This window comes from Phascolarctos cinereus, unplaced genomic scaffold (assembly GCF_003287225.1).
Source record: "Phascolarctos cinereus isolate Bilbo 61053 unplaced genomic scaffold, phaCin_HiC Scaffold_9;HRSCAF=440, whole genome shotgun sequence".
Lineage (NCBI taxonomy): Eukaryota > Metazoa > Chordata > Mammalia > Diprotodontia > Phascolarctidae > Phascolarctos > Phascolarctos cinereus.
This window is the reverse complement of record NW_027556402.1, coordinates 44731891-45004944: the sequence shown is the minus strand read 5'-3', so window position 1 is coordinate 45004944 and position 273054 is coordinate 44731891. Positions and strand designations below refer to the sequence as shown.

Sequence of the window (273054 nt, the reverse complement as noted above, 5' to 3'; positions counted from 1 at the left end):
GGTGAAGATAAGCATTTATTTAACTATAGGGAGGCACTAACATCTCCCTCCTCACCAAGAATATAAGCTATCTGATTGGGAGGTAGCATTGTAGTTATGTTTGCACGTGAACATTGGTAATAAAAGATGTGTCCCTTGTCCCAATCTTTCTTCCTGTGGGGTATAATGTATAAACCTTTGACCACATTAGAGTAATTCAAATGTGAACCCATGTCTCAGTTTTGCTGCTATAAAAATAATTCCACCAAAACCTGTTTGATCCCTCCAATTTGTGAATAATATTATGATGATTTCACAATCAGAAAAATGATGTGCTGTCTTGAAAGTCTACGGTTCACTATAGCTACTACTAGTACTGTTCTGGGGTAAACTGTTGTTAAACCAAAGACTTTCATCCACATATGGTAAAAAGGAGTAGCTGTGTTTAATTCCTTTTCCTTAATGGACACCTCATGACTTATTTGTGACTTGGATTTGTTACACCGCCTGAGAATACTTTGGAGGTCTAAGTTAGATTTTTTTAAAAACATATGCAGAAGATGGAAGAAATAAGGGCAGGATGAATACAAAAGCGGCAAACTCCTGTAGAAATGCTAAAGTAGGCAATCAGTATAAAAGGACCTTTTCAGTTGCTTTCTTTTTTTAAGGCAACGTTGGTGAAGAGGAGAATCAAACAAGGAATGCAAGCACATATGAAGGTGGGTGTTTGGGCTAGCTTCCTAATAAACTGCTGACGTCCACCCTTAGCCTCTACTTTTGATTGAGCTGGCCCTGCAGTTCCTGCCCTAAGACCCTGGGATTCTGACTGGTGAAAATTCACCATATGTTTCCCATTCCAGACCCAATACACTGTCGTCTGGCCATCTTCCTTCCTTGTCACCATAGGTGTACACCCCCCACCCCCTACCTTTCTACTCTAACTCTGGGCACAGTAATCAGATCACCACTACCTTTCCTGGAAATGACTGTCCATCAGCTGCCCTGTGACTCTGCTGAGGGGTGGGGTGGGGGGCATTTTATTTCTATTTTTGAAGAGGGGTATTGAGGAGAGAAGTTCCCTTGTGATCTCTTATTCCATTTTTATGGAACTGCTTGGAGATATAGATGCTTACCAACACAGGCTAAGTTCAGCATTGCTAGTATCTTTCTTTTTAATCATCTGTCTGCTAATCAGAGAACATGAACCTGACAGTGGTATTTCCTGGCCCAAGAGATAACAACAGCCTTGATCCTATCCTCTTTTTTTTCTTGAAATATTGCCCCCACTATCCTTCCTCTGATCTACAGTCTCTTGATACCTACTAGTTTTTTCTTGGCTACCTATAAACATGCCTAAGAATCTCCTAGCCTTTAAAAACCTTCACTAGATTCTACCACCCCACTGTCATTTATATCATATCATATTATATTATATATTATATTAATTTCTCCTCAGCCAAACTCGGAAAAAGCTCTCTGCTTTTGGTGCCTTCATTTCCTTTCTTCTCACTTTTTTCCCTTCTAAACTCTCTGCAATCTGGCTCTGGCCTCATCATTCAACTAAAACTGTTCTTTCCACAGGTAGTGAGGATTTCTTTATTACTAAGTCTGATGGCTTCTTAATCTTCAGCCTTCTACATAGTTGATCACCCTCTTCTCCTAGATGATGTCTCTTCTCCAGGTTTTCATGACACTGCTCTCTACTGGTTCTCCTCTCTGACTGTCCCTCCTTATTCTCCTTTGCTAAATCCATGTCATCTCTACCAACTTTGGGTGTCATTCAATGTTCTGTCATGTTCCCTCTTTCACTTCTATCCTCTCTCATTTGGTGATCTCACTAGATGTCATGGGTTCAGGTATCATCTCTATACAGATCATGTCCAGATGCATATATTCAGCCCTGGTCTCTTCTGAGCTCCAGCCTTGCCTATTGGACATTTTGAATTGGATGTCTCATAGGAATCCCAAATTGAATATGCCTATAATGGAATATATTATATCTCCCCCCAAACCCATTCTTCCTAACATTCCTCTTTCCATGAAGGATACCACTGCCCCTCCAGTCACCCAAATTCACAACAACCTCAATGACATCCTCAACTACTCTCCTTGCACATATCTAATCAATTGCTAAATCTTGCTGTTTTTGTCTTTTTGTATCTCTCACATTTGTTTCCTAGTAATACCACAACCCTGTTCCAGAACCTCATCACCTCTCAGCATAGACTAGTAGAATAACCTCCTATTTGAGCTTTCAGAATGGAGTGCCCCCCTCTCCCCCAAGCCACAGGTGATTTTGCTAAAGCACATGTTACATCATGTCCCTCCCTTATTCAATTCCAGTGACTCTCTATTACCTCTAGGAACAACTACAAATTTTGCTTTCTGGCTTTTAAAACTCTTGACAACCTGGTTTCTTTCTACTTTTCTAGTCCTCTTTCCAATTGTTCTCCATGCACTCTATGGTGTAGTCATAATTGCCTACTGACTTTTTCATACACAACACTCCATCTCTTATCTCTGTGACTTTGTAATGTCTGTCTCCCCCTACCTGGAATGCTCTCTGCCTCTGTTTCCTCTCTCTCTCTCTCTCTCTCTCTCTCTCTCTCTCTCTCTCTCTCTCTCTCTCTCTCTCTCTCTCTCTCTCTCTCTCTCTCTCTCTCTCTCTCTCTCTCTCTCTCTCTCTCTCCTCTCTCCCCCACCCCACCTGTGTCTCCTGCCTCTGTCTCTGTTTCTATCTCTTCTCTCTGTCTCTGTTTCTGTCTCTCTCTGTCTGTCTGTCTCCCTCCCTCCCTCTTGGAATTCCTGATTTTCTTTCATCTTCTGCATAGTTTTTCCTGGTCCTCCTAGCTTCTAGTGCCCTCCCACCCAAAAGAACCTTGTCTCTATTGTGTATATATCCTGTATATGCCTATACATGTACATATAACCTCCTCAGCTAGAATGTAAGCTCCTCAACAGTAGGGACTCTTTCACTTTTGTCTTTGTATCCCCAGTGTTTTACAGATTACGTGATGTACAGTAGGTGCTTAATAGATGTCTGTTGGCTAAGTAATTGTCCACTTTTGCAAGTGTCTCTGAACCAGCCAAATCATCTGAGGGATATAGCCTCAGTCACTGAAACCCATCCAGAAGAAGACAAATAGAACATGAATTCTCTATTGTAGGCCATCACAAAGGATGGATCCTTTCAGAAAAGTCTGTATTCCTAAAAGCCTAAATCAAGGAAGGAACATGGTACAGTGGAGGTAGAGGAACTGAGTTAAATTCCTAGCTCTTCCACTTACTACCTGGATACTACTTTGGGCAAGTGGTGCCATGGAGAGATGACTTAGTTTGGAACTGGGGGCCTTGGAACAAATCCTGGCTTTGCCATTTATTGCTTGCATAAGCTTAGATGAGTCACTTAACTCCTCTGGGCCTCAGTTTCCTCATCTGTAAAATGAGGGAGTTGGACCAAATAACTTCTAAGGGTCCTTATAACGCTACACCTAAGATCCTATGGCCAAGTCCTCTTAGGGGGCAGCCCTAGTCATTTAAAGCCATTCTTTTAGGAGGCACCAAGGGGCAGCTCCAAACCAAGCAGGTTATCTTGGGATAGCTCCATTCACAAAACTTTACTTAGGATTGTCTATAGTTTTGTTTTTTGAAGCATTTTTTTTAAAACTTTCTTTATTTTTTCATTTTTTGGGGGGGGATTGTGTTTTTTTTTCACAGTGTGACTAATATGAAAATACATTTTGCGTGACTACACATGCACAACCTGTATCGAATTGCCCGCCCTCTCAACAAGTGTTTTTGTTTTTAACGAGGTGCCATTGGGCCTGTCCATAGCCTATAGGGAGAATCAAAGGTCCACCCAAGACTCAGCTCCTGGTATGGATTGGCCCTGAGAATTAGGTCTCGGGAGATACTGGTGAAGATTATTAATGCAGATGTCACCCCTGTACCTCCTGGTAAGTTCATCAATTTATCTAGAAACTCTCCTGATAAGCTCCACTCCCACCTGGGCACCCACCCTTAAACATTAGGACTTTATTTAAAACAGCTGATCCTGGGCGAAAGGAGAAAGGCCCAAAGCAGTTTATTTACAGTCAGGTTCAGAAGATATTTTCTCCCCTGAAGTCCTAGTCCAGCGACTCAGTGTGGCAGGTCAGTGACCTTGAGTTCATGAAGACTTTGCCAGTTGATCGCAGTCTTGAAAGGCCTTGAATACAGGCTCTTTGTCACATGAGGACCAGCTAAATGTGAGCTGCTTTGTAAGCAGATGATTGGTGACCCAGTTGATGAGGACCCCTTTCCCAGCCAGAGCAGCTCCTGAAGACATCTCCTGAGGTATGAAGAAGGTGTAATCTATTTCAATGCAGAGAAAACCATGCCAGTGAAGTCACATGTATTTAAGTAAATATTCTTTTTTGTGTGTGAGAGAGGTAGGGGGGAGAGGAGGTGGGGAGAAAGGGGAAAGGAGGACAAGGATAAGAGGAGGGGGGAGAAAGAAAAGAGAAGAGAGAACTGGGAGGAAATGGGAGGGAGGGAAAGAGGAGGGGGAGAAAAGGAGAGAGGAGGAAGAGAAGGAAGGAGGGGGAAATAGAGAGGAAGAAAAAAGGAGAGAAAGACAAGAAGAGGGAGGAGAGAATGAAGGGGGGAAGAACTGGGAGGAAACAGGAATGGGGAAGATGGGGAAGGAAGGAGAAGAGGGGGCACAGAGAGAGGAAGAAAAAGGAGAGAGGTCAAGGAGAGAAATGGAAGAAACAGGAAACAGAGGAAGGGGGAAAGGGGAAGAGAGGAGAGCAAGCAGAGGGAGATGGGGAGAGAGAAGAGACTCGAATAGAATGGATAGAAAATAGCCCTCAGAGTCAGGAAGACCTGCATTCAAGTTGTGCCTTTGACACATACTAGCTGTGTGATCCTCGCCAATTCTAAAACTACAAATTGCAGAGAAGCTGCTTCCCTGCATCCACGCATACAGACTATATATATAAAATTGGAATGGGCAATTGAGCTCAGATTTCAGTAATAATAGAATGTCTGTTATAAATGATGATTTTTCCTTCATAATATACATGAGTTGTGACTGAGTATATAAATATAATATGTGTGCATACACAGTCTTTTAAGCATAGAAAGTTTTGTGATTCTTAAACTTTCCATAGCTAAAGCTTCACATGCTGAAACATCTGTGCCTATTCCAATACCCCAAAAAGAGGCCCCACAAATCACCTGCTGGTAGCCTTGTATTATGGCACAGTCTAGAGAAGAATGTTCCTCCAAACCTCAATGATTGGAATGCCTTTATTTCTGTGTTTCTGTTACTCATCCTCACCCTAATCTCAACTGCATGCAAAATTCTGGGTCTCCATGTAACCTTTTCCCCCTCGTCCCCAGCTGCTCTTTTTGTCTTGTGTAAAAATGACAGGGGTCAGGCATTTACCGCTTAGGCAGCATCTGTTTGGGCTCTCTTGTATTTCTAACATAGCTTCTGAAGTGCTGGCATCAAATGCCACTGGTCTGGGGTGTGGAAGGAGTTCTTAGAGTGAAGAGGAAGAGAGATGAAAATGCCAGTTGGGCGTGGAGCCAGCCCGCTTTGAGCACCAGTCTTTTATGTCTGTTAAGAATTGTAAGCCAGATTCAGGTATGAGTGACCAGTGCATTTGGGGTTGGTCCAGTATCTGGAGGCATGTCAAGAACTGGACCACGAATTGTGGTAAGCTGAGTGTTTGTGACAAGGCCTTGATTTCTGGTGAAGGGCCTTGAGTCCTTAAGTATTTGAAAGATTGCATTGTGGAGAAGGGATTATATTCATTCCATTTAACCCATGAAATCAAATCCAGAAGCCAAAGGGTGGAAGTTGCAAAGAGGGAAATTTAGACTAGATGTCTGGAAAAATCTTGCTAGCAATTAGAGTTGTTCAAAAGTAGACCAAGCTGCCTTTATAGGTAATACGTTCTCACTCGTTGGAAGTCTTCAAGGAGAGGCAGGATGGCCCCTTGATGGGAATATTGTAGGAAGAATTCCTTTTGGGTATTGGTTGGACTAGATGGTTCATAAGATTCCTTCCAATGCCAAAGAAAATAAAAAATACAAAATGCTGTGATTCTATGAAGGCAAGTTGAAAGCAAATGACTTCCATACTAGGCAGATGCTGCATATTATTGCATGATGGGGCCATTGGGTCTCCTAAGCCTCTGATGCTTGGATGGTTAGGATAGAAAAATGAGATTTAAGATAGAAAATTCAAGTTCATCATAGTGTGAAAAGGTAAATGAAAGTTAATGCTATTCCTCAGTAAAACTTCTGTTTATTATATTTTTATTACTTTAAACATTTATTCTAAGTACTCATAAAGATTTGAGTAATTAGGAAATACAGCAGGGAATAATAACAAAGGGGAACTCTTCCTAGAATAGAATGGGGGCTGGAGCCATAAGATCTAATTGGGTCAGTCTATACAACCAACCTGGTATAAACTAGAATAGTACTATCACCCACAAAGGAGAAGAGCTAAGGGGGAAAAGAAGTAGCCAGCTCTTGGAGAGCCAGAGAGAGCCTAGCAGCTCCGAGTGTCCCCTGGTGTTGGCTGGTGCCTAAAGCCAGTAGGGATGAACATCTGAATGACGATACTTGGTCCATACTACTGAATAGGGTCTTGCATTCAGCACCACCATTTTCCTAAGCATCATGCTTTATGGTGGGACGTTTGGACACAGAATCTGCCTTAGGGTACTGGCCCAGGATGCACAAATGGTCAGGATATGGCAGCCTCCCTCTTGCCTTAATCAATCAATGAGCATTAAGTGTACTGCCATCTGCCAGATGCTATGCTAGGTGCAAGAGATAAAAAGATAGAAATGAAATGACTGCTCCCCTCATGGAGCTAACATTCTAGCAAAGGAGACAAAATGTACATACACACACACACACACACATATGTAGATGCAAAAATAGATACAAAGTAGATTTGAAGTGATTGATGGTGGAAGGTTCTAGTAACTAAGGATCAAGGCTCAATTTCCCCTACTCTGAGGCTAGATATAATTTTGTTAAGTCCCCTCCATTCTTAACCACAAATTACTCAGATTCTTAATAATAGCTTACGTTTGTATGATATCTCATTTGATCTTTTCAATAACCCTGTGAAGTAGGGACTATTATTATTATTCCCATTTTACATGTAGGGAAACCGAGGCAAAGAAAGGTCAAGTTACTTGCCCAGGATCACAAAGCTGTGAAGTGTCCGAGGTGGGATTTGGGTTAAGGTCTTCCTAACTCGAGCTCTTTCTCCTGAACCTTCTAGTTGATGAATACCTGCTTATACACAGAAACATCCTAAATCACTTGAATTGATTTACCTAATTTGCCTAATTTCACTCTTAATGGTCTCCTCTCATTCAGTTCCAGTTCTGCACATTCAGTTCCACTGGGTCCTCTCTCCTCTCTCACATATGCTGTGCCTCAGATATCCATGAGTTAGTCTCTTCCCTAATTGTAAAAACAATTACCAGTAATGTAAGTTCTAATACTCCTTAAGCCCAGGAAATCACAGCTGGAACTAATAGCTCTAAGTAGGTGCATGTCCCCAGCATGTTCCCTGTATACCCATTTGCCTTTCAAATCAGTATCAACAGAGTCTAATGCACTTCAGTCTCTGTGGCTCTCACCTCACAGAAGTTAAATGACTTGACCAAGGTCACACAGATTGTAAATGACAAAGATGGTATTCAAACTCAGGTCCTATAATCATAAAAAGGTTTGCCCACTAAGCCACACTGTGTGTTTGTTGACTCCCTACCCCCAAGAAAGTGACTGAATGCTTGACTGAGGTAAGAACAAGTGGGAGAAGATAGTTTGATGCTCTTAACTAAGAGAATTGAGTTATCCAGTCAGTAGACAAGCAGTTTAAGGTCCTACTGTGTGCCAGGTACTGTACCGAGTTCTAGGATTGAAGAGACACAAGAATCTTAGCTCTCAAAGACTTCACGATCTAGAAGGAAAACAACTTAAACACATATAAATGAATACAAAATTTTACAAAGCAAATATAGGGCGATCCTGATGGGAGGTGAGAAGTATAGCTGTGGGTTGCGGGGCAGGGCCATCAGGAAAGACCCCAGGTGGGAGATGGTGTTTGAGCTGAGCCTGGAAGCAAGCTAGAGATTCCCTTCCTGTCCTAATAGTCTCTGACTGTGAACAGATCGTCCTTGTAGCATGTGTTCACAGAGTCAAAAATAACAATGAACCCAGGAACATCCAGGGTCATAGACTCAGAACTGGAGTCTTAGAGTTCATTCAGTCCAATCCTCTCATTTTACAAATGATGAAACTGGGGCCCAGAGAGGTCATGTAACTTTCCCAAGGTCACACAGCTAGCCAAAGGCAGAGATGGGATACACACTCAGGACTCACCATATGTAAGTGAGTACATGTAGTGGTGAGTTGAAAGGATCAACTATGCATGGGTGAGGATTATGGGGAAAAAAGGCAGAAGGAGGGAGCACTGGAAGCAACATCAGGTTGAATCTGATCTTTACCTCTTACTCAACATCAAGAAAAGGAAGATGTTTTGGTGGCAGGGATTAAGTTTGAGCACGTGATTACCGTCTCTTACCATTGAGTTATGGCTCTAGTCCTCGCCCCAAATGAGGCAGAGCTGGTTAACTGTCCCGAGAACTAAGGCCCCAAGTGAAACAACTTTGGGAACTCACCAGCCACTGTCCTTAGAGGTTGCTTAAAGAGGTTACCAAGTGGATGGTTTCGAAGCTAATCTATATCATTTTTCCTGACCTACAATAACACTAGCTGAATCTAGAGCTATGCAAAGTCATTTGAGTTCAAGACTGGCCCAAGTCCAGAGTCCTTTGAGCTAGGAAGTAATGGGGTTGTGGTGGGAGTCGGGAGATATCTCAGGACTCTAGCCAAAGCTGGAAGAAATTCATAAGATCATTCACACAGGTTTCTTTCACCGGGGAAGTGGTTCAGTAGCTATGTCCTGAAGCCTCGTTGCTGGAAGCAACTGTGGGTTCACAGCTGATTAGAAGGAGAAAAAGCATACGTGTTTCTTTAGAGAAACAGACCATGAAGAAAAAACAATAAGGGTGGTCTAGTGATGATAAATTGTGCATAGAATATTAACTAACAAGAATGGAACGATGTGGAGGTAACTCACTAGGGATACAGGTTTACTGCAAAAGTAATCAGTATTGGGGACCCTCTGGGACAGACTGATGCCAACTCAGCTGAAAAGCGAGAAAATACAGATGAAGATGTGGACACATTGCATCTGTCTATTTCCAGAGGCATAAAGTGTTGAACACTGTACATTCTCAGGGGGAAGTAAAAAGCAGCTACTGCAAATGCTACAAGTTCTAACTGGGTAGGTTCAGACAACTTTAGCTGACAGCAAAGACCTCCCAACTTTCTAACCTTCAGGTAAAGAGAGTTGTTGAGCTGTAATCATAATGCCTCCTCCTCCCTTCAATTCTCACAGTTGTTCTAGAACAACATAGTGTGAATACAGCACTGGGCCTGGATTTAGGAAGACCTGAGTTCAAATCCTGCCCAGGCACTTCTTAGCTGTGTGACCCTGGGCAAGTTACTTAACCTCTGCCTCAGTGTCTTCATCTGTAAATGGGGACAATAATGGCACCCGCCTTCCAGGGCTGTTGTGAGGATTCAATGGGATAATATCTGTAAAGTATTTAGTACAGTGCCTGGCACATAGTAAGTACTTAATAAATTCTTGCTTTCCCCCCCCTTCTTCTTCTAGACTAGGACTAGACACGCATCTTCAAAAGGGTCACGCGGAAACTTTGGTCGTGTGATATATTTTCCATTCTGGTTGGTAGTCATTGGGGGGAAGGAGCTATACAATCAGGTGGCTCTCGGGAGATAATATGATGCACCAAAAAGGGGCCTAAATTGGAGTCACGACTTGAGTTCAAATCCTGGTTCTTTCATTCCTTGCTTGTGTAATGTTGGGGAAATCGTTTAACCCCTCTGTCCAAGTGTAAAACAAAGACATTGGACTAAATGGTCTTTGAAACTCTTTATAGCTCTGAATCCGTGCTTCTATGAGCTAATTTTGTAGAGGGTCTAGTTTCACATTGCAGTATCTAGTACACAGTAGGTGCTTAATAAGTGCTTGCTGGCTTGATTGATTCACATGTTAGACTTCCCATGGTCCATAATGCCTATGTAGGCCTTAGGCATTTTGAACTCGGGTGTGTGTGTGTGTGTGTGTGTGTGTGTGTGTGTATACATGTGAGTGTGTATATATATGTATATATATATTATATATAAATATGTATATACATGGTTTTGGTTTTTTTTTTTTTTTTTGGCAAGGCAATGGGGTGAAGTGACTTACCCAGGGTCACACAGCTAATCTCAGGGATATTGAGCAATGTCTGATGATTATTCGCACTGGTCCTATCCTATATTATTATTAGTTTTGGGATCATGGAAACATGGTTATATTATGCCAAGCAATGTTCTAGGTGATGGAGACGTAAAGACACGAATGAAACAATTATGGAATAGTAGTTCTAGAGCTTGAAGAGAACTCAGAGCCTTCACGCATCAACTGACATTTATTAAGGGCTCTGCTAAGTCATTTCCTAAGTGGAACTCAGAGTCTAATGGGGGAGAGACTATGTAGACAACTACGTACAAATAAAATATATGCAGGATAAATTGGAGATGATCGGAAGAGGAAAGACACTAACACTTAGGGAGATTGGAAAAGGTTTCTTGTGTCAGGTGGGCCATATAGTTCCAGCCTCCTTCATTTTATAGATGAAGAAACTGAAGGTTTTACCTATGGAAGGTAGAACCATTCATTACCTATGGAAGGTAAATGACTTGCCCAAGGTCACACATGTCATAAGAACAGAAGCAGGATTGAACCAAAGATCCATGAATCCAGGGCCAGTGTTCTTTCCAGCATACTAGGATGCCTCTACAATAGCTGTCCTCAAGGCACTTAATTTTGTCAATCTCCCAAAAGAATGAACAAATTGTATGAAGTGATTCATTTTGCAGGATTATTGGCAGCTAGGTGGTGCAGTGCATAGAGTGCTGGCCCTAGATTCAGGAGTACTTGAGTTCAAAATCTGGCCTCAGACACTTACTAGCTGTGTGTCCCTGGAAAGTCATTTAACCCATTTGTCTTAGTTCTTCATCTGTAATATGAGCTGGAGAAGGAAATAGCAAACCACTCCAGTATCTTTGCCAAGAAAACTCCAAATGGGATCACGAAGAGGCAGACATGACTGAAAATGACTAAACGATAATAAATTCTTGCATGAAAAGACATCTCTTTAGAACTGGGTGAGTGCTGAAAGGATTTTGTTCCTATTGATTCAAACTTCTTGGTCATTTTATGAAAGTGTCTTGCAATCTTAAGAAAGCCATCTGTTGGGGCAGCTAGGTGGTGCAGTGGATAGAACACCGGTCCTAGAGTCAGGAGGACCTGAGTTCAAAACTGGCCTCAGACACATAACACTCACTAGCTGTGTGACTCTGGGGGGCAAGTCACTTAACCCCATTGCCTAGTCAAATTGAAAAAAAAAGAGAGAAAAAGAAGAAAAAAAAAGAAAGAAAGCTGTCTGTTTGTGGGAAGCCTTCCTTCCACACGAAAGCTTTGAGTTTTAGCTTTGGAATAGTGTGCCTTCTCACTGTCTTTCAATGGGAAAACATCCCAAACCAAAAAGAGAGTTAGTTTTCCAAAGATGAATCTGTGGCTTGCTGTGGGCTGTTTCATTCCTGCTAAAATTAAGTAGAGGTTATATTTAGAATTTAAATATCCCCTTCATTAGGAAAGTGTTATGAAATTTGTCTGGAGGCTGATTTTCTCTATGAACCTTCATCTGACTGTTGTGTCTACTGGTGGGGCTATCTATAAAAGAGAAATTATCCAGACAAGATTCAATACTCTTTAAGGGATGGCTCTAGATAATAAAAAAAAAAAACAAATCCTTAACCACTAGTGCTGTTAGGTCTTTTGGCTTTGTTAGTAAATGGCATTTTTAAGTGTCTCTACTTTAGGCACTATAGAAATGTTACAGAGACAGGTTAACTTCTCCTTCTTCGGAATTTCCTAATGATGTTGGTATGCTGTCCGGAGACATTACCTAAACTCCTTCCCTCTTTCCAAAAGCTTTCCAAAGACTATATGCTTCAGGGGCAAAGTTCCACTTTAACTGGAAGGTGATTTTCATAAAAAAGCTATCTTTAAGGCAGTTGTAGCCAAATGGTGCGTGAATGTCAGAGGGCAGCAATATATGCTGGGAAGGTGGAATGTACAATTTACATGAGTGAGTGATGTGTCAGGGGTGACCACCTTTGGCTCCGGGGCTAGAAATTCTTCAGGGTTTAATTCAGTTTGGTTTGGGAATATTTTTAAGGCTCAACCGAATCCAATCAAATAACCATTAATTAAGTGCCTGCTATATGCCAGGCACTGTGATAAGTGCTAGGGACCCAATAAGAAGACAGTCTCTGCCCTCAAAGACCTTACAACTTGAAGGGGGAGAGGACATGTAGAAGGAGGAAGGAAAGTGGGGAGACATGGCAGGGGATAACCTCATATGGTGGCATCTTATGCCATGAAATGTAGCAGATGCAACGTAGAACCAACTGAGTGTGGTTTCTACCCTCTAGTCTACGTTCTACCTCTAGAAAAGAAGGCATTTGGGAGGAGTGTGAAACTCTGCCTTCCAATCAGGGGAAGAGGAGGCAGAGGAAAGTAGTAACAATCAAAGCTTGAGTTAACAGCATGGTGGTGAGTTTTGAAGGAATGAATTTAGCTTAGGAAAGGCATCTTGTTCCATGGAATTGAAACCAAACAAAGCAGCAGATGTTAAGAGGAGTCAATCCTATTCTGTGTTGAAACAGTCCTCCCTGTGCTGGATACCTTCAAATATTCCAGTAATATACTAGACTTTTTCTCCCCAAATACAGTGTAAATTTCTAGATTGAATGCTGGTGGCTGGGGCTAGGTGAGCAAAAGGAGTAAAAGAATTGGATTTCAGCAAAGCATTTAATAAAGGCTTCTATGATACTCCTTTGAATAAAATAGAGAGACATTGGTTAGTTGATAGTAATCAGGTTTATAATTCGATAATAGCTAACATTTGTATTACAATTAAAAGCTGACAAAGCACTTTACAAATATTATCTCATTTTATCCCCTCAGAAACCAGGGGGAATAGGTGCTATTCTCATTTTACAGATGAGGAAACTGAGGCAAGTGGCGATTAAGCCACTTGCCCATGATCACACAGCTGGTAAGTGTCTGAAGTCAGGTTTGAATGTGGGTCTTCCTCTTTCAGCGTTCTCTCTGCTGCACCACAGCCAAAGATGGTTGACCAGTTGTTAAACACTTAGAGGGAAGGGAGTTCCAGGGAGCATGTGAAGAGCTCTGTTCTCAGGCATATTTGTTCACCACTTTCATCAGTGATTTGAATCAGTGCATGATAGGTTTTTCAGATTTGCAGAGGTGGCAAAGTTGGAAAGAAGATGCCATACTACATTGGATGAATTTTAGGGGTGTGTGTGTGTGGCAGGGAAGATATGGGGGATCTAGACCTGTGACAACATTGGTGTTGTGAACACCTACTGAAGAAATTCTGTCCTTTCAGGGCAGCGTTTATTCTGCAACGTGGTCTTAGTGAGTTGCCTAGATCACTGAGAGGTTAAGCCACTTGGCCAAGTTCACACAGCTAGTATATGTCAGAGGCATGACTTGAAGCCAGGACTTCCTATCCCCTCCTACTATGTGCTAGCGACATTATAGGGGATTGTTGTTGCTTAGTGTCTTTGTCTCCCCATTTATGGTTTTCTTGGCAGAGAAATTGGAGTAGTTTGCTATTTCCTTCTCCAGCTCATTTTACAGATGAGGAAACTGAGGCAAATGGGGTTAAGTGACTTGCCCAGGGTCACACAGCTAGTGTCTGTGAACTTGGGTCCTCCAGACTCCAGGACCAGTGCTTTCTCCACTGTACCACCTAGCTGCCCCATTATGTGGGATACAAAATCAAAAATCCTTTACAATTTGACTACGATCTATCTTTTCAAACTTATTGTATATCACTCTCTCTTATACATTCTCTGTTCCAACCAAACTGGCCAGCTTGCTGTTATCCAAATAGGACGTTCCATTTCCTATCTTGCTTGTCTGGAATGATCACTCACTTAACGTCTACCGCCTACAGCCTCTAGTTCTTTTTATATATCTGTTCAGGTTCCACCTTCTACGCTAGATCTTTCTTCATCTTCCCTTCATTGCTCCATTTATTACTGTTGATTTTGCACATACCTTGTTTTCACTTGAGTGCAATTCTGTATTTCTGGTAGAATGGAGACTTCTTAAGAGCATAGATTTTTTCTTTATCTTCAGTACTTACTATGGTGCCACGTATATGGAAGGCACTTATAAATGCTCTGAATGAAAGTGCTAGTGTTAGAGCAAAGAAAATGAGGGTCCCACTGAACTCCGACTTTTTCAGCTCACTCCTGGAGTATTGTGTTCGACTTTGCACCACATGTTGTGAAGGACATGGACAAATTCTGGACTGAGAAGAGCAGGATGACCATAATGGTGAGAGTATTTGAAGCTATGTATTATGAAAGATCGAACGAACTAGGGATGTTTAGATTGTAAAAGAAAATGTAAGGGGCAGGGGATGATCAAAAGCACTTGATCACTGTCTTGAAACAGTAGCTGTCATATACAGGAGGCATTAGACTTGTATGGAAGGTCCTTAGGGTAAAAAGACCTAGAACCAAAGCATAGCAATTATAGGGAGACAGGTTTTTCTTTCAATTTGAAAAAGAACTTTTGGAAAAATAGAGGTGTCTGAAAATGAAATGATCTGCTTCACAAAATAATGAGTTTTCCATTGTTGTAGGAATTTAGAGACTGGACAACTATTTATTGAGGATGTTGTACAAATAGTTTGTACCTTGGTCACAGAAAGGGTTAAAATAATGTCACCTCTTAGTATCCTTTTCTCGTGATTCTGGAGGGGAATCTATGAAATATTGTTCTTCTGGAGACTATTGGGCTATGTGGTGCCCCATTCTGAGCTCTGTTTGTGTATGGTACCTGATGAAAGTGATATCAACTTCTCCCCAGCCTCATACCACACTTTGGGGTTTGGAGCAGATTAGGAATGTTGGTGGTCAGGCAAGAAAAAAGAAAGATGTGATGCCTGAGCCTCCTTTCTCCAGTCTAGACCCAAACATGTGACCTCTCTAATTCAAGGATGGCAAGGTTGTTTTCTGAACCCAAACCTAGCAGTAAACAATGGTTTGACCAGTTACATGCTGGCTGAGGGCACAGCTGGGACTGGTATGCCTCAGCATGATTAGGTGATCAGTCATAAGTAATGAAAGAATGAAAACTAATTTTTTATTTCCACATAAGACAAATGGAATTAGGCAGGTCAGTATTCTGTATTTTAAGACCAAATGAGCATTATTTTTATGTTATTCATCGAATTATCAATAAAAAAATCTCTCGTACTTCCTACCCCATTACCTTAATATGGATAAAGGAGAATCCTCATTGTGGTTCAGTTGAAAGAATGATGACTTTCGGGGCAGTTAGGTGGTACAGTGGATAGAGATCTGGCCCTGGAGTGAGGAGGACCTGAGTTCAAATTTGGCCTCAGACACTTGACACTCAAAAGCTATGTGGCCCTGGGCAAGTCACTTACCCCCCTATTGTCTTACCAAAAAAGCAAAAAAAAAATGTCATTCAGGGTTCAATGGTAGGTGTGAGTAGGCTACAACACTTTAGAAATAAGAAATTATGAGGAAGGATTGTAATAAAGGACATCATCAGGGAAGTTTATGATAGAAAAAGAAGATAAGCTGGTCCCATGATGAATAAGGGTTAACCAATGGTCTGCCTCCGTGTTCTACTTGAATCTTTCTGCTGTTAGGAGAAATCTGGGAAAAGCCTCCAGTTCCTTGGGCACATGCTTAATGGCAGGTCCTCCTGTGAACAAGAGTTATACAGAATGAGTAATCTGCACTGTTATCAACATTGATGAGACTGAGAACTTATTAATCGGGCTGCATGCCATTGCGGTTAGAGAGCTGGCCTCAGTGCCAGAAAAAAAAAAAAAAAACACCAGGCATTCAGGTCACACCTCTGACTCTTGCTGGTTGTTTAACCTTAGGCAAAAGTTATTTAGCTTCTCATGCCCTAGACAACTTTCTAAGACTATAAGTTGCAGAAAAGGTGCTAACCTGAATTGGCAGAAGTTTCCTACATTAATAAAATTACAGATTCAGTCTCTATCCTAGAACAAGGGAGGTGATCATTCATTGTATTCTCTTGGCAAGACCACGTCTGGAGTGTTATTCTCTGCTTCGACAGCCATATTTTAATAAGGACCTTGATAAGTTAGAATGCATTAAAAGGAAAGTGATCAGCATAGTGAAGGGACTCTGAACGCGACTGTTCCACAGTCAGCTGAATATATGAAGATTTAGGGTGTACATGATAATTATCTTCAAGTATTTGAAGGGATGTCATGTGGAAGAGGAGTTGGATTTGCTTGGCTCCGTGGGTAAAAGCAGTAGAGAACCAAACCGAGTATAAGGAAAATCTTTCTAACAATTAGAACTAGTCTAAAGTAGAATGACTTCTTTGGGAGAAAGGTGTTGAAGCAAAGCCTGAGCGACCACTTGTCTGGACTATTATAGAGGGGTTTATTTATTTATTTATTTTTAAGGCAATTGGGATTAAGTGACTTGCCCAAGATCACATAGCTAGTAGGACTTATTTAATTTATTTTTTTAATTGTATTTTTCCTCCAGTTATATGCCAAGAAAATTTCTAGCGTTCACTTTTACACAATTTTGAGTTCCCCACTTTTCCCCATCCCTCTCTCCCTTCCTTCTTCTGAAAATGGTAGGCAGTTTCATATATAAAGACAGATTTATGTTCAAATGAAAGTTTAACTGGACAATCACTGAGATCATCTCTTCCAGCTTTGAGATTCTATGAGTCAATGAAAAGAAAATAGGTGGAAGAAGTTGCATAGATACTCCAGGAAGAATGACATGGTGGATTTTTTTTTTCTTTTTAGGCAATTGGGGTTGTGACTTGCCCAGGGTCACACAGCTAGTAAGTGTCAAGTGTTTGGTCAGAGGCCGGATTTGAACTTAGGTCCTCCTGACTTCAGGGCCCGTGCTTTATCCACTGTGTCACCTAGCTGCCCCCATGGTGGATTTTTAAGAAGTGAAACAGGATAGATTGTGAAGAAATACTCCTGTCAGGAATAGGGATATCAACTCATAGCAGAACTCCAGACTGCTTGACTTATGTTTTTTTTTCCCTCCCTAATAAGAGCTATTTATGTCTAATAGATGTGGAGTGTTGGTTTGTCTCTCACACTACTAGTAGTCTTTACCTCTAGGGGTACTTGGATTCCCCTAAGGTCTCCTGGACTAAGTGTGAACAAAAAGCCCATCCTCCCTTTAGTTCACTCCAGATGAAGGTTTTCCAAAAAGCACTTTACTAGCAATTAGATGCAAGATAGATTTCTGTACTCAACTTAATGTGTATGTTATTTGCTCTTTGAACCAATTCCGGTGAGAGGAAGGTTGCCTGCCACCCTGAATCTTCCCCTTCACTGTAAAAGCAATTCCTTTCATACCTCTTTTATGTGAAATAATTTACCCTATTCTACCTTTCCCTTCCCCTTTCTCCTTTCTCTTTTCCTCATCCCTTAATTTTATTTTTTTTAATATCATCCCATCATAGTCAACTCACACATAGTCAACTCACTCTAGGTATACTTTCTCTAAGTGCCTAATAATGAGAAAGTTCTTAGTAGTTACAAGTATCATCTTTTCCTGTAGAAACGGAAACATTTCTATTCAATCCCTTATGATTTCTTTCCTTTTTAATGTTTCTCTTGAATCTTGTATTTGAAAGTCAGACTCTGTTCAGCTATGGTCTTTTCATCAACAAGGCTTGAATGTCCTCAATTCATTAAATATCTATTCCCCCCCCCAAACAACAACAACAACAACAAAAAGGATTACACTCAGCTTTTCTGGGTGATTCTTGATTGCAATCCTAGCTCCTTCGTCCTCCAGAATGTCACATCCCAAGCCCTCCTAACCTTTAATGTAGAAGCTGCTAAATCTTGTGTTACCCTGATGCAGCTCCATGATTGAATTGTTTCTTTTGGGCTGCTTGCAGTATTTTCTCCTTGACCTGGAAGCTCTGGAATTTGGCTATAATATTCCTGAGAGTTTTAATTTTGGGATCTCTTTCAGGGGTTGACAAATGGATTCTTTTAATTTCTATTTTACTTTCTAGTTCTAGGATATCAGGGTAGTTTTCTTTGATAATTTCTTGAAATGTGTTATTTAGGCTCTTTTTTTGATCATGGATCTTAGGTAGTCCAATAATTCTTAAATTATGTCTCCTTTCTTTATTTTCTTGAATGAGCTTTTGTACATCCTTTTCCATTTGTCCAATTCTACTTTTAAGAGGGTCCTCATTGGATTTTTTGTGTCTCTTTTACCATTTGGCCAGTTCTGTTTTTAAGGTGTTATTTTCTTTCTCTCTCTCTCTCTCTCTCTCTCTCTCTCTCTCTCTCTCTCTCTCTCTCTCTCTCTCTGTGTGTGTGTGTGTGTGTGTGTGTGTGTGTGTCTTCACCAAGATGTTGACTCTCTTTTCATAATTTTCTGGCATCACTCCTTTTCCCTTCCCCAATTTTTCCTTGACCTTTCTTATTTGATTTTAAAAATCCTTTTTGTACTCTTCCTGGAATTCTTTTTTTTTTTTTGAGTCTGTGATCAGTTCACATTTTCTTTTCAGGTTTTGCATGTAAGCTGTTTTGATTATGTTGTCTTCTGAGTCTGCACCTTGATCTTTCTTTTTTTTTGTTATTCATTTTCCAGTCTACTTTTTTACTTTTAACATCTGTTAAAGTGAGGCTCTGGTCCTAGGAAGAAGGGGACACTGTCCTAAGCTTCAGGTTTTTTGTGCTGCTGTTTTCAAAGCTAGTTCTGGGGGTTTATAAGTTTTCAATTCTTCCACGATGGTACGATCTAAGGAGAGGTGTGGTCACTGCTCTCCTGGCCTGTGCTGTGGTCTGTGAGTAACCACAAGCACTCCTTTCCACCCTGAAACTATGACCAGGACCCCTGCTCCCCAGCAGCCACAAGTGTTGCAGCTCGTCATGACTCTCGAATTGTAACTCGGGCCATTGCCCTCCTTTGGGTGACCACAAGCGCTCTTCTTTACCTTGGAACTATAACCAGGGTTCCCGCTCCCTTGTAGCCATAAGTGCCAGTGTGCTAGTACTCCTTCTCACCCTGGGATTGTGAGCTGGAACTGTATATGGGCAATGCAACAGAGCCTTATACCCAGTGTAACCGAAGGTTCCTTCTCCTTTTGACCAGTTGTCTGACCACTTTGTCATCTCTGGGTTTAGAACTCTTAAAGTTGCCACTGCCATTGATGCCCCTGCCTCCAAGGCCTGCTGCTGGCTTGCCAGGGTGAGGCCTGCACTGCACTGCCCTCTAGGCCCAACCACCACCCCATGAGACAGACCTTTCCTGATGACCTCCTAAGTTGTTTTGGGCTGAAAATTGTTTCATCTCTGACCTTTTGTTGCTTCTGCCACTCCAGACTTCAACTTGAGGCATTATTTTAAAGTTGTTTAGAAGGGAATGTGGGGGAGCTCAGATGAATCCCTGCCTTTACTCCTTTATCTTGGTTCCACCCCTCTATTGGTAATTAAGTAGAAAAGATAAAATCAGGCTAAATACATAGTACAGAATTGGTGAATTTATGGAGCAAATAAAACTTATCCCAAGATATCCAGAATCTAACCATGTATCCCTAGCCACCCTCCTAAACTTTTTCCTCAGTCCCTAACATTAACCCATATCAAACATTCTCAGTAGCCTTTACACCTGTAGTAATAGTAAAATACAACGTAAGAGAATGGCATTACATATGTCAGGAAGAAATGGGGATTCAATGGACACTATGTAGAATTAACTTTGTCTGTTCAAAGGCCAATGTTTCCAAACTGAGTGCAATGCATATGTCATTCCATATGATATATGGTGGAAGTGAAGTATTATTGGCTTAAACTAAAGAGTTCAGATCTTCTGCTTAGATTGTAAGCTTCTTGAGGACAGGAACTATCATTTTTTTTAAAAAGTACTCCTATTTTAGTCCCTTATATGTAGTTGGGTGCTTAATAAATATTTATTGATTTTATTTTTAGCTTTTATTGCTATATTTTTACATTGTCAAAATTTTCCCCAGTTTCCCTCCCCTTTGCATTTCCCAGAGAGATATCCCACATAACAAATAATATTTTAAAAGAAAAATAAAAGAAAAAGAGAAAAAAATCAACAAAACTGATCAATGTATCAAAAAAGTCTGAAAATATATGAATATACTGTCCATGGACCTCCAACCTCTGCAAAGGAATGGGATGGAGATGTCTTCTTATATTTCTTCTTGGGAGCCATGTTTGTTAAAATATACATTTTTATTGAAAATACATTTTGTTGATATATTTTGCTTTATATTTGTTTTTAAAAAAGTACATTTAATTAATATATTTTGTTTTATTTTTTTGTCAAAATTTATTATTACCAGAATTTCTCCCAGTGCCCCTCCCCTTCCCAGAGAGCCATCCTATGTAGCAAATAATCTTAAAGAAAAATAAATTAAAGACAAAAAACCAAAACTGATACATTGAAAAAGTCTGAAAATATGTGCAGTATGCCTGAGCTGTGGCCCTCCCATCCTTTCTTTGGAGCCGTAGTTGTTCCTTGTAGTTTTGCAGTATTCATTTTTGATTGTTTTGTGGTGATTGTTCTTTACTTACATTGTTGTGGTCCTTGGGTGTATCATTTTCTTGGCTGTACCTCATTCTGTATCAGATTTATAATTTCCCATGTTTGTCTGTAGTCATCACGCTCATTGTTTCTTAAGGTATAGTGACGTTCGAATACATTTGAGGATCACAATTTGTCTAGCCATTCCCCAGTCAGTGGAGAGATTCTTTGCCATCAGAAATATTGAATAGAATTTAAAAGGGGTCTCTACATGAGTGTGTAGGGGACTCTGGTTATCTTCTCCTTTCCCCATCATCCCCTCTTCCCCATCCTTTGCCTATCTATTTCAATAGATAGAGATAAATACACATATATAAACATACTTACATCTACCTCTAGTCATCGCTATCTAGCCGGAGATATCTATAGGGAGATATGTGTATGTTTATACATGGTTGTGTGTGTATATATATGTACAGACACACATACATGCATATACACAAGGTACACACACGCATTTACATGTGTGCATGCATGTCCACGTGCCTATATACATGTGCACACACATGTACACATGCACATATACACGTGTGCATGTGCATACATACACACATGTATATATGTGACATGCACCAATGCATTCATGAACACACATAACATATACTAAATTTTCATTTGGTGGCTGTATAATTAGGAAAACAAATGTGGCCCATCTCCTCCTAGTACGATCCAGAGGTGACAATGTGGTATCATGACAAGATTCTGGATCTAAGCTCTTTTCTTTACTATTTATATTACTTTGGAGGAGTCAGCCTCTCTGGGCTTCAGTTTCTTCACCTGTTAGAAAGATGAGATTGAATAAGATGTCCTTTAGGGTCCATTCCATCTCTAAATCCCTTGTAGTTAGAGGACCCAGGTTCAAATCTTGTCCCTGACATTACCATATGTACTTGAGTGAGTACCTTCACCTCTGCTTCCTCACATGTAAAATGACGAGCAGTGGATGTGATGGTATCTGAGGCCTTTTCCAAGTCTGAATCTAGGAAACTTCTGACCTATGGCACTATTGGTGTAACTTGCATGATTCTCTGCTACCTGCCACCTCATAATATGTGCTTAGGATTTTAATGTTACTAAGCTGTCATCTTACCAGATTTGTCCATTTGCTTCTGCGCCCTTGGCATCCGGCTCCTTCATTGACATTTCTCCCCGTCGGTGTTATCGGTCATACACTGTGAGTGAATCAGGGAAGGTAAGTCTGTTTCATGTCTGCTAAGTCATCACCATAGAGCTACATACAGAGGTGCTTAATGAGTGTTGTTTGATTGACTAATTGTGACTTGACTAGATTCCTGGGACTGAGGTGGTGCAGTGTCTTTATAGATTTGGCCACTTAATTTCTTTTTTTAAAAATTAATTTCTTTTGATTTATCAATAATCACTTCCATCTGCTTTTGAGTTTAAAAATTTTCTCCCCCTTCCTCCCCACCACCCTCCCCAAGATGGCACACAATTTGATATAGGCTATACATATACATTGGCCACTTAATTTCTGCAGAAACTCTGCGACTGTAATACAGCATGAATTGGAATGGGGAGTGAATAGAAGGAAGCTGGAAGGGGAGAGAAACGGATAAAGAAGCTGAGAGTGCTGGCTGTCTCATGTCTTCCAATAGGTCTGTGCATCGTAAGATCAGTTTGGATAACACATTATGTTTGGCTGGAATTGCAAAGTGAAATCCTGCTCTTAATGAGCCGATAACGTACTCAGAATACCAGCGACCTTGGGGTGACCTGACTTTTCACCAGGCTAAAAGCTGATAATTGAGCTTTGTGCCAGCTGAGTCCTGGAGATTTCTGTTGAAAGAACACCTGCTTCATTCATTTCATTCATTTGTTTATTAATTCATTTTATTGCTTTCTCTATCTAGTTTTCTTTTCCACTCTCATGTGCAGCCAACTTCAGAGGAGGGCTCTGGTTCTCTAGGGAGTTAAGTTCTCTCACTGACGTTATTTTGATTAACCCCTAACTCCAGGAGGCTCGATTTGCTGACATGCAGCAGGGATGGAGAATGCCCTCTTGCAAATGCCTGCGGGAGGGAGTGATAAGCCAGGTTGAGTGCCAAGGGGATGAGGTTAAAAGAGTCTTTTTATTCAGCTTAAATGAAATTGTAACTGGCCCTGCTTCAGAAGCACACAGGGGAGAAGAAAAGGGTAACCGGAAAGCTTCATTTTTGTATTCTTATTTAAAGCTAATCTGCCCCATGGGCTGGGAGCATGAAGGTGACTGCCTTAGTAGGGTGATTAAACAAGGTTGGTTTTATTCTTTATTCAAGACAGTCTCTCTTCCCCATGGTGTTATGGAACAATTTTCATAATCTCTCTACTTCCAGATTCTCAGTGGGGAAAGTCTTCATCTTGTGTGTCCACATCTGAGGAGAGTGCCTGTGTTTATAGGTATATATGCTGAAATACTCTTAGGGCTTGATTTTTTTAAAAATAGAGGTGGTTCAGGGACCAGGATGGGGACTGGGCAGAAGATGTACCCGGCTGTCCTGTGGTCTGAATCGGAGAGATAGAGAGAAGAGAAAGCTTAGGTAGGCTTTCATGTTTGTAAAAATTCAAGAAAAGTGGTGTGATGGAAAGAATGGCATCAGGAAAGACCAAGGTATGAGGCCTGACCCTAAAACACTCACTAACAGTGTGACCTTTAGTGAGTCACTGAACCTCTGAGTATCAGTTTCCTTATCTGTAAAATGACGTGTGTGTGTTTGTGTGTTTGTGTGTTTTGTGTGTGTGTGTGTGTGTGTGTATAATGATATTTACAAAAGGGAGGCAGTGTGGCACTGTAGTAGAGTAGCAGTCAAGGAGCAAAAGGCAGAATGATGTAATGGGGAAGGCATTGGATCTGGAGACAAGAGGACCTGAGTTCAAATCCTAACTCTGCTACTTACTACCTGGGTGACCCCAAGCAAATTTGTTAACCACTCAGTGTCCCAGACTACCTTCTCAGACTAGAAGTGACAGAAAAGTCATTGATTTGAATACCTGTGTCATTCATTTGTTTATTCATTTTATTCCACTATCTGTCATATATACACATACACACATCTATATGCATGTATATATAGAAACACGTCTTGTGGCAGGAAAGGTCAATTCCTCCTCCAAGGCAGGAAGAACCAGGGATGGCTTAATGGAGGAAGGCCATTTGGGTTAATCTGGAAGATCAGCAAGTTCTCAAAACAGAAGAAGGCATTGCAGGGATAAGAAAATCATAAGCAGTTGCATAGGAGGTAGAAAGGTGAAGAGCCTGTGGGGTGGGCTAGAGGAGGGAGGACAGTGAGTATCCAGTTTGGTGTAACACCAGATTTGATGGAGGACTTACAGTGGAAAAAGCCCTGTCTCTACAGTATGAGGCCCTGAGTTCAAATCCCTCTTCTGATCCTTACTGCTTATATAACCTAGGATGAATTCCTTAACCTCCCTATGTGAGAATTCAGCTCTTGACTCTCCAGGTTGCTTTTCCCACACATCCTCCACCCACCCAATTCCTTTTCAGAACCTCCATTTTTTTGTGTGTGTAGTTTTTTTCTCATTAGTCAATCAGTCAATAAACATTTATTAAACATTTATGACATGCCAGGCATTGTGCTAAGCACTATTAGAACGTAATAAGTTCTTTGAGGTCAGGGACTATCTTTCTTTTTGCTTGTCAGTCAATAAACGTTTATTAAGTGCCTACCATGTATCAGGCATTCTACTAAGCATTGGAGGTACAAAAAAAAGAAAGAAAGAAAGAGAAAGAGAGAGAGGCTTAAGGCAATCCCTGGCCTTAAGGAGCTCACCATCTAATGGGGGAGACAAAAAGCAAGCAGATGTGTACAAACATGTATTTGTACTCCCAGCACTTAGCACAATGCCTTGCATATACATAATAATCACTTTATGAATGCTTTATTTAATCTATAGATCAGGTGACTGGATTTTTTTTTTTGCAATTGGGGTTAAGTGACTTGCCCAAGGGTCACACAGCTAGTGTCAAGTGTTTGGTCTAAGGCCAGATTTGAACTCAGGTCCTCCTGACTTCAGGGCTGGTGCTCTATCTCCTGTGCTACCTAGTTGCCCCGCTCTGCCTCATTTCTTACCTACTCTTGATCACTGAATGGGTGTTGCCTCAGTCAAACTAAAACTTGTTAGAGACCTTAGCTTAAAAAGACCAAGATCTCCCATTGCATTCGGAGCCATCTTCAATCGTCCTGATCTAGATCTCACCCCCGGATCCCGATGGCTCCAGAGGAGAAAGTGAGGCTGGTGATCTTGCCCAGCCCTCCTTCACTTCCATCCAATCCATTTGCATGTCACAGCATCACCCTCGTAATGTCTTGGTCCTCTTCGAGAACAAAGGACAAACAGCAATCTAATCAGGAATGCCGAGTTGGTCAATGGTGCCTAACAAGCGTCAGAAGTTTCTATTTTATCTTATGTGATTTCTATCCTTTATTTTCAGTATCTTTTAAAGGAAATGCCTGTAAAACTCTAGTGTGCAAAAGTAGGAACCAATGGTCCAAAGAGGGAAGCATGACATAAATAGAAGCCAAAGGAAGAAAAATTCCTTTGTAGATTTGCCAAATGGTAAATTGTAAGAGGTCTCTAGGTATTTTTAAAAATTGATTTCTCTGCATGCTCTTAATAATATATTATTATCTCTAGGATGTAAAGGGTTTTTGCCCCATCTACTAGATTAGTTACAGTTGTTAGAAGCCAAGAGCTGTTTTTAAAGTCTTGAAAAATACAAGTTAGTTGATTCAATTTGTAATAAATTAGCCCATTGACAATACGTATATTGTTCAGTCATGTTCATTTCCTTGTGACCCCATTTTGTATTTTCTCAACAAAGACATTGGAGTGGTTTGCCATTTCCTTCTCGAGTTCATTTTACAGATGTGGAAACTGAGGCAAATAGGGGTCATGTGACTCACCCAGGTTCACACAGCTAGTAAAATTGGGTTTGAACTCAGGTCTTCCTGATTCCACTGATTCCTGTGCTCTCTCCACTGCACCACCTCACTGCCCTCCAATTATATGTGTATAATTATATCATCAGAATCTGGGTCTAAATTCTTTTCTGTCATTATAGAATCACAGGGGAAGTAGAAGGAACCTTGGAGACCATCTACTTCAACTGTTTCACTTTAAAGATGAGGAAACTGAGTCCCCAGAAGGTTAACTCTCACCCAAGGTCAAGCAAGGTCTTTCTTCTTCATAAAGAAAATATAAGTAGAATATGATTTGCCATCATGTTGTGTTTCCATTTAAAATGAGAAGTTATTTTTTTCCCTTCCTCTTGCCCCTAACATAGCTAAGAAACAAACAAACAAAACCTTCCAACCCTTTTATTTCTTTGAGCATTTAATGGAATTGTCATCTCCTACTGGGCCTAAGCCTTGACAATCTTCTTAGGGGGCCCTGCCGCATTTAAAAAATCATCCTCTACTACTTTTCTTCCCACCCCCCTTCTCTTCACATTTTTTTTCAACATGTTTGTTGATGAGCTTGCTTCCCAAAGCCGCTATTTCAGACATGACAGTTAAATGACCATGCTCTGTCTTGCATTGTTATTTCAATTCAATTCTACAAACATTTATCATGTGTCAAAAAAAAAGCAAATTTTGATTCAATATAAGAAAGACGTTCCTCATAATTACAGGTGTTCTAATTCCAGAAATAGAACAATAAGCTCGTGAAGTAAGGAATCTCACCCCTACCACTTAGAGGCACTTTTCACGTGTTGTCTTTTCCCACTAGAATATAAGCTACTTGAGGGCATTAACTGTCTTTTTGCTTGTATTTGTGCTGCACCTCTCCAGTGCTTGGCACAGGGCCTGACAGTGAGCACTTAATAAATGCTTGCTAAGTTAACATAAGCAGAAATTGTTTAATGATCACTTGTCCCAGATACTCCTCCACACCCTTGGAACAACATGTATGGATTGAACTGTTCTCCATAAGATCCTCCTTTAGCTACTATATTCTTTTTATTTTTTAATAGTATTTTATTCCCCCCGCCCCATTACAGTAAAGGCAATTTTTTTGCATTCAATTTTACAAGATTTTGAGTTCCAAATTTTTCTCCCTCCCTCTCCTCCCGTCTTCCTAAAATGGTAGGCAGTTTGATATAGCATGTGCTGTCATGTAAAACATATTTCCAATTAGTCACAGTAGTGAAAGAAGAAACAGATCAAAAGGGAAAAAAACATGAAAAATAATAAAGTAAGTGAAAAAAGTATGCTCTGATCTGCATTTAGAGTCCATCTGTTCTTTATATACATGTGAATAGCATTTTCCTTCATTGAGTCCTTTCTACTTGTCTTGGATCATTGTGTTGCTGAGAAGAGCTGAGTCATTCCTAGTGGATTGTTACACAATGTTGCTGATATTTTGTCCAATGTTTTTCTGGTTCTGCTCATTTCACTTGGAATCAGTACAAGTCTTTCCAGGATTTTCTGAAATCTGCTTTGTTAATCATTTCTTTTCTCACAATTGTATTCCATTACATTCATATTTCACAGCTTGTTCAGCCATTCCCCAGTTGATGGGCATCCCTTCAGTTTCCAATATTTTGTCACCATGAAAAGGGCTGCTATGAATATTGTTGCACGTGTAGGTTCTTTTCCCTTTTTAATGATCTCTTTAAGATACAGACCCAGTAATGGTATTGCTGGATCAAGGGGTATGCCCTTTGGGCCTAGTTCCAAATTGCTCTCTACAGTGGTTGGTTCAGTTCACAACTTTACCAACGGTGCATTAGTGTCCCAGTTTTCCCACATCTTCTCTAACATTTATAATTTTTCTTTTTATAGTATTACTTTCAGAATTTTAAATTTAATAAAATTATTTAATTTCTATATTTAATTTTTATTATTATATATTAACCAATCTGATAGGTGTGAGTACTTCAGAGTTGTTTTAATTTGCATTTCTCTAATCAAAAGTTATTTAGAGCACTTCTTCAAATGCCTTATTATATTCTTTTAAAAATGTTTTATTTTTTCCCCTTGTGTTAAAAAATGGGCATTTCCCCCATTGGCCTCGCCCTTCATTTGACCTGTTCTTGCAACACAGAAAAACACTTAAGCAAAGCCAATCGACAGGATGTGTCTGACAGTGTATATACCACATTCAATACCTTTAGGTCCTACCTTTCTAATGCGAGAGAAGAGGATGCTTTATCAGTTTTCAGGATGGAGACTGTCCATTAAAATTTATCAAAGTGCAACTGCTCTCTAGTGTTTTTTTTTCCTTTTTTTCTCCTTTCTTTTTAACTTTTTAAAATTCATTTTGCCTTTTGCCTTTTTTTTGTATCTTTAGTACTTAGCAAAATGCCTGACAACATTAGTAGGTTCTCAATATATGTTTGATCAATTGATCATTCACAGTGTTGTAACCACTGCTGTTCTCATCCCCTCTGCATCAGTTCCTAGGAGTCTCCTCAGTTTTTTTGGAATTTCTCAGATCTGTCATTTCTTATAATGTAACAGTCCCTTTTATTCATTCATTTAAAATTGGGAGCAGTTCATTCTTTGAATGTAAAATAGACTAACGTGGGCCCTTGCATACTCTCTCATGCAAGTTCTATTCCTATGGATTCCTACTGAATTCTGAGAAAATCCAGTTCTGTTCTGGGAAACTTTTTGTCTGAAGTGCAGTGAGTAAAGGTGAAACTCTCAAGGTCAATGGTCAGTTTTGACTGTGTGCATGTAGAACAAAGCAGGGAAATCTGCCACATCATAAATGACATTAAAGAAGAGGCATTATCATCCATTTTGTTCCTGCATCCTAAGGTCCTTGAGCCTAGTCCAATATTACTTGCGCTGAAACCTTCCATCTGTATTGTCTCTCCCCCTTAGAATGTGAGCACCTTGACTGAGAGCAGAGGCTGTGTTCCTTTCCTATTTATATCCCCGCATGTAGTATAATGCTTAGCACTTAGTAAATGCTTTGTTCATTCATTTATATGCATCATAGGATCCTTAGGATTTAAAAAGGTTACGCTGAAATTCATTTAGCAGTATCTTGCCACCATGAAGTGATGATTACTCCTATGTACTCTTGGACAAAAAACTTGAACTTACTGGGCCTTATCTTCCTCATCTGTAAAATAAAGATGCACTAGATGTTGTCTGAGATTCCTTCTAGCTCTCACTGTATGATCATTTGGGCTGAAGAAGGCTGATTTGAGCAGATTCAGCCGATTAACCAATAAGCATTTATTAGGTGACTCCTATGTGCCAGGCACTGTATGAAGTTCTGGGGATAGAAAGGCAGAAATGAACAGTCCCTGCCTTCAAGGAGCTTAGACTCAAAGGAGAGAATAAATAAATAAATAAATAAATAAATAAATAAATAAATAAATAAATAAATATATACACACATATATATATATATAAAATCTGTCTATCTAGTTATCTTTCTATCTATCTATCATCTATGAAAATTGGAATGGAAGGGCACTGGTAACTTAGGGGAGTTGAGAAAGGATTTATGTAGAAGGTGGCACCTGAAATGAATTTTGAAGAAAATTGGGGATTCTGAGAGGTAGAGTATGAAGGGGGTGCATTCCAGACATGGGAAACAGCCTGTGCGAACACAGTTAGATGGGAGATGGGTTATCATGCATGAGGAAGAGCAAATGAAAGGGAAGTCATAGATGATAAAGCTGGAAAGGTAGGTTTCTTACTGATTCTTGCAATGTGGTTGACCAAAGCATTTTGATTAGGTTGGTTGATTTATCAAGAACCTGACATTGTGCACAGCTATACTTGCTTTGAGTCACTTTACTCCCAAAAAGGTGTGTGCAGATGGAAGCACAATTTAAACAGAGGGTATTTCTGAGTCATAGACTCTCAGAGATGGAAGCAATCTAATAGACCATCTCTAGTCCAATATAAATTGAGAAATTGTGACCCAGAGCAATGAAATGACTTGCTTAAAATCTCACAGCTCTTTAGTAGCGAACCTAGAACTTGGACCCACATTTCCTCCTTCCCAGGCTAGGGCCTTTTCCATTGAACCATAGGACCTCTAAAGGCAGGCTGGGTGGTGCAATTGAGAGAGCACCGGGCCTAGGATCCAGTGAAAAGTTCAAATCTGGCCTCAGATTCTTACTAGCTATGAGTCCCTGGGGAAGTCCCTTACCTGGGTCTGCCTCAGTTTCCTCAGCTGTAAAATGACGATCGTAACAGCACCTACCTCACAGGATCATTGTGAAGATCAAATGGGATCATAATTGTAAAGCACTTAGCACATGGCTAGTAAACAGTAGGTGCTTAATAATGCTTATTCAATTCCCTCTGTGCTAATGCATTTTACAAGCAAATAATTCTTTTGTAATGTTAGCGCTTACCCCAGGCTATTTAGAATGTCAGATATTGTGTTTACTTAAAGCAAAGGGTGCCTGTATTCCGCCCGCCCTTTTGAATGTCTTACTTTTAAATTTGAAGGAAAGACTTACAAAACTCATCTTCCAATGGAAATACCACTTCCTTTTTTCTTTTTCTTTTTTTTTGTCAAGTTCAGGAACATTTATTAAATATTTACTAAGTGCCAGGTACTGTGCTAAGCCCTGAAGATACAAATAAAGGCAGGAACACAGCCCCTGCCTTCATGGAGCTTATATTCAAGTTAAGGAGACAATATGTCAATAGCTACATATATACAAGATAGATTCAGTTTAAATGGAAACTAATACCAGAGAGAAGGGACTAGTTGTAGCAGGTGGACTGGAGAAGGCCTCCTCCAGAAGGAGGGATTTGAGCTTATCTTGAAGGCAATCAGAGAAGCCAAGAGGCAGAGGTGAGGGGTTAGGGAATTTCAGACAGGGAGGATCACTAATGCAAAGATACAAAAACAGGAAAGGGAATATCACATATTCAAGGGACCACAGAATTAATGGAGGACAGTAAAGTGTAAGAAGACTGAAAAGGTAGGAAGGGGCCCAGTTATGAAGAGTCAAAGGAGTTTATTTTTTATTCTGGAGGCAAGACAGAGCCACCAAAACTCATTGGGCATGAGTGGGTGTGGGGAGGGTGACACGGTCAGACCTATATTGTAGAAAAATCCCTTTGGCAGCTGAATGGAGAATGGATTGGAGTAGGGAGAGATTTCAGCCAGGTGAATGTTTTAGAAGGCTGTTATTGCAATAATCTAGGTGAGAGGTGATGATGACTTGAATTGGGATTGTGGCTGTATAAGTAGAGAGTAGAGGATGAATGTAAGAGACACGAAGGTAGAAAAACAAGATTTGGCAGTGGATTGGATATATAGGGTGAGTGAGTTAAAGATGACCCTTAAATAATAGTACTAGGTGACTGAGAGGATAGTGGGGCCTTCAAAAGTGACAGGGAAATTCAGAAGGGGAAAGGTTTTTTTGGGGAAAAAAAGATGAGTTCCATTTTGGACATGTTTAGTTTGAGGTATGCAGAAGGTAGAATTGAAGAGAGGTACACATTCATCCATTAACAAGTATTTATTGAATGCCTGTATGTGGGAAAAGAGTCTGTGTTCAGAAAGACCAACAATGTAATGAAATTCACCTCAATTTTCTTATTCAATGAAAACAATAGTAAGCAAAAGTATTATTACTTATTACGTAATAAGAAGCAGCATGTGGAAAAGCACAATGGAAAAAACCCTTTCTCAAAAGTTGGAGAGCCTGGGTTTGAAGCCTGCTTCTGATGCCTCATACCTATGTGACCCTGTGCAAGTCACTTAACCTCCTTAGGCCTCAGTTTCTCCTGTGTAAAATGAGGAGATTTGACTAAATGTCCTCTCAAGTCCCTTCCAGCCATATATCTTTGTTTCTATGATTTGGGACTTTTTAAATACAACTTCCACCGTGGCTTGTCCAATACTTCTTCTGCTCTTTAAATGGGTAGCTAGGTAGTGCAGTGGATAGAGCGTTGGGCTTGGCATCAAGAAGACTCATCATCTTCCTGGATCTGGCCTCAGACACTTAGTAGCTGTGTGACTCTGGGCAAGTCACTTCACCCTGCTTGCCTGAGTTTCCTCATCTATAAAATGAACTGGAGAAGGAAATGACAAACCGCTCCGATATCTCTGCCAAAAAACCCCAAATGGTGTTGTGGAAAGTCAGACATAAAAGAAAAATGGCTTAACCCTTTTTAAATGTCACATTATATTCCCGAGTGTTGTCTTGCTTTTAGTTTTCTGAAGAATTCTCCTAGGAAGAACTACTTGTAGAGGCTTAAGAGGCAACTCTCATTTTGCTTCTGAGTTTTATTGACTTGTGTATAGATGGAAACAAGTTAGCGATGAGGACACTAGATGTTTTAGTCCTCAATTTCTTTTTCCTTGTTTAATCTGTTGCTCCGAGCTTCTTTCACTCTTCATACCCGGTTGCTCTTCATCTCTGCTTACTGACCATCCTGGCTTCTCTAAGTCCCAGCGAAAGTCCTACCTTCTACAGGAAGCCTTGCCCGATCTGCCTTTATTCTAGTGCCTTTCTTCTGCTGATGATTTACTCTTTATCCTGTATATAACTTGTTTGTACATAATTGTTTCAGTTTTGTTTCCCCCATTAGACTGTACACTACTGGAATGCTAGGGTCCTTGTCTTTTACTTTTCTTTATATGCCCTGTGCTCAGTACACTGTCTGGCCTGTAGTAAGTGCTTAACAAATGCTTATTGATACACTGACTCTTGCTATGGTTTTTACTTAAAATCTTAAGCCAAAATGGTCACATAAAATAGTTTTCCTCTGCCCCTTGGCACCTGGTCCCAAGAACAACAACAAAAAACTCCAAAAAGTGTTATATGTGTGTCTGACGGACGCTACTCCTGCTATGACAAACTCTTCTTAACTTTATGGCTTGTCATCTCCTCGTACTTTCTACAGTTTTAAGGTTAATGATTATAAGCCTTCAAGTAATGGCTCTGCTGATAAATCAAATGCAGTATAGGATGAATAAATCATATGTGTCACAGTAAGCAGTTATGGAAAGAAATCTGGCCATAGGCTTGGGAGATGATGCATGCACCAGACAGAATGTGCTTGATCTCATTTGACTGTGAAAGCTGAACAGGGGTGAAAATCGCCGGTAATTAGATGAGTGAATTTCTAGTGATTAAATCTCCTTGCTCCTCAAAATAACATTGGCTGTTCTTAACAATTTTTAGAAATGTGATGCCTTTCACTGGAAACTTCGGTAGAAAAGCTATTATTGAGTACACTGAATTTTATTTTCTTAAGAAAGGCAGAAGCCCAAGTATAATTTGTCATTTGAAAGGTGTGGGTTGTATATTGAGGCACAGGAGTACATAATATATGTGAGTGGGAAAGCAGATGGTATCTCATTCATCATATTAAGGTCAGCCTGTTTATCTACACAGATATATTTCATGAGCTTGTAGCATGAGGTCATTTTTATTTCTGTTATGATGTGGTTGCCAATGTGGTAAGTCGTTTTGAATCAGCTATCTGTACAGTCAGACCTTGGGCTTATTAGAGCAAAGGTAACAATCATCATCAAAGGAGAAGAAAAAAAAATGTGGATATGTGGTCCACTTCATAAAATTCCAATCTACCCATTTATACACACACACAGACACACACAGACACAGACACACACACACAGAAATAGAGAAAAGAATAGACAACACCACCACTCCCCAAGATTGTTTTTAAAATGTAAATCAAATTCTCATATCAAGAAGACCTAAAGTGACTAGAAACCATTTCAGCCAACAAACACTTGGTCTCTTTCCCAAGCAGAGATGTAATAGACAAGGACATTGGTTTAGTGCATAAACTCAGATAAAAAAAATCTAACAGGAGAAGATGGTAGATTACGAACAACATTGCCTCATGAAACATCAAGCAGCAGAGGGAGAAAAAGAATTTAAGTTTACAGAAAGCTTATTGAGATTCCCAACTTTTGTTTTGGGCAAAGATCAAAGATTGTGTTTTGGTGGGTATGCATGATAAAAGGAATGTTTAAATTTAAACAAACAAAAAAATAAAGGCAAGGGGCTGATACCCCTGCCCTCCTCTTTAACTGTTTTGCTCATGGCTGGGGTTTATTTGCCTGTCAGCCAGAGTATTATGGGAAATAAAGATATCCTTATCAGCATAATTTCATATAGTTATTGTGAGGTATTGTTAGGTGGAATCTTTGAAATGGATTATGGAGAAGCAGCCTGGTAATCAGGGATTTGACAGGCATTCCAAGGAGTCTCCAACATGTCTTGGGTCAGGGGTCTTGAATCAGGGCAATGGAAGAGTCAGTGAAAAAAAATAGACTTTATCTTAGCCTGGATCTTCTGCTGACTTTCGCTGGTTTTCTGACTGTGTGACATTGTCATGGCCTTAGACTTTGTGTACTAAAAAGATCTTGGCCCTTTCCTGGAAAGTAAGAAGTTTACTAGCAGGAGATGGTAGCAGAAAACTGAAGATGGCCCCAGAAAGTTGCATGGTGGCAGAAAAAAGCTCAGTGAATACCCTAGCTAGAAACTAGTAGATATATGTAAAAGTGCATGGAATAAAGATATGCAGAAGTAATAGGAGTGAAGCAGGATTTAATGGGATCCCCTCTCCCTTAGCAGAGTTCAATGACATCACTGGGAGATATTGACAACTCTGTACTGTCAGAAGTGTGAGTTGTCCCAGCCATATGGATGCCTTGGCCACACATGAACCTGGCTACACCTGTTCTATGCATCTTCCCTTCTGGGTATATTCCTGGGACATGTGTTCTCATGGCATTTTTCCTGGTAATGTGTTCCCTCCCCATTGGTGGCCTGGTTATCTGTGGGGAAAGGGCATTCATGTGTGAATAAATTTTCTTGTTACTTAACACCTTGTTGCTATGTGATTTGATTAAATGTTCTTTGCTTTGACTTACTGTATTTTTTTTTTGTCACCATGAAAGTAGACACCCTGGTGGAGTCTTGACTGGATACTTGCACCCAAAGTACTTGAATTTGGAGTAGCTTTCTGGGAGGCCCATATCTAGTAAGAACAAAGAGACAAAAATGAAAAAGATACATAAAGCTTTTTGTAATAAACCTTTTTTCCTCCATCAATGACAGTGGAGCCCCACTTTTGGACTATCTGTCATATTAGAAACAGTAGTTAAAAAAAACAGCTAGGAAGAGCAGCGTATTAGATTCGATTGTATTCTTATAATTCCATCAAGGATTCTCCATACCCAGAGGAGGTATATGCTGGTTGTTGGTGGTGGTGTTCAGTCATTTCTGTCATGTCTGACTCATTTGGGGGGTTTTCTTGGCAAATATACTAGTTTGCCATTTCTTTCTCTAGCCCATTTTACAGATGAGCAAACTGAGGCACACAGAGTTAAGTAACTTGCCCAGGGTCTCACAACTAATAAATGTGCAAGGCTGGATTTAAACTTGGATCTTCCTGCTTCATGCCCAGCTTTCTATCCACTGTGCCACCTAGCTGCCTCATGCATGCTGGAGACAATACAATTTTGAGGGCTTTGAGGGACCACTTCTCAAGATATATGAAAGACTGAAAGATGTAAATCTTCGATAAGAAAGTCATTATTATAACCAAAAAAAAAGTTGATCAAGAGAATATTAGAAATGACTGCCTTACATACCTACTTACCCATTTCTACAAAGTGCTTGTAGATGAAGGTTTGGGAAGGATACAATCGGAGTTTTGCTAATATTCAAAAGAAGTCCATGGTTTTTAAGTGATTTAATTGACTGAAAGGTGTAGAGAACGTACCATTCCACTGTGCTTATTGTATAGTAGTAGAACAAATAGCCTTAAAGGCTTTCCTCCAACCAAGTTTTTGTCATGCATATTTCACAATCGTATGAGATTCCCTAAAATATATATCAGAGAAAAGTTTGTTAGAGCCTCTGATAACAAGACCTAAAACAGAAAAGCTTATGCTCACTGAAGTTGATGTTATCCACTGAAGTTGATGTTATCCATCCTGGATGAATGTCCAGCACAGACTCCAAACGGAAGAGAGATTCCCTTGAGAGAAACAGGGGCAAGCTGATATGAAGTGGATGTGGAGTGATAAAATCACAATTAGAAGGAAAATACACACAAATGACCACAACAATGCAGACAAAAAGAATAAGGAAACCAAGGAAAGGAGATGGAAAGGAAACCAAATACTTACTAATTTTTATAAACAGTCTTGGTCCCAGAGAACAGATGGTGAACCACGTCTTACTTCTTCTAGTAGAGAAGTGGAGAGTTACAGGTATAAAATGCTGCATGCATTTTCAATCTCAGTAACTGAGCTTTGTTCTTGCTGAACAGATTCATTAAAAGGGAGGGTTTGAGGTGGGGTGGGTATATCTGTAAATGACTCCGATTGTCAAAACAAAAGGCATTGATGAAACTTTGTAAAAAGAAGAGAAATTGTCTATGATGAAGACCTCTAAATGTTCTTCACTGCAGATGAGTCATTTGAATCAGACCCTAGGATGTTACAGAGCCTCTTAAAAGAGATCCACAGTCCCTCAGAAGAATTCAGCGTAACTGCACACACTGGAAAAACTAAGTGGAGGAAGAATGCCTATTTGGACTATGACTTACAGTTGGATAGACAACCCATAGAGGTGGTCCATCAGTATATAAAACTTGGACAGACACTGCAGATAAATAATGAGCTAAACTCAGAATTAAACAGGAAGAAGAAAGCAGGCCTTTGGGAAATCAATGTCCCCCCCATGCTTCTCCCTGAAACTTTGGATTATCTTTTGACATCTTTATTCTTCCTGTGGGCAACTAGGTGATATATTGGATAAAGCGCTGTGCTTGCAGTCAGGAAGACCCAAGTTAAAATCCAGCCTCAGGCACTTCCTAGCTCTGTGACCCTCAGCAAGTCACTTCACCCTGTTTGCCTCAGTTTCCTCATCTGTAAAATGAACTGGAGAAGGAATGGCAACCGCTCCAGTATCTTTGTCAAGAAAACCCCAAATAGGGTCATGAAAAGCCAGACGTGACTGAAAATGATTAGACACAAAACATCCTGCCTGTGATGCTGTATGACTAGGAGACATGGTTACTGGAATATAGTGGTCATCAAAGAATTAAAGTTGTAGGTTACCCAAAAATATATGTTGGGTGTGAGTGGGCTACAACTCATTACAAGAAATTATGTGAAAAAAGTGTCATAAAAGATGTCATCAGAGAGATATATAACCAGATTAGGCGGGTTAGTCATGTGCTGACAGTAAGGAACAGCCCAGCGCCAGCCTATATGTTCCATTGATACCCAAACAATGTTGAGAGAGATAGAAGTTTCCTACCCCTGTCCATTGTGGGGAGAGGGCATGGATATCATCATTAGTATTGTTAGAGGGCAATCTATGTCTGTGAGATCACAGGCCTAGTGAAGTAGGTCACTAGAAACACAGACATAGCATTAATCAGAAAAAAGCATTGCAATTCCATTATTTTGACACATTTCTAATATATTTATTTGTTTATTCTCTTACCTGAAAATCTTATCTTAGATTTAACTCCAGGGCAGCCTAGAGATGTTTTGGTGTCCCATTTTACAGATGGTAAAAACATGGGGAATCTAGGTAATATACTCATTGTAAGCCCACAAGTCAATGGCTGGAAACTTACTTCGCCCTAATTTTTTGTTTCTGCAAGAATTTGAAATTTAAAGAGTCATGACAATATGAGAACTTCAGAGCCAGACCAGATGTCAAAGATAATAGCCCAATTTGCTCATTTTTACAGATGAAAAAGGCCAAGATCTTATACATAATTTGTGGGAGGTCTGGGTTGAAAGTCCCAGTCTCCTGATTCCAAGTCCAACCAATTTCCTACTATACCACACAAAGTGGGGAATCAAGTCACATGATAGGTAAAGGGAAGAGTAGGGGAGACACAGTAGGCTATATGTCTGGAACACACTCCTTCCTCAACACTACCTCTTAAAGTTCATATTTTCCTTCAAGGTTCAGATTGAATGCTCATCACTGCCTTTCATATACTGCTCTCTTTCTCTCTCTCCTGAAATTATTATTTGTTAGTTGGATATCTGTGTATATAACATATTGGAGCCACAGGTGAGAATTGAATGGCCAGTGGACACCAATGGTGGATGAGCCGCCCTGAGAAGGGCTCAGCGGGCACTTACACCAGAGGTGCTGGTCCTCCCTGAGTACCCCATCACGTGCTCGGTGGCCACACCCTGGTAAAACCTTCTCGGGCTAAACCTGTCGGTGAGTTGCTGAGGTGTCTCCTCCAAGCACATGCAGGTTTCCTCTAGCAGAATGGATGGATGAGAACAATTTGTTCCAGCGGGCACGAAGGTGCCTGAAGCAGGTGCTGTGGAGCACTTAGAGCTTTGTCAGACATCAAAGATGCCGAAGCTCTCCGGCCATTGCTAGTCGCCTTGACTTTCGTCCTGCCACTGAACTTAGATGACTCTGGAAGAGAGAGCTAGGCTGATGAATTTGCACAAGTATGTCTCATTTAAATCCAGTCATAGGGAAGTCCAGAAGTCATCTACCATATCATGATGTCATTGGTCCTCTTCAAAAACAAAGGAGAAAGGAACAACAACATAATATATTCCACCCATTTTCCCTTCCTCCCCACGCCAGAGACTCTAAGTTCCTAGGGGGCAGGGGCTGCTTCATTTTTATCTGTATCCCCAGCACGTTCCATAGTACCTGACACATAGTAGGTGCTTAACAAATATTTGGCTTTGTTGTAAATGGGTTTTGGATGGGCACTGATACTACTTAAAAGCCTACTGTAGGACGAGGTTAGGTTAATAATTGGAAATGGGCTTGGAAGAGAGGGAGGGGAGCTAAATCTCTTACCTATTTTCATTAGCAGTAGGATCATGGAATTCTATTTGCTGTTGTGCAGATGTGGGAGCCTAATGCCCAGCACTATTCATATCTTCTAGTAATATTCATCTGTAGGATTCTTGTGGATCATAATGAAGTATTTTATTGATCGCATTATGTGAAATCAATTCCGAAGTTGCCTGGGCCTTCAGCTCCAGGATGTCTTCTGTCTGTGCAGTGACAGCTTGGCTATTCATCACTGTGGCTGAGAACAGACTACCATGGGGTGCCCAATTACAGCCCCGGTGAGAGAAGCTTCAGGAAAGTAATTGTGACTTTCTTCATTGCCTTTATGCCAGCTTCTGGATGAGCAGCCCTCTTTGCCTCTTTTCACTCTCTATGGCTGCCAGAGGACTAAAGGTGGTTCAGTGCAATTCTCACTTCTTATGTCTGCTAGATGGAATCAGGGCTCCCCCCTCCTCTACCTCCCATTTAACAAAACCATTTCCTGCAGATGCTGAGGAGCTATTCTTGTCCAAAGATGCTTTGAAAAAGGGAGACGAGGCTTAGAAACTCTTATTTTCTTTGCTTCCTAATAAGTCTCCTTGCTCATTAGAAACAAAGATCTTTGTTTGGGGAGAGGGAGTCAGGGGAAGGTAAAAAGGCATTCAAAAAGGGAGCAGAGGACAGCAATGGGGAAGCTGCCCAGTGAGTCCTTGGGAGAACGGGTGTATCCTCTGGATAGAAAGGGGCTCTGATTCCTCTGCAGAGGTCCGTGTCTTTGGAAATGACTAATAAGCTTCTTGGGGTCAAAGAGGGTCGCTGGTGTTGTTTTTCAAATGGAATTCCAGTCATCTTCCTTTCCCAGTATAGGACACATACTTATGATGGTGTGCTGTTTTTGACTCATCAAAGAGAGCGATCATCAGGATTAGCAGAACAGTTTTAAATATGCTTTGGCGAATGCCAATTACCATGTTGAAAATGAATATCTTTCCGGCTTCATATTCTCCATGTGAAGGATTGAGTAATGGAACTGTAGAGAAGGGCAGGGTGTGTGTGTGAGAACAGGAGGGAGGAAGAAGATAGAGAGAGAAATGGAAACAAGAGAGAGAAGACAGGAGAGAGACAGAAACAGAAGGCTCACAGGCAGATACAAGCAGAAGATACAGGCAGAGAGAAGACTGGAGAGAAAGAGAGATAGGCAGACAGAAGACTTAGAGAGACAGGTAGAAGATAGGGGAGAAGGAGAGAGAGAAGGAGGCATGGCCTTTTTATTTGTCAAAATATAATTAAATGATTTCTTACCTTCTCCTCTTCTCATTTTGTATGTAAAAAAAAATTATGGGAAAGATAAGATAGGAGATAAGGTCAACCATAGATTAAGTCAACCAGAAGGGCCAGGTAGCCTAATCAGCGTAGCAGTCCTGCCAGGTCTAAACTTAGTGGAGTGTACCATCCTGTGTGGATAATCATGTGGCAATTGAAACCCTATTCCTGGGCAAGAATAGTTCAATAGCTTAACAGCTAGTATTATCTGAAAGGCAACCTCCTGGTCCAGTGGCTAGAGAGGATGGCTGTCAGTCTTGCCTTTGTCACTGATGAACTAGGTGACTTGGTGAAACCTCTTTGGACTTCTACTCCCCAGCTGTAAAATGGAGGTTAAATGGAAAGGTTGCTTTCAGCTCTACGTCTTCGATATTTATCTAGAATTCAATAGAAAAACAATAGATTAAATTCCATTATAATGCACCAGAGAGTTTGTTATCCCTCCAAATGGGTGGGATAGCATCAAGCTTTTGTGGCATAGGAAAAGTCCCTCCTCACTGAACTCGTAATGGCTTTGTTCAACACAAATAAAGTATTTCCTACTTCTTTGGTGTTTGGGGAACAGCCTGTTTGAGATTAGTCTGCACAAAGAGATCAACACAGGTCTTTTAAATTAAACTAAACCATCAGCCAGATTGCCAACAGAAGACGTGGAGTAAAAAGTCTCAGAAGTCAATATTAATGAAAGAAACATGGCATGTGTAAGTGAGGTATATTGCATTATTTGGTTCAGCCATCTGCAATAACAGACATCTTTGCCTTCATTTATGATGATAACAGAATAAAGTTGGAGGGCAGAGACCAACCCTTCTAAAGTTGAGAGCATTTTTGTTTTTTAGTGACATCAGCTCAGCTGGAGAGAGTCTTGGTGGTGACTGATGGAGACAAGACTGTCAGCTGTGTCTTTTGAAGAATGAATTGTCAATCTCATCTGAGAAGACAAAATTGTCAGCTATGTCTCTCGAGGAGCAAAATTATTGGTTGCGTCCCTGGTAGGTGAAAGTCCTTGGGTGTAAGGAAAATTGTCAGATGCATATTTTCAAGATAAGATGGTTGGCCATGTCAGCTAAATAACAGGGTACTATTATTTCACGGCTGAACTGTGAAATTTACTGTTTTTATCCCTTTCACCATTTGAATTGATGAAGTGAACTTCACCCAAATTGGCATGTGCGTTGGTACTTAGCAAGGACAGATGTGCCACATGTGCCTTTGTGTTGGGGCTGGGAAGACAGATGCATGTGAGCAGCCAACCAGATTGGACACAATAAAATGTCCCATGTGTTAATGGAAAAACAGCCTCTCTGGATTCCCCTAATATTCCCTTTCATTCCAGACTGAATGGCAGCCAGGTCAGCAGGAGCCAGGGTGCCAGAGGGAGTGGGATGATCGTTACAGCTACACTATGTTTAATAATCTGGATAGGTGATGTGTCCATTCCGCCAATCGTTCACTTCTGGACCACTGACTTCTTATTTGGTTGCCTAATATATCCATTCAGAGTGACCTATTGTTGATAAGGGTGAGAAGTAACCAGATAATTCCACCTTAGGCTTGCCTATATAGCAGAGGGTCTTATGCCTTAATAATAAAAACATTCCAAATAATACTACTCAAGTAAGGTCAACCAAATGGAACTGAATGACTGGCAGGGCTTGAATTTGCTTCTTAAATGTGCATGCTGAGAAGTAGCATTATATAAAGGATAGAAGGGGCAGTTAGGTGGCACAGTGGATAAGAGTTTGAATCTGGCTTCAGATATTTCCTAGCTGTGTGAGCCAGGGTAAGTCACTTAACTCTGCCTCAGTTTCCTCATCTGTAAAATGAACTGGAGAAGGAAAAGGCAAACCACTCCAGTAACTCTGCCAAGAACACCCCAAATGGGGTCATGACATGAGTGAACAACAACATGAGGGATAGAAATCTGGCTTTAAAGCCAAGGCTCCCTTCTGACACATATTGGGCATGTGACCCTGGGCAAGTCACTTAACCTCCTTGTGCCTTAATAGTGATGAGCTATATTGGCAGTGCAAATGCACTACCACTCATCACCTGGGAGTTCTCTGTGGCAATGAAATCATAGGTCCAGTCTCTAGACCTTCCTCTAAAGGATAAGTATTAGAATCAAGAGAGGCCTGGCTTCAAATCCCGCCTTTAGCCACTTATTACTTGTGTGAACCTGGACAAATCACTGACCCTTCCAAAACCTCAATTTCCTCATCTGTTAAATGGGAATAATAATACTTGTACAGCCTACTTCACATAGTTTAACAAAGAAAGCACTTTGCAAACCCTAAAGTATGATATAAATTAGCCTCATTATTTTTCTTATTCTTTTTATTACTATTCTTTTTATCAACATTTACTATTAGAAATTAAAACTGATAAAATTTTAAAATATTCATAACCCATTTTGAAAAAGCACTCATTATGTGTTAACACAAGTCAAACGTTATTATGAAAAATAACCATTTTCCAAAATAAAAAAATCTTAGTGACAAGAATGACATTGTTTTACATATTTTTGCAAATATCTTTAATGTTTGGCTTAGTAGAAGATAGCTCGGTTCCCATGTCTACATCTGCCTTCAGTCCGTTGGGAATGGTTGGAGCATATGAAGAAAATCTAGCCTCAAACAGATATGTGACTGGAAGATTTCAAGTTGTTTCTGAGGTCCCTTCCAGCTCAGATAGAGGGAGGAGTTGTGGGGAAACAAGCTATTGAGCACCTGCTATGTGCCGGCTCCTGGGCTGTGTTTTACAAATGTGATCTCATTCCATCCTCACAACGACCCTGTGAGGTAGGTCTATTATGATCCCAATTTACAGTTGAAGAAACTGAGGCAAACAGGGTTAAGTGACTTGTCCAGGGTCACAAAGCTAATAAATGTGTAAGGCTGGATTTGAACACACATCTTCCTAACTCCAGACCCAGCAAGCTATTCGCTGTGCCACCCAGCTGTCTCTAAATTTTAGCAGGTAAAGGATGTCTCAGCGTTACCACGAAGAGAGTTTTGACTTTGTGTACCCCTGAAAGGGTCTTGGGGAGAACCGCTATCTTTTCTCTAGACTGAACAACTGTAGTTCTTTCAGCCATTCCTAATAGAACTTGGTTTTAAATCTCCCCATTATTCCTGCTGCCTTCCTTTCGGGGAGGTCCAGCTTGCTGATGTGACTCATGACATAATCTTCAAACCTGAGCACAGAACTCCAGATGTGGCCTAAAAGAGCAGGTAAGGCACGTGAGTAGTAACCTAGTCCAATTAAAGAATGCCCCTGTGCTGGTGAAGTGGGAGAAAGTCTTCTTTGCTCTGGACACAATATCTGTCAGGGCAGCCTAAGAGTCCATAGAATTTTTTTGACTGCTGTATAACACATTCGCCCCCCACTGAGCTTTCAGCCCCTACAATCTCAAACCTTTTCTCTATGAAAAATTGTTAAGCCATGACTCTCTTGTATGGTTGATTTGTTTGACTGTTAGTTGACAGGAATCTGGGCAGCCAAGTGGTATACTGCATAGACCACCAGGCCTGGAGTCAGGAAGACTCCAGTTCAAATCTAGCCTCAGATACTTACCTGTTTGCCTCAGTTTCTTCAACTGTAAATGAGAATCATAATAGCATCTACCGCACAGGATTGTTGTGAGCTAGAGAAGGAAATGGCAAACCACTCTAGTATCTTTGCCAGCAAAACCTCAAATGGGGTCACAAAGAGCTGGATGCAACTGAAACAATTGTACAAATGACAGAAATCTACTTTGATCTCTATATATTTCAAAGAATCATAGGATTGCAGATTGAGAGCTATAGATTGAAAGTTTAGGGGCCATTGAGTCTAACTTCTTATTTTGCAGCCCATCATTCCATCCTGTGATAATTTTTTTGGATCCTGATTCTGCAACGTATTGCCAACCCATTGGCCATCTTTCCTAGTTCCGAGTGAGTTTAAAATTTATACTGCCTAGACTAGTAATGTGAGAAAAAGGAAATTGTGTGAGCTTGCTGTAAGGTGTCCTTAACTAATCCATGCTAGCTCCTTTTTACGTTCTTGCAAATCACAGAATCTCAGAGTACCATGTAGTCCACCTGATAGCCAAATAAAAGTCCTTTGTGCAACATATTCAACGTGAAGTCATCCAGCTTTTGCTTGAAGAGCGTGGGGGAGAGGCAGTCCATTCCACTTTTGAATAGCCTTAAGGGTTAGGAAGTTTTTCCTACATCTAGTAGGCATTATCTAAGTGTGTCTCTACATATTATAGGAAGAGGTGAGAGGAGGGGAAGGGGAAAGGGATAAGATGCAATCTGTTTCACATTCTGTTGTAGAATTTTGCGCAGCTCATTGTCATTTTTTGACCATTCCTTTTAAAATCAGGATGATTGCCTCTCTTTCTGGCCTTCAGTCACGTTTCATTCCTCCATAGTCCTCCAAAATTACAGACTAAAGTTAAATGATTACGAAGGCAAGTTCTTCCAGACCTGGGGATGTAAATTTTCTTGGCCACCTGAAGCAACTAGGGATTCTCTTACCATCTCCTCATCTACCCCGATCTTCAGGTTTCTCTTTGTGATATTTGTTCAGCCCTGTACTGTTTGAAAATCACTCTCCTTGACAAAGGGAAACAAAATAAGACTGGAGTTTGTCCCCCTTTTCTTTGTCCTCCTCTGTCTCAAGCAAATGATGGGTCTATCCTTTTCTTACTCTTGAAAATAGCATGAATTTTTTAAATTGTCTTTAGCATTTTGAAGAAACCTCATCTCATTCTTATGTGTGTAGATGCACATTCTAGTTGAGTGGGATGAGGAAGGAGGGGAGAAAGAGACAGAAACAGAGAAACAGATAGTACTCTATGTGGGCAAACACATGCCACCCAAGAGTGACGTAGAGGTTCCTCAATTGTCTCCAGGTGCCCTTGACTACTAGTGATGAGTCAACCACTCTCATGATGACAACATTTATAACCAGAATCTCAGAGAGGGAAAGCCCCAAGCTGCATAATATGACTCATTACCAATAACTGGAGAGATAGTCAGGGACCAGTTGGCCAAGATCAAATGAGGTCTTTCAAAGCAGTATATGAAAAGGAATCCTTCCCTGTTCCGCTCTCGTGAGTCATCATTCATGGGCGTGATCTGGTAATGGTAAGAATGATGTGAGAATGTGCCATTTTGTGGGACTAACTTAGGGAGGTTTGCTTGGGTGGGGAGGAAGAGGGTGATGGTGTTTCCTTGAAATCAGTTTTCTTTCCAGCAGGAAAGGGGCTTCGTAGATGCTCTCTTCGGCTGATGATTTAATATCAGTAGAGTTTTTGGTGTGATGGGTGCTCTGAAGTAGTTGCACAACACCTAACCCAGAGTATTAGAACTTAACCTATTGATGCAAAGAGGTATCTATTGTTCTAGATGCCTAGATCCAAAAAGGATCAGTGGCTACTGATCACAAAGGTAAAAAATTAATTAGGTTAGTTAGGGGACATTCTCTAATCCCTTTCCTTGTCCCTATCTTACTTACATGGCCCAACATTCTAGTGTAGCTGCAAATGTGAAGTGCACAGACTGGGGGGAAATGGGAGAAGAATCTATTTCTATTTCACCAACAAAGGGAGAAAGAGGGAGATAGAGACAGAGAATAAACAAAAAATGTATATATAAAACCTTTCTAAGTCTTGCTTGCCAGCGGCTGAATCTTCCCACATCGATTCAGCTCTGCTCAGATTGTGAGGATGGGAATGGGCAGAACCAGACAGTGGCATCTGGGTGGAGAGAACTGGGTTAAACTCTGTGAGAAAAATGTCAATGGGCTTAAATTGAAGCGAAAAGATCCACCATGTAAAATGAAATCATCTGTTTCAAACAGAACATGTGGAACTAGAATTATGCATTCAAACTTTCTAGTGCCAAGGGATTTGGATCTTTTTTCCAGTAGGCAAAGCAGTGCCATTAAAAGTTTTTGAAGAGGAAACTAGTTACCAGAGCTGATAAGTTAAAAAAAAAATTAGTTGAGAGACCAGCACAATATGACAATGATAATGAAAATAAAGATAACAATAACTAACATTTATATAGTACTTTAAAGGTTACAAAATGTTTCACAAATACCTCATTTGGTCCTCACAACAACCCTGGGAGATAGGAGCTATTACTATTTTCATTTTACATATGAAGAAACTGAGGAAGAAAAAGTTAAGTGACTTGTCCAGGGTCACACAGCTAGTAAGTTGCTGAGGCAAGATTCAGATTTGTCTTCCTGACTCCAGCTCTAGTGCTGCATCTACTGTGCAGCATAGCTGCCAAATCCCAACTCTCCAAACCTGTGTGGCCTTGAACATGTCTTCATCTATCTGGGCCTCAGTTTTCTTCTCTTCAAAATGGTTTGATATGATATTTGAGGTCCTCTTTAGTTCTAGATCTAGATGTTATGGTATTTTGTGTGACAATAACATATAGGATGAATTAGAACCGAAAGGAGTGATGCCTCTTATGAGATTACTGCAGTCATTTAAGTGAGAAATAATGAGAGGCTGAACTCAGATATCAGTAACAGGAATGGGAAGTAGGGCATGGATGCAATAGACATTATTAAGGTCAGTTCTATAGGATTTCACAATTGATGGAGAGGCAGAGAAGGAGCAGTCAAAGTTTACTTAAGAATTTCAAGCTTGGATGGTTATGAGATTGCTGTTGCTGTGAAGAGGAACAAGGAAGTCAGGAGGAAGAGCAAGCTTGGGGGTGATGGTGTGATTTATTTTGAACATCTTGAGTTAGAGGTGCCACTAGGTCATTTGGATGGAGATGTCCTACAGGTATTTGGTAATATGGAGCTGGAGCTCAGAAAAAGGATCAGGCAGGATTGGTGATATAGATTTAGGAATTTTCTGCAGAAAGATGGTAGTTGAAACTGGGGATAGAGAAAAGAGGGATGAAATTAAAAGAGAGGAAAGAACAAGGTCATCTTTCTTCACAGAGGAAAACAGGAAGACCCAGCTTCAGGAGATCCCTAAAGATCTTCCCAAGGTGAAGAAAGGAATTAAAAAAGAACAAGCTTCAGGAAATCTCTAAATATTCAAGGTGAATGAAGAAGGAGGAATCAGTTGAAGAGACTGGGAAACAGTGACCAGAAACAAGACATTAGATATCACGTAAGGTGAGGAGACATATAAAGAAAAGGGAAAATCCATGTAGTGTTAAAAGCTACTGAAAGTTCAAGGAAAATGAGAACTGAAAAAATTCCACTGGATGAAGGATTAGGAAGTTGTTAATAACATTTAGGAGCTTAGTTTTATCGAGGAATAGAAATTATAAAAGAAGAGCTGAGGAATTCTTGGGTCATAAGGAACACAAAGCAGTAGGTGTAGATTTACTTTTTCTAGAAATTTATCACTAAAGGAAATTTATCATTAAAGGAAATGGCAAATCAAGTGGGCAGCATCAAAGTTATAGCTAGGGATCCTGGAACCTAGAGCAAATTCAATTGAATTGGGAAGTCAGCACTAAGAGAGAGTATGCGACAGCTGTGGGATCTGGTATGTGAGTGGGCAGCCCAATGATGGGCACTGGAACAGTTACACAGTTAGTGTTCTTGCTAGACTGGGAGGGGACAGTGTCTGGCTGAGATGTTGGTGCCTGGGGAAAAGCCCCAGTCCCCCCTGTGCCAGTTGTAGCCCTAGGTGATGTGGTCAAATATCGAAGGGAAGACCTGAGCTTTTAAGGGTAGGATGATTTGTATGAAGAGAAGGAAAGCAGATGCAAGTGAAATCAGGGATGTTTGATGGAGTAAATAGATGGGAGATGATAGGAATGAGGGTGAATAGGTGGGAGATGATAGGAATGAGAGTAGAGAGCTTTGGTGAGATGGTACATCTCTTCCTCTGAGAGAAGAAAGAAAGTCCAGAGACATTTTGAAGTATGGCAGAAATAGGGCTTTATGCAGGAATTTCATACTAATGGGGACAGCAACAACACCACCAACAAAAAACTGATGTGAAACAGAAAAATATAAGAGGATGAGAGAAATTCTTTTCTCACCTTCTTTCCACCAGTATCACAGGCTGGTTAAATCATCAAATAATGCTGGTTCAGGAAGTGAAAGTCTTCAATTGATTGTATCATGCTGTTGTACTTAGGGCTCATAGCTGGTGACAGGAAACCTAGGAGTCCTGGGGGATGCTGGCTGTAGTGCCTTCTTTCTTTTTTTCTCTCATCCATTGGACCAGAAGAAGATTCTCGGCGTTAGTCTAAAGAATCTTGGTCCTCTTTGGAATTTCTGCTGTTGTCATTCAATTGCTGTTTCATATTTCCTTTCCCACTCGTAAATCAGTGGGAGATGATGCTTCCCACTGAGAAACAGGGGCTCCCCAAATACCTCAGTGCAACATCGATGCTGGGAAGATAGGAAGTTGAGAGAACTCATGTTGTTGTTATTGGGCCATTTCAGTTATGTCCCACTCTTTGTGCCCCATTTTTTTTTCTTTTTCTTGACAAAGATACTGGAATGGTTTGCCATTTCCTTCTCTAGCTCGTTTTGGAGATGAAAAACTGAGGCAAATGGGGTTAAGTGACTTGTCTAGGGTCGCACAGCTAGTAAGTATCTGAGGCCATATTTTTGTACTCATGAAGATGAGTCTTCCAAGCTCTATCCAATGTGCCACCTAGCTGCTTATTATGATTTAAGATAGATATAGTCCCTGCATTTGTGATACAGTTGTATTAAAAAGGAAACATGCCTACCATCAAGTTGTCATCATACATCATCAACCAATTCCATTGGTTGCATTGACAATTCTTCATCAAAATAATGGTTAACCACAAGATAATTAAAACAGCCAAAGAAAAGATTTTTTTAAAATGTGCTATCTTTGATTATTTGCAAAGGTGATGGTCTCTGGGTGTGTAATATTGAATATTTTCTCAGACCTAGTTGATGTGTTGGATTTGTTAAATTTTTTTTCCTTTTTTTTTTCTTTGTTACAAGGAATGACTCATTGGATAGGGGAAGCAGAGGGATGTATTTGGACGTGGTGTTCTAAAAACACAAGGTATCAACAAAATATTTTTTTAAATAATGGTTAGTTTTAGGGTTACTACATCAGGTTATCTACTTGGGATGAGTTGGAAGCTTTAGGTGAATTGCTGAGAATTTTTTTTTTGGTAGTTTGTGGTATAGCAGAAAGAAGACTGAATTTAGGCCAGAAGATCTGAGTTGGAGTATTGGATTTATAGCTGTGTGACCTTGGACAAGTCACTTAACCCCTTTGAGCTTCATTTTCTTCACCTATAAAATGTACCATCTACCACAATTTGTTATAAGGATATAGTGTACGTGTTTTGTATGCTATATTTGTATACAATTTGTTATAAGGATATAGCATACACATGAAAACCTGTTTGTGTATAGTCAAATACTTTGTGTCAACAATTATTGTGATAGATTATCTTTGTGTCCTGGATATACTTTTTCAGTAGGGCTTGGTTTGTTTTTGATATGATGATGGAAAAATAATTATGATCATTTTTTTCCTCACAAGCTCCTCTGCTTTGAATAGACAAAGGTGAAATGTACAGCAGTCTGAGTCATTACAGAATCCTATGGGTGACGTGTCTAAAATCCACCAATACAGTCAGGAAGCTTCCATGTTTGATAAGAGTGGGGTTATAGAAGTGATGGCAAAATTAGTGTGGGTTGGGTCTGGGTCCAAATCCATCCATCTCTCATGGGTCTGTGAAGAAGCTGGACACCTCATGGCTTAGAGGAAATCATTGACTAAGCTCTTCATGGGAAACTATAGATAAGTTAGTTTAGAAGTTAAGAATGGCACGGTTTTAGTCATACTTCTAGTTACCTCAACACGTTGATTATGAATTTATGTAATCGGTTTTGGAATTAAAGTCTTAAAAACTCACTTTTGTGGTTTGTAGTATGCCACACCCCGAGATAATCAAGGGAAAGGGGAACAGAAGTCATACTTGAGCATCTACAGAGTTGTGACAACAGTAGCAAAAGAGGGGAGTAGAGAATTAGAGATTGAGGGCAGTAGATCTTCTAGTACAGGGAAGCAAATTAGCTCAAAACCCAAAACCACCTCAGTGCCTATATTAGGGTGAAGTGATCAGGGATGTATCAAAATGACTAAAAGGTGAAAGCCTTGGTTTCGAAGGCAAGGTTGCTTGGAAAAGAGCCATTGGGCCAGAAAGTTTAACTAAGATTAAGAAGACCCAGTGCTGGATCCTTTACCGTTATAAACATTAACACTATTTTCCTTTTAAATTTGTGTTGAAATTTTTGCTTTTGTATCAACTTTATTTCCAAGTACATCCCACCTTCCTCTCCCACCCAGGGAGCCATTTCTTGTAACTAAAAAATAAAAAAGGAAAGAGGGAAAAAAAAGGCAGTTCAGCCAAACTAACCCAACATTGAGTCTGACAATGTATCAAAACCACAGTTCTCTATCTCACTAATGAAGGGACAGATGTGCATTTTCTCTCTTCTTTGGGCACAGGTTCAGGCACTGTAATTGCATGGTGTTCATTTTCTTTTGGTGTTGTTTTTCTTCCATTTACACATTATAATCATTGGGTACAGTTTTCCTGGTTCTACTTACTCCACTTTGTATCAGTTCATATAAATTTTCTCATATTTCTCTGGATTCTTCACATTTATCAATTCTTATGACACATCACTTTATGTGCTTTTCAAAGCACATTCACATAGATGATCTCATGTGATCTCTGAAACAACCCTGCAAGGGAGGCATAGAATGTATATGCATACTCGTTCCAGAGACAATGAAGCTTGAGTTGAGAGGTGGTGACATTCTCACCTATGTAGCCTGCAAATGGAAGAGCCCAATGTAGAACCCAATTTTGTTGACTTTGAGGGCAATGCTTTTTACACAACGTCACATTCCTTCTCTAGTCTTTAAGTGTTTGTGAATATAAGCTTCCCTCCTGGGCAGGCCAGATCCCCAGAGAATATGAGAAAGAGTTTTGGGCATCCATGGCTTCTTTGCTGTCTTTGTGTTTCAGATCCTGGGTCACAGAATAAAAGTTGTATCACTCTTTTGCTAGGGCCCCATTCTCTGTACCATAATAGCCATGGGTCAGCTGGACACCAGCTGTTTACAATCTGTTTGTAAAAGGGGGTGACCTTATACTGGATCTCTCTCCATTTTGAATTTCCTGAATTCCATTGTCCCATTGTGAGCTAGACCTTAGATTTTTTTTTTTGTCCTCTGGGATGAATTCTCCCACATTAATGGCCTGTTTCTTTCTAAGCTTTCTTAAATACTCCCTTTGAAAATTTGAAAAATCCCTTTCTGTCCCAAGTCTGCCTTTTCTTGAGCCAACTTTTGGTATTCTTGCTATTTTAGCCTTATACCACCTGGTAGGCTTTAGTGCCTGCTGGCATTGCCCTGAACATGTGTAAAGGATGTCAGCAAGACGAAAGATGTGAGTAAGGCCTGGGAAAATCATTCATACCCTGTGAAGGACTAAGTAAGTACCAGTTTTAATGTAGCCTCTCTTCTGACAAGTCCCTATGGGTTCACCCTGATTTACATTCTATTGTTAGGAATTTTAAAAATACATGTAACAACATATGTAACCAAAACTTACTTTTATTGGCTAATTTTTTTTTCAGATGAAGCCAAACAATTGTGCTGAATTCTTCCCCTCCTCCTTCTCTAAGACCTAATAGCCCCTCTGTTACTTATTTTCTTACCCTCCCACTCTGCTCCGTCTTTACATATTGCTATGTGATGTTTACTTTCTAGGTTTCAGTGTTACTTAAGTCATTAGCAGCAAATTGGGTTCAATTTCAACAGGCTAAGGTGGGGGGCTGAATTTAATAAGATGAAGATGAACAGAAATAAACACAAAGCCCTCCAGCACATTAGATAGATTCCTTTATAGAGAATTTATGGGAAGATATGGAAATGGGGTCACCCAAAATGAGAAAGTATAGATGAATTGCAGTCTGCATTGTTAGAACAATATTGATAGAAGGCTGGATCCACTGAAGAACTAAAGTATAAATGTAAAGTCCTACATGTGGATTCAAAAATTCAATTGCCTTAGTCAAAGATAAAAGAGGAATGTCTAGGTTATGTTGAAAAGGATTATGGAAGTTTTACCAGGCCACAAGTTCAATAAAAGTCAACAATGTGACGTGGCAGCCAAAAACACAAGTACGATCTTAGGCATCATTAAGAAAAACATGGTACAAAGAATGCAAATCATGAAAGTCTCACTGTACTCCTCCCTGTTCAGACAACATATGAAGGATGACGTTAAATTCCTTTTAATTTATTTTGCGTAGTTTTAACTTTTATTTTATTTTTTTCAATTAACAGGCATTTCTTTTCCCTACTGCCCTTCTTCTCTACTTTTGAACTGTACTTTGGAATTGAAAAAGACATTGACAAGATAGAAAAAAAAATCTAGAGACATGCTCACAAATTGGCAAGAGACCTTGAAACTATGCCATAGTAGATTGGTAGAAGGAAGTGGGTATATTTAACATAGAGGGGAAAAAAAAAGTTTAGAAGGGAAGTCATAACTGCCTTTAAATCCCTGAAAGGCTGTCTTGTTGAAGAGTTTATTTTTATTTATTTATTTTGCTTCACTCCAGAGGTCAGAGCTAAGAACAACTGGTGGAAATTGCAGAGAAGCAAATTTCAACTCATTTATTAAAAAAAAATTTCTAACAACGAGAATTTTACCAACGTGTTCTCAGTAGGTAGCAGGTTTCTCTTACCATGCCCCCAACTGGAGGTCTTCAGACAAAAACTGGATGAATACTTGTTGGGTGGTTGAAGAAGAGATTACTACTTAGTTACAGCTTAGACCAGAGAGCCCTTATGACCCCTTCTGTAATATTTTGGATAACAGCTCAACACTTCTGAAGGGTGAAGGCTGTCTGATTGGGAACTACATTTTCTATGAAGCTGCAGACCCTAAAACTTGGTCCTGAAAGAAAGGAGTGAAGACATAATTCCTATGAGATGTTATTTTGGAGGTACAGGGAATATTGCCACAGCCCAGAGGAAGGGAAGGAGGAAAATTTCCTTTTGAAGTTTACCTGATAACTTTATTATATACTTAAAAAGAATAGCAAATTGTACATAATAGACTTGCAGTTTCATGTACAATCATCTTTTCCCATTTTACTATGTTATGGAAATGCTTGTTTTATTTCTTAAGTTCAGAATAAAATAAATAAAATTTTTCAAAAAGGAATAAAGAGGAAAATTAAAGTTAATTTTTTTTTTTTAAAATAATGAGAGTCTATGGCAATCTCTTTATTATAGGTAAATAATGTTTGTAAAAAAAATCAAAATTCTCCCATTAGGTACTGACTTTCTTTACTATTGGACCATTGCTCCTTTACCAAAGAAGAAAGTAATGAGAAGGAAGGAAGGGAGGGAGAGAGAGAAGGGAGGAAGAAAGAAAGGAAGAAAGGAAAGAGGATAGAAGGGAGAAAAAAGAAAAGAGACAGGGAAAAAAGGGAGAGAGGGAGGGAAAAGACAAAGGAAGGAAGAGAAAAGAGAAACAGCAACAAATAATTATTAAGCACCTGTAATGTGGCAAGTGCTATGCTAATTCCTTACAAATACTATCTCTTTTTTTTGTCTTTATTTTTAGTTTTCAACATTCACTTCCTTTAAGATTTTGAGTTTTCAATTTTCTCCCCCTCCCATTTCTTCCCCCTCAAAGGAGGAAAATGTTAAGATATGCCATGGCTGTAACATTAGGGCTTGAGTCACAGAGCCAGCCAGGAGTACACTGAGCCAAGACAGATGATTCACCAGCAAACTCCCCCACAAACATGAATTATATAGTATGTGGGGGCCTAGGGCCATCTAGCATACAGGCTATGCCATGGAATTTTTGTCCACTTGATTATGGGCCTCAAGTTTAAATTGCTTGTGCTGAAGCACAAGGCTCACCCTCGAGCAGGTCATTGACTATACCACTGACAGTGATTTTGCTGTTTTCTCCCCTTTTGAGTCTAGGCTACAGTCAATATGCACTTGTTACGTACCTACTATGTGCCAGGCACTGGGGATACAGAAAAAGGCAAAAGATTGGTCCTGCCCTCAAGGAGCTCACAATCTAATGGATGTTAAAGTTGTTGGCTTAGGCTTCTAAAAAGAAAATCTAATTTTGTCAGTTCTGGTAGTATTCTATTCAAAACAAAGCTTGGTATGAATCCAGGCAAATTTGATTCCTGTAAAATTACATCAAAGTGACATTAAGTAACGGTGCATTGGAGTGACATTTTATATTTGTTTTGAGGCAAGTACTCACCATGATTCTGCCACTATTGAGGAAGTGTTGCTAAGTAAGCAAGGACTTTTGGTTATGAGTTACAGGAAGTACCTACAGATTGCGAGGTATCCAGGACCGAGAGCATGTTGCATGATACCGTGGAATCTGAGAGGATGGATGTCAGTTGCCGGGGAAAGTATACAGACAGGAAGACAATTCAGCGTACATGTTCTGCAGGCTATTGGACACCATTGAGCCTCCTGAGATCTCTGGAGAGATTTATAGAAATGATGCTACTTGATAATTCTGCTTCTGACAGAAGCTTAAGCAAGTTTAAATCCTTCATGATGAGACCAGAATGGATTATGGATGATGTCATCTGGACATAAGAACGTTCTCTTCTATAACTAATGACCCAGTGCCAGCTGGCTATCATGGCTCAGACTCTTGGTCAACTAATCTTTTTTAGCCAGAGTAGACACACTATGGAAAGCTATAATCATGTTTAAGGAAGCATGTTTACTTTCCTAGGTAGGAATACATTGAACCTTGGTGAGGACATGACATTGAGACATGACTAATGAAGAAATGATAGCAGATCAATGAAGAGAATTAAAGGAAACTACTAGAGACTTCCAGTACCCCTAGGTCACTGTCCTTAAATATTTGCATGTCTTGGACAATCAATTTGATGGCAATGTGAGCACAGAGAATAGCTATGTGGCATTTCTAATGGCCTTTAATTGGAGAGGCTCTGACTTTACACTTAAGTTAAAGAGGCTTCTTCAGATAACAATAATCAAAGGAACAGTGACTATAGAATGTATGATCATGCCAATGCAGCGGGAGCTTAGGGTTGACTCTGTATCAGGTATAGCCTAGGTAGAGTGATTACCCCTCTCTACCTGATAACTAGGTCATTCTCCTTGTTCCTTCTCATCCTGTGTTCTAAAGTAATCAAGGAGCATATTCTGATATGTCCATATTAGTTGGTAAAATTGTACAATCTCTTATTAATTAACTCTGAGCCTGCATCCCTGTTTATTAAATATTACATATTTATAAACTGAAGAATGTTTTCCCCATAAACATTTGGCTATCTCTATAAATCAAATCTTTAAACATTCTAGGTTTAAATAAACATCAAATTTTCTGACTAAACTACTTACTAACAGTTATTAACAGTAACAATAAAACAAAGATATAAGTAATAATTTATAATTTGTCAGTAGTGGAAAAGTATATCTATATGTGTATACACAAACAATCAAAGTCACCATTAAATATCATTGTCTTCTACTCAATTCTGGAAACATAATCCTGATATTTCTTTCTTTTGGGATACTATGAAAGTTCTCTTAATTTTCTTCACATTCCTTTACAAGATAAGAGTGAAATTCAGTTCTATTAGGAAATAAGTACTCTTGGCCTTTTTTCTTTGTCCTCTCTTCAGCCATCACAGTTAGCATTCTCTCCAGAATATGTCTCAATATCTTCAGACTTCGAATAGCATGTAATGCTAAGTTGGGGCAGCTAGGTGGCTCAATAGATAGAGCACTGGGTTTGGAATCAGGGAGAGCTGAGTTCAAATATGGCCTCAGACATTTCCTATGTGACCCTGGGTGAGTCATTTATCCCCTATTTGCTTCAGTTCCTCAACTGTAAAATGGGGACACACTGGAGAAGAAAGTAGGCAAACCACTCTAGTATATTTGCCAAGAAAACCCCACAAACACATCCTTGGGGTCTGGAAGAGTTGGACCCAACTGAGCAACAACAGTAAGAACACGATTCCAATGCCTGTTAAAGAATCTTAAGTCTTCTACATGAGAGGCCATTGAAGCTATACTTGGATGAGCAAATGTTCAGGGGGTGTATACCTGATAAAACACTATGGTTTCAAACAGCAATGTTACAGTGGCAGCCGGGCAGTACAGTGGCTGGGATACTGGACATGAAGTCAGGAAGACCAGAGTGTGAATCACACTCACACAAATGTTAGCTGTGGAACCCCCAGTCTCTGTTTCTTCATCTGCAAGTAAAGATAATATAGTACCCGTCTCCCAGTATTATTGTGAGGATAAAGTGTGAAAAGTATGTTACAAACCTTAAAACATTATATAAATACTAAATATTGCTGCTTCATCAAGAGTCAACAGCCTTCAAGTTAGTGTGGGAGATCAGGGAAGTAGAGATAAAGCTGATGACAAGAGAGAGAACTGTAGCACAGAGTAAGTACTATACATTAGCCCATTCTGGCACTCAGAATTCTCAAAAAGAACGGGCCATTGAGACCAAAATGGATTCAAATAAATCAAATTGGACCAAAAAAGCTCAGGCCAAGCCAGCTGGATGCTTGGACTAGTACGCATACTCAATCATTCCAGAGGGATAAGGAAGTTTGGGAGCAGATGTTGAAGCTGGTCACATCAGGAGCAAAACCAAGAGATTTCACACAAAGAAGCCAGCTGTGTTTTACTGTGATTGTGTTGGTTGCATTTGAGAGAGGACTGTGGGATTGGTCTATCAGAAACCAAATTCCACTGGATTGGAGAATGGGGTGAGGAATGGGAGTTCCCATGGGTTCAAAAGACCTTAGCTGCTGACCCATAAAAGTTTCCTTGGCTTTTCTCATGGGGACACATAATATACCATACAGAAATGACATTGAGAATTGAAAATGTAGTATTTTATTGTGCTGGACAACGAATTACAAGTGACGTTAGTTTCTATTTATTTTCTGATAAACACAACATACATCTCTCTACAGCATATGCAGAGGCTAGGCCCCTATGGTCTGGCCAAGGAGGACAATTTCCACCTCAGTTATATCATGGTGAGTTTGAAATTCCTCAGGGAAGGTTTAGGTGGCAATGAGAAGGTGGGCATTGTGGCTCTGATATGCCCATACCTAACAAGCGTCTGTAGAATCTTGAAGAGGCAAGAGCTGATCCCAGGTACTATCAGAATACTGCAGGCAGTGAGCTAGAGCTTGATGCTAAGCACCCTGATAATTCATACCTTCCATAAAAAACCTTTCAGGACGATAGAGGATAGCACCAGCACAGACAATTAACCTCCAGTTTGGGGGTTGATCCAGAGAAGGTTTATTTTAGAGATTCTTTGCAGATCAAGGTAAGAAGTGTCATCTAAAGAAGGAATTCAGTAATCGGGACTAGCACGTTCTCATTGCACGGGTGGGATGTGTTCAAGGAGGAACACGCTCAGTCAACCTCAATGATTCTCAATGTTTCTGAAGATGATCATGGAAAATCACCCTCTCTGAGCAGGACGACTTCAGGAATCAAGTAGATGAGAGCAGGCTTGACCAAGAGGCTGAGTATCATGAAGTATAAGTGTTTGTGGATGGCTGGTGGAAAGCCTCCATGGTAGGATGGATGAGTGGCCATGGATTGGCCGTGGCACAGGTGGCCAGGTATAATTAAGGACACATGTGGACAAGAGGGCGATGACCAGTGCCCGGGAAAGAGAGTATCAGAGGCATGATGCTCGCAGAAAAGCAAGAGGTGGAGAAACAAATGACTTCTGTCCTATACCGAACCCTGATAGGTCAAAAATGAATAAATGTTAACTATGCCAAAAAGCACGGCTTTCAGGCTGCAACACTGCATGAATTTAACTGCTGATATGTTGAGGATAAAAGGGAAATAGATAGGAAATAGACAGGCCTTCTCCCTTAGAGGCATAGGAAGTAGTAACTTGAGGAAAATGGTTGACAAAAATGCTCATTCTCTAAACTTTTTTTGTTTTGAATTTTTATATTGGTTATATTGGTCTGGAGAATACATGAAGTAGGTATTCATAAACTTTAAGTCTGAATAGAAGAGGGACTTAAGTAAAGCCAGAAATCGGAGTTCAGCTTTCAGTGGACCATATTGGGAAATGGGGGGAACCTTTGATGATACATATTCATACTCATACATTCATACATATTCATACATTCATACATATTCATACATTCATACATACCCTGATAAGTCATACCTTCCATAAAAAACCTTTCAGGACGATAGAGGATAACACCAGCACAGACAATTAGCTTCCAATTTGGGGGTTGATCCAGAGAAGGTTTATTTTAGAGATTCTTTGCAGATCAAAGTAATAAATGTCATCTAAAGAAGGAATTCCGTAATTGGGACTAGCACGTTCTCATTGCATGGGTGGGATGTGTTCAAGGAGGAACACGCTCAGTCAACCTCAATGATTCTCAAGGGTATTAATTACCCTTAGGAGGTCTTCAGTCTCTTGCTACTTGGTAAGGAAATCAGGGATTTGTTGGCTGAGGCACTTTCTAGTTTTTGTTCTTTTTTTAGTCTTAAGGTTTTTAGTAACTGATTTATATCAGTAAAACTTCTTAGTAAATTGTATCTGTATTGATGTCTGTTCTTTTCTCCATTCCCCCCCATCCCATAACAACAGCTTGTAGGTTTGAGTTTACTCATCTGCACACCATATCTAATCCTTTTTATTCTTCTAATTTGTGGTTGATTTTGATTTTTGTTCTAACAACTTCATGGTTAGATTGTATACAGACATCTGATTTAGGCATGACTTTCACATCGGTAACCAGTACTGGAGAGCAGACCTTGTGTACTCCTGTCTTTTCTTCAGGTTAAATATACCCAGATCCTTCGGCCAATTTTTTCATGACATGGCCACCATCCTGTCATCCTTCTTCTGAGTGAACACTAGTTTCTCAAGGCAACAGGGAGCAACAAACATTTATTATTAAGCATTGCTATATGCCAGACACTGTGATAAGCAAAGAAAGATGGTACTTGCCACCAAGAAACATATATTCTAATGGGAGATGACAACATAGAAAGGGAACTGAAAAGAAGGGAGAGGGGGAAATACCTATTTTGGGAGGCATAGTGGCAAAGTCTGGAGACTCAGAAACACAGCAAGGAGGGGAATAAAGAATGATTGGCCTGGGCCCATTCCCAAAATGGAAGCACTGTAAGGAACTCATCAATGGCAGAATTGGGCCACAAGGTAGAGGGCTCTTCCAGTGTGAGAAGGCCCCATGCACTGAAGGAATTTCCAGGATGGGAAGGCAGCTGAATAATGGTAGTGGAGTCTAGAAAGTCAGAAGCATATCAATGTCAGAATGTCAGTCCGTTTCCTGTGATTTCCTTGACTGCTACTAAGTCATAAGATCTTAGAATCAAAGATCTTAGAGGCCATTTGGTTGAATCATCTCATTTTATACTCTATTCATGGATTACATGTCTCTGGCACATTTTCAAGAAAGGAATTTCTGTGGGCTACCATCTTTTTCCAGCTGGCTGGGAATATATTTCCTGGATGTTTTGTCCAGAGGGACTTCAGGTCAGCCACTATCTTACTTAACAGGATGACATTAGGAATCATAGGATTCAGAGCCAGAAACGACCTTAGGAGTCATCTAGGACAACCCTCTCATTTTACAGATGAAGAACCAAGGTTCAAAGGGTTTAGGTGACAATCTCAAGGTCATAGAAGTAGTGAATATTAGAGCCGGGATTTGAACCCACTCTACACTACTTAGAATTTGGTGTTCTTCCCATCATATCCAGAAAGTCAGTGGCTATTTTGTCCCAATGGTCATAAAACCTATTGATTCCCATCCTATTTCTATAGCTCCGTGAATTCTAGTTATCGTTACTCTTCCTGATTTGATGTAATTGCATTTGTCATACATCCTTTCCAATTGTTTTTTTATTTAAATTAAAAAATTTTTTTTCCACATGCTTTTGAGTTGAAAATTTTTCTCCCTTTTCCTTCCCCCCCCTCCCCAAGACGGTGCACAATCTGATATAGGCTTTATGTTTACATACCCATTAAACATATTTTCACATTAGTGAAGTTGTAAGTAAAAATTAAAACCAATACGAGGAACCATCAGAAAGATGAAACAAAACTCAACAGAAGGTAAAAATAAGTGATAGCTATTCGACTTCCATAGTTCTTTCTTTGAATGTGAACAGCATTATCCATCCCGAGGCCTCTGGAAATGTCTTAGGTCCTCATAATGCTGAGAAAGGTTCAGTTTAACAATCTTAGTCATTGCATAACGTGGTTGTTATTGTATACAAAGTCCTCTTGGTTCTGCTCACTTCACTCAGCATCAGACCATATAAGTCTTTCCAGGTTTTTCTGAAGTTAGCCTGTTCATCATTTCTTACAGCACAATAGTATTCCATTACATTCATATACCACAACTTGCTCAGCCATTCCCCAATTGATGGGCATCCTCTCAATTTCCAATTCTTTGCCACCACAAAAAGAGCTGCTATGTATATTTTTGTACATGTGGGTCCTTTTCCCATTTGTTTGATCTCTTTGGGATATAGCCCTAGAAGTGCTATTGCTGGATCAAAGGGTATGCACATTTTTTGCAGCCCTTTGGGCATAGTTCCAAATTGTTCTCCAAAATGGTTGGATCATTTCACAACTCCACCAACAATGTATTAGCATTCCAATTTTCCCACATCCTCTCCAACATTTATCATTTTCCTGTTTTGTCATGTTGGCCAATCTGATAGGTGTGATGTGGTACCTCAGATTGTTTTGATTTGCATTTCTCTAATCAATAATGATTTAGAGCATTTTTTCATATGACTATAGATGGCTTTAATTTCTTCATCTGAGAACTGTCTGTTCATATCCTTTGACCATTTATCAATTGGGGAATGGCTTGTGTTCTTATAAATTTGTCTTAATTCTCTATATATTTTAGAAATGAGGCCTTTATCAGAAAGACTGGTTGTAAAAATTCTTTCCCAATTTTCTACCTTCCTTCTAATCTTAGTTGCATTGGCTTTGTTTGTGCAAAAACTTTTCAATTTAATGTAGTCAAAATTATCCATTTTGCTTTTCATAATGTTCTCTATCTCCTGTTTGGTCATGAATTCTTCTGTTCTCCATAGATCTGCTAGGTAAACTATTCCTTGTTCTCCCAATTTATTTATGGTATCAGCCTTTATATCTAAGTCCTGAACCCATTTTGACTTTATTTTGGTATATGGTGTGAGATTTGGGTCTATGCCTAGTTTCTGCCATACTCTTTTCCAGTTTTCCCAGCAGTTTTTTTTTTCAAAGAGTTGGTTCTTATCCCAGAAGCTGGGGTCTTTGGGTTTATCAAATAATAGATTACTATAGTCATTGACTACTGTGTCTTGCATATTTAACCTATTCCACCGATCCACCTCCCTGTTTCTTAGCCAGTACCAAGCAGTTTTGATGACATCTTTTCCAATTGTTGATAGCTATAGATACCTAAAACAATCAAAGTGGATAATCAACACCCATTTTAACATTTACAAAATAACTGCCCTCACCACAACTCTATGGGGATAGGGATTTGACCTGTGGTCTTACTGTTCCTCAGAACTCCCAGGTGAGGAAATGCCATCTATCATTGCAGATGGGTACCTTTTATAATTTGTACTTTACAATCCTAGAGAGTTCTCCAGAACGGGGGGAAGTTAATTGATTTGTTCAGTGCGTATCAGAGATGGGACTTGAACCCAGATCTTCTTGGCTTTGAAGAGTGGTTCCACTATCTCACTGCCTCTCTTAAACAACTCTATCTATGAAGCAGATAAGCCAAATAAAGTCATCCCCATTTTATAGATGAGGAAAAAGGCTCACAGAAGATATTACTTCAAGACCATATGCCAAAATTATGTCAGAGCTAAGGCTCATATCCAGGTGTTCTGACTCTGAGTCCAGTCTTCTTTCCACAACACCGGGCAAAATGCTGACTGACAGCACTTCTGTGTGCCTAAAATCACTTTAATCCACTGGGACAAAGTGATGGTTGCCATTTCCCTTGCTCATGCTCTTTCTCTCTCTCTTTTAAAACTTTCCTGTGCCCTAAGAAGGTCAGTAATTGGTGTTTCTCACACAGTGTGAACAAGGATCCCATGAGAAAATGTTGATGCTGGCAACACTTCTCCCTTTAAAATATTAAATATGAAATGATGTTTGTATTAAAAATTCAACAGTTTTGAATATGGAAATGGATTTACTTTACTCCAAAATGTCTTTTACCCTGCCCCTTTGGCCTAGGGATAGTCTGTTTCCTTGGAAATTCCTGGATCTTTGTTCTTTGGGGTTCCATTAATATGCTTAAGGCTTAAAGTGTTCCATGGCCAAATTAATGGATGGTAAAGAAGACTGTCTATCCTTGGTGCTTATGATCTCGTCAGCTGGACTGTATATAAAGGCTTTTCTTTATCATCTTGTACTATTTTTATACGTCTAGGTGTAAGGTTGAAAGTGAAGCCAAAAAGAAAAGAACCAATCCCATCTCTTGCACCATCTTTGGAATATGAATGTTTCCAGCCAACACTTTTTCTCTTCCCACCAGCAATTCCTTTTCTAGTTATTGCCCTTCACTCCAGCCTTACTGAGAACTTTCTGTGTATGGGGGTAAGGTGAAGGATGAATGAGTGAGGCCAAATGACTCAACAGAGCCCAGACAGAAAGATGGCACCCTGACTCAGCTCATTGTAGCTTGAGATCTCGTTTAGTTTGGTCTTTTGGGAAGTTTTCCCAAATCAATCAATCAAAACCATAACTATCTCTTGATTTGTTTCCACCCTTAGCCAGGACATTTTTTAGACCAGGCCTTTCACCTTGATCCTTTCTGCATAGCTGTACACCAAGCGTAGCCAAACACTGTTCCTTGCTCTTGAAGTCTAGGTCTGCATAAATCAAAAGCAGTTAAAATGGGTCATATTCTAGCGAGTTAGCTTTTAAAATCAATACTTAAAATAGCAAACAAACAACTGTCCTCTTGCATAGAAGCAGGGGGAGGGGAGAAGGGATAGAACAAAGTAGCTTTTCCTTTTCTAGCTTCCTGGATTCTTGGACAGGTGAAAGTTCATCAGTGATAACTCTCCCCATTCTCTGGCTACAGCTATCCTGTCTGCCGTGATTAGTTAAGTCAATAAGCATTTGTTAAGCTTCTACTCTGTGCTGGGTAGCTAGGTGGTACAATAGATAGAGTGCTGGGCCTGAAGACAGAAAGACTTATCTTTCTGAGTTCAAATCCAGCCTCAGTCACTTTCTAGCTGTGTGATCCTGGACAAGTCACTTAACCCTGTTTGTCTCAGTTCCTTGTCTATAAAATGAGCTACAGAAGGAAATGGCAAAACCACTCCAAGTTCTTTGCCAAGAAACCCCCAAATGGGGTCATGAAGAGTCGGACACAACTGAAAAATGACTGAACAAAAACTGTGTTAAGTGTTGAGAATATAAGGGAAGGTAAAAGACAGTCTCAGACTTCAAGGAGCTCACAGTCTAATGAGGGAGAGACCACGTAAAGACCTATGTACAAACAGGATTCATACAAGATAAATTGGAGATAATCCAAAGAGAAGGAAGGCACTGCAATTAAGGGGGTTCAGTAAGGTTTCCTGTAGAAGAGAGGATTTTAAGAGGGACTTGAAGTCCTGGTAGATGGAGGTGCCAGTCATCTTGGTGCTTCTGTCACCCATGTCCCCTCTCTCCATATGACATGTCCTACTGCTGCTGCCACGGCTGATTGCCCCTTCCCTTTTCTCGACAGCCTCTGCTCAAAATCCCCATGCTCTTAGTCCTCTCTTGAGAATCCCCAATTCTCTTTATGGTGGGGGGAAAATAACTCTCATCTCCTTTAGCTGTGTCTTGCAGGCTACCACGCAGCTAGATCCTGTCTCACAAACCTGTGACCCTGAGTGACCCAGTGCCATGCTGGGTGGTATCTGTTGCCTGTCTTGCTCTGCTTTTTTAGTTTCTCTGCTTCTCTTACTCATTTCTATTTTCCTGCTTCTGCCAAACTTATTTTTCTGTCGTGCTGCTCTGACCACAGAATGCTTTCGTTCCCGGAATCTCTGCTGTGCCTCTATGGCTACAGTTCTGTTTCTTTTTGTATGAAATTTAAAATCTGAGTCCTAGAGCAATACAGTTCAGTTGAGCAAGTATCGATTAAGCACTTTGTGTGCAAGCTACTTTGAAGGGCATTTGAAGGGGATATATTGGGAAAATGAAAAAAAATAGTCTCTGCCCTCCTTACATTCTACTGCAGGGGTGGGGAACCCGAGGCCTCAAGCTGCATGTGGCCCTCTAGGTCCTCAAGTGAGGCCCTTTGACTGAATCCAAACTTCACAGAACAAATCCCCTTAATAGAAGGATTTGTTCTGTAAAGCTTGGACTCGGTCAAGGACCTAGAAGGACAAATGCAGGTTCAAGGCCAGAAGTTCCCCACCCCTGTAAGACAGATACTTACATAAACAGCAGGTGTTGCTGTAAGGAAGGGTTTGTTCATATAAAAGACCTGAAAAACAACAATAAAAATAATAAAACCCAGGCATTGGCTCTTTCTTTCTCCTATCAGGAAAGGATAGTTTTCCAGACTGTATCTTTCTTCTCCCCGTAGGAACAGCCAGAGCCATAACATCTTGGGCTATCCCCTTTTCTACCCCCTTTCCTATTGGGAGGTAGAGTTAATACATGTTTGTTGAATGATTGACTGAGCTGCTTATATTCTAAGGCATCTGATTCTGGTGTAATGGCGGCTTAGCCTAGAGCAAAAGGGGAAAAATAAAACAACACAAGCAACCCTAGATTCAGTTTACTGTTCCCTTTTGGCATGTTTGTAAAAAAGCTTTTTTTTTTTTTTAAACAAAATAACCATAAGGTTCTCTCACAATTACAGCTTAGAGTCCTCTAGTTAGGAAATTCCTAATAACTATTCTGGGTTGAAATAGAAACCTTCTGGACTAGGTAATTTTTTGTATTGTTATTTAGCCACTGGCACCCACCATTTGACCACCCCTGACACACAATTAATATATAACATTAATATATATATATGTGTATCACAGAACAATTATAACAGATCATAGTTCTATGTCAAGGGAAAAGGCTTTCAAAAACTGAAAATAAATTAGAATTTATAAACAGATTTGAAGAACAGAGAAACAGGAGTCTGTCTGTAGGTGGAGAGAGAAGTAAAAAGGTAGGAGAGAATCAAAGGACTTCAGTTCCCTCAGTCTCTTGAAGAACATTTTAATCATCTCTCGTTCAGTGATTTAACAAGGCAGAGGGAGCTTGGCTACTTCTGTAATCACCTCAGCACCACAATCTTAATTTTACTCTAAAGGCACATTCTGCTATTGTGTTCTAAGAAATGGTGAGTAGGATGGTCTTTAGAAAAACCTAGGAAGACTTATGTGAACTGATGCAAAGTGAGGTGAGGAGAACCAGGAGAACATTGTACACAGTAACAGAAATATTGTAAGGATGATCAGCTGTGAAAGACTTAGCTACTCTGATAAAGACCCATGATGAAAAATACTGTCTACCTCTAGGAGAGAACTGATGAACTCTGAAGGCACATGGAAGGATCCTTTTTTTTTTTTTAAAGCTTTCCTTATTTTTCTTCTTTTATTTTGTGTATGTTTTCTCTGCAACATGGCTAATATGGAAATATGCTTTGCATGACTTTACATGTAATAATTGATATCAAATTACTTGCCTTCTCAAGGTTGTGGTTTGTGCTTTGGGCAGGGGAAAGGCAAGGAGAGGAGAGGAGAGGATGAGTTGCCCAACTGGAACTGGCCAGCTGGTTCCCCATTCAGGCAGCTTGGGCTACTCTCGGGTTGTGATTTGTCCTTTGTTCTTGCAGAAGACCATGACATCAGGGAGATGTTGACATGACTTACAATTGACTTTGATTTGAGTGAGAGAGGGCTGTGCAAAGTCACCAGCTTTACTTTCTCCTCCAGAGCCATCTGGGTCTGGTGGCCTTATAAAGATCAGAGGGTGAGGGAGAAAGAGAGAATTTGGAACTCAAAATTAAAAAAAAATTTTTTTTAAATTTTACATATAATTGGGAAATGTTTAATAAAATAAATAAAAATGTATTAAAAGAAACAAAATAAAAATAAAAAGACATGACGGCTTGCTCCTTCTTTATCGAAAACTCCAACTCAGTTGGGTTGTCCTTGTCCAAAATCAAAAGCAAATGCTCTCTAGTCTCTCCAGTATTTCTCCCCAGGCAGAAAAAGAATGCTGTCCTTCTAGGAATAAAAATCCCAGAATTCATCATTGGGTTTCAGAACTTTTTTCAGTATCTCCAGTGGCGGCAAGTACACCTGTCCCTTTAAGATAGAACTCTTCCACTTGTAGTAGGAACCAAAAAATTTATTCCCCAACCTTCTGTGTATTTACCCTTGTCAGCGAAATGAAAAGGAAGGTACCTTCCTTGCACGTGCACAGAGAGAAGTAAATACAAACAAGGTCATTTGAGGAGAAAGATAATCAGGAAAGACTTCATGTAGGAGTTTGTAGTCGAGCTAAGCCATGAAGGTAAGAAGGAAGTTCATTCCAGGCTTGGAAGATAGATTCTACAAAGGCCCAAAGGTGGGGGATAGAAAGCTAATACGCTGAATGTCAAGTAGGTCGTTTTGGCAGGAAGGGACAATACATGAAGACAGTTTTTGCTGTTTGTTGTGTCATTTTTCGGTCATGTCAGACTCTTTGTTACTCCATTTGGTGGTTTTCTTGGCAAAGATACTGGAGTGGTTTGCCATTTTCTTTTTCAGCTCATTTTGCAGATAAGGAAACTGAGGCAAACAGGGTTAAGTGACTTGTTCACGGTCACACAGCTAGTAAGTGTCTGAGGCCAGATTTCACCTCAGGAAGATGAATCTTCCCAACTCCAGGCCTGACACTCTATTCAACTGTGGCCAAAATTTATTCTATCCGACCTTGATGCCCAAAAGGGCGGTAGTGTGAAACAAATCTGGACAGCTGTCTATCTTCCAAAGTCTCTTTCCTCCTATTTTGTTTTTTCCTCCATAAATTCCCTCTTGATCCCTTTCACTTAAATTTGTACTAGCCTGCCTCATGCCTGGGAAACTGCCATTAGGAAACACCTAGCCCGCATTCTTCTTTAAGGCATGATGACAACAGTGCTGATTTATAGTCCAGTGACCTACAGACAAGCCTTGGTTCTGCTACTTACAAGTTATGTGACATTGTGAACATCTCTGCTTTTCTGCCCTCAGTTACCTTATCTGTAAAATCAGAAAATGATACTTTGTCTCCTGACAGGGTGGTTGAATTTTGTAAATCTTAAAGCACATCAGAAATACGAGTTTATTATTCTTCAAACCTCTCTCTTCCCCTATTTCCATGCAAAAATTCATTTGTCCTTCTTTATTTTATACAATTTCTTTTTTCATGGACCCATAGAACTTTAAAAACTGGAGAGAACTTTAGGATCATCTAATTCAAGTGCCTTAGCTAGGTTGGTGCAGTGGATAGAGTGTTGGGCCTGGAGTCAGAAAGACCGACCTTCCTGAGTTCAAATCTGGCTTCAGACACTTATTAGCTATATGGTCATGGACAAGTCACTTAACTTTGCCTCAGTTTCCTCATCTGTAAAATGAGCTGGAGAAGGAAATAGCAAACCACTCCAGTATCTTTGCCAAGAAAATCCCATATGGGGTCATAAGGGAGTCAGATATGACAAAAAAAAATGACTGAATAACAAATCCAAATACCTCATTTTTACAGATGAAGGAATGGAGGAAAGCAGTATGATACAGAATAAAGAGTGCTGAACCAGAATTTCCAAAACTTACATTCAAATAAACTTACTGCTGCTTATGTGACACTGGCAAATCATTTAATTTCTCTGGGACTCAAAGATGGCAGCCACATTTCCTTCTCAGAGTTCCTGGGATAACCCCTAAGGGGTTGAAGCAATTATTCTAATAGTATTGCTAATTTGCATGTGGTTATTAGCCCAGTATCATTTGCTTGGGACAATATGTCTCTAGTATCATTTAACCAGTTGGTATCTCAATATCATTGATAAGTAAATCACATAAATGAGCCTTTAAAAAGGAATTTTTAGTAAGAAGATATAATAAGTAGGAGCAGTGAGGTGGCGCAGTGGATAAAGCACCGACCCTAGATTCAGGAGGACGTGAGTTCAAATCTAGTCTCAGATACATAACACTTACTAGCCGTGTGACCCTGGGCAAGTCACTTAACCCAATTCCCTAGACAAAAATATGCATACATACAGACACACACATATCTATATCTATATATCTATGTCTATATATAATAAGAGCAGAGGTACAAAGACATTCTCCAGAACTGGGGCAAACTCTCCTCTCTACTACATAGGGCCATGGGCAGAGTATGGTTGCTGCAAATATTCCTTCTACCAGTTTCACTTCTGGATGCAGCCCAGACAAGGGACAAGTCACTGCTTTGTTTGAAGAATGGAGGATTCACTGACAGGTCCCTCCTTAAGTCTCTGCTGGCTCGTCCAAGGTAGTTACTTACCACTGTCTCTGCCATGGGCTACTGTCATTGACCTCTAGTCATTCATTCTTCTGACTTTTCAAAGTTCGCAAGGCTGTTCTGTGTCACATATCACATCACCTAAGATCAGGAAAGAGCAACAGCAACAGAAGAAACGGCAGGGCTGCACATTTGCAATCCCCACCGTGGGCTTATGTGGGTGATATGGCAACTTACCTGCTATCAATTCACCCCTTCCCTACATGGAGACTTAAACTAGTTCTTGTGTTGTCTCTTAGGAAGAAAGGAGAGAAAGAGGGAGAGAGATCCTCTAGATAAGGGTCAGGTTTTTCTTTGTCATGTTGGAGAATATTATACCTTTCTTTTTGTTTTCTCCCCAGAATTTTCCATGTGCCAGTCCTGGTCATGTATCACACTCACACCCACTAAGGTTTTCCCCAAGACTTCTATTGAATGTTGTTTAATTGTTCAGTTGTGTCTGACACTTTGTGGCCCCATGGACCATCACACATCAGGCCCTTGTACCTCCTGGGATTGCTCTGTCTTGTTATGTGTAATGAGGAGTTGGATTAAATGACTTCTAAGATCCCTTCCTGGTCTAAATCTGTGATTCTTTAAGTGCATTTATTTTTTTTAATTTAATTTTCTCTTTTCAAAAAATTAACAAAAATCTATTCCCTTTACCTTCCCCGTAGAGAAAAAAAGGAAAAAAAACCCAAACATTTATTTAAAAAAAAAAAACCAAAATACCAAAGCAATGTCAAACAAAACAGATTTCTACATTGGACATGCCCCAACCATGTCAGTTTTTGCACCCCGGGTCCATCTCCCCTGTGGCAGGAGGTGGCGAGCATGTGTCATCTCTGGTCCTCTGGAATCCTGGTTGGTTATTGCGTTGATCAGATTTCTGAAGCCTTTCAAAGTTGTTTTCCTCTATCCTGTTGTTGTTATTATATAATTTGCTTTCCTGGTTCTCTGCTCCACTCTGCAAACATAGCTAATTTCTAAGCCGAGATCCTGCCAGGTTTGTTTTAATGAATTGCTAAAACTCACTTGTAATTAGCAGCATCTATTTGTATATTGATAACTAATGTGTTATATTTATAATAGCAAACAGGTTAACCATTTCTCTTCTGCCAATCTTGTTTATGCTTTTTTATTAACTAGCTCATACTTGCATAATACATTAGTACCATGCAAATATGAGTTATTAGTTAGCAAATTGATTTCTCTTTCTAATAAGTAATTTGACAGATGAGGAAACTGAGATTCAGAAACGTGATGTGAACTGCTCACAGACATGCAGATAAGTGTCAGTCGAACATGCTATCCAGTATACTATCCTACCTTAGCAAAGGCAAACTTCAGCCTTGTCTGCTTTAGATGATCATAAAACCAGAATTCACCTTGTCCAGATTACCCAGACTTTTCTGTCCTACTTTATTTTGCATTTCATTTTGTGGGAGACGCAACTGCTGTAGTGCAAAGACCCTAGAACTGCCAGTCAAGCAGCCTAGAATAGAAGTCTGCCTCTGACGTCGACTAACTGTGTCACTTCGGATAAGTCACCTCGCTTTGGTTTCCTCATCTTTAAAATGAGGAAATGAGAGGGTTGGACCGGATGACCTCTAAAGCCCCTTACAGAAGCTGTGGCTAATCAATTTTCTCTCTTTCTTTCTTTGTCTCTCTCTCCCTCCCTCCTTCTCTCTCTCCGTTTCTTACTCCTTCCCTCCCTAACTCTCAATCTCTCTCTTTCTTCTCTCTCCTCTCCTCTCTTTCAATCTCTCTCTCTCTAATGTGTGTATATAATATATATAATGCATGTATATATAATACATACATATGTGTATATATGTGTATATATTCATATGTACAACATATACATGAACATACATACACATGTATGTGTGTATATACACACATATATGTATATATGTGTATATATGTGTGTGTATATATAAATATATATGTATAAGTATATACATATATATGTATATATATGTAAAACGTGTGTGTATAAAGTCCATGAGAGAGAGTAAAGAGTCTCAGTTATTGCAATAACTCAAGCTAATGTCAACCTACAAAACTGGAACCTATGTAATGCCCTCATGAAATCAGCTTTAAAAACAATGAATAACTTATGCTAAGCCTCCCTACCCATCTACCCCCACCCCTAAGAAACCAAACCTGCTCCAAGTGCCTTCCTGCTCAACATAGACCGTCTGGAAGTACTTTATGTGTATGATTATATCTTGGGCCTGAAACTAAATGACCACTTCTACAAAATTGAACATTTAAACATACAGATGAGATCACCCTAAATTTCTGGGAATAAAAACTTAATTATTTCCCCCCAATTGCCCCATGTTTCTCTTCTACTCTTAGCTGTTCTGGGGCTTTGTTCTGCTTTTAGCCTTCCAGTCTCAGTTTTTATCAGCCATGAGATGCATTCAATACTATGGAAACAATGACGTCATGGCAACAGTAGGGTGCTTAGCAACAGTCATGAGACCCAGAGAGTGGTCTGAACTGCAGTTTGGAGCACTGGGGACTTGGAGAAAGTAGGCTCAGCCCTTTTGCTGGGAACCACCTTCTCCCTTCTCTTTGGCAGGGACTTCACCAGGTTCTGTGAACACATGTTTTTTGCTCCTCCAATGGACAGGTCTTACCAGAGACAAATGGGGGTTGGAGTAGGGGATGCCTTCTTTGGGACACCTGGGAGTAAGACAGGCACAGTTACAAGATCTAGCCAGTAGGAGGAGCCTGAACACTCTTTTCTCTCCTCTAGCACAGGGGCAAGCTTAGGAGAGAAGAGAGGATGGACCATATCCCTTATAACAGGGTGATAAAATTAGCCCTACAGCTGGAAGGGACTTCAGCCGTTATGGGATCATTAATCACAGGTTTAAAACTTGAAGGGATCTTAGATGCTTTCTAGTCCAATCCCTTAATTTTACAGATGAGAAAACTGAGGCACAGAGAAGTTAAACAACTTGCCCAAGTTTAAGGGATGGTGCTGGGATTTGAACTCAGGATTTGGAATTCAGGTTAGCTGTCTTTCCACTCTACCTCACTGAAGAGAGAAGCATTCTTCATGGTCCCACTTTCAGGGAATCCTTGCTAATGACTTAGATATCCCAATGCTGGAGATAGGGCAGGAGAGAGAGAGAGAGGGAGAGACAGGGAGAGGGAGGGAGAGGGTAGGTTTGGAATCTCAGGATTTTCAGGAATCAAAATCAGACTGATTGTTTTAGGAACCGTATCCAAAACAACTGAATTATCTGTTCATCTAAGCAGGGTATGGGATTACGGATGGAGTCATAGATCTAGAGATAAAAGAGAGGTCATCTAAAGATTATCTTGTCCAAACCCCCTCATTGTAGATCAGGAATAGACCAGTTCAAAAGACAGAGTCACTTCCCCAAGGTCACATAGGTAGTAAATAGCAAAGTTGGGTTGAAACTCAGGTCCTGGGTTTCAAGGTTCTTTTCACTGGTCCAGACCATGAGCCTAGATTACCCAAAGATGTTATTGTCATGCAATGTGTTTCTGTGCTATTAAGGAGCTATTTACAGTTAGAGGGAAACCATTTCATATTGGCATAAGAATTATTACGAAACAGACAGAAGCTGGAAGGTAGCTTTCCCCATTATATTGGTGGGTCTGTGAGTTCTCTTGGCTAGGTACCTTAAGTATGGAATGTGGAATCAAAAGTAGCAATTCTGTTGGGAGGCAACAATAACTTGGGTGTGGTGGTGCCTTCATATCAACTTTTTAGGCTTAGGACACAAAATCCAATGAGAGGGAGGCAGAAACCAGCTGGTTCGTAGGTTTGGAGACCCCAGAACACCATAAGCCTTCTACTAGTGATGCTACTACCACCAAGGGAGAGATTTGTTCAGAACTTGGCTTACAAAGGGCTCACTTGGAGTGCAGCTTGAACTGGGGGGAAGGAAGGCAAGTACATCTGGTAGCTTTCCATTCTGACTATTCTAGCAAACTAAGTGCTAAACCCAATTGCTTCTACCTGCTGGAGGGATCTACATTCTCTAATTCTACCAATGAGGCCCCAGACCTAGTCCCTCTCTCCAGACCAGCAGAATGCTGGCATTAAAAAGATGGACAGCAGTTTGGGATCATTGAGAATACTACACAGATTTCTTCTAATTTCCCCCATTCCATCCTTCTACCAAAAAAAAGTTAGTCTAAAAGAAATGAATATTGTTGGTAAATTGACAAGGCATGGGTTAATATTGGACCAGATTTATAGTCAAGGCAAACTATGGTGGTTCATGAAAAAAAAATTGCCAAAACATTTGGCAAGTGAACATTATCTCACTAAACCTTGCAACTCCATGCATGAGGAGTGAAAAATCTTAATGGAAGGCAGTGGGGAACAGCCCCAGTCATTCAGGGCTAATTGATCAGTCCAGGGCTTATCAAGTACCTGGTTTGTGTCAGACACTGTGCTGGGTGCAGGACAGAAGGAAGAGTCCACGTCTACTAGACTGGTTACTCTTCCACATCACTAAGGAAGACAATTCCTTAGGCTTACTTCTCCCTGAAGATTCAGTGGAAAGAGCCAGAGGCTGGGAAGTCAGAAGGCCTGGGTTCAAATCCTGCCATTGAAGTTTAACTGCCTTGGACAAGTCACAGCCTCCATGAACCTCATTTTCGTCATCTCAGGACTGGATGACATCTAGCTCTGCATCTATGATCCTAAGTCATTTTAAGCCCTCTTAGTCTGTTTCCTCATGTGTTAAATGAGAGAGTTGTACCAGATGGCTTTCAAGAAACTTCCACCTTGATCTAGAACCCAATAACTTTTGAAACTGGTTTCAGTCACTTAGGCAATAAGCATTTATTAAGCACCTACTGTGTGTGGCAGGCACTGTGCTAAACGGGAGATACAAAGAAAGGCAAATGTTTTCAAATACTCTGGTAAGAATGGCAGTCACAGTGTATGTCTAACATCAACTAATGCTATGAAGGAGAACAGAAGGAAGCCAGCAGAAGGAAAAACTTAAAAAGAATTAGCAGGCAGATGGTGCGACTGGGAAAGGAGGCAAGCAGCAGTGTGAGGAGACATCTCTGCGCAGGCGTGCTTGCGTGAATAGGTTCATTCTTGGCAATTATTTCCAGAAAAGCCCACGTACCAATAAAGCTTTGCTCACGCTGGCTCATCTGTTATTTCCAGCTGTCTGCGGCATACAAGTCCACCTGTACTCTCTCAGGAAGCAGGGCTGCACCTCTGCTCCCAATAAGATCCCCCCACCCCCACCCCCAGCCTTCCCCATTAGGGAACACGACAAGGGGGCCGGGAGGGCACTGGGGAGAGCTGAGTCTTAAATCTCCTGGCCCCAGGCACCTGAGACATGCAAATGTGCAGAGAGGGAACACTCAAAGGTGCAGACAGATGATGGATGCTGTAATGAGGGTTGACAGTGTGCCCAGAGGTTTGAAGAAGGAGAAAAAAAAAAGGAAAAATAATTAGATCCTTGCTTTTTAATGGCTATTGAGGAACCTGCCGATCCTACTGATGCTGCCAGCTTGAAGCTGGGTCCTAGGAGCAGCCTTCCTGAGTCTGCCTACAAGTCCTGGAGGCTTGGGGTATTTAAATCAAAGTTTGCCCTGAGTCAGGAAGGACTGGAAGGTTAAGGAGGGACTGGGGGAGGGTGGGGCCGGGAATTCTCCCTCTTCGTGATGAGAACTATTTCCCTGCCAAAGAGAGGGTTGGGAAACTCACAAACAATAGCCACTCTTAATGACTCTTGGGTACTTGTGCAGAGCCTTTCAGTGAGAGGCTAGAAAGAAGTGAGAGATTCCCGGAGAGGAAGGAGTAGGGAGGGGAGAAGAGGGGAGGAAGGGGAGAAGGACAAATGAGTATATTTAGCCTCAAGTTCCGGGAAGTTATAGGTAAAAGGAGAATGACATCCAAATTGGTGTTCTCTTTTTGATAGGGACTCTCTCCGCTCTGTTAGTCTCCTTTATCACCAATCATTACTCTACTTCCTTTATTTGGTAAAGGGAAGACAAACCGGTGCATGTAGAGACATGATGGGGAGGGAGAGGCTATTTGTGTGGTGTGGGTGTGGAATTCAGAGAACAGAAGGGCTGAAGAGGGCTGGGCATAGAAATAGATATTTTAAAACCGTGAAACCAAATCCTTTGTTTAAGGAGGCACGGTCTCTTCTAGCAGACCTGCCTAATTCCACCTGGGCTGGTGTTAACAAGGAGCACCAATAGTGAACTCCAGAGAGCTGTCACTCACTAGCTCTCGCCTCTGATACTATCTATATACACACAATTACTTGAATAGTCACAATTCTTGGATTATTTATTTTTTAAAAAAAGCATCAGCCTCAATTATTTGGACATTTAGATGCAAAGTGTTCTGTTTTTTTTTTTTAATGGGAGGGGTTGGTGTGGTGGGAAGGACCTAAATTATCTTGGTTATTAAATTCTGTACTTAAAATTTAACCATCCAAAGGGATTGTAAGGAATGATTTCTTTCCTCTTCTCCCAATGGTTATCAAACAGGAAACAGGCTTTTGCAAGACAAATTTAGAGTGCATTAAATAAATATAAATTTTATTAAAAACACCCACATAGCGTTATCAGGAATGATATAATAATAAACAGCTTTCAAATAACCTGCATTCATTACATTACAATACTTACAGTATTTATAACCATCTTCAGATTTTTTTTTTTTGCAGACAAACCAAACATCTCATGAAAATGAAATGAAATCAAAGGGGGAAAAAGAACATAAAGCATAGAAAATGCACACAGAAGTTCATTTGCTTAGTGTCAAACTGCAAAAAGTTCCTACACAAGTTAACCACTAGCTTTAGAAGTGACTATACATCACTGTGCGTCAATCAAGATGAAAAAAATTCATTCAAGTAAAGTTGACACCACTCAGAAGCATTTTCAAGTATGGCTATAGTCAACCTGATAGTCCTATACAAGCAATTTATGTCTGCTTTCCATTCATTCTAACTGAGGCAGGGTTCTGTACACCAAAATTACAGGTCTATATTTACAATAAAAATTGAATCCCGCCTTCTCCCCCCTCCCCCCAACTGAGCTTACTCAGTTGTCCACCAGTGGTTTGGCAAATGCTGATGGGTAGTCTAAAAAAACAAATATTCACCATGAGTGATGTGACAATTGTACAGACTCCAAACCAGCCATTAAAAAAAAAATTGAATCAGGTTAATACTACCATGATAGTTTTAAAACCTAAAAACAAACAAACAAACAAAAAACTTTTGGTTTGATGTAAAAATGCAAATCAAACATTTCTGAAATGTTTGCATCATAGTAGACATAATCGCAAACGTGAGAATTTTTTTTTTTTTGAAAAGGCAAAGAGCCATGTTATAAATATTCGACCAATAAAACCCAAGGGCTTCCTTTTGATTAAGAATTCATTTGAAATCCTGCTAGTCAAACGTTTCTTTAGACCAAAATTTAATTATACAGTATATTGCACAACATATATCTAGGTGATGGTGGTTTGCACGTTTAGGGAAGCCCTCAAACTGTCTGTACCTTTGTTTATTACAGTATCATAAAAACCTTATTTAGAGAGTTGTGAAACTCCGGTAAAATGGCCACTTGCCAAACCCCTGCCTTATTTTTTTCCCTTTATTAGCTCAGTGCATTCTACTTTCATGTATATTTTTTTTCCTGCTTGAAACAGTCAAAACATTCCCTAAACTGTAAAAAAACACTTTTATTACAATAAAAAGTCAACAAATTTACAAAATTAGTTGTAGTTACATTAATACATTTACAGAAAAAATTAGAGGAGGGATTCAAAATAGAAGGGTTAAATCCCTGAAAAAAAAAAGAATGTATTTATTAACCTACAATAGCTTTACATACACACAGTTGACGTGTTGGAGTAAGGAGAACGAGCTGAAATATCCCTGAAGTTTTAGAACGAAAAAAGGTTGAAATTTCAAGTTATACTTGTTAAGATATCAAGTATTGAGAAAAAGGTATGTTTTAAAAAATTTATTTTAAAAAAATGACTGTTGGAAACAAAACAAAACTAAAAAAAAGATGGTATACAATGTTATAAACTTTCACTCTCAGTTCAATTTCCTATTGCCAAGCTAGTGTTGAGGTATATGACAAGTAGGAACATCACTCCAACCTTTAATGTACTCTTAGCTCACATTAGGATTTATTTGTAGCAGGCTGAGTAGCACCATCATGATGTGAATTCACTTTCAAACCCAAATATATATATAATATATTTAATATATTTTAATTTTTACAGTACTAAAATACTAAAGCATCGTGTTAAAAAAAGGTTCGTTTACAATTTAATTTACTATACAACTCTTTTGCTTCTTTTTTTTTAATACAAATTATAGACTTAAAACCACCACAGCAAACCAGCTGCCTGTTTTTTGTTTCTTTTTAATCAACAGAAACACACAGAACTAACCCTGTTTTATCATCTTGGGTAGGCATCAGCCTGCTTAGTCTTCCGGGTTCAAGAGGACACTTAATACCGAGAGATGACGTATATCACCATGTACACAGTTATCAAGACAAAGCAGGCTGCCTTTCCCATCCTCTAAGAACTTAGGGAGCCAGGAAATGGTGTAGGCCCAAGCTAACTACAGCCATCGAATCTGCAGTTTGTGGCTAATTGTTAACTGTGGTTAATAGAAAATCTGTCTTCAAACTGTCCACATTTGAGCAATGAACTTGTCATAACAATTGTATAAAACGGGTTTACAGTATAGCAGTGAAATGAGCACCAGAAAACATGTGTTTTGTGTACTAAAAGTATTCCCTTGAATCCAGCAAGCCCCGTTTCAGTTGTAACTGGCTGCATTAGAATGGATATGTAGCCCACCAGCAGATATATGGCTAAAAATGAAAAAAATATATATATACATATATATTTAAAAGCTTTTTTTCTTTAAAAATCACTTTACATTTTAAAATTAAAGTAAACGATTTCATTTCAAATGTCTCAGTACCTTAGCATTGTTCAAGTTGTCAAAGCTTAGGTAGACAAAGTGCTTCTAAAACACCATTAAAATATTTATAATTATACATGAATGTGCATGTATATGTGCACATATACATAGTATGTATATATATATATATATATATATGTACATCTATATGCTTATTGTCCTAATGAGGACTTCACTGGATGAGCAAAATCCAGAGGCCTTTAAAATTTCCACATTTTAAAAAACTTGTGTAAGAATACATTAACTAGGATAAAAACTTGGATGAAAAGGTGCCCCTGTCATTCAAAGGCATTTGAGTACACTGTTAACATTTTGACTGTTATAAAGGCATTAAATGTTCAAAGTCTATATTAAGGACACCATCTTCTTAGCACCATATTTTAGGATTTCCAAACAAATTCAGTGTTTGCTGTCTATTCATTTTCATGTTCTATGTATCTGTTTTGATAAATAAAAGCTAATATTAAGATTACAGTAAAAACTGCATGTTAAAAACCCATAATTCCAGTCTTTCAGTACATCATATATTCAGCACCAGATGGTATTTTATGATTCCTCCTGTAACACTATGGCATTTGTTTGACTCTTGTTCCATGACTATGCAAACTTGATATTATTAAAAGTGGTCACAGATGTGCAGAGTTGTAAGGAAAATTCACATTTACATATTATCTCATCCAATAATAGAACCAGTGTTTTCAAAATGTAAATTGCGAAACACTTCCGCCCCTCTTACTTCTTTTTTGCATAGAATGCTTTGGTCTCATTTCCCACCTACCATCGGTGACCACTTATTACTAGTCAGTGGAAAGTAAGTGCCATGGTAAGACTACCTCATTTTTTTTTTTTTGCTGGTGTGCTGAGGTTATTCCACCATGTTGAGCATAAATATGGTATCTGTTCCCTCCCCCCCCCATCAAAATGAGAACTCTCCCCCACTGACCGATTGGTGGTCATCTTTATAAATGAGGTAACCAACAGAAGGTGTGACGTCATATATATCTGTTATAAGGCCCTGTGACCCGTGTAAAGGCATATGGAGATGTAGTTACTGTGGAGTTGGTGGTGACAGACATTGTCCTTTGGGCAAGAGACTTGATGAATCGCAAGTAGGTTGGTTCTGAGGGTTCATGAGGCTCGACAGGCTCCCGTTTTGTTTTCTTACCATAGGTTTTCTGAGGCACGTAGTCTGGGCCATACTTTTCACACTCTTCTTCCTTCTCCCGTGCTTTCTCTGCCATTTTGGCTTCCCATAGAGCCAGGCCATGTTTTGGTTCATTCATGCTTTTATGCTGGTAGAACACAAGGGATATCCTGGTGGGGTGGTTTCTGTTGGGGTTTTTTAAGGGGGTGGTTGCATGGAGCTCGCGTTTTGCACATTCAATGAGAATTGACCCATGAGTTGGGGCCACTGCCACTCCACCGATGTCAGGATCCAGAAAGCTGTGCTCGCTATCTGACCATACCTCATCATTATCCTCTGGGGCAGAGGCCAGACCCTGGCTTGGTGCATGTGGCTCCTTTTCTAGATGATTAGCATCATTGAATTTGTTTAAGCCTCCTTGAGCAGGAGCAGTCCTATCATGGTTAAAACCTGGAAGCATCTTAGACAACCCGTTAGCTGTGTGGGAAAGCATCTCACGGTCCTTGTTTGGGAGATGGAAGGAATGAGGAGAACTACTGAATATACCTGAAGCAGTGTGGTAGTCATGAACTAAGTGGGGAGGCGGGTGATGGTCACCATTTTTATTTATAGATGTATAGTCTAAGTTTGGATTGTTCAGACTGGGTGGTAACCTTGAAGTAGATTCCATGAAATGGCCATCCATATCATGCATGGAGTAGGGAGGAAAAGACCCCACATGGTGTACATTGGGTCTAATGGTACAGCTACTATAGGGATCTACCGGCATATTTTGGTTTCCATAATTCAAGTACTTGGGACCAAAACTCTGGCTGTTTCCAAACCTCTGCTGGTATAGTGTATGAATAGGTGGGAGATTTAGCTTAGATAGGGGGTCTTGGCTCTGATATCTGTATAGATCCATTGGTTGAGACTGGGAAGGACAGGGACCCAAATAGGCAGAGCAGTTATCCACAGGCATGTTTCCATTGCATTGGTAAGATGAATATTGATTATTCTGGTTCAGAGACCCTGCATAGGGATTCATGGGATTGGAAGAATTCAAATAAGAGCTTACAGCCTGGGATGAGGTGGTATACAGATTCATAGGGTTGGCCCCACTATAAAGGTCTGAAGAGTGGGAAGAGCTGGAATAGGGATTAACTGGGTTGGGTCGCCTCATATACAGATTTGGGGGGCCTGAAGTAGCGTAAGCATTGACAGAAGGTGACTGAGGGTTATTTGTTAGGGGATGTTGATGTTGTGGCTGCTGCTGCTGCTGCTGCTGCTGTCCAGAAAGTCGTAACAGGTCTGTAGGTAGGAGAAAGGGGACAAAAAAGGATAGACGTATTTAAATGTTTGTGAAAGCTGAATGAAAACTTACATTGGTGTGAGAACCACAGTCTAGACCCACGTTGTCAAACTCAAACAGAAATACGACCCACCATATAAAAATCCCTATGGGCTACATCTTGACTTAATTTTCATATGTAATATTCTTTTATTTTTTTAATTTAATTTAATTTCCATTTATCTTATTAAATATTTCCCAATTACCTTTTAATTTGGTTTAAGCCACAATCAAGAGGGTTGTGGCTTTGTGCTGCCTGTAGGCACCATCTTTGACACTTTTGGTCTAGACCAACAGCCCACACAGTAGGGATTGTTGTGTTCTTAACCTAAAGTTCAGGGAGTCTGTGAACTTGGATGAGAAAAAGAATAAAAGATTACAACTATATTTACTGTATTTGGTTTCCTTTGTAATCCTATGTATTTTATTTTATGTATTGAAAAATATTACCCTGAAAGAGGATCCAAAGATTTCACCAGACTACCAAAAGGAGTCCAAGACCCCCAAAAGGTTAAGATCTGATTCAATGTTATGTTCTGATGCCTTGCTATCACACGCGTGCTAGAAATAAAAATGACAACTCTGTATCACCACAGCACATTCTGGAAAATGGACCAAAGGTGAACTGTGAAAACAACATCAATAAAATGGAAGCTCAGTAGCACCTCACTGATCCTTAGCATCTTTTTCATCAGCAGTCAATGATCAATAACCAGATAATTGTTTACCCTTGGCTAACTCCCATATACTTTAGCAGGAACTTTGCTTCTTTGTAACTAGATTTTTCAGCTAGAAGAGCATCTAATGAAATTTAATTGGGGGAAGTGATGCTCACATTGTACTCTGAGGACAAAGCAAATAGCTTCAAAGCTATAGTATTCTAATTCATCTCTAAAATTTTTTCTTTAGAGTTTTGAGGTTCTTATAGGAATAAATCTGAGGACAGACTATATCATAATGAGATCTATGATTGCTCATTGCTTGTGAAATCAGTATTATGACTTCATATGGTCACAACTTATACTTTTCATTTTAAAGCTGTAATTAATCTTCACTGTGTCCTTTCCGCATCCCCAACTTAATACTAATGTTATGAGATGTGTGGTGTAGTGGAAAGAAAGAACTCTGGATCTGAGAGAAGTCCTAGTTCTACCATTTGTGTGACCTTGGGCAAATTATTTAACTTCTCCAAACCTCCATTTCCTAAGGTATAAAAATAGGAATGTTTTGCCTCAACTCAGAGGGTTCTGAAATCTTCAAATGATTTTGGGTACATGAACTCATTTTGTAAACTTTAAATCCCTATCCAGATATTAAGCATTATTAAATAGAACTAATGGGGGGGGGTAGCGAGCATCCGTGGAGGAACAGAAAAAAGATCTGCGGTGTCTCTACTTTTGTGCTGCAAATAACAGGGCCTTCAACTTTTTCATTAAAGATTAGAGTTATTTTTTATTTGAAAAAAATTAGGCTGTAGGAACAGAAAGCAACATAACATTGGGTACTCTGGTGATGGTACAGGGAGAATAAAAGAAGTCATGTTTATTTTGGATGGCACATCAGGTGATCTTATTTCCAGTGGCATAATCCCTACAATTACAGTAGAGTAGGGGCAGTTAGGTGGTGCAGTAGATAAAGTTCTGGGCCTGGAGTTAGGAAGACTCAACTTCTTGAGTTGAAATCTTGTTTCAGATACTTAGCTGTGTGACCCTGGGCAAGTCACTTAACCCTGTTTGCTTCAGTTTCCTTACCTGTAAAATGGGCTGGAGAAGGAAATGGAAAACCACTCCAGTATTTTGCCAAGAAAACCCCAAATTAGGTCATGATGAGTTGGACACAACTGAAAAATGACCGAACAACAACAACATAGTAAACTGTTTTTTTTTTTCAATTGAAAATGGTGACAATTGGCCTGTCACCATCCACAATCTCTTATTGGACTTCTCTGTAGGGTCACAGATTTACAGTTCAAAGGCACCACAAAGAAAGTTTTGGATTTTTGTTACACCAAAAAGGCAAATCCTACTTTCTTAATGGGCTTTGGGGAAAGGAAAATAGCCTATGCTTACGTGTGAAACTCTCAATATTATAAGTGAAACTTTCAGAAACCCTCACTTCCTTTCCATGACCAAACTAAAAAAAAAAAGTCATGTGAATTGAATGCAAGTGAAAGGGGTGATTTTAGCAGCCCTGAGGACTGTTGTCTGGGCAAAAAGAATTAAAGGACAAGTGCTATAAAAAGCAAGTCCCTTACAACTCAACTAAAGGAGGTAAAGGAAGAAATTGTGCCTTGATGTTAGACTAGTTAATAAATATTTATTAAACTCCTGTTATCATAAGATAAGTCATCTGGTCTCCTTTCTGCTAAGCCTGAGCAAGAGTACCAGTGTGATTGGTGTGTATTGTATATATGCTATACACATATAAACATATACACACATACATGTGTGTGTATGTGTATCGGGCTCTGTGAAACAGAGGCCAATTCATCCAAAATAGGGCCTTAAGAAATGTGATCTGATTGAATCCACACATTTAACTCTTTTTAATAGACCTACAACAATACCAACATTTTGGTTGTGAGGATCGAATAAGGTTAACATGTACAGGCTTTATAATCCTTAAAATGCTATATAAATGACAGCTATTATCATTCTTGTTATTACCAATGTGATAATGATGATGATGATAATGAATTTTGCTTCCAAGTCAAGGCTAACATTGCACTGAAGCTTTGCCACATTTGGGGATGATTGGCTCCCCAATACTGAGAAGTCTTACACTGGAAGTTATGACATTAAGCAACAGCCTAAAGGCTTGGTGATATCAACTGGTGTTCCAGGATTTCAAGAACAGGAGCAAATGCTTTGCACCATACTGCTTCTGAGACTTTCTTCTGGTGTTAATCCACGAAAAGGAAGGGAGAAGAAGGGGAGGATCCATAACTTTGCATTATTTCTGTGTCTCTTGTCAATGGCTAGCTGGGCTATCAATTAGCCAACAGGATATAGTAATTGATTAAAACTGATGTTGGTGACATTGTCAGGTAGGAAGGCACAAGGTCTCCTCTTCCTACATTTTTGTGTGCCCCATTAGAACAAAATTCATGCCTACAGTTCTGCTTACAACCGTCAAGCACAGTAATCATTTCTCAAGAAATCTCTAAATTTAAAGAGACAAAACCAAAATTAGTTAAGCCCAACAATATTTTTGTCATGGGCAAACATAAAGGATTCACAGAGTTATATGCTAACAATTAAAATTACAGATTTACATAGAGACAGTAAAGGATATTGAATTTGGAATGAGAGAAAATTATGTAATGCAATGGATAGCGTGTTAGACTTGGAATCAGGAAGACCTGAGCTCAAACCCTGTCTCAGACACCTTTACTAGGTGTACAGTCTTGGTCAAGCCATTTAACAACCTCAGTTTGCCTCAGTTTCCTCAACTGTAAAATGAAGATAATAACAGCACCTACCTCCTAGGTTTGTTGTGATGATAAAATGAGATAAACACTTTGCAAACTTTAATGCATTCTTTATTATGGTTATTGTTGGTGCTATTATTTATTAAGTCTTGGGGCTCTACTATTTGTTTCCTATGAAATCGGGAGTAAGTCATTTCACTTCCCTATACCTCAATTTCTTCATTTGTAAAATAAGGAAGGTGAACTAGATGATTCCTCAGGTGCTTCCTTATGATCCTACAAATATAATGATCAGACATACAAGGACGTATTCTATCCATTCTACCTGCCCCTGCTACTTCTAAATGGTCACCACCAAGGCAAAGAAGATCATTACATTTTTTTATTCTTTTTTTTTTGGTGAGGCAATTGGGGTTAAGTGACTTCCCAGGGTCACACAGCTAGTAAGTGTCAAGTGTCTGGTCTGAGACTGGATTTGAACTCAGGTCCTCCTGACTCCAGGGCCAGTGCTCTATTCACTGTGCCACCTAGCTGCCCCAATCACTAAAACTTTTTAAAGGCTCATATATTTAGTCTTCTGTTTGTTAGGTTCAGGAATTAATAGATAAATGCTTGTTTTCATAACAATGGTGGGTAATTATTCTGATGTTTGAGATGAGTCCAAAGAGATCTAAAATGACGGCCTTGGTCAGAAGATGTGGTCGAGAGGTTATACTGAGATGATTTGGTCTAGACCACAGACCCAGGTTATAGCTGTGGTTTTCTAGCACTGGATAGGCTCTAGGACTGCCACTGCAGCCACATTTAAAGAGCCATTTATTTCACCAGAGGGATGAACCTGAGCTAATGTGCCATTGTGACTTTCCTACTAACTGAATATTCTTTGGCTGGATGCCCTTCCTTCTCCTGCTTCCTTCCTTACTGTAGGCATTCTCTAAGGTTCAAATCTTGGTGCCCTGATTCACCCACTCCAGGCTTCTCTCTTGGTAAGCACATATTACCCCATAGCTTCAATGATCTTTTCATATCATCCGAACTCCAGCCCCCACAACTCCAAATGCTTAGCGACTATCTGCAGTTGAATATCCTCTAGTCAACTTAAACTCAACATGCCCCAAACCAACATTGCTGCTGTTTACCTGGCACCTTCCATTATTCCTATGTTTCTTGTCACTGGATGGCTGTGCTAACCAGCCCATATTGACGAATTAGCCAGTATGTTAAAACAGCTGATTAAAACTGATTTTGGTGACACTGGCATGAAGGCAGGCACCCAGTATTTCACTGGATATAGCATCCACTTTTAGAGTTATTCATATACTGTCTTGCACTGTTAATTGATTGTTTTATATGTGTACTTGTTCTCTCTTTAGCTAGACTGTAAGCTCATAGTAGTGACTTTTCCTTTGCATCACCTATAGTGTGATACTCAATGCCAATTGAATGGAGGAAGCAATGACTACTCTATTTTTTGGGAACTTACTATCTCTTCTACTCTTGTATCACATCAAGTCTTTGATGATCTATCCCTCTTTGCCTCCTTCCCTATTTTTTCCATTCTGTATATTTGCGTGAACCTTTAAAGAAATTTTTATTCCACATTTTGAACAGTTTAACTGTAGCCAAGCACATAATTAATTATAATGATGATAGCATTTATGTAGTACTTTAAGGTTTTCAAAGGGCTTTACATATGTCATCTCATTTTGTTGTCACAATAACCCTGGAAGGTAGGTGCTGTTATTATCCCCATTTTACAGAAGAAGAAACTGAGGCACTGAGAAGTTAAATAACTTGCTTAGGGACACAGAACTAGTAAGTGTCTGAGGCAGGATTTGAAATTGGGTCTTCCTGACTCTAAGTCTAGTGTTCTAATGTACTGTACCATCTACCAGAAGCACTGTGGTACAATGGAAAGAGCACTGGCTTTGCAGCCGAGGGCCTGGGTTCAAATCCTTCCTGTCCAGACCTGAATAAATCACTTAACCATTCTGGATGCCAGTTTCCTAATTTGTAAATGGAGGGAATTGTACTGGATGGTCTATATGGTCCTGCTCAGCTCTAAATATTTGATCCTATAGAAAAAGCCAGGAAGAGGGTAGAGATGTGATGCAGACAGCTGCTACCTCCATTAAAAAGCCCTAACTCTCTCCTTTTCATAGCCGAACTATTCAGATGAACGTGATACATTCGTTGGTTATTTCTTCCTCATTCTCTGCAACCTGCATTTGGTCCTCATAACTACTGAAAAAAAAAGCTCTTGAGGATCACAGGTGACTTCCTAATGACCAACTCAATGGTCTTTTCTCACTTTGCCGTGTGTGACCTTAACTTTTATGTAGACCCTATTCAGGTCCTCATGAAAGGCCATTCAAATGGAAATGCCCAGTGACGAAGCCCTACTAAACCTTTGGGGATTGTGCCAAGGAAATAAGATAATCAGATGTTCCATTTAACATAAACGATTCTGTACTCTTTCCCTAGGTCCATTCTACCCAACATAAACACCTTCAGTCCCTCCAACTGAGCTTACCTGCCAACTGTTTAGGCTGGTTCACAGTCTCTGAGCTGGCCTGCTTTTGACGTCCAGAAGCTGACTTCTCTTTTTCGTTCTTATTTGAGCTGTTCTCTAAGGACGAGAGCCTTTCAGCTACCGCTTTCTTGGATTCCAGTTTCCTCTGCCGGCAAGTCTTGACAGGCTCTGCCAACATTCTGACTTTGCGCCGAAAGGAGCTAAGCACCTGGATGGCCCCGTTCCTCTTTTTTTCCTCCTGGGCCTCCACACTGCCAAACTCATCCATGTTAGAGACTTTGTACAAAGGCAGGACATGGAGCTGCTCATCCTCGGGTGTTCTACCAACCTCCCGATTGTCTTCTCTGGTGAGTGTGCAAACCTAGTATGGAAAAAAGAAATGACAGCTTCAGTTTCTGTTCAAGAAAGCAGGAAAAAAAATGCAGTTGTCCACTTAATGCTTCACCTTTCATTGCTAGGCTGGCTGGTTCAAAGACACTTGCCAAGGGAGTCCAGAATCCTGCTCGGCTGTTCTCACTGAAGCACAAGGTTGAAATGAATCATAAACAATCATAAATCTATACTCTTTGGAGGGAAGTAAGAAAATGGATAATTCAATACATGTGCACCTTCCAAGGCGGTCATCAGGCTGTATGTAATTCATGACTACTCTGTTCAAGATTTACGCATTTCTTATCCCCAGAAACCAAGGAAAAAAAAGTGGCCTTCCCTTCTTTTCTCACCTCAGACCTTGAACTCTAAAATATGTAAAAAACAGAGTTCTCTTCAAGCCACTTTTATCAAATAATCTTCTCAATTCTTTTTCAGTTGCTGGATGTTTACACATGGTGTTCCACTCTTGCACAGAAAGAAACATCCTTTCCTTCCCTCTCCAATTCCCACTTTCTTTCCTCATCCAGGTGATTCTACAATGAAGATCTGTCTGAGATAATGCCAAGAGATGACAGCCTAGTACATGATAGTAACATATTACCATTAGTAGTAACTAGGAGTAACATGGTACCATTCCTAGCCATCATTTTTCTTCTCCCTCCCATGCTGTTTTAAATTAAATGTATTGATTTCTTTTCCTTTCAAATTAGAGAACTGAGGCTTCTGTGAGGGTCAAAGGAGATGAGAAGTTACTTTTGTGTTTCAAAGGTGGAATACTGGATAGACGGCTAGATTTGGAAGACCTAAGTTCAAATCCTGCCTTAAACACTTATTGGCTTAAACACCTAGGCAGGTCGTTTAACCTCTCTTTGCTTCAGTTTCCTCATTTGTAAAATGGAGGTCATAACAGCACCTACATCACTGGGCTTTCATGAGGATCAATTTAGACAATTTATCTAAAGCACTTTGCAAACCTTAAAGAGCTGTGTAAATGCTAATTGTTTTTATTTATCCATGAATTGATTGATGGATACAAGTCATGTAAAATAGGATTATATAAATCATCTAAAGCTGGTCTTGGAATGAATTTGTTATATTTATAACAGATGTATTTTTACAACTGCATTTCACTTGAGCAGACATCAGAATGGCTTCCACCAAAGTCTACTTCAGCAGCATCTTCATGAAGAGATGATCTGAGATTCTTAAGGGTTAAGGTTCAGAACATAAGCAGCTCTTACAGAACCTTTAAATATATGTCCACAGGACTTTGTGTAACTGTTATCTGAAGAAAGACCTTAGTTAAGATTGGAGGGGATTATAACCAGGATGTTGACTATTAGGCAATGAAAGTTTTTGACCACAACTATTCACACAGTACAAGAGGAGGAAGCATCTACACAAACAAAATTATAACTCTTTTGAAGTATTTAAACTATTACAATGACCTTAACATGTACTTTCATTTCTGAGGTGTGTAATACCCTGGCCAAACCTGTTCCCAGCACTATCCCACATCTTCCCTTCTCATCTTGTTCTCACCCACATCATGACACTTCTGTCTTTCCCTCTAACCTCTTACCTCCTGTCTCCTTCCACTGCTATGACCTATGGAACCCTTGTTTTGCAGTTAACTTTTCTGTGTTCTTTGCTTGAACCGTAACGTGGCCTTTTTCTTGATTCTCCTTCAATAGTTACTTTATTTTTTCTCTTTTCCTAGCAAACTGAACAATTCAGTAAACATTGATAATGATGAATAGGAAGTGGGGGAGAATTAGCTTTCTCCTTAATCCCTAGTATCACTTCAAGACCATTTGCTGCTTGCTCTCTCTCTCTCTCTCTCTCTCTCTCTCTCTCTCTCTCTCTCTCTCTCTCTCTCCTCTCTCTCTCTTCTCTCTCTCCCCCCCTCCCTCTCTTCCTTTCTCCCTGTCCCCCTCCCCTCCCTCCTCCCACTGTCCCTCCTCCTTCTCCCTCCATCCTGAATGGCTCCATTGAAAAGCTTCACAGTTATTGACTATTGCTTCCATGTATCCATTTCCATCATCTCAGCTGATCTTAGCATCTGACTCACATTCTCCCCTAACTTGGTTTTCTGCCATCATCCTTGTATTTTTCTCTACTTCCATAACCACACTGATCATGTGGATTCTCTGCTTTCATAATTCCTCGATTTCTTACACTTAGCTTTCCACCATCACCTTTGCATATTTCTTTACTTCCATCTCAATGTTGATCAAGTAGATTCTTTAGCCTTATTGTTCTTCAATTTCTTAGACTCCAAAACCTTAGTCTATAACATCAGCCATGCAACAAGGCAATGTGGTACTACTGAGATTCATGTTCTTATACTTCATTTGGTCTTTCTCTTGGTAGATGACTTTGCCACTTACTTTACTGAAGAAATGGAAACCACAAAGTACAAACTCCCTAATATTCCTTCCTTACCATACCACTCTCTCTGTTCTTTTACTATTCTACTCTTTCCACCTCTGCCCTTAAACCCTTCTCTTTGGGAACTTGCTCCCCTCAATTGCCCTTTCTCTTCACTTGCCCCCTTCCTTTCTCTCTCCAAATATGCATAGATCTTCCATGTCTTGTAAAAAACTTCACCTGACTCTTTCCTTCCTTTTTTAGCCACACTTTTCTAAGGAATGTTATACACACATTACTTATTCCTTTCTCACTTTCTGCAACTTGTATTTGGGTTTCATATCCATCAAAATAATATTCATTATCACCAGTAACTTCTTAATTGACAAATCCAATGATCTTTTCACAGTTCACCATCCATGAACTAGTATGTGATATTGTCAAATTTTGTTTGCTTTCTTGAAATTGTCTTCTCTTGGTTTCCATGAGACTGGATGATTTTGGTTTTACTGTTTTGGTTTTACTGTTTTCTTTGTTTCCTTCACTGATCCCTTGTACTCTTTCTTCCTTCATAGGGGAAGTTCTTATTCTATCTTTAAATTTGCTCCTTCAAAGATTCAATTCCCATGATTTCAATTATATTATATCAAAATTACCCCAAAATGAAGATTCCCCTGTCTTGTCTTCCAAACTCCTTTTCCTTCTCAATGTTTCCATTTGAATGTCCTTTCATCACTTCAAACTGAGTATCTCTATAAGAGAATTTATTTGTCACCTCACTTTAAACAAGCTACCTCCTCTGCTTCTCCTGTACTGTATTTTAATGTTACCATCATTCTCCAAGTCAAAGAAGCCCAAAATGCCAATATCCTCTTTGATTCATCCTCTACTCTTATCTGTCATCTCCAACTTGTCATTGAATTCCATAAACTTCCTGCACTTCTGTAATTTCTTTCCTGTTATTCCCTTATGACTGAACTATGATGAGTAACATCCTAAGATATCCTCTTACTTTTGGGTCTTCCTCCTCTCCAATCTATCTAAAACAGTGTAGCCAGATTAACTTTCCATCACTTTCATGGTATTACTATACTGGTCAAAGCTTCACATTGTGTACAGGTTAAAGGTCAACCATCTTTAGCCAGCACCCAATGCCCTCTGCCACACAGCCCTAACATTCCTTTCCCTATGAATTTTCCCACCTCTATGTCTCTGTTTCTTTCACCTGGAATTCCCTGATCTATCACTGCCTTTGGAGACACTAGTTAGTGTGATATAGTAAGTGGAAGCACTAAATTGAGAGTTAGGAGACATGGGCATGAATTTGAGCATGGCCACTTACCAACTATATAGTTCTAGGCAAAACATTTCACTCCTCTGTGCCCCATCTACCTCAGAGGGTTGTTGTGAAGAAAGTGCTTTATAAATTTGAGAAATCCGACTCATTCTTCAAGGCTCAAACCTTACCACCCCCAGAAGGAAGGCAGTGCTGACCTGAAATGTGTAACTACCCCAGATTGTGATTTGTCTCCTTAGAACTCCCAGAATATTTTTTGTTTGCCCCACTTATGGGGCGATTATTGCCATATTTGTAATCTAGTTCTTAGCATCAAACCTGGGGGCTGGGAGAGATGTTAGAAACCATCTAGGTCAAACCTGTCATTGTACAGATGAAGTCCCAAGGCCCAGAGATGTTCAACAACTTGCCCAAGGTCACAAAGGTAGTATCTGAGCTGGGATCTGAAAGCAGTTCCTACAAATCTAGCATTCCTTCTTTTTAACATTCATTTTTAAAAATTTTGAGTTCCAAATTTTCTCCCTCCCCTACCCATTGAGAAGGCAAGCAACAGATAATCAATTATACATGAGAAATCATTCTGTTGTATCCCATTGTCTCCTGGTTACTTGAATAGCACAGGGGTAAGAACTGAACCTAAAAACTGAACCTGTCATCTAGCCACAGAGGGAGCTTCCAGTAAAGAAACTCCCACTAACAATATAGATCTTCTTGCAACTTACAGGCTTAAAGAGTTGACCAGAGCACTGAGAAATGAAGTCACATGCTCAGGATCACACAGCACATGTTCCAGGCAGAATTTAAACCTAGGACTTCCTGGCTTGGATTTCAGTCTTTTTCAGTTGTGTTCCACTCTTCATGGCCCCATTTGGGGTTTTCTTGGCAAAGACACTGGAGTGGTTTGCTATTTCCTTTTCTAGTTCATTTTGCAGATGATGAAACTGAGGCAAATTGGGTAAGTGACTTGAATGGAGTCACATAGCTAGTAAGTGTCTGAAGCCAGATTTGAACTTGGGAAGTTGGAGTCTTCCTGACTCCTGGCAGGGTACTATCCACTGTGCCACCTAGCTGCCCAAAGCTTTAAGGCCAGCCCTATTTACCCTATGCTGAGCTGACTCTGTCTTCCCTAGAGTGCCTCCCAATAAGATAAGGCCAGTGGTTTCCCTGACATAGGGAACAGCCTCTACCAATGCAGATGGGTACCTGCTCTGAAATGTATAATCTTGGTTGCCTGGATCTCTGAGAGATTAAATGACTTGCCCAGAGGCACACAGCAAATATGCATGAGAGGCAGGACCTGAACTCTGGTCGGCCCATCTCTGGGGCCAATTCCCTATCCAATTGGCCATAGCTCCTCTTTAGATAATGTTTCAAATAAATGTAAAGTAAGCTTTAGGACTGGGAAAGGCACCAGTGGGGAGGTATATACAGCTAGAGTCATGATACCATTCTCTGGCACTTCCTCCCTCCAATGGTGGGGTATAGGTACCCCAGGTACCCAGGGGTTCAGTTGGATACTCATGCCTCTCTTTTTCCAATCCAGATATGCAGGCACATACCCCTCTTTTGTAATGCAGACCATGCAGATATCTTGGCTGGTGAATGATTCTATGATCAGTGAATTGTGAAATGCCAGACGTATGACACTCTGGCATTGCAAGTGTTCCTTGGCGGCGGCCTGCAGCTGGCAATATGCTCTCCCTGCTGTAGGCTTGTCCTCAGAATTTCCATGAAATTCTCATATGTTTGTCACAGGGTTTGGCTCTAACATGCCAGCATGTTCTGAGGGCAGTAGCGATGCCAAGTAGGGTCACTATACAATAGCAACCCATTCATGAAAATGCTTCTTCACATGGCTTCTGAAGAGAAAATATTTTTTTTCTCCCAACAAAGCATAGCAAATACAAAGATGCTTCTAACACAGAGAATGGGACTGACCCTGAATGTGAGCTTCCATCACTTACCAGTGTACTACCATTTTGCATGTTGTGCAAGTCTCTGTGGGCATGGGCACAGAAATCCAGGCAGGCAGTGACTCCAGAGAATGGGCGACCTTCCTTTAATCCCAGGCGGCACTCTGGTGCTCTGTGCTCATATTCAATCTGGAAGAAGACAAGAGAGTCAAGAGTACAACTTTGACCAACACACACTTCGTACATAGGCCATTCAAAGCATTAGCATTTCTGTACCTCTGCCCTGCAGAAACAAAACAGACTTATACAATACAAAGCAAATACATTGTCACATCTTTCTTTGCTTTTTGAATGTTATTGCCCTATACTTCTGCATCCAAAAAGTATCCGCAAGTCTATCTAAATCAGAGTTTCTTAACCTGTCATCCATGAAGTTGTTTTTAAAAAATATTTTGACAGTTGTATTTCAAGAGAGTTATTTTCATTTGACTTTCTATGCATTTTGTGTATTCAAAAACATTATTCTGAGAAGGGATCTATAGCTTTACCCAATGATACAAAAAGGGTCCAGAGACCTGATCTAAATTGATAAGAACCTGGCATATTTGGGATGGAGAAACAAGGGCTAAAACAATTGAAAGAGTCTTAAAATGATGGGAATGGCCAAGCTTATGTATGGCTATGTGACTTATGGCTGGTTAGGACAATTGATTACTCATTCAGCAAATGTTTATTAAGTGCCTAGTATGTGCTAAACTCTGTGGATATAAAGAAAAATGGAAGTACTCTTGAGCACCTCACAGTCTCATAGGACAGACAACTATGCATAACCAAGCTATAGACAGGATAAGGTGGAAATAATCAAGAGGAAAGGCATTTGAGGTAAGGGTGATTGGGAAAGACTTCCTGGAGATGATATTTTGGCTAGGACTGGAAGGAAGCCAAGAGGCAGAGTTGAGGAGACAGAGCATTTCAGGTATGGGGACAGCCAGTAATATAGCCCAGAGTCGGGAGATTGATTCAAGGAACAGTGAGGAGGTCAGGGTCTTTGGATCAAAGAGCATCTGGTGGAATATAAGATGAAAGAAGACTGGAAAGATAGAATGTGGGACAAGAATGAAATGAGGCCAAGATCAAAGGGCCATTCACAACTGGACCCCTTAACTTCACTATGTTCTATGGGCACAGAACGCAACCTGACTTCCAATTAACCACTCAAAAACTTCATATTGTTATTACAAGTGAGCCTACGTAAGTGTGGATTGATTAGTAGTCATCCACACTTTGTGGGGGCCTTTGTTGTTGCTGAGTAATTTTCTATCATGTCCTACTTTCCATGACTCCATTTAGGGTTTTCTTGGCAAAGATGTTGGAATGGTTGGTCATCCTTTTCCTGCTCATTTTACAGATGAGGAAACTGAGGCAGAGTTAAGTGACTTGCCCAGGGTCACACAGCTAGTCAGCATCTAAGGATGGATTTTAACTTAGGTCCTCCTGACTTCAGGGCCAGCCATCTATCTACTTCACCACCTTGTTGCCCACTGTAGGAAGGCAGAGGGGTGGAATAAAATACATGCCTTTCTGATTATGAATCAAAGTGTTACCTTCTACTAAGGAAAATACATGCTTGTGAGGCTCGATCTGCTTCTAATGATATATGCCATTCATGAATAGTTATATAAATTCAATTTAACAAAATTTTGTTAAGTTCCTATATTAGGGAGCTTAGAAACATAGAACATAGAAAAACTAAAATGAAACTTCCTTTTCTTCTACTGGAGAGAGCCACTATGTGCACATGTAAATAAATTGGGATTGGACCTGTGATTTTATTCATGTAGGCAACTTCCAGGGAAGGAAACTCCCTCTATCAAGGCAGGTTTCTATCTTCTCTGTAACTTCTCTAGTTTCAGAAAGTTTTCTAGAGCAAAGGTATCAAACATCACCACAATCCCACTGCACCTAAACTAGATTAAAATGTAATTGGAAAATATTTAATAAAATAAATAAAAATACAATAGAATGTAGAAAATGTTAATATGTAGTTTTCTAAGTTAATATGTGGCAGCAGAAAGGTGAAATTATTTGCCCAGGGTCAGACAGTTATTATGGAACTGAGGCGGGCCTTAAATTTGGCCTTGTATTCCTGACTTGAAGGCCAGCTCCCTAACCCCTGCACAATCTTGACCCTCAATAAGTATCTTATTTGAGTGGAGAGCACCAGTAGCCAGGGATCATGGGCATTCAGGAAGGCTTTTCAGAGGACGTTGTACTTGAACTGAATCTTAAAAAAAGCTAAAGATTCCTAGAGGCAGAGATGCAGAAGGAGTGCATTCCAGACACTGGAAACAGCTTTTTGCAAAAGGTGGTGGTGGTGGTGGTGGTGGTGGTGGGGTTGGCAGTGGTGGGGTTGGCCAGCTCAGGAACAGTTGGCCTGTTTGATGGGAATGTAGAATGTGAGCAATGCAAGAAGAATACAAGGGTAGTTTGGAGCCAGATTGTGGAGGGCTTTAAAAATGTCAGGCTGAATTTCTATTTTATCCAAGAGAAAATAGAGAGCCACTGAAGGATTTGCAGAAGGGCATAATGTGGTTGGTGTTGTGCCACAGGAAGATGATCTTGGCAGCTATGGGGGTGGTGGATTGGAGAAGTGAGATTCTGGAAGCAGATGATGCATTAAACGAGGGTAGTGTCCTGTGAATGGAAAGAAGGGGATTGATAAGAAGTGTGTTATGGTGCTATAAACAGTCTGATGGCAGAAAGTGAAGAGGAATTAAGAAGCCTCTTGATGAGGGTGAAAAAGGAGAGTGTGAAAACTGGCTTGAAGCTTAACATAAAAAAAGAAAAAACAACACAACTAGGATATTGGCAACTGGTTGCATCCCTTCCTGGCAAAAAGATGGAAAAGAAATGGAAGCAGTGTCAGATTTTATATTTTTGGGCTCAAAGATCATTGCAGACAGTAACTGCAGCCATGAAATTAAAATGCATGCTCCTTGGAAGAAAAGCTGTGGCAAATCTGGACAGCATACTAAAAAGCAGAGGTATCACCTTGAAAGGTCTGTGGAGTCAAAGGTATGGTTTTTCCAGTAACAATGTATGGCTGTGAGATTTAGATTGTAAGGAAAGTTGGGCACAGAATAGTTGCTTTTGAATTGTGCTGGAAAAGACTTTTGAGAGTCTTTTGGACAGCAAGGAGGTCAAATCAGTCAATACTTAAAGAAATTAATTAAGGCTATTCACTAGAAGGTCAAATACTAAAGCTGAAGCTTAAGTACTTTGGCCACATAATGAGAAGATGGGACTCATTGGAAAAGACACTGATGTTGCGAAATATTGAATGCAAAAGGAAAAGGGGATGTCAGAGGATGAGATGGGTAGATAGTATCATGGAAACAAAGAACATGAACTTGGGCAGACTTTGAGGGATTGTGGAGGATAGAAGGGTCTGACATGCTATGGGCCATGGGGTCATGAAGAGTTAGACATGACTGAAAATGACTGAACAAAATTGAACATTTTTTACCTTGACTCCAACAAATGCGAAGAATGATTAAATAATAGTAATGTTATGATGATAGATTATTTTCCCAGGGAATTTCGCTTTTGGTCATCATAGCAATCTTTTGAAGTGGGTGAGTGCTGGTAGCAACAAAGGAACTGGTAAAAGAAATGCTATGAGGACAGAGTGAAGCATAACCCTAAGCAAGTTGTGGTTATGGGATTATTGGAAAGAAAAGCAGCTGACAGATTAGGTAAGCAGGTGACAAATAGAAAAAATGGTCTTTTCATTTGGAACAAAGACACTGTGCCACTTGAGAGCAAATGCAAACCAAAGAAGAAGCTTTACATGTGTCTAAAGGAGTTAGGAACATTAAGCCACTAGCACTGTTGCCTAGGTCCTTTCAGCCAACAACTATAAGCACTAATAACCACCATGAACAGCTAGAGCCCCACAGCTGGATGGCATCTCAGAGTGGCACTAGTATACATTATATGCACAGGTGGCTAACAAAGGAAGTTTAAAAAGTCAATCCCTCAACAAGCATATTTATTCAGTGACTTCTATGTGCCTGGCACTATGCTAAGCACTAGGGATACAAAGAAAAGCAAAAAAGAATGATGACAACAGCTATAAGAATCTAGTTCCCTTCTCAAGGAGCTCACAATCCAATGGGAGAGAAAACATGCAAACAATTATGCACCAATAAGATATGTAAGCAAGTTGAATTGGAGATAATCAACAGAGAGTAAAAAGTGCTGAACTCAGGATTAAGCTGTCCTTTGAAAGGCTATAAGACTATCTCACAGGAATCTAATCCAATCAGTTTATTCCAATGAGATCCATCCTCCAGCTGGTGATAAGTGTCACGTTCATATCCTTTTCACTAGCAGAAGAAATAATATACTCTAACCTATAAGATTAGCAAGGAACATTCTTAATTAGTTGCACCCCTCCCCATACACACACAATTTAAACTATTAGAGTTAAAACTTCACTAAGACTTTTGGGACACCCTATCTATGTATATAAAATGTGCAGAGAGGATGTAAGGATTGAATTACCTACTATATAATTTCATTAACATAACTTAAAAAATAACACAAATTAATATTCATTGGAGGAAAAAAGTTTAGTTATAGTTTTGCTACGGAAGATAATCATATGTCTATTTGAATTAAGCTCTTCTAGCTTTATTACAGTCATTTGTGTCTCTCAGTTAATGATAATGTTTTGAATTTCCTCAAGTATGACCAAGATGCAAATATTTCTCATTTTATGGTAGAAACCTAAGCTTAATCAATATTTTCCACTTACTGACAACACTACCCAGGGCACAGTATAGTACTTAAACCAAAATACAATTATATGCCAACAGGACTACAGACAGTATAGCGAATCATGAATTTCTTTATTCTTGTTTGGTCTTTAGTTAATATGCTACACAGCTATGTGCTTATGTAATTTTGTACATAGAGGCTTTATATGTGCTTATTCACTGAAAGGTAGGGCAGAGCCAATAAAGCTAAGTCTGAGAAGCTGTTTTAGGGTCATCACCTCTGAACTGAGCTCAACAGAATAAATAAACATCTGCTTATGGAGAAACTGGTTCAGTTTGCCTTTTGAAGTCAACAAATGCAAATTTTCAAAGACAATATTTTAAAAGCACATTTTAACGGGTACATCATATTATTTGTTTTGCTTTGGCATTTGTATTGCTGTCAACTTTCAAATGGATGTTGATATTTCAAGTGCTTCTGGATGGCTCTAGAGAAGAGAGAACTTGGATAATTCAACAAAGGCATGATGTCTACAAATAGGCGGGATACAGAGTGTATCAAAATTTCTAGTTGAATTTGGAAAAACCTCTATTTCAGGAAAGAAAACAGTTCTCTCTGCATTTCAACCACCACATATAATAATTTATTCAGTAATTGAATTTATTCAATGGTAAGTATTTGCTTGATATAAACAATTATTTTAACATAGATGAATATGTCCTTTAATTATTATTTTTAAAAAATCCATTGTGGAGTAGGACAACTGGTTAGAAGAAAATTTCACAGAGCCTTTCGCTGGCCCTAAGTGTAGCTGGCATTGACTGGCCCACACACAGTTCTGAGTCATAGTTATTGGGCAGAGAAGAGTGGTCACATGGGAGCAGGGACCTTGGTCACATTTTCAAGTCAAAGAGAAGCACTAGTACTTGTGGTTGCAAGTGGAGCAGGGGACCTACCAGCATAAAGACCATGGTGCAGACCACAAGAACAGTGAATATACCTCTCCCAAGATCACACCATCTTGAAAGCATTGAAAACTTGCAGATACCCAGAACTAGCACTGAAAACAGGAGCATGAAAAAAGCTGAAGCTTGGGGCAGTGCCTCCCTACCCCCCAGGTGAGTATAGGCCAACTTTAATATAAGGTTCAAAGTCAAGAAATAGGATGGAAAACAAACAATCTTAAAAAAGGAATTTGACTACAAAAAAGCTACTAAAGTGGTAGGGAAGACCAGGGCATAAACTCAGAAGAAGACAACAATATGAAAACAGCTAAGAAGAAAAGCCTCAAAGAAAAATGCTAATTGGGCCCAAGGCCAGCAAGAATTCCTAGAAGTTAAAGAAAGAGATAAGAGTGGTAGAGGAAAAACTGGGAAAAGAAATGAGCACAATGCAAGAAAGTTATGAAAAATTCTGATAAAAGAAGCATAAAAAATACTGAAGAACATAAGGCCTTAAAAAACAGAATTGGCCTAAGGGTAAAAGTGGCACAAAAATTCACTGAAGAAAAGAACTTCTTAAAAAACAGAATTGGCCAAATACAAAAAGAGGTATAAAAGTTCACTAAAGAAAATAATTCCTTAACAATTAGAATTGGGGAAATGGAAGACTATGAGACTTCAAGAAACAAAAAAAAAAGTTTAAAAAAAAGAATTAAAAATGTGAAATATCTAATTAGAAAAACAGCTGACCTGGAGAACAGATCAAGGTGAGATAATTTTAAGAATTTTTGGAGTACCTTAAAACCATGATAAAAAAAAAGGAGCTTACACATATTTCAATAAACTATCAAGAAAAACTTAGATCCAGAGGATAAAGTAGAAATTGAAAGAATTCACTGATTCTGAAAGAGATCCCAAAATGAAAACTGCCAGGAATATTATAGCCAAATTCCAGAGCTTTCAAGTCAAGAGAAAAGTGTTGCAAGCAGCTAGAAAGAAACAATTCAAATACTGTTGGAGCCACAGTTGGGATTATACAAGATTTAGCAGCTTTTATGCTAAAGGAGAAGACAGCTTTGAATATAATATTCCAAAAGGCAAAGGAGCTAGGATTATGACCAAGAATAATCTACTCGGCAAAACTGAGCATAATCCTTCGGGGGACAAAACTGGATATTTAGTGAAATAGACAACTTCCACGCATTTCTGATGGAAAGTTGAGAGCTGAATAGAAAATCTGATATTCAAACACAAGACTCAAGAAAAACATAAAAAAGTAAACATGAAAGAGTAATAAGGAACTCAATAAAGTTAAGCCATTTATATCCCTATGTGGGAAGATGATAAATGCAACTCTTATGAACTTTATCATTATTAGGGCAGTTAGAAGGAGTATACATATACAAAAAGCATGGGTATCAGTCAATTATGTTGAGATGATCTCAAAAGAAAATGTGGGGGTGAGAAAGAGGGATGCACTGGAAGAAGGAGGATGGGAGAGGTAGAATGGGGAAATTTTTCATATACAAGGAAGAACTTTTATAGTGATGGAAAATGGAGGGGGATGCTAGGCAACGTTTCAACTTCACTATCATCAAAATTGGTTCAAATAGTCAAGAATATATGGGTATACACACACACACATACTCAGGCAAAGAAATCTATCTTACATGATAGAGAAATAGGAAGGGAAAAGGATAAAAGATATGTTGGGGAGGTGGAGATTATAAGAGGTAGGAAGAATTAAGGGAGTCAACAGTTTCAAAAGCAAAACAGACTTTTGAGAAGGGAAAGGATAAAAAGAGAAGGATAAATAGAAGAAAATAGTATAGAGGGAAATACATAATTAATAATCAGAACTGTGAATGGGAATGGGATGAGCTCACCCATAAAACAGAAGTGGATAGTAGAAAGGATTACAAACAACAAAGGATTACAAATCCAACAATTTGTTGTGTAGGAGACACACTTAAAACAGAAAGATACACACAGAGTTCGAAAAGAGTGCTAGAGCAGAATTTATTATGCTTCAACTGAAGTAAAACAGGCAGGGGTAGCAACTGTGGTCTCAGATGAAGCAAAAATAAAAATAGACCTAATTAAAAGAGATAATCAGGGAAACTATATTTTGCTAAAGTTAATGAAGAAAAGAAATTACAGCAGTTTCTCTGATAAAGGTTTCATTTCTCAAATATATAGAAAACTGAGTCAAATTTATAAAAATAAGAGCCTTTCCCTGATTGATAAATGGTCAAGAGATAGAAACAGGTAGTTTTCAGAAGAAGAAATCAAAGCTATCTACAATCATATGAAAAAGTGCTCTAACTCACTATTGATTAGAGAAATGCAAATTAAAACAAATCTGATGTATCACCTCACACCTTTCAGAAATGATGAATACTGGAGGGGATGAGGGAATGTAGGTACATTAATGAACCTATGGTAGAGTTGTAAACTGGTCCAACCATTCTGGAGAACAATCTGGAACTATGTCCAAAGTGCTATAAAACTGCATATCCTTTGATCCCAGCAACATCATTACTAGGTCTGTAACCCAAAGAGACCAAAGGAAAAAGAAAAGGACCTATATGTATGAAAACACTTATAGCAGCTCTTTTTGTGGCAGCAAAGAATTGGAAATCAAGGGGATGACCATCAATTGGAGAACGGCTGAACATTTGTGGCATGTGGTTGTGGCAGAGCACTATTGTGTGGTTTCAGATAAACATGGCAAGACCTACATGAACTGATGCAAAGTGAAATGAGAACTGGGAGATCATTGTGCACTGTAACAGCAATATTGTTATGATGATCAACTGGGAAAGGCTTGGCTACTCTGATCATTAGAATGACCCTAGACAATCCCAAAAGACGACTGATGGAAAAAATGCTATCCATATCCAGAGAAAACTGATGAACTCTGAATGCTAATTGAAATATAATTTTCTTATTGTCTTTATTTTTTTGCTTTGTTTTGCAATATGGCTAATATGGAAATATATTCTGCATGATTTCATATGTAAAATTGACATGAAATTGCTTACTCTCTCAGTGGGTAGGAAGAAGTGAGAGGGAGAGAGACAGAATCTGAAACTCAAAATTTAAAAAGAAAATTTAAAAAATAAATACAGAACAATTTTTTTTTCAACAATTTAAATACTAGAAAAAATCCATTGCATAAACACAGCATAGATGACTTAAGATGAGAAATATTTTCCTTTGGGGAAAAACATGAAAATGCGAGTTACGTGGAGTTCAGATCAAGGCATACTGATGAGAACACATATGAAGAAATATGACCACTTCTGGATACCATACTTTAAGCTAGAGAAAGGTAATCAGGATAATAAAGGTCAAGAAACCATGCTAGGTGAAGGAACAGAGGATCTTTAGCCTGTAAAAGACGAGACTTGTGTTGGGAGTGAGGTAGGGCAGGAAGATGGCTTATGATAGCCACCTTCAAATATCTGAAGAAATACTGTATGAAAGGAGACTAAATAAATACTCTGTGTTGTTCCATAATGAAAAAGTTTCCTCACAGGGAGTCTCCCTATACAGATGAAATAACAGGTATGGATAAGAAATAGGTCTCTTAGGTTTGTTTGGGTATGCCCATATTGTCTAACATGGAGGTTGAGGGACATTTGGAGCATGAGCAGATCACCCTCCCTGGAGGCCCGTACCACATGGATGGGTCTCCTTTGACTGGCTGTGTAGACAGAACAGCCCTAAAGTTACCTCTTTTAAAAACCATTTAATCTGAACAGTTTTCCAAACTCCCAATAGTCTTTCCTCTTTGTTTCAACAGAACTGAGTCCAATCAAGAGAAATTACAGGGAGCCAAATTTTGGCTAATTACAAAGACGCTGTCTCTTGGACAGGAGATATAAGGCATGCAAAAAGGTTGACATCTGTGCCAGAAAGAATAGGAGACATGGAAAATTTTGATCTTGTGTATATGCATATACTCAAGTCAGTCAGTCATTTAGGTATTCTTCTTAAATACATAGAGCCACTAACAGAAGAGGCTAAGACCACCAGTGAACTTCTTTTCTTGGAATTTTTCTAGGCCTCCTTTCTCCTTGTCTTCTTAGATCCCCAACCCTGTTTCTTTTTGCTTTTTCAGGGCCAGTCTGAAGTGAGCTTGTCAGGCCTCTTTCAGCTCTAAGGGGGAGTCAGTTTAGTATTGAAAAAAAAAGTGCCCAGAGAAATTATATTGCCAGAAAGCCCTTTTTCCGTTGGTATTCACCCAGGACTACTTGAAGTTCCTCAGCTTCCTCTCTGCCCTACCCCACCCTTTTCACTCCTTCTCCTTGAGTAACTCTTTTTAGCCTTCTCCTTGTTGGAATTCCTATTTTGGGACTTGGATTCACCCCCAGTGGTTTGGAACTGGGACAGTAACTTTTTCTACTGTCTAACAAGGGAACGGGAAATGACAGGGAGTTTCTGTTTCCTCTAAATGGGTGAACACCTGTATTTAAAGCATTTATTTGATCCCCACTCTATTGAGAATCCCACATTAGGGTCCCGAATGCTTAGCATGGAGCCTGGCAGATAGTAAGTGCTTAATAAATCCTTGTTGGTTTATTGACTTGAATGCATTTTCTCATAGGAATGTTTATACAGTTGCTGGTAAGGTTTATAGTAGTATTAATAGAGTATCATGCTTTGGGTATATTAAACACTGTCCTGAGAACCTAACCATCATTTAGAATGTTATTTCTATGAGAGAATGTACTGAATTCTAAACAACTATGTTACATACAACTTTTCTGACATAAACCTATTGGTAAATTGGCTACAGCCTGCTTATGTAAGCACATACATTTATGCAAACACACTACACCTTCACTTTGATATTTACAATACACATATAAAAAGGGGTGGGGCTGTAGGTATAAGCAATGGGAATCATTAAGGAAAGCACAGAAGCTTGTATTAAATGTCAAAAACTCAAAGAGACCAGTTGGGAAAAAACCCCAAAATACATGTAAGAGACTGATAAAACAAAAGAGGAAATAATTCTTAACGATAGGAAACTTATCATTATAATGGAAAAACAGCAAGAACTTTCTCCATTTCCCTATCCCTTTTCTCTTCCCATCCCCTGACTTCTGCTTGTGAGTCTCTAATTTTTGTGTACAAAGGAAAGCATAATAGGTTTTCGGGGGGAAAACCCACCTTTTTAAGCAAAGAAAACCATAAGTCAAATAAATCACAAAATAAGAAATTATTCCAGTGATTGAACCAATTATTTTAAACCTACCTGGTTATTATATGCATCAGGAGCAAGTTTCTTATATGTAGGGGCCATCAGAGTCGATAGATTTTGCAAATTGGATTCCAATTTCTCTTCCTGTATAAAATTAAATATTGTATAGATTAATCTATATATTTACTTTTTCTCCATATGAAAGCAATTAGCTTTGAATTGCCTACATCTTTGGTGCAAATCAAAATGCATTCCCTTACTTATACAATCTTACCCCTTAATAGAGGATATTTTTGCACGTCGCCATAATATTTGAATACAAAGTGAACTGAGACCAGTCATCTAGTTGTTTTATCCATGTTCTACCAAATATCCAGATATTTAGAGATCTCTGTTGGATTGATTTCCATTTTTCAAGGCAATTGGGGTTAAGTGACTTGCCCAGGGTCACACAGCTAGTATCAAGTGTCAGAGGCCAGATTTGAACTCAGGTCCTCCTGACTCCAGGGCTGGTGCTGTATGCACTGAGCCACCTAGCTGCCCTGATTTCCATTTTTAATAACATATCTGATCCCACAGAAATGCAACTCACATTTGGAAAGAAAAAAAATTTCACTGTTCTCCCACTTTCGCATTAGCACCCAAAGGATAATGCACTGAAAAGCCACCCTTGGCTTACTATGTCTGTTTATAAGCTTCATGTTTCAGAGTGCTTACAAAAATTCTTTCAGTAAGTCAAAATGAGTTTTCCATGCATCAATAAAAAATAACTGAAATTTCTTCCATCATAGATAAAACCCTTGATGCAAGACTTAAGAGTCTATTCAACCTAAATAAGAAATGCACATTTACATTTTCAGTTGGAGGAGAACAACAATTTTTCCAAGTGAACTATATTGGGTTTTTGTTATTGTTGTTTGTTTTTGTTTTTGGTCCAGGCTCATTATTCCAATAATGCAGGGGGTTCCCTGGTGAGTAAACTCCTTCTACCAAAGCAGATCCACAACTTTTGTGCAACTTCTAGCCTTAGAGAGTCATCTGGGGACACTGAGAGGTTAAGTCACTTTTCCAGGGTCACTTAACCAGTATGTAGGATTTGAACCCAGGACCTCCTGTCTCAGAGATTGCCTTTCTACTATTATCTTACATTTATAGATACACAAAATTATCTCATGATACTAAGTTGCTGTATTCTTGCCTCATGTTTAGGATTCTAATTTTAGCTACAAATACATTATCATATAAGAGATAAACCTGGTATCAATGATAAAAAGAGTGGCAGCCTGGCATAGTGTCCATTGTTCCTATATTAGGTGGTGGGTCAGATTTGTATCCTCTGTAATTCACTGTTATTTTGCTCAGAATTGAAGCTATGTCATCCTATCTATTTTCTGGGAAGAGATTACTGGTCACCCCTTCCATTTAGTGTATGTGAATCCCTGTTCTAAGATATAAGAATGTATAGAAGGGATGTGAAACTACTTTTTAGTGGGTAAAAATAAAACTGGTTTTCATCACAAAAAAACTGTCACTGTTCATTTGGTGTATAAAATCACAGTGACTTCTGTGTACTAAAAAGGACATTTTGTGCATTTAGGGTAATATTGTTTTAAAATGGAAGCAATGTGAACGTCCTTTAGGGAACCTTTATGTTACTAATCCATGAACACTTGCACTTCATTTCCCTCCTCTTCATAGCAAACTATTAGAGCCACCAACTGAGTAAGACTGGGTTTTCAAAAGGCAGTAAGAAGTATCAATGTTGTTACTAATTCATTTTGTATGTATACATTGGCTACAATTCAAATTCACTCAGCAACACAAAATGTTTTCAGATTTGCTCTGGGTTCTTGGAAGATCAATCATAGCTCAAATGCAAAACGTATCAAGATTTTCAATCAACCAATAACTGATCATACTGTCCAACTGCTAGCCTGTAGGCCACATGATTCTCAAAATTCATTAAGAAGAAATGGGGAGGTGGGGAAGGAATTTAGGTGGTACAGTGGATAGAGTACCGGCCCTGGAGGCAGGATGACCTGAATTCAAATCTGGCCTCAGACCAAACACTTGACACTTACTAGCTTTGTGACCTTGGGCAAGTCACTTAACCCCAATTGACTTAAAAAAAAAAGAAATGGGGGAGAGGGAAGAGAGCTCATTCCTCTGACAAAGAAATCTTTCTTAAGGAAGAAAAATTCGTAAATAACAAAATTTTGATAAATTGATTACCAAATTAATTTGGTAATAATACCACATTTGCATTAGATTATCAATAAACATTTTTTGTTAAAACCCAAGAGCAACATTTTCATGATGTTATTCAGCAAAATACACACACACACACACACACATACACACACACTGTGATATAAATAATAGAAAGTCTGGCTTGTTTTGAATTGGACAGCCTAAAATAAGACCTCTACATTTCTGTAAGATTAGAATTATAGAGAACATCATATTCTCATTTAACTCTAACACTATCTTCACAATTCTCAAAAACACTGGGATTTCACATCAAGATAAAGTATAATATGTTTTGCCTATCCATTGCTATGAGGGTGATATACTTCTACTATAAATATCACCACCATCTCCCTGAATTCATATAGTGCTTTACAGTTTATGAAGATCTCATCTACATTAGCTCACTGGGTCCCTACATCCATTCTCTGGGGCTGGTGAGAACATGTATAATCACCCCCATTTTGTAGGTCATACAGATGAGAGTAGGGACTGTTAGTTTGCCCCAGTGCTTAGCACAGTGTCTGGCATATAGCAAGTGCTTAACAAACGCTAGTTGACTGGCTGGAAGAACCAGGATTCAAACCTAAGTCACCAGACTCAGAGTTCATTATTTTACAGTATCATGGATTTAGAACTAGAAAGGACTTTGCAGGTCACAGAGTCCAAGCCACTACTTTTGCATTATGAGGAAACTGAGGCTCAGGGAGCATAAGTGATTTGTCCAAGGTCATATAGCTAGTGAGTAGCAGACAGGATCCAAACCCACATCTCTTTGAGTGCAGGTCCAACCCTCTTTACATGTCTACCACATGGCACTGCTTCTTCATTCATGCTTGAATATTAATCCAGGGCAGCTGTAAACAAGCTCTCACATTCTACCACTGACAATTCATACATGTGATTTAGCTGACAATCTATTCATCCACTGCCTCTAGTGCAATGGAAATATGATGGTATTCAGAGTGAAAGGACCTGGGCTTGAGTCAAAGGTCAACTATTTACTACCTGCATAACTTTGACTAAGTCACTCCCCCTCACCAGGCTTCAGTTCCTTCATTCGAAAATTGGGTGATTGAGCTGAATGGTCCCTGAGGCTCTTAGTCTTATGAGCTCTTGTATTTTCATGAGTTCCTAAAAGAATAGGTCTGGTGACTCTACCAAAGATGAACGACATTAGACAGAAGGGAGTTAACAACTCAAAATGGAAAACCGACCTCTTTCGGATCATCCCCAAGCAGCTTAAATTTCCTCGGGATCTTGCTTCTGGCAAACTTACATCCATTGTAGTACATACTCCACGAGCAGCCGAAAGAAAAGGAAGCACCACAGGTTTCGGGATCCAGTCCCTGACAGGCACAGGTTCGTCTGAGGAATTAAAGAACCACTAATGTTAACTAGTTGTGCAGTTAGATACACTGTCTCTGTCTGATGTCAAGCATCTTTTTATGTCCACCTATAAGCCTTATTTAACATTGTATCACAGGTAGTGCAAAGCAGGTATCCAGCATGATAGAAAAGCATTTATGGCACTGGGGCCACTGTAATGGCAGACACACCATCCCAACTCACCCAACCTGAATACATGGCTGACACAGCCTAGTCACAAAACAGAAATCCCCGGGGAAAATTGTTTTTTGGAGGAAACAGTCGGTTTTTGTTTGGAGAAAAACACGAACCAATTTTCAAATTTCTCAATGATGAGTGCACCCAGAGGGCTTTTCTGGGAAATGGAATATTAAGTATGCAATGTAAGGCAGAGGGCATTAACAAATTCAGTGGCAATGCCTGATTAGCTTTGAACATTTAAATCTGAGTTATCAGTCCCAGACGTGGAATTATCCTCTGCTTTGGGCAGAAAAACCCAACTTTGACTTCTACCATAAGAATATATGAATGGCTCCAAAGAAGAGGTAGAAGATATCTACCCCAGCCCTTTGTAGAGGTAGGTGATCTACAAGTGTGGTTTACTGCATATATTTTCAGATTTTTTTTTGTCTTTAAATTTTGATGATGTAAAAATACGATAAATCTTGAATAAGAATATGTCTGTATATATGTATGTATGTGTGTACATATATTCTTATTTTAAATTATTAAATTATTATTTAAACATAAAATTAGAAAAAGATCGTATAGAGAAAACCCGGTTTTTTGCAAGTTCATCAGATCAAAAAAAGCCACTTTAGAACAATTGTAATTTATTGCTGGAGTTTAGAGTGAGAGATCACCACCTCAAATGAAGGCACCAAGGCACCAAATGAAGGTATTCTCCACCCTACCCCTCCATGTTCCCCATCCCACCTCCCCCACCCCTGCCAGTGCTTGATACTGGATGCAAAGACAAAAATGAAATCATCCCTTCCCTTAAAGACCTTCCAGTCCATAGGGGAAGACAACAAGTACAAATATAAATATATATAAAACATGTATTCAAAATAAATAAAAAGTAATCTGAAGGGATACTAGCAACTGGAGGGATCGGGAAAGCCTACATTGAGAAGGGGATATGTAAACCTAGCAATCTATTTCATACATTTTGGGAAAAGAAGAAGATACAAGAAGAAGAAAAGGGAAAAATGTAATTATTGTGGAACTGAATATAAGTATAATACACACTTGTCAGAGCATTATGACTGAATTTCATGATATACATCCACTTTAAGAGTGATTGGAATAACAATGCTAATTTCTCATGAGATGAAATGAAAATGACTTCTGCTGTGAGCGCAAGTCTGGAGTGAGGGTCCATTTTCTTGTACCAAAAGTGCTATAGAAGTGGGGGCAGGGTGGGTGATGACAGAACCATTGGGTCATTGGACCTGTGTTCAAATCCTACCTCTGAAGCTTACTGCCTGAGTGAGTTTGTGTAAGTCAATTAATCCCTCCTAATTAACCTATGTGCTCATATGTAAACTGAAGGGGTTGAACTAAGGGCTTCTGAAGTTTCATCTGTGTTCTATGACCCTATGATACTTTTCTCCATAAGCATAGATGGGATAAAGAGAATAAACACTCAGATAATTGAGCATACGTAGAAGGTATTTTTTTTCCTGCAAATAAATTTTGGGTCAGAATTATCCTAAAGACCCTCAATCATAGGGACGGAAGACTATTTTAATTATTATGGCTATCATATGGCTAATAGCAACCATTTTAATCAAAATTGTGTCAGGCTAGCTGTGAATGACTATAATATTTATTCCCCATCCATCCAGTTCTTGGAATTATTTTTCTAAAAAGTATAATTCTTCCAGACTTTAGAGATCCAATTCATCACTCTGGATTACTATAGTTTGCTTTTATCTATATTAGTGTTGTTTAGTCATTTCAGTTGCATCTGACTCTTTATGACCTCATTTGGGGTTTTCTGGGCAAAGATACTGGAATGGTTTGCCATTTCATTCTCCAGATCATTTTGCAGATAAGGAAACTGAGGCAAACAGGGTTAAGTGACTTGCCCAGGGTCACACAGCTGGGAAGTGTCTGAGGTCAGATTTGAACTTGGGAAGATGAGTTTTCCTGACTCCAGGCCTGGCACTCCATACACTGCTTCACTTAGCTGCCCTACATATATTAATACACTTGACCAAAAAATATACCTCTCCAAATTCACAGGCAGATTGCCCTCTGTTTATGGAAGTCTTAGGCAGATTTATTGTTGGAGTGACTCAGATGCTAGGTCACACAAGAGCCATGGGACACAGCAAAAATGCACTGTGGCTCCTGGTTTCCAATCAATTCCTGGACATATTTCTTATAATCCATATATATATATATATATATATATATATATATATATATATATATATATATGTATATGTATATATTTCTTATCCCTATTCAAATACAAAAAATTGATACTTTTTTTGGTAGATATTAGCAAGGCCTTGAATTATTTTAAAACTGTTTTCATTCAGCATGCCTGAGTGTTTCAATTCTCATGTTACAAAATGTAGACATGGGGGTTCTATTAACTCACCACTAAGACAGAGCAGGGACTAGGGCTCAAATCTCATGATTCCCCAGTAACAATTAAGCCTCCCAACTAATTCATTTAGGGCAAGAGCCATTCCAACAGAACTTCTAGATTACTGGTGGTCTTTCAATGAAATAAGTGAAGGAAAGAATGCAACTGGCTTCACTTACTCTTCGTTTAGTGCACACCGTCGATTGGTGAGAGTGCCATATTTTCTTAGCGTTTCAGTGAGTTCAGAGTATAATCTGTCGGCGAGGGACAGTGGGATTCCCTCCCACACCAGGATGAGGATCACAATCACAGCAGCCTCACAGGTATGGCCAGCTCGCTCCCGCACCAAACACAGTAGCTTTTCTTCATTGGAACTTCTACGAACTACCTGCATAGACCAGTTTCACCCCAAACACAAAGAAACACCACCAACCCAAACAGACCAAAAAAAAAAAAAAAGAAAAGAAAGAAAAAAAAGGAAACAAAAAAATTGTTACTTACACCATATAAAAGCATAGTCATGTTCAGATATGTTGCAAAATTGGAACTATGCTCGTCGGATTCTGGCAGAATTTCTTTGCTTTTGATATGTAAGTGCAGGGGCTCTCACCTTTGTCTATGGACAAGGAAAAATTGAGGGACACCTAATTCTTCATTTCTTAGCTCAATGTGTCAGGTAATTGTTAGTAAATGCTAGCTTCAATGTGTCCAGGAAGGGGTGACAGGAATATTTGCCTTCTTTGTTAAGTGAAACATCAAATGGCTCACTGGATAGAGCCATTCTTGGAGTTGGAGTCAGGAAAATCTGAGTTCAAGTCCAACCTCAGACAATTGTTAGCTATGTGACCCTGGGGAAGTCATTTAGTCTCTACCTCACCTGTAAAATGGGGATAACAATAGCACCTAACTCCCAGGGGTGCTGTGAAGATAAAATGAGGTAATATTTGTAAAGCATTTTGCAGATTTTAGAGTGCATAAATGCTGTTATTATCAATGTAATGGCATCACTATGGGCTTACATCCTCAGAATGACCAAGCTCTGAGCAGTTATCAGTAGGTACATTTTCTTTTACTTTCATAATGTTCTATTAAGTTTCAATTGCCAATCAGCTCATCTCTCCCCCCACCCCAACAACCAACAAGAATTTATTAAATGTTTTTATTCATTCATTCATTCATTTATTTATTTATTTTTACTAAGTGTTTACTAAATTAAGTGAGGCTCTGGGATAAGCCCTGGAGGATATACAAAGAAAAAGTGAAAACAGTCCCTTGAGGAGCTGACATTGGTGATGGATTTAAAATGCAGAATGAGACACGTGATTTTGGACAGGGACAATGTGGGAGTTTGTTTGCTTGACTATACAGATTTGATACAAGAATTTTGGTTTTTTTTAATTTTAATTGGGAGAAGGGGAAATGTGGGAGGGAGAGAAAGTAAATGCTTGTTAATTGAAAGAAAATAAAATTTAATAAAAAAAATCTCAGCCTACATATATATGCATGTATATAACATATACATATATATATATATATATATTATTAAGATGGTATTACTTTTCAAGTCATTTCTTGGGCTGGGTAACTGGATATCTAAAATGGGATTACTCGAAGTACTCTGATGCTTTGTCTTACTTTACTTACCCATTTGGCAATAGGGCATCCCTGAGAACTCTTGCCTTCTTTACCAGTATAGATGACTTTTTCAATCCTAATAGCTTTACCCTTCTGTCCAAACCTTAAAAACCAAAAACAAACACAAAACCACACACACACACACACACACACACACACACACACACACACACACACACACGTGCAATCAGCAGATGGACTTGGTAATGTGGTCAACAAAAGCACATCTAATTCTATGACTAAAACATTTTTTCAAAGGACTCTACCATTTACTTTTAAAAATCAGATCTGCGCCATAGAAAGTGGGTAAGAATAAGTTGTTTCAGTCTTGTTTCTCTCAGTGGAAGAATACATTGATAAGCTGTAAAGGACCATTTTGGAAATAGTGCTAATTAGGTGATAACCATTGAAACCTTATTCTGATACAAAGTCTCACAAGTCATAAGGCTTCCTTTTATTTTGCTAAATGGAGCCATCTGAACCATGCACTTAATTAATTTTCATTCACTACTCAATGTAGTCATTTTGAAGTTTTACAGAATTCATAAAAAGATTTTGGATGTCACAGTGCCTTTATTTCTACTGCTTTCATTTGAGGGTCTATTTTAGCATATAGACAAACTCTTCGGCATGCATTTTGGAAGCAAAGATAACCTTAAACGGTAGCTTCTGTTTCTCCCTCATGCCTAGGGCATTCCCTGTTAATGAGTCAGGCACTTAGCAAGACATACTACTACTAGCAAACCATTAGGGGATGGATCATTAGTGCATTTGTATACATTTAAATGCCTAACTTGCTAGCAAGAATGGCTTAAGAATAAGGCAGGACTCAAGCTAAGCATTTCTTCTCTGTTTGAGGCATCATAATGTATTTTAATGATGAGATAAAATATTAACAAAGAGAAGGCATCCTGGGTGTAGAATCATGCAGGGACTCAACCAGCCTCATTGATGCCTGTGACATGGAGGCCATAGGATGGACCCTACATTCATGGATCACTCTCACAATGGCCCGGCTACTCGCAGATAGGGCTATTGTAGATTATGGGAAATCATTCCGCATGCCAAACTAACAGCTTTGGAAGTGTTGTTATAAACAGAATCTCTGTCATATTCCATGTATCACGTTTTCCTCTTTGGTCATAAAGAGCAACTTTCTTAGGAAGTTGCTAATTGGCAACTGAAGGTAAATTTATCTCCATTTCATTTCTCCATCCACATTTTCTCTCTTTCCTCTTTCATGTTTTACCATCAGTAGGGAAAGCCAGATCTGAGTCTGTCTTTGCAGCCCCTGCCAACACTCCTGTGCTTCGCAGGTTGGCTAATTCTTGTTCTCGTCTGGGTTTTCTGGCATCCACCTCAAAGTGGGCAGCCTGTGCCAGCCAGCAGACTATTAGTCCTGTCAAATATTGTGACTCTCTGGTGAATAGCGCAGTGTGTAATGTTGGCAACACTGGAGTAGCTAAGCCTACCAGTAATTACTTGATTTACAATTGTTTACTTCTTTGTATGTGAAGGCTGGAAAAATTCTGACATACACAAAAGGATAAACGTTAATCTGCCCTGTGCCTTTGCGTTAATTACCTTTCTTCCATGATTTCTCTAATAGCTGCCACATTAGGACCTGCTCCTAGATGGGTATAAAAAGGACCTTCATCTTTTTCAATAATTTGCTCTGTTGAAATAATAGAAGATTATTATTTTAGACCTCAATTATACTAAGTATAAAGGCTACATTCACAAAGCTTATCCCCAACTGCACAGTAAGGGCCCTAAATGTGACTTATTATATAGAAAAAAAAATTTACAGGATGAGCAAATTAGTTGACTGATCTATAAGAAATTGTGCCAAATGATTAATAAGGAGGGCAGCTGGGTAAAAAGTATATTTAAATGTGTATTTCAAAGATGGGGAGGAAAAACACTGACCTTTTTTGGGGGGGGAATGAAGTAAGTAGAACTGAATTAGGAAAATTGTATTGGGAATTAGAACATATATGTCACATCCACCACAACCTCCATTTTTAAATGAAAAAAAGTTATTTTAAAAGCTAATGAGAATTGTCTATCACCTGGATTATTACACATTAACAAAATTTATCTTCAAGGATGCAGTTAATTGTATTCTTTAAGAACCTCTCTTTCTCCTGCTTTGCTACAACATCAAAGTTAGACTGTTTATTTCCTTAAATTATTCAAGGAATTCTTTTAAATTAAGAAGACAACTCAATCTCATTGTTTAGACTCTCCTACTTTAGTGTGGAATGATTCATGGGAAAAAATAAAACAAAGCAAAAAACTAGAGCAATAGCTCACATAGATGGAATAGCCAATTTGTCACCTTGCTCTCAGCAAAATATATATACATATTATATATACATATATGTATATATACACACACACACACACATATATATATAAACACACATATATATATATATGTATGCTTTGGGTATTGTAGGGGTTGGAGGATAAGAGAAGGGAATGAGGGAGTCCAGGCTATAATTTATTACATCAACTATAAAAGACTGCTGTGAAGTATGTATGCTAGTTAGCATTGACCACTCAGAGAGAAAAATAAGCAGTCCTAGTCTTCATTAAGCCTGTTCCATTTACAAAATGTCTTTTGGTAACATTGTCAGAAAAAGAATGTTGGTCTGGGTGGACCATTAGTCTGACCCAACATGCCATTTCTTAATGTTCTTCCAAATAAGCATGCCTTTTCATATCAGCAAAGGGGGGCATTTGGGATTTGGTTCTCTTTCCTTCCCAATCATAAATCCTGTACTGAAAGACACAAAGGCCTCCCTATTTCTCTAGGATATATCAAATAATCTGAATTTTAACCAAAAAAAATCTGAAAAAAAGATATCAAATTGGTTATTAAACTTTAATGATACTTTAAAGATAAAATGGAAAGAATAATGAAAAAAATCATTTGGGGGGGACACATTTAGGACATAAATATCTAGAAAAGACTCTTCCAAAGTTTACATTTATAATTTTTTCACAGTTCATTAGCAGAGTAGAGATTTGTTTCCTTCTAAATAAAAAGTGCAATTTAAAAAAATGCTAACATGGCCAAATCAACATTGATTTAAAAAAAAACTCATAAATGAACTTTTCTAAGGTACTATCTTCTCATTTCATTAGCCTCCCTCACAACGAAGTGGGATGCAAAGGGCTAAACAGATTGAATAATCCCAAACAGATACACACATATTTTTAAAAGGCTTTGAACATAAAATAAATGAACATGCACAACTGTTTTAGAAAAAAAAATTAGTATAGCCCTGATGTTCTTCATGTATAGCACTAGCATCTTTAATTGAAAGGACAAAAATCCAAGCCTTTTTTTTTATGATCCTCTACAAATTGCCAGTAGACTTGGTTTAAAAAAAAAGACAATCTCACATCTGAAGGCAAATTTGCTAATTCTGGATGAACACCATGTGTTTTAGTTTCATTTCTGGCACTTACCTACACAACTGCATGATGGGAAATCATATTGGGTCTTGACAGGTGTGTCCAATAAATTTTTTATAGGTGTATCTAGTAACTTAGAAGGTGACTCTAAAAAATGATTGAGAACAGAACCAGCTGTTCTTTTTGTGGGAGTTTTTTCAGAGGAAGAAGCTGCTTGCTGCTCTGATGTTGGGGCATGCCCATTAAGTTCTGAAGCACTGGTATTTCTAGTTAACACAGTGACCGGCCCTGCCGTTTCTACTTTCACGTGCTTTTGTGACTTGATGGTAAGGGCCTTGTGATCAAACAGGGACTTAACCTGAATCTGTTTCAGCTGCTGTTCCATGGTCTCAATGATGCTCTTTTGTTGTGACTGATCACACCCCAAGTGCTGAACTTCTTGCTTTGCAGTCTTCTTCCATGCTTTGTTCTCTGGAGGTCCTGCCAAGGAGCGCATACAGGCATTGGGCTTAGCTCCAGCTTCCACCTTAATTGGCTTGAGCATCTGTCTGTGGCAAGCCTCAGCCTTGGCTTGCTGAGCTTGATGCTGCTCTTGCCTTTGCAGGAGGTGCCACCGAAGGGCTGCATGCTTTTGGAAGTCCTTCTGGGGAGGCGATTGAATGTGGCTTGCCCTCTGCTCCGGTGCGGGTGGGGCAGCCGGCTGGTGATGGAAGGAGTACCTTTGCTGAAGGTTCTGGCTTGCTTGCTTGCTAGGCAAGTCTTGGTTCTTACTATGATATCCCTGTGGCTGCTGGGGTGGTAACTGTTGATGGGGAGATGCTTGATGTAGGTTATGTCCCTGTTCTTGAAAGCACCCATGAGACACACCTGGCTTTGAAGTTGCATTATTTGGAAAGTATTGCATATGATGCAAGTCCTGTGTTTTGTTTCCTGCAAAGAATTCAGAAGTGATGGCATTTTCCTTCCTCTCTGAAGCCAAGGGCACATTGTTTTGGCATGAAAACTGCACGTTGTTTATGTTTGATTTCAGCATCTGGCCATAAGAAGAGTTTCTACTATTGATACTGTGTACCTGCTCTAAGCCCACCCGCGTATTATGAGACAGGAACTCATTTGACTTGCTATACGGACTTTCAGAATGAAGGCATTCCTCCCTTTTCAGCTGGCCAAAGGAAGGCCTCTCTCTCTGTGGTTCATTGCTGCCATGTGAATGAGGAAAAGTCTGGGCCCCTGGTTCTTTATTCTTCCCCTGGAGTTTTTGCTGCTGATGGTTTAGAGTGAGGGGTGGGTTCGGAGGCAATTGTGCTTGTGATGCCTGTCTCTGCAGCGAAGGCTGTGAGAGGTGTGCAGGTAAGAATGGCTCAGTCTCCGCAGCCTGAGGGTTCAAGTGTGGCTGCTTCAGTGGTGGGCCTATGGGTTTCTCAGCTTGGTGATCTGGTCTTGCCTGAAAAGGAAATTTTGGCATGCAGTGTGCCTGCATAGGGGCCTGGAGTGGAGATTCCATCTTGGGAAGGGGCATTTGGGGTGAAGGCTTTTGGAACTGGTCCACTGGGGCCTGAGACTGCACTCGGGCACTCTCCATTTGGTACATCTGGGGCATCTGATCCTGTTGCACCATTTTCTGGATATAAGTTTGACCTGGGGCTCCTTTGGATATGTTGGGGCCCCTGGCATAATGTTTTGAGGTCATCTGATCAACTTTATTGGACTGATACTGAAGCATCATCCTCAATAATTCCTCCTTAGACTTTGGGTGAGACTGTCCTTGATGAAAGTGAGAGGAAGTCAGCTCAATCCAGCCTGGTTTCACATATGACTGAGTTTGTAGTACATGCTGTTTTGCTTCCTTCCTTTCCTTCTCCCTTGGTATTTCTTGGTCTTTTTGTCTAATCAGCTTCTGGTGGTGTTGCTGGAGATCCCTACCACTCCCAATGACTTCCGGTCGCTGGTTGAGCTGTTCAGATATTGGCTTTCTTTCCTCAGAGCATGAGGCACCTGCTGATGCCATCATGGAAGCTGGCATTTCATTTCTGTGGACACAGTTATTCTGAGGCTTCTCTGGAAACATCAAAGATTTGGTAGCACATGTGGATGGGTCAGGACTCTGGGACGTAGGGCCCTCTGACAGCCCCTCATTCTTCATTTCCCTTAGAAGACTTTCTTCACTTTGGCTAGGGTAGTGCTGGGGTTCTTCTGTCACCTCACCATGCAGAGTGCTTTCCATTTCTGAAGGAGGTTGAGGAACTGGAGGAGGAGGAGGGGGAGGAAGAAGAAAAGGAAGAGGAGATGATTGGGGTGGTGGTGGAGGTGTAGTGGCAATGAAAGAATTCTTAGCAAACACAGAGTTTTGCTTCAAGTAAGCTCCACTCATTTCATTTTGCTTTGAATATCCATCAGGGGTGCCACCAGGAATTTGCAGGTTGTTGCTGGTACCTAGACAGAATTCTTCACCAGGTACCAGCTCTGTGGTTCCTTGGTGTTTACTGTTCTCTACCGGAGAGGGACATATCTCAAAAACGGATTTCTGTTGCTGCACCTGTTGTTCTGGCTTCTGAAGGGGATAACTAGCTGGCATTGTAGCTGGTATGCTGGAGTTATCAGCATTGCAGGCCTCCAGCGCCACCATAGCTGGCACCTGAGGCAGCTTGGAGTTTGAGGTCTGTGGGGAGTTGATCTGCCCTGAGGTATGGGATGAATGAGTGACCTCATAGGACAACTCATTAGTAGCCTGACTATTAATGGCATTTACGTGAGATGTGGTTTTCTGCATCGCAATGGAAACACGATCTGGATAATATGGAGACAGTGTTTTTTCCAGGAGTTCACCATGTGTGTTTTCCATAGAAGAGGCAGAAACTGTAGCACCATTAGGCATTGGTACTGCCTTGTTTTTAAGATATAATACAACGTTCTTGTTTGAGTAACTAACATTTTTCCTCTCCTGCTCGTTTTGATTTTTGAATTCTGGGTTTTCAGACCCACTGCAGTTATGCCTTGCAGAGCAGGGAAAATCTGAGGCTGATTCTTCCTGAACTGTGAAGTTCACAGGCACCTTGTTACATGAATTGGAGACATTTGGTTGGCTGCTGCTTTCACCTTGATTATTTCCTTCTTGGTTTCCCCTGAAGTCATCTCTTTCCCCATTGACATGTTGACCTTGCTTCACTTTCTTGTTTTGATGGAATCCAGAGAGGGAAGGCTCACTAGATGTACGTTTTATTCCCCCATTTTGCATACACTTGGGATACTCTCTATCTTCATGTATGAAGTCTAGACTGACACAATTATTCTGGCTTCCCTTTGTAGGGGGCATTCCATAATTGCTCTTGAATGATAGCCACTTATTTTCACCATTCACTTCTGGATGAGACCTCTCTGTTAATGAACTGCCATTCTGTAGCTTCACTGCCAATGACTCTGGCTGGCAAATGTGAGAAGGCGGTGGTATCAGGAATGGACTTAGTCTATTGCCCTCAACATGGTTGGTTCTGTCCTGTTCCATCTGGCTTGCTTCGGGGCCATCCACAAGGCTGCCCTCTAAAGGTATCCTAAAAGAGAAAACAGGAGGGGAAAGAAAAAAAAGCCATCTAAATTTGTTAATATATATTAAATACTGATAATTAATTTTATAGAATAATAAGAATAAGAATAATCAAGAAATAATTTTTATATACAGTTATATAATCTATGTTCTTACTATGAGGTACCAAACCTATGGAACTCTACAACCTACCAATTCATGGATGGATTTCCTACATCTTCCCTTTAATCTATTGCAATCAATTCTTGGTTATTCCTAGTTGTAGGGTGGAGGGTGCAAAGATATTTAATACAAGCAATGCAGTAAATGTTTACAGTATCCATCGATAGTTTCAGATTATTCCCCCACTAATATCAGAAACATTAATAAGTAGCGGCAACAAGAGAGGAGGGTCACTTCTTTCATCTTTGTTCACCTGTTAGCAACAGTTAATGGTAGAGGTGTTAATTAGTAATTCAGAGTTTGGAAGGTTGGGGAAAAGGAGGGAAATAAGAAATATGAGGACTAAATAAACTATAGTTTGCATAATATGCTCCTGAATAATGGAGTATTATTTGTATATTCTGTGCTCAGCTATTTCTTTCTCATGCTTTATCATTCTCTTTCCTTTAACTAGGTTGTTTAATCATTTATATTTAAGGTTATAAACCAATAAACCTACAAACATGTTTTTAGGCTTGTTATTTCGTCCATTTATTTCTTTTGTATTAATTTTTAAGACGGCACCATGTCCTTCATGCCCTGCTATTTTTTCCAAAATTTCTCTTCACTCTCAAAACATTTGGTTTTGAGATCTATGGATAGATATTATATAAAATGATGTATTCTATTTCTTTGACTGTAAAATGCTCCAGCAAAACCATTACTCCTATTGGGCACAGAAATTAAACCATAGAAAAAAGAGGCAGAACGAGGAGGAGACTTGTTTGTTTATGTTGCCCCCACCTTTTACTTCATGTTTGGGTAGAGAAATTTTGGTCTCTTTATTTAGCTTACAAAGATTACATTTAGGGAAAAAAAACATTTCCAAGAAAGGCAACTGCCTCAGATTCAGGAAAATCTTCCACAATTTGGAGAATCTAAACTTTTCAGTAATTAAGGGATAAATAGGCAATGCCTTGGTGATAGGGATATGGATCTTAAAGAAGGACTGTACCTTCCAAGTAAAAGACATCAACAGAAATTCATTGGCCAACTTTGTACTTCTAATTATAGAAGTATACATAATATATGTGCTTGTTTTCTCAATGATATACTTTTTTAATGCAAAGAATTAAAAGTTAGCACAACTATTCTCTATTGCATGCATTAAATAATCAAAAACGGAATTCACAAGGACATTAACAAATTCAACATGTACATGAGAAGAAATAAAGGTCACAAAATTTATTTTGATAGACATTCTTTAGTGTAGTGGTAATTTCAAAACTAATTTAGCTCATCAACATAGGGACTTTTTTTATAGAGATAAACCCTGTCAATGAATATTAATCCCATTTTTTGTTGTTCATGCAAGCATTTTCCTTTTACCAGTTACTCATATGAACTCTTGTGGTTCATTTTTCCAAGGGAGGGTGGGAAATTCACACAAGAATCTTGGTTTCCAGGCTAAGGACTTAGAGTGCTATTTTATTAGTGTGTCAGCTCTCTGACTTAGAAGATTACATCAAGTAAGCTTGCCATTTCAAAGCAAGAAAAAGATACCTCTCTTTAACTCTCTCTTTCATTCCTTTCTCCACTTCTGCCCCTACTCCCTCCCAACTCCTCCCAAATCACTCTTCAGCTGTCTGACATTATCTTGGGTTTTATTTAGAGCCATTATTCACTGTATATTATACACATAACAAACTAAAATTTTGGCTATCTCTCGCCTATTGCTTTTTATAGAGACATTATAGATACAAGAGCAAGAAACCCCAGTGTTTGACCTGTTCATTCTTCTTATTGTTGGAATATTAAGTAATCATTAATCCTGTTTTTTCATTGCTATTTATCCAATATTTTAAAAACAGAAAAACTCCATGTTTTACATGTAATCTCTATTTCTTTAAATAGAGATTCAAAAGTTTTCCTCTCATATGAACTAAAATTTATGCTTATTAAAATGATTTTCAGCACATAAAAATGTTACATTGCAAAGGCCCATGTTCCATTCAAGAGCAATAATTCTGCTTAAAACACCAATTTGAAGATTTATAATCCTAATGAACTGAAAGCTATTGCCTAAATATTCCCATAATTTTGCTTTTGCTGTTCTAAATCTTAACCTATGGCACACACACCCTATGACAGACTACTAGAATATTGTATAAGACAAAAGTTTACCCACTACCAACATAATTGGTGCAAATAGGGTCATTTAGAAATGCAAATAAATTATAAAAAGGAAACTTATTGAAATGTTAAACTAAGTGCAGTTTAATATAAATAGTATGAGTTTAATATAAAACAGTATAAATTTTTGAGATGGAAACATTCTTGAATGATATTACTTTTACTTCTCATAAAAAGAAGATAAAAGTAGGGTTCTTCATTTTTAATTTTGTAGGCTCCTAAGTTTAAGCAAACTATAATCTCATAAGTGTCTAGTATACTGCCACTACACCAGGAAGATGATCATATTTTGGAATTCCCTACAGGTATTTTTTTTGTCATTTGCAGAATGGGATTATTTATGCTTTTCTAATTTTATTTTCTACACTGAAGAACATCTAATTTATACAACCTGCAGTGTATGTTTGAGTACTACTCCCTTGTTCAAGTGAATATTCAGAAAATACTTCTCTTAAGAATAACTCTTGGGGGTTGGTACATGTGAAATTGCTCTATGCAGAATGATTAATACTGAATAAAGTTGTTTTTATTGGCATCATCTTGTAGCTGGAAAGATAATTCTATTTTTGCAAATAATTCTATTTTACAATAAGAACCATAGGCATTAGTTAAGACTACCCTAATATCTGCCCTTGCCTGAAACTTCTAAGGCCCTTTCCCCATTACCTGTATAAAGTTCATATGATAAATAAAGTTATTTTTCCCATTGAGACTTTTGAATGATAGAAAGGTCTTCTAAAGACCCTAGGTCTTCTAGGGTAGCTTGATGATGCAATGTATCAAATTTTAAGCCTGGGGTCAGGAAGACCTGAGTTCAAAGTTGGCCTCATATACTTACTAGCTGTGTGACACTGGGCAAGTCACTTAACCTGTTTGTCTCAGTTTCCTCATGTGTAAAATGAACTGGAGAAGGAAATGGCAAACCACTCTAGTATCTTTGCCAGATACCCCAAATGGGGCCATGAAAATTTGGACACGACTGAACAATAACCACAAAGAAAGACCTGCTAACTGAAGGTATGTCTCATGGTTTATATTCCTAATAGGCAGTTACACATATTTTATTTTTTATTTAAAAGTACACATACAAAATTCAGTTCACTTACAAGATGGTACACAACGTAGAAAGAGTGATGGATTTGGAGAGGAATTGAGTTCAAATTCCAGTTCTGTCATACTCTATGTGACTTTAGGCAAGTTATTTAACTTTTCTGGGCCTCAGTTTCCTTATGTGTAAAATCAGTGGATTAGGTTAGATGACCTTTAAGGTCATCTCCAGTTCTAAGATTATGTTATCATTTTACTGGATAAGTACCTTCTCCATTCAACTTCCTTTGGATAGACCCTAATACTATCATAGATAGGATAAATAGTCTTTGGATAGATCTCATTGCTACCTAGCTTCAAAAAACTTATATTTTATTGGGACAGATGTGTCTGTGCGCACACACACACACACACACACACACACACACACACACACACACAGAGTCAACCAGGTGGTACAATAGATTGACTGCTATCCTTGAAGTTAAGAGGATGAGTTTAAATCATGACTCTAGGAAAGTCAATCAATGTCTCTCAGCAAGGACCTTCTCTATGCAAATTCCTTTGGATAGACTTTAATGCTGTCTTCCTGGCCCAATCCCCACCATGCCTTCTTTTTGCAGACCTTCACTTCCATTTCCTCTCCATACGTGACCTGGACTCAACCTCTGCACTCCTCAGCTCTGATTGGTGAGTTTTTGCTTTAGCTTGCATAGTTCCAGGCCTGCTTATTTCCATCCCTCCAAGTGTATTCCCAACCCTTTTCAGTTCCCCTTTGTCTTTCCCATTAACTTGTAAGCTCATTGGGAGCAGAGATTGCCTTTCTTGCTTGTATTTGTATCCCTACTGCTTTACACAGTGCTTGACTGTCAACATTTAATATAGTCTCTGTCTATCCATCCATCCATCCATCCATCCATCCATCCATCCATCCATCCATCCATTCAAACAAAATTAGGAATTTAAACCCTGCTTTGTGAAGAGGAAGAGAGAACTATACTATTAACTTGCTATCAACATTTATCTTCTACCATCTAGACTACTTATTAATATGTTATATATTTATGCATGCATGCTATAGATTTCTTATTTAAAGCAGAACTGAAAGACTAAGGAAAGGTAGCAGATGAATTTTTGACCTTCGTGACACTACAGTATTTGGGTACAGATAGATTGCAGCAATACTGGTAAATATTATTCAGGAATAGGAGGAACAGCATAGCAGCATCACAGAGAGCAACAACAGAAATTTTATTTGAAAAGCTTCTTTAGAATTTTCTGTCTTAAGGACTTTCTCCATGTTGGCATACATGGATTATAGCTTTTATAACCCCATGTTCTTTGTTTCTTGTTGAACTGAATTTTTAATCTAGTGACCCAATTTAAAAAATCATAAGAAACGTTGACCAAATTATGATCAAGTGGGATTTAGACCATGATGAAGAGCAAATGAGCAGAACCAAGAGAATAGCACTATTGTTTTAAGAATGACTTCATGCAAATAAGTCATTTTGACTATTATAAATACTCAAATTAACTATAAAGGACATATGAAGAAAGACACTATCTGCATCCCTAGAAAAAATTGATAAATAGATGTATAGAATAATTTTACATGCATGCATACATACATACACACACATGCACTTATTTGTGTCTAATGTTAGCTGCCTGTGGTGGGGGAAGAAAAAAAGAAAAAATAAATTTACAGGATAACTTTGTATATTTAAAAGGAATAGCAAATTATACATAATAAATTTGCAGTTTCATGTATAGTCATCTTTTTAAAAATTATACTGTTATGGAAATGCTTGTTTTATTCCATAAATTAAAAATAAAATAAATTTTAAAAAAGAAATAAAAAGAGAAACTACATTAAGGCAAAAAAAAAGAGAGACAGACAGACAGACAGACATTGACCAAAGTAACAATAATGGTGTTGCTTGTGTCAAGGAACCAGGATGGCCCAAGGAAAGGAAGAATTAGCACTATGGAGATTTCTGTTTTTTTTTTTAATTTAAAATCGTACTTTATTATTACATATATATGTATATAAATACTTATGTGCATGTATATATATGTATATATACACATACATACACAAACACATATACATATCTGGGATATTCTTATTTTAGGCCCTATTACTAGAGGCCTGTGATCATTAGTATGACAACATAAAGAACATGTCAGTCCACATCTTTTAAATAGCCTACATTTCCATCTTAGTCTGATAGATAGCTGCCTCATTTTTTCTACTGTGTATGTTATCTGAACTGGAAAGTTCTATGGTAAAAAGCAAACAAAGAACTTGAAGAGATCTTAGTATAAGAGTTCTTGACCTGGGGTCTGTGGACTTGATTTAAAATAAAATACTTTAATAACTGTATTCCAATATGTTAATTTTCTTTGTAATTCTATGCAATTTATTTTATGCATTTAAAAATGTGTTTTTGAGAAGAGGTCAGTAGGCGTTGCCATACTACCAAAGGGGTCCATAATGCAAAAAAAGGTAACTAATCTTTATTTTAAAAGATTATCCACTTATCAGTTCTTTCTCTGGATGCAGATAGTGTCTTTCTTCCTATGTCCTTTGTAGTTAATTTAGGTATTTGTAATAGACAAAATAGCTTATTCACTCAAACTTGTTATTAAAACAATATTGCTGTTACTGTATACAATGTTCTCTTGGTTTTGCTCATTTTGCTCTTCATTATTTCATGCACGTCTTTCCATGTTTTTCTAAAATCATTGAGCTCATCATTTCTTACAGAACACTAGTATTCTGTCATAATCATATAACACAAGTTGTCCAGAGAAGAACTGATAGACATTATGTATAGAATAATTTTGTATATTTGTGTGTGTGTGTGTATTTATACACACACACCCCTATTTGTGTCTAATGGTAACCATCTGTAGGCTGAGGTGGGGGGAGGGGAGGGAAGGAAAAAATACTTTAAAAAAGATTATTCAATACACTTGTCTGCTTCTAGGCAAGACTATACTTTGGCCCAGAGAGGCAGTTGTCTAGGCTTTCTTCAGACTTTCAAGGATGATGATTTCTAAACACTGTCTGGTATAGTGTTTTAGGGTATCAGCCTTTTATCCAGAAAATTATCTTCCTAATATTAGCTCATTCAACAAATGTTTACCAAGAAACTATTATGGAGAGGAAATGGTTCTTGTACTATAACATATGGATATGTTTGTGTGCATATGTACACACATACATGTATTTGAATATATACACATATGTGTATATGTAGTTAGTTCTACTATAATGTGTGTTTTGAAAATGTGAATTTGTTTCAATATGTTTGATATGTTAGGGGATAATTTGAACATAACATGAATTTCATGTTTGCTTATGAATTTCATCCCAGATACACAGAAAACTGAACCCAGATGAAGGGAACTGAACAAGAATGCATAAAATGCACATAGGCACACACCTCAAATATCTACCAGTTGCTTCAGTTCAACATGTGTGTGATCCCAGAAAGTTTTTCATTTGTGGACTTTTCTATATTAAAAAGAAATTCAATATCGCAAACATGTCTGAGTGCTGTATTATCATGTCTTCTTGTGCAGGAGGAGCTGTGGATCTAGGAAGGCTGCTCCATATCCACACACTACTAACCCCACTCATCAAACCTCTACCTTCCTCCATGGCTGAGCCCTGCCTCATCTCCTTGCCCCATAGCAGCAGATTTTGCCAACCTGGCCTTATGAGAACAAGGCATGGGATTAGCATAGGCCACAGACTCTGACACTACTTATTATAGTGTTCATGTATTTCTTAACCATTTTAACATGTATAAAACTGTACTTCCATTTTTATTAGCCTCCTATCTTTCTTTTAGTTGTCACTAGTGAAGTTTTTGAGCGTTGGGTCCCTAACTTCATTTTTCCCTGTGGTTTTTGTTGAGCAATTTTGCATAGTGTAATGATTTACACACACGCACACACAAATATCATATCTTTTTTTTTTCCACAGAAAGTGTGTTTATGTTAAAGGAATTTACAATGAAAGGATCATAAACCTTGGGGAAAGCATTTTAAAAGGGCTGGTCACTTTTAGGCATGTTCAAAATGCATTTTTTTTTATAATACAAAAAACTAATATTTGAAAATCAGAATACATTAACAGAAAACGCACAATAACTTAATTGTTTAACGTCTGTATAACTGTTGTAAAGTCTGATAAAAATGCACACTTAGAACATGAGATTATTTAAAAAAAATCACCACTATAAGATTCTGTTGAGTCAATGCTATGTCACCAGAAGGAGAGCCCTGAGCAAGGCACCATTGGAAAGAAAGCATACTTGGATGTGTGTCTGTAAATACAGTAAATGCCAATCTGGTCAAAAAATTGGTGTCTTTCGAAGAATTCTATGAGTCAGATCTAGCAGATCTGCATGCATTCTCTCTCTGTCTCTCTTTCTCCCCCCCTCCCAGATTTCAGTGAAAGGAAAGATCACTTTTGCCTTTTGGAGGTCATGTAATATCTAATCCCAATCCTTCAAGAAAAATACAATCCGAATTTCTTATCTTCATCATAGTGGAAAACAAAACAAAAAACAACCCTCAGTAAAAATTACTTTTCTAGAGATTATAAAATAAGTAAAATTGTTATTGTTCAATTCCATTAGACATCTGTGAGTAATCAATTACTAAACATCTATTAAGTCCCTAATATATGTCAGGAACTAAGCTAGCCATGGAGAATATGAAGAAAAACATAAAACAGCACCTAGCCTCAAAGAGCTTACATGTATATACACAATACTATGCCATATCTGACATATTTTTGTATAAAGACGGGCAGCTGGAGGGCATAGTGAATGGAGTGCTGGACTTGGAGTGAGGAAGATGAGTTTTAAATCATGCCTCAGATTTGGGTTACATGTGACCCTGGGCAAGTCACCTAACCTCTCTCAGTCTCAGTTTCCTCATCTGAAAAATGGGGATAATAGTACCAACTTCCCAGAGTTGTTGGGAGAAGATGAGATAATATATGTAAGACATTTTTAAAACCTTGAAGTGCCATATAAATGCCAGCTATTGTATGTATTTCTATATGTAAGGGGCAGCTAGGTGGTTCAGTGGATAGAGTGGTGGGCCTAGAGTCAGGAAGACCTGAGTTCAAATGCAGCGTCAGACACTTACTAGCTGTATGACCCTGGGTAAGTCACTTAACCTCTGTTTGCCTTAATCCACCCAGGGCTTCTTAAACTGTGGGTTGCAACCCCATAGGGGGTCATGACCCAAAGTTTAAGAAGCACTACATTGGGCAGCTAGGTGGTACATTGGACAGAGCTCTGGCCTTGGAGTCAGGAGGACCTGAGTTCAAATGTGACCTCATACATTTGACACAGACACTAACTGTGTGACCCTGGGCAAGTCACTTAACCCCAATTGCCTCACCAAAAAAAAAAAAAGAAGCACTATACTAGAGAACCACTCTAGTATTTTTGCCAAGAAAACCCCATGGACAGTATTAATGTGATATGATCATGAAGAATTGGACGTGAATGAATGACTGAACAACAATATCTATCTGTCTATCTGTCTATCCATCTATCTATCTCCATCCATCCAAACATCCATCCATCCATCCATCTATCTAATATGTAATACATATAGACTAATGGGTGGATGGTACTATACAGCAGAAGAAAAAGCTTCATAGTTAAATGCCTATATGATTGTTATTCTACTCTAGAAAAATCTAGATAATAGAACCCTAATTATCAAACTCTTAAATAGGAGTAATCTAGTTTTTTTAGCCAGTGATGTTCAGAGTTTTTTGGACATTCCATTGATTACTGACCTACTGTCTTGTTGAAATTATACTTTCTCAATGAAAATAATTGAAGAAATGTATGACCAAAAACAGTGATGTAGCAAGAGTAAGGAATAAGTGCTGAACATTCTAAGTTATATACAGATACCTATGAAATATAAAAATAATTGGAATACCTCTAGCCTAATTTGTTGAATTGCTTTGCAAGACACACACACACACACACACACACACACACACACACACACCCCTCATCATTGAAGAAGCATGAAGAACTACATCCAATAAGAAGACATGGATGGGTTGCAATTTGTCCAGATGGAGGGAACATACACAGAAATGAAATCACAGGTCTACAGGAGCTTTGGAGGACTGGACTATTATCACTACTTGGGAAAATGCCTGCAAGTGTATATAGCTGCTTATAGTACTTAGGGGTATCTTTTCATACATCACATAAATTTCAAAAATTAAGGGTTCAAATTTTCATATGGGACACAGCAAAGCCTTTAAAAAAAGAAATAACCATCCATAGAAATTGTGAATTTAGCAGTTACTTAGGTGTGAGGAATGTTAGTTTAATTAAGCAAATCCACATTTTAGAGACAAAGTAGCCCAGAAATTATCTTGCAGGTAATTTTGATTCCTGGGTCTTTCATCCTAGCTAATGATGCTCTAATGTTTGATTTTACAAGAAGTCACTTCATTGCTTCTGTTTCCTACAACTAACTATTAATACAATCAATTATTTAGGAAGCAATAAAATCATTATTGTAACCATGTAATGTAATTTAAACACGGAAGAAGCAAAATCAGTCTTCTGTCCCTCCAGTTTCTACATTTCAATAGCCTCTAGCATCATCTTCACAAGGTATCAAATAAAGAAGTGCCAAGCACCTGAAGCTTGTGTTTTCAATGTCAGGAACACAATTTTAAAGCATTTTCATTTCAATTTAAAGCAGGAACACTGCAATTTTGACCAGAGGATGACATTTGGGCCTGAGAAAGCCAAGCCAGGTTTTAGATACAGCAGTTATCGACTCTGCATTTGATATGGTACCCCCCCACACCCCATCAAGCATTAATTTATTATAAATTCAAGTCGCATCAGCAGCATCTGTGAAACAATTACTCCATCTAGGACTGGCTCTGCAGTCTAATCCATCATAATTATGACTGGCCTCTTTGAAGGTGCTATGATGCATGACTTAAAAATAGCACATTACTGTGCAAATGGGTTGGCATCTCATTCCACCAATATGCGTTTAGGGCTGTAATTCAACTCAACACCATTTGACTTCTTAGGAATCAAGAAGGAATATAGATGCATCTCTTGCCACATAAAACTGTAGATGGTACTCAGTAATTATGTAAAGGGATTTTTGAGGGGGAGGGGAGAGGTGTTCTGTTCTGAGAAATAACTGACATCCTGTAAACATATTCCTTACAGGCTCATGTCATTCCTTTTGCTATGGGAAAGTGTCTGTTCATAGCCATGATGATAAGACACCAAAGCTTCCTCCTCCCCCTTCTACGATTCAGTTCAATTCAATTCAACAAGCATTTATTAAATGCCCAATATGTGTCAGGTGTTGAGAGCTTTGGTAGTCTGATTTAAAAAAAAAATAGACAAAAATTTCTAGGACCACCAACTCCCAAAGCCCTGAGCCAAATGGAAACATGATACTCATTAATTTAATTTATCTGTGGAACCATTTAACACCAATTACTTGATGTGAATGGTTCTTTTGTAGGTAATGTGTTTCTCAACAGCAGCCTGAGGTACCATTCTGGATAACAATTTTGGCTCAAATCTTCCCTTCTGTATCCATCAAATTCCCATTCTCAGGAGTTTCACTTTCTACCTTAAACCTTGTAACTGTTGTGTTGGTTGAAGTGACTTGATATCAGTAGACTTGTGAAACTTAAAAATAAGAAAAAAAAAACCAAAACCTATAACAAAACAACTTTAAGGTAGCAAACTAAAATCATAAAGAATCAAAACCTCTCAGGTTCTTGTAGGAAAACTAACCTACCCAAGCTATATGAAGATTGCAATTTGGATTCCATACTTAATGGTTAACATATGTCCTAAGCAGAGAGAATGTGGACTAAGTCATATTTTTAGAGTAATCTTGACTTTTTGAACTTCTCATACTGTAAGAGAATTTAAGACCAAGATTTTGGAATTTTTTTCAGGTCCCTAATAAAGGGAACAGCTAACCCTTTACCTTCAAAGAGAACTGAGAAAATCCACTTTCTCCTCGATTCCAGACATCTACACATACTAAGCAGATACATTTATAAGGTTACTTATAAACATATTTTTCCTCTGGGGCATGAACAGAAGGATCTCACTTAGGATTATTAAATTTCTGGGTTTACAGCTTTAAACTGGATCTCCTTATCTTAGGCATAGAGACCGGACCTGGGATTACAGTGAAATTGGAAACTTCTCAGTGAGGAACCCCCACCCAACCCTTTTAGTGCAGGTTATTACCTTATCTTCAACTTAAAGAGTCGTCTAAAATACAGATGGGTGAAATGACTTGCCCAGAGTCATGCAACTAGTATGTGTCAGAAATGGGAATTTGGTTTCAAATCTAGCTCTCTATCCACTATACTATATGTTGCCTCTCTTCTTGGGTGAAAAAAAGATTAAAAATAGAGCTTAATACCTTATAGATTATTTGGGCAGGAACAATGAGAAATCTCATGCACAGAGGAATGAAGTTAGAATTTAGACATGTAGGGAAATATGGAAATAGAACTTGGGTTCTTATTCACAATGTGAATCAATGAAAAGTCAATTAATATCAATTCTCCTACTAGTAAAACGTATACCTTTTGGTAAGCTCTCAATTACAGATCTGTCTATTAAATCTGGGCTACTTTTCTGGTTAATAGCTTACTACTAGAACCCTAACAGTGGGGGTGTGTTTAAATTTAAACAAAATATAACAGAATGGTAAACTACCACAAAACAAGACACATCCCAGTGCTAAATACAAATGACTTGGGGATTGTTTTTGATCATTCAAACATTGACTCTCTCCATTCATATAAATAATCATGAGTTGATTGTACCTGGTAAGGCACAATGAGAATTGCATTCCAAGTACCTATTTGGTATTCATAAAGTCTTAGGTTAAAAAGGTGCTCTAAAGCAGGTAAAAAAAATGAACAAAAATCATTTATTAAGTTACTCTTTACACTTCCATAGCATATGCTAGTTTGAATGATTTTTTCTCTTCCTTGAAGTTGTCAAATGTTACATGTTGAATTTCTAGCAGAAACTTATTCTCCAGACATCTTTATATGTGTGTGTGTGTGTGTGTGTGTGTGTGTGTATGCACATATAATTTTATATAATGATAGCTTTCTACAATGATAGGTGTAATCAGTTTAAGGTGGTTCCTATTATTTAACAAATGAGCATCGTTTACAACACAAACCCTAGAAAGAAGAGCCAAATGAATAAATATACTAATTGTTCTTCCCTTCTAGGGACATTCCTAACTTATAATGGAGAAATGCCATTATTAAAACATAGAAAATAATTACATTAATGTCCAGTGCAGTGCCACATACCCAACAGGCTCTCATTAATGGATAATGATCCAATGGTCAAGGCAATTAAGTAGTACAGTGCAGAGAGTGCTGGACTTGGAGTCAGGAAGACCTGAGTTCAAATTCTGCCTCAGATGCTTACTAGCTATGTGACCCTGGGCAAATCATTTAACTGCTACCTGCCTCACTTTCCTCACCTCTAAATTGGGGATAATAATAGTACCTACCTTCCAGAGTTGTTGTGAGGATAGAATGAGATAACATTTATAAAGTATTTTGCAAACATTAAGGCACTGTATATGTGCTAACTATTATTATCATTGCCGCCATCACCACCACCATCGTCGTCATCACCATCATCATTAAATAATGCCTTCCTGGAAAATTTTATAGTAGGGCTTCTTTGTTATGTTAAAATTTTGCGCTCACAAAATCTGATGCTTTGCACAGAAGTTTTCTTCTTCCACCTATTTTCTAAAACATATACAATGATTGTGCCCCTGTGATGTTGAACTTAAATAGATTTAACTCTGAAATGATGGAGGTGTTATCTGCTACAGTTACCATGACAACCTGGGCATTTTTTTTTCATTTTGCCTATTTTGGAGCAACTAGTGATTATCATATGTTTGGTTTACCTAACAAGGTAGTTGCAAAGTTACCCTTGGGAGACAAGATAGGCACTTTGCTCCGAGCTCAAGAATGAGTAATTCCATGCATCCACTGCTGTTCAATGGGATATCATTTTTACTTTCTGTGCCCATCCTAAAGGCACCTGACTTCATTATTTCATGACAGAAAATATAAAAATTTTATTCTATCCAGAAGAGGAAAAGTATATTAAATTGTCTCATGGGTAAAGTATTAGGCAAATAAGAGCTACTTGACATATGTAAAAGGCTTTTATGTAACTGATATATTCTTCTATGAGTTATATCAAGAAGTTGTACAATCACTAGAGGCACTTTTGGAATCAAAATTTAAATAAACAAATTCCAAAAAAACTGAAGAGAACAATATTCATTATGGTTGGACTAAACGTAAGTGTACCAAATTCCATTATGATATTCATCCTTGACTTCATTTATCCCAGATGGTTGTGACCATCTTAGAGAGAGTGAAAGAATTAATTGTAGTTGGTAAGAGTCATAGTAGAAGACTGTGGATCTCTTTTTTTCCCTGTGAAGATCTAATCCACATAATCTGGAAGCAAAGAGAGATATGTACCCTGCCCTGCTGGAAAAATAAAAACATAAAAACACATGGAACCCACCAGGAAACTAGAAAAGAATAACTTTCTAGGATTAATACACATGACTGCCCTTCACATAGTCTACATTCTGACCTATGTACTGTTCCTTATACACAACATCCTGTCTCTGAGCCTCTGCCCAGGCTCTTTTCCATCTTTGTAAAGGATTGCCTCCTCATATTCACCTCTTAGATTCCTTAGCTCCCTTCAAGGCACAGTCCAAGCTTCACTTTTTGCAAGACATATTTCCTGACTCTCTATAAAATATAGTGTCTCCCTTGACCTCTGAAATTATTTTGTGTGTGTTTAGTCATATGTGTACATGTTATTTTCTCCAACAGCCTGTAAATTCCTTGAGGACAAGTACCCTTCTCTTTTATCTTTTCATCCCTAGTGCCTAGTATAGTTCTTGGCCCATAGTAGGTGCTTAATAAATGCCCAACAAATTGATTGGAGATTTATGTTATAGTCCAATATTTAGTACAAATCAGTCATGTGACTTTGGGTTCTTTCCTCTTTGTGCCTACTTCCTTATCTATGAAATAAGAGGGTTGGGCTGGTGATCTCTAAGGTGCTACCCAGGTTTAGTATTGCTAACTTGGATTGAAAAATAAAATATTAAAATATTAAATATTAAAATATAAATTATTAGAATGTATATATGCTGTCCTACTGCATTAATATTTGCATACATTTTGGTGTATCATGAAAAACTTGCTTGCTAAGAAAATTAATTTATCTCATGAAGAAATCAAAGCTATCTTTGGTCATAAGAAAAAATGCTCTAATCACTATTGATTTAGAGAGATGCAAATTAAGACAACTCTGAGGTACCAGTTCACACCTATCAGATTGGATAACATGACAGAAAAGGAAAATAATAAATGTTGGAGGGGAAAAATTAGGACACTAACACACTGTTGGTGGATTGTGAACTGATCCAACCATTCTGGGGAGCAATTTGGATCTATGCCCAAAGAGCTATAAAACTGTGCATACCCTTTGATCCAGCAATACCACTACTAGGTTTGTATCCCAAAGAAATAAAGAAATAGTGGGTGGAGGGACTTGTACAAAAATATTTATAGCAGCTATTTTTGTGATGGCAAAGAATTGGAAATTGAAAGGATGCCCAACAGTTGGGGAATGGCTGAACAAGCTGTGGTATTTGAATGTAATGGAAAAATACTGTGCTACAAGAAATGATGAGCAGAGGGATTTCAGAAAAACCTGGAAAGACTTATATAAACTGATGCAATGTGAAGTGAGCAGAACCAGGAGAATATTATATACAGTAACAGCAATACTATATGATGATCAACTATGAATGACTTGACTATTCTCAGCAATACAATTATCCAAGACAATTCCAAAAGATTCATGATGGTAAATGCTATCCACATCCAGAGAAAGAACTGCTGGGGTCTGAATGCAGATGGAATCACACTATTTTTTACTTTCTCTATTTTTTTCATTTAAAAAAAATCTATATCTTCTTTCACAACATGACTAATAGGGTCATATGTTTTAGATGATTTAACATATTTAACCTATATAAATTGCTTACTTTCTCAAGGAGTAAGGAGGTGAAGAAGGGAGAGAGAAAATTTGGACTCAAGTTTGAAAAAAAGTGAATGTTAAAAATTGTTTTAACATGTAACTGGGGAAAAATACCTAGCTGCTTCCTCAATTCAATAGACAGTATTCAATTCAACAAAAGTATTACAAGCTCAACTTCCCAGACAGGTTATTTCGTGGTCTGCCACATGATCAAAAGGTACTCCTACAGAAATCAATTAGTGTATCCTTTCTAAGAGAACTACTTTGGTGCATAAAGGACTAATATACATAAAATTAAGTACTTGGTCATTTCAGGTTGGTAATGCCAGTTGGTTGAAGAAACAATGGTCAGGAAGTCACTTTTATCTGATTTCTCAGGGTTCCAGAAACTTCATGGTAGGCAAGTAAGAATTATGGAAGGGCAAATGGAAAACAAGTTTGGGTAGGTCATACTTTTTTTTATTACAACTTTCAAAGTTGCAATGACCAAGAGTATACCTACACAGGGGAAGCTTGGGTATTATTCTGGTAAGCCTGAATCAGACTGGCTAGACATCTTCAGCTTGAAGAAAAACAGTAGTTACCCTTTTCAAATAATGTAAAATTAAACTAAATAATACTAAACAATTTAGCATATCCCCTATGGATTGGTTCCCATAAAAGATTAGTAGACAGCCTTTAGTAATTATTAATTACTCTGTAAGAATCTTCATTTATTTCTGAATATACTAACAAAGGTAGATGCTTCTCTGAACTTCAAATAAGCAGTTACATTTTTTTTCGTGTTTTCATCACACTCCAGCTGTCTGTTTCTGTGTGTTTACTGCTATTGGGTTGCAGACCTGAAAGGAACTATAATTACCAGCTGTTTCATACCACGGCCATTCCTTATCACACAAGGAGGTATGTAGACAAGAAGAGTGGGCAATGAGGACTCAAGGAGTTTTGCTGGGGTCCTATGAGCAACATTGTGTAATTGACTTATCAAACAGACAGAACAAAAAAAAACTTTGGGAAAAGATAACTTCTATGAAGGCTTTGAGGGCAAATAAATGACTCTTTAAAAAAAAATAATTAAAGGGAATTCAGAAACCTTGATTCTATCTAAGCTAAAATTTTAAGTTGATTATTTAGGCTAAAATCATACCTCAGGAAATGCACACTTCACCATATTGTTGATTTATAAAATTTGGGATCGAGTTAAACTTTATTTAGATAGCACAAGCTAATAATTTTACTGTGAGGGGAAATGATTAATAATAAGATTAAGTAGTCATTCCATACCCCAGTAAATAATCACCTATAAGTGCTAACAACAATCTTTGAGTAATTGACATTTGATCATGTCACCCCCCCCCCCCATGATAAACTCCAGTGGCTTCCTGTTGCCTCCAGGAGCAAATACAAAATGCTCTCTTTGGCATCCAAAGTCCTTTGTAACCTAGTCCCCTCCTACCTTTTCAATCTTTTAAAACTTTTCTGGGGAACTCTGTTATCTAGTGACATTGGCCTTTTTGCTGTTCCACTAATGAGACCCTTCATGTCTAGGCTTTTGGCATTTTCTCTGGCTATCCCCCATGCCTCAAAAACTCTTCCTCCTCTGCTCCAACTACTGACCTCCCTGGCTTCTTTTAAGTTCCAACTGAAATCCCACCTTCTATAAGAAGTCTTCTCTAACCCCTCTTCATTCCAGGGCTTTCTCTGTTTTTGATTATGTCCTCTTTATCCTAGGTATAGCTTGCTTTACTGTATGTATTTGTTTGCATATTGTCCCCCCTCCCTCCCATTAAATTGTAAGCTCCTTGAGGGCAGAAACTGTCTTTGGCCTCTTTTAGTATCCTCAGTGCTTAGCAGAGTGCTTGGAACATAGTAGGTACATAATAAATGTTTATTGATTGATTGAAAATATTTCAATTCCTCAAACTAGTATATGCTTTTAAAAGTCTATGGTTGAGGCAGCTAGGTGGTGCAGTGGATAGAGCTCCAGCACTGGAGTCAGGAGGACCTGAGTTCAAATCTGACCTCAAACAGATGACACTTACTAGCTGTGTGACCCTGGGCAAGTCACTTAACCCTGATTGCCTCACCAAAAATGCAAAAAACAAAAACAAACAAACAAACAAAAAACCAAACCAAAACCCAAAACAAAAAAACCCCAAAAGTCTATGCTTAGGTAGATTTCACTTCTTTCTTTCTTCTTCCTTCCTTCCTTCCTTCCTTCCTTCCTTCCTTCCTTCCTTCCTTCCTTCCTTCCTTCCTTCCTTCCTTCCTTCCTTCCTTCCTTCCTTCCTATTTTCTTTCTTCCTTCCTGTTTTTCTTTCTTCCTTTCTTCCTGTTTTCCTTCCTTCCTTCCTTTTTTCTTTCTCCTTTCTTTTTTCTTTTTCTCTTTCTTTCTTTCCTTCTGTTTTTGAAAGCTAGCATACATCAAAATGAAGAAAAATGCTAAATGATCCACATCTTTAGTAATAGGATGAGAGGCAGGTACTAAGATAGGAAGAACTCATTTGATCCTCACAACAACTCTGGCAGCTGCTATTGTAATCCACATTTTACAGATGAGTAAACAGAAGCAAACCAGATTTAGTGACTTGCCTAGAATCACACAGCTAGTGAGCATATATGCCAGGATTAAGTAAACTTAATGAGAAAAGTTTCCTCAGGGAAACTTGAAGGGTGTACACTACAACTTCTCTCTCCTCTGTTGCTGTCTGCTTCTCATTTTCATGTTGTCAGTAATGTCTGGAATGGAGTACTCATCTGTCACTATCCACTCTCTTCCATCAGGGCTTCACTCAGATTCCACCTCCTTCATGCAGCTTTCCTTCCCTAACCTCCACAAAAGTGATTTCTCTGTTCAAATTTTTTTCATAGTATTTTGCCCAGTCTTCCTTTGTTCACTTTCCCAGTCTTCCTTGCACATAAAATTAAGGGTAGGGCTATGTCCTAGTTGTCTTTGCATTCTCAGAACCTAGCAAAATGTGCGTGCACATAGTAGATGCTGTAATAAATGTTTTATGAATTGAGTAGCAATTCATAAAACATTGCAAACTGTAATTTTATGAGAGGGAATCAAGCTGAAGAAGGAGGATAAGGATGGGGACCTTGGGAGAAAAGTGAGTAATTTATAATAGAGTTTGTTGTAAAGGACAAGAAAGTCAGGAATAGTCTGGTATGTATTCTAGTTTTGGGGAAAGCAGGTTTCAAAAAGATTGAGAACAAGATCATCAGACTCCAACAGACTGAAATTGTGCTGAAAAAATCTGCCCAGCAGAGATGGGTAACTTTCAAGAATTAAATTCTGAAGACATAAGGAAACAATTCTGATAAGGAAAATAGGAAGCTGACTAAAAGGGCCCAGGATGGATGGACAATGAAAATCGTATTCAAAAGATGGAAGCCAGGGCAGATTATAGAGACAGCTTACAAAAGCATGTCATAGTCCTTTAAGAATGGTGCTAATCCTCAGAACGAGCCAACGAAAGCAAAGTAAAGCAACAAGTGGTTTTTAGAGCTATATTAAAGGAAAGAAGTGGATAAAAGAAGAGATGGGGCTGCAATTTGGAGAAGATGGAACAATAACTAATATATTAGATAAGGCAGAGCTGATCATATTTTATTTTGCTTATCTCATCTCTACCAAAGAAAATGATCTTTCAACTGGAATAACCAGGATAAAAACAGCTAATAGAAGAACTGGTATCCAGGAGAAACAAGGAAACAGGAGAAATCACCCTGCTGCCTTTGGTCATTTCAAGTCTCCTTGCCCAGATGAACTGTATGCAAAGATATTGAAGGATGTTGAAGATGTGATTGTAGAATCAGGGTCAAAAATCTTTGAAAGACTGCACAGAAAGGGACCGGAGAGGATCAAACATTGTTCTGGGGGAAAGAATTAAGTCTGCAAATTATAGGCCAGTGAGCTTGATTTCAACATCGGGACAAGTTTGAGAACAATTAGAGGTTCATCGGATCCTAAATTTAGAGCAAGAAGGAATCTTACAGGTCATCAGGTATAGAGGGTGGGCTCATCAATCTCTAAAAAAGGCAACATTGATTAAAAAGAACTTAACCTCTGTTTGCCTTAATCCACTGGAGAAGGAAATGACCAAACTACTCCAATATCATTGCCAAGAAAACTCCATTTACAGCATTGGCATGGTATGGTTCATGGCATCATGAGTTGGATACAACTAATCAACAGAACAACAAGAAACATGACTTCAGCATGAACAATTGCCACCGGTCTAGCCTATTTTATCCTCTCCTTTTAATAGTTAACATTTATACACTACTTTAAAGCTTGGAAAGTGTTAAGTGATTTGCCCAGTGGTCACACAATAAGTATCTGAGGCGAGATTCAGTCTCAGGTCTTCCTGACTCCCAAGGTCCAGTACTCTATCCACTGTGCCTTCGAGCGGCTCCTTAAAAATGATAATAGCTAACATTTATATAGCACCTACTATTTGTCAGGCACTGGCTAAGTGCTTTACAAGTATTATTTCATTTGATCCTCTGGCAGCTGCTATTATAATCCACATTTTACAAATGACAAAACAGAAGCAAATGAGATTAAGTGACTTGTCTAGGGTCACATTTCAAGTGTCCCTGCCTCTCACATCCAACATTCTTTCCTCTGTGCCTCCAAGGTGCTTGGACAAGCTTACTGAACTTTAAGATCAAGAGAACACTACAGATGAAGTTTACCTAGACTTTAGCGAAACTTTTGATAAAGTCTCTTACTCTCTTCTTGTGAAAAATATGGAGATGAGGGATGGATGACACTACAAACAGGTGGTTCAGAACTGTTGAATGGCCAGATCCAAAAATTAGACTGGGTTCAAGATCAACCTGGAAGGAGGTGTTTCAGAGTTCTGTGCTTAACTGTGTGATAACATTTTTGACGGTGGCACAGAGAAAGGTGCAAATAGATGTTAGTTATACTTTTAAAATATGCAGAAAAGTGGGTGGAATGACTAAGGTCTCGACAGACTAAAACATTGGAATGAATCTCTTGAGAAAAAAATGAAAGAGATTATCTTATAATTGGGTTTTAAAAAATCAGCCTCACAAGGATAAGATGGAGAAGTCTTTCTAGATATCAGTTTGTGTGAAAAAGATCTATGGTGGGGCTGCCAGGCTCAGAATAAAAGTGATTTGGCAGTTAAAGAAACAAATACAATCTTTTATTTCTCATGGATTATTAATGTTTTAAAGCAACAAAATAGAATTAACATGTGGGTGGAAGAGATATCGGAAAGGCACACAAAGCAATACAATATTGTTTAGACTGAGCTTGTAAAGAGCAGAAACTGTTCCTTCCCTGCCCTCCTCTCTCATTCCCACCCTTTTCTTTGTATCCCTAGCACTTAGAACAGTGTCTGGCACAAAGTGGATACTAAATAAATGCTCGTTGCTGACATTAAGTTCACATACATATGCACATTACATGTATATGAATACACATGTATTTCTCTTTAATTTATCGCAGTCTTCATCTGCGTTAAGAGAGATGTAGTGTGCAGGTCAACCCTGGGTAGACTACATTTGGAATATTGGATTCAATTCTGGGAACCACAGTTTATGAAGGACATGGATAAGCACCTAGCAAAGAGCACCTGGAATGGCAAAGAGCCTGGAGCTGATGTTACATAAGGATCAGATGCAGGAAGAGAGAATATTTATCTTGGGGAGGTGAAGACTTAAGGCAGACCATCTATAAGTATTCGAAAGATTATTAGCATGAATGAAGGAATTGATTTATTCAGCTCAGGTCTTGAACTTAGAACTGGACACAACCAGTAGAAGTTGTACAGAGGTAGAGAGTTCTCCAAAAGTGGAATGCAGTGCATTGGCAGGTGATGGATTTTTGTCTAGGTCTGAAGGATCTCTAAAGTAGTTGTCTACTTTGATATCTTGTGATTTGATGAGGGGGTAGAGTCAGAGAAGACCTTGCATTTGAGGCAGGTGACATTTCTGGTGGATGAAGGATGCTTCTTGGGTAGTAAATTCATCCTTTTACATTCTTTCTATAAATTTCTATTAATATCTTTTTTTACATCACCAAAACCACAGCATCCTCTTTTTTCCCCTCCCAGAGAGCCACCCCATACAACAAATTATATTTTTAAAGACAAAAATGAAAAACAATTAGCAAAACTGATAACTACATTGCAAAACTCTGAAAATTTGTGAAATGTACCACAGTCATGGAGTAAATTCATTCTTTTTTTAAAAATGTGATTGAACTTCTTCTATGTAAAAATGTTATCTGCACTCCTGATTGTCATCACTACTTAGATAGTTTGAAAAAAAGGCTTGGGCTGAACTGAGTATGATGGGGTGATCCTAAAAAATAAAACTGGGTAGGGAGAGGTAAAAAAAAAGCAATTATCTCATATAAATGAGGCATGAAAGGAAGAACTGATACAGAAGAAGCAAGTGAGGGTGGAGGGCTGGTAGTGCTGGAATTTTACTCTCATCGGAAATGAGTTAAAGAGAGAACAACATATACATCTAGAAGGGTATAAATTATTTCTAAATTTATAAAGAAATAAGGAGGTAAGATGATAGAATAAGGGAGAGAGTTTTAGAAGTTATATAGATTAAGAATTAGGAGGGTGGGGAAGAGGACAAGGCAGGGACTTTTAGAAGGGTGGGTATATTAAGGAATAGGAGGGCAAGGTAGTGGGTAGAAGTAAATTAGATGTGTGAGGAGGGATAGGGTACATAGGATAAGAACAATAGTGAGGAAAAATAAGATGGGGGAAACACATAACAAGTAATTATAACTTTGAATGTGAATGGAATGGATATACACATAAAATGGAAATGGATAGCAGAATGGATTAAAAATCTGAATTTGACAATAGGTTGCTTACGAGAAACACAATTTTAAAAAATAAGATACACATGGATTAAAATAAAAGGATGGGGTGAATTTATTATGCTTCAGTTGATATAAAACAAACAAACAGGGGTAGCAATCATGATTTTAGACAAAGTTAAAGCTAAAATAAATTTAATTAAAAGAGATAAATAGGGAAAGTACACTGTCACCAATATTATTCAGTATTGTTTTAGACCATTTAAAATAACTTTAGACAGCATAAAATACCTGAGAGTATACCTGCCAAAATACACCCAGAAACTACTTGAATATATTATAAAAACTTCTTTATACAAATAGATTTAAATAATTGGAGAACTATCAATTGTTCATGGGTAGGCAAATCCAATATAATAAAAATGAAAATTTTACTTAACTGATCTCTTTATTTAATGCCATTCCAATTAAATTACTAAAAAAAATTTTACTCAGAAAAATAATAAAAAATATTTGGAAGAATAAAAGGCCAAGAATTTCAAAGAACCTGATGAAATAAAAATGTAAAGGAAGGAGATTCAGCAGTACCAGACTGTAAACTATACTATAAGGCAGTGAATATTAAAACTATCTGATACTGGCTAAGAAATAGAAAAGTAGTCAGTGGAATGGAGTAGACATAAAGGACTTTAGTAACTTGGTGTTTGATAAATGTAAAGGTTTAAGTTTTGGGGATAAGAATTCATTATTTGGTAAAAATTTGGTAAAAAAAATTGTGCCTAGACTAATATCTTAAACTATGTACCAAGATAAAGTGAAAATGGATACATGACCTAGATATGAAGGGAGCTATCACAAGAAAATTAGAACATGAAATATGTTACCTATCAGACTCATAGATAGAATAATCCACGAAGAAACAAGAGAGAATGTTATGAGATGTAAAATGCATAATTTCAATTACATTAAATTAAAAAGTTCTTGTACAAATAAAACCAGTGTAGCCAAGATTAGAAGGAAAACAGAAAATTGGGAGGGGTGTGTGGAACTTTCATAGCCAGTCTTTCAGATAAAGATCATTTCTCAAACATATGAAGAACTTCATCAAATTTATGATAATATAAATCATTCCCCAATTGATAAATGGCCAAAGGATGAAGAAATCAAAACTATATATAGTTATATGAAAAAATGCTCTGAATCATTATTGATCAGAGAAATGCAAATTAAAACAACTTTGAGGTATCATCTTATACCTGTAAGATGATAGATGCCTTTCAGTCAAGGAATGGCTAGAGAAGTTGTACTATATGATTGTTATGGAATACTACTGTGATATAAGAAATAATGAGCTGGTTGATTTTAGAAAAAAAAAATATGGAAAGATTTGGACCTATGAAGGAAGATGCTATCCACTGCCAGAGAAAGAACTGACAAAAAGAAATATGTTTAGTATGACCTTACATATATTTATGTGTGTATATAAGTATATATATGTATATATATATATAAAATATGTATAAAGACATATATGTATACATACACATATTCATGTTTAATTGTAGCCTTCTCTATGGAGGGGTGGGGAGGGAGGGAGGAAAAAATAAAATAAGTACATAGCAGAGAACAAAAGAAAACTTAGAAGGAAGCACAGAAATATGATAGTTAATAAGTAAAATTATTTAGGTAGCATTATGATTTTTATTATGTTGGCTTGGCCTACATGAACAATTTTTCTCTAATTATTTAAATCTGGTGTGTGTGTGTGTGTGTGTGTGTGTGTGTGTGTGTGTGTGTGTATGTATGTGTATGTAAAGAATGTTTTCTACTTGTGTTCATATGGTTCCTCTGTGTATCTTGGCAGCTTTGAAAACAATGTGTAGTATTTATTATATAGGCTTAAAAAAAAGTAAACAGTTTGAAATGAAAATTTATTGTTTTATACGGAATCCTCTCTTTTTGTTCTGCTGTGTACATGGAAATGTTCTTTCCCCCCCCTTTTCTCATTTTGTTTTTAAGTTTAAAATGAATTAAAAACTTAAATTAAAATTTTAATTATTTTTTAAAGCACAGAGACCTTTAATTTTTTTCAGTTCCAAATTCTTTTTCTCCCCTACTCTATCCAATGAGAAAGCAAGAAAAATAAAGCCTATCATAAATATGTATAGTCATACAAAACAAATTTTCTGCATTTGGCATGTTCCAAAGGGGAAAAAAAAGGCAAGAAAAGAAAAAAAATATGAACTCTTCATCTATCATTTCTCTATCTGGATATAATTCATCATGGCATGTTTCATCTTGACATCATGAGTTCTTTGGAACTATAGTGGGTCATTGTGTTGATAAGGGATACTAAGTCTTTCCAAAGAGATTATCTTTAAAATATGGCTGTTACTATGTAGTTGGTTCTAGTTCTGCCCGCTTCACTGTGTGTTAATTTATACAGGTCTTTTTATTTTTTTTTCTTCTGAAACCACCCCTTTTATCATTTTTTACATGATGTAGTGGATAGAATGCCAGGCCTAGAATCAGGAAAACCTGAGTTCAAATCCAGCCTCAGACACTTGCTAGCTGCGTGACCCTAGGCAATTTCTGTTTGCCTCAGTTTCCTCATCTGTAAAATGAGCTGGAAAAGTAAATGGCAAACCATTCCAGTATCTTTGCCAAGAAAATCCCAAATGGGATCATGAAGAGTCAGACACAACTGAAACAAGAGAATAACAATAATATGCCATCATATTCATATACTGTAACTTGTTCGGCCATTGCCTAATTGATGGATAGCCCTTAGTTTTCAACTCTTTGCCACTACAAAAAGAGATGCTATAAATATTTTTGTACATATGAGTCCTTTTCCTCTTTCTTTGATCTCTTTGAGACATAGCTCTTGTAGTAATGTTTCTGAGTCAAAGGGTATGCAGTATAATAACCTTTTGGGCATAGTTCCAAATTGCTTTATAGAATGGTTGAACTAGTTCACAGCACCATCAACAGTAAATTCATGATGTGTTTTCCTACATCCCCTTCAGCATTCATCATTTTCATTTTATGTTATTCTAGCCAACCTGACGGACATGATGAGGTGGTATCTCAGAGTTCTTTTAATTTGCATTTCTCTAATTATTAGTGATATTGAGTATTTCTTTATGTGGCTATTGATAACTTTGATTTCTTCCTCTGAAAACTGTCTATTTATATCCTTTGTCCTTTTATCACTTGAGAAATGGCTGTTGTTGTTTTGTTTTGTTTTTATAAATTTTACCCAGTTCCCTGGGTCAGAGAAACTTGCTGGTAAGATTTTCCTCCCAGTTTCTTGGTTTTCTTCTAATTTTAGCTGCATTGGTTTTGTTTGTACAAAAACCTTATAATTTTACATCACATTAACCTATCACTTGTTTGGTCATGACACCTTTCCCTCTCCATAGATTAGACAGGTAATTTCTTCCCTGTTCCACTAATTTGCTTATAATATCACCGTTTATGTCTATATAATCTGTATGTTTTGTGCTTATCTTGGTATATGATGGGAGATACAGATATATGCCTAGTCTTTGCCAGACTACTTTCCAGTTTTCTCAATAGTTTTTGTTGAATATTGAGTTCTTGCCCCAATAGCTAGGATCTTTGTACTTATCAAACACAATATCACTATGTTCATTTGTTTCTGTTTGTTGTGTACATAATCTGTTCTATGGAACACCCACTCTGTTTCTTATCTAATAATTGTTCTGATGATTATGGCTGGATACTGTAGTTTGTGATATGGAACTGCTAGGCCCTCTTCTCATTTTTTCCCCCCATTGATTCCCTTGAAATTTTTGACCTTTTCTTTCTCCAGATGAATTTTATTATTATTCTAGTTCTATGAAGTAATTCTTTGGTGGTTTGATTGGTATGACAGTTAATAAATAAATTTAGGTAGCATTATTATTTTTATTATGTTGGCTTGGCCTACACGAACAATTATTTAAATCTGGTGTGTGTGTGTGTGTGTGTGTGTGTGTGTGTGTGTGTGTGTGTGTGTGTGTGTGTGGTAAAGAATGTTTTCTACTTGTGTTCATATGGTTCCTCTGTGTATCTTGGCAGGTAGACTCCCAAGTATTTTATAATCTCTGTAGTTATTTCAAATGGAATTTCTCTTTCTGTCTCTTTCTGTCATATTTTGTTGGCAATATACAGAAATGCTGATAATTTGTGTGGGTTGATTTTATATCCTGCAACTTTACTGAAGTTATTAATAATTTCAATGAGTTTTTTTTAAGTTGATTCTCTAGGGATCTGTAGGGAAGCCATCATATCATCTGCAAAGAAAATGATAGTATTATTTCCTCATTGGCTATATTTATTCCTTCATTTTCTTTTTCTTGCTGTATTGCTATCACTAGCATTTTTAGTGCAATACTGAATAGTAATGATAATAATGGATATCCTTGCCTCATCCCTGTTCTTACTAAAAAAAGGCTTCTAGCTTATCACCATTATATGTAATACTTGCTCTTGATTTTAGAAAGATACTGCTTATAATTTTAAAGAAAGCTCTGTATATTCTTGTGCTTTCTTATTTTAACAGGAATTGGTGGTGTATTTTGTTGAAAGCCTTTTCTGTAGCTAATGAAATAATCATGGTTTTTTTTTGTCATTTTTGTTATTGATATGGCAAATTATGCTTCTAGCTTTCCTAATATTGAACTAGCCCTGCATTCATGGCATAAATCCAACCTGGTCATAACTTATGATCTTTGTGATATACTGCCGTAATCTCCTTGCTAGTATACTATTTAAAATTTTTGCATCAGTATTCATTAGGGAAATTGGGATACAGTTTTCTTTCTCTGTTGTGACTCTCTCTCCGGTTTAGATACCATGACCATATTTGTGTCATAGAAAAAATTTGTTAGTACTTTCTTTTCCTCCTTTTAAAAAGTTTATATTATATTAAAATTATTTTTTTAAATTTTTTGATAGAATTCACTCGTAAATCCATCTGGTCTGTTTTTTTTCCCCTTAGGGAGCTCATATGTGGCACATTCAATTTCTTTTTCTAAGATAACATTATTTGAGTATTCTATTTACTGTTCTGTTACTCTGGGAAATTTATGTTTTTGTAAATATTTATCTATTTCATTTGGATTGCCAATTTTATTGCATATGGTTGGAGAAAAATAGCTCCTAATAATTGCCTTTTCCCCTTCTTTATTGGTTGTCAATTCACCTGTTTCATTTTTGATAGTGGTAATTTGGTTTTCTTCTTTCCTTTCAAAAAAAATCAAATTAGCCAGTGGTTTATCTATCTTGTTGTGGTTGTTTCTCCTCTCCATACTTCCAAAAATAGATATTAGGTTTTGAAAAATTAGTTTAATGGTTTTTTTTTACACTTTAAATTTTGTTAATCTTTTCTTTGATTTTATGATTTTTATTTTGGTGTTTTAATTTTTCTTTTTCTAGTTTTTTTAGTTGCATGTTTAATTCAATGATCTGCTCTTTCATTGATGAATGTGTTTAGAAGTATTAAATTTCTCCTATGCATAGGTGGCTACATTTCACAAATTTTGGTTTGTGATCTCATTCTTGTCATTATCTTCAGTGAAATAATTGATCATTTTTATGATTTGTTATTTGATCCACTTATTCTTTAGGATTTGATAATTTAATTTTCAATCAGTTTTTATTCTAAGCTTTATTAAATATAATTTTTATTTCATTATGGTCAGAAAATATGCATTTAATTTTTCTGCATTTGTGATCTTTTTATGCCTTAATACGTGTCCGATTTTGTGAAGGTATCATGCATAGCTTGCCTACAGAAATAAGGATACTCTTTTACATTCCCAATCAAATTTCTCCAGGAGTCTATCACATCCAACTTTTCTAAAATTCTATTAATCTCCTTAATTTTTTTGTTGGTTTTATGGTTAGATTTACTTACTTCTGGGAGGGGCAAATTGAAGTCCCACTAATATAATTTTACTGTCTAAGAGTAAATTCATTCTTAATTCCAATTTTCCCTAAAAATAGTCATCTTCCTTTTATACTTCAATGTCTATCCTACTCCCACCAACACTTTTTCTTCATGTAAGCATACCTGAATTAAAACACTTATAAGATATTTTAAGCTCTTCAGAAGACAAATTAAAGCATAATCTAAATTATCTAAATGTTTAATTATTCAAAGAAACATTCTACTTCCAGCTTAGCTTCTCCTTTACCACTCATTATAAATCTGAATTAGCTCTTCTATGAATCAGTTTGTGTTATGCAAAACAATTTCAATATTAACTGAAAACAGTAGGAAAACATATAGCTAGCATTTTTTTAAAAACCATTCCCCCCAAAAGAGACAGCTAGGTAGCATAGTGGATAGAGTTGCTAGGCCTGGTGTCAGGAAGACCCGAGTTCAAATGTGGTCTCAGACACTTACTAGATGTGTGATCTTGGGCAAGTAATTCAACATTTGACTCATTTTTCTTATGTATAGCATGGGGATGATAAAAGCTCCTAGCTCTCAGGGTTGTTGGAATGAGATAATATTTGGAAAGTGATGGCATATTGTAGATGCTTATTAAGCCAATCCTTCTTTCCTTCTTCCTTCCTTCCCTTCTTTCTTTTTCTTTTTTACTTTTTCTTTTTGTCTTCCTTCCTTCCTTTTTCTTCTTTCATTCTTTCCTTCTTTCCTTCCTTCCCTCCTTCCTTTCTCCCATCTTTCTATTCAAAAGCATTTTATATCCCAAATATAAAATTTTAAACAGCAACTATAACATATCTTCCTCCATTACACTGCTGCTTTTCTTTAGCATAGATGATTGATTATTGACTCTGTTTAAACCTGAAGGCTTATGAAATGAAGTGAAGAGAGAGTGTGATAGAAAAGTAAAGTAAAAGACACATGCAGGAAGGCAACTCCATGATCTATGAACAGCTACTCTGTTTATTTTTATAACCATTCTCCAAACCCTACAAAGGCAGGAGAAACAAGGGGATTAAATGACAAGAAATCAGAAGTCTGGGGTCATGCTTTCATTCTGCAGTCATGTATTTTCAATAATACGTTTTAATCTAATTATTTCTCTTGCATGACAGATGAACCTCTCATTTGGGGGTGGTGGTGGAAAAAAATCAGCATTAAAGTATAGCTATGACTTGACTAAAATAAATTAATTCTGTGATAGGAATCTTCAAATATTTAAAGGACTGTTGTGTGAAAGAGGGATAAGACTTATTCTTTTTGATCTATGAAGAACAATGTGCAGAAGTTGAAAAGATTTCAACTTTGCATAAGAAAAACACTGTCTACCACTTAATGTGATGGTTGTCCAAAGTGGGGGATGGGTGACCCTGGGAGGTGATGAGTTCTTATTTTTGAAATTCTTTAATCAGAGGTTGGATGGCCAGTTATCAGGAATATTACACGAGGGCTTCCTACATGGGAGAAACTAGCTATAAGATTCTATGACTTTAAGAAATAGTTTTTGAGAGGTAAATATAAGCAATAGCATAAACACAATGATCAATATCTAAATGTAATACAATTGCATTTTTGTTATCTCTACCACCAAAAGGGCACATAAAGTATAGAAAATAAATAGCAATACATAATATGTCCCATTTCTTTATTTGGTAAGCAGGGCCACTGGTCTAACCTGTTTGATTAGTTAAACAATTGATTTCCAGAAATAACATCTAACACATGAGAATAATCATATGCTGATAACCTAAAGGGGACTGTAGTGGCTTTGTGAACATTGGAGAACACACTGCTTTAGTTTTCATTTTGTGTATTCCAACACTCACAATCAGCATTTGCAAAAGGATCACCTGGAAAATAATGGCAGTTGTCCGTTCTAACATCTATTGCAAGAGTGGGAAACCTGCAACCTTGAGGTCACATGTGGCCATCTAGGTCCTCAAGTGCAGCCCTTTGATTGAATCCAAACTTCACAGAATAGATTCCCCTTAATAAAAGAATTTGTTCTGTAAAACTTGCACTGTCAAAAGGCCATACCCAAGGACCTAGAAGGCCACATGTGGCCTCGAGGCCACAGGTTCCCCACCCCTGATCTATTGCAAAGGATGAGGAAGAAAAGAAATTCTCTAAAGAACTCAATGACACCCTCCAAATTAAATTAATATGTACTTCAAAACTCAGTGACTTCAATACAAAGGTGAGAATGCCCCTCAAAAATGCATTTGAAAAAACAGTTCAAGAGTAAGAAATGAGACTAAATTCTTATGAAAACTTAGATATGATTCAGAAGTATCACATCTACATATCATGACTATTTTAAGAAGCGAATCAGGAATTGGTGGCCATGGAAAGGACAAAATGGTATTTAAAAAATAAATTAATTATATTTAAATAGACAGGAAATCATGTCACTGATACAGTACTGACTTCCAAACTAACCACCCACATACAGTCAAATAACCAATTTGTTAGGAGAAAGATAGAAATTTATATCAAATAATAAGAAATAATGAGAAGACCATATGGTAACCAGATGAGATGACTTCAGCCTGACCTGTTTGGATAAGATATCAAGTCCAAATAAATAAATAAATAAATAGACAAACAAACAAACAAATAAATAAATAAGTAAATAAGCAAATAAATAAATAAATGAAGGAAGGGGGATAAAAGAACAGGTACCTTCAGAGAGTCTCCCCATTTTATAAGAAAGTTTAACCAATGAAAATCAATTGCTACAACAAGAAGACTAAAAGAGCTGAGAAATCCTCTCAGACAGCAAACATTTGATCTCATTGCCAAGCAGAGAGATGACAGCCAAAGGTAAAACCAGTTTAGACTATAAATGCCTCTGTAAAATCATTGGGCAAAAGATGGAAGGAAGTTATGAGAATAATCATCTTGTAAAATAGCAAGAAGCAAAAGATGGAAAAATAAGTTTAGGATGAGCTTGGAGAGAGAACCCTTACTAAGTTAAATTATCTTGATGTCATTTAAGGGTAAAATTGCATGGAAAGCAATAAACAAGTCATTTAAAGGAAAAGATCCATAAAGATTTCTAGAATAAAATCTCTTCTCCATCAATGACAATGAAAGCATTAGAATTTGCATTCTGACATCACAATCCCCAAAATACAACATAAGGAAGTATAAATATCAGTAAAAATGGAAAAAGTAGCCAGGCTAGACCAAGTATACACAGAAGAGGTGTATGCTGGATGAAAGTAAGACAGTTTTGAAGGCATTGAGGGACTGGTTCTGAAGGTATCTGAGGAAAGAAGATAACCAAATGCTTAGGAAAAATTCCAGACTTTATTATCAATAAGGCAAATGAGAAAATATAAAAAACTGCCAACCCATATGCCTTTCACATCTTTGCAAAATCACCCACTCTGAAGCCATCCTTGATGAAGGGATGAAAAGGGAATATGTAGGCTTCTATCAATTACAGTCTTTAAATTTCACGTTTAGAGTCATCTTTACAACTAATTCAGAAGTACAGAGAACACCAAACCCCAGCATCCTTGTTGGAAGATTAAAAGACAATTTTATTTGGCAGAGCAAAATGCCACCTTGGGGGTTCTCCTCCAAAAAGATGTCTCAAATGCACATGTCAAAATCACAGAAGAGACCTTGGAAAATATGAGATAACTTTGTCTGATAGCCTGCTGCTCACTGATATCAAGGAAAGCATAAAGTAGATAGACACAGGCTAGGCAAAGGTGTTTGCCACTATCATATAGGATGTATATCATACGGTCAAAATGGAAGAGAGATTCTCTAATCCTATAGCTCGAGGTTTTCAAGTTACTTCTTTATGTGAATGACATCATACTGACTGCAGCAAGACTGAGACCACTGCCTGATTTTCTAAATAAGATGCAGTCATTCAGAAGAGTTCAGCCGAGTATCCACACAGAAAAAAATCAAATGGATGAAAAATGCCTACTGCCCAGAGTAGGAGATGTAGTTGGATGAATATTTCAGACAGCTGGTCTATCTACCTACCTATCTATACACACACACACACACACACACATACATGTATATATACATATATGTATGTATGTATGTATTCTTCTTCCAGTGCTGATGTATGGCCGAGAGTCATGGAATAATCCAATCCCTAAATAAAGTTGTAGGTTGCTCAAAGGTCAGTATAGAAATATATGGGGGTTGTGCCTAGACTACAAGAGAATTGGCTTATAGGTCACTAGAAAGATATATGACCAAAAAAATGAGCTAGTTATGTTGCAAAAGTGAGACCAACTAACATCACCAGTATGCACTGTACTGGTATCCTTGCAATGAGAACAGATCAAAAAGATCCCTAGCATATTGGGTACACCACTATGGAAAACTTATGGGAGGACGTGGACAAAAGTGACTCAGGATAAGAAGGCTTGGATAAGTTGTGACCTTTACCACTGGAGGTAGTATCCATTTTGGTGAGATCAGAGAACTATCTTACTCTTAAGTGTGTGCCAAGTCAGTGTTATGCTTGGAAAAAAAAATTAGTGATAAATGTTTTATAAAAATAGGATAATATATTTCTTGTCTGAAAACATTAATTTCAATAGAGAAACTGATTTAGATACTAGTTTTGATTAGAATATTATGACAAGTTGGTCCTCAATAATTCTCAAAAATTTTCACCATTCTACATTTCCTGGATTTTTGATATTTTTTTCAGTGCCATTCCATGACATGTTTTAGAACATATTATTAAGCTGTGAAGGGTGAGCATATCCATTTTTATTCTACTAAAAATGTCCAAGGTTGGTATGTTTCCTTAGTCTTGGAGGTATTGCTTCTAGTACTAGCATAGGGGAGGGTAAACAAGCATGCTGTCCTTGGAGTGGGGAGGGGAATAAAATGTCCAAACATTTTGTAGGCCAACTGGGAAAATAAACCAGTGAATTGAAACCATGTGGGCCAAGCCATGTAGTAATCCTTCTGAGGTCCATTGCTGAATTCCCCTTCCCCCTGCCATGGCCCCTAATATGTTTGGTGATGTAAGGTTTTCAGTCTTTCCTTGTGTCAGTTAAAACACCACTGAGTGGTCTTGTGTGTTTGCAAACACCTTTTAAGTCCCCCCAGATACTACAATGGACTGGGGCAGAAATTGCACAGTTTGTCAATCCCCTGAAATAACTTGCATTTTCTCATCTCTGGGATTTTCATTCATGGATTTTCCCCCTCCTGAATTACTCTTCCTTCCATTTCTACCTGTTGAAATCTTGCCCGTGCATTAGTGCCCAGCTAAAATGCAATCTCTTGGGGCAGTTAAGTGGTGCAGTGGATAGAGCACTGGCCCTGAGTTCAAATCTGGCCTCAGACCAAACACTGGACACTTACTAGCTATATGACCCTGGGCAAGTCACTTAACCCCAATTGTCTAAAAATAAATAAATAAAATAAAATGTAACCTCTTTCTTAAAATTTTTTCTTGACAACTCCAATCAGCAGCTACCTCTCTCTCTTCTGACAATCTTTGTACTATTATAAAAAAACTGTCTGTTATCTTTTTAAAAAGTCATTTTTGCATGTGTCTTATTGGAAGCCATGGTATAAAAGAAGGAGCACTAAATTGGTATTTGGACTTGGGTTCTAGGCCAGGTTCTGCCCTAAGCACCTACATGATCTTGGGCAAGTCTGTCAATAGCTAACAAGTCCAAAGCCAACAAGGAAGTGCTTGTTATGTTCCAGGTACTGTGCTTGGGATATAAAGAAAGGCAAAAACAGTCTGTCCTCAAGGACTGTACATTCCAAATCAGAGATGCGCCAGCCACAAGGCTAGGAATACAAATATACAAATATACAAGTACAACAATCACAAGACTTGGGTAAGCAAAAAGGAAGTCCCATCTCTCAATGAGCTGACATTCTAATGGGGAAAAACAATACTTAAAAGGGGACTGAAAATCAGGGGATGAGGGATGAAAGTTGGGGGATGGGGAGGGATTCCCATGGTGGCATGGTGGCAAATTCTGAGAAAAGAGTGACAGATGGCTGGCCTGGGTCCTTCCTCAAAATTGTGGCTCCAAGAAGAGCTTACCAGTAGGAGGAAGGGCCTCTCTGAGTTTCTATTTCTTAATCTGTAAAATGAAGTGAGATTGGTCTACTTAACCTTTAAATTTTCTTCCAGGTCTAATATTCTATGATGATCCCATATTCTCTCCACAAGATTGTATACTACTTCAGGGGCAGGTACCAAATCTGGGTACTATTCTGACCTTTGCATAGCAAGAATAATAAATTATTTGTTGAAAAAATGCACCCATTTATGATGACTATATGAAGAAACATAGGGTAAACAGCACCCCTTTGAAGGGAAAAGGTACTATAAAGTACAGATAGTCCACAAGGCACAGTTCTTCCTCTTGCACAAAAGATGCTTCCAGGGAAGTATAGCCCTAGCTGACATCTGAACGGGTAGGAAAAGGAGATTCAATGTGTTTTCCCACTCATCTTAATGTCTAGTCCTGCTCCCCACCACTTGAAAAGGGGAAAAAAATAGCCTTCATTATAACACTTCATTTGTTTACATTCCACGTAGATTCTCAACTGCATTATGTGAAAATTCCCTTTCAGAGGATGAAGAAGCCCTCAGTTGGATTTCTGATTCTTTCAGGGCTTCTTCAGGTCATCTTTGACAGTCTTTTGCCTCTTTGAGTCAGTTCTTTCTGTAAAATTGGGATGATTGTGCATGAAATCCTCACTTGAAAATGTTAAAATTGTTAAGGCTGAGAAGGATTCAGAAACATACATTATATATGGCTAGTAAAATATATATGGCTAGAAATGGAATATCAACCACAAGGGGAAAAAAGTCATAGCATCAGTACGATGAGTATCATAAACAAACTATAGTTTCTCCATTTAAACACTAAACATTTTATTGACTAGATTATCTAGGTGTTCCAGAATTCTGAATTATTTCTATGACCATTTTGTGGCCTTTTCTTAGAATATATTAATACACTGTAAAGAAAAAGTTTTTATTCTATTTTCAAAAGCTAATTAGTTATAAAAATATAAAAAAATAATTAACTCTCATTTTGAGGGAAAATTTAACTTCCCTTTCTTCCCTTGGTAAAACTAATATTTTGGTTAGAACTAGGTATAAATTACATGTGATATGTTTAGTGAAGGTTCCCTAAACTGTTTTGTGTCAAGGACCCCTTCGGCACTGTGGTAAAGACTATGGACCCATTCTCAGAATCATGTTTTTAAAAGTATAGAATAGGGGCAGCTAGGTGGTACAGTGGATGGAGCACTGGCCCTGAATTCAGGAGGACCTGAGTTCAAATCTGGCCTCAGACATATAACACTTAACTAGCTGCGTGACCCTGGGCAAGTCACTTAACCCCATTGCCTAGCCCCCCCCCCCAAAAGCATAGAATAAAATATGTAAGTTTACAAATGAAACCAATTATATTGAAATAAAGTTATCAAAATTTAAAAAAATCATGGACCCCGGGTTAAGAACCCCTAGTCTAACATGAAGGTAATTATATCTTTCTCTTTACTCCTTCAAGGCAGTCCAGCATTAGTCAAGTCTTTGGTGTCCAGATGTACAGTGAGGAAGGCCTTGGCAAAGCCAGAGCATTCCAGGGAAGCTGTGGGAAGTTATGAGACAATCCTGAGGTCAGACATGGCAACTTCCAGGACAAAATTAGGGATCCTTCAGGACCCTTAAATTACATCTGACATCTCCAAAGATCGTCAACCTAGTGCAGATATGCCCAACCTATACCTGCAGCCATAGGCTATCCACAATATTACCTAGCACAACCCAAACCAGATTAAAATATAATTGGGAAATATTTAATAAAACAAAGAAAAATACAACAGAACATAGATAATGTTAATCTGTGGTTTTCTAAGTCAATATGCATCCATAGGGATCCTTAGCTATGGTTTAGTGGCCCCTGTTTCTATTTGAGTTTGAGACCACTGGTCTAGCATTAGTTATCTCTCAAGATCAAGTTTAACCTGCACTGGAGTTGGATTAGTTTGGACCCTGTGACCCTGGTCTAAATAATTCATACCTAGGATTGGATCAGGTCCAGCAAGGGTAGGCAGATTGATAGTTTTGCTTGAATACATTGATGGGACTCCCTTGGTATATGTTTCTTCAATACAAGTTGTAACTCATTAAATACCAAACTTGATTATACTGGCTTTTTGCCTTCATTATCCTCTAGTAGATGTTACAAATTTACAGTTTTCCCCCTTCTCCATTATTCATACTTCCTTTTAAAAAATATCTTTTTCCTTTCTCTCTGCAAACTTAATTAATGTATATTTTGGGTAACAACTTTGATCTATAGTGGAAAGAGAACAGTTTGAGTTTGTAAACTAAGTATTGCTCTATTTCCTATGATAGAACACCATGTGGAAAGCAGAACTCAACTAATTTTTAGAATAAAAACCAAAATGCTTCCAAACCTCTTGAATTGAAAGAGGATACTCCACCCACCCTCCCCCCTGGATCTCCTCACTCTTGCCTTCCCCTCCTCCTCCCCCCTTTATCTCCCTTCTAAAACATGTTGAATAAACTTAGACTTGGAAGACAAACTCCAAAGAAAACCACCAATATAAAAAGTCAAGCAATAAAATGCCCCAATTTAGCTTGTGTGTGTGTGTGTTGCATGTAAAAGCAAAACAAGGATTTCCTGAACTTAAGGCAAAACCAAAGAGACAATAATAAATATTGAGGCAATGTGCATTTTTTAAAAGGGAGGAACCATATTACAATGATAAGAAAGAAAAAAATGTGTTTTCCTTCTAATAGAACAACTGGCTTTTTGGATTCCTTATCACCCCCTTCCCTACAGTCCACCCTCCTTCAATGAATGAATGAATGAAAGAATAAAAAAAAAACACTAAGAAAATGTTTGAAAGTTTCACAATAGTTAGCAAAGCAGATAGAAACATTCCTGACCCAGACCAAGTTTCATTTACTCAGGTAACACTTAAGAGCAAAATAAAGGTACTTACACTGACTCCAATAGCAGCACAGACTCACTTAAAACAATTCATGAACTCTTTGGACAGTACACTTCAGAGGCACAAATACACAGTGGCCATCATCAATCATTTCAGCTCTCCTGTGTGTTCTCCTCTCCTCACCCCTCCTCCCGCATCCCAAACAAAAGTTGCTGAAATTTTAACCAGATCCAAAATAAACAAAATCTTACTTTCTACTTGTCTTTTAAATCTCTCTGTGTCTTCCTCCTTCAGCATACCAGGGCAACTAGGCAATACTGGATCCTGTTTCAAACCTGTTTGCTGGTTAAATTGGGTGTGTTTCAAAACCTCAGCACTTCAGAGCAATTCCAGGGCTCAACAGTCTTCTGCACTGCCATGTTCGCCTTTGTAGAGAGCACACCATATAATTGGAAACTAGATTCTTCTATCTGTCACTAAACAACCATCTTTGTTTCCAGTTCCTAAACATACACTAAGGAAATGTGCTGTGGATTGAAGGTGAATACAAAAATTGGACACTAGAAAAGACTTTCTTCTTTAGTCAATAATAAAGTCAACAATTACTTGCTAGGTGGTCTTCTCTATAGAGGTCAACATGAATTAGAAATGATAAAAGTTTCATTCTAGCTGTTTGCCTAAAACGTTTATCCTCTTTTGAATACTGGCACATTGTCTGATCAAGAAGTAGGGAGTGGAGGATGTTGTTGGGCACAATTCCACTTGCTTGGGGAGTGAATGTATTATAGGGCTAAATTTGGAATCAGAAGACAAGAGTTCAAATCTTACCTCTGACATTTGTTAGCTTTGAGACTATGAGCAAATTTTCTCAATCTCAGTTTCCTCATCTATGAAATGGGCCTCTCTCATATAGTAAGTTATGATGCTTTAATGAGATACTATATGCAAAATTCTTTAAAAATGAAGGGGAAGGGAAGAGAATAAGAATGTATGTAATACCTACTATATGTCAGGCACTGTGCTCAATGCTTTTTACAAATATCTCATTTGACCCTCACAGCTACCCTATGAGGGAGGTGCTATTATCACCTACATTTTATAGTTGAGGAAACCGAGGCAAAAGGTTAAGCAACTTGCCCAGGGTCACACAGCTAAGAGTCATCTGAGGTTGGATTTGAACTCCAGGCTTCCTGATTCCAGGTCCAGTATATTCTGCCACTAGCTGCCTCTTTAAAACTTTAAAAAGTGTTAAATAAATGTCAATTAATGTTCCTGTCACTCCTGGTTCATATTTCTTGTGTTCTTTTTAGTCTGTGCCCATAATCTCTCTTCTCTCTACTTGACAGTTTATTTTCTATGCCATCTTTTCTAAAAGTAATCACCCAGTATTGAAATCTTTAAGCAGTATCTTCTGTATTTGTGGAAAGCTATAGGGCTAATAGATGCCTACTGACTGGAGACTGGCAAAACAAGTTGGGTTTTTAATGAATTTTAACGGACACTACTACGCTCTAAGAAAGGATACAGAGAAGCATGGGAAGACTTATATGAACTGATGCAGAGTGAAACAGAACCAGGAAAAAATATAATTGATGACTGTATAAATGGAAAGAACAAAAAAAAAATGAAACTGAATATCAGAAAATTATCATGACTAAGTTTAGATATGAAAAGACCACCTCTTTCCCCCCTCCAGAAGTAGGAGACTAGGAGTATGGAGCATAGATGATAATGTCTGACTCCTTTTTTATATTAATAAATTTTACTGAACTATTTCCCACCTCCCAATATTAAAAAAAATTATTGGTTAAATAGGATGGCTCAGGGATGGGGGGAAGTAACATTATATTTATATTTAGTAATACTTATATTTATAGATGAGATAAAAACAACACAGTTTTAAAAACTAAAGGACCACCTTACTGGAAAGTGACTTGAGGTAGATGAAACTTTCAATATTAGCAAACCCTGCTCTCTCATGGTATTACTGTATTTCAGATTTAGAACATGAAAATGTGTCTCATGGCCATTTTTGCAAGTTCTATCATATTGTCTTATCCAAATTTTGCCTGTCATTACTTTAACACCTTGAATTATGATTATGACTCTTCTAGTGTTCCTTGCTACCTTGCAATGTGTAATAATTAAATGTGCTCAGAACTGAAGGCAGATGTGATCCCCCTAGAGTCTTATATACTCTTCTTGCCTTCTTCTCCTGTAATGTAACACGTTGGTAAGCAAAGCAATACCTTCCCCTGGCACAAAACATTTAACACATATTTTAGTCTAGGATTTTTCTTGTTAGAAACTGTTTCCAGGTAAGTCCTTATCCTCTTGCCTTTTCCTTTGCACCACAGGCTTTTTATCAATATCCAAACATATGATATTTTTGTGTATGCCCACTCTCTAGGGCTTCCTATATTAATTTCTCTTCTATGTAGTGTTGGCAACAGTTCACAATTTAGTACCCTCTCTAAGTTTCATTCATGTACCATTGATTTTCTATTCTAGATCTTGAATGAAAATGGCAAAAACAAACAAAACATAGCGGGAGAGACTAAACTCAATGTTGAGTGAATAGCACCTTTCCAATGATGTTTCTAATTCAAAAGATGATTTCTATTATCTATCTTTCCTGTCTTAGTTCTCAATTTACATTCCAAACAGCCTGCAGTCAGAAATTTTCCAATGTAATTTTTCAAAACTGTTTCTAATGTTTCATCGTATTCCTCATTATACTTACATTTCTTCCACATATGCTTAACAATTATCCTGAGCCACAAAAGTTTTGCCCTCATCAGTATTATTTAATTGACAGACATTCTGTTATGAAGCTAAATAAGTAAATAGCTATATCCTCTTTCATTTCAAAATTTTTAAAAAGCACATAAAAACTTCATTAGCAAACCCTGCTAATGCTCATGGTATTACTGTATTTCAGATTTAGAACATGAAAATGTATCTTACGGCCATTTTTTCAAGTTTAAAATGGCTACCATTTAAAGTGATTGTGTTGTTCAAAATGCTACTTTCTATCTTCTAATGCAAACCTCAGTGGTGCTATCCTGCTATTTCCCCCCCCCATACCCATTGTAGAAAATATCAGTTCAGAGAACAAAAGCACTGCTAGTTGCTTCTCAGCCCCTTGCTTGAAGGAAATCTAAGGTATAAAAACATGAGTTAGTAAAACATTAGAATCATTAGAAAATGATTACAAGTATGGTAGAATGAAAAGCATACTAGACTATGAAACTGAAGAAGTGCATTCTGGTCCCAGCTCTGCTGCTAACCTAGCTATGGGGCCATAGGCAAGTCAGAATGGGCTAAGGACCTCCGAGTCTCAATTTTATCATCTATCAAATGAGGGGGTTGAACTCGCTTATCTCTAAGGCTCCATGTTTTATGATTTTTTTTTTATTGATGGGATTTTCCACTTTCCTAGTAGATTTACCCCAGTTTGCTTTTAAAAGTCAGCTAACATGGCACATTTAAAATAATTTTATTTGATTTCTACATAATTTTCAGGAACATCTATTACAAAGTGAGGTACATCTGTATAGATTATTCATGTCACAGGAAGGAATCAAGGTGTGTAGATATAGAGACACCTTCATGTGCAATTACAGTTCAATGAAATAGATTCACATTCCTCATCATAATGAAAGCTAGTGACTTTGTCAAAGAGAAAACTCAGTGGTTCTGGACCTCATGCCTTTCATGGAAATCTTTCCTAGATTAAGGATGATAATCTGACATAGGTGTTGCAGTATGGAATTGAAGTAAAAAACAATCAACAAATACTTATTAATGCAAGGTAGTACTATGGTGGATGCTAGAGATGTAAAGGGAAAAAAAATCTTCTTAGACTCAAGGAAGCTTGGCTTACATTCTACTGTGGTAATACAATGTGTACTCAGAGGAGTAAATACAAAGAAATGGGAAAGAGGGAGAAAGAGAATTTTAACACCTGGGGTTTCCAGGAAAGGTTTTATGAAGGAAAACTAGGACTCTTTGAAGTAGAGCTGAGAAGGGAGAGCATTCCATACACAGGGTTTCACTTGTGCAAAGATATCCAAGTAGGAGATGAAACATCATAGGTAAGGGAGAATGAACAGGAGTGACTAGAATTTCAGCTATATGGAGAGAAATAATGTGAAAAAACACTAGAAATCAAGATGAAAGTCATTGCAAGGGCGAAAAAAATGCCAGGATGAGGAGTTTGTATTTTATTCTAAAGTATGTTTCTTAATCTTCATTTTTTCCACGACCTCTTCTCAGAATATGTTTAAATGCATAAAATAAAATACATAGGTTTACAAAAAAGCCAATTATATCTGTGTGTGCGTGTGTGACAGAGAGAGAGAGTGCACAAATTCACGTACCCCAGGGTTAATAATTCCTGTTCTATGGGCAATTGAGAGTCACTGGAGTTTTCTGGATTTTTTTTTTTTAGTAGGAGGAAACAAAATTGTATTAGAAGCATTATGTTCCGCCTGGCTTACTAACAAACAAGAGAGGTTCAAAGAGAAGGAGGGGAAAAAATATGGTTACAAGATAGGAAGAAGTGAAAGAGACTGTAGCCACTGGGTGACCATTAAGTAGGTAGGTAAAGATATCAATGAGGGGAGTTGGAATAAAAATTTGTGACAGAAAACTATTTTCTGATGTTGAAAATCAAATAGCCTTGTGGTTCTATAGGGGCTTTCCCCCAAAAGAAACACCTTGCATTAAGCCTGTGGGAAATAATAAAGAAATTTACATTTTTTCTGTCCCTGATGCCGTACTGGAAACTAATAATATCTCAGGCTTCTGTACTATTCATAGTTCATACAGTAGGTTCAGAGCCATAAGTAACCTTAGAGACCATCTAATGTTACAGTCACTTGCATCAGATTCTGCACACTTCTAAGCATTTCCTGGACTAATTTAACCTATACCAATAATTGTCTTTCCACAGAGGCAGTCAGTCAACAAGGCTTTTTTTTTTTTGATACATGAATTATATATCCTACATCTACCATGTATTCTATGGCAAAAGTGTATTAAACATTGTAACACCAATGGGGCACTATTTTCTCTCTCAAGAAGACACAAAATGTTCCCTTGAAATCAGGAATAGGAAAAGTAATGCTATGGGTCCAAGTTTCATCTAACATTTGACTATGATTCATAATAACTTCTGAATACAAAATTAGGTCACTAGTCACCTCATTGTTCTGTTGTTGTAATTTTTTTTTCTATATTTCAATCCTCTTCAACTAACTAGACTGGGAATGGGAAACTACCAATCTATGAGGGCAAATGCCAAAAAGGGACCTTGTTTACACCTACAGTTGAAAATAGCACAGAGTTCTCTTTTGAAACGTGGCTAAATATATATTTTTAAATAATCTTTATCAGGCAGCTAGGATAGAGCACCAGGCCTGGAGTTAGGAAAACCTGAGTTAAATCACTTAATCCTATTTGCCTCAGTTTCCTCAGCTATAAAATGAGCTGGAGAAGGAAATGGCAAACCACTCCAGTATCTTTGCCAAGAAAACCCCAAATGGGGTCACAAAAGAGTCAGACATGACTGAACAAAAACACACTGTATATCAAAGTGCTTGACTTCTCAAGGATGGGGAAGGAAAAAGAGGGAGAGTTGGTATCTGGAATTAAAAAAAAATATTAAAAGCAAATGTTAAATTTCTTCTTTACATGTAATTGAGAAGAATTTAATAAAAAAACATTAAAAATGAAAAAGAAAGAAAATAGCACAGAGTTTCAAGTCTTCAAGGAGCAGCATCTTAAAGGCCCATTAGATGATGACTTAGCCCCATGAAAAAAGATTCATGTTTGTAAAACCTACATGTGACATAGTTTTCTGGATCAAGAAATCAATCAGAGTTTTCCGATGTTGAAAATTAGTTAAAGAGCATTTCAAGAATATCAGTTCTCATAAACTTTGTGTATCAAAATACATTTTGCAACAAATTCTGATCACATTTAGTCATTACAAATACAAATAGTTGTTTTTTTTAAAAGAATATTAATAAATGAGTTAGATTTTTGATGTTTAAATAGAGAGAGCCCTGATAGGCACAGTTGTGTGTCTCACTCCTACTCTCTACCAATCCATCTTTTTCTCTGCCCCACTGCCCATCTCACTGACTTAACTGGCCATAACATAGAAGTATATATTTTATTAAATGCTGTATTTATTAAACAGTGTTTCATGTTAAATGTTTAAAGAGCTGATGACCAAGTAAAACATTTTCTATTTTCTCCTCAAAATAAAATCAAGCTGTTTTATTTGTGATGTCTTTGTATGACTTCCCTTTCTTTGTAAAGATTGTGTGCATGTGTGTATCTGGGTGCATTTATTTTTGTGTATGTATATAATATTGATGACAGACACACTAGCCATTTCCAGAGATACCCTGTCACCTCCCCAACATGTCTGTCCTGCTATTAATTTATGATATTTTTTTTGGTGAGGCAATCGGGGTTAAGTGACTTGCCCAGGGTCACACAGCTAGTGAGTATTACATGTCTGAGTCCAAATTTGAACTCAGGTCCTCCTGACTCTGAAGCCAGAGCTCTATCCACTGCACCACCTAGTTGCCCCAATTTATGATTCTCTCCTCTATCTGGAAGGAAGAATAGCTTACTTACTCCTGTCACTCTAGGCAAATTCTTGAAAAGGTTAAGTATGCAAAGTACAAGAAGATAGGTAAGAATGTCAGACACATAGTTATTCTCTGAAAACTGTGGTTTATTCCTCCATTCACATCCCTGAGAATAAAGTATTGAGAAAGAAAACCAACCAAAACTGATCCAGTTAGCACTGGAATCTTTCTATGTTCCCAAAGCTCCTCTTTTTACCCATAGTATATGGTTCTGGATATTTCTCTACGGTCAAAGGCATGGCTAATTGTGCTAATAGTATACATCCTCCAGACATGTCATCTTGATCTCATAAGAAAACATCACTAGTTAATAATTCTACGGAAATTGGAGTACTGGACAATTAGACTACAGGTAAAGCTTTTCAAAATACCTAGTAAAAGTATAATCTTAATTTATGACCAATTTCTTTTAGATAATGTATACAAAACAGGAAAGAAAATATCAAATGGTGTTTAAAATGAGATTATATTTCAAACACTGGTAACAATTAAACATCTCCAAAAGCCCTGGGTCTGGAATAACATTACTTTTTACTTGGGATCTCCATGTGCCAAAGTCTTGACTAAATTCCACAACCTTCCCATAAAGTAGTTAGTTATTTTATCAATTTTGAGAAAAGGTTAGTTTAAGGAGATAATGATATGCTAAAGACAAAATAAAGATTATTCACTGAATCACGGAATTGGAAACAGATCTCAGGAATCAAAAATCTGAGCATCTTGCTCTATCTTCTTGACCACAAGACCCTTGGAAACCTTCACTGGTCCCTCTGCTCTCCACATTTAAAGGACTAAGCTTGTAAGACACCTCATATTCTTTCTACATTTGTATAAAGTGAAGGTCTAGGAAGACCAACAAATTTATCTCAACATGATTAGAACACTATCAAAACTCCTCTTAATAAAACAACACAACTTGTACTTGTACGGGTATATTCACATAGAAACTCCTGCCCCCCACCCATTCCGCAAGGTAGTGTCACATGATCTCATTTGTTCCAAAAATTTACATGAGACACCAGAGCCAAGAGTCCTTTTTATTTTAGCTGAGAGAAGAAAACAGAGGCACAGAAGGCAAAATTTACTTTCATAAGGTCAAATTTTGTCAGAACAAGAGCAGAGATCAGAATCCAGATTACTCAACTCCCAGTATTGGTGGCATGGCATCACTTTATTCCCTTTGACCACTGATTAGCTCTGTTTTTGCATGATTTTATCCTCAATTCCTTAAAATATAATTTAGCCACATTAACTTGTATTTATTAAGGGAGACAGAGAGAGAAAGAGAGATGGAGAGACAGAGATAGACACACAGAGGCAGAGACGCAGAAATGCACAGAGAAAAGATGAGTAAGAACAAGTCTATAGAGCTCTTCTGAGACAGTGGAAAGCTAAAACTGAGTATGACTAGGTAATTTATTAAAAATTAATTTCTATTATTAAAATGCTGAATCACACTGCCAAGAAAGTCATGGGACATCTAGAATATAATTAGAGAGGGAGCGTGCTAAAATGCTATGCTTGTAATCAGGTGATACCAAGGTTCCAATTTTGCCTATGACACTGTGACTATGGGTAAGTCATTTAAAGTCATTGAGCCCCAATTTCCCCATCTGTAAAGTGGAGATGAGAAGCAATGTAGATAAATATGGGTTCAAGTCTGCCTCTGACGCATATTGTGCAAGTCACTCAACCTCTTAGTGCCCCAAGCACCTAAGAAAATCAGGGCTGATCTGCATTGAAAGGAAGTATCCTCATCAGGAATTTCCCACAGAGATGAAATTACAAGTCCAGATAGATGGATAGATGATGGATGAATGGATGGATAAATGGATAGACAAACAGGTAAATAAATAAGAAAACCAATCAATAAAGGCATAATACCTATAGTACTCATCTCACAGGATTGTTATGGGATATAGCAGTGAGACTACTGGATAGACAGGAGACTTATTTGCATTACTGGTCTCACAGAATGGCCTAGGGGTAAAGTACTTTGTAAAGTCACTAATTCTTGGTGAAGCCTCTCTATGCCCCAGTTTTTAGGGGGTTGGGCTAAATGATCAAGGTTTCTTCCAGCCCTGACATTCTGTGATTCTGAAACTAGAGTTATTAGAACCTTTTTATTTCTTCAGATAAGAAACTTACATATTTGCCTATTTCTCTTATTTAGGGGGTCTATTCCAAACGATTCTGTTATGCTATGAACATACTACCCCAGAGCATTTATAATGGCATTAGGTAACATGGAAAGAAAGAATTTAGAATCTAATCTGAGCATGGTACCAATCATGGAAAAAATCTGAGAAGCTTTCTCTTTTAAATGCCCTGCTAGTTCCTTCGCAATATGCTAGATTGTTATGAACAATCAGGAGATTTCAAACAATAAGTAGGAATATAGCTTAATAATTGGTAAGGCCTCATACCTGTTATTGGGATCCCAACCATGGGTCCCAGAAAGCAGAACAAATCTCAAGATGCACAATGTGTTAAAGGAAAGTCGAAATGCTTAATCCATATTGACACTTGGGGTCTTAATAGAAATACTTGTTCCTATGGTTTAACTCTTTTGTAATCAGCCAGAAGCTGATCTAGAATAAAAATGGTATAATCACTGGAAAGAATTCTGCATGATGATTGAAGCTGATGAGTTAATTAGTTTGACTTGATCCTTTGTTGCTGTCAAGGTAAAGAATGCTTTCCATACTAACTTGTAGCATTACTATATTATGATCAAACAGTTATGGTCCACCATTTTTAAGTACTTAAATTCAAGGAACAGTTAATTAGCCTTTTGATGATAATATAAAACTCAGACTTAAACTCTTTAAAGCAAAGTCAAAAGACAGGTGGCCATTATTTAGGAAAAAAACCCATGGCTTTGCCTGATAAGAATTGTGTCCAAACAGAAGGAAAAGTACAAACACTTCACGATTAAAAAAAATAATAATCTCCAATGGATAGACACATGCTTCTTTCTCTGCCTCCTACTGTCTGTGCTCTGTCTTAATTCAAGCATCACTTTGGATCAGGAATTACAAAATCATAAAATTTCAGATTTGAAAGGAACCTTAGAGATCACCTAGTTCAAATTGGTGGGTTTTTTTTTTTTGGCTAGGCAATGGGGTTAAGTGACTTGCCCAGGGTCACACAGCTAGTAAGTGTTATGTGTCCGAGGCCGGATTTGAACTCAGGTCCTCCTGAATCCAGAGCCGGTGCTCTATCCACTGCACCACCTAGCTGCCCGTGAGATCACCTAGTTCAACTGCTTTATTTTACAAATAAGCAAACTGACCCAAGGGAAGGAAATGACTTCTCCACGGTCATTGAGAGAATGTACTTAATTTTAAGGACAAGTCCTATTTATGTATGAAGATCCATTTAGAGTATGAGCTCCTGGAGGGCAGGGCTGTCTAGCCATTTTTTGTATCTCTAGCACTTAGCACATTTCCTGACACATAGTTGGTGCTAACTGGCCAATTGAAGAAAACAAACATTTCTTGATGACATTCCCTTTTCTAAGCAGACAAAACTGTTATCTATTATAAACCAACACACACACATTAAATAAAAATTTCTCTTAAGGGTTATTCCTACTCCTCCTCATTTTGATCTATATCTGCATATAGATCTGCCCCCCAACTCCCACTGAATGTTCCTCTCTTTTTAGAGAAAATTCAGAATCAGTGAGTCACTGAAAAAAAGAGTTGTATGGGCAGTTATGCTCACAGGTATTTCTTTTAAGGGACTAAAGTGAATATACAGTCAATTGATCAGTGACATTCACTGGTTGCCCACCAAATACAGCCACACAAGCAGACATTATGGGGCATTACAAAGGAGCAGAGCTTATAATTAAAGAAGCAAGGAAGGGCAGTGCACTGTACATAAACATGACCACTATAAGTTCTTTGAGGGGAGGAAACATAACTATTTATCTTTTATCCTCTCAAAAATTTATAATACATATCATTCTATCTATCTGGGCATATTAAATGTTGTTGAATGAATGAATATCCCTGCAGAATCTGGGAATGATTGACATTTCCTTTTAAAAATGCCAGCATTTTGCAAAACAAACACAAAACCAGGAAGCATACCTTCTATTGGCTTTTCACAGCTGGTTGGGGGCCTCCAAGGTCCTGTAAGAACCAGTTGAGTATTGTTTACTGGCTAGTTAATTCTTTATTTTCATTAAGCTGCATCATTTCTCCCCTCCATCCTCTTCCTTTTTCTTTTAAAGGGGAGGAAGGCAGTATGGAGACAGATATGGTTATGGGTTTGACAGCTCATTACACACAAGTTACTCTTGGATCCCCCATCCCTGCTCACTCACAGACATTTGGAGATTCATCTGCGTGAACATCTCCATTTTTACAAGGCAGGCACTTTGGGAGGATTTAACCGCGTTAATGTGAATTACTTTAACCAGACAATCTCTTAACACTTACCTGAGGGACAGTTTGCACCTACAGAATGGGTTTTTAATTGGCCCTGGTAGGAAGGGAGTAATATTTGAGGGGAGAGAGACAAGCTGGGAATATTGGGGGGAGGCAGGAGGAGAAAATGCGATTTGAGAGTACTGAATATCTGGATTATGGGAGAAAGGAGGCAAGATATGTGTCACTATCTGACTTGAGAGAGTATTAGTTTGGAAGTATGGAAGCAGTCAGCATTATCATCTTCCTCCCAGGAGAAATAGGAAAAGAAAGAGGGAGAAAGGTGATAAGGAGCCAGTGTGATATACATATACTGAAAAGAACATTGGTTTTGGAATCAGAAGACTTGGTTTTAAATCCTGCTTCTGAAGCTTACTTCCTATGGGATCTTATTTTTTTTATTTTTTATTTTTTTAGGCAATTGGGGTTAATTGACTTGCCCAGGTCACACAAGCTGGTAAGTGTTAAGTGTTTGGTCTGAGGCCACATTTGAACTCAGGTCCTCCTGACTTCAGGACCAGTGTTCTATCCACTGCGCCACCTAGCCGCCCCCCTTCCTATGTGATCTTAAGACAACTCACAACCCCCTTCCCTTTAGCCTTAGTTTCCACAACTGTAAAATCAGGGATTGGACCATAATAAATTACCTCTGAGATTCCTTTTAACTCTAAATCTATGATTCTATGTAAACACTAAGAGGGCAAAGGTCACATATAAATGTATATCACACCTTGCACAAGTCACTGGATGTAATAGGTGTTTAGGACACACTTGTTAAATTGAAAAAATACATACCCTTCTGCCTGCCTCTTCCCCTAAATCAGTATAACAGTATAGGGCAGCAGGTACCTGAACTGCCATCTTTATAGATTAGATTCCATGGGATAGTAATGGCCAAGCGAGAGATAACTACTCTCAAAATGAAGAAAATAACCATTGTTTGGACACAAATCAAAATGAGAAGCCACATAATTGTGATTCTGTGCTCACATTTCTATTAAAAGCAGCAATGGTTCTGAATGGAAGAATTGGGATGGGGGAAGGGGCAATTGGGGATAGTGGCAAAGTCTGTCTCTCTATCTGTGGAATTTCCCTTATTCAAAACCTTTAGAACACATTCCCTGAAACTGCTGGCTCCACTTACTTGCCAAAGAGATTCTCCTAAAATGCAGATCTGATCATGTTACCCTCTCCTCCTGAACACACCCTACATCCCAAGGGAGTCAAGTGTAAGAAGCTTGCAAAGGTAGGAAGGGGCCAGGTTATTAAAAACAACGACAACAACAACCAAAACTTTAAATGCTGAACTCCACTTTATAATTTATTCTAGAGATATCCCATTGGATTTTGCAGTGATGAGGTCAATGAAAAAATTAATGAAGACCTGGAGACTCTTATCATAAATGTGCCCAAACAGGCCAAGCTTATAATTCTGGGTGACTTTAATGCAAGAGTAGGCACAGATTAGCAGACATGGCAGGGAGTCCTTGAGAGGGATCGAGTTGGAAACATCAACAACAACAGTTATTAACTACAGAGGATTTGTGCATCTCATGACCTCATCTCTGACTTTCATTTACCTAAATGCAATAAAACTTCAAGGATGCACCCTTGCAGCAAACACTGGCATTTAAGAGACTGTCATTGTAAGAAGAGACAGACAGGCTGTGAGATTGACGAAGGCAATGTGTGGTGCAGAGTGCTGGACTGATCATAGATTTATCCTCTCCAAGCCAAATATTTGCATTCAACAAAAGCAGGTGACCCCAAGGCAAGATGATTACCAGTAGACTTAATGTCAACAGATTAGAGCTCTTCTCCAAGAGGGAACAGTTCCTCATCAACATGGAGAGAAAACTGAGCCAACACATGGTTTGGCAACAGTGGAGTAGAAAGGAATGGGCAACTTTCAGAGATTTGGTGCACAGCACTGCATTGATTACCTGGGCCAGAACATTTGCAAACATCAAGACTGGTTTGATGAAAACAATGGGGAAATTCAGGAGCTGCTAAGAAAAAGAACTCCACAGGGTTTAGCAGCAGGATAATTTATCCGTCTCTAAGAAGGCATTGTTTAACTCCATCAAAAGTAAAGTGCAAGGGAAGCTTAGGGAGATGCAGGATCCTCAGCTTACTAAGAAGGTAGACGAAATTCAGTTTTGTGATGATAGCAACAATCCAAAGTGCTTTCATGATTCCCTCAAGGCTATTTATAAGACAAAGACCAACTGTTCAGTGGAGTCACATTGATTAGTGATAAGGACATGATCCTGGGGAGATGGGCTGAACACTTCCATAGGGTTCTCAGCAGACCATCACCAGTCAATGCTGAAGCCATTGACTGTTTAGCTCAGGTAGAAGTGGATCCCTTTCTAGCCAAACCTCCAACTGAAGAGGAGGTTTCGAATACCATTCAGCTTCTCTCATGTGGCAAAGTGCCTGGTGCTGATTCTATTCCAGCTGAGATTTACAAGGCAGAAGCTCCATCACTCATACAAAAGCTGACTGAAATTTTCGGGGTTATATGGCAAGAGGAAGTTATCCCTGAGGTATTCAATGATGCCTTCATTGTCCATCTCTATAAGGGTAAAAGAAATAAGATTGTCCTGTGACAATCTCAGGGGGCGGGAGGGGGGAGGAGAGGTTCTCTCTCTTAGTCATTGCTGGCAAGAGTCCTCATTAATAGGCTAATCCTTCACCTGGAAGATTGTCACCTACTGAGAGCCAGTGTGGCAGTCTGATAAAGAATGGCTGATATGGTGTTTGTTGCCCAGCAACTTCAGAAGAAATGCCAGGAAAAAAAACAGAGTTTTGTCGATCTGACCAAGGCCTTTACTACTGTCAGTCAGGAAGGAAAATTATGGCAAAATTTGGGTGCCTGGAGAAGTTTATCAGTATTATGTATTGGTTTCATGATACTATATTTGCCCAGGTTCTAGATATGGAAGATGCTGTCATGCTTTCCCAGTCACCAACGGAGTGAAAATAGGGCTGTGTGACTGCTCCCGTGCTTTTTAACATTGTGTTTTCAGCAATGTTGTCAGATGCCTTCAATGAGGATGAAAATGGCATCAGGGCCAGCTACCCTGTTGACAGTAAATAATTTAACTTGAAAAAGCTACAAACCAGGACTAAAGTGGAGTGAGAGTCAATGCATGATTTTTTGTTTGCAGATGATTGTGCACTCAATGCAGCCTCTGAAGCTGAGATGCAGCAAAATATGGATCCATCCTCTGTTGTTTGTGCTAATTTTGGTGTAACAATCAACACCAAGGAAACACAGGTTCTCCGTGAGCTAGCATCCTTGCGTGAAACCATTGTTCACACCAAATGGAGAAATTTTGAATACTGTAAATAAGTTCACTTACTTTGGCAGTATACTTTCCAGGGATGTACACATAGGTAATGAGGTTGATGCACTCGTTGCCAGAGCTAGCTCAATGTTCGGGAGGCTCTGATGGGGGTGGGGCCCAAGCCAAGTCTCTTGCCCCAAAGGGAATCTGGCTCCCTTTTTGTCTGAGCCCCAGAAAGGCCTTACTCTGGTCTCAAAAGGTGATTCCTTATCAACTCCCCTTATCTCCCTTTGAAAGTCCTAGCCCCACCCTTTGATCTTGTGCAGATGCCTTTCAAACTTCTGCCTTCCTCTTCCCTCCATTAGCTATTCCCATTTTCTATTCAATCTCTCAGACCTCCCCAATTAGAGTTCTTACCTAGACGCTTTTCCCAACCTCCTTCTCTGGCCACCCAAAGTTACTTCAGTATTTAAGATCCACCCTAGCCCCCATTCAGATGCTGAGAATCTCAGGCCCACAAGGCTGAGAACCTCTCAAGCCCGCTCATCTTTATGGGCATCACTCAGCTGAGAATCTCTCGTGCCCCAAAGGCTGAGCCTTTCTCATGCCTGCCTATCCTTATGGGCATCACCTGGCCTCTGTGATTTATCACTAATGAACTTTTCCTCTGGCTGAAGAAGATTTGAGTTGAATTCATTCAGCAGGGCCCGGTACCACGATCTTGGGGTCCCAGCACCCCAAAAGTCCTAGACTTCTTCAGCTCCAAAGGAAAGTGTAAGAGAGAAGAATATTAGACTGCCCTCCAAACTGAAGGTCTACAGAGCCACTGTGTTGAGCTCATTGCTGTATGTTGGTGAAACCTGCAAAGCATTCAAACTCTACTGCAGACAGTGCAGAGAGGGCACAGCTCTGGTGGGCTGGCCACATTATTTGAATGCCAAACGTACTTTAGTCTAAAAGCCTTTTTATGGAGAACTCACACTAGGTAAATGCTCATATGGAGTTCAGGAGAGGTGATACAAAGACACTGTCAAGTTGTTTCTGAAGATCTTTGGAATCAGTTTTGGGATATGGGAGACATTGACAAAAAAAACCACCGAGCATGGCGTGTCCGCATTAAAGAGGGCACTGTGCTCTATGAGCAAAGCAGAATTGCAGTAGTTCAAAAGAAACCTGAGTTGCACAAATTTAGAGCTCTCTCTCCACTCCAAGTGTGCATGTGAACTATCTGTGCCTGACCTGTAGTAGAGCCTTCTGAGCTCATATTGGTCTGATCAGCCACAGCTGGACACAATGTACCTTGGCCCCAACATAGCGATGTCATTTTGGTCCTCTTCGAGATTGAAGAACAACCAACTAACCAGCCAGCCACCCAACACTGGACTCCCCTACACTCAACTTTATGATCCAACTTACTGTTGGATCTACTTACTGTTCCTCACATGCCGTGCTCCATTTCCCACTCTGTTTGTGCCTTCGTATGGTATGGGCCTTCCCCATGAATAGGCTGCTCTCTCTTCCTATCTTTACCTCTTACATTCCCTGCCAACCGTAAAGACACAGTTCAAACCCCAGTTTCTGCAGAGGGCCTTCCTGGAGTCCCCTGGCTGCTAGTGTACTCCCTCTGAGATCACCTCTTCTCTATTCTGTCTATATTCTGTATATACCTAGTTATTTGCATGTTGCTTCCTGCATCAGAATATGAGCTCCTTGAGGGCAGAGACCAAGTTAGCACAGAACCCAGAACAAAGTAAACACTTAAATGCTTATTGACTTTCTTCTATAGCCTAAGGGACTATATAAGGGTTTAACTGACAGTAATAAATGGAAAGGAACTAGGGATAATTTAGAAGTTTAGGACACTACACAAAAGGATAGGGCAGGCAGAGCTGGGGGCTTTGAACAGCCCGAGGGGAGAAAGGCATGTGGAAGGGCACCACTGATAAGGAGATAAACCCTATTGTGACAACTTTTTGTGGGAGCCCACTTTCTTTCCCCCTTCCTTTCTTCCTCAGTACTGAGAGTCCTTTAATTCTGAAATTCTTTCAATTAGAGATATCTGGGAGCTAAGAAATAAAAATCCTAGGCAGAATTAAGGTTTGAGAGGCATGGATTTCAACCATTCATTCTCAGGCTCAGTTCTAAATTTAGCAAAGCAATCTGATTAATCTAGCTCAATGAAACTGTAGCTTTGATGGAGTGAAAAGACTCAGATGCACCTGCATTAGAGATCCAGAGGTCATTAGAGGGGAATTAGAGCAGTTTCCTGTCCGAATCAGTTCCTTGCCTCAGTTACTCATAATAGTTCCCAGAAATGCCTGATTCATCTGTATAAAAGTAATATTGATTAGAACCAATTACATGAATTGCTCTCCAATTAAGCCTGATCAGCAAGTAGCATTATAAATGATTATACCTATCACTAAGGGTCAGATAAAATTTGTTGCACATTTTTCTGTTCATGGATACCCAACCTTTACAATTTGTACCTTCTTTAGTATGGCCCTCCACGAACAACATTAAAAGCAAAAATCAAAATAAGGGGAACACTGATTGCTGGGATAATTGAAGAGAAGGGAAGTAGGCAAAGCTAGACTAGAAGTACTTCATGGTTATGAGTTTTGCATAGAACCTTGGAGGTGACCTTTGAGTATATAGTTTAAAGGTGGAAGAGTGCCTAAAAGTAGAAGGGTCCCAGTGCTTTTTCCATAACACTGAATCAGAACACTGGAATCCTAGTTGCAGATCTGACATCAACTAGGTTAAGTGATTTAATCCCTTTGAGTCTCACTTTCCTCACCTATGGGAGTAGAGTTAGGCAAAAAAGGAAAAGCTGTTGCAGTAGCAAAGAAATATATGATGAAAATTTTAGAGTCAAGGTGGTGACTTATTTTTGAGGAAAAATTTATATTTTTTCCCCCAGGGATCAGTTGGGAGGGGGGAAGATTTAGTATAGCAGGACTTATTTTTTTCAAAGTACTGAGTTGATCAGAATATTCATAATCTCTTTCAAACAAGATAGCTCTGATAACTGATTATAGTGAAGAAAGTCCTTAGTCAAGTTAAGCTCAGTCTTTATCCCTATAGCATTTGTGAAATCCACTTGGGGATTTGTAAGGAAATGAGGTCTCTGACAGCTGTAGGATGAAAAAAGCAAGAACTCTCCACATTGAAAGAAAAGGATAAATGCAGGGTGCTAATGAGAATTCTATCTGGGTCATTTAGCTTTACTCTGACAGGTACAGATTTTACCCTAACCCCTGCCAGTCATCTGGCAAAATGTTATGGGGCAAGGGTACAGTAGCATCACAGTGAATAGAAAAAAACAAACTGGACCAGAAGTAGTTCTATGACTTCTAATCCCAGCTCTTCCACAAATTTGATGTGTGACCTTTGACCAAGTCTCTCTGGGCCTCAGTTTCTTCATCCATAAAATAAGGGATTGGAGATGATAGCGAAGGTCCTTTATAGTTTTTAAGTACTAGCATTCTGATGAACAGAAATACATGCACATTTTTAACTCATTCCTTGGGAAAACATATGTGCATGCATGGACTTCAAAGATCTATCATTTCATTGATGAAGCTGTTCTTGCCATTGAGCACATATTAGAGGACCTCTGTGACTTGCACTTGAGAGTTTCTATGACTTTGAAACCAACCTAGTGATTGATTAATATGAGACCTAACAAAATGCATAAACAGTACATATAATATGTGATATAATATGTGATCTTATACTTCGATAATATTTTCATGGGTATGTTGTAGGGGAAAAAAGTGCTGGGAGAATATTAAATCATAGCTCACCACTCATACCTTCTATGTTAGTTGTCCCAGTTATGCATTCCCCATCCCTCATAGTATGGCTACTGTTGAACACTCTTTAGTTACCTCAAACTCGACATATTTAAACCTAAACCTGTTTTGCCCGGTTTACCTATTTATATCAGTGGCACTCCATTCTCTGGATTCCTAAGGCTCAAACACTTTGCAGACATCCTCGGCTTTTCCCTTTCCTTCATCCACCACATACAACCAAGTCCTGTTGATTCTGCCTTAGAGATTGCTCTTGCTTTCGTCTCTTCCTCTTCCTATTATTGCCACTGCTTTAGTCCAGATGCTCATCACCTCATGCCTAGACTATTGCAGTTGCTGGCTTTGTCTTCCTGCCTTCAGTCTCTTCCTACTTCCAAATATCCTGCACATCTTCACTAGATTAATGTTCCCAAATTGCCGGTTTCATTATGTTTTTCCTATGCTCAAAAATCCCAAGTGGGTATCCATTACCCTTAGAGTACTATCTAATCCTTAGTCACCTGACTTTCAAGACTCTTCCTTGTTTGTGCCCAGCCTCAGCTCCAATTTTCCCCTTCATGAACCCTTTCATCAAGACAAGCCCTCACTATTCTCTCTTGCATGTACCATGTTTCTTTTAAATTCTAAATCTTGGCTCATACTCATATTCCACTGTCTTTGAAATGCCCAATCCACTTCTTGTTAAGCTAGCAAAAATCTATCCACAGCCATTTTGCAAGGGGTTGAAGTGAGAAGAGGAGGAAAAAATCATTTCAAATAGTTTTTCCAGGAGTATGTATTATGTAAAAATAGTTAGATATGTAGTATAATAACCATGGGTACATGGTGTAATTAAAAAACAAACAGCCGTCAAAAACAAAAACCTACCTACCTTTCAAAGTTTAACTCCAATCCTACCTCTGGCAAGAGGCCTTCCTGTGACTACTTCAGGCACTATTTAACTCCCTCTTTTAAAACTTCTATAGAACTGATTGTCTAGGATCATCTTTTGACTTTTGATTACTACTTAATTATCCTGAGACTTGATGTTCTGTGACCAGTAAAAGCCATCCTTAGTGTTCAGAAAAACCTCAAAGCATACTTCATAATGTCATCTTAGGTAGCAGCTTGGAAGTCAAGAGGACATGAATTCAAATGTGACCTCATATACTTCCCAGTTATGTAACCTCTGTTTGCTTCAGTTTCCTCAACTGTAAAATGGAGATAAAAATAGCATCTACCTCAAAGGGTTGTTGTAAGGACCAAATGAGATGATATTTGTAAAATGCTTAGTAGATAGTAGGCACATAATAAATGTTTATTCCCCTCCCCCTTCCAATCATTCATGTTTTCAATCTCTATATCATTATTCTTTTCTCATCCCTATTTTAGAGTAGGGAAAGACACAATGAAATGAGATGATATCTGTATTATCAAATGAGATGATATTTGTGAAGTCCTTAGCACAGTGCCTGGCACACAGTAGGCACTTAACAAATGCTAGTTCTCTTCCCTTTTCTCTTTCTGTCTTTATATCTAATCAGTTTCCAAATCTTCTTAAATATACCTCCACAATATGAATTTCACATATATTCTCTTTTCTCTCCTTAGTTCCTAGTTTGATCCCAAAAAAATCTCTTCTATGCACTATTTAAACAGCGTTCTAATTGGTCTTCCTGTCTCTAGTCCAAGGGCTCTTAATCATTTTTTGTGTCATGGACTTCCTTTGGCAGTCTGGTAAAGCCTAAGACTCCCTTCTCAAAATGATGTTTTTAAATGTATAAAATAAAATACACAATTACAAAGGAATGCAATTATAATGAAATAGTTTTCAAAATAGTTTTTTTTTAATAGTTCACAGACCCTGGGTTAATAAACCTTTTTCTAGTCTCTTCCCCTGTACGATCTATCTTCCAAATAGCTGTCAAACCAAAATTACTAAAGCACAGGTCTTATGGTGTCACTCTCCTGCTTGAGAAATTTCAATGGGTCTCTCTTGCCTCTAAAATAATTTACAATGCCTCCATTTGACTTTTGAAGCCATTCACCATCTGGCTCCAGCCTACCTTTCTAGCATGATTGCACATTACTGTCCTTTGTAAGCTCTATGTTCCAATCAAATTGGTTTACTTGCTATTTCTCAGACAACATATCTAATCTCCTGTCTTTGTGCCTTTGCATGTGCTATACTCCATACCGAGGATACTCTCCCACCTCACCTCTGTCTCCTAGCTTCCTTCTACTCTCTGCCCAAGGACCACCTTCTATAACAAGTCTTTCCTTAGTCATCCTTCATCTTAGTAGCTTGGCTCTGAGATTATCTACAAGTTATCCTTTCTCTCTGTCTCTCTGTCTCAGTCTCTCTCTGTCTCTCCTCTCCCTCTTCCTTCTCCTTTCCTCTTTCCTTCCTTCCTCCCATCCCTCCACATTCTTATACAGACTTATTTGCATATTGTCTACTCTATCAGATTTTGAGCTCCTTAAGAATGGGGACTGTCTTTTAGCTCTCTTTGTATCCACAGTGCCAGACAAATAATTGGTGCTTAATAAATGCTAGTTGACTGACTTCCTGTAGGAAATCTCACCTGATGCCCCTCATTATTAGTGCCCTTCCTACCTAGAAACTGTTTTATAGATATTTCATATTCCATTTTCATGTACATTTTGTTTTCTCCACTATAGAATACAAGTTCTTTTAGGACAGAACTGGCTTAGTGCTTGGTACATTTGCTTAATAAATGATTTTTTAAAAAAAATCAGTTGCATTTCACTAACAGATAGAGACATCACATTCCTATACGAAGTCATGAGGATGACCTTATCCAGCTGTGGAAAATTAATTCTAAAATAAGATTCCTTTGGAAGAGAAGAATGAAAATTCTTGGGAACCCACTTGTAAAAATCTTTTACTTGGTAAGCAGTAACATTTATCTTGTTTTTAAGATTCTGGAATTTCCTCCTAAAAAACTATAGAAAATCTTTGGGTTGAACTTAGGGCTTCACACCTCTCCAAAAATGTTCATCCCAAGGAAAAATTTTCCCAGTCCTTACTACTGGCCAAATACTAGCTCAGAGAATGAAATTCATCATGGGAAGGGGAAAAAATTTATATATAATTGCCTGAGATTTTCCAGTATGAGAAGGGAAAGAGGAAGTCTATTTTCAGTGACAATAATTACTCTGACAAAATTAACATAAAAGGGGAAAAAATTTCATTCTGAAACTCAGTGCTGTTCTTGTTACTCACAATGATCTGAAATTCCCTGATAAAAGAGAGGTGATGTAGGCAAATGGCACTACAGTGGCACTTGAAAATGATAAGGTTCCCAACCCCAAGAATTATGGGAGTTTAACTGAGGATAAGCTCAGCATGATGTCTCACTGCCAGGATAGTCACTTAGAAATATCAAGTAACAGATGAGCTACTTAAGGGCTCAAGCTTCTCAGCAAGGGGACAATTCTGCTACCCAGTGCTTCATCAGTAGTTATATTCTGCTAAACACTTAAACAGGATTCAAGGAAATTGAAATAATGTAATTGATTAAAAGAATCCTAGAAAATGGAAAACACCTACTTTGTTGTCTTTACCTTTCCTTTCTGACATAATTTTCTTCCTTCTCCATAATTTTATTGATTTGTGATAAATGTACAATAAAGTCTGTAGAATTCTTTGTAGCACCAATATAAAATATCCTATGAAAAATATTGTAGCTCTCTTCTTCTATGATCCCTTTTGAACCACACTAATTTGTTAGGGAACCTATTTTCTGGCTTCCAAACCAATTTTATCTGCAAAATAATGTTATTTTTATAGCAAGGCACAAAAAAGTTGTGATGGGAGGGGGAGCTAGGTGGTGCAGTGGATAGAGCACTGGCCCGGAAGTCAGGAGGACCTGAGTTCAAATCCGGCCTCAGACCAAACACTTGACACTTACCAGCTGTGTGACCATGGGCAAGTCACTTAACCCCAATTGCCTTAAAAAAAAAGTTGTGATGGGAAAAGAAGATGAAGGGGATAGGTAAGGAAGCAGATATCAAGAATAAATATTATGAATAACTTTACACTTTTATCAAAATTCCTCTCTAGTGATATAATAATTAAAAAAACCCTTTAGCTCCTCCTTTCATTTCTTCTACCGTATTTCTCTATCTTATAATACTCTTTTCAGAAAGCCTTATGCAAATTCAGATCAGTCTTCTTAAAATGCATCATTTTGAGGTCAATCTGGGTTCATAGCTGATTCTCTATGATAACCATAGCTTGAAGATTAAAGAAGAGGTATATCAGAACCCCCAAAGCATCCATAGGAACCAGTTTCTCGAAACTTGAGGGTCTCAACCCAATGACTCCCTGCTCTGTGTTCCTGAAGAAGATCAAAATAGCTATACATGTGGATGGGAATTATGGGAGAGAAAAAGTGATCATAAAGATTTATCACATAACATACATAAAGATTTATCATCCTTGTAAATAGAAAAGAAAGGGCTTAGAAGTGAATACCTTAAAAGTCAATGACGTGCACAGAGAAAGGGGTTAAATAGGCTATCACTGAAATAGAATCAACTTAAAATCCTCTCTCCCAAGAGTCCACTCACCACTATTAGCTTACCAGCAGCACTGTCCCTCACAGTCCTCTCTGGATCATGGCTTGCTGACTACTGCTGAACCCATCTCCTGCTCCTGGGCCTGGTAACTCAACAGGCCGCCATGAAGATCTGATGCAAACCGGTGATGTAAAGGTGATTTGCTGTTTGATTCTTGGTAGCCTAGAAGAAATAGAGTTTGAAAGGATATGGGAGGGGAAAAAAAAAGGAAACCCTGTGACAAGTTCACTATTTCTTGGGCTTTATTAGGTAATGAGGTAGAGTTTTTTTTTTTTTTTAATGTGGAATTAGGTATGGCCATCTCTGCCATATTTTAGAAATTCTAATATGTAGGGTCCGTATCAAAACATTATCACATCCATGTAGAGTAAATAAACTTTTTTTTTTTTGGTACTTAGATCAGTCATGATCTAGGAAGACCTGGGTCCAAGTTCTATTTCTGACACATACTGGCCATGTGACCCTGGGTCAGTCACTTCATTTCTCAGTGATTAAGGCAACCTAAGTGGCAAAGAAAGTGTCAATCTGCAATGGTAGAGGAAATTTCATCGCCTGGGAGTTCCCAAAACAAATGAAATAAAAGGTTCAGTCCCTATCTCTATCCCTACTTATCTATCAAAGCATTTTTATTGGTATTCTTAGTAAGTTAGATGACACCAGGCATGATGAGAGAGACTAGGGCTTAAAACTCAGAGTCAGAAACCTGGTATATACATACATACACAATACAGAGTGACACCTCATTTGCATTCTAAAAAAAGGTGGTCAAGAAGCATTTCACGGAAGCACTGATGTTTGAACTGGTCTTTGAAGGGAGGTCAGAATTCATATAAGAAAAAACAGGGAGGAAAGGGGGAGGTAATTCAGTAATGGAGAAATCAAGTGAGCAAAGACACAGAGGCAAGAACAGGCATACCACATTTGGGCAACAAAGAATGAATAGGTCTGGCTGAACCTTAGGAGACTAGTGGGAGATAATGTTGGAGAAATAAGCTGGGTTTAGAATATGGAAGACCTTTCGTACTAGGCTGAGGTGTTTAAACCTTATCCTGAAGGCTGGGAAATGACCCTGGTTGCCATACACTGCCCAGTTAGGAAAGAGGCAGGGAAAACATTAGACTAGGCACAAGATAATAAGGTGTGCACAAATGTAGTACAGTTATCCCTTCCATATCACGACTTGGCTATTGTGGTTTCAATATATCACAGTTGGGCATTTTGGGGGAGTTTTGCAGAAGCCGCAGATGAATTGTGAAGGCCAGAAGATGACACAGAAAAAGTTTAGAAATGCGTAAACTATATGTGTTGTATAATATCAACATGTTTTATTTTTAATACCACAAATATACACAATTTTTAAAAAGTTAAAATATGACCAAATACTTAACCCAAATTTTACAATAAGGTACTGTAAATAACCCCTAAAAGAAAAAGGAAAAATTCAGACTTATTCTCTGGTCCAAAGGGAGGCACCAAAAATTTTCCATGGATTTCCCAGATTGCTGGGGCATCACACCCCTAACCATAGTGATGTGAAAGGGATAACTGTACTAGCTGAAATGGAATGGAGGGGATAGATTGGAGACTCATCCTGAAGGACTAAATATGAGGGGTAGAGCAGAAGGAGGAATCAAAGACAGCTCTGAAGTCTGTCCAAATCTGAGTGAGAGAGAGCATGATGGCACTATTTACAGAAATACATTCGACTAAAGGATAAGCAAATTCTAGAGAACAGTGAGAGGAAAAAAATTCACCTTTAAATGCTGTTGAGTTGGAAGTGATGGTAAAACATGTAAGCAGAAATTTCCGGCAGGTGGCAGGAGATGTGGGACTGAAACTCCAGAGGAAGGTCAGGACGGGATTTCACAAAATAGCACCTTGGGAGTTTGCCTTCCTGAAAGAACAGAATTTGAGAAACACTGCTGAGAACAGGAAGATTATTCTCTGCTTCATCATTAGGTTTCTAAAATCTGTTCTGGTCAAATTGTTCAGCCAGTCTTTTAGAAGACTGACTAGAATGGCTTTCTTGTTTCCTTAGTCTATTTATCTGTAGAACCCTGAAGTAGTTAAAATTCCACACTCATAAACATATAATGTTTAATTTCACCTCTTAATGTTTAAGAAAAATCACTAAGAGCAACACAATAGTTAATCTCAAGAGAGGATTTGTAGGGGGTTGATTGGAGAGATTCCTCATCAAATGAAGAAGTTCCTGGACCTTCATTTGGGATTTTGATTATATCTTCCTAAAGAGAGTATGGATGTGACACTTGGCTTCCCATGGAGGATGAATCTTAGTGATTGGGAAAGGAATTCATTGGGACTTTTAAAAAAGAGTCACTCCTTTGTGTATCCACTGAATTTCAATTCCCAGTTACTTTCCTTGAATTAGAACCAAAAATTTAGTGAAAATCAAGGTCCACAGACCTATTCCACTTTTGACTATTTGTTTTCAAGGCTTGGAACATGTCCAGAGTGATCTCAGCTCATATCAGGAAGTCTTGTGCAAAGTGACCGATGGCAAAGAAAAAAAAAGAAGCTAACTGGCCATGGACCAAGCTGTCAAGGAATCAGGAGGGAATAAAAAAAAAATACCATCAAGGAGAAAATCTGTGCTCCTATTTTCTATGCCTGGAAAATTGTTAGATTTTCAAAAAGGGCCAACATCAGGCAAGTACATATATCTTTAAGAGTTATTAAGCACAGTTCACAGCTATATTTCAAAGACTGAGATGAGAACACCTTAGTAGCCATTTATTTATAACAGGTTTGGGGAATCTCCAATATCTAAGAAGCCAGGAATAAATGCGATAACAACTTACTTTATGGGGTCCTAGAAAAGAAAAATTTGATAATACTTTTAGGGATGCTAGAATAAAAAGTTCAAAGCAGGTGCAAGACTGTTAACTTCCGATTTAAGCTTTCACCTTGCCCTGATACATGTATTTTTATGACAAGAGACCATGGAGTATAGAGTACAGGTAGGTGAAACCGATGATGGTGGAGGAATGAGCAACCAATGAGATGGGAAATGGAACAAGAGAAAACAACCAGTTATGGAAGCAATTAAGAAAAATGACATTTATTTAGTGCTTCCAGTTTTGCAAAGTGCTTTACATATGTTCATTTACTTGATCCTAACAACAACCTTGTGAGGTAAGTGTTATAGATATTATTATTATCTCAATTTTACATGTGAAGAAACAGGCAAAGAGGCAATACCTATCATCACAGAACTAATGAGTGTCAGGGGCAGTATTTGAACATAATGGCTGTTTATCATTGTCCTTTCTACAGCATTTAGCACTGCCAATCACCTACTCCTCTTGCACACTCTCTGTTCTAGGTTTTAGTGATACTGCTCACTCCTGGTTCCCCTCCAATCTGTCTGATCTTCTTCAGTTTCCTGTGCTAGTTTTTCATCCATGTCACACCCACTAACCATAAGTGTCCCTCAAGTTTCTGCACTGGGTGCTTTTCTCTTTTCCCTCCATACTCTTACTCACTGAACTCATCACTTCTTGTGGGTTCAATTATTAGTATATCTATACAAATATTTCTCAGATCTATATATCTAGTGCTAGTCTTTCTCCTGAGCTCCAGTCCCATGTCATTAACTTCTTTTTGGACATCTCAAAGTGAATATTCCATAGGCATCTCAAAATCAACATGTCCAAAACAGAACTCATTATCTCCACTCCCCACTCCCCTATTACAGCTAAGGCTATGATTATCTTTCTAGTCATACAAAATTGCAATTTATGTCATCCTTGATTCCCCACTTTCATTCAACCCACTGCTAAATCTTGTTATTTCCACCTTCACAACATATCTCATATATATATGTCCCCCTCTTTTCATTGACTCAACTACCACCCAGTTCAGGCCCTTATTACCTCTCACCTGAATTCCCATAATGACCTCCTTACTGGAAAGAACAAGCAGCTCCTTCCTGTAGCAAGTCATTCCTTTTCTCAATTAATGTCAACTGCCAAAGTGGTTTTCCTAAAGTTTGGGTCTGACCATGTCAACTCTTTGCCCTGGATAAACTCCAGTGGCTCCATATTATCTTCAGAATATAATAGCTAATAGCAGTGGCATCTAACACTTTTATAGTGCCAGGCACTGTGCTAATCACTTTACAAATGTTATCTCAATTGATTCTCACAACAACCATGGGAAAAAGATGCTATTATTATCCCCATTTTACAGATGAAATCTTCTGTTTGGCATTTAAAGATTTTTCACAACTTGGACCCTTCCTACTTCTCTAGCCTTCTTAGCTATAATCTTCCCTCCATGTACTTTACTGTTCAGTTACTCTGTCCTACTTGCTGGTCCTCAGCAGTGACCTTCCATTTCCCAACTTTGCATGGGCCATTTACCATGATTGTACACCCTTCTAACCTCCACCTTCTAGTTTCTCTGGTTTTCTTTAAGACTCAAATCAAATCCCATTCTCTTCAGGAGGCTTTTCCCATTCAGTTCCTTCTCCCCAGCTACTTGTGCCTTTCCTTCTAAGATTACTTTCAATTTACTCTCTTTGTATATTGTATGGACCTAATTATTTACATATCTCTCCCATGAGAATGTAAGCTCCTTGAAGGCAGGGAGAAGGCAGGAAGAAGCTAACTGGCCATGGACCAAGCTAGCAAGGAATCAGGAGGATATTAAAAAAAAAACTATCAAGAAGTAAACCTGTGCTCCTATTTTCTATGCCTGGAATTATTAGATTTCAAAAAATGCCAATATCAGGCAAGTACATATACCCTTAAGAGTTATTAAGCACAGCTCACAGCCATATTTTAAAGACTGAGATGAGAACAACTTATTTTTATATATTTTTACCTTGCTTTGAATCCCCAACACTTAGCATAGCACCTGGCACATAAACACTTAATACATGCTCATTGCCTGATTCACTTTGAACCCATTTTTCTTTCTATTACACCACTGTTTATCTTGGAAATCAAAAAACTACATTTTAAATGGTCCTTCTGAGGGGAAGCATGGCATAATGGATGGAAAATTGGCCACCTCTGACACATACTTACTTACTGTGTGACCCTGAGCCAAACTCTTAACCTTTCAGGGTTCTAGGCCAGTAGTATCAAACTGAAAAAGATCCTAGCAGCAGCACATTGACTTAGAGAGCCACAGATTAGCATTTATGATGTAGCCTGCTTTTTACTTATTTTGTTGAATATTTCCCAATTACATTCAGGTTGTACTTGAGAGTTTTGCAATGAGTTGGGGCACATGGACCGAGTTGGACAACTGTACTCTAAGCAACTAAGGCTATAAATTACAAAGAAAGTGCTGACCCACATTGGCAGAGGAGTTTCCTAACCAGGTAGTTCCAGATTCCAATGAAATCAGACATATCTCCTGTTTATTATTCTCAATCCAAACTAATTTAACTACAGAGTGTTCAAAATTTGCTGTAGGCAGACACACTTCAAGTTCAAGAAATGAAGGTCTTTCTCAGCTTCCTGTTAACCTTTACAGATTAAAATTCTATGTTTTGTAAAAGGAAAAGAATAGTATCTACCTCCTGAGAAAAAATTACAATTAGCAAAATGTGAAAAAAACAACAATTCTTTAAGGAAACTCATTGAGGTAAACATATCAGTGAGAGTCCAGAAAGATTCTGTTCTGTAGTCTTCTAGGAGACTTTAAAAAAAATGCTCTCCCACTCCCTTCCTGTCCATCCCTTTCCTTTTTCTTTCCCCCCTCCCACATTCTACCCTCTTTGCTTTCTTTCTTCCTTTCCATCTCACAGAATATATGTCTAAATATAAAAATGCCGCATGTGCACATTATCTCTTCACCCTCTGAGACTTCTAGGAACACATCTTTGGAACAAACGCAGCAACCATCCCCCAGATTCATCCACCATTTCATCTCTCACGCTAGAATGTATTTACCATATCAGCCTAAGCCTTTCCTCTTCCCTTCATGCCACAAGCCTGTCCTTATTTCATCCTGCTTCAAAGATATACGGCAAGAGTTTCCTTCCTGTCTTAAGGCTGCTGCTACTCCTCTGCTTGATGCAATCACTCCCCGAGTCTAAATAGGGCCTCACCAAAGACTATTTAAAAATAAATTACTGGACTTAGCTGGGTACACCTTTCTCTCATCTCCACATTTTGGAGAACACACATGCACATGCATGCACACACCCCCACACCCTTTCAGCAAGCAGATAAATAATGCAAACTATACCCTGCCCACAGGGAAATGCTATTACCAAATATCAACACTTTAGCAATAATTGTTATCCTTAAAGTTCTTTTTTAAAATAACTTAACCATCTAAGAGAACTCAATGAAGTAGAGGGTTTTTGGGGAGCAGTTGGGAGAGATACCCAATTAAGTTTATCAACCTATAAGTGGGGGGAGAGCTTTTGTTAGGGACTCATTAAAGAGATATCTCACTATAGAGAGGTTAGAAATGACCTTTGTCCTACCATAAAAGAGTAGTCTTAGTGAATGGGACTGAATTGGTTGGGACTTCTGGGAAAAGCCACCCCTTTGTACTGGTCTAAAAAAAGGGGCAGCTAGGTGGCCTAGTGGATAGAGTGCTGGGCCTGGAGTCTCCTCTTCCTGAGTTCAAATCTGGCCTCAGACACTTACTAGTTGTGTGATCCTGGGTAAGTCACTTAATCTTGCTTGCCTCTGTTTCCTCATCTGTAAAATGAGCTGGAAAAGGAAATGGCAAACCACTCCAGGACCTTTGCCAAGAAAACCACAAATGGGGTCACAGAGAGTAGGACGTGACTGAAAAATGCCTAAGCAATAACAAAAAAACAAAAAAAAAGGGAATCTTTATCTTAGGCTTCCATTTCTGTCTCTTCTTCCCCATTCCTTATATCTTCCTTCCTTTTCCCTCAAAAGATATTGAAAAAGCCGCAGATTTTAGAGTGGACTTATGTCTTGGATCAGAGTCCTCTCTCCATGAGTCTTATATAGCCACACAGAAATTACATATGTCCTCTTCCCAAAGTTCTTGGACCACACTTTCCGGGGCCTTGGTGAAGCAGCAGTGTAAACTTTCAGCCTAAAAGATGGGAGATAACCCTAACAAGGAAATTCCATAGTCTTAGTGGTGACAGTTCCTGAACCTGAATTTCCTGAAAGAATGTTAAGAGAATCTGACCCCTAGCCTTCTGTGCATTGGAGGGAAATTTCCTAAGCAGCACCAGCTCCTTGGGGAGAAGAGGATTGCATACATCCTACCTGCCCCTCATTTCTGCCCTTTCTCACTCCCTCCTCCACCACCTTCACATAACTAGCAATCCTGCAAGGGTCTAAAGTTGTGTTATGGAGGAGCGAAAGTCAGGACTTTGCTGCCCTGCTATCATGGTGAGTTTTTAGACAAAATACATTCAGTGGGAAGGCACTGCCTCTTTTCCATCCAGGCAAGTCTAAACCCTCAAAGTGACAACACAAGGCTGGATGTCAATATCTGTCTCTCTGGTGAAAGGCCTCATTGGTATATTGGATGTTTGCCTACAGTAACTCCAATTTTACCATCCTTCCATTGGAATACAAAGCCACAGGGTGGTGCTATGAGTCTAGAAGACTGCATAGGACCTGGGGAAAACTTGGGATCCATGGAAGGAGAAGGATTGTATCAATTCTATTTCTGAGTTAGGCTACCTTTATATGTTTACTACATTTTCTGTGGAGTGATTCCACAAAGAGCTACACAGAAACCCTAATGGGATGCCTTGTTATAATGTGGAGGTGACTGTAGGTTATTAAAGACTCTATCTACCAGAAGAACATAAACTCTGGTACACTCTACCATGATGGAATGGCTTTGAATATAGCACTGGTAACAGACTGGTTTCACTTTCCAGCTCCAATATGGAGCAGTTCATCACTGTTATGTTGGCCATGGCAACCCATTGAAAAATACCAAAGGGCCCTTAGTGCTATACAGCTCTCCTAAGCTTCTGCAGTGATGGCATCAAAGTGGCAGAAGAAGGCTAAGAATTATATAGGTTTCCAACTTTCTACAAACTATAGCATAGATATTGGCATTCTAAATGTGAGCTCCTAGTTTAACGGCCAATGAGTGGAAATGTTATTAGAGGAAGTGAATTACTTCAACCTTGACATCTCTCTATAAGTGAAACTAAACAACTCAAAGAAGCTTCAGCTAAATAGGATGGCTCATGGGGAATTCCTGGGCAGGTTAACTGAAGTAGTTGGTTTTATTGTATATCCAAAGTCAACAAGAAATCTCATTTCATTGGGGCATTTGTTTATCTCTGATTGCAATGCTCATGATAAATATTTGCAAAAAGACCACCATAAAAATAACTGATTTAAATACCAACGTCTGTTCCAGAAGGTGAAGAGGGAGAGAAATTCTACAAAAAGCAAATCAACCCCTCCAAATGAACTCAACGTGAAATCATCTGGGGCTTCATTGTAAAAGTGGGAATATGTAAGCATCATGAAAAATAAGTTGGAAAATATTGTTTAAGACTAAGGACTTAGAGAAAGCAAAGATTTTTAAACTACCTATAAGCCTCATGCTCACACATCATTGGATACTTTTTTGTGAAAAGAATTAAGAAGTCCTAGACATGACAACCACCAAAAATATCATTGAAAATCAAGTTGATATTCGCTTTGTAGATATAATTGCTATCATATTGCTTGCCTTCTCAATCCATAGGGGAGGGATTAGAAGGAGGGGGAGTACTTGGTATTCAAAATTTTAAAAAATGGATGTTAAAATAAAGTGTAACTACAAACAATTAAATTTATTATATTTTAATAAATAGGAAATAACTCATTATTGATTTGAAAGGTATTCTTGAATCAACTCTCTATGTATAGCCAGATCACTAAAACAAAACTAGAAGATGGAATAAAAATTAATAAAGAAAAGATGTGGTTTGTAACTAAGCTCTAACTTGAACTATTTAAATAGGTTATTGATGTCATAATGGGAAACAGATGGAGGAAGGAATATTGATACCGATTATAACGATTTCATACTCAAGTTTTAACCATTAAAAACCTATTGCAACCATAGACAATAGGAAAAAACAGATATAGCAAACACTTAATATGTCCCCAAAGAAAGCCAAAGGTTTGGTTTAGAATGTAAATTTATTTGTAAATTGTGGAGAGGATGTCAGAAGATTATGATCATTATTGACTCATAAAATGTGTAGAAGCAATTGAGAATACCAGTTAAAAGAAACTATGGCAAAAAAGAAAACCTAAAAAACTGTGAAACTGGGAAAAGTCATGTCAAATGCATCTGATAGTGAAACTGCAGAGTAAAATAGGCAGACAAAAAAGTAGAAAAAAATCCACATGTGATTTTTAAAAAATAATAAGTATTTTAACCAATAAAATACAGTGAAACTCTCATATTTGGACTCTAATTTCACAATCCCAGATGAGCTTGTGGAGGAAATAAGAATGACATTTAAGAAGACAAAGATGGGGAAAGTATTGGGATTAGATCAAGTAGGTCTGTAGGAAGTCCACTTTGTGACATAATTTTGAAGGTGTTAAAGAATTACTTTTCAACATATTGAAAGTGGAAAAGATACTAAAATTGTATGTGGGGGAGAGGATCAGATCTTATTACTACTGTCCTCCATCAAAAGTGATAGAGAATATTAATAACCACTAACCTTTATTCCTATTTTTCATCTCTATATTAAATATTTTAAGAATGACATACATATTCATCAGGTAATTTTTGATGAAGTTACTAGAAGGGAGGAGGAATGTTTTCACAAATGATATTCCACAGAAGACCACCCTATAACTGACTGAAATATGTAGAGAATACAAGATGCCATTATGATGGCGGTTTATTGATTTTTTTCCTAAACATCTGATTTGGTAGAGCAAAGCATCACTTTAAAGACTTTCCTTGTTGAAGGGGTCTCCTAAGCATATGACAACATTATCTGAGTACTTAAAAGACATAACAACAATAGCTCACATTTACATAGCATTTCAAGATGTGTAATGTACTTGAAATACAATATTTTCTACAATTTTCACAAGTCTGTGAATCTCCATTCTACAAATGAGGAAAATGAGGCTCTAAGAAATTAGGTGCTTCTCTCATGACCCCCATAGCTAATAAGAATACAAGGCAGGATTTGAAACCAGGCTTTCTCGACTTTAACTCTCACACATTATCCTCAATGACAGTATCCAATAGACATAACCTTGTCGGATGACTCTCTGATCATTAATACCAAGCAAAACATAAACAGGGGAGATACATGTTTGAAAAACATGTTCACTTCTAATATGGAGGATATCCCAACTGGAGAAGGATTGTCTATAGGTACAGAGGTTTCCTAGATATTCTTTTTTATGAATGATCTTGTGACTATTGCAACAAGTCCTGAAACATTGGAGAAACCCTTGGATAAGCTCCATAATCATTCAAAAGATTTTGGCGTAATTATTCACCAAGGAAAGATCAAGTGATGAAAAATGTTTCCTTCTAAACTATAATAATGCAGAGCTCATCTGACTGTATTTCTATTTGAAAAAGATTCTTCAAGTAGACAATGGTTTTAGCTCCTACTTGAGCAGCAGGAGAAAAGTGAACTGCATTGTTTTTGGGAAATCATGTAGTTTTTTTTTTCCTCATTACCTCCAAATTTTTCCTTGAAACAAAGGTCAATCTTTTTAATATTCTTCCAGTCATATGTTGTGGCTCTGAGTCATGGAAAACTATCATTTGAGAACTTAAGTTGAAGGTCAACCAAGAAAGGTACATGATGAGTGGGAGCAGGTTGTAACACATTACAAAGAAAGATTTAAGAAGGACAGATGATAAAAAAATGGATCACTGAAAAGAAAGATGAGCTGGTCATCTGACAAAAGCTGTAAGTGATGAACAGCTTACCTGCTGTATTAAGAACTCTTGGGGATCACAGATGAATGTAAGGTAGGTCTCAAATGGTGATCTCAAGGGAGGACACAACAAGAATTATATAGGAGAAGCACGAAAGGACTGAGGTCTACATCATTGGAGGCAATTCCTATATTTATGAAATAATTCCACTTGAATATTTGAATGTTTTATATGTTTTAATATATTTGTTGTCCTGTATCTGATAGGTGTGGTTACATTTACTGCTTCTACAGGCTCTGGACAGGCAGCTTGCTGATGCAGTGGATAAAGTGCCAGGCCTAGAGTCAGGAAAATGTCTTCCCAATTTCATATCTGGCCTCAGACACTTACTTCCTCTGTGACCCTGGGCAAGTCACTTAACTCTGTTTGCCTTAGTTTCCTCATCTGTAAAATGAGCTGGAGAAGGAAATGGTAAACCAAGTCTTCAGTGCCTTTGCCAAGAAAACTCCAGTATTGATGTTCTATGGTGTACAGGGTCACAGAATCAGACATGACTGAATGACTGAACACCTACAATATTGCAGGCACTGTGTTAAGTGTTGAGGATACAAAGAAAGGCAAAAGACAGCCCCAATCTCAAGAAACTCATTCTAATGGAGGGGAGAACATACAGACAACTACACACAAACAAATTATTTCCAGGATAAACTAGAGATAATCAACAGAACAAAGGTTCTTGGAGCATTTCTATGCAAAACACACACACACACACACACACACACTTAAATATGTCATACCCACCACACAAAGAAAATATGAAACAGGAAAAATTATTCTTAAAGAAAATTAAAAAAATTAAAGTACATAAACATTTGAAACCTCATATATGTCACATTATTATAATTCACATGGCAATAAATATTTGTAAAATATAACCTTGCAAATTTCAATCTTTTACTAACTGTAGCACAGATTATAATGAGACATACTTTAAAATTAACTACTTGCATAATGTGACAACCTTTTTATTTTAGAATGTTATGTTTTAATTTTTTTTCTAATTTTGACATGAGATCATGCATATTTGAAAATAGGTAATATTTAGAAGTATTTCAGTTAATTAATTTTTTGTAATATAAGTAGACCATTTAACCTTTTGTAATTAAGTAATTATATATATAATAACAAAATTGCACTCTAAAATCCCAAATTATAACTTTATTCACAAAAATCTACATCTTCCAAAACAATTCAGGAAAGTTGTGATTATGTATAGTAAGGTGAGACAGCTGTATTATATGATTAAAATGTAAAAGCAAATATCTGAATGGAGTTAGAAATACTTGGAAATGCCCAGTTCTTGATACAAATTTGCAAGCTGTTATTCAGAACTGAGTGTTCATTGGATATGATATACATATACATATTCATATTCATATACATATATATACATATATACAATATATGTGAGAATTATTTTTACATATAATTAGATTTTGTTTTTAATGTATGATTAGTACTTCTTTAATTATCTGCTGACAGAAATACTATTTATCATATTATTTTCTTTGAACTTGACTGATTTTACAATGGATATCAAAAACCTTTAATAAATAACGATACTAACAAGAAAAGAGAAAAGCATGTATGCAACCTAACTGGTTTCCAGGACCTCTTGTGGATTCCCAGGCCCTACAAATTTGTACTCATTGTCCCTGGTGATATGCTAGAGTCGAAACCTAGTAAGATCAAAATGAGTCAAAAAGAAATATGAGTTTGGGAGCTACCCTGCCACACCCCAGCCCAAATTGTACCTAGTCCACATAAGCCCAGAGTTTAAATTACTTGACCATGGGTTATATATAAAAATATTTTAGTTATAACATTTACTTCCCCCAGTTTGGACAAAGGATACCATTCCCAACTCCTTGGGTGAACAAAAAGGTCTATCGTGATGAGATTATAGAAGTTCTACCAAGTTCAAAGCTCCACAAACTCCCTCCTTCCCCCAAAACATACATTTACTATTTATAATCAATGACCTTTTTGGAAATGAATCTATCAAAGAGAATGAGGCTAATGGACAATCGTTCTTAGGATCACCAATTTAGAGCTGGAAGGGACTCTAAAGGTTCAAGCCCCTTATCTTACATATGAGGACAGTGGTGACAAATAGAAAAAAGAAAAGAACTGCATATTGACTTACAAACCCATAAATTAATATTATCTGTGTTGAATTGTATTTTTATCTTGTTAAACATTTCCCGATTATGTTACAGTTGGGCTTGGGATGCTGGTGAGTTTGACATCTCTGCCCTCCATGACATAGAGGATGACTTGCCCGAGGCCAAGCAGGAGCACCAGAATGTAAATGGCAACCTCAAATTTCCTCACTGTTACCTCACCCTTTCTCTCATCCATCTATGAAATCTCAGGGGGTGGATGGAAATGTGACCTTTCTCCTACTTGATATCCCCAAAGCACAAGTGTGACCATGTTATTCCCCTTGTCAAAAAGCTCCTATGGCTCCCTATTGCAACAAGGATAAAATAAAAACTCCTCCATTTGGCATTCATTATCTGACTCTATCCTAGCTTTCCACAGTGATTTCATATCACTCTTCCTTAAACATTCTGCCTTTTAGCCAAACTAGTCTGTTTGCCGTTTCCTGGACAAGTCATTTAATTTCTCAGTGTCCCAGGCAACTCTGTAAGACTATAAGTTACAGCAATGGTGCTGAGTCTCTTTGGCAGAGTCCCTTTGGCTCCTTACATAGTTAAAAAAATAGGTCCCAACCAAAAATATTTTACAAAGGGAAAAAGACATCCTTTACATATGCAAGTTATATGCACAATTTTTTCATTTCTCCAATGTTTCTGATACTTACTAAGCATTTGGCCTGGCAGACCAGAAACTGGGATGGCATAATGCCATTAAGGGCAAGCCCTGTAGACTTTTAACAGTTGGGGTGTGGGACAAAGTTGACATCTTCTTAGAAAGGAACAATGTGTCTCTCTAGGGGGATGCTATTTTCACTTACCTAGGCTGGGAAAAGGGGTCATACAAATTCACAGTAATTGTCTCCAGGGATATCAGAACTGACCACTTTTGTAATATTTTCCTTCTCTCTGCATGAGGAAAGCTAGGAAAAGGCAGTTGTATGTAATCTGTCAACTACAGAACCCCAAGTTTGCCTGAGAGCTAAAGAGATACATTTGGCTTCAGAGGAGGCACGAAAAAAGACTTCTCCCAATGGGCCATTGACAAACTAAGAAAGAATAGACACATGATCAGCAAGACCATGAATTAGTTACTCTCTTCAAACCAAAGAATTGTAAGCCAGAGGTAGAGTAATTAGAGTTAAATCTTTTCAATAAGAAGAAGAACAAAGCAGCTCTGGTCAATTAAGAATCTTATGCATTCATACCTGAGAATACTTGTAAATATTCATTTAGTTCCCCCTTCTTCTCTCCCCTTTCCATCTCCAGTCATGTACTTAGAAGTGAGCATAAGCTAAGTCTCAATGTTGATCAGGGCCAATGGCCCTAGGGTAAGGACCCCCATGACCATAGTGATGCTGCCCAAACACCCCATCTCTCTACTACCTTGCAAGTAGCAGCAGATACTGACACTGCCCAACTCTGTGAAGGACTGTAATAGTAGCAAAACTTATTTCAGGGACAAAGCACCGACTTAAAAGAGGAAGGGGGAAAACAAAAAAAAAATTAAATGCAGGAAAACACTAACATAATCATATGTTTAAATGCAAATGGATTGAGCAAATGAATAAAATAAAATAGACTGAGAATTTTAAAAAAGCCAGTAATTTGTTACTTAAGAAATATATCTAAATGGGGACAGGTAGGTGGCTCAGTCAAGAGGGTTCAAATGTAGTCTCAGATACTTGACACTTTCTAGCTGTGTGGTCCTGGGCAAGTTACTTAACCCTGATTGCCTCACAAAACACACACACACACACACACACACTATATGTATGTATGTATGTATATACATATATATTGTATACACATACATATTTAGATTTTTTTACATAAACTTATGTAAAATCTAAAAAGGCATAGAATTAAAACAAAATTAAAAATTAAAACAAAAGTTTGAAGAAATTTACTATTCATCAAGTGAATAAAAAAACAAGAGTTGCTATTACGCAGTAAACTAAAAATAAACATTCATGATATCAAGACAGAAAATAAGGGAACTATATCATGTGCAAAGAAACTATAGACAATGAAGCATTAACTAATTGCTAATAGTATGGACAGTAAAAATTAGTTGTAAAAGATTTCAACATTCCTCTCTGTAAGGTAGAAATATCTAACAGAAATATAGCATACAAAGGAAAATATAAAATTGAACCAACTATAGAGAATACAGAGCTTTTGGTTACAGAGGACAAAGGGCCTTTCCTGAGTAAAGGAGAGCAGTAACCACACATCTCCCTTTATCACAACACCTTGAAGCACAGAAAACATTCAGAACTAGCTTTGAAAACAGCAGCATGAAAAAACCTGAAGCTTGGAACAGTCTGTCCTCATCCCCAAATGAGCACAGCCCAACTTTAACATAAAGTTCAAAGTCAAGAAATAGCTAGAAAAATAAGTAAATGACAACAACAACAACAAAAAAAAGCTACTACAGTGGCAGACAAGACCAGAAGAAGACACATTGTGAAAATAGCTACAAATCTTCAAAGAAAAGTGCTAATTGGATCCAAGTCCAACAAGAATTCTTGGAAAAGTTAAAGAAAGAGATGAGAGTGGTAGAATAAAAATGGAGAAAAGATATAAGAGTGATGAAAGAGAATTATCAAAAGAGAATTAACAGCTTGGTGAAAGAGGCACAAAACGTATTGGAGAAAATTACACCTTAAAAAATGGAATTGACCTAATGTAAAAGAGGCAGAAAAATTCACTGAAGAAAAGAATTCCTTAAAAAAAAGACCAAATGGAAAAAGAAGTACAAAATCTCACTGAAGAAAATAATTCCTTAAAAATCAGAATTAGGCAAATGGAAGCTAATGATTCCATGAGACATCAAGAAACAATAAAACAAAATCAAAGGAATGAAGAAATAGAAGAAGATATGAAATATCTCTTTGGAAAAACAACTGACCAGGAAAATAGATCTAGGAAAGATAATTCAAGAATTAGTGGACTACCAAAAACCCATGATTTAAAAAAAGAGCCTAGACATAGTTATAAAGGAAAATTGCCTTACTATCTTAGATCCAGAGGGTAAAATAGAAATTGAAAGAATCCAATAATCACATCCTGAAAGAGATCTCAAAATGAAAACTCCCAGCAATATTACAGCCAAATTCCATAGCTCCTATGTCAAGAAGAAAAGGTACCATGGACAATGAAGTAATATTAAAAGTTTGTATAGCAAATTTCTCTGATAAAGTCCTTATTTCTCAAATATATTCTGAGTATGAAAATGAGTGAAATTAATAAAAATAAGAACCATTTCCCAATTGACAAAGGGTCAAAGAATATAAACAGAGAGTTTTCAGAAGAAGAAATCAAAGCTATTTATAGTCATACGAAAAAATGCTCTACATCACTATTGATTGGAGAAAGGCAAATTAAAGTAACTCTGAGATACCAACTCCCACCTATCAGAAATGACAAATGCTGGAGGGGATGAGGGAAAAATTGTCACACCACTAAACTGTTGGTGGAGTAGTGAACTGGTCTAATGATTCTAGAGAACAGTCTGGAACTATGCCCAAAACACCATAAAATCATGCATATCCTGTGATCCAGCAACACTACCACTAAGTCTGTATCTCAAAGAGATCAAAGAGAAGAGTAAATGACCTACACACACAAAACTCTTTTTCTAGTGGTGAAGAAGTGGAAATCAAAGGGACTATTCATTAATTGGGGAATGCCTGAACAAGTTGTGACATATAATTGTGACGGAGAACTGTAGTGCTGTGGGAAATGACAAGGGAGGTAGTTTCAGAAAAAAAAACATGGGAAGACCTATATGAACTGCTGCAAAGTGAAGTGAGAAGAACTAGGAGATCATTATACACAGTAACAGCAATGTTGTAATGATGAACAACTCTGGAAGACTTGGCTACTCCAATCAACACAAAGATCTAAGACAAAGGACTGATGAAAAAATGCTATACACCTCCAGAGAATGAACTGATGAATTCTGAGTGCAAACTGAAATTTTGTCACTTTCAACTTTTTCTTGTGTTTTTTTTTTTAAATATGTTTTGTATAACTGATATCATATTGCTCATCTTCTCAGTGGGTGGAAGAGGGGGTAGGAAGGAAGTAGAGATTTTGGAACTCAAAACTTAAAAAGAAAAGAATGTTAAAAATAAATAATAAATTTAAAATATTTCAAACATAAAATAGAAAAATAGTGATCTAACAAACAAATATTCAATTAAGATTAAAAAATAATAAATGCAAAGGAGAAATTTTTGGGTTTTTTGAGATTTAGATCTCCCTTGACCAGGCTGTAAGTGTAGTGACAACTCCCAGGCCCAATCCCAGTGTTGATAGGCATGAAAGATCTGACTTGCTCTGTTTCTGAATTTCAGCTTGGTGTCCCCCTCCCATCTATCTCCCCAATTCCTTGGAGTTCATTATACTGATACCAGTGGTCACAGATTGGCTGCCAGAACACAAGACCATGAGATCCACCAGCTTCAGCACCTCCTGTAGCAGAGACTGAAGGTTTGTATCACCACACCCCATGAAAGAGGGGTTAAATGTGAAAATTAGAGGAGAAATAGAAAAAAAAAACCATGAAAATAATAAAAAGACTACTGGATTTTAAAAAACCCAATAAAAATCTGGTTCCTTCAAGACAGAAACTAAACTGATAAAGCCTTAGCTAAGCTTATTTTTCAAAAGGGAGAAAAAATTAAATTACCATAAAAATGAAAGAAAACCTGACAAACTAAACAAGTTGTGTCATGTGGTAGGGAAAAAAAATGGACTAGGAGTCATGCCTAGATTCTATCCTGACTCAGTAAAAAGCTTTATGGCCTTGGGAAAGTTCTGGGTCCATTCTGGGTCCCAGCTTCCTAAACTATAAAATAAAATTATTAGAGTAAAAGATCTCTAAAGTCTCTTTCAGCTTTAAAATTTAGTGACTGTATGAATTTAATCACTATCTAGTTTAGCAAGATGGATATGCATATTCTCATAAGCAATGTACAATGTGCAATAAATAATGATAGATGTAATACCAAAGGTCTAAAGGAAATAAGTACTTTCGGTTTTTGGTGAGGCAATTGGGGTTAAGTGACTTGCCTAGGGTCACACAGTTAGTGTCAAGTGTCCAAAGCTGGATTTGAACTTAGGTCCTCCAGATTCCAGGGCCGGTACTCTATCCACTGCGCCACCTAGCTGCCCTATAAGGACTTATTTTTTATTGATTTAAATTTCCATACACACACACACACACACACACACACACACACACACACACACACACACATATATATATCTCAGTATATATATATAGATATACATATATATGTATATCTATATATATATCAGTATACATATCAGTATATATATATAGATATACATATATATGTATATCTATATATATATCAGTATACATATCAGTATATATATATATCAGTATATATGTAAGTCTACATATCTATATATATCAGTGTATATATATATATATAATATATATATATACACACACACACATATATATATCAGTATCAACACCATACCCCAACATGCCATCTCTTTAATTGTAGCATGTAATTTGTGTAACAGTAACCAATTAACCATTTGAAAATATATGTACGTATGTGTGTGTGTGTGTGTGTGTGTGTGTGTGTGTGTGTGTGTGTGTGTGTATTAAAGTGACCACTTTAGAATATTGGAACTATGATGCACTTATAACCACACTTATCCTTTCCACATCGTGACTTTCCCCATCACAGTTTCAATATATTGCTGTTCGGCTTAAGAAATTAAATAAGAACTTTGTGAAGGCCAGCAGATGACACAGAGCCTATAACCAAATACTTAACCCAAATTTTACAATGAGGTGCTATAAATACCCCTTAAAAGAAAAAGAAAAAAATTCAGACTAATTTTATGCAGATTTTCGAGAGGGTGCTGTGTACCTCCCCACAATGTGGAAGGGATAATTGAAATTTTACTATTCAATTTAATCGCTATTGAATTCATTGAAACTCAACACAATCAAAATTAAACTCATCAACTCCCTCTCCAAAGGGTCCCTCCCCTCAACTTCCTTATTTATGTTGATGGCATTGCCATCACTTGGGCTCATAGTATTACAATTATCTGCAGATATTAATGGAGATAGTAGACAGAAAAATTCTAGAGGTGAGCAGTTGTCAAGTCCTGTCAATTAGAAAGCAGCTGGGGGTGAAGCTGAAGGAGCATCAGAAGAAATGGGCTGAAATCCTGGCTCTGTCACTTACTAGTTATATAACTCAAGATTAATCATTTATCCAGAGACTCAGTTTTCTTGTCTTTAAGTAAGAATGGTGACATGGCCCCTTTCTACTTCACAGAGTTGTTATGTGGTTCAAGTGAGATAATTTCCAAGAAATACATCATAAAAAATTATTCCCCCCCCATACTAATTAGGTGTGCTATGTACATGGCAGATATTACTACATTTGTCATTCTACCTCCAAAATATCTCATATTTACCTATTCCTTTCTCCTTCCATCACCTTAGATAAGGTTCTCATTGCCTCCTACCTGGATTAGCTTCTACATATCTTTCCACCTCCAGTTTTTCCCATCTCCAGCAGACCTTTCAACACTATAGTGAGACTAATATTTACACAGAACATGTCACTCAAATGTCTTCAGTGGCTTCTCATTACCTACGGAATAAAATCTAAACTCCTTACTCTAGTATTCAAGACTTTACAGAATTTGTAGTCAAACTACCCATCTAGTTTTATTTTTTGTTAGTCCTACTTAGACTACTAGTAGTTCCCTCTTTTTCACCCTCTCTTGTATTTAGTGAGGCATTTGTGTCCCATGACATTAACACATTCCTCTCATAGAGGTTTTCCTTTTCCTTCAAGGATCAGATCAGTATCACCATCTCCATGAATTCCTTCCTGTTTCCCACAGCTTAGACAGATTTCTATCTCCTTGGATTTTATTAGATTGTTTTGCCTGGACTTTCACTTTGTAAATAATTAATAATAACAACAAAAACAACAGTAGCATTTGTATAGGTCTTTGAGATTTGCAAAATGCTTTACAAATATTATCTCAAGTTATCTTCTCAACAACTTTGGAAGGTAGTTGTTATTATCATCCCCAACTTCACAGATGAGGAAATTCAGGCAAACTTGTCCAGGGTCACATAGTCAGTAGGTCTGTCCGAAGCCAGATATGAACTCAAGTCTTCCTCATTCCATCCAGATCTAGTACTCTATCCATTGGGTAACCTAGCTGCTTCTATTGGTTACAGGCTCTATTCCTGCATCAACAGATTTTAAAAATCAACACAGGTCAGTTACCCCACCAACATTTTTCATTATTATATTTTCATCAAAAACAACATTTTGTAATTCACCACAAGCATTCTTCTGAACTTCTAAACTCTATGATTCAAAAGGTCAACCAGATATTTCATTCTTCCTAATCTACATACCTCAAGTTTCACTTTGTTATCTCCAGGGCACATATGGTAGGTAATAGCTTTTTGCATTTGCTTGACTAGATGGAAATGGATGTTGCAGAATGGAAATGATTTTAGGCAGATTAGGGCCATACCAAGCTAATTTCCTAGGGTCTTTTTGAATGTTATCTATGGATGATGATCTAGTTGTACCATCATTAGCTGAAGCTGGCTATAACTGCACTCTTGTATTTGATATTGTAGTGGCCTGTAAGCATAGGTGCTATTATGTTCAGAGCTTAATTGTTTCTTTGGTATATGAATGCTTTGCTGAGTGGATGACCTTTACAGAGTTTCAATACCTAGTCTAGTGGGTCATATTGTTATCTGAGACCCCTGGATCTTGACAATTCTATGATTTGGACTGTGGTATATTGTACTATAATTTTTGGTGTTCAGTCATGTCCAATTCTTTGAGAACCCATTTGGGGTTTTCTTGATAAAGAAACAGGAGTGGCTGACCATTTCCTTCTCAAGTTCATTTTATAAATGAAGAAACTGAGGCAAACAAGGTTAAGTGACTTGGCCAGGGTCACATAGCTAGTAAATGAGGCCAGATCCTGATCCCAAGCCCAACATTCTCTCCACTCAGCCACCTAGCTGCCCTATTGGACCCTAAGTTCCCTTTTCATATATACAGGTGACGTGTAAATCAGGAGACATAGCAGAATGCAATTCATGCCTATGCTGGCTATGCTGACTAGCGTATAAATTCCATAAGCATATGAGATACTCTGGACAAGGTGAGAACATTCTCTCATAATATCACATTGTTGCTGTTCAAAGTGTTAAATGTCATGATGAAGTCATTGTTAAATAGTAGAAGGAGAGCTAATAATGTAGCCAGAGGACTGACCTCATAGCTTCTGATGATTCCTACCTTTGTGACTTTGGACAAGTCACCTAACATTCTTGGGCCTCAGCTTCCTCATCTATAAAAGGAAGGATGACTTCTGAGAGCCCTCATTCCTCTTAGATCTCATGGCTTGAGATTATTTATGTGTGCATATTTTTATTATTGAGTTCTACAACAAACTCTTGGAAGTTGAGTAATTTTTTTCCATAAGTACCCTTAATGACTAGCACATTGCCTTGCATATAGTGGACACTTAAAACATGTTTGTTGAATTAAAACACTTAGATTAAAAATTGATCACTTGGCAATTCTTTTATAACTATATCAGTGATATGTGAAACAACTTGTTCAAAATTCACTAACATTGCTTCTGAGGAAAAAAAAAACTTAAATGATCTCCTATTTTCCTTTTCCAATCCTATTCCATGAGGCAAACAAATAAATGAAATTTTTTGGTTCCTGAATCAGTGGTTGTTTGCAAGAATGTGTACACCTCTATCACATGTCAAATTTATAGCTTTTGGAGTTGACAGTGATTGTAAAAATTGAAGAGTGCATGAGGGAAATTTGAATCTATTTAGGGAAATTGAAAGGTGCATATAAAAAGTTTGTTTTAGAGGTCACTGGTTTGTCAGTGCAAAATTCTCATCTTTATTAAAAGGGTTGACTAAGTAGATAATGAGTTTCCATTACTCCACCATAAATACTGACTTACATTTCCTATCCCAAGTGTATTAACAAAGGCATTTTGCCAAATTTTATTTTCATAAAAGAAAAATCAAAGAAACTTTAAATTAAAAAAGAGAAATTTTTATCTAACTTGATGTAATTTGTATCTAGTCCAAGAAAATAAAGAAGAACTTCAAACAGGATCCTCTAACAAAGTTAACCCTTCCTTGACACTTGGTGACTTCACTGTGAAAATGAGCACAGGCAATATTGGTCAGGATTAAGAAAGGAAATCAGCCAAAGTCTTGTAGACTTCTCAGAAGATTTATGCTTATATATTACAAGAATATTCAATATATTCAAGGAAAGAGCCAAAAGGTGATAGGTATGGCAAATGCCAAATCACACCACATACATAAAAAAAATAAATAAATTTGGCTGTCTTAACTGACAGGCTACCAACCTGAGACTCACTTGAGAATTAGCTGGGTGCATAAAGTCCAAGAATTGATTGGATAATGGTGAAGACACTGTGCTATTCCCCACAGTTCTAACCTGACCTGTTTAAGTAAGCTGTTGAATCTGAAAAATGGGAAATAATTAAAAGTATGGATATTGACTGAAAACTTCCATCTCTTGGATAAGTTTAATTGATAGAAAATGACCCATGCAATTAGAAGGCCAGAAATCATTTCAGCCAGCACACATTGATCTTCCAGCCTAGAAGAGATGCATGACCACCAAAGGCAACATATACTCATTTGCAAAATGTTACATAGTTGGAAGGTGTAAAATTATGCACAGCTACTATCTCACAAAGCAGAGAAAAGTAGTGAAGGAAAAAGCAAATCAACACTTTGAAATCCTTGCTATGAGGTACAACCTAACTAGTCTGTTCCCAGGACATTAAAGGTCAAACTGGAAAAAGGAAAACATATGTGAATGGAATAGATCTACCAAAATTTCAACAATGATTTATTCCATCATCAATGACATTTCATTTGTACCTTAACATCTCATTACCCAATGTTCTGTATGAGGAAATGACATTTACAAACACACTGTGGAAGAATGACTGGGGCAGCAGTATGATATGTGTCCCCAGAGAGGTCCATGATAGAAGCAATGACCTATATTCACAACAGTAATTAGAACAGTACTTTTTTTGGTAGTAAAGAACTGGAAACAAAATTAGTGCTCTTAAAATAGCTGAATAAATTGTGATATACATATATAACATTGTTGTTGTTCAGTTGTTTCAGTTGTGTCTGGCTCTTTGTGATCACATTTGGGTACAAAGAGATTGGAGTACTTTGCCATGTTTTGAAATCAAGTCTTCCTCTATACACTGTGCTACATAGCTGCCCAGAAATGATGAATATAACAGAATCAGAGAAACCTGAGAAGACTACTATGAACTGATACAGAGTAAAATTAACATAATCAAAAGAACAATTTATACAATGAACATAGTAGTACAAAGGAAAATAACAACTTTGAAAAACTGTAGATCTCTTACAAATATAGATCCCAATCATGACTTTAGAAGACAGATGAAAAAATATGCTTCCTACCTTTTGAAAGAGAGATGTTGAACTAGAAATATAGAATGAGACCTACATTTTCAGACATAGCCTACATGTTGGTTTATTTTGCTTGTTTATACTTATTAATTAACTAGAGAGGACTTCTATGGAAGTAGGGTTGGGTGTTAGTGGGGAGTGATTGTGATATGTAAAAAAGAAAGTGTTTGATGACATTTTTTTAAAAATACACACAAGATTGTAGATGGAAGAACTGAATGGAGCAGAGAGAAGCAGGGCAGTACTGTTACTCTGTTCCATTTAATATATACTTAAAAGCTGTCAGAGCAGTTCAATATGTAAACATCTTGTCCATTCTTTTTTATATCAAATTGTTCATGTGTGTTATGTACATAATAATAAATAAAAATATCCTTGAAATAAAAACAAAAGAGTGGTTGTACCTGACCAAGCACATACAGAAGAAATATGTGTTGGAAATTACACAAATTTTTCAAAGCATTTGGAGATTGAATTTTTCATGATATTTGAAAGTGAGAAAAGCTAAAAAGATCACATTCAGCCATCAGTACAAAAAAATAGTCAACGAAACATGAAAAATTACTATGCTATTATGCCTTTCTCATCTTTCTAAGGTCTTCAGGAGAGATAGTCTTGTAGGAAATAAAGAAAATAAAATCACAGGTGGTATACACAGCTATCCTTGATAGTTACGTGATTGAATAAGGGTTGTAGTGATTCAAGATATCACTGTGTATCTTTTTTTTTAATCAAAGAAAAGCATTTCATTTGGTAGAGGAAAAAACAATTTTAAAGGCTCACCACCAACAAAGTTTCTCCCTTAAATAGGTTAAAATCCCAACAATGACTGCATTAGCCACATAAAGAAGACAAGAAACAGTGAGACATATGCTCACTAAAGGGGCAGTTCTCATGGAGAGCATTTTGTGAAGTCCAAATGGAAGAGGAATTCCCTATAGATAAGAAGATTATAGGGCAGCTAAGTGGAGCAGCAGATTGAGCACCAGGCCTCAACTCATTTTCCTGAGTTCAAATCTGACCTCAGACACTTATTAGCTGTGTGACCCTGGCAAGTCATTCAACCCTGTTTCCTTCAGTTTCCTCACCTGTAAAATCAGCTGGAGAAGAAAATGGCAATCTACTCTAGTATTTTTGCCAAGAAAAAATCAAAACGATTCATGAAGAGTCAGATATGACTGAAATACATACATATATATATACACACATACATTATATACAAAAATGCAATATATACACATACATAATATATGCATGACATAATATATACATATGTTCACATAGTATATACATGTGTGTATGCATAATTATACTTCAATTTAATTGGTTTAGTAATCCTATTTATTTTATGCATTTACAAAATCATTATTCTTAGAAGGGACCCATAAGCTTCATCAGACATGGGGTACATGATAATGAAAAAGGCTAAGAACCCCTACTACAGAGTTGGAGGTTTTCTAGCTGCATAATTTTCCATGATTAGGTCCCCAGAATTGGAGTCAGAAAACTTTAGTTCACATCCTGACTTACTAATCACTTATTAACTGCAACATCTTTGGCAAGTCATTGGCCTCAGTTTCCCTACATGCAAAAAAAAAAAAGGAGTTGGAGTAAATGGACTCCAAGGTCCCTTCCAAACCAAAATCTATGATCTGATGCTCTTGCTTTGAGTTTTAGGATAATAGAGCCTCTCAAGTGAGGTTCACACACACTGAAAAGAGATTGCCTGAGCAATTTACACAGGAAAAAGAAATCAAGTGAATAAAAGATGCTTATAGTTCATAACATGACATGCAGTTGCTTGGGTAGCAACTCAGTTCATCGGTATATATCTCTTGGATATACACTGCAGAGAGTTAGTGAGTCTTAATCCAGAATTGAATGGGAGGAGAAGGAAACTGTGCATCATTTTGAATGATCCAAGAAGCACCTTCCTGCTAAAAGCATAGATTTTTAGCATCAACACCCTTCCAGTGATCCTATACAATACATATGTGTGTATGGCTATGAATTATGGAATGCCACCATCCCTCCCCCACTTCAAACCCTGATGTAACACACCCAAAACAAAGAAAATTGAAATAAAACCCTCAAATCATAAACATTAGATTTTAATTTGTGTGCTCCATAAATCAAGATTTTTCCCCCTTACTTAAGAATAAAGCAAGCCCATGCAGGTTTATCTTAATGTATAAAATGGATCTATTCTGTAACACTGTCTATAAATCCAATAGTATTTTAAATATATTAGAGGACTCTCAGTGGAAGGAGTCTCGTGATGAATGTTTCTTTTGCAATATAAACTATTATGAAATGAATGATCATGTCTTCTATATTTTTAATGAATTGGTATTTTCATATGTTAGGTATAGAGAGCCGTACTTTGATTATCTTAAAGATGGGAACTTATCCACCTGCACATAGATACAAACATAAAATAATGTTAAAACACGCAGATATGATCAACTTTGTGGAAGGATCCTTTGGAATAGGTAAGCTTAAGGAATATAGGAATGAGGGCATACTCCCTTTTGACTTGAGTAAACCTGAAGGTCAAAAGGAGGCAAAAACAGAGATATTGAAATGTAAGGGTAAGGCCCTTTTAGGTATAAATAAAGCATTCCATATTCTGTGGAGCTCGGAGGCTTTGAATAGCTTGATTGCATATGAAAAGGCTAGCAAAGACAATAAACTAGTCCTTGGGGACTAGCAACCCAATTGCTTTTGTTCCTAGCCACTAACTTCCATTAAGAGCCAGCAGGAATCTGGGAAATGTGTGAGGGTGATAAGTTAGGGTGGGGTTCCTAGCTGAGGGCACCCAGCTCTGAACCAGGAAGAACTGTTGAAAAGGAAAAGCTTTATTTCTCCCAGTTGCCTCATGTGAGATCACTGGCTTTTGAGCTGAGGTCCTAAGGGAACTGAACTGGAGGGGCTTCTACTAATCCTAGGCTAAAAGTCTCTGTACTTTCTGAAAGAGCATGGCAGCAGCCCAGCTCAGTATGAGGCTAAAAAAATTGTATGGTAAAGAAATGAGGTAGAAATGACAGCTGCCTATTGAAGAGTAAGCCCAGAGAGTAGAGGATCTAGTAGATGGGTCCATCCAGCATAGACACCATATCTTGTGGAAAGTCAGCTCAGTGACCAAATAGCTGGGTAGGTCCAATGTGCTGAGCCTTGCGAAGATGTCGCCCAGCAGCCAAGCCACCTGTTTGGCCCAGACCAGCACAAGATCAACACCACTCATTTAGCTGAAACATTATACAGTGTAAGGAGCCAGCCCAACCGAGGAGTGGAAAGACTCATCTATCACTAACACAAATAGTCCTGCAATGAGGACTAGTGGAGAAAGAAAGGACATCATATCATGGTCTTGCAGTTCTGGGGCTGGGAGTTGCCGTAGACATATATGTTCTCTACACATGTGCCTCTGTACCACTACGCTTTTCATTTCTGCCCATACTCTTCCCTTCAGACTCTGAATATTTTTGAGAGAGTTCTCCCTAATGTTTTTTGCGGGGGGGTGGGGTGGGGAGGGGAAGGACTGAAGATGGTTTGTAACGGCCATCGTTGAGACAGTTAGGTGACTCAATGAGAGCACTGGGCAGGAGTCAGAAAGACCTGAGTTCAAATTTGATCACAGACATTCACTAGCTGTCTGGTCCTGGGCAAGCCATTTAACCTCGGATTGTCTTAATCCACTGGAGAAGGAAATGATAAACCACTCCAGTATCTTTGCCAAGAAAACACCATAGACAGTATGGTCTACAGAGTCCCAAAGAGTCAGACGTGACTGAACAACAGTAGCTACTGTTATTGCTATGTCATTTGAGTAAATTCTTTTTTCTTTTTTTAAAAAAAGCTACTTGAGTCTACTGGCTGATTGCTGGTGGGAAGTACAAATACACCAGTGGAGGCTTGTGAACTAGTGTTGGCAGTAGCCACCCACAGAGTTACCTTTGGAACTCTAAGTATTAGTCACCCCTCTGGGGACCCAACTTGGCAGTGCCTATGTGTATTAGGAGAGTGCTACATAAGTTCACAAGAATTCCTAGTTGAGTAGGATCCTTTTAATCACTGTACTTTCTATTTGCAGCTCCATTATAAGGACATGATAGATCATTTTATTTCATGGAGGATTTTTGTTGTTTATTGCTTTCTTATTAAAAGGGGGGAAGGGGGAAAGGTGCCTAGCAACTTGCCTTGTAGAAGCTAAAAGAATAGAACTATTCTTGTGTATATCACTATATATTATACTAGGAACAGTGAGAACAAAGTGGCAGTAGTATATACTATGTATAGGTGCTTTGATTCGCATGTAGAATCAAATAAAAATGTAACAAAGATTTAAGAAGAGATCACTTTAAAAAGCATTTAATATAGGGGTAAAAACCTGAATGTTGTCAAACCATAAAACAACTTGAGAACATGGATAATCATATATTGGTAGTGGGAGGGAGAGTTAGGGAAAATTTTGTGGAATGACTAGTATATAAAAATAAAAGTATCAATAAAATAACTTTTCCCCTTTAAAGAGTGACAGATTCTGAGGAAGAAAATTCAAAAGTCAATAATCCTACTTAGTTCTCTGGAGGAACCAGAGACAGACCATAACACTCAGAACCAAAAGAAGTATGAATGTAAAGTTAAAGGTTTTAAAATATCACATCTAAGGAGTCTTCTGGATCATAGAGAACTATTACCCCTCCCCCACTTCCTTTCATAAGCCCATATTAGGGAAGAAGAGTGAGTAAACCAAGAAACCTCTAAGTGAGAGAAATAAACACAAGGACTGGAACAATGCTGAAAGTGAGATCAAAACTTAAATGTTATGTAGTTGGGGAGGGGAGGTGAGAAGAGGAAGAAGTAGCTTTTTTAAAAAAATAACATTTACAAAAAGAAGGAAGGGGAACAGGGGACATCTTGTAAAGAAAGCAATAAAAGGCAGATAAATTCTGCTTAACCATAATGACCAATCTTGGCCCAGGAGAAGAGATCATTAGATGGGTTTCCCTCCTCTTGTTCAAAAAAAAAAAGGTGAAATACTAAGAGTGTAAAACATGGCATATTGTAGGTTGTCAATTATAGTGTTTTTACTTGTCAGTTTGGCTTATTTTTTTTCTTTTTTACAAAAAGATAGTTCAAATATGTGGAGGTGTTTAGGGAGAATGGTGTGGAATGACTAGCATGTAAAAATAAAATTATCAATAAAATACTTTCCCCCCTTAAAGAGAGATAAATTCTAAACAAGAAAGTTCTAAAGTCAATAATCCTAATTAGTTCTCTGGAGGAAGCAGAGACAGACCATAAAACTCAGAACCAAAGCGTGTGAACAGTAGCAATAGTATGACACAGAGTATCCACTAATGAGTAAGTTATTTGAAGTTGTAAAGAATTTACAAATGTGTTCTATTAGGACGAAGAGGGCAAGAAAAGAGAAGAACATCATTAACTCAGATCACTGAACAAAAATTCCTGAATAGGGAGCTATTCTTGACTCTGTGCCATAGTATAAGGTCACTGTGCATCATCTGGGCAAACCCTAAATGAAGTTGACTCAGGGTTACAGGCTAGGGTCCAGTGGTTATTGAATATATTGCAGAGGTGATCACTTTCACTCTTTGAACCAGAAAGCACTGAAGCAAAAGATGAGGTAAATGCTAACACACTCCCAGCTGCTACTGCTATTCCAACACATTTAACTATAACTTTGCAGTCTTATTTTGTCTCCTAACTGAATACTTCTCTCTACTGTGCTAAATCTTTTATTACATGGTTTACAGATATGTCGTTTTTTCACATCTAGTTAACTCATGCAATGCCAATGGTGCCATTTCTGAGGGGAATCCCATTGCCTGCTGTTTAAGATGGGCATAGGCTCAAGAAACAACAGGCAGAGGAAATGGAAAAATAGCATATTGGCTAATGTCTTAAATGACCTATGCTCTTGGTGTTGGAAATAACTTTTTTAAAGAAAATTTTGTAGTACTGAGGAAGACTTCTGCGTGACAAATTAAGTGAACAAATGGATGATAAAGCATTTGTTAGGTATGTATTACATGCCAAGCACTGTGCTAAATGCTAGGGGTACAAATATAAGCAAACAAGAAAGTCCTTGCCATCAAGAACCTAACATTCTAAAGGTGGTAAGGCAACATAGAAAGGTAAGCCAAAATGGCAGGAGAAGTGTGTGGCGGGCGGGCGGGAGGTGGTACGCTTTCTAGTAAGCTCTTATTAGAAATGTTACTAATATGCAAGGACTGTCAGTCTTCCCTTTCAAGAGTGATGTTTCCAAGGTGCCACAGAGACAGCCTTGGAACATGGCATTCTGGGTTAAAGTGAGGACAAGGCATGTTGGTCAGACTTGGAGCTTCTGAATGAGGTAACATCTTATCAGCAAATTTAGGAGAGGCAACATAAATCACCTCACTGTGGAGGGTGGATAAAAATAACTATTACAAGTAGAATAACTTTCTTTCTCCAAAAGAAGAAACTCCCTTTGTTTGGAGGAGGGCAAAGGGGTTGAGAGAAAGGGAAGGAGAACACCATTTTCAGTACTAAATACTCCTGGAAAAGCAGATTCAACCTCTCACTTGGGAGTGCATATGACCTTTTAAGCAACATTGGTGCTAAAGAGGAACTGATCTAATTATTTTATTAAATGCCTCCCTGTACTTTCCAGCTTCTGATAAAACTTTATGTACAAGGTCTGTATTAATTATTCATTTCAAGCAAGGCTTTGGGCTAAGAACTAGTAAAACAAAACAATTTTATTCTCTACCAGGTTGATTTAGGAAATGACAGAGATTAAAGGTACAAATGATTAATATAAACGAAGTGACATTAGCTATAAGGGAGAAACAAAGGGAAGGAACTTTTCATTTCCATTTTTATTATCATTCCAGTCAAGTTACTTAAGAGATTTTTTTTCTTCTTTTGAAAAATCAGTTGTGAGGATGTAATGCCACTTAAAAAAAATCAGTTATGAGGATGTAATGCCACCAAAAACCCATATCTTTACTGATGTGCAAGACCTGTCCATCTTCCCTATAGTAATCTGGCATCTGATGTCATGGTGACTTATTTAATAAAAGAAGTATTTACAATGTAGAAATTAATTTACCTTAGAAATGGATTCTATTGCAGAATCCTTTAATGTTTTTCTGACAACATAGTAGGAGTATCAATGTCCCAAAACTTTTGTTGAGAATTTTTCCTTCTGTGTCTTTTCAGTACAACGATTTAGAATTTATAACAACAAATAACTGACTTTACCAAAGTCATCGTTTGGGTTTTGATGGCTCAGAGTGAGTGTAAATAGCAATTTACCTCAGATGACCCTGGAGGAGAGAGAGAGGCTAATGACTTTGCACAGACCTGCTTGACTTAAATCCAATTGACTTGCAAGTCAAGAAATCACTCTTTTGATGTCATTTATCCTCTCCCAGAATGAAGGACAAATGATCATCACTAACAATAACGTCTACATGACCACCCGGTAAATGCAGATATGGAAACTGAGAGGCAGCACGATACTGTAAAAAGCATATTACATGCAGTTAGCAAACGTAGGTTTGAATCCCAGCTGTCTTATTTTTAACCTGTGTGAACTTGTGTAAGTCACTTAAACCTGTCGTGGCCTCAGTTCCTCACCTGTAAAATGTGAAAGAGGGGAGGGGTTGAATAGACGGCTCCAAAGATCCCTTTCAGCTCTAAATCTGCAGTCTTCTGAGGCAGAGAAATGCTAAAAGACTGGCCCAAAGGGATGGAATCAGGGGAAAGCAGGAGCAGAGTTTGGACATCTAAACAGCATCACTGAGGACCAGTTCTTGTTTCTCTTTATATATCTCTTTAAATTAATATATGAAATATTTATGAGTTGTTTCAAATTATGGAGAAGAAATGTTAAATTATTTCCGGTTTAGGACCTATAATCACATGCTTAGTAGTAGTACTTTCTCTGCTTTGGTATCAGTTCAATACTCTGTCCGCTATACGCTTACTCTACAATTGTCTAAATTTACTGTGAGATACAGTTTAAGTCTGGAGCACTCTTGGCAAGAAAGAGAGACCACTATTAACAAACACATTTAATCAGTATTATTTAAATTTAAAATTTTAATTTAAATCATGTTTGTTTTATTTTAACTAAGGTTTCCTTTATAGTTGTTACTATATACAATTGAAATAATATGCTTAAATTTAGAAGTCTTTGCAGAATATTTTATATTTCCCAGCAGTGATGTGACCCCTAGCCTAGTCAATACTTCTTGAAAAAGTTATAGGGACTCACCTTATCTAATTTTATCTTTCACAATTAAGACCCCAGTTGATCAATTTGTTAATAACTATTCCTATAGAGACACTAATCTCATTACAGAGACACATTCATGTTTAATGTAATTAGCATATGGGTACATAGTCTCTTAGCATGGGTTCCTTGGATTTTCAGGACAAAACCAAAAGAACTATAGATCCCTTGAAATTTTTCTTTCTTAAGCACTTGTGTTACTATTAGTGACATGCATTACTATAAGGAAGTGGATTTCCTTACTGAAATAACTGTTCCATCTTTTATCTATATTTGCTAAAAAGGTTTGTCCAAGAAAATCTACATTAAATAGGCTGTAAGTGGCAATCTTATTTTTCTGTTTCCTATAAATGTTAAAATGGTGGTGATTGTTTTATTCTTTGTACTGGGGGAATGACATGAAAGAGGCAAATTTCCTATCAGAACAAAGTTAATCTTCATTTTCTGATCTGTGAGGCAGACGTCTTACTCCTATCATCTTTATGAATATCTAGGAACTTAGGTGCTTGTAGTCTGGTTTAGAGAAGTCATCCTAAAACATCTAGACTTCCAGTTATTAGATATTTAAAAGAATATGGCTACATGACACACCTCATATTATAGGAAGAATAAAGAAAGCGAAAGAGAAAAATGTTAGTTTTATGTCATTACAAAAAAAAAGTTATCAGGTATGGTGGCACATATCACTAAAACCTGCTACTGGAAGAGGCTGGAGGTTCACTTGAATCCAGGAATTGCAAGCTACAGTAGGGTTAAGTTAATTACATGCCTGCATCAAGTTCAGTAGTAATATAATTACACAGTGTCACCATGCCCCCACTAGAGTAGATGGCCACTAGGCTGCCTAAGAAGAGGCAATCCAGCTCTAGTTGAATAATGTGGAGAGAGATAAAACATTTGTGCACATCAGTATAAGGAATGAGCTTGTGAGTGGGTATTGGGAGAAATAAGGAGGATCAGTCTTGAAAAAAAGTAAAGGGAAAGGGCAGAAGGGGAAAGGGATAGAGAAAAAGATAAAGGGGAAAGGTGAAAGGAAAAGGTGAAGGGAAAAGGAGAAGAAAGGGAAAGGGGAAAAGGAAAGGGGAGGAAAGATCCTGGCTTTGTCAGAGGAAGAGAAAAGAAGTATTGCCCCCTTTCCTTCATAAAAAAAATGACAAAATCCAATTCGCATGCAAGTTAATACATCACCCTCATGACATCATTGGTTCTCTTCCAGAAATAAAGACAAACAACAATAAACATTGAAAATACCGAATATTATTCTATATCAGCAAAATTTTGAAAAAGCAGTTTCTAAGGAACTCACATGTTATGGGGCTTTTAGCCTTCAAGAACTTTTCTTTTCTTTCCCTACAAGGGGGAGAAATCTCAAAACAACCACTCAGCTGAACTTGAAAGTCAAAGCCAAAAATTCCTTAAAAGATCCCAAAAGATCATTATGATACCCATTCCATTAAAATAATAGCCCTGTTTTGATCTGAGGAAAGAATAGAAATGTAACATATGTACTACACATACATATGTGTGTTGTGTGTAGTCAGTTATTTAGAAATGTGAAAAAGTCATACCTTCTGAAGTTGAAAGGATAGGCTAGGTTTTAGTAAAGGCAAGAGGACACCTGGAATGCTTTGGTAAAATAAACCTAGTCCCAGGCAGAAACATTCCAACAATTTCCATTGCAAATGATTTTTTGCTGTGGAGTCCTTTTTGGTCAGTCTGGTCTGAAACCTCTTTAAGATTTTTCTTAGCAAAGATACTGGAGTGGTTTGCCATTTTCTTCTCCAGCTCATTTTACAGATGAGGAAACTAAGGCCAATAGGGTTAAATGACTTGCCCAGGTCACACAACTAGTAAGTGTCTGAGGCCAAATTTAAACGCAGAAGATGAGTGTTCTTGATCCAGGACTGGTACTCTATCCAGTGTACCACTTATCTGCTCCTGCAAATGTTTTTTTAGGTTGCTGCTAGTCTGCATCAAATAGTCACAAAGCAAGTATAACTACGTACCTAAATCCCCAGTTTGGTTGGGTTTAAATGAGGTAAAAATAACTAACTACAGTTACAACTGTGAGCCACATAGTTTCATTAAAAGTTATACATTTAGAAACTGATTTATATCTGCTTCCAAATAGCCAACTGGTGGTTTCAAAGTTTCTACTGGCTTCCCTGGTAAATGAAGTAACTTTGTTTCTTCTATTTGTCCAGTTTTATGATTGCAGAAAACCTTCCTCATCTCTCCAGAGATGGAATTCTGTTTTTCAGAAAGTTGCACTGAACACATACTTTTTGATTGATTTAAGGTGGAAATCTTGATATGATAATATTTATTTTTCACTTTCACAGAATCACAAGTATTCCTGTTCAGCACAGTGCTTCTTAAACTGTCACAACCCACAGTTTAAGGAGTACTGAAGGGGTCGTGAGTGGAAAAAAGTTTAAGAAGCCCTGAGTGATGGCCTCTGACATCCCCACCAGTACAGCCAAATTCTTAATGTCTAAGGGGAAATGCCTTCCACATATAACTTTTACAAACACAACCTGTTGCTAAGGTGGAGACCATCTGTAGACTTTTTGGTGCTGGGAGATAGATGTAATAAAGTCCTATTCTTGCCTTTCTGAAGATTTTTCTCCCTGATAGAGGAAGCAGAAGCAGAAGTAGAAAAATAGTTGCATAGTTCTGCCTTCTTTCTGTCATCCAAAGTGGCATTCTAAGACACAGATGTTGGTTCAATCTTAAAACAAACAAAAATATTCCAACCCTTAGAATCTAAGCTCACCAAAGTGGGAATGGGCAGCCTCAGGAAGCAGAGTTCCCCATCACTGAAGGGCTTCAAGCATTGAAAAGTACCAGAAATGTTGTAGAGGTCTTTCCTATTCAGGTAAGGGATGAACCAGATAGACTCTGAGATTCTGTCCAACTCAGATTCTGTGATTCTAGTAAAAGTAAATTCCATCAAGAAGTCATTCAAAGCCAACAAACTGCAACCTTGAACAAGATAAATGATGCTCCAACATCTGGTACCTTTACAAACAAAAAAAATGTAAGCAACAACTCTCCAATGTGTGTAATAATAATAATAATAATAATAATGATGATGATGATGATGATGATGATAACAGGTGGTTCCCTACCTTAGAAACATGTTATATTTGAAAAAAATCATGAAAATCCAAAGGCTCTGAGTCTAGGACCACCCTGAGCACAGAGGAGTTCATCACCAGAAACATCATGACAAGGTGATAAATATCTTGGCCAAAGGGACCTATAGAGCAAAGCTTACAAAATGTTCTTTATCCTTGTGTTGCTATTTTCCCTTCCACAGGAGCTGTATTGGAGTGGTAAGGGAGCCATAGTGTGCTAGAATCATAATTTTTATTTTATTCATTATGAACTAAAAGTTATCAACAAACATGAACATTTTCATTTACAAATAAAACCATAAAAAGAGGAATATGAAACTGAAACTCTGTTATGTACAGCTTTATTACGTACATACACATATACATATCAATTTAACACGGGAGCACCAATATCGAAAAGCTTGTCTGTGTTATCTTCATTCTACTCTCTTCTGTGTATTGTTTGTAAAAAAATATTTCAGTGCTGCTGTGGTTTGTTTTCTTTACTGCAACACTATCATTACCCTCTTACTCCCTAGTCCTCCTTCAAGAAAATACCTCCCTTGAAACAAATAAGCATAATCAAGCAAAACATATTTTGTATTATGTAGATCATGTATAAAAAATATAGCTCTAATTATGCACTTAGAAGTCCATCACCTCTCCGCCAAGAGATAAAACATTTGCATTATTGCCAATCTTCTGAATGGCCATTGCATTAATCAGGGCTCTTAAATTTTTCAAAGTTGTTTCGTCTTACAATGTTATGATAATTGTAAATTTTGTTTCCTGGTCTTCTCACTTCCCTCTGCATCAGCCCATGTAAGTCTTCTCTGAACTGGTCCTACTTATTATTTCTTCTGATATGTTAACATTCCTTTATACTCATTTACCATAATTTGTTCAGCTGTCTCTCAGTTGATGGGCATCTACTTTTTTCCCCCTAGGTATTTTGTTTTAACAAAAATTACTGACACACGTACACATGCTTTTTTGTGGATTCTTTCTCTCTTCATTTATTCCTTTGGGGTACATTCCTAGTATTGCTGGGTCAAAAGGTAAGTAGTTTCAGTAACTTTTGAAGTGTAATTCTAAATTGCTTTTTAGAGTGATTGGATCAATTTAAATCATCCATGTGCCCCTTCTCCTACAGTCTCTCCAACAATTTTTATTCCTTCTCCCCACCTTTTTTTTTTTGGCCAATTTTGTCCATTTGAATTAAGTGAGGAAGAACTTCATGATGGTTTTAATTTGCAATTCTCTTATTAGTGATTTGAAGCATTTATTCCACATGCTTGTTGATAACTTGGATTTTTTCCCCTTTGGAACAGCTTGTTCTTAACATTTGACCATTTTATCTATTGGGGAATTGTTCTTCTTCTTATATCTTAGATATCTGATCTGAATTAGAGAAATATGAAGCGAAGATTTTTGTCCCAGCTAACCATTTTCCCTTCTACATTGCTTTTGTTTAATGCAAAACCTGCTCAATTTTATATAATCAAAATTATTTGTTTAATCTCCCATGAGGGATACCCTATACCTTGTATGATTGAGAACACTGCCCCTATCCATAGTTATGAAAGTTGTCTCCTTCCATTCTCCTCTAATTTTGTTAACGATGTGACCATTTATATTTAGGTCATGTATGCATTTATTTATGCAGCAAGATATATGGCTAGATGTATCCATTTGGGCAGCTGAATGACAGAGTGGATAGCGTGCTGAGCCTGAAGTCATGAAGACTCAACTTACTGTGTTCAAATCCAGCCCCAGACACTTACCAGCTGTGTGACCCTAGGCAAGTCACTTAACCATGTTTACCTCAGTTTTCTTATTTGAAAAATGAGCTGGAGAAGAAATGGCAAACCACTCCAGTATCTTTGCCAAGAAAATCCCAAAATAGGGTCACAAAGTTGGACACAACTAATTGCCTGAACAACAACAATTCATTTAGAGCACATTGTGGTATGCAATAAGAGATGCTGATCTAAGCTTAATTTATCCCAGGTTGTTTCCAGTTTTCCCAGTTTTTGTTGAATAATGAGTCCTTATGTCAGTGCTCTGTGTTCTTGGGTTTATTGAACACTAAGCTACTATATTCAATTGCTTTTTGGATCTTGTGAACCTAATCTGTTCCATGGACCAAATTTTCCATTTTTTAAACAGCACCAAATAGTTTGGATAAGAACTAGTCTGTAGTCTAGTTTGAGACTTAATTCTACTGGATCCTCTTTCCTTTTGGGATTCCTGACCCTTTTCTCCTCCAGATGAATTTTATTATTTTTGTCTATTTCCATGGAGTAATTCTTTGGTTCTTTGGTTGATATGACTCTGAGTCTGTAAATTAATTAATTTTTATTGTATTGAAGCAAGTTTGACCATGAGTAATTAATCTCTTTCAAATTATTTTAGACTTCCTTTACTTCTGCAAAGATTTGAATTTTTCTGTAAAGTGTACACATTTCTATAAAGTGTCCTATAATTCCTGTGTGTAGTGATTATTAATAACTAATGATTTGGGGAAGATTCAGATTTCCTCCCTTTTCTTTTTATCCTCATTTCAAGACCTTGGTCTCTGAAGGTTGAGCTAACTTTATTCTCTATTCAGACCCCACACAGTTGGGGAAGCCATCATGCTCTACTTAGATTTGGGTGGGGATAAATTCTTTTAAAAGGTTGTCCAGGGCTGATGGTAACTTAGAAGTAAAAGACATAATCAAAGTTCAGGTCCAGCCACTCGTTATATTCATTCTCTCATTAATTGTTAACCAGTCAGAGTTGATTGTCACTCTTGAGAACACTCCTCTTCCAATGTGCATGTAAGCCATGAGCCTGCTACCATGATTGTCTTTGGTCTCAGAGAGAGACAGCCACATGACCATCCTTTTATTAACAAAAATGTTGGCATTATTAACAAAATGATTAAATTACTCAGAAATTATATCTCTTGCACTTCTTAATCACTACAGTTAGTAAGTAGATTCCTAGACATTTAATATATTCCATAGTAATGATAAAAATCATTGCTTCTTTTAATTTTAATCTCTAAGGTTCTCTAACTAAATCATTATATCATCTGCAGAAAATGATAATTTTGTTTCTTCATTGTCTTGCCTATTCATGCAGTTTTCCATCCTTCCTTTCTTCCTTTTTTTTTAAAATTAGAATTTCTAACAATGAATCAAATAATTGTGACAAAAGACAGCTTTGCTTTAACCCTGATCTTTCTGGGAAGGCCTTTGTGGTTTATACATTACAGATGATGCTAGCTCATGGATTTAGATGGATGCTTTTTACCATATTAAGGATAGATCCATTTATTCTTATGTTTTTGTTTTATTTTTTCTAAACATATAAAGTTATTGCAATATGACAAGAGCTTTTTGAGTACAATGATACAATTGTGATTTTTAGTGTTTTTATTAGTATAAACAATTAGGCTTTCAGTTTTCCTAAAATGAGAAGTAACCCTGTATTCCTGATATCAGTCCATCCTGGTCATAGTGTATAATCCTTTTGATGTGTTATTGAAGTTAGTATGTTATTCCATATTTTCATATTAATATTTATTTGAGGCATTTCTCTATTGCTTTCTCTGTCTTAATCTTCCTTGCTTTAGGTATCAGAACTATAATTTTCTCATAGAAAAAATTCTGTAGGTTGTCATATTTCCTAATTTATGAAAAATTATAGTTAATATGAAATTCACCTTTAAATCTAGCCATGCACCCCTACCTCCCATTTGTGAATTTTTAAAAATAGATTTTACAATTTCTTTTTCTAAGACTGTTACAAATTTTTCTTCTTATGCAAATAATTTATATTTTGGGCAAACATTTGTCCATTAAACAAATTATTTTTCTGTCATATAATTGGGCAAAATGGTATCCCATAATTTCCTTTATTACTTCATTTTTGTGAGTTCTATTTTTTATTTTTGGTACTAATAGTTTGGTTTTCCTCTCTCTTTTTCTAAAATTTTATCTATATTCTTAAGTGTTTAATTATTTGTCATTTTTGTTAGATTTATCAAGGTCTGAAAGAGGCATATTGAGATCCCTATTATAGTTTTGCTTTCTATTTTCCCTTATAATTTAATTGGGTTTTCCTTAAAAAATTTACATAGCAGGCCAAGTTTTGACATCATTTCATTATTTATGGTGCATTTAGACATAATGTAGTCCCCCTGCTTCTCTTCTAACCATGTCTATTTTTACTGTTGGCATGTCTAAAACCATTATTGACACTTTTGTTTTTTTTTTTTTAATTCCATTGAAGCATAATAAATTCTTTTCCAACCCTTTATTTTAATTATATGAAAAACTTTGCTTTGAATGTGTTTATTGTAAATGTATTGCTTGTATTCTGCTTTTTAATTTATTCTGTTACCCTCCTCTCTATCATGGGAGAATTCATCCCATTTACATTCACTATTATGACTGTTAATTCTGTATTTTTCTCCATCATATCCTCTTATACATACTCTATTTTTCTCCCAGTCCTTTCTTTAAGGAGAATAAGGAGGAGGAAGAAAGGTATTTGATCAGTACCAGTAATTTATATTTGAATTGGCCTGTTCTTATTGGACTCATAATTTTTACATCATCTGCAAATGCTCATTTTGCTGTCAGTTTTCTTAATGTGATATTTTCCAACAAAGATACATGGCTGGAGAATTTGAACTATATCCTTATTAACCTTATTTTCAATGAAAATAGAAGGTCCTAAACTAGTTATTTGCCACTTCTCCTTGAGGAAGTAAATCAAGGAATTGGCAGATTTGCCTCATAATCATAACAAGAAACATAATTTCATGGAAACATGGGATCATTTCACCTTCTAGTGCTCACAATGAACATAAACAAACATACCATCATGCAGTCATTTGCAGTGGTTACACCAACCAATCTTGCAGAGAAGATGGAGGGAAAGAAGTCAAATAAAACTCAAAACTAAATTAATATATACCTTGATCCTTAGCAATTTCAGTGCAAAATTTTAGTTGGCACAAGGAAGATGGTGGAATAAGCTGAAAAAATATTATATAGTGGTGAGAAATGAAAGAAGCCAGTAGCTTGTAGATTAGTCAAAGACTCATAAATGTTTTCTTTAATCAATGCTTTGGTAAGCATTTGGTATTTTTAAAGCACAGAGCACATCATGTCACCTCCCTGGTCTGGGGACTTTTAGTGACTTTCTATTGCCTCTAGGTAAAATACAAATTCCTCTCTTTGTCTTTAAAGACCCTTCACAATCTATATCCAGTTTATCTTTCCAGACTGATTTCACATTATTCCTGCCCATGAATGCAAACACACACACACACACACACACACACACACACACACACACACACACACTTTCAGCTACATTGGCCTAATTGCCATTCCATCTATAAATCATTCTATCTCTAACTTTGCACTGACTGTCCCCTGATCCTGGGCTGTTATTCCTCCTTAGCCTTTGCTTTTGCTGTATTTAGCTCAGGTGCCACATCTTACAATTCAACCTTTACTGACACACTGAATTATTAATGTTCTCCCCCCTTTTCCAGAAATTCCCTTGTATATATTTCATATTTAATTATGTAGGGTTTTTGTGTGTGTGTGTGTGTGTGTGTGTGTGTGGTTTCCCCCAGTAAAATGTAAGCTCTTTGAGGGCAGGGACCATTTTGCTTCTATCTTTTAATCTTCATGGATTAGTATATTAACAGGAATGTAATGGGCCCTTAATGAGTTGAACTAAAGAAGAGAACAGGAAGGCTTTAGATCTTGAAAGCAATATCTCACACAGAAATTAAATATATCCTGACATGGAAATGACCAACATTATAATAACTTCAGAAATCAACTGTCTGTGGACAGTTAATAACAGATATTAATTTGAGCCAAGGCCAATATCAACATCAAAATTAAAAGAAAATTAAAATGAACACAAAAATTTAACTTAAGCCAGCCAGAATTTTCTAAAACATGTTTAAAGACAAATCTAACTTAGTTTGAATAAAGGAAATTTAACTGTATAAATAAAAATGAGAATTTATAAAGAAAAAAATCCAAATTTTCTTTTCTCCTTATACTTAACTATGACTTCCAAATGTTTGAATATATGAATTTGGAAGTCTGTATTTATTTGTTTGGGATATAACAGAGAAGAAGACTATACTTATGCTTATATTACCTGATACTAATCAAAAGAACTACAAACATGTTAACTATAATGATCACTTAAAATAATCCACAGTTCAGAGACATATTTTACACAGGGTTGTTACCTTCTTACATTATTCTTCCATGTGCTTATTCTATAAAGCTAAAGAATATTTAAATTGTTTATTGAAAAGACTACATATTACAGAAACAATTGCTTTCACAGTCCTGTTTCTATGGCAACTGTCTTATTAAAGCACCCAAACCATCTGCTTTAAATATTAACTTCACAAGACCATCAGTGCCAGCTTTAAAACAATATCACATGTTCATTAAATATTGAAACTCAAAACAAAAGGCTACAAGGGAAAGAAATCTTCCTATTTTATGGATATAGTCCTTAAAATGTCTGAACTTGTTAGCGATAAAGCTGTTTATTTAGGGAAAAAAACCTTCTCATTTAGAAATAAATGTATGTTGCTAACCCATGTAATAATAAGAAAAAGATTCTCTTGCTCACTATCCCAACTTTTTAATCTCAAATTTGACTTTCTCAAAGACTACATTCTCTTATAATAATTTGGTCAGAATTTTTCCGTTCAAGTTGTGAAGGACTTTACTTCTCTGAGATGACATATCATCATCTCTATCATGGGGGAATTAAACTAGATATTCTCGAAGGTTTCAGTAGTTGTAAAATGCTGTAATTCTCAATTATCACTTGAAATAAAGCTAAGTTCCAACTTTTTTAGTAACTTATTATGATCTTGGACACATATCTTAAACCCTCCAGGTCCCAATTTCCTCCTGTGTAAAATCAGGTTTAAATTAGAAGATACGCAATATGCTTTCCTTTCTAATATAATATGATTGGAAGGATGTACCATTGGCTTAAGATTTTCTTACTAGAACATCTTTCCATTAAACACACACCCACACCCACACATACACACACCCACACACCTCTGGTCCTTTGCATATGTTTGAAATATATGTATATTTTGGTAGTTTAGATATATTAAGTAACTTTAATTCCATGAATTTTCATTCTTCAATTTTCCTTGTCTCTTCCTTGTTTTCTTGAAAATAAAATAAAAATTACCTGAGGAACATTCTTAGAATGCTTTGGAATTTGTTGAAATGTGATGAACTCACAACTTAAAAAAAAAACAAACCCAAGACAAATACTAGTCCCATCTTACCTTTTTGTTTCTGAAATATAAAGATAACTGGCCACAAGGATCACACCATTCAAACAACTCTTTCTTCAGACTTCACAAAATATTGAAAGCATGCTTTTAATTAAAAGTTGTCCAATAGGATTTTCCTACTTTTTGTGTAGATGAGAGGCCTATGCCAAATCATGCTAAATGCATTTTGAAGCATTTAGTAAGAATTAGTGAGTTCATTTTCAAAGGAATTAATCTCATTTATTTAATCAATGGAAAGGCAAATTTCAGAAAATAAAGAATAGGCATCAGTCAATCAGGCAAAAAAACAGTATTTGATTATAACTGGGTTCCTCTCCCCCCCATCTCACTCCCCACCCCTAGCTGTTCACCAAAGGTCACTTACACTATCACAACTCCACCGAATTTTCCTACAGGTCATTCCAATTTTCATAATTGTTAGTTTTTGTCTGGTTCTTCTGAATACCCTTCAGGTGCAATGTATAAATGTTTTTAGACTAATCAGAATTAAAAAAGAAAAAAGCAAACCACCATCCACACAGACAAGCCTTTACTTAGAAGACAAGCATTTTCAATGTTACTAGTTTTAGGTCCATGGAAATAACTCTCAGTTGTGATACAGTTGTGATACAATATATTTAGGAGATATAATAAATTGAAAGGTGATAGGAAGATCTTTCTACGATCAATTACAAAATGATCCATACCTCTCTTACACTATATGGAACCATAATTTGGAAAAGATTCAGGATGATGTATTGGAGAGTTTCTAACATGCTGTTGTTGCCTAGAGAGTTTCCATTTGTTTCAATTTGCTACGCTCAGTCCCAGAGGGCACAAATGTAAATAAAGTTACAGAAGAGCAGGTTTAGGTTTGAAGTAAGGAAAAGTTGTCTAATGATTAGAGCCATCCAGAAGTGGAATGTATTGCTTTGGAAGGTAAAGGGATCTCTTTCCTTTGGTGACTGCTTTGTTAAAGCTAGGTAACTGTTTGTTGGGTATGCTGTAAATGGTCTTTTTGTTCAAGGATGAGTAGGTCTAGAATGATGGCTTCTAAGTGTCCTGCCCAACTTGGACACTGATCTGGTGATTAAATTTTAAAAAAAAATTTTACAACGGAAAGAGCCATCAAAATTTAAACAAAAATACAGTACAGAAACAACTGCCTGAAATTCAGGATCAGGAAGATCTCTGGCCTCTGACAAATACCACCTGTTACCCTGGGCAAGACAAAATATCTCAGTTCCACTCCCCACCCCCACTCTCTAAAACTCATAAATTTCAGAACAGTTGCTGATATGCTTTGATAGGAGTTTCCTCACCACGAGTTTCCTACACCAATGAAATTCCAGGTCCAGACCAAATTCACTCACACACACACACACACACACACACACACACACACACACCTGTCACACATTTGCCTTTAAGATTTTTGGCACAAGTTGTAGTGAAAGACTAAGCTTCAGCTTGCATTACAATTAGACACGCTAATATTGACACCACCAGCTGTGTGTTTTAATTTTTTTTTTTGGTAAATGTTGAACACGTATTTGTGAAGTAAGCAGATCCATGCTTAGCTGGCTGCTGTGAACAACAGCTGCTTTGTCGAAAATAACAGTGTCCAGCAATTGTCCAGAAGGTTTCCTCTTATTTAAAATTCCAGTAGAATACAAACTCTAAAGACAGATAGTGTTTTGAGTTTGTCTTTGCATTAACAGCACCTCGGACAGGGTCTTGAAAATAGTCGACACAATGACTTTCAAATTGAATTAAGCCAGTTGTCAGTGAGTATCAAGAAAAGTAGAATTGCTTAAATATTATCCAGCTTGGGAGTTTTTATACATACATACATACATACATACATACATACATACATACACACGTGTGTATGTATATATGTATACATATATGTGCATGTATATATGTATACATATATGTACACACACACACACACACACACACACACACACACATATATATATATATATATATAAACCACTTAGTAAGTTCCTGCTGCATGCCTAACAATTGATCAGATATGGTGGACAAATTTACACACACACACACACACACACACACACACACACACACACACACACTATCCATTTCAAAGTTAGAGTTTTATTGAGAGAAAACAGGTCAATCATTTGAAAGAGTTAAGTATACAAGGTACAGTGTAGTCTAAAAGTCTCAGTGCAATTTTTAAGCTTCAATAGCTTAAAAAAAACACACTGAGCTTTTGGGGGTATCTTGTTTTATTGTTTGAAGCTGTTTAGTGCAGACAAGCTTTCCTGAGTTCGCTATATTAATTCTTGTATCCCTATATTTTTCATGTTGTTGCCCCTTACTGTTTATCCAAGTCCTGCTTATCCTTCAAGATATACTTTGACTCCTAGGTCCTCCATGGCAGAGATGTCAAACACATAGCCTACCAGCAGCACATGGCCCAAAACACTCCTGAGTACAATCCAAACCAGATGAAAATATAATGGGGAAATATTTAACAAAATAAACAATATAATAAAATATAGATAACATTAACATGAAGTTTTCTAAGTCAATATGTAGGCCATAGGGATCCAATTTAGTAGTCTCTATTTCTAATTGAGTTTGACACTACTGCTTTAGATGAATCTTTCTTGATCTCATCTACAAAAGAATTCTGTCTGAGGTTTCTTCCAACTCTAAATCCTTTATTTCTTTTATAACTGATTTAATAACACTATAATGATATTTCTGTTACTGGATTATCTCTTATTATTTTTTCAAAGTTTCTAAACTAGCCTGGTTAGGAAAGAGTAATGGTGTTAAGAATTTTCTCATTACTCTATTGCTTGACTATGAAAGTTTACTTGTCATGATTAATAGTTACTATTTTAAGTTTGAAGTGAAAAACTCAGTTTTGATAATTGTTTAAAATAAACTCAGAAATCTATCTGCTTGCAGCATCTGCCATATTCTCTTTCAGTTGCCCATACCCCATGCCTTTTCTACAACACAACCTTTTTAATTTCCAGTTAGTATTCAAATCCAGATCTAGAAAACAGGTTGTAAGATACTGCCCCCACAGCTATTACATAACCATCCTTCAGAATTCTGCCACCTTGTTTGTAGACACTGCATCCATGTGTGTCTGTATTAGGATGGCCTGGAGAGGGAACCCCATAGTATTAACCACATCAAGCCAACTACTCATGTCTGTATCTACTTGCTTTCATGTATTCCATTTCTCAGTAGTAGTCACATAGGAGTTATATGGATGAAAGAGAGGGATGGAGGAATTAGGAGGAAAGGAGAGAGGAGAAAAGAAGAGGAAGAGAGCAAGAGGGAGAGAGCAAGTGAGGAAGAGAGACAAACTGAGAGAGAGAGAGAAGAGAGAGAGAGAGAGAAGAGAGAGAGAGAGAGAGAGCACATTCCTTGCTTATTTTCCTGTATTGGAATTGGAAAAGGAAGAAGACAAAGGATTTTTTTCAGCATATATGCCATTTAGAAAAATACTGGCTCAATAGGTTGGCATTAAACACTTGTGAAAATAGACCTGCACCACCGTCTACTTTACTAATCCCTTCCTCCCCTTAAAAAAAGCAAAATAGAATTTAGTGCATACTTCAGAAATACAAATTGCACATGCATTTATGGAAAGAAGCAGCCAAAGTTTTCACATTTGGCAATGAAAGAGATACAAGACTTTGCTTAATAGTATTGTCCACTGTGCACTAGTTAAATTAAAATATCTATAGTCATGAGGAAATTGCTTTAACTGAGGTCTGTTCTATTGGTTATCAGTGCATCTATCTATGACTCAGTAGCTATTGGACACTTTCTAATATGTTTTAGCTATATACATTACATTGGAACATTATATATGATTAGCAGAAAGAAGACAGGGTATTTCTTCTAAAATTAATAACAAAATGTAAAGTATACAATCCTTACCAAATGCTGAGAGTTTTGGGCCCATAACTAGGTATTATTTGTTTTCAACAGAAGCTACAAGAGGGAGCAAAATATCAAACCTTCTTAATGGAAAGGTGAAGGGAGCTCCTAGACACAACTCAGTCTCTGCTTTCTTGAGTTTTTCTTTTAGCACTGTGACTAGGACAGAGTTTGCCTCTTTGGGCCAATTTAAACCAGAGTGGGTGGGATGAAGAAAGACAAATATATCATACCTGGGCCAAAGCAAAGAAAAAACTAAGCTCTAAAAACTAGGATTTACATTCTTCCTTTTTGCTGAGTAATGTTATGAGATTAGCTGTGTAGTCCCTTCCAGTCTTAAGTCCTATGATACTTTTAGTGTATTTTAGTGGATAATAAATTTAAGATACTTTGAATTGGGTCAGAATGGCAGCAGCACTAAGTTTTTAGCCCATTTTCAGTTTGTTCTCTGACTCAGTAGGAAATCTAGTTCTATCAAAATGAGCCAAGCTCATGTTTCTAACATTTTATTGATTGATCAATGAGAGACCCCTTTGGCAGTTTTCTCTAAATGACAGCAAACCCACATGCTGAATGACTGCCAGTTAACTTCTCTGGGACTTCATTTCCTAGGACATCTGCAAAAAAAAAAAAATCATTGGATTCCATGATCTCTAAAGCTCCTCATCCTCCAATATTGTATTATCATAAATTCTTTTTTTTTTTGAAGGAAGGGTGGGTGGCTAGAAGAGGTAGGAAATTAGGTGTCCTTAATCTTATTATGAAATGTTCTCTAATTAAATGAGTATTCTAATTGTTCACATCATCACATTTTAAAGCTCCTGATTATACATTTTTTTTGAAAGCTAATGTAATATCCAAAGTTCCACAAAGAGGTGGGGGAAGGGGATTAGGAACAAGTAAACCTAACCATGGCTATGCTGATTCCCATTTTTTTTGAGGAGGTGGTACGAGGTGGTTCAGGTAATAATATTTCTATTGTTGACTTCCTGCAGGTTCAACCCAGAATTTTCTGTAGCCATAACACAAAAGATATTAAATTAGGCCAGCTCCTGGTTCTGACATATTAGAATGAGCAACCATAAACTAGGTTAATAGAACCAGGAATTGGAAATCTTGGCTACAGTGGCGTCAGACTCTTGGCTACAGTGGCATGCTCCCAGCTGTTACATAAGAGCCCACATGGGACTTGTAGGATGGTGTTTGTAAACAGTGCAGCCATGTGCATCCTAGCCACGTGCCAAGTGGGGCAAGAGAGGGACAAAAAAGATCCAAATGGCAGCAAGAAGGACGTATTTTTTTGTATCAGTGAATGAAATAAATTTTCTTAAAAGTCAAAGATGGAAGGAAGCATGTATGAGTATAAAGATTATTTTTTCTCATTTGGAAGGTATTAATGAGGGGAATAAGTGAATTTCTAGCAGCCCGTTATCAACTTCCTTCCTTTTTATTTCTTCTTGTCTTTTTAAAATCACTGATCTAGTGAATGTATTATAGGCAATCATTTAATTCAGGTTAAAACAAATTTCAAAAGCCCTGTAATAATGACCTACAATTTAATAGTCTTTCTTCCACAATCTATTTCTTATGTTCTCTTGCTTATTATTTTTGTTGTTGTTGTTATTGTTATTTTGGCTGTGAACATAAATATCAGGATCAAAGGGTAAAGATGCCAAGTGGTACTGCCATTTGTTTGCTGAATGATTAGCCAAGACTGTATAAAATAATCTTATCCTCAAATATGGTATGTAACAAGTTGAGCAAAAATGGGGAGAGAGATGCCACTTTCTCATGAGTGCTGCAAGAATTTTGTTGGCCCTTCATATTCATATGCTCCATCTTTTATAAATGGGGACTGTCTGAGGGGCAACAAACGAGCCATGATTTTATTAAGATTGCTAACATTTGCATTTTTGCCTGCAATATTGAAAAATTAACCAAATGTAAGAGAAGTTTTCACATTCATATGAAAAATTCCCTCTGATCACTGGTAGGACAGGTTTTTAAAAAGCGATTAGTAAACATGCTATAAATTATGACCATCGCGTGGAGAGTAAAAACAAAGTTCACAGCAGTAGTGCAGCAAATTCATCTCTGGGGAGTCAACAAAACCAATGTCATACTTTCTTGGCCACATTAATTTTAAATTGTGTAATTGTATATCATCAGATGCAAGAAGAGGGGATGGCAGGGGAGAGGGCAGGAATCACACTTTACAGAGTAAATGCTATCAGCCCCAAATAGCACAAGTTTCATGATAAAGTCAGTCTTCTCAACAAACACACATACACATGCATAGATAAACCTTGTCATTGGTAAAATGTTTACCAGCCATGACTCCTCTAAAGCTATTATCTCCACCCCAAGCTATCACACAGCAAATCAACTATCCCTAACTTAAAATACAACATTCAATATTATTTGCTTTACTTTCAAGTTCTAAGTAAGACTATAAGGTAAATTGAAGGTAAATCTTGATCACTGAAGGGGTCTATTTGGGCAAAGACAGAAAAACTGAAACATAGCTAGAAATAATTTGCTTTTGTTACTAAAACTATGAAGCATTTGGTTTTATCAGAAAAATTCAGCCAACTCTCTCAGAGATGCTTATTTTTATGAAGCACACAATTAAGAGAAAAGAGTGAAAGAAAAAGGGTTCTTACCCTTCCCCCAAATTTGAATAATATCTACTTGGCATAAGACTGCCCTTTTCCATATTTTTGTCATTGGTCATTTTGGGTCATCTAAAGGGAGAATTTATTTTAAAATTCATTATTACAGAATTCACTTTTTAGAGTAGTTCCTTCCCATTCTATAAACTAGCCAAGGATTTTGTAAATATTCAGAAACTGCCAAATTGTATTTGTTTTGATATGCACAACAAATAAAAGAAGATGTCATTTATTATGAAATTGCAGTAGAGGCAGTGAACTAATTTTTTTTCTTTCTTTAGTACAGTAACTTTTTTTTTGGCTTACATAACACCTGAGAGAGTTGTGTGACCACTAGCAAGTGTAAGAGACTTCAAACAAGAATGAAGTAATACTTAAAGATATTTATTAAAAAAAACCCAAAACCAACACTGAATAGGAAGAGCAAAGGTAGAGGATGAGATGAGGGCGTGGTACTTTTGCAGGCTCCAGTACTTTGCATCAAAAGAATCATAAGTAATAATTAAATCATTGTGTGCTGTGTGTTCTTGTACCTTAATGCAGCAGAAAAGAAAAACAGGAAGAATAAAAGAGCAATGTAGTCTGGTTGCCATGTTCTATCACTAGCCTCCCACCCTTATCTTCATTTCTTCCTGCCCTCCTTTTCATCATCTGGGAGGCAAGAAAGGAAGAAAGAAAATATTGTAATTAAAAACACCTCTTAAGATTTGGGTACACAGCTTTGAACAAAGCTTAATGTAGACGTGTAAGTACTAGACTGGCTATTTTGTCAATGGAAAAAAATAATGATGGAGTGGTTTTAAGCAATTTCTCATGAGGTATGACAATAATTAAAGTTTTCAAAAAATGCTACAGGAAAAATTGTGACAAATTTGAAAACGGCAGAAGCAGCAATCTGGAAACATGAATCTCAATCTCTCTCTCTCTCTCTCTCTCTCTCTCTCTCTCTCTCTCTCTCTCTCTCTCTCTCTCTCTCTCTCAACACATAGCGTCTTATGACTACAAACCCAAGATCTATAAGCATAAAGCACAGACTTCTGCTGCCTAATGACTTTAGGCACAAATTCTCTAACCAAGAAAGGACCATGCCTAATCCTTTTCTCCCCTTGAGTATGCTAAATCGTATACTTCATTCATTTCTGGAAAGTGAATATAAAAATATCAACTGACATCAAAGATTTCTAACTTACTTAAAACTAGAACTCATCTCTATGGGATTAATAGTTCAAGAAGTCAAGACAATGAGATTTAAAATTCCTGGCATGGCAGAGAAGTCAAAAGGTACTTTGCACTCAAACCTGTTGGACAACTTTTTGAAAATCCCACAGACTAGGGCATCTGATGAATTTCATACAGATGTATTTTCCATTCTATTGCCTATAAAGATTTTGCAAAACCCAATTCTGATAAAACTAAGGTTTCCAAAGAGAAAATAGACGGGAGAAAAGTAAGATCATAGAACTATTTCTCTTATAGGAAATGCTGAAACTGCCTCAACATTTTTTTTTAAAAATTCCATTATAAAAACATGTTCCTTAAAACAAGAGATTATTTTAAATTCTCAAATATGCCACGAAACATTCCTCGGTGAGTGATATAATTGAAAAAACCTTGTGTTTATAACCATTCACTGAAGCCAAATGCTTCCAGATCAGACATTTTGAAACATGTTTCAAAGGATTTTGAAATAATGATAATTAAAAAAACCCCAACAAAACTTTAAGACTCTTCTTTTAATTCCACTGCATGGTAATTACTAGACGTGGTCCTAATTTGAATTGGTATGAATGTGGACTTTCATTACACACACCCACACCCATACCCACACACCCACCCACACACACACACACCACACACACACACACACACACACACACACACTTTATTATTATTAAACAAAAGGAGACTTTGGCTAGAAGTTTTGCTAAAAACTAACACACACAATTTCTCTTTATGCTACCAAAATTCAAATTCCCAAGATTCCCTAAGGACACCTACTAAAATTTTGCACACCTTTGACTATCAACAACTCATCAAAATTCTGGTCTAGTGTTTATAAATACTATTGCAACCACATGGCAGGCCAACAGCATCCTGACCCAAACATTTCTATACTTGATAAGTATTGGCATCACATAGATCACTAGATCACTAGCCAAATGCCTTTTCAACATTACTTTACTTCTCTTTTGCCAGAACTCCCATAGTCTGAAATAGAACTCCATTTGCTTAAGTACCCTGACGATGATCTATAATTTTGATTTTAAGAAGTAAAATTCAATAGCATCAGGTGAAAACATAAATATGTAATAAAATCAAGCAAGTACTTGTAGCTGTCATGCAACTGCTTTTTTTTTGAGACTAAAATCATTTTTGGTAAAAAAAATAGGAATCTTGAGGATTTGTAATTGTTGAACATGAAATTTCTTAGATTAAATACAAATTTTTTGAGGCATTAAAGTAAGAATCTAATTTTGTAAAGATGTTGTTTTGAACATGGGTTATATCACTTGGACTCATTATAAAAGGTCAAAATTATTGACTATGCATTGAAAGATTCCATGCAGTTACATAGACAACTATGTTTCATCAGTTATCTAACCCAATACCTACTAAATGCATTACCTCATGCAATTACAAAAAAGTTATTTTCATTCCCAAAGTAAACATTTTTTTTTTCGTGATTCTTGCCCATTAAAACGAGGCCATTTTTAACTACATTATAAACATTAGTGACCTACAGCTGAGTATATCTTCTTAACCATATTCATTCCAAACAATATCTACAACTTTCTCATGTGGTACATGAGGTACTTTCTGAAAACTAGCATCGTGATTTAATTATGTCTTCTACTTTCTTGGCTTTTCTTTTGTCACATATATCTTGTAAAATTCTCATGAAGATCAAAACCAAAATGATTGTTTTACTAAATTGCTAAACCTAAGCAACCATTTTAACCTATACTATGCAAATTGCAGAATTATTTTGAACATTATTAAATGTTTTGAACTTAATGGGCTTCCTGTGTACAAAGAACTTTAACCAAACTATAAGTTATATACTGATACATATTTTTGGAACGAATGAAATCATAGTTGTATAGCTAAACTTCTTTGGACAATAAGAAGCTATTTCTCCCTTTAAAAAGTATACTGGCAGCAAATAATTAAATGTTTGCTTGATTTATATTTATGAAAGATTTCAATTTAAAGGACTTTTTTTTAAGCTAGATATCCTACATGATCCCTCCTCCCTACATAGGGAAGAGCTTAAAATTCACTTATATTGAAACCCAGTTTACATGTTCCTTCAATCATGTATTTGTTGACATCTAATCTGCAGAGTACTGAACTCAATACAGTGAAAGAATTTAAAATAAAGCTACATGAGGGCAGGTACTTTGCTATCTAAGAAAGGAATCTTTGGACACCTATTAACTTATAAAATGTACCGTATTTTCAGTAAAACAAAATTTTATGACCAATTATGTTCATCCTACTTCATTTTCTAGTTTTTCCCCTTTCAGGCCTACTTGTAATGATCCCTTTTTTTTTTTTTTTTGGAACTGTCAGTGAAATACTGGGCTTGGAACTTCCTAAAATGTAACACACCATTACAAAACCTTAAAAAACAAAACCCTGAGATAATTGAAAATTCCTGATATTTTACATGTTTCTCTTTTGAAATCTGAGACATTTAAATACTCCCTTCTGGGCAAGTAGAAACACTGTAGCTGAGAAAATTTACCTTCTGGGATTTGGCTATCGAAACTTATTTCATTTGAAAAGAAACCTATCTGCCTTCCTCAAGCCAGGAATTAACTTCAATACAGAACAGAATCATAATCATGCTGGAATTGTGATGGATACCCAATTCTTTTTTGGCTTTATAACAAAATACATTCTCATGCATTCTTTCTCTGTTAATACAAGAAGTTGTTTTCCCTTTTTCTAAAACCTCCTCACACCACATACAGAATGAGCAGAGATACTGTACAACACTTTAAAATGATGTCAGGCCTCACTCAGTGCTGGCAAAGAGCCAAGAGAGCAATCAGAGATCTGGACCAAGTAAATACTGTATATTTGGCGAAATCATTTGTGGCTGTGTTCTTCAGCACAGCATCCAAGATAACCACCAGCTCTACTTGAAACTTGGCAACTCGTTTCTCCCACTGTTAAGGCTCCAATTGTAAAAGTTGGCTTGCTAGATGGCTTGCTGCTGCTGGCTCTGGTGTTGCTACCACACTTAAAAGCTACTGTGCAGCCCTGGAATAGTTGGAAAAGAGTTTATTTTGATAAACCAACACTTTACAGCTGAAGTTTTAGCATGCTCCTGTGACAAGAGGCTGTTTTACATGTTGTTTTCCTTCCTGACAAAACGAAGAAGTTTATTGCTTAAAATGTAGATAGCTGGATAAGCTCTATTCAAAGAAATTAACATTGAACACTTAAATAAAAGCAAAAAGAACTAAAGAAAAGAATCTATCAACTTCACTATCTCAAAAAAGGCTATCAATGTCAATAATCTTTGATGATCCTACTTTGAAATATCAGGTTGGCTGCTATGGTGGAAAGAGCCCTGGGCTTGGAGTGAGACAGTTCCAGCCTTAAAGATGACAGATGTTTGGACATTGAACTGAGAAGCAATGTAGGAGAGTGGAAAGGATATAGAAGCAGTAGCCAGAAGACTCAAGTTCAAACCTGATGCCATTTGTGTGGCCTGGGTTCCTAGGTCTCTGGGTTCTCTGGGTTCCTATGGACAGGTTACTTTGTCTATGCTGGTTTGGATAATTTATTAATTCTTACCATACAAAACACAAAGTGGGAATATTTTGTCCAAATTAGTTGGGGGAGAAGTGGATTAGATACTCTTTAAAGTCCTTTCCAGCTCAAAGCTTCTACAATTCCTTGTGATATCTGTGTTTTGAGCCAAGTTGTGACCTCAAGAAGCCCTAGCTTCTTCATCTGTAAAGTAGGAATATTAACACCAGCCTCACCTTAGGATCAAATGAGATAATATGTGTAAAGTGAAGAGCTTTTTGAATGAAAACTATGGTTGCTACCTTTCAGGATGCAGTGTTTCCTAGAAATTTTGACGTTTTGCTAGTTGGAAATACTTGAAATACAGGATTGTCTAGGTATCTTTGTAACGAAGAGAGATAAAAAAGGAGGGGGGGGTGCTCCTACAATACTGACAGGTGAATTACATCATAGAATTAGGTTTGGCAGGATAGGTAGAGGAATTCTACCATGCACAACTGAAACAAAAACATTTAAATGACCTATTTCTTTCATAATGCAGTCTCAGTGCCAACAAAGGACCTTGGAAATCTGTCATAAAAATTCCTCAGCAGGTGCATGTTCCTAGTTCTTTAAGGAATGTTGACATAATATCTAGGACCATGACCCTATTCTCATCAAAATAACAGGTTTCCCTCTGGTTCTAGGACAGGCAACAACAAAATGCCAGACCCTGCTAAAATGGCTAAACAAATCTGGACAATTTTCAAATGAGCAAAGCAAGTGTGATTTCTCTTACCATAATTCGTTGACATCACATATTAGCATTCAGATCAACAAAAATATAATACACAGCAAAGTTCGAGTTACAAGGTGATCTCTTGGTAACTGCTCCTCCCTTGTCATAAAAAAACCCCCCAAACTAATTTTCTCAATAGTTTTTCACATGGAATAATACTAACTCTATTGATCTTAATTTTCTTTTTTGGTAACATGTAAAGGACAGCAACTGTCCTGCATACACCTTGAAAGGGGTCAACTGAGGTAATGTTTCCTATGGATAGGTTATTTTGTCTATGCTGGTTTGACTGATTTATTAATTCTTACCATACAAAACACAAAGTGTGAATATTTTGTCCGAAACATTTGAGATCTCGATCTCTCTCTGTCTCTCTCTCTCTCCCTCCATCTATAAGGGGCACCTTATCCAGGATCAATTAGTGAATGCTTTCAGCATGAAATGAGCTGCATAAAATAACAAGAAAATCTGAGTTTGATGACAGGACAGGAACAAATCCAGATGTCCAGACCCGAATTTATCCAAACCAGATGGTTGTGCATTTATCCTTTTCATTTCAGAATAAAGAATCTATTATTAATAAGCCAAGTGGAGGGAAAGTCCCACAACAATTGAAAAGTTCTTCAAGAAAATTGCAGGTATGTCGCAAGACTAAAGGAACCATCAAGTTTTAGGAATTTAGGAAGCTTATAAATTTCATTGTAGTGATTAACCATAGTTTTCCTCTACAAAGGGCATGTTACTAACAGTAATGCTAAAACCAAAGAAGATGTCTTTACTTCTTCTAACTCTCATGTTTGTTTGTTTTTAAACCAGTCTCTGAAGTCCTAAAGTACAATTAAATTCTGCTGGGTTTTAAAAAGGTTTTTTCCCCCTTTAAGTTCTGTTTATCTTCTGTAGATATGAACTGCACCCACCCCTTTAATCTAAGAAAATCTTCTGTACTGATGTCAGTTATTGTTTAGCAGAATTTAGCCATTTCTTGGAGATCATAATAGAAGAACTTACAAAGTGTAATAGCATGGACAAACACCTTCGTGTATTTAAGGGGATGTGTGTTAATTACTTCACCTTCTGATCAGAATCTGAGCAGTACCTTTCAAACTTCAGTTTAACAATCTGACCCATAATCATTAACACCTCTGGTCTGAATGACTTTTGCCACCAGTCTTTCTTGTTTTATAATTCACAGCCCCAGTGAAAGTGCCCCCATGAAATACACAAGCAAATACACGAGAAACCCACCCCACCCCCTTCTTTGCAGTGTTTCAACCTGCCATTAAAATGTAAATGTAATGGCCTCATTAGCCGGTAAACAATACCCAATTCCCCTTTTTCTTTTGGGCTAAAGACAATGTCTCTTCTTCTAGGCAATTCCCAATGTCCTGGTAAAAAAAACTGCACAAGGACCCTGGTCTTCCTTGTCTCTATCCTAGGCCATTCATTGTTTAGTGCGACTAGATTTGTCATTTGCATGCCATCCATGAAGGGGAAAGAAATGTGACTTTGGGCTTTAAATCGGTAGATACATGTTAGAGTACCCTGCTAGGCAATTCTCAACAATGTTTGACTTACACAAGAGCACATGTGAAAATGACTTACTAAATTTTCAGTAATTGGGGGACGGGAGAAGAGGTCAATTTTTACTAAGTCTTAAGCACTGATTCAGAAGAGAGAGCGCTGAAATGTTAATGAAAACAAATCCTTGTAGCCAAATGATTTTTAAAAATAGCTAAGTAGGTTTTGAACCTTCTCCACTAGGCTATCCAGCATACTTCCCCCCCCGCCCTTATTAGAGGTTCCGAACTCTACAATCATATTAAACACAATTTTCTTAGCAACACCAGGGGAATGGTCCCAGTAAAAAGATTCGGCAAGATGACCAACTGTGTTTCAGATGGGGGGGGGAGAAGGAAAAAAAAAGGAAGGGCCTGCTACAAATCTTCTTTCCACTTCTCTCTTTCTCCCCTAGGATTGGGTTTCATTTCCCTCAGTGCCCCTGACCTTGCAGTTTCAAACTCTACAATCTTCTTCTGCCTCCCCCTTCCCCCCACCTTTCTGTCTCCCCCTCCCCCCTTCCCCTTGGACTGCTCCTGCCTTTGTGTCTGCCTGTCACTTACCGGTGAACCAAATGAAAGCTGATTCAGGAGCAGCACAAAGCCAGCAAAACAGACTTTCACACACAAATTCTCTCACACAGATTCTCCAAAAGCTGGACGGCGCAGCCGGGGAGCAATGCTAATATATCTATCTGGGGCTGAGAAGGGTAGCTTTTGTTGATGCTGGTGGTGGTGGTAGTGGTGGTGGGAGTCAAAGAAAGTCCTGTCTGATATCTCACTCAGCACCTCCATAAACCCCTTAGACTTGAAAAACCCAACCAACCCCTCGAAAGGTCTCCCGGTTCCACCACCTCCAACGTGCTTTTTAAGAAAATCCACTGTGAGTGAGGGGGCGAGGGGAAGGTGGAAACCGATAAATGCAAACCACCCACCAAAGAGAAAAGAAAAAAACACACTCCTATCAGTAGTGGCTCTAGTGTGTAGATTTCAACAAGAGGCGAGTTTACACGCTTACACTTACATAATTGGGGGGGGTGATATTAAAGGGAAAAGTAGCACGCTTCCCCTCCCCCTGAACTTTTTTTTTCTTTTTTGGAAATTAACAAAGAAAAGGAAAGAAAACACACACGCACTCACACACACTCACACACTCTCTCTCTCTCTCTCTCTCTCTCTCTCTCACACACACACACACACACACACACACACACACACACACACACACTTTCCTGCAGCTAAAAAAGCCAGGGGAGCCTGCTCCTGGGAGACAGGACAGTAAGTTAGTTTTCTAGGAGGGCGACACAGGCAGGCAGGAGGGGGAGAAGGTGGCATGGGACTGCAGGTTTTTTTGGGGGGGAATTTTTGTAAAACTCTATTTGTCAGCCATGTTGAAGAGGCTTCAGTAAATTCTGAAGCTTCCCTCTTCCCTCTTTACATTTGGAGGCTGCCACTGAAGGCTTTGCTCGCCAGCACCCCGAAGAAGCCCGACAGACACGGAGGGGAGGAGGAGGAGGAGGAAAGGGAGAGTTTCGCGGCAGTAAGAGAAGCGCTCTGACCTCTTTTTTTCTGTCCCCTCAGCCTTGCAGAAATCCAGCAGATGCAGCCGGGGCTCCTTTCTAACAAATCCTAAAGGGCAGCCATCTTGCTTCCTTCTGCTCCTCTACGAAAGCAGCCTAGCCTCCGCATCAATATTCATAAGGTAGTTTGACGTCTGTTCTCATCACTTGATGAAGCCTCCGTGTTGCTGGTCGGCAGCGCCGAGGGAGCCGACGTGACTCGCATGCGAAGCAACGGGTCCTTTAAGCGCGCTCTAGATGTTGCTGCTGCTGTCTCTGCTGAGGCTGCCTTCTGTGCTGCTGCTGCTGCTCATGTCTGCCTCTGTCTCTGCTGCTGCTGCTGCAGCAGCTTCTGCTTGATCACCGCCTGCCTTCTCCTCCTCCTCCTCCTCTTCTCCTCTCCTCTTCCTTTTCTCCTCCTCCTCCTCCTCCTCTGTAGCCTCCGCGGCTGCTAAGGAACGCTCGGCCCCGCTGCGTCTCTGCTGGCCGGCTTGGGCGCTGTAAATCACTTCCCCACCGAGGGGCTTCCTACACAAAGACTCGCAATATTTTTGGGTGCTGTACAATAGGGCGAATAAGTACAGGAGAGGGCTGCCCTAAAGCTATGGAGTGGAGTAGGAAAAAATAATGGGCATGGATGACTCGTGTGTGTGTGTGTGTGTGTGTGTGTGTGTGTGTGTGTGTGTGTGTGTGTAAAAAACTCTCCCGCTGCTGCTATGCTGCCCAGCAATTTCACTGTGATAGATGTTGCCGACAGAATTCACTTTTGTACTGTACTGCCCCGCTCCAGCTGCCAGGAGGAGGAGGAGGAAGGGAGGGAGGGATGGCAGAGGCATGTGTCAAAGGGAATAATAATGCACTTTTTCTTTAACTAAGGACTTCCACTCCCCTTTCGGTATCCACTTCCTTCATTTACATGGACACATGCTAACTTTCTCTCCTCTCTCTCTCTCTCCTCTCGCTTCCTCTCACTTTAACTTCTTTTCAACTAAAGTCTTCCCCATCACCCCCACCTCAACTGAAAAGAGTTTTTTTAATGTAGGCTTTAAAGTCCTCAAAATTGTGAGATAGTAGCCATTTCCTCCTTAAATTGACTATGGCTCACCTTCTGTTTACTCTGACCACGTGAGCTATGAAGGTGAATGCAAGAGTTCTCTTAGTAAACTAAGGTTTAACCCCACAACCTCCACACCGGTGCTTTTGCTCCACATCTACCTTTAAAACCTCCAGAGGACATTTTGTGAACTTGTTTTATTATTAAAATGCACCTGCCCTTTTAAGAGAAAACCCTCCTCCCCCTTAAACTCAAATTCTGCAGAAATTTCCACCAAAATAATTAAGTAATGGAGAATCTAAAATCGAGAAACTCATTGTCTGCTGAAGCAAATTAATGACCAGTCACTTCTGCCTGCTTTTTGGAATCTAGACCTAGATTTTTTCCACACACGTTGAGTTTTCCTTTTCTTTTGCTGTGTAGTCAGTATTCTGTCTTGACCTTTACTAGAACTTTACTTTTCTTTACTAGAAAAAAAACACCTTTTCATGAATATTATCACTTCTGAATGTTTCATTTTAAGATGAAGTAGAAGACAGTCTACATGCAGATCATTATACCAAATTTTAAAACACTTGTTTCTTTAATAATTCACTTGGTGCTCTTAGCAATAATTCTTTGTGTTATCTATTTTGTTGGATTGCTAGATTTTCATGATAGACTCAGTTTAGAAATTATTCTGACTTGCACCGAATCTCCCTTCCCCCCTTCCTCTACTTTGGAGAGCTAGGGAAGTATTTTCCCAATTTTATAAAATATTAAGAAAAATTTCTTTTTTGAAAGAGATGATAAAAGAGTTACTCCCATGTAACATTTCATTATTCAGAAAATCTCACACACACACACACACACTGCTATCTCATTTTATTATTACCTCGTTTTGAAAAATGACCACCTCTGTGCCTTTGCTTTGGCTGTCTCTCTTGCCTGGAATGCACTCCCTCCTTACTTTTCACTTCTTAGGATCTTCAGCTTCTTCCTTCATGAATCCTCCTATGTAGGCATGTGTGAATAGACACATCTCCCTGTACTAGGTCATAAACTTCTCTAAGCCAGGAACTATTTGCTTTTTGTATTTGTGCCCAAATCCTGAGCCAGTGTCTGGTATGTAATAGGTAATTAGTAAATTCCTGTTGGTTGATTGAAATAAGTGAACAGATTTTTACATTAGGCATTGTAAACAAAAAACATTGTGATATTGTTGTTTCTTTGAATCTGTGTGATTCAAAGTAGTTCATGTGATAATAGACTTCGGTCTTTTCTCTTTTGGAACTAATTTGTCATGCTGTGTTTTGGTTCAAATCAATTCAACAAACATTAAAGCACCAATTATGTATAATACATTGTACTAGGAGCTAGAAATACTAAGATGAAAAATTATGTATCTCCAGTCCTTAGGATATTATGGTGTAATTGGTAGAGGGATCAGGGTTGTGATAATATTTAAGTGTATAAATATATGTATATAAATTATATTTATTTTATATAGAAATATATCATATGTAAATATGATATAAATGAATATGATACAAGGTAGGATGTGATGATGGCAAATGAAAATATCATATTTCTCCAGATTTTGAAAAGAGACTTCCTGGAGGAGGTGTCATTTGAACTAGGCCAGGAAGGAAGGAAGGAAGGAAGGAAGGAAGGAAGAAAGGAAGAACAGGATTTCAACGGGCAGAAATGTGGAGAGGTAATATTCCAAGCAAGAGATGGCCTGTTAGAATATACAGAGGCCAGAGAGAGGAAAAGGAAATCAGCATGGTTAAACAAGACTTGAAACAGATTGGATCCAGACTGTTCAGGGTCTTAAACTGTGTATTTCATCTGTAGAAAATAAGGCCAATAGTGACCCCGGCCAACTTTAAGGACTTTGTTGGGATTTTGACTGTATCTTCTTGAAAGGTGAAATTAAGGAAGAACCATTGGGCTGAGCTGTTCCAAATTTCTAAACTCCTTATTCCCCCCCCCGAAAAACCTTCGGAATCCCCATTTCTATCGGTGATGCCACCATCATCCTTTCAAGCACTTAGACTCCCAAACTTTGAGTCATCTTGGCTTCTTCCTTAACTCACAAAATCGTTTTAGTTACTAAGGCTTTTTTTTTTTTTGTTCAATCTTCATGTCTCTCACCTCTATCTGCTCTCCTGCCTTCTCCTCAATCGGATACATGTCACTTGGTTTATTGCGGCAGCCTACAAATTGGTTCTCCTCCCTCCAGTCTCCCCTTTTTTCAATCTGTCCTCTCCTAGCTGCCAACTGATAAGGTGCAGCTATGACTACATCACTGCCCCCCCAAAACAAAAACCATGGCTCCCTATTTCTTTTAGATTAAAATGCAGTCTGGCATTTAAAGTCTTTTACAATCTGGCTCCCTCCTACCTTTATTCCCAGTTGATTTCATATGTGTGCTTGCTTGACACTACTTTGTATAGTCTTTGTATTTACTTGTGCATTTGTATGCCCTTGGCAGTTCTTGACTTTTGTCTCTGTGTCCTCAGCACACAGTATGATACTTAATACTTCAATTGACTTGATCATTCTCAGTGACTCCCATTTGCCTGGTTGCATCTTCTTTGAACCTTATTCTATAGGTAATAAGAAGCCCCTTGGGGTTTCTGAGTAAGCGTTGGTATGGGAGTGGACCTGTACATTAAGAAAATGAATGTGAGAGCTGTGCAGAAATTACATTGGGGGGGGGAAGGAAATGAAGACAAGAAGATGAATTACAAGGTCATCTCCCTGGGGGAAGAGGAGATAGGGCAGGAACAAAGGGAGTGGAAAAGATGGGACAGATGTAAAGTATGGAACCAAATTGATAGGACTTGACAATTGGTTTGATGTAGAAGCAGATGAAGAAGGAAGAAAACTCCAAGCTATAACCTAAGTTTAAAGCTTAGGTAAGTGGCAAAATGTGCACATAGTCTGTGTAATCAATATAAATGCAGAAATTGGATGGAGGGGCAAATAATGAACTCAGTTTTGGGGCATGTTGGGTTCAAGGTGCCTGTGAGCAATCCAGGCATATCACTGATGTGCAGTAGGTATTTGGGGGCCCAGGACTAGATTAATAGGGAGAGATTAGGACTGGATATATAGATTTGGGACTTTTGTACACATGAATAGCATTTTTATCTCTGATGCTTGCTGCCTTGTGACCTTGAGTAAGCTTAATCTCTCTGAGACTCAGTTTCCTTACCTGCAAAAAGAAGGGATTTAACTAGATGGCTTTTGAGGTTCTTTCTAGCTCCAGATTCTGTAGGGGGTTGTTCCTTTCACATCTGATTGGCAATTCTGTGAGATCTTGGGAGTAGAGAGGAACCCCAAGGTAGAAATTATAGAAAAAGAGGAAAAGAGTGCCGAGAGACAGAGCCTTGAGGGGACATCTATACTTGGAAAGGAGTAGAAGATGGATCAGTGAGACAACCTGAGGAGGACTTAATAATTGTTGCCACCTAATATATGGGGGTGGTGGTGTGTACTTTGGAAATTAAATTTACAACTTTCAAAGGCTATTATCAATACCAGCAATCTTATAATTTCTAAGAGTTGTCTTTATTTGGTTAGAGACAAATGAGGTTGCTATGTGCCTTTTTAAACTTGGAATAAGCAGAGGAAAGATACATTTACATATATTTGTTTATATTTACTATATTTGCATTTTCCTTTGGTTACTTTTATGGGGGTGTGTGTGAGAGGGGAGGAGATCCTTAAAGTCTCCTCTTTCTCATTTCATCTTTTAAATAACTTCCTTCTGTAATAACAGGTGTTTCTAGTCCATCTAGAATCTTATCTGGTTTGCAGTTAGGGTTTTGCAACAGGACCTGAACCCTTTCTTGCCAAATTTTTCTTCTCTTTCCACTTCCTCACAAATCACCATTAACAGTGTTAATTTAAAGGAACACTCAGTGCCCCTAAGTCATCTCTATGCTGACTTGTCAACAGCTTGTTGTACACAGTAGGAAAATAATAGATGTTTGTTGAAATGAATGAATAGAAAATAACTGAAGTATTGAATAATTACTTTTGCTCAACAGTTTTACAAACTATTTCTAAATTGCCTTGGGTAGTGGAGAAAGAAGACTACATTGTATAAAATCATTGTATATTGGATCATACTTTCCCATGTGCTTTTCTAACCTCCAAACCCTTTTCATTCAAAGTATGCCTTCTTGGGATTCTTCCTTCTCTAGGTGTGGTTAGTCTATTTTAAAATATAATTCACAGTTTTAACAACAGCCTACTATAATCAAGTTCCTCACAGTCTTACTAAAAGCAGAGTGCTACTGTAGCAAAGGGGAAGCCCTTGATACTCAGATGTTTCCTTTAGTGAATACATTATTAACATGTTTCCTTTAGTGAATACATTACTTCTAGATTAGGTAACTGAGTTGATCAACCTAGGAACCCACTAGCTACATCAGTGACCCAATAAGTACTAGTGGGAAAGCCACTTACATTAGTCCCCAAATCTGTCCCTTTTCATTTACACACCTAACAAGAGTATCTTGCTTTTATAATGCAAATTTCTTGTGTTTGTTTGAACACTTTGGTAATAGATGTAGACAATCTTCTCTTCTCCCCCCCTAAAAACCTAGAAAAATGCTAAAGATTCTTTTCTTCTTTACTACAGGAGAGTAAAAGGGGAGGGAGGTTGGGGTCCAAGTAGCTCTTAAGTAATTACACTACTTAGAGCAAAATAATAATAATAATGTCTGTGCCACACATTCTGTTCTCTCCAGTCTTTGAAAAGAGATTTCTGAAGTATGACATACTAAAGATATTTAGAGGACATTTGCCCTTCATACAGGATATCAGCAGTTGCTTTGAAGGATTTGTGGGCTTCGTTCTTTTGTCTGGTGGCAGCAGTGTGTATAATGTGAGAAAGCATACTTAGAATGGGGCTACTGATTTTCTTTTTAAATAGCTCAATCTTTCATAGATTTATTATTATGGGGATTTAAGAAAAAAAAACTGGGGCATACAACCCACTTAAGACGGTTATGATACTGTCTTAACTCAACATTTCATTTCTATTTTATTTCTTCTGATACTATTCTACCCAGTGAGTTTGTCTTTATTTCTGTATGTTTTAAGAAATTAAAAAGAAAATATCTTGAATCCCCCAAAGAAGAAAAACTTCTAAACTGTGATTCTTTGAATGAACAGAATAGTTTGGCATATGTTTAAATCTGCTGCTTGGGATAATGCTAACTTGGTAGTATCCTTTCTGAATGGCTTTTATCAGATTATTCTTGAAGATGAAAGTGAAAGGTATAATGCAAGATAGTGCCACATTATATACAGTACATTCATCATTTATTTATTCAGTATTAATAACCTACTGTGTTCAAGGCATTATGGCAACCACTGGGGATACAAAGGCAAAATAAAGACTAATCTCCTCTCAGGGGACTTACGATCTCCTGAGGGTGGTGGAAGAACAGGAAGAAATATTTATGCAGAAAATGGATCATTTTGATTACATAAAATTGAACAATTTTTGCACAAACAAAGCCAATGCAACCAAGATTAGGAGGAAAGCAGAAAACTGTGAAAGATTTTTTTACAACCAGTATCTCTGATAAGGGCCTCATTTCTAAAATATATAGAGAACTAAGTCAAATTTCTAAGAATATGAATCATTCCCCAGTTAATAAATGGTCAAAGGATGTGAACAGGCAGTTTTCACATGAAGAAATTAAAGCCATCTATAGTCATATGAAAAAATGCTCTAAATCACTATTGATTAGAGAATGCAAATCGAAACAACTCTGAGGTACCACGTCACACCTATCAGATTGACCAACATGACAAAACAGGAAAATTATAGATGTTGGAGAAGCTGCGGGAAAATTAGACCACTAACGCATTGTTGGTGGAGTTGTGAAATGATCCCACCATTCTGGAGAACAATTTTGAACTATACCCAAAGGGCTATAAAAGAGTATGCACAATACCCTTTGACCCAGCAACAGTACTTCTAGGCCTATATCCCAAAGAGATCATAAAAATGGGAAAAGGACCCACACATACAAAAATATTTATAGCAGCTATTTCTGTGGTGGCAAAGCGTTGAAAGTTGAGGGGATGCCCATCAATTGGGGAATGGCTGAACAGGTTGTGGTATATGAATACAATGGAATACTATTGTGCTATAAGAGGATGAGCAGGCAGACTTCAGAAAAACCTGGAAAGACTTGTATGGACTGATGATGAGTGAAGTGAGCAGAACCAGGAGAACATTGTCCACAGTAACAGCAACATTGTGCGATGACTAACTTTTATAGATTTAGCTTTTCTCAGTAATGCAAGAATCTAAGACATCTCCAAAAGTCTCAGGATGAAAAATGCTATCCACATCCAGAGAAAGAACTATGGAGTTTGAATGCAGATTGAAGCATACCATTTCCTCTTTTTTTGTTCTGTTTTGTTTTGTTTCCTCTTTCTTGTAGTTTCTCCTATTGCTTCTAATTCTTCCTTACAACATGATTAATGTGAAAATATGTTTAATAGGAATGTATATATACAGCCCATAGGCAAATACACAGTAATCATAACTGTCAATGTGAATGTGATAAACTCTCTAATAAAATAGAAGTGTTTAAGAGAGTGGATCAAAAACCAGAATACAACAATGTGTTGTTTGCAAGAAACACAGTTGAAGAACAGAGAGGCACACACGAGCAAAAGTAAGGGGCTGGAGCAGAATCTATTATGCTTTAGTTGATGTAAAAAAAAAAAAAGCAGAGGTAACAATAATGATCTCAAAAAAAAAAAGCAAAAGTAGTTAATTAAAAGAGATAAGGAAAGAAACTATGTCTTGATAGGGAAGACTAGTACCTCTGGTGTGAAGGTTGCCGAGCCCTTTTCAGGGCTGCTTTCCACCCTTGGTGCCCACCTGTTCCACTTACCTCTCACTTGTGGCTCCAAGAAGCTGTAGCATGCACAGTGGCCACACCCAAAAAAACCATTCTGACAAATGGCTAAACAAGGTCAAGGGTCCCAAACCCATTGGTGAGTTGGGGGGGGGTGTCTACCCCAAGCATGTGAAGACTTCCCCTGGTGGAATGGGCAGATGAGAACAATTTGTTCTAATGGCCATGAAGGCAGCTTAAGCAGGTGCTGTGGCACATTTAGAGCTTGGTTAGACATTGAAGATGCCAAGGTCATCCACGTACCTTGAGCCATCACCAGTTGTCTTAATTCTGTCCTGCCACTGGACTGTGATGACTCTGGAAGAGAGAGTGAGGCCGATGACTTTGTGGAACTCTGCCTTACTTAAATCCAATTTACACACAAATCGAAGAACATCGCCCATACCATTTTACCATTTTACCTATCTCAAACTCCCGTGGCAACAGGCAAGTGATAAAGCAGCAGGTGCGGATACACTGAGCACTGTAGTCACAGTCCTGTACACAGGTAGCCCAGGCCATAGGGTCATTTCTCATTGGAAGCAGCAGTGGGATTCGGCAGCCCCCTAGGTATCTGAGCATCCTTTTAAGGATTGCACTGCTCACCTCCTGGTGTCAGGAAGGGGCTAGAAAAGGTGCCCCAAAATTGTCTGCTTTATCCCGTCCTGGCCAGTTTACCACCCTGCAGTCAAAACACCAAAAAAAGTACAAAAGTTTCTGCCAAGATGATTTCACTAGCCAGTGGTACATGGAATGTGCATGCACTTATGGACAACATGAAATCCAGCAGACCTGAAAGATGAACAGTTATTGTTGCAAGAGAACTCAGCAGGTATTGTATCCAGAGAGCAACCCTGAGTGAAACAAGGCTGGGAAACGAAGGTCAGATTACTGAAGATGGAGCTGGTTACGTGTTTTTCTGGAGTGGCCACAGTGAAGGGGAGCACTGTGGAGCTAGTGTAGGTTTTGCACTCAAAACTCATCTAGTCAGCAAGCTTGTATACCTGCCAAAAGAAGTGAATGACAGGCTCATGATGATGCAATTTCTACTTGCAAGAAAATACCATGCAACCATTATCAGTGCCTATGCTCCACCATGATGAACCCTGATGAGATTAAAGAAAAATTTTATGAAGATCTGGAGACCCTTATCATTAATGTGCCAAAGGAGGACAAGCTTATAATTCTGGGTGACTTTAATGCTAGAGTAGGCTCAGATTGCCAGACTTGGCAGGGAGTTCTAGGGAAGAATGGAGTTGGAAGCAGGAACAGCAATGGTCACTTACTAACAAAGACTTGTGCATCTTATGACCTTCTCATCACCAACACTCTTCCATTCACCTAAATGCAATAACATTTTGTGGATGCACCCTCGCAGCAAACATTGGCATTTAATAGACTATGTGATTGTAAGGGGAAGAGACAGACAGAATGTGAGAGTGATGAAGGCAATGTGTGGTGCAGAGTGCTGGACTGATCATAGACTTATCTGATCCAAGGTAAATATTTGCATTTAAGAAAAGCAATGTCCCCAAGACAAAATGACTACCAGAAGAATTAATGTCAACAGATTAGAGCTCTACTCCAGGCAGGAATAGTATGTTGCTAAGTTGGAGGGAAAGTTGGGTCAACACACAGGTGGCAACAGTGGAGTAGAAAAGGAGTGGGAAGCTTTCAGAGATTTGGTGTACAACACTGCATTTGCTCATCTGGGTCAGAACAGTCATAAACATCAAGACTGGTTTAATGAAAATGATGATGAAATTCAGAATGAATTTCTAAATGAAATAAAAATGAATGAAATGAAAAGAAAAATGCTAAATGAAAAATGAGAACTCCACAGGGTTTAGCAGCCGGATAGTTCATCCACCTCTAAGAAGGCAGCATTTAATTCAATCAAAAGTAAAGTACAAGCAAAGCTTAGAGAGATGCAGGATTCTTGGCTCAGTAAGAAGGCAGATGAACTTCAGTTTTATGCTGATAGTAACAATCCAAAGTGCTTTTTATGATGCCCTGAAGGCTATTTATGGGCCAAAGACCTATGAGTGCATCTCAACTACTCAATTTTGATAGAGCCACATGGATTAATGCTAAGTACATGATCCTAGAGAGATGGGCTGAACACTTCCATAATATTCTCAACAGACCACCATCAATCAATACTGAAACCATTGACCATTTCCCTCAGGTTGAAGTCAATTCCTCCTTATATGAAGTTCCAACTGAAGAAGAGGAATGTTGTTAGGCTCCTTTCATATGGCAAAACACCTGGTGCTGATTCTATTACAGCTGAGATCTACAAGACAGGAAGTCTATTGCTCATACAAAATCTGACTAAAATTTTCCAGGTTATATGGCAAGAGGAGGTTATTCCCCCAGGAATTCAAGGATGCCTCTATTGTCCATCTCTGTAAAGGTAAAGAAAATAGATTGTCCTGTGACAATCACAGGGGGGTCTCTCTTAGTCATTGCTGGCAAGATTCTTGCCAGAGTCCTCCTTAATAAACTAATCCTTCACCTGGAAGATGGTCATCTACCCCGAGAGCCAGTATGGCTTCAGAAAGAGGGTCAAACAATGGTTGATATGGTGTTTGCTGCCCCAAAACTCCAGGAGAAATGCCAGGAGCAGAACAGAGGTCTATATACAACATTTGTAGATCTGACCAAGGCCTTTGATACTGTCAGTCATGAGGACTTGTGGAAACTTATGTCAAAATTTGGTAAACCAGAGAAGGTCATCAGCATCGTATGTCAATTTCATGATGGCATGCTTGCCTGGACTCTGGATAATGAGCAATGCTGTCATACTATCCCAGTCACCAATGGAATGAAACAGTGCTGTGTGTTTGCTCCCATGTTTTTTAGCATGATATTTTCAGCCATGTTGTCACATGCTTTCAATGAGGATGAACATGGCATCAAGGTCAGCTACCACACTGATGGCAATTCTTCAACTTGAAAAGGCTGCAAGCCAAGACCAAAGTGGAAGGAGTGTTGGTGCATGATTTTTTGTTTGCAGATGATTATGCACTCAATGCAGCCTCTGAAGCTGAGGTGCAACAGAGTATGAATTGATTCTCTGCTGCTTGTGCTAATTTTGGCCTAACAATTAACAGCAAAAAAACACAGGTGCTTCATCAGCCAGCACCACATCATCCACATGTGAAACTATCAGTTACAGCAAATGGAGGAGTTTTGAAAGCTGTGGATAAACTCATTTACCTTGGCAGTATGCTTTCCAGGGATGTACACATTGATGATGAGGTTGAAGCATTCATTGCCAAAGCTAGCTTAGTGTTTGGGAGGCTCTGAAGGAAAGTATAGGAGAGAAGAGGTATTAGACTGACTACCAAAGTGAAGGTCTACTGAGCCCATTATGCTGACCTCATTGTTGTATGCCTGTGAATCCTGGACAGTATACCAGTGCCATGCCAGGAAACTGAATAGCTTCCATATGAATTGTGTTAGGCAGATTCTGAAGATCATCTGGCAGGATAAGATACCAGACACTGAAGTCCTTTCTCGAACTAAACTGCCAAACGTTCACTCTGCCTCAGAGAGTGCAACTCTGATGGGCTGGCCACATTGTTTGAATGCAAAATGTGTGCTTGCCAAAAAGACCATTTTATGGAGAACTTACAGAGGGTAAGCATTCACATGGTGGTCAGAAGAGGCAATACAAGGACACTCTCAAAGTCCCTGTTAAGAACTTTGGAATTGGGGCAGCTAGGTGGTGCAGTGGATAGAGCACCAGCTCTGGAGTCAGGAGAACCTAAGTTCAAATCTGGCCTCAGACACTTGACACTTATTAGCTGTGTGACCCTGGGCAAGTCAGTTAACAGCATTGTCTAGCCAAAAAAAAAAAAAATACAGAAAAAGCAGATCAATCAATTGGGCATGCAACTTAAAAAAAAAAAAGAAAAACTAGAAAAAGAACAAATTAAAAATCCTCAAGTGATCACCAATATGGAAATCCTGAAAACCAAAAGTGAGGTTAATAAAACTGAAAGTAAGAAAACTATTGAGCTAATATGCAAACTAGGAGCTGATATTATTGAAAAAAAAACCCCTGATAAGATAGATAAACCTCTAGTTAATTTGACTAAAAAAAAAGAAAGAAGAAAATCAAATATCCAGTATCAAAAGTGAAAAGGGTTAATTCATTACCAAGGAAGAGGAAATTAAGGCAAATATTAGGAGATATATTGCCCAATTGTAAGTCAATAAATCTGACAATCTGAGTGAAATAGATGAATATTTATCAAAATATAAATTGCCCAGATTAACAGAAAAGGAAATAGATTACCTGAATAACCCTATCTTAGAAAAAGAAATTAAACAAGCCATCAATGACCTCTCTAAGAAAAAAATCCCCAGGGCCAGATAGGCTCACAAGTGAACTCTGCCAAACATTTAAGGAACAATTAATTCCAATACTATACAAAGTATTTGGAAAAATAAGTAAAGAAGAAATTCTATCAAATTCCTTTTACAACACATATATGGTGCTGATATCTAAACCAGGAAAAGCTGAAATAGAAAAAGAAAACCATAGACTAATTTCCCTAATGAATATTGATGCAAAAACTTTAAGTAAAATACTAGCAAGGATATTATAGAAACATATCACAAAGATTATACACTATGACCAGGTGGGATTTATACCAGGAATGTAAGACTGATTCAATATTATGAAAAATGTCAGTACAATTGATCATATCAATAACAAAACCAACAGAAATCATATGATTGCCTCAATAGGTGCTGAAAAAGCTTTTGACAAAATGCAGCACCTTTCATATTAAAAACACTAAAGCAAAGAGGAATAAAGGAAGCTTTCCTTAAAATGATAAATAGTCTTTATCTAAAACAATCAGCAAGCATTATCTGTAATGAGGATAAACTAGAAGCCTTCCCAATAAGATCAGGGGTGAAGGGTACCCATTATCACCACTATTATTCAATACTATATTAGAAATGTTAGCTATAGCAATAAGAGAAGAAAAAGAAATGGAAAGAATTGGAAGAAGCAATGAGCAAACAAAACTATCCCTCTTTGTAGATAATATGATGGTATACTTAGAGAATCCTAGAGGATCAACTAAATAACTTGAAATAATTAACAATTTGGGGCAGCTAGGTGGTGCAGTAGATAGAGCACCAGCCCTGGATTCAGGAGGACCTGAGTTCAAATCCGGCCTCAGACACATAACACTTACTAGCTGTGTGACCCTGGACAAATCACTTAACCCCATTGCCCAGCCAAAAAAAAAAAAAAAGAAATAATTAACAATTTTAGCAAAATCATAGGATATAAAATAAATCCATATAAACCATCAACATTTTTATATATTACTAACAAAGCCCAACAGCAAGAGATAGAAAGATGAGTTCCATTTAAAATAACTGCAGACAATATGAAATACTTAAGCATCTACTTGCCAAAACAAACCCAGGAACAATATGAACACAGTTACAAAACACTTTTTAAACAAAGTCAGCTCTAAACAATTGGAAACGTATCAATTGCTTATGGGTAGGCTTAGCCAGTATAATAAAAATGAAAATTCTGCCTAAACTAATTTACTTACTCCATGCAATACCAATTAAACTACCAAGAAATTATTTTATGGAGCTAGAAAAAATAATAAAATTCTCCTGGAAGAATAAAAAATCAAGAATATCAAGGGAATTAATGGAAAAAAATGCAAAGGAAGGTAACCTAACCATACCTGAGCTCAAACTGTCTTATAAAGTTGTAATCATCAAAACTATCTGAGAGTGGTGGGTCAGTGGAATAGAGTAGGTATGCAAGACACAGTAGTAAATGGCCACAGTAACCTACTGTTTGATAAACCCAAAGACCTCAGCTTCTGGGATAAGAACTCACTATTTGATAAAAACTGCTGGGAAAACTGGAAAACAACATGGCAGAAACTAGGTATAGATCAACATCTTACACCATATGCCAAGCTAATGTCAAAATGGGTACATGATTTTGACATAAAGGGTGATACCATTAGCAAATTATGATTGTCTTTCATTCTCAAAGAGGACCAAAATGACATTAGTATGTTAGAGTCAAGTTACAGTGGCTGATCCTGCTGTGGCTGATCAGACCAATACAAGCTCAGAATGTTCTACCACAGGTGGGGCACAAATAGTCCATATGAATATTTAGGGTGGATTCTCTCAATTTGCATATCTTGCATAAGCAAATTAAGAGAGCAAGGAATAGCATACCTGTCAGATCTATGGAGAAGGGAAGAATGTATGACCAAATAAGACACAGAGAGCATTATAAAATGTAAAATAGATTATTTTGATTATAGTAAATTTAAAGTTTTTGCACAAACAAAACCAATGCAACTAAGATTAGAAGGAAAGCAGAAAGTTGGGAAACAATTTTTATAGCAAGTGCCTCTGAAAAAGACCTTATTTCTCAAATATATAGAGAACTGAGTCAAATTTATAAGAATACAAGCCATTTCCCAATTGATAAATAGTCAAAAGATATGAACAGGTAGTTTTCAGATGAAGAAATCAAAGCTACCTATAGTCATATAAAGAAATGCTCTAAATCATGTGTCATTAGAGAAATGTAAATTAAAATAACAATAAAGTACCACCTCACATTTATCTGATTGGCTAATATGACAAAACAGGAAAATGATAAATGTAGGAGAGGATGTGGGAAAATTGGGACACTAATGCACTCTTGGTGGAGTTGTGAACTGATCCAACCATTCTGGAAAACAATTTGAAACTATGCCCAAACTGTGCATACACTTTAATCTAGCAATATCGCTACTAGATCTGTTCCCCAAAAAGATCATAAAAATGGGAAAAGGACCCACACTTGCAAAAATATTTATAGCAGCTCTTTTTGTGGTGGCCAAGAATTGAAAATTGAAGGTATGCCCATCAGTTGGGGAATGGCTGAACAAGTTGTAGTATATGAATGTAATGGAATACTATTGTGCTATAAGAAATGATGAGCAGGCAGACTTCAGAAAAACCTGCAAAAATTTATATGAACTGATGTAAAATGAAATGAGCACAAAGGAGAACATTGTACACAGTAATAACAACATTAAGTGATGATCAACAATGAATGACTTAGCTCTTCTCAGAAATACAATGATCCATGACAATTATGAAGGACTTATGATGGAAAATACTATCCACATCCAGAGAAAGAACTGATGAATTCTTAATGCAGCTCAAAGCATACTATTTTCACTTTATTTACTTTTCATGTTTTTTTTCTTTTTGTTCTATTTCTTCTTTCACAACATGACTAATATGGAAACATGTTTTACATTATTGCTTAACATATATAAAATTGCTTAACATTTTAGGAAGAGGGAAGGGAATGAGGGAGAAAAATTTGGAACTCAAGTTTTGTAAAAATGAGTATTAAAAGTGTCTTTACATATAATTGGAAAAATAAAATATTATTAAAAAAGAAAGAGAAAAGAGTAGGAGCAGAAAAATGGGTAGAAGCAATAAGGTTAATGTAAGAAAAGAATTAGCAGCTTGGTAAAAGAAGCATAAAAAATATTGAAGAAAATGCACCTTAAAAAACAGAATTGGCCTAATGGTAAAAGACACAGAAAAATTCACTGAAGAAAAGAACTCCTTAAAAAACAGGATTAGTCAAATTGAAAAAGAGGCACAAAATTTCACCAAAGAAATTAATTCCTTAAAAACTAGAATTTGGTAAGTGGAGCCAATGATACCATGAGACTTCAAGAAACAACAGCAAAAAAAAAAAACAATGAAAAAATAGGAGAAAATTTGAACTATCTCATTGATGGTTCATAGACAGACTTGAAAAGTGAGGGGATGTCCATCAATTGGGGAATGGTTGAACAAATTGCGGCATATGATTGTTATGGAGTATTATTATGCTATAAGAAATGATGAAGGGGGTGGTTTCAGAAAAACATGAGAAGACCTGTATGAACTGATGTAAAGTGAAGTGAGCAGAACCAGATCATTGTATACAGCAAGAGCAACATTGTAATGATGATCAACTGTGAAACACTTAGCTGCTCTGATCAATACAGTGATCCAAAGCAATTTCAAAGGACTCGTAATAAAAAATGCTATCCACCTCCACAGAGAGAAATGATGAACCCTGAGTGCAAATTGAAGGATAATTTTCTCATTTTCCCCTTTTTTTTAAATAATAAAGCTAATCTGAATTCTATTTACAGGATTTCACATGTATAATTGATATAATTTTGCTTGCCTCCTCGGTGCATAGGGGAAGGATGGGAATGAGGATCCGAATTTGGAATTCTAAAAAAAAGTTAAAAATAAATAAGTAATAAATTGAAGACTTCTTCAGCACATCATGATAGTTTGTTTTGATATTTCTTTACCCAATTTTTCTTTATTTCTGTCTCTTTCCACCTGTCTTTTCATTAACAGCTTGTTTTTTAAGGTTGGGGCATAGCTTTGAAATAGCATGTCAAAATTTATCATCTTTTTCTTTTTTCCTATTTTGGTATTGGTTTTGGTCTTTGCTCTAACAAATGTATGGTGTAGTTAGAAATAGTCATTTCAGAAATTATTCTCATACTGATAACTAGTTTTCTCCCTTATAAGATAAAATTTCATTTTTGTGATATTCACTGTTTGCTATGACTGTTATTAAAGAAGATATATGATTGCATGAAAGTTCTGCATAGCATATTAGTCTTTGGCATTTCTCATTTCTTTATCTTGAGCCAAATTTTCCAACAGACTGTACTTTTCACCATTTTTCCTAAGCCCCATATCATTGATTGTTGAAATATGTTGATTTAATTTAGAGAATCTTATCAGATTCTTCATATAATTTCCTCCACTTCCTTATCCTCTGCAACAGATGTTGGCACATGTGTTGCAATCATCTTCATGGTAGTCTTTCTGCTTACATTTTTTGTGAGCACTCTAATATTACATGAGCAAGTAAACCATCATGATTCTTGTTTCCTTGGGACACAACACCAACTCCACTTTGAAAGGCAAAGGAAGTGGGTATTAGGGCTTGAATTTCCTAATGGACAGAATTGTTCCTAAATCATGCATCATTAACCTTTTCCTGATGAAGAATCTTTAAAAGTTATTTTTCAATTTACTTCCTTAAAATCCTTTGATTGATGCATTGACCTAAGCTTGAGAGTGGGCGATGGAGAGAGAGGATGTAGTGGGGCAAGGACTGATAGCCATGATCATCTTCCTACAAATCATAGAGAAGGACATATGATAGTGGCAACCATCTCAGAGGTCAACCAAATAAAGTTTCAATATCCATTAGTAGAGTGAACAGAGATCAACACTTTAGTATTGAGTCAGATGGAGAGGCAGAGCAATCTAGATGCTAGCTTAGCACAAGAGGTAAAGAATCCAGACTCCCTAAAGAGTTGAAGTCTTTAAGACAAAGTGGAAGTGAAGAATAAAAACTAAAAATGGGTAACATGTAATCTGCACAAACCAATTCAATCTGTGTCTAACTTTCACATGAGATCTTAAATATACAGCTATAGACCTTACAGTAATCTAGTACAGGAATACTTAAATTTGGGTCTAAGAACTTGTTTTTAAAAAAACAAAGCAAAAATCATATTCTTTAAAAACAATAGTTTTTCATAAATACCCAGAAAGTTACTAAACTGTTCATAACCTTTAACCCAGCTATACCATTACTAGGTCTATACCCTAAAGACTTCAAAGAAAGAAGAAAAGGATATATATGGACAAAATATTTATAGTCTCTACCTTTCTGTTGGGGAATGGACAAATTGTAGCATATGAACATAATGAATATTATCATGCCATAAGAAATGATGAAACAGACTGCTTCAGAGGAAAATTAGTAGAGCTTTATTAACAGATGCAGAATGAAGTGAGCAGAAATAATAATGTATAGAATTATGGCAATATTATAGAGAAAAAACAACTTTGAAAGACTTTAGAACTCTAATCAACACAGTGACAGATCAAAGAATAAGGATGAAACATGCCACTGACTTCCTGATGATGAACTTGAAATGTGAAAAAAGATGTATGTTTTGGGACATGGTCAATGTATGACTTTGATACCCTGGACTATGTAGCACTATGTTGAGGGCTCTGTCTCTCTGTCTCTCTCTCTCTGTCTCTCTGTCTCTCTCTCTCTCTCTCTCTGTCTCTCTCTCTCAATGTATTCAATGCAGGAGGTAAATAAAGTAAATAAGAGGGAGAGATTAATAAAACAAGTTTTTCTTTTCAATTGATAAATGGTCAAAAGATATGGTTAGGTAGTTTTCTATAAATTACTATGTGAAAAAATACTCTAAATAATAAATAATTTTCTACATGAAAACTAAAACAACTCTGAGATTCCACCTCACACATACCAGATTGGCAAAATTGACAAAAAAGGAAAAGGACAGATGTTGGAGGGGCTGTGAGAAAATAGGTACTTAACATACTGTTGGTGGAACTGTGAACTAGCTTAGCTATTCTGAAAAGAAAATCAGGACTCTGCCCCCACAGATATTAAACTATGCATATTCTTTGACCCAGAGATACCACTACTAGGTCTATGTGCCAAAGAAATAAAAAAGGAGGAAAAGGCCTCATATGTACATAAATGATTATTGCAACCCTTTTTTTGGCAGCAAAGAATTGGAAACTGAGGTTATACCCATCAGTTGAGGATGGCTGAACAAGTTATGTTTTATGAATATGAAGGAATACAATTGTGCTGTAATAAACAATGAAGGGGATGGTTGCAGCAAAACTTGAGAAGACTTGTATAAATTGATACAAAATGAAGTGAGCAGAACCAGAACAATTTGTACAATAATACTGATTTTGTGAAAATTGTTATCCATCCTTTATTTTTCAAAGAGTACCAATGACATGATGGGGTGGTGACTTGTATGTGAATTGGATTGAAGTGTGACAAGACAAAAGTCAGGATGAATGGTGGTGTCTCAGGATGCAGTTGATGACCTTGGAGTCTTCGATGTCTGACCAAACTCTAAGTGCTCTACAGTAGCTGCTTTAGCTGCCTTCATGGCTGTTGGAACAAATTGTTCTCATTCACCCATTCTCCTGGGCAGGTCTACCAGACAATTGTGGTAGACACCCCCCTAACTCACTGATGGCTTTGAGACCTATTGGTTACCTTCAACTTGGTTTAGCCTGTCTGCCAAGATGATCTTGCTGTGGCTGCTTCTTGGAGCCACAGGTGAGAGCTGAGCTAGAGGTGAACACTAAAAGTGGATGAGCAGCCCTGAAAAGGGCTTGGCAAGCCCTCACACCAGAGGTGCTAGTCTTCCATGTATACCTTTGAACAACTTTGAAAGACTTGGGAACTCTAATCAACATAGTGACCAACCATGATATTAGAAGTGCTCACCATGAAATATTCTATCTACTTTCTGATGTGATACACATAACACATAGATAGATAGATAGATAGATAGATAGATAGATAGATAGATAGATAGATAGATAGATAGATAGATAGATAGATATAGACAGGGCCAATATGGTAATATTTTTACTTGACCATATATATTTGTAATGAATTACATTGCTTTCTCAATGTGGGGAGAGAAGCAAGTAAGTAGAATTGGGGCCTAAAAATAAAATGGAATCACAAAAGAAACACTATGCTTGGTGTTTAGTCTTAAACTTTGGAGTTGGAAGGGCCCAAAGAGACCAACTCTTTCATTTTATACATGACTGAACAAAAACCCCAGAGAAGTAACATCAATTGCCTAAGGTTCCACAACCAGCTTAACCCTAAGTTCTACCTCTGAACAAGAAAGAAGGGAATATCAACGTTGAGAAAGAACAGTTAATTTTTATAAATCAGATGCCTAAGATGACTTAGTGTTCAGTAAGGGATGGCAAGGATAGTGCTAAAGATTCTGTAGTCCATTAACCAATTTCTCTAAGGGAATTAAAAATGGAAAACAAATTTAGAGCAGTCAAAAAGGAAGCAAAACTCAGTGGGAATATAAAATTTAGCATGGGATGGTGGTAAGAATCTTGGATTAGAATTTGTCAGGACTGGGTTCTAACTCTGGTTCTCCCACCAATTAGCTGTGTGACCTTGGTGAAGTCATGTTATTGATTTGGACTTCCATTTCCTTACCTAGAAGACAAAAAGATTGAATTAGAAGCTAACATTCTGCTGTTCTAAAAGTCACAGAGGAATCCAAATTACACAGAAGACACTAGGAAAAGGGGGAGGGGGAAACTGGGCAGGAGGAATGAAACAAGCAAACATTGCTTCTTTTTGGAGGTAGGCTTTGATCAAATGGCAATAATCTGCCAGGAGTGACAGATTATGTTCTCACTCTGCGCTCACCTAGAGGCAAACTAGTAAGCTACAGAGAGGGCAAAATTAAGAGAAAAAAAAAGAGAGTAAGTTTAATATCTTGAGTATTCAGCTGGAGAGGCCAAAGCTAGCCTCATTTTTTTTTCTAGGGCAGTCTCATTGGTGCCATAGGATGGGAGATGGAGGTTGTTAACCTTTTTCGAATGTATCATGGACCCCTTTGGCAATCTGTTGAAGCTTATGGATGGACTTCTCTGAATGTTTTTAGATGCATAACATAAAATGCATAGAATCACAAAGGAAACCAGTTATATTAAAATATGTGTTAAAATATAAAAATAAAACTCAAACCCACAAGTTAATAGACCCAGGTTAAGAATGCCTGAGGGTGCAATCATGAGGGGCATGATAAATGAACTATGAACTAATCTAGCATTTTAAAAACACTGTAACTTGAAAAAAGAGGATTGGTCAGCTTTTTTGAAGGAAGCAAACAAAGTCTTAGGTCAGGAGAACACAGACAATTTTTGAAGAAGAAAATAGAATAGTGAAAAATTGAAATTAATTAAAAAAGATTTCCTTTTCTGCTGTTTCTGATTGGGGAAATCTAATTAAAATCACAGAGGTTCAAGCCCACAGAGTTTCTAATGAAACTAAACATCAAAATGAAACTTTACAAGTACAAACTGTAATGGATGAATCTTTTTTTTTCAAAATCATTTTAAGAGAAGAATGCTGGGTTTCACACAACAGATCCAGTAAACAGCCACTTAAAATATCATTGGGAATTACCCAGTTATAGCCTATATAGTTATAGCTATATTACCCAGTTACTTATTAAAATTTATGGTATCTTTAGAAAAAATCTGATATAAAGTACATGTATCCCATACTATAGAAAGTTGATAAGAAATAGAATGAATTATATATTTTAAAAATTTGATCATTGTTTTTTACTTTTTAGAATCTTCATGGTTGGTCACTCATGTGTATAGACATTTTCATGAATGAACGAAGTTCAGGAGTATGGCTTCAAAATGCTACACGAATTCAGCATGGTCCTATTCTCTAATCTCTCTCTGTCTTACTGGAGCTGGCAAAGGATTTTCCATGAAGTCAGAAGGAATTTGACAAAATGGATGTTGAGATAAAATGAAATTAATCTGTTAGGATTTTTACATGTCTTGATTTCCTTTTCCGAAAAATTTTCAACTCACTTTTTTTTAAAAATAAGAAATGCTATTTTCCAATGTATAATAGACTCAAATTAGGAATGTCAAATTTATCCTGAACTCATTGTGGTGCTTTGAGAGATTAATGTGTCCACTTTATGGACCAAAGTAATGTAATCAGCAACATATGGGAAGTTCATTAGATCAAGTAGGACTCAGCAACTCATTAGAAAAGCTACTTATATAGTTTCATTATAAGGTTATTATGATAATTTATATAGCACTTTACAAAGATTATCTTTTTTGATCCTCACAATAACTCTGAGAAGTAGATGTTATTATTATCCCCAGTTCATAGAGGAGGAAACTGAGGTAGATAGAAATTAAGTAACTTGCCCAACATCACACAACTAGCTAATAAATGTCTGAGGCCAAATTTGAAATCTGGTCTTTTCTGAGACCCATCATGCCACCTTTGTTGTTGTTCAGTTGTTTCGGTGGTGTCTGCCTCTGCATGACCCCATTTGGGGTTTCCTTGGCAAAGATACTGGAGTGGTTTGTATTTCCTTGTCCACCTCATTTTGTGGATGAGGAAACTGAGGCAAATAAGGCTGTGGCTTGCCTAGGGTCACAGTGTCTGAGGCCAGGTTTGAACTCAGAAAGAGGAGTCTTCCTGACTCCAGGCCTGGTGGTCTATCCACTGTGAAACCTCCAAGAATGCCGATAAGAATGATCTATTTATTCTTCATCCTTGAACTGAATTTAATGGTGTTAATTAGTAGAGGTATTTCCTATTCCAGTGAGTCTGCCTGCCACAAGTCTCTCCCCAGTCCAGTCCATCCTCTATTCAGCTATCAAAATGATTTTCCTAAAACACAGTTCTGATCATGTTTACACACTGTCCCCCCAATAAACTCCCTATCACCTCTAGAATCAAATGACCTCTATTAGATGGTCAAAGCCCTTCATAGGCTACCCTTTTACTACCTTTCCAGTCTTCTTATATCTCTTTGTCCCTCCCTTCAATAATCTGTGATCTAGTGACTCCAGTCTCCTTGCTCCTCCTCAAATTCAACACTCCCTCTCCCAATTTGGAAATTTTCACCACCTTTCTCCAAGGCTAGGAATGCTTGCTCTATTCATCTCTACCCCCTGGCTTCCCTGACTTCCTTCAAGTCCCAGACAAAATTCTACCTTCTGCAGAAAGCCCTTTTCAATTCTTCTTAATTCTAGTGCCTTCCCTCTGTTACTTCCAATTTATTCTTTACATAGCAAGTTTGTACACAATGATTTGCCTGTTATCTCCTCCATTAGACTGTGAGCTCTCTGAGAGCAGGGGCTCTTTAAACTTTCTTTGTATCCCCGGCACTTAGCACCATGCCTGGTTTATAGTAAGTGCTCAATAAATGCTTATTGACTCACTGATTATACTTTCTCTGGTCTTCTAATGTCACCACCACTCAGAACTGTAGGTTTTTTAATCTACCTCTTCATTTTCCAAATGAGGCAAGTAGAGCACAGAAAGGTATAGTGACTTGCCCATGGCCACTCAGATAAGTCAATGGTAGAGCTGGGACTAAAGCCCATATCTCTTGAATCTAGTCCAGTGGTCTTTCTGCCATGCCATGCTGCTACTTCCAAGTACAATTTAATTTTTGACAGCGCAGGCTGGTTGTGCTATCTACACTCCAGATTCATATGGCACAAAGGTAGTTTTTAGAATTTAGGCTAACAGGCATATGTCAGGCAGTCCCTCGAGTTAATCCATTGGCAGAGGTGATATTCCTCAATACAGTTATCCCTTCCCCATTGTGGGGGGTTAGGGGCACCAAACCCCGTGATCTGGAAAATCCACATAAAAAAATTTTGGCCCTCCTTTCATTCCAGAGAAGAAGTCCGAATTTAATACCTTATTGTAAAATTTTGGTTAAGTATTTGGTCATAGGCTATATTCTACAATATGATAAAAATATTTTATTCATTTCTGCATTTTGAAACCTTTTCTGTACTGTCTGCTAACCTTTGTGTGTCATCCACACCTTCCACAAAACTCCTTCCAAATTCCCATTTGATTTCTTACACTGACCTGTGATATATCAAAATGATATTGGGGAAAAATTGCGATGTGGAAGGGATAACTATACTCACTCTACCTTCTCCACTACCATACGCCTTCTTATTGAAATTGATGGCTGGGTGAGAGGGGGATGAAAAGCTTAGGGCTAGCTAGCAGAAGGGAACAATTAAGCTACTTCTGTCAAAGAAAGATATGAAGAGGCTGAGTCAGAGCAGGAAGTTGTATGGGAAGTCCTAGAAAGGCATGGGTAGCTCAAAGATAAGGAGGGATGGTGAGCATGGAGGGATCTTTCTTCATTCTTGGGTCTTATCTGGAATCTATTCTGTTGCTCCACTAGTAATGAACAAGAAGGGAAGAATGATCAGAGGACTGATTCAACTCAGCTGATGATCTAGTTGGGAAGACGAATATGAGGTCCTAGAGAGCATTGGAGCAGCTAGAGAGGAAATGCAGCTGGAGCTGGCTCCTGAGTACCCCACACTTACTGAACATTGACAGGAGACTGTGAGTGGAAAAGCAGCTGGGGGTGCTGGCTAAATCAGTGGGAGCAGCTGCTAGGGAGATCTGAGTCCATGCACCTTAATTGCATGCCTGGAACTCTTAGGGCATGCCTATAGATTGCTTAAATCTTGTCTAGGGTTGAGGAATGGGTATGCCAGTAGTTGCTTTAATATATTTGATTTTATTCTCTTTGTTTTCATGAGTATGAATAAAAAGCCATCTGTAGTTAAATTATAATTGTGTGATTGACTATATTATGCTATGTTTATGTGACTTCAATGAAACTGAAAGAGAGCACGGTTGTCCCAGTGGGATCTGAGCCAAGTGGCTTTTTATTTTTTTAGTCAATAGCATTTGTTAAGTATTTCTTAACTTCCAGGCACTGTGCTAAGGGCTGAGGATACAAAGAAAGGCAAAAACAATCCCTGTCCTCAAGGAGTTGATATTCTAATAGAGGGGATTCTAATTGGAGAAATCCTCACAGATCCCACTGCCAGGCTAATGAGTCAAACACTGACATCCACAAAAGGATCAGAGCCAGGGGTTGCAGGTAGTCAGCTCTCTGAGAAACAGAGAAAAGTTAGATTTTTCCCCAGAGTGGGTATTTCAGTGTTGGATGGTATATATAATCACCATGCAAATAAGGAATTTCCAATGTTGGATTATTCTTTATTTTCTATCATTTATATGATGCTTTAAGGTTTACAAAGTACTTTACAAATATTATCTCATTTGGATCTTCATAGCAGCCCTGAGAACCAAGTGCTATTGTCATCCTCCTTTGGTAGAAAGAGATTAAGTGATTTGCCCAAGGTCACCTAGCTAGTAAGTGTCTGAGGCAGCATTTGAACTCAGGTCTCATTGATTCCAGGCCCAGCATTCCATCTGCTCTGCCACCGATTGTTACTGAACAGGATTAGGCAAATGGTTGGCAATATCTTTTGGTGAAACACACACACAAACACACATATCTCCACCTTTACTAGGTGTGTATGTATGATATACAACTGATATATGCTTATACACATGCATACACAACCTATATATATATATATATACACACACACACACACACACACATGCACACATATGGATATGTACACAATATGGATATGTAATCACACAATGCACGCATATGTACATAATATGTATATATGCATACATGCATGCATGTATGTTTGCACATGCTAAAGGTGCTGAAAACAGACAATGACCTGGGATCAAAATTGAATGATGGATGGATTAAATTTAATGAATTAAATTTAATGAGTAGATACCATACAAGATTTAGAAGTCAGAATATTTTGGTTCTCATCCTTCCTCTGACACTAGTTGTTAGTACCAGCTGTACTTCCACAGCTGTAAAATGGCAGTTATAGGACCCACCTCACAGGGTTGTTGACAGGCCCAAATGTGTAGTGTCCACAAAGTGCTTTGCAAATTCTAGTCTATTGCCAAGGTCCTTCTAGTTTGCTACATAACATCTGTCACTATGCCCTCTGACACATCCACCAACCTGCTTCAGAACCTCATCTTCTCATGCCTGGGTTATTGCAATATCCACTGGTTGTTCAGCCTGCTAAAAGTCTCACCCCATTCCAAGACCATCCTCCACTCAGCTGTCAAAGTGATCTTCCTAAAGTACAGGTCTGATCATGTCGTGTCGCCTTCCCCAATAAATTCCACTGGCTCCCTCTCGTCTTGACTGAGGATCAAAACTAAAACCCACTATTTGACATTCAGAGCCCTCCATAACTTACCCCACCCCTTTCCAATTTTTTTTTTATCCAGTGATACTGGCCTTCTTGTTTTTCCTTGATCAAAATACTTGGCTTCCAAACTCCTGGAACTTCTAGCCTGGAACACTCTCCATCCTCATTTCAGTCTCCCAGGCTCTCTGACTTTCTTCAAGTCCCATCTAAAATCCTACCTTCTACAGGAAGCCTTTCCTGATCCCTCTTAATTCCATGACCTACTCTCTGTTTGTTATTTCCAATTTTTCCTTAATATATCTTGTTTGTATACAGCCATTTGCATGTTATCTCCCTCATCTGACTGTGATGTCCTTGAGGAACTGTCTTTTTCCTTTCTTTGTATCCCCAGTGCTTAATAGTGTTTGGCACATAATTAGTTTATTAAGCGGTTATTGATTGATTGATTCTGTCCTCAAAATCTTTTAGTAAATTCTCTACTGCCTATCAAATAAAATACAAGCTCTTTAGATTACTACTTAAGGCCTTCTAAAATCTTTCTCGAATCTACTTTTGTAGCCTTATTTCACTCTGTTTTCCTTCACAAGCTCCTTGGTCTAGTCAGGTTGGATTTCTCACCATTTCATCTGGTCACTGACTACATTTGCATATACTCTCCCAGTGCCAGTAATGAACTCCATTAATGCCTTGGCCTATTGATATCTGTATTTTCCTTCAAGGTCTGACTCCGCAGGTGCCACCTCTTCTATCAAGTCTTCCATATTCTTTATGTCAAGAGCTCATCTTCCTTAAGTCTCTCATACAATGTAATCTAAATAGCATTAGAGTTCCTTGCATATTGGTATCATCCTCTCTATTAGATTGCAAGCTCCTTAGGGGTAAGGAATCTATCATGTTCATCTTTGTATCTCCATTGCCTAGCACACTAGGCAATTGATTAATATGTGCCAGGTACTGTGCTAAGTGCTATATCCACGTGAGGACTTAATACAGAAATTGTTGGATCATGAATAAGCATTTATTTAACATCTTCTGTAGTAGGGCTACCTACTATAGAACACCTAGTTTATTGAGGAACTATACAGGTATGCCTCCATTTCTTCAAGGAAGAGAAAACTTGAGGGGATCCAGCAGATAAATGGGATGAAGAAGACGGATTCATCACAGATCTCCACCCTTTTATTTTGTGGTGAAGCATGCATGATTATAAATCTTGCCATGGAACCCTGAATAGTTATAACTATAGGTTGAATAGAGAAATAGTTGGGCAGCACATTGCTCTGTTCTTTCCTGGGGTCTTTTTACACCATTTGAAGAACTTTGTCAATCCTTGTATATGTGCATAGGGCTATTTCATTGATTATCATTTCCTAGAGAACATATATAACTTCAGTTGGTGGCCATCTCATTTTCTTGTTGGGAGAATACCAGGAAAAGACAACGAAAGATTCTTCTCTCTGTACCAGAAAGGAGTGTAGCTAGCATTCTGTTGGAAAAGATGGGATTCACTGATATAAGTGATTGTTACAATGATTTAGGGCAAGAGCAATAATGTAGATTAAGGTACAGATGTAAACACTGACTACTCTACAATCAGACAAGCCTTTCTGCATGCCAACTTAGAATCATAAGCATCTCAAAGTTGCATAGGTCTTCAGAGTTCTTAGAGTTCAACCAGTAATCCCCCGTTCAACTTTGTCAACATCCCTACTAAGTGGTCACCCAGCCTCCATTTGAAGACTTGAAGTAATGGAAAATATCACCTCTGGAAGAAACCTGTTTTACTCAGAGGGAGAAACAGAAGTGATATTATGGCAGGAATATGCTCTAGATCACCCAACCAAAAAGGAGAAAGTAGAAGAAAAATTCCAAGATATACAATGCAAATAATAATAATATTTAATATTAATACCATAATAACAACAGTAGTGATAACAGTAATAATAACAATAACTAACATTTATATACTGCTTACTATATGCCAGGCACTGTGCTAAGCCCTTTAAAATTGTCTCATTTGATCCTCACAACAACACTGGTAGATAGGTGCTATCTTTATCCCTATCACACAGATAAGGAAACTGAGACAAATAGAGGTTAAATGACTTTCCCAGGGTCGACAGCTAGTTAGTGTTTAAGATTGGATCTGAACTCGTCTTCTTGACTCCAGGCCTGGTGCTCTATACATCAAATTACCTAACTGCTAGAGGCCTAATATAGTGATGATGGAGGACGCCAGGTCTCTGGACATCTGATACAGCACCCTCTTTCCTCCAAAGGCAGAACAGTTGACTAATGCTTGCTTCATTTACTAATAATTTTGTTCTTCCAAAGATGGAGTAGACAATAATGTGAACTATTTCTTTGGTCCTGATTCTAACCAACAAAGTAGAATTAATTATTGAAGCATAGATAATGGGAGTTCTGTAGTCAAGAGCTAATTCCACTTTAGACTTGATAAGAGAGAAGGAGAGGGAAAATGGGCTAGTCTAACATTTAGCCCAGATTTGGGGGAAAGGGATTACAAAGATTTCAAAGGAAAGTATAAGTGGGATCCCATGGCCTCAAATTTTGTAGGGGAATGTTGAATCAATAGGAATGGAAAAGTCTCAGGGATAGAATTCTGAAGACACAGATGCAAACACAAATGATTCTGATGAGAAATATAGGGGAAGTTGTCTGAAGAGATTGATGTGAAAGCAGAGAGAACTCATCGATTAAAATAGAAATATACATATACCCATACGTACATATGTAAGTATACATATGTCTATACATTTATCTCTGTGTGTGTGTGTTTGAGATGGAAGGAAGGGACACCTTATAACTTGATCCTGCAACAAGACTCTTTAAAAAGCCATGTTTGGGATAAGAGGAAGATCAAAGAAAGGATAGGATTGCTGCTAGGGATAGGTAAATGATAGCAGAAAATGATGAAAAGACAAAACTATCTAACTCTTGTTTTGCTTCTGTTTTCTCCACCAGGAAGAATGATCTTGGTATTGGTAAGAATAGAACCAAACTGGTTAAAAGGGTGAGAAGATACTAAAAAGAATATCTGGTTGCCCTCAATGAGATAAATTCACCAAGATCAGATGAACTTCATCTTAGGGTATGAAAGAAGCGAAGAGAGGAGACTGTTGGGAGAGGTTGAGAAGCTGTCAATAAACTTTGAAAAATCAAAGAGAGCACAAAAGATTCTGTACAGTTTCTCATTGACAAGTGCTGTCCTGATTCACATGGAAGAGAGTAGAGATCTGCTGTATCACATCTAGCCATCCACTGGGAAATCAAGGTTTAGCCAGTGGGTATTTATCCATCTCCCTTGCTATCACCCTATAATTCTCCCTGCACCAATTTTTACCTATTGCTCAGAGAACCATAGTCAAATCAATATAATGATTACAGCTGAAAAGGCCATGCCAATCTATTGTCCTGTGACTTTACTTACAATCCATGCGACTGCTTAGGACAAAGTTTCTTTCTGTGGCTACCACCTCCTGATTTGTATTATAGTTGTATTTCCTGGGAAAAAAAATATATAAATAAATCATATATATCACCCCTCTGTGCTCTATATAAACTGTGTACCCAAACTCCAAAATGAGCCTAGTTCCATACTGGCTCCCTTGGGGAGCCCAGTTTTACACTGCCACCAACTTCAAGAGAAATAAAAACATGAATACAACCTAAAAAACATATCATTTAAATTATTTATATATGTATATATATATATACACACACACACACACATACATATATGTATGTATGCATATATATAATTTCCCCCCCAATTATATATTAAAAGCATTTTTTAACATTAAAAAAGGTTTTGAGTGTCAAATTCTATCCCTCTCTCCCTCTTTCTTTCCCTTCCCCCTCCTTGAGATGGTAAGCGATCAGATATAGGCTATACATGTGCAATCATTTTAAGATATTTCCACGTTAGTTATTTTGTAGAAGAAGACTCATTTCCTTTTTTGACCATGTTACTAGACTGGTTGCTATACTAGACCATGTTACAAGGCTAGGCTATGATATAGGTCAGAGTGTCAACCAATAAGTCTGAACTAGATTAAAATGTAAATGGAAAATATTTAACAAAATAAACAAAAATAAAATCAAACACAGATTCTATCAGTATGTGGTTTTCTAAGTCAATGTATGACTTGAGGGAATCCTTATGGGTGGTTTACAAGCCCCTGCTTGTATTAACTACTGGTGTAGTTATAGATACTTAGATTTTTAACAATGTATTTGCCTCAGTCTCTTAAGCCAAATTTGTTTTTTTTTTTTACTTTTTACTTTATATTATTCTGAATTTAAGAAATAAAACAAGCATTTCCATAACACAGTAGAATAGAAAAAAAGATGATTGTACAAATCTATTATGTACAACTTGATATTCCTTTTTAATATATAATAAAGTTATCATGTAACTTTTTTTCCTTTTTTCTCCCCCTGCCCTAAAGATGGCCATCATTAGACACAATATATATGTATATATACATATATACATACATGTGTATAAACACATGTACATATGAGTGCATATGTATGCATGTGTATACATACATACCTATATATGTATGTAAAACCATTCTATATATACTTCTATTGATAAATACTTTCTCTGGATGCAGACATGTTCCTTCACATGTTCTTTGTCGTTAATTTGGGTATTTATAATAGTCAAAATGACTTAGTCACTCAAAGCTGTTTTGAAAACAATACTGTTGTTACTGTATACAACATTCTTCACATAAATTTGTGGACAACAAGGAGAGATGAAGCCAAGATAGCAGTACAGTTAAAAGGATTTAGAACTAGTACAATGACCAAACCCAAAGTGTCAAAGTTAAGGGATTGATGTCATCTTGGAAGGAGGCCTTTAGGCCCAAGTGCCTTAGGAATCTGTCCTTGGCCTTGCAGTATTCAACATTTTAATCAGTGGATGAAGCTATAGATGGCATGTTTATTTATCAGTTTTTAAGATTGTTAAAAGATTTATTGTGCAGTTGTGTCCAACTCTTCATGACCCCATTTGGGGTTTTCTTGGCAAAGATTCCGGAGTGGTTTGTCATTTTGCTTTCCAGCACATTTTACAGATGAGGAACTGAAGCAAAGAGAGTTAAATGACTTGCCCAGAGTCACACAGCTAGTCAGTGTCTGAGGCCAGATTTGAATGCAGGAAGATAAGTCTTTCTGACTCCATGCCCAACACCTGTGTCCACTGTGCCACCTAGCTGCCCATAAAAGATTAGAAGATAGAAGGGGTAATTAACATTGAATGGCAGTGTCAGGATCTGGAAAATTTTTGACAGGCTCGAATAATGGGTTGAATCTAATAGGATGGACACTAATAAGGATAAATGTAAAGTTGTATACAAGTTAAAAGAAATCATTTGCTTAAGTGTATAATGAGAAAGCATTGCTAGACAAAAGGTCTGGGGTTTAGTGGACTGCAAGGTCATTGTCAGTCAATAGTGTCATATAGACAACAAAGGCAATGCAATCTTAGTCAATATTAAAAGACCATTTGATACCCAGAATGACAAAGCAATAGTACTGCTGTTCTCTGCCTTGGTCAGACCACATCTAAAATATTGTGTTTGCTTCTTGGCACCACATTTTAGGGAGAACACTGGCAAACCCTGGACAGCATCCAGAAGATGGTAGTGAAGGGACTAGAGACCATGCCATATGTGGTTTGGCTTAAGGAACTGAGAATATGTCAATAGGAGAATAGAAGACTTATGGGAAAAATAATAGTTGTCAACACATATCTGAGGGGTTGTCATGTGGAAGAAGCTTCAGACTTGTTTGTCTTAGCCCCATTGGACAGACCTGGGAGTAGTGTGTGAAAATTGCAGAAAGGCAGATTTGGGCTTGCTGTGAGGAAAAACTTCCAAACCAGGAGAATTGTACAAGAGTGGAATGCCTTGCTTCGTCAGGGCGAACTTTCCCTAACCCCAGAAATCCTCCTGGTGAGGGTGGATGACCACTTGTTGTGGGGAATGTCTGTTCCAGTGTGGTTTCAACCAAATGCCCTCTGAGGTCCTTCCCAACTCTGAAATCTTGTGATTTTGTCACTGCTCCCTTTTGGTTAGAAAATTTTTCCATGAATCACATACATGGAAATGTGAAAGTGAAAACTAGGAAAGAAAAGGAAATGTACCTAGCACAGTTTCATAGAACAGTTTCTAGCTTGCTACCTCTATTTCCTAAGACCATAAATCTAATAGAATTAATTCTTTTTCATTTTCTAAACTATTTATGCACAATCTGAAGCAAAATCTACCATACAGTAGGGCATCATAATAAAAGTGGATTGGTATAACATGGATTTGCATAAACCAAAGATCAAATTTTATCTGCAACAACATTAAAATTACTTATAGTAAATGTATTATATTCAAAGGCTCACTTTCACAGGGGTTTAAAAAACTGATGTGTCAAATAGTATCTTCTGAAACAATAATGTATAGTAAAACCTGGTTAACTGTAATATGGTTATTTTCATGAATCACCATCAGACCATAATTCAAAGTATAATTAATCTAGAGGTGAAAAGGACCTAAGAAGTCACCCAATGCAACCTCTTCATTTGACGTATGAGGAGGTGGAGGTTCATGGAAATAAAGCCACTTTCCAAGCTTACATAGATAGCGAGTAACAGATTTAGAGCTGGTTAGCTCTGTTTCCTTAATACTAGTTTTAGCAATATGTTATGCTATGCTTCAGAATCAAAATGTTTCTGACTAGGGAACATGTGAACTGATTCTAATTTCAACTCTCTTACTAACTTGCAGGGTAAGCTTGAGAGAGGGAGACTTTACCTTTAGGCCTCAGTTTCCCCATTTGTAAAATGAGATTATGTGATTTTATGATTTTATGTTAATAACTAGAACATATATACATACATATACACACATATATACATATATATGTACATATATGCATATATATACATATTATATATGCATTGACATATTACAATTTTTTAGTTTGTGATATCTGTCCCCTGCCAGTTCTGTGGGAAACACTAGTGATGCCCACATCTAGTGCTCATTAGGAACAAAAAGGAGGGTTCATGTGCCAGGGATCAAACACCTGACAGCATGCTTACTACCTTGAGTAATTTAAATTTCATATGAACATCTTTCTTTGAGATATAATCTGTTTGAATACCTAATTTTTGTTCCATTATTCATTTCATTGTTCATTCACTCATTCCATCATCCATTCATTTATTCCATTTTTCCTCTTATCTGACCTTGAATTTCATTTCGTACATTTGCCTCTTGACCCTCATTATTCCACATTGCCAATCTCGTCTCCTATACATACATTATTCTCCCTGAAGTTACCGATGACTTCTGAATTGCCAAATTTGATGGATTTTTCTCAATCCTTATCCTTCTTACATCTCTGCAGAATTGGACAGTATTGACCACCATCTCCTCCTCCATACTCTCTCCTCTCTGGATTTTCATTAGACTGCTTTTGGTTCTCTTTTAACCTGTTTTTTCTCAGTCTCCTTTGTTGGGTCATCATCCAAATCATCCCGTCTAACTATACAAACTCCCAAGACTGTCTTTGGTCCTCTGCTTTTCACTCACTTGACCTCATTGACTCACATGCTTTGTTATCATCTCTATATACAATATGTACATGTCAACTACAGGAGTATTCTTCATCACTTCCTCCAAAAGGTCAGTTCTTCTCCCTTCTCCCAAACTGTCCAAAGGGACACATATGCACACATATATGTATACATACATATCCTTAGATTCTCAAATTCCGGTCAAACATCACCAATTGCCTATTGGGCATTTCAAACTGGATATCCCACAAGCATTTTTGATTCAACATATCCAAAACAGAACTCATTCCATTTCTCCCCAAATTCATCCCTTGTACAAGCATTCCTATTTTTGTAGAGGCCATTCTCATTCTGCTAGTCACCCAGTTTTACAACTTTAATATCTTCCTTGACACGTCACGTATGCAATCAGTTGTCAAATTATCTTGTTTTTACGTCCATAACTTGCATCCATCCTTTTATTTCCACCCACTCATCTATGACTCTTGTTTAGGCTATCATCACCTCTTACCTGAACTTCTACAATAGCTCTTTGATTTGTCTCCCTGCCTCAAGACTCTCCTCATTCTTCACATAGCTATCAAAATGACTTATGCTAAAATATTGATCTGACCATGTCATTCCTCTGCTCAATGAATTGCTGTGACTTCCTATTGCCTTTAAGATCAAACATAATTTCTTCTATTTGGCATTTAAAATCCTTCATAATCAGTCCCCCAATTTTCCAGCCTTATTACACATTACTCTCCTTCATGCACACTAACGTCCAGACAAACTGGCCTTACTGTTTTCACATACACACACACACACACACACACACACACACACACACACACATAGTACTCTATTTCTTTTCTCACTTCTGTTCCTTAGAATCTGACATTCCTTTAAGACTCAGCTCAAGCACCATCTTTTCTATAATGGTTTTCTTGATCCCTTAGCTGCTAGGACTTTCCCCCTAATCTTATCTTGTATCTACTTTTTAAAAACTTACATACGTACATACTGTTAACCCTTGATAGACTTTAAGCTCCTTGAGGGCAAGGATGACTTCACTTGTGCCTTCATATTCACAGTGCCTTGCACATAGTGGACATTTAACAGATTCTTGTTGGTCGGTCAATATGTCTTGTTCTACTGACATGTCTCTTTTTTCTGAGCCCACTTCATTTTGTATGTCATAATCAGTGACCTCTTCACTCTGAATGACCTACTTCTTGCTTCTGGCCTTTCATTTTCTGAGGTGCTCTTACTACATATCCTACAACTCTAAATAGGTCAGCCTAAACAGTCTCTCTCTGCCATGTACTCTGGACATCTTTTGATCATACTTGTTTGTGGGTTTCTAGATAAGCCTCTGCTTGGGGCCTGAAGAAACAGCATAATCCCATTGATGCCAATTTTGAGAATTGCAAGATACCTCAGAGTTCAACAAGTTCAACCCCTTTATTTTACAGCTGAAGAAACTGAGTCTCAGAGAGGCTAAGTTGCCCAAGGTCTCCCAAGCACTAAGTAGCAAAGCTGGGATTTGAACTTGGGTCTGACACCAAATTCCACATTCTTTACACTGGGCTATGCTTCCTTGCCTATTTAGGAAATGCAGAAAATTAATTTTTACCTTTGTTCTATAACCATTTAATAGAAAATTCCGTCATTCTCTAGAAACTCTTTAAGATGATGAGAAAGCAGTGTTATTTCTATCTACTGGTGTAGAGGTCTCTTCCCCTTCATTATTATGACAATAAATGATGTTCTATTCTTTATGGAAGGCCAATAAATGGACCAGAAGACTGAGCCTATACTCATTCCTAGAAGTTATACAAGTTGGCTTGGGGATAAAAATGAATTAAGTAAAGCAGCCAGTTGACTAATCCAGCAGTTTTTTAAAAGGCACTACATTGTTGGTTTGATTAAACATTTTTTCTCAAGCCAGTCTGTGTACACAGCCTGATATGTTTTAAACTTTATTATCTTCCAAGAGTCTGCTTGAAAATACTAGTGTTAAAGGAAGTGACTGAGGATTTGAAGTTTATAGAGGAAGGAGAAGGAAAAAACACAAGTGAAACTTGGTGAAAATCTTGTTGAGGGAACATGTTCTGTTTTGTAGTAGAAGCAATGATGGTTACAGGAGAGATAACTTGCTTCAAATTTAGAAGAATGCAGTCAACTATTTCTTGGCTATTGCCTTAGGATTCTGGAGAAGTGAAGTAAAAATTATATATATATATATATATATATATATATATATATATATATACATATATATATATATATATTATATCCATACACAGAATATACATTTATATGTTTATATAAGTATATTGATATCTAGCCATCTAGTCATCATTGATATGCCTTGGGTGTGGGATGTGTTCAGGGAAGACTAGTACCTCTGGAGTGAGGGCAGCCGAGTCCTTTCAGGGATGCTTTCCACCTTTGTTGTCTATCTGATCCTCCTAACTCTCACCTGTGGTTCCAAGAAGCTGTAGCATAGGCAGCAGTCACACCCCTGTAAACTATCTTGGCAGATAGGATAAACCAAGTTGAGGGTGACTGAGGGGCCTCAAACCCATTGGTGAGTTGGGGGGGGGTGTCTACCCCAAGCATGTGAAGACTTCCCCTGGTGGAATGGGCAGATGAGAACAATTTGTTCCAATGGCCACAAAGGCAGCTGAAGCAGGTGCTGTGGTACATTTAGAACTTGGTTAGACAGCAAAGATGCCAAGGTCATCCACTGTACTTTAGCCATCACCAGTCATCTTGATTCTGTCCTGCCACTGGACTGTGATTACTCTGGAATAGAGAGTGAGGCCAAGGACTACATACAACCCTGCCTCACTTAAATCCAATTTTATGTAGGAATCAAAAGACATCATCCACACTAGTGGTGAGAATCCTATGGCCTTGAGGCCTTCTAGGTCCTTGGGTGTGGCCCTTGACCGAGTTCAAGTTTTACAGAGTGAATCCTTTTATTAAAGGCATTTAAGTCTGTGAAGTTTGGATTCAGTCAAAGGGCTGCACTTGAGGACCTAGAAGGCCATATGTGACTTTGAGGCTGCAGGTTTCCCACCCCTGACCCATTTTTACCTATCTCAAAGTTCTGTGGTGACAGGCAAGTAATGAAGCAGCAGATGCAGATAACACTGAAAGCTGTAGTTACAATCCTGCACACAGATGGGCTAGGCCATAGGGTCCTCTTCTCACTGGAAGCAGCAGTGGAATTCAGTGACCCTGGGGTGTTTTAAGTACCACACTGCTCACCTCCTGATGTGAGGAAGGGTCTAGAAAAGGTGCCTTAAAATTGTCTGCTTATTCAACCCTGGCCTGATTACCACAGCAGGTGGGGATCCCACTCTGGGTCGAAACACAAAAAAATGTACAAAAACTTCTGCAAAGATGATTCCACTCACCATCAGTACACGGAATGTGTGCACACCAGTAGACAACACAAAATCCAGTAGACCTGACAGATGAACAGCTCTTGTGAGAGAACTCAGCAGGTATTGCATCTAAATAGCAGCCCTGAGTGAAACAAGGCTGGCAAATGAAAGTCAGATTACTGAAGTTGGAGCTGGATACACGTTTTTCTGGAATGGCCACAGTGAAGAAAAGTGTCATGAACCTGGAGTAGGTTTTGCAACCAAAACTAATCTAGTCAGGAAGCTTGCATACTACCAAAAGGATTGAATGACAGGCTCATGACAACACAATTGCCACGTGCTGGAAAATGCCATGCCACCATCGTCAGTGCCTATGCTCCACCATGATGAACACTGATGAGGTCAAAGGAAAATTTTATGAAGACCTCAAAACCCTTATCATCAATGTGCCAAAGTAGGACAAGCTCATAATTCTGGGTGACTTTAATGCTCGAGTAGGCTTAGACTGCCAGGGAGTTCTAGGGAGTTCTGTACAAAAAAAATGTACAGAAACTTCTGCAAAGATGATTCCATACAATTTGGCAGGGAGTTCTAGGGAGAAATGGAGTTGGAAACAGTAATAGCAATGGTCACTTGCCACTGAAGACTTGTGTATGTCATGACCTTCTCATCACCAGCACTGTCTTCCATTTACCTAAATGTAGTAGAACTTTGTGGATGCACCTTTGCAGCAAACATTGACATTTAATAGACTATGTGATTGTAAGGAG

General features: G+C 37.9%; 1 protein-coding gene and 2 long non-coding RNA genes across 3 annotated transcripts; 2 read left to right on the top strand and 1 right to left on the bottom strand.

Moving 5' to 3' along the window:
• Positions 1-75135: 75135 nt before the first annotated feature.
• TET2 (tet methylcytosine dioxygenase 2) lies at positions 75136-235620 on the bottom strand. The gene is made up of 12 exons (XM_020974738.2): positions 235532-235620; positions 179591-179730; positions 177842-177998; positions 114233-117726; positions 112337-112427; positions 110762-110855; positions 109297-109505; positions 106365-106515; positions 102955-103044; positions 92017-92154; positions 86014-86374; positions 75136-80010 (listed from the first exon to the last, which is right to left on the bottom strand). Exons 4-12 carry the CDS (start codon positions 117678-117680, stop codon positions 78569-78571), a joined length of 6024 nt encoding a protein of 2007 aa, XP_020830397.1. The 5' UTR covers positions 117681-117726; positions 177842-177998; positions 179591-179730; positions 235532-235620; the 3' UTR covers positions 75136-78568.
• LOC110199789 (uncharacterized) lies at positions 111869-124648 on the top strand. The gene is made up of 3 exons (XR_002322053.2): positions 111869-111938; positions 121724-121790; positions 124487-124648. It is a non-coding gene; the product is annotated as an uncharacterized LOC110199789 (long non-coding RNA).
• Positions 234984-265424, top strand: LOC110199788 (uncharacterized). Its single transcript, XR_002322051.2, has 4 exons — positions 234984-235250; positions 235554-235674; positions 238162-238281; positions 264284-265424. It is a non-coding gene; the product is annotated as an uncharacterized LOC110199788 (long non-coding RNA).
• Positions 265425-273054: the final 7630 nt, after the last annotated feature.

Excerpts from the sequence above, each read along its gene's own strand:
- TET2 (XM_020974738.2), bottom strand. The coding sequence starts at position 117,680 with ATGGAACAGGACAGAACCAACCATGTTGAGGGCAATAGACTAAGTCCA. Across the intron at positions 109,506-110,761 it reads GATGCCCTATTGCCAAATGG|GTAGTTCGTAGAAGTTCCAA; the intron begins GTAAGTAAAGTA and ends TGGTCTATGCAG. Across the intron at positions 106,516-109,296 it reads CGGTGTGCACTAAACGAAGA|ACGAACCTGTGCCTGTCAGG; the intron begins GTAAGTGAAGCC and ends TTAATTCCTCAG.